Source organism: Pogoniulus pusillus, chromosome 8, assembly GCF_015220805.1.
Source record: "Pogoniulus pusillus isolate bPogPus1 chromosome 8, bPogPus1.pri, whole genome shotgun sequence".
In the NCBI taxonomy this organism is placed as follows: Eukaryota; Metazoa; Chordata; class Aves; order Piciformes; family Lybiidae; genus Pogoniulus; species Pogoniulus pusillus.
Window position 1 is genome coordinate 10204411 of NC_087271.1, and position 288358 is coordinate 10492768.

Here is a 288358-nt window from a genome sequence, read left to right on the forward strand (position 1 = left end):
ACCAGGGCATCAAGAAAGTGTAACAAGTATTTTCCTTACTTCTCTTTTCTTTGATAGTTTCAAGGGATGTGAGCCATCATCAACCCAAAAGAAAGGAAAACTCAAGAAACAAACCAAAATAAGCAGAACACCCTCCAAGAGCCACTTGTTGCTGTCACAAAGGTTATACAAAGATTTTGTCTCCCACAATCAGCACACACATGGCTTGCTACATAGGCATAAAAGGCAGAGACAGAAAATATAGAATCAATTATCTGTTTCACTATTTATTTCCTCTGCCCTGTCAAATGCAATCACTACCCCACTAATGTGCCGTGGTCTGCACTTGTAAACACAGCACTTAACAATTCTGGATTAAATTAGTAAAAATAATAATTTCATTTTCTCATGTTATAATTTTTATTCCCTTATCTCAATCCTCTGGCATTGTGGAGAAGGCTAAGAACAGCCCAGTGAGCCCAGTGGGAATTTACAGCACACAGGTTGTGAATCACAGCCCTGTGAGGTCTATTACAGGGCCAGAAGTAAAGATTTTATAATGCAGAGTTTTGGGGTTTTTTTTAATGGAATACTGAAAAAAAGAGATGTCCAGTGACAGACCTGTGGTAATTACCTGCCAGAAAAAGTTGTGACAACTATCAGTGACTACAAAGAAAAGGGAGAAATAGCAATTGTTCCACTGGGAGAGACAGACAAGCAATAATGTGGAGATAATGTCAGAGGCTATAATGAAAACTTGTGTTCTTTATCAACAATGAAGGAAAATTAAAGCATCAAGTGGGATGAAGGAAAACCAGGAAGGAAAAAATATTCAAGATGATGAGCAAAGACCATGTTATTAATAATTTAAGTGGAAATCTCTCCATTAGTGGCCACTATGGCTAATTAACTGTTGGTTTATTATTTATTTTAATTATCTGACCAGAAGACAGTCTACATTTAAAAAAAATCATTATATGTAGTAACATTGGGTTTCAGAGGGATTAGCTCTTTTATAACCTGTGTTAACTAGTTTACAGCAGCCATAATGTGCTTTAAGTATGTTAGCTCTGTGGCTTCTGAGAAATTGGCCTCTCTTCATCAACTGACTATTGATTTCCTACCAATCTAAACACTCCACTGTCTCACTGTTTTGCTTCCACATTTTCCATTATATTTTAAGATAACCTCATGTATAGAATAATTTTTAATTTTTTTTCAAATGTAGTGAACTGTTTAAAAGGAAGTAGCCCAAATTTTTCACTACTTGTTCCAGCAAATGTCCTGTAGTTAAATCATCCAAACGCCTTAGGTTTTCAGATCCCTCACAGCACTGTGAACCTGCACACACAAAACCTCACCACAGCAGAAATGAAACACTGCAAAGTAAAAGAGTCCTGTCTGAGCTGAGGCACTTTAGAACACTCTTGTCCCAAAACACTTTTTATATCTGTATTTGCTGCAGTGAAATAAGTGGCTATGCATTTCAGAGCAAAATGTGACTCATAAATACAAAACCAAAAACAAATTAGTAAGATGCAGTATCTAATTCACCTCAGACAGCAGAGTAGGAATCAGTACAAATCCCTATGGAGGAGACAAGTAAAAAAGCCTATCCCTCTACAATGAAGAGTAACTTCATCTCACTCAACATCTATTGCTGTCAGCTGGCCCCAGCATATCTTCTAGGCTTAAATGTACTGTATTGGGTTTGCAGTTAAATTCAGGGCAGTAATTTATTTCAACAGCTTATTCCTCCTGAAATAACTTAGTTTAAAGGCCTCTGTTGTTCTAGTCCTGCAGTAGTGTGGTTTTATTTGGCCACCCCACAACAGTTTCTCTGTGATAGAAATGAAAAGGATGGTATAACTAAAAAAGAACACTTAAGAAGAATCAGAAAAGGCAATGTATGCTGGTTTGAGGCTAATTGGAATATTTTACTGAGAGAAATGAAATCCTTAGCTGTGAAAGAAAAAAAAACCAACCAACAGCACCTATATCACCCATTCTTCTGCTGAGAAGCGCAACTAGTCAAAATATAGATAAGACACTCACTTCTCACACACTTCTCAGCTCTCAGTTCTGTTCTGTTCTTTCTTTCTGGTGGTCTGGTCTCTGTGGCTGCATCTGCCTTAACTTTCTAATCAGACCTAACCCTTTTTTCCTCTAACATCCTTTTTGTCTTTTTTTGACATCTCACCTCAGATCTCCAAGTTTTTCACATGAGATATATGGGGGTTGATCTGGTTATTTCTGAAGGGAGGGAAAGTGTTGGGAACTGGCTGAAGGAGAGGGGACACGAGTCCCTAGAAACTTGTACAATCAAGCCTTTGACGTGAGGTCTGAGCGTACTGAAACGCAGTTAAGCTGCAGCAGTGTATGTGAAGAAGGTCAAAGGAATTTGTCCTTGAGCCTTCTGATAAGCAACTTCTGTGAGACTGTGTCCAGGTTAGGAGGGAAATTAGCTTCAGCAGAAACCGTGAGTAGGAGGAACATGCAAATTCCAATCTTTAGATGTGCCAATTGCTAATTAACAATACTGCATTGCATGCTGGGTTCGCACTAAGTGGGTTTGCACTAACCTAAAAGTTTATGCTCTGAAACTTGAAGCCTGATGCTCTCAATAAACTTTGGATTGTCAAGCAAGCTAACTCATATTGAGCCGTCGCTGACTTTCCCACCTCCGTGAGAAAGAGGGAGTGGAGAGGAGGTTTGAGTCAGGGAGCCCTCCTGGGCAATCTGATTTCTGGGAGGGGTATTGTGTTTCTGTATTACTTTTAACTTGTATATAACTTGTCAATTGTGCTAAGCTGTAAATATAGCTTCATTCCTTAACTTCTAGATGGCTGAATCTAGTCTAGGTGATTTTTCTTAAATGTGGAGGGGAGGGGAGAGTAACACCTAAACCATCACACAATGTCTGTCAGCAACCTCACATAAACAAGTGTCATTCGAGATGTTACCATTTATGAATCTCAAATCATTTTGGAAGAACAAAAAGTGCAGATGCAAACCCATATTAGGAAAGGTTATACTGAAAAGCAGAGAAGTGACAGAAAAAAAACATAGTTTACCATTAAAACAGAAAATTATGAAACTTCCGTCAGGTATGGTGTTGTGAATTTTGATAAAGACAATGAGAAAAACCAACACAAATTTTTGTACTAGTATTATGGTATTTCACAGAGATTCAGAACCCTTTAGAAGGCAAAAATCATTCAGCTAGCTCAGAAAATGGTATTTTCCTGCACTAGGATCAGCCCCATCGCAGGAAGGATTGAGAAAGAATATATCTAAAATACACACAAGTGTTTCTTTTCTTGGAACAGATTTGAGATCATTTTTAAATGTCATGGAAACAAAGTCTATCAATTAGCTTACACATCTAGCTAATTTCATAACAAAACCTTTTTTAAACAAGCTCTTTAGCCATATAATTGTTGATTTATATAAAATAGGACCATAATAATAGGAGATAACACAGGAAAGAGCAGATCTGCAGTTTTTCATATGGTATCTTTCTTTTAGTTCCCCAGAGGGGATCTCCACTATCCCAGTTCTCCCAGGCCTGAACTGCCTCCTTTTCCTTTCCAGCATCTCTGGCACTTGCCTGGCTTCTCAGTGAGCCCATTGAGCTAATTTTTTTTTTCTTTTTTTTTTTTTTTTTGTTAATGTCTTTGTCTCCCAGCCTAGGAAGACTAGCAGGCTCTCCAAGGAATCAGATGAGCATCAGACCCCACATAACAGATTATGTTCACAAAAGCAGGAGAGAAAAGAAATCCAGTCCTCAGTCAGAGACTATCAGCCATCTCTGAAACCTCACCTGAACTACAGTGCCCTGAAGAAAATGCAGCGTCCAGAGATTCATATTGAAGTCTCTATTCTATATGAGACAGACCAAGTTTCTATACCTCAAGAAGGGGTATAGACCAAGAAGGTCTTCTTCCTATTACAGATCCCTTCCACAGTGAATTAGCCTGCCTTTAGATCATCATTCCTTCCACCCTGAATTTAAGAAACGTCTGCACTAAAACATTCTACCAAAATAGCACATTTTTTCATCTTACTGTATCAACAATTTTCACCTTTGAAACATAATACACATTCAAGAAGTTATGGTCAGTTTCATACTGTGGAGTAATTTATAGGGAATACATGAGAACAATTAGATGGATTATATGTCACATAGTACAACTGATATAGTACTTCCAGAGAAAGACAGCAAATTGAATATTACTGTGTGCTAGTTTGAGGCAAATTGGAATATTTTAATGAGAGGAATTAGATTGCAGATTGTGAAAAGAAAACAATGGAGATGTCTATTTCACTCATAGGCTTGCTGAGATGTATAAGATCAAGAATATAAACATAGATAAGAAAGTGTCTCTGCCTGTTTCTCTTCGTCTTGGATCTGTGTAACCCAACTAATCTTTCTTCTTCTATCTCTCTTGCTGATCCTTGCAGCTCACCTTGACCATACAGCAGACTCTGGGATAATGTAGAGAGATGGAAAGAAGGTGGAAGGGTGGTTGGGAGCCACTTCTGGGGACTCTGAGTTCTGAGAGAGGTATTGTGTTTCTGTATTACTCTTAACTTGTTTGTTTCTGTACATAGGTGTACGTATTTGTAATATATTGCAAATACCTGCTTGTATATTGTGCTGAACTGTGAATATAAAGCGTTGTTCCTTAACTTCCAGCTGGCTGAGCCTAGTCTGGGTGATTTCCTAAGAGTGGGGGGACAGGTAACTCGCAAACCACCACATACTGTTAAAATATGACACCCTACTAGTACCTAGCAATTTCTCTTCACAAGAAAGGAGAACAGTTGATGACAAAGGGCAGAATTTCACTGTCTTCTAGACATAAATGTTCCATCATACTTACACTCTTTTGCTCACTTCAAAATAATTATGACACCTAAGAATGTTGTTTCAATATATCATCTTTTTCCTGCTTCTCTGTCTCTGCTTCTTACTGAGCTCCCTCTAACAATAATTGTACCACACACTCCTCTAAATCTTCACTCCTTCAAGCAAACTCTTGTAACAAGATAAGCAAACAGTCTCCAACTATCACTATTATATAGACTACTACTACCTTTCTACACTGAGGCAGACTCCATTCAGGACTGTTTATTTGCCAAGAATGACCTGCTTGCAAAAGAGGAATATGTGATTTTTAATGAAGACAGAAAAGAGACAGAATTCTAGACAGTGACTGACAAATGAAAATATAACTCCTTCTAAGACTAGTGAAAATGTTCAACATGTTATAAAGGGAATTAAGTTTTAATCAAGCCTGGTTTGCTTTTTCTTCCTGTGTTTATAAAAGAAAGGGGGAAAATACCCAATCATAGAATCATAGAATCAATCAGGTTGGAAGAGACCTCCAAGATCAGCCAGTCCAACCTAGCACCCAGCCCTAGCCAGTCAACTAGACCATGGCACTAAGTGCCTCATCCAGGCTTTTCTTGATCACCTCCAGGGACAGTGACTCCACCACCTCCCTGAGCAGCCCATTCCAATGCCAATCACTCTCTCTGGCAAGAACTTCCTCCTAACATCCAGCCTAGACCTCCCCCAGCACAACTTGAGACTGTGTCCCCTTGTTTTATTGCTGGTTGCCTGGGAGAAGAGGCCAACCCCCACCTGGCTAAAATGTCCCTTCAGGTAGCTGTAGACAGCAATGAGGTCACCCCTGAGCCTCCTCTTCTCCAGGCTAAACACCCCCAGCTCCCTCAGCCTCTTCTCATAGGGTTTGTGTTCCAGGCCCCTCACCAGCTTTGTCACCCTTCTCTGGACATGCTCCAGCACCTCAACATCTCTCTTGAATTGAGGAGCCCAGAACTGGACACAGGACTCAAGATGTGGTCTGACCAGTGCTGAGTACAGGGGCAGAATAACCTCCCTTGTCCTACTGGCCACACAGTTCCTGATGCAGGCCAGGATGCCATTGGCTCTCTTGGCCACCTGGGCACACTGCTGGCTCATCTTCAGCCTACTGTCTATCAGTACCCCCAGGTCCCTTTCCTCTTGGCTGCTTTCCAGCCACTCAGTCCCCAGCCTGTAGCACTGCTTGGGGTTGTTGTAGCCAAAGTTTAGAACCCTGCACTTGGCCTTGTTAAATCTCATCCCGTTGGCCTCTGCCCACCCATACAGCCTGTCCAGATCCCTCTGCAGGGCTCTCCTACCTTCCAACAGATCAACACCTGCTCCTAGCTTGGTGTCACCTGCAAACTTGCTGATGCTGGACTCAATTCCCTCGTCCAGATCATCAGTAAAGATATTGAACAGGACTGGACCCAGCACTGATCCTTGGGGAACACCACTAGTGACAGCTGCCAACTGCATGTGGCACCATTCACCACCACTCTCTGGGCTCTGCCATCCAGCCAGTTCCTGATGCAGCACAGAGTGAATCTGTCCAAACCATGAGCTGCCAGCTTGGCTAGGAGCTTCTCATGGCAGACAGTGTCAAAGGCTTTGCTGAAGTCCAGGTAGACTACGTCCACAGCCTTCCCCACATTCACCAGGTGGGTAACCTGATCCAACCAGTTCAAGGCAAGGTTGGATGTGGCACTTGGTGCCATGGTCTAGCCTTGGGCACTGTGGTAAAGGGTTGGACTTGATGATCTGTGAGGTCTCTTCCAACCTTGGTGATACTGTGATACTGTGATAAAAGGAGATCAGGTTGGTGAGACAGGACCTGCCCTTCCTAAACCCATGCTGGCTGGGCCTGATTCCTTGGCCAACAACAAAAAATAAACAAACAAACAAAACCCAAACCAAAACCAAACCCCACAAACTTGTCTTTCTTGCTGTTTAAAAATCTTTTATTCAGAAGCTCCCTCTAAGAAAATTTCCACAGGAAACTAGCTTATTCTTGAAGTATTTATGAACTAACATATAATGCACACTTCAAAAATATGTAGTAAACCAGTAAATATATAGAAAGTATTAGTTACCAAATAATGTGCCCAAAACACTGTTGCTAGAATCTTACTATTAATGGGTTTGAACTGTTGGATGCAAACCTTAAGCCCAACAAATGAGAAATTTCACATTGAGATTCACTAGTTTATGTGGATGACCAAAACATCCACCAATCAGGAAGGAATCATAGCACAAAGAGAATAATTCTCCCCAGGTAGTTCTACTTACCTTGAAATCAGACTTTAAATATAAACATAAGTGCTGTTTGAGTCAGAATCCAAGAACTATTAAGAAGAAAAAAAATGTGGATGCACAAAATGAAAAGTGTTGAAACAAAGACCTTCCTTGCAGTGGAAAGTAATCCTTGGGGAAATGTTGTATTCTGTTATTAGACATACATGAAAATTTATAATTTTTAAAAAGTCATCAGCTCTATTATCTTGTTTAATGTTCTATGTGACAGAATTATAGAATACAGTGATTTCTTTTTTAAAAAAACCCTACATTAGATTTTTTCAACTGGTTTGATGACTCTTTAGGGAGGAAAAAATTATCTACAGACATACTATATGTCTCATGTTGGTTGGAGGCAAAGAAAGTCAGTTGAAAACAAAGTACTTTGCATATCAGTTCATGCAATTGTATTGCTTTTATAATATCCTATGTTTTGTTATTATTCTCATGACACACCATTCAGGCATTGACAGCAGCCCAGAGGTTGATCATTGGTATGTGATGCCGTTAGTCATCTAGCCACTGCACTTCTACGCATACATATTTGTTAGCTTTGCACTTCTACAGTTCCCCTTCTGAGGTTTTACATCCATTCACAGCACTTCCAGTGCCAATGACATAGTCTGCTTCCACATGCAGCTCTCTGCTTCCTCTTCTTCAAGAAAGATGAGTTTTACCTGTGATAACCACAGCAGGCATAAGCCTGCACTGTTGTTAAAAGCCTTCAAGGACAGAACAATCTATCCCTTAGAAATCCTAAACATTTCATGTTGTAATACATTTCTCTTTAAGCATTTTGAGTTTATCCCTTTTTGTCACAGACCTTAACACTGGTATTTTACTTAAAATTTCTTTACTTGAAATGCATTCAATAAGATTTATTTTCTGTAAATGCTCCTAAACCATCCTCCCAACTTTTACTGGCAAAATTGCCCTTCCCTACAGTAATGCAGTGTCTGGATCCACGACAATAAAAAACATATTTTAATCCAATCTTTCTTTTCCTCTATGACAACCTTTCCAACAGAAAACAGATTTAGTAAGTTGTCTGAACCATATCATATTCATCCAAGACAACCAAAGAAAGTGAAAGAGGAAATGTTTGAACAATTGACAATAACCTTTTCATTAAAACTGCCTCTGAGTCCCAGCAAAATATAATGCAAACTTTTGAGAAGGGTCTCAGATGGTTACAGAGAATGGATCTGCCAAAAAAACTGTCAGTCTTAGCTGGAAAAGGGGGAGGAAATAAAATATATGATATTTTACCTATGGGTATATGGACAAATATTATGCACTGAAAGGAATGTTATTGGCAAAATCTTGTCTCCTAAATACGTTGGAGTTACCTGAATAGTCTATAGATAAAAAAGGTAGATCAAGATGATAGCTTTTCTTATAGCCACTAAAAGAAAGCAACACAAATTACAAGAGCTGATATTTCCAGGTAAATAACTTGTTAAGAAACTGTGAAAGTACACTGTGGAAAAATTATGACATTTACCCTGTTCTGACAGGAAGCCCTGTGTCTGAATTTTCAAAGGCTTCCCTACAAACCCACTGGATGTCTTAAAGCATTAAATCAAATTAATATCTCCTCCTCTTTATCTGAGAAACCAGTGAATTTTCATTCTCTAAATAAACTTAGTTACACCAAGATCCTCAGGAAAACTGATTTTGAAAAGACAAAAACCCTTAGGAAAATCCCTGTTTAAAAGATTCAGCGAATGCAGCAGCTGTTTTTCCTTAATCGTAGAATGGTTTAGGTTGGAAGAGACCTCAAGGATCATCCAGTTCCAACCCCCTGCCACAGACAGGGACACCTCCCATTAGAACAGGTCACTCAAGGCCTCATCCAACCCAGCCTTGAACACCACCAGGGTGGGAGCATCCACACGTTCCTGGGTAACCTGTTCCAGTGTCTCACCACTCTAACAGTAAAGAAACCTTTCCTAACATCTAGTTTGAATCTCCCTTCTTCCAGTTTAAACCCATTACCCCTTGTCCTGTCATTAAAAGACCTTGTAAATGGTCCCTCCCCAACCTTGTAGGCCCCCTTCAAGCCTTGTAGGCTCCTTGAAGCCTTCTTTTCTCCAGGCTAAAGAGCCCCAACTATCATAGTCTGTCCTGATAGCAGAGGTGCTCCAGCCCTCTGATCATCTTCGTGGCCCTCCTCTGGACTTGCTCTTAACAGTTTGATGTCCTTCTTGTGTTGGGGGCTCCAGATCTGTACACAGTCCTCCAGGTGGGGTCTGACAAGAGCAGAGTAAAGGGGCAGAATCCCCTCCCTTGCCCTGCTGGCCACACTTCTCTTGATGCAGCCCAGGACATGGTTGCTGTCTGGGCTGCACATGCACACTGCCAGCTCATATTGAGCTTTCCATCAATCCAGAACTCCAGGGCCTTTTCCTCAGGGCTGCTCTCAGCCATTCGCCACCCAGCCTGTATCTGTGCTTAGGATTGCACTGACCCAGGTGCAGAACCTTACACTTGGCCATGTTGAATGTCATGAGGTTGGCCTGAGCTCACCTCTCCAGCCTGTCCAGGTCCCTCTGGATGCATCCCTAACCTCTAGCAAGTTGACTGTGCCACACAGCTTGGTGTCATCTGCAAACTTGCTGAGGGTGCACTCGATTCCTCTGTGCGTATCACTGACAAAGATGTTAAACAGCACTGGTGCCAGCACTGACCCCTGAGGGACGCCACTTGTCACTGGTGTCCAGGTGGATATTGTGCCACTGATCACCACTCTCTGCATGTGACCATCCAGCCAATTCCTTATCCAGCAAGTGCTCCACCCATCGGGTCCGTGTTTTAAAGAATGCTTGTTATTTAGAACTTGCACCAAAAGAGAGAGACTTGTCATCAAACATACTGACATAAATTAGCAGACGTTGCACATGGCATCCATACTAACTGCTGAGAATCACAAGTCTCCAGCTAAAGAGAAATGCTTCAAGGATTAAAGGGAACCTTGTCTTCTGAACTGCTGATGGTAACTCATTGCATTTTAATTTTCCTCTGAGCACAGTCCAGCATTTCAGGTTTTGCATGTAACTCCAGTGTTTAATCAGCTGACAAAATTTGAGCTTCCTTAAACAAAAGACAGTAAATGCTGAAGTGTTACTAATTTTTTCACCTTCCTCATTTCACTGTAGCCACATTACACTACAACTATTTTTATAGATCATGAAAATTAAGACCTCCTGGGGCTCTGAGATGTCTTTTCTGAAGTGCTATACAAAGCTTACAGCAATCAGGATCTTTGTGTAAAAGATGTGTGCTTGTGTACGAACAGACAGGCCAACCTGCAGTTCATTTGTAAAGTGCAAATTAGCATCTTAAAGTAGAATAGATTTATGTGTTTTTTTTAACTTTGCATCATTACAATTGTTATTTTTCATGTTATGTTTATCTTATTTTTCAAGTGAAAACTTGAAAGCTCTGGAATGGCAATTTACCTAGTAAGATGCATTCCTGTAATAAAATTCTATATAATGTGTAATAATACATCATAAATACATATTGGAATATTTAAACCTTATGAAAAGATCACTGCTGGGTTTCTTTAGGTTGTCATTAGGTGTATTTACTTAATCTGTGAATAATGTTTGATATATGTTCTTTCTGAAAAGTAAGGCATTTCTAAACAATAATTTACATCAGCAGGATTTTTTTCTCCCCAAAGTCTGCTCATTTGGATCTTTATTCCAAATGATCAGCAAACTTGGGAGGTAATAGAACTGACTACGTAGGGAAGAATGTCAGCTCTGCCTCTTTCCTGGTATTTTGAGGAAATAAAATACCTTGGGGAAAAAAATTCCTAAGCTTGGCTGCTTTTTGTGTTTTCTTCCCTTTTTTCCATTCAGTTGTCACAGAAATAGATTTTATATAAATTACTAACATAACAGCACTGATAATTTTGAAAAGGTTATATGGAAATTGAACTAACATCAAAAGTCACATTTGGCAAACTTTATGACAGCTTTTGCTATGTTGTTGGCGGATCCAAATTTCCTTGCAGAATACCAATCATATTCCTACATTTGTAGAATAAAACATGAATAAAATATGAAAGTTTGACATTAATAAATATTAATTTACAAGTCTTTCTTGAATTCTATCCAATCTCTGTAAAATGTTAGTAGGCTCTCTTCACAAAGCTCTATTGACCTCTAATGATCATGATGAAATTTGCTTTTCATAACTGTCTTTCATGGGCAGCTCATAACACTTTTATGTTGAATAAGGTTACACTTAGCATGTGAACCACCTTTATGATAGCTACATATAATTTTTATATAAATTACCTTGGTAAGGAAAGAGAACATAAAAGATACAAGTAGAGTTTAGTAATATGATTTTAAAGTGACAACTGTAAATTCAGTTGATGATAATGAAATTATTTCAGTACAACTTCAATATATCTTGTTATTAAAACTAAGTGTGAGCAAAGTATGATAATAAGAATGGTTCCTATTTTAAATGGTGATTATACACCAAAAAGGAATAGGTTGAAATTTATTTATCACATAATAGAAACCCAAGCACTGCATGAACAAGAATCTAGCAGGAAGGACAAAAAGTTATGTATGGAAGACTGAATATTGATACAGTATCTGAGAGGGTGCAAAAAATGCAATGAAAATATTAGGAAAACAGAGTTATCACTTTTCTGTATCCAGTGATTCCCAAAATAGGCCTATGAATCTGTGCATATTCCTTTCTGCATTCTTGTTCCTATTCACCATCCTGTCCCTGCAAAGGAATGTGCCAGCTTATAAAAAAGTAATCTTATGGAAACATTCAAAAGTCTGCTGACATTTGTTAAATATGAGTGTGTTATAGGAAACAGCTTTATCTTTTAATTTTTTTTCCTCCATAGCTCATTCACTTTAACAAACAAACAAAACAAAAGCTAAAAATAAAAAAGCTTTGTGTAAAGATAGATAAATCACAGAATGTGAGGGGCTGGAAGGACTTCAAAAGATCATAGATTCATAGAATCAATCAGGTTGGAAGAGACCTCCAAGATCAGCCAGTCCAACCTAGCACCCAGACCTAGCCAGTCATCTAGACCACGGCACTAAGTGCCTCATCCAGTCTATTCTTGAACACCTCCAGGGACAGTGACTCCACCACCTCCCTGGGCAGCCCATTCCAATGCCAATCACTCTCTCTGGCAACAACTTCCTCCTAACATCCAGTCTATACTTCCCCCAGCACAACTTGAGACTGTGTCCCCTTGTTCTATTGCTGGTTGCCTGGCAGAAGAGACCAACCCCCACCTGGCTACAACCTCCCTTCAGGTAGTTGTAGACAGCAACGAGGTCATCCCTGAGCCTCCTCTTCTCCAGGCCAAACAACCCCAGCTCCCTCAGTCTCTCCTCATAGGGTTTGTCTTCCAGGCCTTTCACCAGCCTTGTTGCCCTTCTCTGGACACGTTCCAGCACTTCTCTTGAATTGAGGAGCCCAGAACTGGACACAGTACTCAAGATGTGGCCTGACCAGTGTTGAGTACAGGGGAAGATTAACTTCCTTTTTCCTACTGGTCACAGTGTTCCTGATACAGGCCAGGATGCCATTGGCCAATTCCCCTGCCAGAGCAGGATCACCTATACCAGATCACACAGGAACACATGCAGGCATGTCTTGAATATCTCCAGAGAGACTCCACAACGCCCCTGTGCAGTCTGTTCCAGTCTTCCATCACCCTCACAATGAAAAAATCTTCCTCAAAAATGTATAACCTTTTTTTTTTATTTTTGTGTGTGAAACTATTCCTAGAGGCAAATTTTGGACTGCACTGAATTTGTCAATTAGAGTCACAAATTATGATCTCAGTCCTAGGAATCTCAGGGAAACTGCAGTCCAATGAGCATTCCTCTAGCACAAGTGTTGACCAACCCCTTTGAGAATGATACAATGTAGATGTATCCTTCTAATTTCTACTGAAAATAATTAAATTTAAGGGAGGGCAGGGAGAAGGAGGAAGATTAATTGGAAGAATCTATTGATTGTGGAATATAAGTTACATTGGAAATTCTTCATGCTCTTATATTCCTTTTAAAGTAATATGTAGATAATAGCTTATCTAGACTGGAAGTTCTGTCCTTGAATCACAACTGGGGGACTAGCAGTAGAAATGAGGCAAGTCATCTTGCTATATTTTCTGCTACACAGTGATTAAATGACAGCCAGTGATGTCAGTTTGCTCACCCATGTGATTTCAGATTTCTGACAAATTATAGTGAAATTTGATTGTCAGAGAATGAATTTTGCTAATTCAAAATAGAAATTAAGGTGTAAGTGAAAGAAAATAACTTGGAGAAAAACAAAAAGTGTAAGACTGAAGTACTAAATCAACATGACCAATACAGAAATCAGTTGCTAGTGAAGTCTTTCCTAAGAACAAAGTCAGCTCTGGAAAAAGATTGACCTTAAAAATTAATTTTATTAAAACAAGCTATCATTGATTAGAGGTTAATATTTTTCTTATCTTTGCATGAAGGTCAATCACAGACTGACAAATTAAAATCCAGGTAGCATTACAAAATTTCAAGATACTGGTTCTAAGAGGTCAGCTAGGGATAACTTTGGTATGCTAGCAAAATACAATTCAGGATAAGAAGGGAACAAAGATATCAAGATGTCAGAAAAGGATATTTAAGTTTGTTAATTCTATTTTTTATGAGAAAAAGAAAATTTCACTGGAAAGTAAATAAATATCCATTAAAGGGTTTGAGCCATGAGATGAGTTTCTCTGATTATGACAAATTTCCCATCCACATTATGATAAGGCTGTCATTCTGAATATGAGGAGGGAGGAGAAGAAATATGGATTGAGGTTTACTGTCTCTCTGAGAAAAGGAAATATTCATACGAGTCTTTCATACATCTTGGTGTTTCTAAAGCATCAGTAACTCACTTTCTGATTGGCTGTCAATAATGGAAGACAAGCCTCTTCCTTTCCTTCTCTAGCAAAAATGTTTTTAACAAAGAATGGGGGATATTTTTATTCATATTATGTGCCAATGAAAAGAATTAAAGATGTAGAATTATACAGACTCAGGAGAGTGTTATAAACTACTTTTGGTTTTACTACTACTTCAATATTTTCAAAGTTTAAACACATTCAGTTTCTGAAAGAAAATCCAATATGGGATGCAAACTAAATTTCTGCCATAGCTCACTTCTCATCATAGAGCAGTCAGATTTTTTTCTACCAGAACAGGACACAGAGTTTAGAATGTTTTCAGTAGCAATTTCCTTCTTTACCCTGTCAAAATCAAACCAAAACAAAAAACAAACTCTAAGATCAAGTCTCATTCACTCCCGGCTTTTTCTGTGTAACAAAAGCTGCAAAGAACAATAGCTAGTGGAATATCCAGGGAAGATTATGTTGTCATCATCATCACTACCAAGAAACAGAATTTTCACATTCACTTTAGGGTACAGAAAGCCTGCTCCCAAGAAACAGAAGTCCAGAAGCATTAACATTTAGCAGAAGAATTAACACCTGACAGAAAGGTAAAAGTAATTAATCTAGTCACTGTATAGGATTTCTTTCCTGTTCCCTTCCACCTTAAGAATACAAAACCCTTCCAATCACAGAAGTCGACTGCAATTTCAAATCAAGCTAAACTTGCAGGGGTTGCTTTATAAAGCAATTGCTCCCAAACAATTTGCAATCAAACAGGCAGAAAGAGCAAAAATTAGCATGAAAGAAAGCTATGAGTGAAAAGAAAGATCCATTTCCCTTCCTTCAGGTGCAGAAAGTTTAGAAGTTCCAGAAGGATAAAGAAAATCTTTTTCTTCAAGTCACTAGGCTTATAGAGAAAATTGTTTTATCCTAAGATTTCCAGTTTCTCTTACAACAATTTGTGTCAGTTCATATCTCATTGAACGTGCTAACACAAGTGATGTAACTCAGCATGAATCATCACAAAACAGACCAGTTAGAAAGCTATACAAGAAACAGTTACTGTCATGGATAATAAACATATAAAAATGTAATAGGCTATGGTACTTGGAATGATGCAATCAGCAGCAAGATGATATAAAGCATTTCAGCAAAGCACTTCCTTCATCACTTCCTTTCTGGCAAGTCTCTCGTAATGAAAGACGTTTTACTCCAACATCTACTAACTTCTGATGACTTGAAAGCCATGTCCAACTTCAGCATTAAGCATACATTCTCTTTAAAAGGACCAGCTGCATGTCTGTTTTATGAAGAACTCTGACACAAAACAATTTTTCACTGCCATTTGACTTTGCTGGTTTATGCTACAAGACATTACTCTAAACTGACCGCTGGAAAGTGCGAATTTGAAGCACCCATGCAAATGATTGCATCATTGCATGTAAGTTGTTTTTCAAGCCCAAATTGCAACGTGTCTACAGGGGACTCTGAGATGAACTATGATGATCTGTGATAGAATTAATCCCCTCAAAAGAAAAATGGCGCAGCATGGTGTGCAGACTAACTGAACAGTTTCTAACAAACAAGTGTTGTCCGCAAGCCAGGCTCATATACCTATTTTTTTTCCTTTAGTTTGTTACTCACCAGAAAATCCTCATTCATCCAGCCTGGGAAAAAAAAGGGGGGAAAACAAACACACAAACAAAATCAAAAGCAATTCTTGTAAAGCAGTCCTGAAATTTGAAATCTCACTATGTAGCTCTGTAAAGACTGAAATCCATAGATAATCAATTATAAAGAGAACAATAATAGGAATTAGCCATCCTTTATTAATTTTTGCAACAAGACAGTCTCACAAAAAGAAGACATCTATCAAGAAGCTACAACTCAGCCAGGTAAACAAAGACCTCAGTCTTCAGTAGCAAGTAGCAATCTGTTTTAGCAAACAGTAAAACAATCTTAAATGAAAGAAAATGAAAGAGTGGGTTAGGTTCTTTGGTTTGGGAGTTTGGGGTTTTTTGGTGGGGTTGGGGTTTTGTTTGTGTTTTTTTGAAAAGCCTTATGACAATGACAATATTTACAGCTCCCTCATAAAAACACAGATGGGCAAAAATTAATCTGCCAAGAGATCTTTCCCCAGACTTGTGATGGAGTTGTCTGAATGAAGGTTTTATTATGTTGTGATTAATAATGCTGTTCAGAAGTCCAGGGACAAACACTGGCATGGGAGTAAAGATGTGGTGAAATTACCTATTCAGTGTAAAGAAGGAGATCATTCATTTTTACACAGATGTAAAAACTATATATCACTGGATGTCTTTCAGCATCTACCTACTCTTATCACTGAAGCAATAGACATACAAACTACATAAAAGATTGTCTTGAGTAGAAGCCTATATGCTACAAATGCCGCTGAATATAGTGACAATGCAATGGATCCTGTGTTAATTTCAAAACAGGGTGAGGAGAAATTAGTATATCTTTAATTGCTTTTTGATAAAGCAGTTTTTATGCCAAAGTGTTCAAGGCCAGGTTGGATGAAGCCTTGAACAGCCTGGTCTAGTGGAAGATCACAGAATCATAGATTCTGTGATTCTATGATCTTCCAGTGTCAGTTATTTCCAGCAAATAAAATCAGTTCTCAAATGTAGCTATGTTCCTTCCTCATTAATACATTTATTTTGTTGTACCAGATCAGATATTTCAAATTACCAGAAGAAAGTAGAAACTCCTTATAGCATTTGTTCCTGTTATACAGCTCAGACTTAATCTTACATCCATGCACAATTATGTTTGCAAAAAAGATATCCAAGCAAATTCCACTTGAAGTGTAACATTACAAAAGCTTGATGCAAGCCATTTACATGAGCTGTATCAAAACAATTTCTTTTATAAGCTCTTCCTCAAATAGACAAGGGGCAAGCAATTGATGCCATTTACCTGGACCAGAGCAAGGCCTTTGACACTGTCCCACACCACATCCCAGTCTCTAAGCTGGTGAAACATGGGTTTGATGGGTGGACCATTACATGGATAGAGAACTTGCTTGATGGCTGCACCCAAAGAGTGGCTCTCAACAGGTTCGTGGGCAAGTGGAGGGCAGGGACAAGCAGAGTCCATCAGGGATCAGTCCTGGGACCAGTCTTTTTCAACATCTTTGTCAGTGCCTGGGACAGAGGCATTGAGTGCACCCTCAGCAAGTTTGCTGATGACATCAAGCTACGTGGTGCAGCAGCCACAATGGAGAGCAGGGAAGCCATCCAGAAGGACCTGGACAGGCTGGATAGATGGGCACAAGCCAAGCTCATGAGGTTCAACAAGACCAAGTACAAGGTCCTGCATCTGAATTGAGGGGCAATCCCAAGCACAAATACAGGCTGGGCAGTGACTACTTGGAGAGCAACCCTGAGGAGAGGGACTTGAGGGTGCTGGTGGATGAGAAGCTCAACATGAGCCAGCAGTGTGCACTTGCAGCCTGGAGGGCCAACCAGAGCCTGGGCTGCATCAGAAGAGGTGTGGCCAGCAGATCAACAGAGGTGATTCTCCTCCGCTACTCCGCTCTGCTGAGACCCCACCTGAACTACTTCATCCAGTTCTGGAGCCCTTATTACAGGAGGGATGTGGAGATGCTGGAGCATGTCCAGAGAATGGCCATGAGGATCATCAGAGGGCTCTGCTAAGAGGACAAACTAAAAGAGGTGGGGCTGTTCAGTCTGGAGAAGAGAAAGCTCCACGGTGACCTTCTTGTGGCCTCCCAAGGAGGAAGATTTAATGTCAAATCTTGATCAATGAAGGACTGTACAGCACAAAATATATCTAATGTATTTGCTAAATTTAAATTAGATTATAGGCTGTGAAAAGAAAGCAATGGTGGAATTTATTTGTAAATGAGACCTTGTCTGTGACAAGATATATTGGACCAGTTTTTAACATCACTTGGTCCACAGACTGAGAATAAATGTGCTTGAGTAGCAAAATCATGATTAGATTTTTCTCAACAAGCAATAGGATGTTAAGTTTTAAATTGTGAATTGTGTGGATGCAAATAATGTCATGATCCTACAAGTAATATGTTGCTGCTGCTGAGACTTATCATCAGTAGAATATAAGAGATCCATATCCACCTCAAGTCATAGCTTCTCCCTCTACCTAAAAAATTGCATATTTTACATACTTTTTCTCGTTTAACAGAATTGTTTTTCTTACCTCAAAAAACAGTGGCTTATACTTTCAGGTATTTGAGTCTTAGCTGTCAGTGAACCAGCTAGGTCCAAAGTTTAAATGTGTTTAACTACTATTCTGATGACAATCATCAGTATGTATCAATAATTAGTAGTGTGTGTGTGTGTGTGTATATATATGTATACATATGTATATCAACAATTATCAGTGCATACATCTATATATGCCAGTCAATTACAATTAACAACACAACACTGTCACACATACTTTTTTAAATTCTTTCAAGATCTTTCAGGCATTCTGAATGTGGTTAGTACCCTTGTATAATCATTCTCTCTCACATTCTTGTACAAAGAAGCGAGATGCCTATAGACATTCAAACATCAAATGGTAATGTGTTATGTTGATCGCACTTAAAATATTACTCGCCTCAGGCTCCGTCAGCAAAATTAGCCTCTCTCAGTGATTTCCTGACTTTTGAAGCTGTAAGGTTTTACACACATTTTCACTAGGGAAAGCCAAGCTCCTCTTGGCTCTAAGATTCTTACTGTAGAATGTCTAGGCAGAGATTTTGTGCAAACACAAAGATACCTCAAGATGAATTCTGGCAAGACTGAGCATATGCCAGTAAAATAAAATCATTTTCCCTCCATACCTTCTTTAAGATAATAAAGACTTGCATCTGAAAAAAAACAAATACATAGCTGATCCAAAATGCACCGGGGAAATGCAAGTTTTCGATAGCCTGAGTAGGTACACCTATAAATAAAATACTCCTGGTAGAAGTGCATGGTAACCCTGAGACAAAAAGTCAGATTGCAAACTTTGTTAATTCCTCATAGGACACAAACAGGATATATAAATACATTCTTTGGTTTAAACAACTGGCAAGAAATATAGTTTTAACCTATTCCAAGATTTCACTGACCTATGTTCCCCCTCATATACTTAAAATTCATTTTTAGAGCCCTAGCCTAATTTCAAACATTCATTCATGCACATCTTGATACCACTTAAAACATAAGCATTACAGAGAAGAGGAGAAGAGAAGAGAAGAGAAGAGAAGAGAAGAGAAGAGAAGAGAAGAGAAGAGAAGAGAAGAGAAGAGAAGAGAAGAGAAGAGAAGAGAAGAGAAGAGAAGAGAAGAAGAGAAGAGAAAGAGAAGAGGAAGAGAAGAGGAAGAGGAAGAGGAAGAGAAGAGGAGGCTCCAAGGTGACCATATCGTGGCCTTCCAGTATCTGAAGGGGGCCTACAAAAAACTGGGGAGGGACTTTTTAGGATATGAGGAAGTGACAGGACTAGTGGGAATGTAGCAAAACTGGAGGTGGGTAGGTTCAGAATGGATGTGAGGAGGAAGTTCTTCAGCATGAGAGGGGTGAAAGCCTGGAATGGGTTGCCCAGGAAGGTGGTTGAGGCCCCATCCCTGGAGGTAAGGCCAGGCTGGATGAGGCTGTGGCCAGCCTGATCTAGGGTAGGATGTCCCTGCCCATGGCAGGGGAGTTGTAACCAGATGATCCTTGTGGTCCCTTCCAACCCTGACTGATTCTATTCCATGAAGTGGATTTCATCAGTAGATTATATATCATTCATGCACCTCTGTAACTAAATGTAGTCAATTATTAAGCCTCTATTTTTCCTAATACTCAGACAGGAAAAGCCAGAGCAGCCAGACAATACAGCCAAACAAGTTGCTAGCAGTCATGGGACCAGAATAATACAGGAAGCCTGTTCAGTTGTTTGTGCCATACCACAAACAGGAGTTAATTTCTGTCTCCTAAAAAAACCCAACCAACCAAACAAAAAAAACTTCACAGTGTTTGAACGTCCTTGAACTGATGACTTAAAACCACATGCCTGAAAGGCTGTGATCAGATCCACCCAATCCTTTTTGTTTAATGTTTCTTTTATCAAAGACTTTTTTTCCCAAAGTACTTCTAAGGGTTTTTTCCTGTTTGTTTCTCACAAAAAAAACCCAAAAAAACCCACAAGTAGAAGTCTAGCCTAGGATTTAGAAAGACCTAGATTAAAAGTACTGCACTGTCTCAAATTCCCCTCATGATCTTGGGCATTCAGTTCCTAAGGGCTTGTATAAATTGAGTATTACATCACTTCTCTGCCTCACAGAGGGAGTAGAATACCAGAACAACCCTACTGAAGCTTTGAAAGCTGACTGTAACCACAGGATAAACTGTTTCACCACTGTATTCTGTCAGTTTTTAATCAATCTGATCTATCAATTTATTTCATCTTCCTTAGATCTCATATCATAAGAAACAGTAAATAATTGTTCTCTATTTACTCTTCCCAAGCAACCCATAATGTTGCACTATTTGGATATATTTGCCTTCTGGTAACTTCACACACACACCACCACACTGGAAATTCTGCAAATATTTAATGCCTCCTAGCAGAAAAAAAAAAGATATGTCACACATTCCACTGCTTTATCATCCCTCTGTCTGGAATTTAGAGTCCTCTACCATATATTGTGAATATTGTCAACATTTTGAGCTGGTGGATTATGCAGTCATTGGCAGATTTATACAACGTGACAACTATTTTCTGTTTCCTTCTCCACTGCTTCCAAATAATTTCTAACATTGCATTGGCCTTGCTAATTGCATTAGCAAAATACTCAAGTTACACAAGAAAAACTGTTTGCTGTTAAATATATACTCCAATTTGCTACCAAATGCCTCTGCTGGCAGAATGCATTACTATCTCTGTGTTGCATCCTGAAAACCCCAATATGCTGAAAGACCTAAATGGTTTTATTCAGAAAACAAATGTATTTGTGCTTGTAAATTAGCCACTTGAATATCCTCAGGATAATTATGGTATTAAAAGCCAGAAATTAAATTAGAAAAGTGAAGGACCAGTTTGAGAGTTAACAGCACTCAGCAATGTAAAGTGCCAGTTTGAATCAGGAAATTAAAAACTTTGGTCAGCTGAAAGAGAGAAAGTGGCATGGATAAATAAAATGGGCTCATAACTGACTCCTCTAAGGTACAATCAGATATTTACTGATTTCATCTAGTCAAAGCCTCAAAATTTGAGGAGATACATGAGAATGGTACCTCTGGGAGGACAGGCACTTCTGACATCAGAAAAGCATTACAATTCCTGTTTTAATGGCCTCATAAAAACATTGTCTGATACCATTTTGTCACACCCTGTTTATATATTCTTCATGCAGTTTCTGAGATCTGAAGATACCAAAACCTAAGATAAGAAGGCAACAAGTAACTGTCATTACAACCAGAGCTCTGCGTAGTTCTGGATCGCAGATGTTCATAGTGGGTAACTAGTTATTTCACATCTGCTGCTGGCCACACTGATACTGCAGAAAATATTAATAAATATATATATCCATTAGGACCAACACTCAGGAATATACTCTTTGGTGTATCTCAAACAGAAAACAAAATAATATAAACCCACTTCTTTACTCATTCAGAGAGCATTCCCAAAAGACAGAGATAGTGAGTTGTGTTAGACAGCATACTGCAGAGTAAAAAACCACACTGACCTACTATTCCTTCCAGCATCATGTGCTTACACCTGTCCTGAGGAATAAGAGCTAGCTAATGGCATGAACTTCACCTACAAATCAATAAGAAACTGGCATGATTCCTGGAAATGCAAGCCTAACTTAATTTCTGATGAGAACACACTAAGCAGACAGCTGCTTCAACCTGCAGTCTCTGCAATTTCTACATGGTTATTTGGTGTAGCTCACTGACAATGTAGCAGTAATCCATCCCAAAGGAAACAAAGGGAGAGGTCTAAACTGTGAGCAGGTGACATCCACTGGTCTGTAGCACCTTGTGGGACCCATCAGAGAGTAAATCAAATCTTCATATTTCTGTTTTCACTTGCAAGGATTTCCCTGGGGATTACCCAAGAATGAAAATTAGTGGCTAGTACATGTATGTGTATATGGAATCACCTTCCTGCTTAGAGGAAAAAATCTTTAATGTCTTACATTGTATAAAAAATTCTCTGCTTAATAAGATAGCAGCAATCTGATATCCCTAAATAGCTGGAAGAGGATGTTAAAACAATGTTTACAGTTAATTTTCCTGTAAGAAAATAATAATCAGGTTACTTTTTAAGTCAGAACCATAGAATCAACCAGGTTGGAAGAAGAGACCTCCAAGATCAGCCATTCTAACCTAGCACCCAGCCCTATTCAATCAACTAGACCATGGCACTAAGTGCCTCATCCAGATACTGTGATACTGTGTGATACCTCCAGGGACGGTGACTCCACCATCTCCCTGGGCAGCCCGTTCCAATGCCAATCAGCTTCTCTGGCAAGAACTTCCTCCTCACATCCAGACTAGACCTCCCTCGGCACAACTTGAGACTGTGTCGTCTTGTTCTGTTGCTGGTTGCCTGGGAGAAGTGACTGACCACCACCTGGCTACAACCTCCCTTCAGGTAGTTGTAGACAACAGTGAGATCACTCCTGAGCCTCCTCTTCTCCAGGCTAAACAACCCCAGCTCCCTCAGCCTCTCCTCATAAGGCTGTGTTCCAGGCCTCTCACCAGCTTTGTTGCCCTTCTCTGGACACGTTCCAGTATCTCAACAAAACTATCGATCACCACAATGAAGATGTAAAAGCAGAAAAGTCCTTGGATAAAAAGTCAAATGGCAGCTGTTAAGCAAATACATCATAAAAAAAGCAAGAAAACATAGAGGAGAAGATGTAGATGCAACTTAGTTCATATGTAGCCCATATGAACTTGAATTTTACCTGCAGGATTATTTTTCTTAGAATACCCTACCCTTCTTTCTAACGACTCCACTTTTGCTGCAAAACTGCAGCAAAGAGACCTTTGATGAGGTCCAAGCATGACCAGTACAGGATTAGCTGCCAATTTTCCTGCTAGTACTAGTAATTCCAGTTTGCACTGGTTATGGCTATAAAGCACTTCTGGAAGCAGATAGAAGCCTCCATGAAAAGATGGCATGAACACTATTCCAAACTGGGCTGAAGCTGAAGTCCTACAAAATGGTTTAGCAGTGTTGGCTACTGAACTGAATAAACTTGGCTCCCAACAGAGATTGAAATGCTTCTATTTGTAGCAAAAATGATCAAAGCCTTCCATTTTTATTTACTTTTAAGAAAACATACTTCATTTACATAACTGAGATGTACAGTCTGTTAAAAGGCAATCTTTCCTTGAAAGCAGGGGAAAAAAATGCCCAGATGCTCTCCTAAACAATCTTCTAACCCTTTCATTTCTGTGGCACTATCTTCTTGTGGAAAAATGAAGGAGGATAAATGGCAGAAGTTACAAATGAACACATATAGTAGATATTTATTGTGGAGGTATGATGTTTTATCATGCAAGCTTGTGATGAGGAAAAAAAACACCACAGTTGTTATGATTGAAAATTTTCTATTATAGATACTGGTTGCTCAGATTGGTCTACTTCTTGAAACTTAGTTACCGACCAATCATGTCACATGGAGGTTTTTCTCTGAGATGACAGAAGAAAACACATTTTATTTGCAGAAGTTATTAAACCTAGGTAATTAACCTACATCAACATCTTGGAATGTTTTTGTCTTCTTGCATTAACACAGAAATGTGTTGCCCAGATGAAAGGTAGAATGATGAAGTGATTCTTATGCATTTGGTGTTATACTTGATCTGTGTAACACCAGCATTAGCCTTCTAAGTGACAGCAGACATCTAGCTTGTATAGCACATGTAAGTATATTTCATTTTCATGCTTAAATAAATTCTGAAAAGACATGATTACAACAGCCCTTGGAGCAGTCCTCCTTTTTCAAGAACCTAGTAAATATGGTGTAAGACTTGAGTTCCACACATAAAATTGTATGTATATAGAAGTGAAGAGTGAACTAGTTTAAAATGAGTATGGTCAGAACCGAAGTTAAATTTGAAAGTTAAATTTGAAGCATGGTAGTGCACAAACAAGAGAAGCAGCTTCTGGTCACCATGACACAGATTTGAACTGCAGTTTTCAACATCAAGGGCAGTATCAGTTTTAAAGCTTAATTTAGGACAGGCAATTTAGAAGCTTTTAGAAGGTACAATCAACAGTGTAATGTTGAGGGTTTTTAAATCGTATTTCACTAGAATTGTTACTGCTACTGTAATGATTTTCTCTTTAGCTGAAGGATACTTCTCAGTTGCCTGGTGCTGCTTCGAAACACTTAAAAGACCTGATCATCAATTTCTTTGAGTCAAATGGAGACAGAATATTATGAAAGATCAATTTCCTTTGCAAGATATTATTGTTGTATCACTTGCTTCCTACAGCTACACTACTTTTGAAACAAAAATACCTAGCACTAAATGCAAGTGTCTATGCATAGGTACAAAGGCAGCAAATCCCCAAAAAGGCTGAGGACAAGCTTACAGTTTGGGTTACAGAGGCCTGTTTTAAATTGTGTTTAATAAAGAAAAATGTGATTTTTACACACTTTAAACGTGGGGGGTTTGTGCTTTTGTGGTTTGATGTTTTTTTTTTGTTTGTTTGTTTGTTTGACATATACACACACATATATATACATACACACATGTATATATAGGTTTCAAATCAAATCTTTCTAAGTACTAATAATATATAGTTTAAAGCACACAGTTGTCAGCCTCCCACTGAAGTTATTAGAAAATCTACCATTATGCATAGTAGAAAGACCTTTCTTTGCCCTTATGAATGTTCAAGTCTTACATTCAAGTATCACAATTACAGTAAACCTTAGCATGCTCTATCTTTAGAAGTTAAAACAGAGTAGTTATTCAAAAGCAGAAAGAGTTAATTACTTTTAAAAACCCTCACTGGCTAAAAATAAACACAAATTAGCAAGCATGTTCTGACCCCTCATCTGTCTGTGCGTCTTCTAGTACCTTATTTTCTTTTTTATTCACGCATCTGAAGAACTTTTGAAACAGAACTATGATCAAGCACAATCCTAACTAGTCCATTCTTTGACACATTAATAAAGCAATAGTTGGTCTAATAAGCCATTTGCCAAAATAGATAGTTGACACAAAGTTATTGCTTGGATACCATCATTTCATTTTACTCAGGCAGTTGAATTCTGTGACTTTTGTATGCATGAAGTTGCCAGTTTGGTATTCTGGTATTCTCAGCTGCTTTGCTTCTCCAGCCTTATCTGCTAACCAGTTCTGGAAGAGTCCTCCTATGCCTTGACCCTGGGGTGTTCCTATTTAGTTCTGTTGCAATACTTTAAGTTTTCAAAAGATGAATTACAGCTGAGGAAAGACCTAAATTATGCTGGAGATGAGTGTCATCTGGCAACATTTTCCAGTGGGTAAGCAGACCTATTCCAAACATCAGCCAATGCACATAGTACTGAATACCATTCAGCTAAGATGCAGATAATAATTCAGATCTCTCATTTCCCATTTTCCTCTCTGGAACAGGCAAATTGTCTTCTGGAGGTTTATGACTGAGTTTTGCACTTTTGGCAATGCTTCAGCCTTTTTTTCTTGTTCTCAAGTATAAAATAATCAGTGGTCTCTCATTCTCAAGGGGAAATTAAAAAATAACTTAGAAAACAATACATTTGTTTTTACAGTGCAGAAGTAGGCAACTCAAGCTCACTACCATTTTCAAATCTTATTATTAGAATAACTCATTTTCAGGAAAGCTTGCAACTAGAGCTCACTAATCTGCTTGCATGTGTTATGTTTGGATGGGTATTTTCTCATGATCACTTTCTGTAACAGAATTATCCACAGAAGCAAAATTGATGAAAACTCTTTTAGAAAGAGGCACCAGCTTTTACTATTTTCTGCTAAAAGAAACCTGAAAATTACTGCTTTAATCAGCTTTTGCCTGTTTTGGTCTGTCCTTTCTCTTTGTAGCCCCATCCTTCATCTTCCCAAAAACAAGCTCTACTTCAGTCCAATGAGTGGTAGGGAAGGGAAACACAATATTTAATTGAAGCTAAAATCATAAAAGCCAGGTTTTTTTCAAATTAAAAAGCTTATTTAATCTGGTAGACAATATTCAGCATCAGTGCAACTATCAACACATTCAGATACCATAGTATCTAGCAAAATTAATGACAAGAATGTCACATTTTATTTACTCCTGAGAATAAAATGTCACTGAAACACCTTACCAAGGCATCTGCTGGCATCTACATTATTTAGACTTTATAAATCAGGTCTAGGCTTCTTTCTGAAAAATATGCCCCAGTTTATCACCCAGATCAGTTGAAGGGAAAGTCTATGGCTTATATTAGGTCAGGGATTAGTTTAGATAACAATTACAGTGTTTATGTGTCTTTAACACAAGAAACAAAATATCTTAATGTTATTAATGGTTACAATGTGGTCAAAATTCGAGGACATGGGGGGAAATGTCCTGCTTCTCACCTATGTTGCAGATACATTAATATTTATGGAGTTAGTACAGTGTGGGTAGAAACACTTTGCTTTATATACACATGGTTATTTTTTCTCATTGATTTGTACACATACATGGTCAGGAGGTTTTTTCTGCATGGCTGATACTTAAAGCACAAGAAGCAGTAAGACTGGAGTGCAGATCTCAGATTTTGTTAGATTTAAAAATCAAACTTTGTAAGTTATTCAAAACATGTTGTGATCTTGACATATTTGAAAATACTTAGAAACATAGATGAGAATTGGAACTGACAAACCATGCAAAGAATCTAAGTGGACTGTCATTTTTATTTATAGTGTCATAAAGGACTTCTTCTTATGTTACTGACATCATGATTAGGAAGACTGCATATCACCATGTCATTTGTGCATTTAGCAATTGTGAAACTGTTAACAACTTAACATTGTATCTCTTAACGAGCTAAAATTATTGTCCTGTACTTTTCAGGTGGGAGAGAGTAAACCTTAACAGAAGTCACAAGCACTCCTCCAAGAGAGAGACGTGTAACAGAAATTAACATGGAGATTACAACACCATCAAGTATTGTTGCTAATGGCTTAAATGCATTGCTTTAGTAGTAAACTCCTGCAAAATATAAATGCACATCTCATCAGATGCAAGGTAATAATACTTCTATAATTCACATGCACCCAGTGCCCCAAAGACAATCAGCAGTCATTAGTCTTCCCATCATCTTCTTTGGCCACTAACACATCCAAATGCTTTGCTTTAAGTCTCAAAATAAATCTTTGGCAAAGCCAAGAAGAAATCTTGTATCTATCGAATCTCCTCACTGCAAAAGAAGCCTAAGATCCAACTAGGACCCTGGAGCACTTTCAACCAATCAGTTCTTTATGATATTCAAGTAGCAAACACATAATGTAATATCAATTAAACAAAGAAAACAAGGACAGGAAATGCAATTAATGGAGTCATTTTGGATCTGAAGTTTAGTGTATTTTGCATATGCATTTTAAAGACACTTCAGACCATTTTAAAGAAAAGGGGCTGGAAAAAAACTCCATGCAGAAGATGAATGCAGATTTTTGACATTTAGAGCACACAGAAATATGAGATAAAATGTCTGGCATTGCCAAGCTCTTACTGTTCTAATTGATTTGTCTTCCAAATCTCCATATCCTGTTTCTGCTGTACTTTCATGACGTCCCCTCCCAAAGTCATGCATTTTTCCTACCACAGATTCTCTCTCTTGTTGAGATCTCACTGCCTACACAGTACTCACCTTAACATGCCTACCTGTCTGCCCAGCTCACTTCTGGCAACTGCTATTTTTTTCACATGCTCCTATCACCTCCAGCACACCAATATGTTCCTGTCAGAGCATATCTAGGGGTAGCTCAGACCTGTGCCTGTGCCATGCTGTCGAAAGCAGAGGTCCTAAGGCAATCTGGCTCTAAGAGAAGCTCTTTCAAGCCTCTTCCGACTCGTGCTACAGGCAGCAACAGGGAGAAATGAGCCTGCCTGTGGCTGTCTGCCCTGAGGAGCTGAGCTAAGGCAAGCTTGCCACACTTGTGCACCCAGCTGCAAGAATTTAAGTTCCTGGAAGGGAAGGAGGGGAGCTATTTCTGTAACATGCCATGGCAATCACTACTGATGCATGCAGCACACTGTCCAAGGAGACTGGAAATTTACTAGGAGATGGTTACTCACATTTAGTTCTACTCTCTCTACACAACATGTTACATTTTCCCTGCTGAAAGGTGAAGGTTTGGGGATAAAAGGGAATTCCTCTCTCTGGCTTGGTGGACTCTGACTCAGGGCTCTTTCCATTCTAGTCAGAAGCCAAGTGTTTGATGCAACTCCCATTTTTGGGTTTGGTCAGTGGCAGTGTGGAGCATGTACTTCACAGGAGCATGTACAGGCTCAGATTCACACTCACAAGTTCAGTAGTGTGCCCACATGCACACAGAGAAAAGAACACATTTGAACAGAAAATCATCAAGAATAGAGCTCAGTAAGAACAGCTGTGGTGACACCACGCTGTGCTCTGCCAGGCAAGGGTACTGATCAGCAGCCTGCTTGTACTTAACCGACTTTTTTGAATCCTCCTTCTCCTCTTTCTTCCCATTATTTTTATTTCCCCATTCATTTTGGCCTGTCCATATTTCTTCCCAGGTGAACAACCCACTTCAACATACTTTTTATGACTGGTCACAGTTTTACTACAGCCATGCACATTTGGTGTTTCTGAACCCATTACCAAGGTCATTTCGAACATAAGATTAAGATACTACTTATACAGCTACCCAAATACTCTTGGCTTTGCAAGACTTGCTTTCCCAAAAAGGTCCTTCTTGAAATTATTTGTGAAGTTCATATAGTTGTCATGTAATTCTCCCTTAGTCACCTGTGAAATCTGACCATTCTCCACTTCAGCACACACCTTCCCTCCAGTCATTTCTGCTGACATCCCTGCTCAAACAGCTCCATGCCTTTAGTTTTCCCTTTCTCTAAACATGCCTATCCTTCCAATTGTTTATGCCAGTTATCATTCTAATCTCTTCAACTCTGGAGGATACTCAGGGGAAAAACAGATGATTCATTAATTCTAAGCATATCTGGTTATCCTTTGGCCAGGGATGGAGCTATCAGAATTTTCTAATGTATTTATCCTCCACCAAAGGATAAAGAAGTCTTTTCAGTTGTACTGTTAGCTTTCCCCCTTCCTAGTCCAAGAAAAATAGCATCTTAATATAGTCTCTCTCCTTTTTTGTCCATCAGATTTTGGCTCTGTTAACAGGAAAAGAGTTATCCATAAGAACTCTCTCCAGCAGATGTCAGCTCCTAGTTCTCATAATGAGAATTTCACAATGAAAACAAATAGAGAAAGGGGGATGATGAAGCAGGGCTCTTCAGCATCAGGCAGATGAAAAGTTTCCTTTCCCATTTATTGGTGGTGTAACAGCTGAGCTTCCATTAGTTTAACTCAAGCACGCAGGATTCATTTATTTGCTACTATTAATCACTTTATCTCTCCCTGAGAAAGCAAAAACACACACAGGATTCTGCTTTTTGGAATCATGACAAGATTTCCCTGATGGAATAAATTACATAGAAAAGAACAAATAAAGTACATTTTTTTAATCGACGTTGTCAAAGCCAACTTAATGTTGATATAAATAATTATGTTTTGATGTTTTGGGGTATTTGCACATGACTGATGCAGTTGTGCAAGTCTGAGCCAATTTCAGAAGGAGCTATCAAACTAAAACCCTGTTGTCTATACCACTGGTTGCTCTAATCTCCTCAGATCACACATCAGTTCAGCCAGTCCTGTTTCTCAGCTCTTCAGGTCCTGCAACACCAAAACATAATCGTGATGCTTTTACACTGCAGAAACAACTGCCAAACAAAGGATTCATTAGCAATTGCCCTTATACAGAACAGAGCCCTAGCAGAAGCGGTGGAGCTCTGTTATAAAATGAGCATTTCTTTAAGTCCTTCAGCACCGTGCTGCTGTGCAGGAAGCATCACTGCCTTTTCTCTTTGAAAAGGTACGTTGTAGTCCAATGCAGCCTAAAATCCAGAATGGACCACCCTGGCCCACATGCATTAAGTATCTAGATCAACAAAGTCCTCATAAATTTCTTCAACTTCTTTGTAATAGATACAGCTCTGCAACTAGAGAAGCAATAACTCAACATCAACAGAAAAGGTAGAGATTAAATCAGTGAAGCAAGAAAGCAAATTTTAATTCCTAAAGCAGGAATGGGGGAAAATGAGCAAATAAATCACACAGTTGTCATTGTTATACTTAATAGGAGCTGAAGGAGATACAATTGACAGCATACTTTAAGGACATTAAGATCCCCAAAGGCTACTCTCTAGAAGACATGGAACATCTGACTTCGGACAATCAAGTTCCCTAGTTTCAGATCAGGCATCCCAAAAATCACAGCATTTGTTACTGTGACACATATTGTTATTCATCAATTTATTATATCAATTCAAAATTTAAAGAATGATTTCTTCAAATTCAAAACTAACTCTTAAATATTAGCATAAACTCTAAAGCAATTGTTCTCTAATTAAGTGTAACCACAAAATTAATGTTAGTAAACTAGGAATAAGCTAAACAAAGAGGAGGGAAAAAGGGCATTGATACAGAAGACAGTGAGAAAGAAAGAAAGAAAGAAAGAAAGAAAGAAAGAAAGAAAGAAAGAAAGAAAGAAAGAAAGAAAGAAAGAAAGAAAGAAAGAAAGAAAGAAAGAAAGAAAGAAAGAAAGAAAGAAGGAAGGAAGGAAGGAAGGAAGGAAGGAAGGAAGGAAGGAAGGAAGGAAGGAAGGAAGGAAGGAAGGAAGGAAGGAAGGAAGGAAGGAAGGAAGGAAGGAAGGAAGGAAGGAAGGAAGGAAGGAAGGAAGGAAGGAAGGAAGGAAGGAAGGAAGGAAGGAAGGAAGGAAGGAAGGAAGGAAGGAAGGAAGGAAGGAATGCAGGCAAATATGGAGTAAAACTGGGAAAGAGAGAGAGAAATAAAGGATGGAATAACATGATCAATTTTCACAGAAAACATTTAAATGGCCTAGGAAACATACTGAAAGTCCAAATGCTTCTACTTTGCCCATTTCTGCATAATGCCATCCACTCACTTGATGCAAGATTACATGTCAGTGAGTAATTACTAGACCTCACAGGGAATACCTTTAACTGAGCTTAGTGGTGTCTGATTTTTCAAGTCAATATTTATCTCCATATACTCCAAAGCAAAATTTATCTCAACTCAGTTACTCTATTACATCCAGTTCAAGTCACAGTTGTACAGACATCTCCAACTTTACTATCTTTCAATATCTTACAAACTAGCAGGTTCTTATAATTATTAATTTAGTAATATAATATTTGAAAAAAAATATATCTAAGCAATATCATTTAATGCCACATAAAGCATGCCTAGACACTAATAATTCATTTCAGAAGTCACCCCAAGACTAACTTTTCACTGTCTTTCCAAATTTTTCTACTGCTATTGAGCTGTCACAAGCAAGTTTTTGTGTGTTGGATGATACACTCTACACCTTGCTCTATATTCATTTGCCTCATATCTACATTACAACTGAATTTACTGTATATGTTGTGGTTTACATATGTTGAATAAATTTTGCTCTTGTTCTTATGGAGTTCTCAAGGCTCTGTTCTTTGGCCGACTAGTATCAGGCCATGGGCTAGTTGGTTTTGAGCCATGAAGCCTCTGGTATCCTCATGGACCTGTACTTTCAAGGCTTCTGCCCATGTCTGTATTCCTCTGCTTTGGTCACGGGCCATAGGTACCTCACTCTCCACAAATAACTAGTTGTAATTACTCTGCATAGGTTAAAGAATTCATAATGTTAACTGTTGTTAACAGTTATGCTAACTGTTAGGTAGGTAGCAGTTCCATGGTCAGCAGATTAATATCTAGTAGCAATTTGGATAGTTGATGTTACAGCTAAACAAGCTAAAAATGAAAAATAAAAAAATCCTCATCTTGGCCCAGACAGGCCCAGATGAAGCCTGACAGATGGTGGAGTCTGCACTGTTTAACTCAACACTGTGACCACTTACATCAAACAGCAATTCCACTTTACTGAGCTACAGGACCAAGCCATAGATCAAACTAAAACATCCATCATGTTAAAAGGACGCAGCTCTATTTCCTGGGTAGCTGTGCAGATCTATATCAAGACACTGCTCCTTAATATAGTTCCATTCAGTGATAACAGAACTTTATTCAGTAAACTTGCTATCTTCAATTTCCTATTGCTTTATAGTTTCATATTAGGAGTTTAGGCAAGATTTCAGCTGTTAGTTCTGCTCTTCACACCAGGACATCTGTATGTCCGGTTTGGTTTCATCCTTTTCCTGTTAATAACCACCTTTCTTTTCCAGAAACTCAAACTACCTGGAGCAGTGTCTCATCATTTTATACTTTCACAAATGCAAGGCTGAACTCCAAATCTACACTGATACCAAAATCCTAATTAAGTATTCAAGTATATACTCTTCAACTTCAAGCAAACAAAATGTTTGTCATGTCTGAACCATACAAATAGAAGTAACACTAGCACAGATTACATGAAAATTGGAACTGAGTAAGATTGCTTTGATTTTCTTTCTGCCTATGTAGATCCTGTAATTATTCTTTGGTTATGTCTGCAAGACTATCCTCACAGTTACAATGGTTAAAAATACTCAAGAATGTGCTCTGGAAATTTTAGAGTTATTAAAACACAAAGAAACTCACAGCAAAATCATTAGGTGTTGATCTGTTGGAGGGTAGGAGAGCGCTGCAGAGGGACCTAGACAGGCTGGATGGGTGGGCAGAGGCCAATAGGATGAGATCTAACAAGGCCACAACAACCCCAAGCAGCACTAGAGGCTGGGGACAGAGCAGCTAAAGAGCAGCCAGGAAGAAAAGGACCTGGGGGTACTGGGAGATAGCAGCTGAACATTAGCCAGCAGTGTGCTCGGATGGCCAGGAGAAACAATGGCATCCTGGCCTGGATCAGAAACAGTAGGACAAGGGAGGTTATTCTTCCCCTCTACTCAGCACTGGTCAGGCCACACCTTAAGTACTCTGTCCAGTTCTGGGCTCCTCAATTCAAGAGAGATGTTGAGATACTGGAATGTGTCCAGAAAAGGGCAACAAAGCTGGTGAGGGGCCTGGAGCACAAACCCTATGAGGAGAGGCTGAGGGAGCTGGGGGTGTTTAGCATGGAGAAGAGGAGGCTCAGGAGGGACCTCATTGCTGTCTACAAATACCTGAAGGGAGGCTGTAGCCAGGTGGGGGTTGGTCTCTTCTCCCAGGCAACCAGCAACAGAACAAGAGGACACAGTCTCAAGTTGTGCCAGGGGAGGTCTAGGCTGAACGTTAGGAGGAAGTTCTTCACAGAGAGAGTGACTGGTATTGGAATGGGCTGCCCAGGGAAGTGGTAGAGTCACCATCCCTGGAGGTGTTGAAGAGAAGCCTGGAAGAGACACTTTGTGCCATGGTCTAGTTGACTGAATAAGACTGGATGATCTTGGAGGTCTCTTCCAAACTGGTTGATTCTATGAAATAGCTTTCCAGGAATCACAAACACAATGAAAAGGCAGGGGATTCCATGAATTTGTTTTTCACTAGGACTCAGGCTGTAACTCTGATCCTTGAGTGGTTATGTGTCATACCACTGCATTTCCTGCTGAAATCCCCTTAACAATTTTAAGTTTCTCATGCTCCTTCCAGTGCCCTCAAAGCTGTTTTGTCATTTCCTTGTTTAATGTTTTAACTCAGAAATGACTCTTCAATTCTTTACAAGAATAGAAAATTCACAGTAGTTTATTTTTGTTTGTTTGGATTTGGGTTTTTTTTTCACCGAAGGAAGGATTTTGCAGTGTTTTTCTTTTAAAAAGTACTTGTGGGAAGTTTCTATAGTGACCTTCTAGATCTTGTAGTGAAGAGTCTGTATTGCAAGTGAGAGAAGTTTGGAAGAAATACCGTGTATTTGATTTCCATTGACATAACTAGGAAGCTGAGCTGATGTTTGTACAATTTTATACTTTGGGAACTGATGAAGAGCAATTGCATTTTAAGAGATGAGGCAGAGATAGAAATCCTAAAGTTCCATCATAAGAACTTTCTAGTGTTGTTAGAGTGAGTGCAGGAAAACCAGTCTTAAACAAAAGGTCAAAGCAGAGCATGGGAAGAAGTGAGAAAAGCTCAGGAAAAAAAAAATCTATTCCTTTTTCCTCCCCCTATACCACATTTCTTCAAAAATCAAAACCCTTTTATCTAGGCCTGCAAAAAGCTCATTTGTCAGTTACCCCAAGTCCCTGCCTGATTTCTAGTGGAAGCTCAGACAAAAGCAATGTATTCCTAGGGTACTTCAGAATTTTGAGGATGCAGAGTCTTCCACACAAAAGGCATTCTTTCAAATAATTGTGAACACTTTAAATATCAACACTGATGTTGGCTCAGCCACTGCAGATTAATATTTCAGTCAACACATCTGATTTTTAGTATATTAATTCATTTCCCTTCTATCAGAAAGGATTTGAACCTGAAAATGAATTTTTGCTTATATCAAAAATTGTTTCAGAATTCCATTTTAAAACCTCAAAGGAGAAAGTAACTAAATAAACTTCTAAATTTATTGCATATTTAAAATCTTGTGAGTTGTTTGGGTTCTATTCCTTAGTACTGGAAAATGGAAATGGCAACTCATTAGAAGGTTCAGCAGTGAAGCACCTGGCATATACACCTTAATTGTAAAGGTTTTATACACAATTCCAACAAATAAATAGAAAAATCTCCTCAGCTCCAGTAAGCTTAGTGCCTATGACTGACTTTATTAAGATGACAGTTTTGCCTTTTTTTCTCTCAGTTTTTTCCTATGTGCTGCTTCTTTCTTTAGTTTTCCTTAGGTTTTAGAGAACGTTTGTCTGCTCACTCTTGTCTGAAAACTGGGAGTTTTATTATGCCTTAAAGGAGCACAAATATAGCTATTAAAAAAAAAACCAAACAACATGTATTTTTCTTTTCTGAAATCTCAAGGTCAAACTGATTTTCAAAAGAGGTAAGTCCTTCACTTCTCCTATTGTTTGCATATGCTATTTTTTATGCAGATCAAAAGTTTGACACATTCTAGTGTTTCAAGTACATATTCACAAGGCAAAACATATGTGACTAAAAAGTAGTGTGCTCTTTTTTTACTCTTTATAAAAATAGTATTGAAAAAGCCACAGCTCCAGTGCACTTGGCAAGAGACAAGTGGGGGAAAGGCATTTTTTTCTGTCATGATTGCTGATGAGAAACTGGATGAGAAAAAAAATAGCCTCCTTTTTCACATCTTTACACCACCTGAGAACCTCAGCTTATGAAAATAAACTGTTCAGATAAACAATTTTCTACTGTTCTGAAACAGTCATGCTGCTTTGATAAGAAAGAACAAACTGCTGGACTTCCACACAAATTAGTGGTATTAAATACAGGTGTAGCCAGAAAGGATGTAATGCAGAGCACCACATTATACTGAATATAAATTACCTCAGTTTACAAATATAAAACCACAAAGGCCACCTTTGCCTGACAGGGCTGTTCTTAATCCTGTAGCCCTTTGTGGTGTTGACTGAACTTGACCTACTGCGAAGTTTACTAAGCAGAGCTAAGAAGAAAGGCACTTAGACAGGGCCAGTCCCTATGCTCCTTTTCCTGCTTTTTACCAGCTATAGCTCTGCCAGTCACTGCAAAGACCTTGACAGCACATTCTCTGAACAGAGGATGAATTGGGTTTTTTTTTTTTGTTTCAGCTTATATGTGGGTCAGAGTGCTGAGCTAGCACCATTTCCATCACCATGTTGCATCAGACGACTCTTTTGGGGCAAGCAGTACACAACCATATCTTGTTGCCTGGTTGTGATACTTGCTATGAAACTGGCAACCCTGTCTGCAAATTCAAATTGCTTCTTCACACTCTCCATGCTCTTTCCAAAAGCCCCACATCTGCAAACCAGCATACACAGAATGTCTCCTGTCCTTTTCTGGAAATTCCAAGTTATGATCTATTTAGTCCTAAACAATATATTACATGAACTTAATAATTTTATTCTTGTTACATGTCTGTGAATCCTTAAGAATTATCTTGTATTTGAATGGTCAACAAATATTAAAAGTACCATTGCCTATACCAAAGTTTTGATAATGACTGAGTTCTAAGCCCCTTGTGAAATTATGTATTTGCCCCTGCATTTCCTTTTTTCCTCCCTAGATTTCTATTCTGTCTCCTATTAAGTCTATTTTGCATCATTTCTGAAGCTTTGCTTGTGCTCCATCATTTTTATACCAAAATCTATGTCCTTACAGATCACTTCTTAGGAACACACCTACAACTCTTCAAACAGTGTTTTTTTATTTGCCATCATGTGTGTGTGAAGTAGAAGCTAATGAGTTTGAAAATCATCTGTTGCAATTCTTTTGGAGGTGCTGGGAGACAGCATCAAATTACAAATGTCTTATTATACTATTCCTTCTTTCTTCTAAACCGAATTTTTTTCTATGATCCTGCCTGTGAGTTGAATCTTTCAGAAGCCAACTAACATCTCCACAGGAATTCCTTTATGTCAAAGACTGTATTAATGCAGAGCACACAACACCTACATTGAGGAAAGAAAGTGCTCAAATGAAGGAGAAGACTCAATATGTAAAGCCTGCTAAAGTTTGAAATGAAGGAAACTATCCTTACAGTATAGAAATAGCTTACAAGTAAAGATAGAGCTTCTGGGTGTTGGCAGGTTCTGTGAAGGCTCCTGAAGTTGAGGTGTAACTGGGATGCAGACTGAGCAACAGAAGTTAGGTTGGGTTTTTGGTTTGGTTTTTTTTTTGGGGGGGGGTTTGTGTGTCTGTGGTTTGGTTTTGGTTTTTTTGTGGTAGGTCGTTTTGTGGGTTTCTTTCACATGTACTCAGACTGCAGGAACAGCAGTGTTGTCAGCCTTCAATTCTACAGAGAAATGCACACAAGATAAACAGTTGCCATTTTTAAAAGGTGTTTCTGCTGCCTGTATGCTCCTTCTGTAGCCTTCCCCTGAGAATACAGTGCCAGAGAAAAAGTACTAAGGTCCTGATATGACAGCCCTAGAGATCAGAAGATTGAAGTTATCCCAAACAGGGAAAAAACTATGCAGATACAGCAAGCCACAGTCCACTCTCCATTCCCCTTCTTCACTTTGAGATAAGCCTGAGATTTCAGCTGAGCCATTTCCAGCTATCAGGATAGCAAAATATTTATAAAGATGAATTGGGACTCCCATGTTAGGATACCATACAGAGTCTGACACTTCTTGAGAAAACTGAGTCACATCACTAGTGTCTCGCAGAAATTACATTTAAAACATATGCTTGTACCATAAAGTGTCAGTTTTATTTTAAGAAGAGATGAATCTTAAGTACTCCACACTGCACAAAGAACTACCAATATTGCCATATGCATATGCTAAAGCTTTGGTTCTGAAAGCTGCCTTTACTTCTGAAGGAAAAACTGCTTCACATCTCCTAAATGAAGTACAATAGCACCAACTGTCGCTATCTCAACCGAGGGCTGCTAGATCCTATTACTATAAAAGCATGAACTACTTTCCAGCACAAAAGCTCATTTACCTCAGGAATCAGCTGCAACCCATCTTTGGCCTTAGCTGCCAGTGAAGCTCTTTCATCTCCATTCAGATGCAAACCTCCCATGTTCTGAGCCACAAGTCCTAGGGAGGGGTGAGACCCAGATAGAAAACATCTCCCTGCTTAGAGGATGACAACAAAAACATCTCCCTCAGAAAAGTCAGCCGAAAAAATATTTTATCCTTGCAATTAGATATTATTAAAGAACTCCTGTGTCATTGCTTAGCTTTGAAACATCCCTTCCAGATGTTACACATCACTGTTGCCGGTTTCTGTGTTGGTCCTGCCTCCTTTGACTTGCTTAGTGATCATGTGCAAAACAGAGATGTACTGAAATAACCAGAACCAGACTTCAGAGTCTAACAAAAGAAAAACTATTGGAGATGAGGGCTTTTAGCAACTGCATTTATCAAATGTTTTGAAGGATTTGAATTGCACTGCTTTAGTAAAGCCCCTATTCTAACAGAATATTTGGGGGAAAAGAGGAAAATGTTGCAGAGAGAAAAACATTTCACTCTTCTGCTCTGTTCTTATGCATAGAAATCTTTCAGACATGACGGTACTGCATTAATAAAAAGCACTGTGTGGGGTTGTCCTTCAATAATTTGGAGGGTAAAATAATGGAGCAAGTGCAAGGTAATGTATACACCTGTAAAGAACCCTGATGCCCAAAATTCATGGATAAGAGTAATCAGCATTAGTGAGAGGTTAAATGTTATTCATAATTTCTCATTGTCTCTGAAGTGCAGCATGCATCAGGACCATATCATTTTACAAAGTCTTCACTCCGGTCAGAGATAATTGGCAGTTTTCTAAGTATGATTAAATCCTCTAATCTCTGCTACAGTTTAATTATTACAGCTTGGTTGTTTATCTTCATGATGATAACTACAGAATTCCAGAGGAACAAAATAATCTTAACTGCTTTTTTAAAAACAATTAAAAATGCATAATAAAATATTTCTGCAAAGCTCAGAGAGGACATTGGTAAATACTATACACAAAGATATCAGACTTAATTAATGCCAATACCTTGATGACATCTGTAAACACTGTTTGAAAGATAGCACAGCTGCTTTTCACCTCTAACACTTACACTGCAATAGCTAAGCAAGTCATACTAAGGTACAAGCTCTAACCCAAAAGCAACAGCCAGGGCCCCCAAATGAACTGCTCTTTAGCTGATAATGTGCTCTAGGAAGCCAGATAATGGACCTTTCAATTGCAATGAATGCACAAGGAATTCACCTCGGATTGATCCATTGCATTTCCCTGCAAAGAGAACTGATTGTCTTAAATCAAATGAGGGAACTCTAGAACTGGTTTAACACCCTTCAGGGATAAGACATTTTTGGCAATTGTTACTTTAAGCATCTATGAGCCTGTTGTAATAAATTTCCTTCTAGCGGTTCCAAACAAACATGTCTGGTTATGTAAACGTTTTGTATGTTCTGTCTACCTGGTTTGTTTTGGTTTGGTTTTTAACTACTTCAATTGCAGATGACATTCTTGTGATAGTTACAGCACACTGGTATTTACTGGTACAATAAAGCAAATCTCTCCAAATTTCTTCTGCACAGAAAAGCAAACCACTCTCCAAAAAAAAATCACTTAGTTTTAAGGTTAGAAGAAATTATGATTATCACTTTTGTTTTCACAGAACAAATTGGAGAATTTCATCCTGTAATTCCTACACCTAATTAATCTCTAAAATTCATTATTCTACGTGCAGTCTTTTATAAGAAACCATTTAGAGTTTTTCTCTTGACTTTGATTAGTAGTTTACATATCCATTTATACCACAGATTGCTGCAGACAAGGATCCTACATCCTCATATTTATTAGACAGTGCATCTTGTTTTATTTTGTAAAAATGAGAGTTGAAGAACTGCTCTACCAAGAATTGGATCAGTCCTTGGTACCTGAACAACAGCAGAAAGCCTCATGAAATCATTGAGTTTCTCCTGAATAGCTCTTTTCATGTTAGGAATGGGGGTTGCTTCTCAGGAGATTTATGACCTTGCCCGAGTTCAGACAGAACGTGTGTCAAAGACAAGAGGAAGCTCCATCTGGCAGCCTTGTGGGAGGCTGGCAAAATCTGCTGTGCACTTGAAAAAGGCTTGTGACATGGCCACCGTTCTGGATTTATCAGCTAGCAACACAATTGTCCAAAAGACCTTTTTCTGCAAGAGAAAGTCTTCCTGACTTCCTCTGTATGAAGAACTGAGTATCAAAGACATACTCTGTTCAAAGGAGAGCAAATTGATTTCTTGAGTTATCAGGAACACCAGAGGGACACCAAAGCACAGCTCACATGCACTATTTTCTATGAAGATATATAATCAGAAAGGATTAAATCATCTCCAATACCTTGTTAGAGAACATAGCTATGGGGAAAGATATGAGTTTAGAAAAGTGCACTAGTGAGGTAGGCAAGTAAGTTAACAGTGGCTAAAACAAAGGCCCAGCAAGTATAATCATATATTGAATTCCCTCACAAGACAGCCTTGGTAGAAATATCTTTACTGTTAACCTTCTCAGGAACTGTAAAACAATAGGGAGAAAAAACAGATGCTTCCTGAATTTGGTAGACTGATAGGTAAAAGAGCTCTATTAAATTTCACTTAGCGTACAAGGGCGACATTTCAGATCTCTACATCTAATTAATCCAAATTTTTCAGTACTCAGATCCAGTTATGAGAACTTGTTTTGGGTTTAGAGAGCAAAGACAGATGCTCTTTACACCTTCCAAGAGGAGTAAAGGAAATGTTCCACACCTTCCTCCAAACCAGGCCCCAAATCCCAGGCCTCAAATGCCCCTTCCCACCATGCCTCTCTACCCTCCCCCCTCATAGCAAACTCCAGTTACACAGCTAAAACTTCAGCTTAGCAGCTCCAGGCCATACAATCAATTCCTCCACAACCCAGAGATAAGGGAGTCTGCACTGCCAGGAAGGGAGCAGAGAGAGAAAAAGGCAGAATTGGCTCTGCAGTTAGTTTATGTGTAGGAGGGATGCAGGCATTATGAGATGAAATAACAGAAGATTACATTTTCTGGTGTCCACCTCCTGGACCTATTTAGCCCCTGGAGGTCTGTAATCTATGGCTTAAGACATCCCAGTTTCTTAAACCCATGACAGAAGTGTTGAAAGCCTGGGTCACTTTGCTAGGTACATGCATCTCAGAGCATTTTATTGTTAGTGAAAAGATACTGTGGGAGAAAAGATTGATTCTGTGAGACAAACCACAGTGAGACCAGATCAGTGAAACCTCAAGAGCTCAGGGAGCAGAAAGGAAGATCTCAGAATCTTTTACCTCTTTGTTTCATCTAACCCTTCACCCCTCCTATCTCAGTTAACCTCTTAACCTCAGTTCTCAAGGTTCAACTCTGATTCACAGCTAGCTTCATTCTCCCACCCTATGCCCTTTTTTCCCTCTGAGTACATTATTCATAGAAAAGCATTCAGCCTTAATCTGGTCTTCAAGACAAAATGTTAAATTTACTTTACTTCTGTACCCAAACAGTCCACTGGCCAAAAGGAAAGTGTTATTTTCCTTGTGAATACAAACGCATTAAGGTTGGTGAGGCACACTGACATCTCCCACAACTACTGCCAGCAGCACACCAATTTACAGTAATATCTGGCTCAGTTCCACAATTCTGTTTTAAGAAATGATCATTTTGATCTATTAGCAAGTTGCTTATGAAGAGCTTCAGGTGAAAGAGTCATGAAAATGAAACAGGGCTAATTCTATTGGAAGCTGCCTATCTAAATCATCTTGGTGACTCCGAAGTCACCAAGACGGGAGTCGCCATCCCTGGAACTGTTCAAGGCAGGATTGGACGTGGCACTTGGTGCCATGGTCTAGCCTTGAGCTCTGTGGTAAAGGATTGGACTTGATGATCTATGAAGTCTCTTCCAACCTTGGTGATACTGTGATAACATATGACATTTCCATTAAAGGCTTGTTCTAAAAAAATGGAGTTTTGTGGTGTGGTTTTGACTTCCACATGTGAAGATGCACCACACTGGTTTGAGGGGAAGGTTTATAGAAATTTAGACAACACTATGACTGTTCTTACAATATTTGGACATCAATTAACAACCTCTGTGGTCGTCTCAATAACGGGGTGTGCTAGTTTGAAGCAGGCTAGAATGTTTTGGTGAGAAGAACTAGATTACAGGCTGTAGAAAGAAAACAATGGTGATGTCTACTTTGCTCACAGTCTTGCTGAGAAGTATAGGAACAAGAAACAAAAACATTAGATAATCACACTCTCTTGGGCTGCTGGCTGAATTGAATCTCTCTAACCTCACCCTTCATTTTGGGCTACCCCACTGTGGTGGAGGGCCACATAGGCCCAAATAGGCTTATTTACAGGCCTATGCTTGCCTGGACATGTTTTCCCACTGAAACATGTTTTTCTGCCTAAACCAGGGGAAAACAAATTAAGTGGACAAAGGAGCACAATAAGCCTGGTGCCTTAGAGTCTGGCCTGCCCTGGTTATATAAGGTTGATGTAAACAGGTTGCATAAGCCCACAAACTTAGTGTGTGGCCTACCTGTGCTCTTCCCATATTTGGGGGTACCAGACCTATGGACTCTTCCTAATTTGGCATGTTTTGGCCTGCTGCCAGATGCTGATTGGACGGTATTGTGGCCAAAGGACCATCAATCTTGGCCCACATCTTATAAATAGGACAATTCAGTGCTCCTGCTACCCTCCTCCGCCCACCTCTCCTAGCCTTTTCATTACCTGGGGCCACTACCTCTGTATATGACTCTATCCCACAGTACTTTGCACTGATCCAGTGGGCAATTCACGAAGGCTCCTGGACGGCCACTGCTCCGAGCCCATTGCCACTCCAGCTCGCTGTTCCCAGCCCGATCGTGCCCATGGAGCCTTCTCAGACAGCGCGACCCAATAGTCGAATTGAACTATTTAGATCCACGAGGATCAACCACATGGCTTTTGCTACACATATTTGGGACCACAGAGACTGAGACTCCAATTAGTGAGCAACTGAACATTCTCAATTTGAGCAGCTAAGAAATCTCAGTGACTTTGCCAGTGGCACTTTATGCCACAAGACTCTCTACCCAAAACCTTTTCAAATCTCCACCAAATTCCTTAATCCTGCAGTAAATAGACATTCTGTAAAATAATTTCACTAACCGCATACAAAGAACTTGTGTGAGTTAACTGTATATAAGTTTGGGGGAAATTCTCTTTGTATATATTATTAAATTATTTAAAACCTTTCAAAAATTCGGCCTCGTATCTTACCCTAAACTCAGACAAAACCCCTTGACAGCACCCACTTTGCTTCTTAACCTCTGGCCAAACCTCTATTCTTCCTTGGGACTGGGGTAAGGTTGAGACTGCTGCTTCTCTGCAGTGTTTAAGTCCCAGCAGATGTCTGGTAGGTTAAAGTCGCCCACCAGAACAAGGGCAGGTGATCTTGAGGCAGCCTCCAGTTGCTTAAAGAGTAATAAATCAACCTCTTCTTCCTGGTTGGGTGATCTGTAACAGACTTCAACCAGGATATCAGCCTTGTTGGCCTTCGCCTTAAGTCTCACCCATAATGACTCAACTTGATCATCCTTGATGTCTACCTCCATGACATCCAGAGCATCCCTAATAAACAGTGCCACTCCCCCGCCCTTTCTCCCTTGCCTGTCTCTCCTGAAGAGTCTGCAGCCATTGATTACAGCACACCAATCATGTGAGCCATCCCACCACGTTTCAGTGATGGCGACAATATCATAGTTTTCCTCCAGCACCAGAGCTTCCAGCTCCTCTTGTTTGTTACCCATACTGCGTGCATTAGTGTACATGCACTTCAGCTGGGCTGCTGCTTTTACCCCTAGCTCTAGCCTACCATCCTCAATTCCCTTTGATTTATCTCTGGTGCTGTCATGTTTAACCCCCTCCCCCTTCCATTCTAGTTTAAAGCCCTCTTAACAAGCCCAGCCAGCTTATGTGCCAGGGTCCTTCTCCCCTTCTGTGACAGTTGAATCCCATCTGCTGACTGCAGACCTGTGGCAAGATGAAGTTCCCCAAGATCAAAGAATCCAAAGTTATGTTGGAGGCACCAACCTCTGAGCCACTTGTTCATCAAATATGCTTTCCTATTCTTCTCTGTATTCCAGCCTGTAACTAAGGGTATAGATGAAAAGATTACCTGTGCCCCTGCTCCCTCAACTGCTTTCCCCAGTGTCTTGAAGTCCCTTTTGATAGCTTTTAGCCCTCTGCTATTAATCTCATCATTCCCTGCCTGTATAACTAATAAGGGATAGTAATCAGAGGGCTGCACTACAGTAGGCAGCCTCCTGGTAACATCCCTGACCCGGGCTCAGAGAGGGGTAGGGGGAAGGTGAAGGGGTGGTTGAAAGCCCCTCCTGGGGACTCAGGTTTCTAGGAGATGAGTTGTGTTGCTGTATTACCTTTTACCTTGTATATTTCTGTATATGCTGTAAATATCTGCTTGTATATTGTGCCAGCTGTAAATATAAGCTTCGTTCATATTTCCAGAGCCAGTTGAGTCTAGTCTGGGTGATTTCTAAAGTGGGGGGGGGGAACACCCAAACCATCAGCGCTATAGGCTGGGGACTGAGTGGCTGGAGAGCAGCCAGGAGGAAAGGGACCTGGGAGTACTGATAGACAGTAAGCTCAAGATGAGCCAGCAGTGTGCCCAGGTGGCCAAGAGAGCCAATGGCATCCTGGCCTGCATCAGGAACAGTGTGGCCAGTAGGACAAGGGAGGTTATTCTGTCCCTGTACTCAGCACTGGTCAGATCACACCTTGAGTCCTGTGTCCAGTTCTGGGCCCCTCAATTCAGGAAGGATGTTGAGGTGCTGGAACATGTCCAGACAAGGGCAACAAAGCTGGTGAGGGGCCTGGAGCACAAACCCTATGAGGAGAGGTTGAGGGAGCTGGGCCTGTTTAGCCTGGAGAAGAGGAGGCTCAGGGGTGATCTTGTTACTGTCTACAACTACCTGAAGGGGCATTGTAGCCAGGTGGGGGGTGGCCTCTTCTCCCAGGCAACCAGCAATAGAACAAGGGGACACAGTCTCAAGTTGTGCCAGGGTAGGTATAGGCTGGATATTAGGAAGAAGTTCTTCACAGAGAGAGTGATTTCCCATTGGAATGGGCTGCCCAGGGAGGTAGTGGAGTCACCGTCCCTGAGGGTCTTCAAGAAAAGCCTGGATGAGGCACTTAGTGCCATGGTCTAGTTGATTGGCTAGGGCTGGGTGCTAGGTTGGACTGGATGATGTTGGAGGTCTCTTCCAACCTGGTTGATTCTATGATTCTACGATCACATGGAGGAGGTAAATATCAGTTTACACTTGAGGAAAGGCCAAAAAACACCAACAGTGTAACAAATTGCTGTTATGGGTACAGGTTGCATTTAAAGTACGTTACAAAAAGTAATTTTTTTTCCACCTGGATCTGAACAAAACCCAAACAGGAAGCAACTCTTGTAAGTGCTTTTCTGCTTAAGCCGAGGTAAGTGTAAATTAAGCAACACGACTAATTGGCAGGGGAAACAATCAGCAAATAAACTTGATTGTTAATATTTACATAGGAAAATCATCCTGGCCATTATTAGAAGATTACTCAGAACAACATTTGAATGCCACCATCTTCTGCTAATTATAAACTGACTGATTGAACTAAGCAGCCAACTGAATTGCATAACAGGTGTGAAGGGCAAAACTTACCACTGTCCTCTGTTTCCTCTGGAGCCTCCTGCCCCGCACCTCGCTGACACAGCCACAGGAGAAATGGGAAAATACCTTCGGTTTTATCAAAACGGGTTTGGGGGAGCAGGGGAGGTGGTTTGTGAGCGGGAAACAAGCCAGAGCTCCTGGGGAGGGCCCGAGGGTGGAGGGCTCCTGAGGAGCCTGAGGCACGAGGGGGCCCTGAGGCACGAGGGGGAGCCTGAGGCACGAGGGGGAGCTTGAGGCACGAGGGGGGGGGGGGGGGGACTGAGGCACGAGGGGGGGCCTGAGGCACGAGGGGGAGCTTGAGGCATGGGGGGGGGGGGGGGCTGAGGCACGGGGGGGGAGCCTGAGGCACGAGGGGGGGGGGCTGAGGCACGAGGGGAGAGCCTGAGGCACGGGGGGGGGGGGGCCTGAGGCACGAGGGGGGACCTGAGGCACGCGGGGGGGGGCATGAGGCACGAGGCGGGGGGCATGAGGCACGAGGGGGAGGGGCATGAGGCACGAGGAGGGAGCCTGAAGCACGAGGGGGGGCCTGAAGCACGAGAGGCAGCTTGAGGCATGAGGCGGGGGGCATGAGGCACGAGGCTGGGGGCATGAGGCACGAGGAGGGGGGGGCATGAGGCACGAGGCAGGGGGCATGAGGCACGAGGCGGGGGGCATGAGGCACGAGGCAGGGGGCATGAGGCACGAGGAGGGGCCTGAGGCACTGCTCATGGGTCCCCAGCAGGCCCTCAGCAGGGCTGCGACACCACAGCCTCACCGAGAGGCAATCACTCTGCTGCCACTACCAAAGCATCACAGAACGGCAACAGCTGGAAAAGATCGCTGGAGACCATCCAGTCCGACACCTCTGCCACAGCAGGTTCACCCAGAGCGGGCTGCACAGAATGACATCCAGGCAGGTTTTAGATGACCCTGGAGGAGACTCCACCACCTCTCTCGGCAGTCTGTTCCAGTGCTCTGCTACCCTCAAAGCTAAGAAGTTCCCAATCATATTTTACTGTAGCTTCCTATGTTCAAGTTTGCGCTCATCACCTCTTATGCTGTCTCTGGGCACCACTCAGAGTGTGAAGGAGCTGGTCTTTGGCAGAGTGGTTATTGCTCAGGGTGCTGAAAAGCACCAGGCAAGCCCACAACTCAGGAATATCAGCATGTAACTAAATTGAGGAGCTTCTATTTACACACTGCACACCTCTACCAGATGTGAGAATGAACAGTGGCCTTGAAACACCTTGAGCTACTAAGGACACAACTTGGGATATGTGGACTCATGGAAAAGTCCAGGTCTTCGGAGAGCACAGAATCATAGAATCAGTCAGGGTCGGAAGGGACCACAAGGATCACCTAGTGTCAATCTCCTGCCATGGGCAGGGACACCCTACCCTAGATCAGGCTGCCCAGAGTCCCATCCAGCCTGGCCTTAAACACCTCCAGGGATGGGGCCTCAACCACCTCCCTGGGCAACCCATCCCAGGCTCTCATCACTCTCATGCTCAACAACTTCCTCCTCATGCCCAGTCTGAATGTCCTCATCTCCAGCTTTGCTCCATTCCCCCTAGTCCTGTTACTTCCTGACAGCCTAAAAAGTCTCTCTCCAGCTTTTTTGTAGGCCCCCTTCACATACTGGAAGGTCACAAGAAGGTCACCTCAGAACCTCCTCCAGACTGAACAGCTCCAACTCCTTCAGTCTGTGCTCATAGCAGAGCTGCTCCAGCCCTCTGAGCATCCTCGTGGCCCTTCTCTGGACACGCTCCAGCATGTCCACATCCTTTTTGTAATGGGGGCTCCAGAACTGGATGCAGTACTCCAGATGGGGCCTCAGCAGAGCAGAGCAGAGCAGAGCAGAGCAGAGCAGAGCAGAAGGGGAGAATCTCCTCCCTCCACCTGCTGGCCACACTTCTCCTGATGCAGCCCAGGATCTGCTTGGCCCTCTGGGCTGCAGGTGCACACTGCTGGCTCATGTTGAGCTTCTCGTCCACCAGCACCCCAAAGTCCCTCTCCTCAGGGCTGCTCTCCAGCCACTCACTACCCAGCCTGTGTTTGTGCTTGGCATTGCCTCAACCCAGATGCAGGACCTTGCACTTGGTCTTATTGAACCGCATGACATTGAACCACATGAGGTGCGCCCACCTCTCCAGTCTGTCCAGGTCCCTCTGGATGGCATCCCTTCCCTCCAGACTGTCTGCTGCACCACACAGCTTGGTGTCATCAGCAAACTTGCTGAGGGTGCACTCAATGCCTCTGTCCATGGCACCGACAAAGATGTTGAACAAGACTGGTCCCAGGACTGATCCCTGAGGAACTTTGCTTGTCACTGGCCTCCACTTGGACCTGGACCCATTGACAGCCACTCTTTGGGTGTGGCCAACAAGCCAGTTCTTTATCCATCTAGTGGTCCACCCATCAAACCCATGTTTCACCAGCTTAGAGACCAAGGTGTGGTGTGGGACAGTATCAAAGGCTTTGCTCAGAACCAGATCCTCAGGACCATCTCCTCATAAAAGCAGAACCACAGGCTAGCTTATCCAGAGCCCAGTTAAGCCATGTCTGTAGTACCTCTGATGAAGAAGTAAGTTTCCACCACTTCATCAGCAACTGATTCCTACACTGAATTGCTCTACTGAGCCTTTCTTTTTTTCCCCCGGGCAGTTTCCACCATGTAGCCTTCTGAAGAAGAAATCACTGCCTCCCTCTGCTACAGTTACCTTTTAGGAACTGAGAAAAACCACAGTAAATCCTCTCTGAGCCCTTAATGAAACCATATTAATTGCTCTCCCAGTGACAAAATAACCACTCAAGTCAGAGAAAGAGGGGACTCAACACAGAAGAAACATACTACATAAACAAACCAAACCCAAACAAGTCACATTCTTCCTAGAATAAAGTAACGCTGACAAATTCTGTCTGTACCCCTGAAAAATGAAAACAAAGTAATCTGTTTACAACAAGCCACCTAACTGCCCCCTGAAATAAAAAAATCTATGAGACAGAGAAGTGCTTGAAAGGACTTAGCAGGGTTTACATTAGTCACAAAGTGAGCCCCACCACCACAGATCCAACTCAAGATGAAGGCTCTTAGAGGAATAGATTTTAGGCTAAGACTACTAGCCTTCTGCTTGCCCTGAAGGCTTAGAAGATCCATCCACAGCGACTGAATCAGCAGTAGGAAGACACAGAGTTTCATTGCCTTTTTTTCCCGTGAAATGTATGTTGGTGATTCCTGACTATTTCATGCAGAATTCAGTGAGCTTCAAAGGGTGCACCTACACTGGTGCTGTAATTTGGGTGAGGAACATTTGCTGTTTTGCTTGTATCTTACTGTTGCATGCAACAAATTTAGTTAGTTTAGTTTAGTGAGGGTGAAAGAGCACTGGAACAGTCTGCTCTGAGAGGTGTTGAGATACAGAACATGTCCAGAGAAGGGAGACAAAGCTGGTGAGAGACTTGGAACACAGACCTGTGAAGAGAGGCTGAGGGAGCTGGGGGTGTTTAGCCTGGAGAAAAGGAGACTCAGGGGTGATCTCATTGCTGTCTACAACTACCTGAAGGGAGGAGGCTGTAGCCAGATGGGGGTTGGTCTCTTCTGCCAGGCAACCAGCAACAGAACAATGGGGGACAGTCTCAAGTTGTGCCAGGGGAGGAATAGGCTGGATGTGAGGAGGAAGTTCTTCACAGAGTGATTGGTATCGGAATGGGCTGCCCAGGGATGTGGTGAAGTTCAACAAGAGACTGGATGGGGAACTTAGTGCCATGGTTTAGTGTATTGGACAGGGCTGGGTGCTAGGTTGGACTGCCTGATCTTGGACATCTCTTCCAACCTGGTTGATTCTATGATTCTAAGTTGTGGAGTCTCCCTCTCCAGAGACTTTCCAAACCTGCCAGGATGCATTTCTGTGCAAACTAACATAGGGGATCCTGCTTTGGCATGGGAGTTGGACTTGACAATCTCTGTAAGTCCCTTCCAACCTCTAATATTCTGTAATTCTGTGAATACTGGAAATATTTGATATACAACAATTAATTTTCTTTCCCTGTGCTCTTTTGCAAGTGCAACAGTTAAAAGTCATCTGTGGAAAAGTACAGAAAATATGTAATGGAACTGTGTGACACGGTATCAGGGTTTGCACTTTGTCCTGCAACTTCAGAAAATCAGGTTTAGCAGCACGCTGAAGGATGCACATATTGCTTTAAACAACTGGAGTTTTTTAAACTGCAACAGGAAGGTAGAAGTTAACAGCACAGAATTTCTTTCTGTAGTGCACAAGACATGTTATTTAGAAGTGCAAGTCGCCAGCAACAATCATTCACACTCTCCAGCAGACGGCAGGCAGAGTTCTTGCCTTCCAGGTGCATATGATACAGTATCTGGACTTGCTACCTTTATAGGAAGGCAAAGAAGTTACCAAACATTTATGTCGCTGGGTAAAAGCAGCGAATTGCTAGAAAATGTAAAGATACAAAGAAATCCATCTCAGAGTCAATACTTTATATCAATCACGTTACGGCATTGCTGATGCAAAATCGATTTGGCCCTATGCAAGCAGCTGTTTTCTCAGACAGATGTGGGGACTTAGATCTTTCTCCTGACTTTAAACTACTTAATAATTTTTCTTTACACTGTAATCAATTTCCAATAGTAGAAAAACTGCTGTCTTTAGCAGTTATTAGCTCCATACTCAGCTAATGTACACGCTATGTCAATTTACCTCATGACCTACATTAGGGTTCTGCAAGGTCAGCTTGCTTAGGCAGGGAGAAAGAAGCAAGCAAGCTGAGTCAGATCACTACTTCATTAACATGGTTTCAGTTGCAGATTCTACTAAAGAAAATGGCACAATGAAACAGTTGTGTCATTATTTTCCAGCACTGAAATCTTAACCTAAGAGTTTCCATATAGACTTTTTTCCTGACAGCTCAGACAATAGAACAACCACACATCGCTTCCTCTAACCTCCAGAGCAAAACAACCACAAAACAAGCAAAAAGTTAGGCAAAGATAAATCATGACTGCCTGCAGCCACTGTAGAAATACTACTCCTTTGATGGCACTGAACCTCCTCACCTTGTCATCATTTTACGACCCAGCAGAACCCCCATTTCTCTGTCTTGTTGCTAAAAGCTTCAAGGTTGTTGCTGGTTTTGAAGGAGTCATTTAGTCTGCAAACAATGCCATACACTGCATTGCTAAGTGTGGGACGGAACATTAAGTGCTGCATTAAAGAAACCCAGACATTTGTCTTGGCATTACAGATAGAACCTAACACATCCTACTACTATAAAAAGAAAATATTTGGTATGGGTGTGCATGCCAGTTTGAAGCTAGCTGCAGTATTTTGGTGAGAGGAATTAGGGGCTGTGAAAAGGAAACGATGGGGATGTCTACTGCACTCATAGGCTTGCTGAGATATAGAAAAAGAAGAACACAAACATAAATAACAGAGTTGCTCTCTGGCTCTGGCTGCATGCACTTGTCTCCCTAACCTGCTGTCTTTGTAACTACTCCTTCCCCTTCCTAACCTCCCTGGCTGATTCTCCAAACTCACCTTGAACATAAGGCCAAATCAGGAATGAGGTAGAGAGGTGGAAAGGAGGTGGAAGGGTAGTTGAGAGCTCCTCCTGGGGACACACGTTTCTGGGAGGGCTGTTGTGTTTCTGTATTACCTTTTAACTTGCATATTTCTCTATAACTGTATAGATTGTAAATACCTGCTTGTACATTGTGCTAAGCTGTAAATATAAAAGCTCCATTCAATTTCTAGAGCAAGCTGAGTCTAGTCTGAATGATTTCCAAAGTGGAGCAGGGGTGGGGGGAGGGCAGGTAACACCCAGACCATCACACAAGGACACACTCCACAGACCAGTATAGGCTGAACACTTACCTGCTGAAGAGCAGAGCAGGAGAAAGGGACCGGGGGGTCCTAGTGGACAAAATCAGCCAGAGCCAGCAATGTTCCACTGCAGCCAAGAAGGCCAAAGGCATCCCTGGGTTATATAAGGGCTGTGGTTAGTAGGTTGAGAACACTTCTCTTCCCCCTCTGCTCTGCCCTGGTGAGGCAGTGATGTCCAAGGATAGGTTAAGAGGCAATGAGTGCAAGCTGGAGCATAGGAGGTTCCACATGTATGTAAAGAAAACCTTTTTCACAGAACACTGCAACAGGCTGCCCAGGGGGGTTGTGGGGTCTCCTTCTGTGGAGATATTCAAAACCACATGGGTGTGTTGCTCTATTCCCTAGCTTAGCTGGTCCTGTTCTGGCAGGGGGGTTGGATTAGATGATCTTCCAAGATTTTCTCCAACTCCTAACATTCCATGATCCTGTAATAACAATGCAAACCAGTGTGCCCCTCCTCAAAACATTTGCCAGCTGCCAGACAGAGGCTGGCAGGTCATTAAGTGCTTAGATCTCATCCAGTCTCAGGTTAAGACTGATGCAATTTCATGGAGCTCAGGATAATTATCCACCATTCTGCTCCTAATATTTGTCTGCAGGAACAGGGAGACATCTACAGTCAAAGATCCTTGGAGAATAGCAGGAGATTCCACAACAATTAAGGAAATAATAACTAGTCTGCCTTCAATATTTTTGTGTTTAAAACCTCCAAGCTTCATTGCTGCAGGTGAAAACTAAACTAGAAAGCAGCAGGAGGAAGTGTTCAGTAGGACGTAGTTGTCTTTTTTTCTTTTTTGAAGTTTGTAACCAGCTCCTTGATCGGCAACAGGGAGGAGCTTCTGCTTCTTGTGCTTCCACCGCTCTGCTTAGGCACTGATGAAGATGGAGCAAAGGAATAATTCATGAATATGCACTGAGCTGATGTCCTTGGAAAGCTTGCAGCTTTGGGAACGTTCCCAGGCTGGGAGACATGAGCAGGAAGACAAATCAGGGAAGAAGTTAAGGAGCTGGACAAATCTCCTGGATAAGCTTTTGCTTGTTCCTGCCCTCTTGAAAAGAAGCATTTAAGGTTGTTTGTGTTGGTTTTTCAGTGGTAAACATCCACTCAGTATTACGGAACTACAGAGTTGGTTTGGATTGAAACAAGAGAAACACTATTTCCCCCCTTCTTTCACACCTGAATTGACTGTTCAAATGTCATTCCATCTTTGCAAGTCCTCAAGGTATTTCTGCTAAGAAATTTCATATCAGACTTGAGCTGATACTAAACTACTAACTGTAAAAAGTTTTCATCTTAAATAACAAGTGGCAAGGCATATCCCAAAATTAAAGACTTATCGAAGCAGTCACTGACCAAGTTTATGCTATGAGTGTGTTCGAAGGTTTAATGTCATGAGATGTTTGTCTTCTCCTTTCCTTTCCTTTGGTACTTGCTGTCCTCATCAGATTCTTAAAAGATTTAACTTGAACCTCTGAAGCCACTGTTAGAAGTTTGTCTAACTGGCATAGGTCAGAATTTCTCCCCTACAAACTCATGTAGCCACATCTTCAAGAAATTGCAGTTGAAGATTCATCTCTGACAACTTGCAGTGATAGCTGCAGCAACCTTGTGAGGCAAGCACTTTTTTTTTTCTGAATTTGGAATAAAATAAATGGGCTAAAGAATTTACAGATGCAAACAAAAGCCATAAACCAAGGATTTTTTTCTTACAGACTTTATGTACCACCTCATACTTTCCAGCTCTACACATGAACTGATCTCGGCGGTAAGATTTCAAACATCTGAGATTGTTCTGTGCATTTGCATTCTTATTCAAAAGTTATAAAAGTTCTGGTTAATGAAAAACCAATACAGTAAATCAGTCTGGATGCAGGACCTGTCACTGAGTACTACCTACCATTGAATTCTGCTCCATGAAATCCCATTATTCTCAACCTTGCTTCTGTAATAGCATCACCACTGAGGAGAATGACCTATAGACTAGTCAATGACAGCTGAGCAATGGACTCCATGTTACCCACAGGATCAGATTTCCACCAAGAAACAACCTTTATATTTGTCAGCTCTACTTAGAGTCATAGAATTGTCAGGGCTGGAAGGGACCTCAAGGATCATTTAGCTTCAGCCCTCCCGCTGTGGACAGGGACACCTCACTCTAGGTCAGGCTGCTCAGAGCCACATCCAGCCTGGCCTTAAAGGCCTCCAGGGATGGGGCTTCCACCACCTCCCTGCACAACCTGTCCCAGTGTCTCATCACCCTTATGGTGAAGAACTTCTTCCAAACATCCAATCTGAATCTACTCAGTTCTGGTTCTGCTCCATTGCCCCCAGTCCTATCACTACCTGACACCCTAAAAAGTCCCTCACCACCTTTCCTGTAGACTCCCTTCAGATATTGGAATGCCACAGTAAGGTCTCCTCGGAGCATTCTTTTCTCCAGACTGAACAGCCCCAACTTCTCTGTCTTCACAGGAGAGGAGCTCTAGCCCTCTCAACTTCATACTTAAAATGATCAGCTTTCAACTAAGAGTCTTGGGGTAAAACCAAGCCAAAAAAGGTAAACTACACTATTTTACTGTTCAGAAAAATGAAAGCATAAGTACCATTTCTCTTCAACAAGAAAGGAGTATGTCCAGAATATGACATTGAGATGTTCCACTTTGTGGCACATTCTTCCACAGATTAGTTGAACTGTAACCTACTTGGCCAACAGTTTCTTCAAGGCAGGGATTTTAATTTTTCATGAAGGCATTTCTCTAATAAAGTACTTGGCATTCGTTATTGCTTTTGAATTAAAATGCATTCATGACATGAAATTTTAAAATCACTAAGCCATTAATTTTGACCACTATTTTTCCTTTCCTTAGTGCTCACAAGAATTAGCAACTAAGTGCATATTTCACCAGCAAAAAGAATAGAAGTTGTACTAATAAAACATACTTTTTCAGGTGCCTCCAGAGAATGGTAATATTTTATAGACTGGTTGCTTACCAAATAGAAGTCAAAAGCAAATTTGCTGCTCATGTAACAGTTCAGCTTATGATCGAGGGCAACTTAACACACAACTGGCTATCATCAACATCATCTGTTTTCAGAAACAAAACCATTTACAGCAGTTATATAAATAGCTTAGCTCAAGCTCTGACTTCAGCACCTATTAGTGAAAGCATCTCACTACAAAAATTACCAGGTGACAACTAAACAGCTGAGCCTACTCAGCTGAGGCTGTCAATCTGCTCTTTCCTCAGGTATGCAAGTCGCTGCAGGTGCCCTACTTTCCCTTACCAAGAAAGTTCTGCTTTTATCTGCTTTGTTCAGGGGAGTATTCAGGAAGCTCAAACAGTATACATCATATATATTTGAGATTTTAATACACCAGTCATTCCTTTAGATGTATCTACTGGCTACTAAAAGAAATAATCACCTGCTGACAGTATGGGAGCCCAATAGCAGACTTCAAAACGGTTTTCATCTTGCGCTTATGAAACAATGTAGAGCTAAGACACTTGAGATGTTTAATAGAAGCAGCCAATTTGATATCCGATTCCCATGGCAGTATCACTCTACTGTTAGATAAAATCAGTGAAGTAGCTCAGTTTTAGTTATACATTTTAATTGAGTACAATTTACACATTTTATACACCTCTAAGTAGTGCGTCAAATTTGCTCAACAATAAGAAAGCAGCTCACTACAACAGATGTCTGATCCTCCAGCTTCCCCAGTTTTAAGTATCAGTTTCCTTTATTACTCTACATTAACTTGTAGATAAATTAAGCATAACATAAGTGTCTCACATTCCAGCTGTGCTGCAAAATGCTGCTGTAAGGCTAAATTTTAAAGTCCAAGTAGTTTCATAATCTATGTGCAGTTATTTATGAAGGCAGCAGGAATGCTATTCTGACAACCTAATTAAACTTCCAATAATGTCAGCAGGAATCTGATTGCAAAATGGCTCATTTTATAAACATCACTACTTTTATGACTGACAGAAATATGCAGGATCAGGTGCCAGCTCCTTCACAAACACATACTTTACAACTTGTGACGTAAATCACTGGCAAGTATAAAATCTGAAGACGTTAAAGGTCTATGCTCAACCCCTTTAAAAAAATGGCACAGTCCATACAAAGCTTTCATGGATTTTGCTCTTCTGCCAGTTCCACATCCATGTAACTTCACTAGTTTCAGAGGAGTTACTCCCAATACGTACATACGTTAACTCCTAAACCAAGTCGTCAGCTGTATACAGTATTGGACCTGGGATTACACACGCACTTAAAACACAAGTGAAATGCAAGACAGAAGAGAGAAATGGACCTTGACCATTTAAAGACCACTATACAGTCTGTATATCACAGCGTGTGTGAAGCACACATTTCTTCAGAATCTGCTTTTTCAGGTCATTGCCCATTGGTGAAGTCTTTTTGTAATTGGATGGACCAGCAAGTACTGATCAAGCCTGATAAAAAATGTATTTGTAATTGGAAATGTCTGAGAGTTAAAAACACACAACTGATATGTCACTCTTTAAAGCAGTAGTTATGGCTGCTGTGTTGGTAGCCATTACAGCTTTTCCAATCATAGTAAAGGTCAAAACAAAGTCTTGAATGTTTTAGCTCACTCATGCACGATGTGGATACCTTTGTAATAAGCACAGACATTTGGTACTTGCCCAAAGAGGAAACCTATATTGCCTGCTCTTCTAAATCTCTTTAGAGAACCCTCTTAAAAATCCAGTGTCAACTCCTAATCTTGGAGCCACTGGGGTTTTTTGTTTGGTAGTTTACTTGTTACTTTTTCATTTTTGTTGATGTTTTATGTTTCCATTAAAAAACCCATCAAAACATTAAAAAATAGCAGTTTTGACGTAACAGAGATGGAAACATAACTAAAATCAAGACCTCACAGCCCTCTTTAAATTTAAGACATAGTTTTACAGAGAACCTCCAATGATGTGCCTTCTGTTTTTATTAAAAATGAAGGGAACATCAAATATAAAAAAAAAGCAAAAACTAAAACAGAACAGGCAGAATATTTTACTCTTGTCAAACCTTAAGTGTAAAGTCTATTAAAACCCCCATAGTTTGGAATTTCAAGAACAGGAGTATAAACAGGTATTCTCTATCGCAGGAAAAAAATAATCATGCAGGTGTTACAATACTTGGGTTGTTCTCAACATTCACTGGTATGCAACATCAACTTAGCTTATTAAATAGATACAGAGATATCAGAAAGTCATACAACTACCAGGGTCATCCAGCCTCAGATATACTGTAGATCAAAAAATGTGTTCTTTGGTAACTGGAGGAGGCTCATTTTCCATTCCAGCGTAGGACTGATAGGAGGCCACGTTAGCCACTCATCACAGAAACTTACAGCTCTTGCAGACACAGCCTGGGCTAGTTTCCTCACAATAAAGTATTCTTAGAGATGGCATCAGAGGTATAAATGCAAAGAGTTTGTAATTCATTCTTTGTGGTGTTTTCACCTGGAGAAAAAAAAAAATCCAAACTCTCTCCTTGTCTGTTCATTGTTTAATCTAGATTAACATTTAGGTATTTTGATAGATGGGAATGTACACATGCACACTTTCAGCTTAAATAAGGAGACCTGTATGGAGACCTGCAATTTAAAGTTAACATGACTTGAATGCATCCCTACCATAAAGATTTCGTAACCCGGGACATTACGAATCCAAAAGAAGTGTTCCTAGCTTCTTTTTTTTTTGCCTTTCCATCTTCCCTTTTTCAGCAAAGACTGACAGAATATACACATACAGGTCGACATTCTGATTTATCCAAAACAACTTTTCACTTTGCTCAGTTTGCGAGGCCTAGTGACTAAAATGTAGTATCATTCACAACGCAGTATTTTCCGTAAGTGAAACGATAAGCAAAGAAAAACCCAAACTAAGCCAGAAGCTAAGTGGTTTAGAAAGCCTGGTAACATCTATGTGTGTCTAAGTGTGTCTATAAGGGGTTTCTTTTTATACATTTTTATATGTATAGACACACACACACACACATATACACACGCAGACGTGCGCCCGGGCGCACACGCACACACATCCTTTGAACCTGCAGTGAAGATCAATCTATTTTCTAGTAAGGAACAAAAACACAGTGTTTAAAAATGTGGCTAATTTAACAAAACAGAGAAGAAACTGCTGCTATCAAAATATACAATTTGGATTGCAGACTAGAAGGCTAACAACATTAAAAAAATAGTTTTAAGCAAAACCCTTTTGCTTCTGAATCACAACAGGTCTTGACCTGCCATAGCGTGAAGCATCCTAACAAGATTTTATAAAAAGTTTCAACTGTGACCCTTCTTCATTTGCAAAGTTCTTGAGAGATCATATAGTGCGAGATCTGGTCTCCAGACTGGATCCCCTTTCCTCTTCCTCAATCCATACTTCAGGAAATAAACAGCAGCTGAAGGACTTAGAATCTCAAGTGAGATTTGTGCTTCACCATATACCTGAAAAAAATAAAAGGAGAGGACTGTGTTACTGCTCCTCTGCTATTTAGAGAGGACTTCACTTTCAGGGATAATGTGCAAAGGCTTCGTTCACTGTGTATCTGCAAAAAATAAAATGACAGGACTATGTTACTGCTCCTCTGGTATTTGAAGAAGACTTCACTTTCAGGGATAATGTGCAAAGGCTTGGTTCACTGTATATCTGCAAAAAATAAAATCACAGGACTATGTTACTGCTCCTCTGCTATTTAAAGAGGACTTCACTTTCAGGAATAATGTGCATAGGCTTGGTTCACTGCATACCTGAAAAGATAAAATGACAAGACTATGTTTCTGCTCCTCTGCTACTTAGAGAGGAACTCGCTTTCAGGAATAATGTGCACAGGCTTAATAACTGGAGAATTAGTAAGGATATCAGGGAGTGACAGGACTAGGGGGAATGGAACAAAGCTGGAGGTGGGGAGATTCAGATTGAACGTGAGAATGGAGCTGATCAGCATGAAAGTGGTGAGAGGCTGGAATGGGTTGCTCAGGGAGGTGGTTAAGGCCCCATCCCTGGAGGTGTTTAAGGCCAGGCTGGATGAGGCTATGGGCAGCCTGATCTAGGGTAGGGTGTCCGTGCCCATGGCAGGGGGGTTGGAACTAGATGATCCTTGTGGTCCCTTCCAATCCTGATTGATTCTGATTCTATGATTAGCAAGTGGCCAAAGACAACGTCTTGCATGTCATACGGCTCTGTACTGTGCACAACTTTTGTCCCACTAAAAGACAGTCAAGCTAAAATGGGGGGGTGGAACTAGATGATCCTCATGGTCCCTTCCAATCCTGATTGATTCTGATTCTGTGATTAGCAAGTGGCCCAAGAATCACAGAATCAACCAGGTTGGAAGAGACCTCCAAGATCAACCAGTCCAACCTAGCACCCAGCCCTAGCCAATCAACTAGACCATGGCACTAAGTGCCCCATCCAGTCTTTTCTTGAAGACCCCCAGGGACGGTGCCTCCACCACTTCCCTGCATGTCATACAGCTCTGTACTGTGCACAACTTTTGTCCCACTAAAAGACAGTCAAGCTAAAATCTTTGCTTTGAAGAAAATTCATGTTTTCCAAGGCATTGTAAGACCTCTAGTACTGGAAGACTGCAGTTTGAAGTTAACTCCAGTTCAATGTGGGAATTCAGACATACAGTTTAGCTGAGATTTAAATAAGAACTTATAGAAAGTTTGTTGCTTAAAATTATTTTGACAATTCCCACAAGATTTCTCTTTTTGAAATTCAATCATTCAAGCAGTTTGCTGTGCAATCAACATGAACAGATTAAACATTCATGAAATGCATGGGCTTCTCCCCATAATATTTCTTCATCTTCTTCATAAGAAATTTTTTTCTCTACAACATGAAAAAGGTAATACTATGAACTTCCTATTCAGAGAGAGTTCTGAACCCCAGAGAAGCAGTCAGAAGCAATGGAACTCTTCACAACACTGTCAGTGCTCCTCTATCCCTTGCTTCTCATGAAAGAGTGATTTGTCATTCATGAGAGTCATTTGCCATTGGAATGGGTTGCCCAGAGAGGCGGTGGAGTTGCTCAAGAAAAGACTGGATGAGGCACTTAGTGCCATGGTCTAGTTGACTGGATAGGGATGGGTAATATGTTGGACTGGATGATCTTGGAAGTCTCTTCCAACCTGGTTGATTCTATGATTCTATGAAAGGCAAGGCTAAGAATCACCAGTCCAAAACTGATTATAGGCCATACTATGTTTTACTTTCTTCCTCTTCCACCTAGTGCTGTGGCCTCGAGTGCACCAAGATAATGCTTTATGGCTCTATCATAAGGTGTTTTCTGACCTTTCCTCAACTGTCATCTAGTGAAGGGGAAAGAATCACAGAAACATAAAACACTAGAGGTTGGAAAGGACCTCCAGAGATCATTGAGTCCAACCCTCTTGCCAAGGCAGGATACCCTAGGGTAGTTCGCACAGGAATGCATCTAGGTAGGTTCTGAAAGTCTCCAGAGGAGGAGACTCCACAACCTCTCTGGGCAGCCTATTCTAATGCTCCAACACCCTCACTGTAAAGAAGTTTCTCCTCATGTTGAGATGAAACCCACTGTGTTCCAGTGACAGCTCCTAAGTTCAGTCCAAGGGGAGGGCTGGAAGAACAAGGGAAAAGTCTACACCACCTAGCTTGGTCTCCATTCCTTCTGCCTACAGAGAGGTGAGGTAGTGCAGTACCACACAGTGATTAATGGCAACTACCCTTCCTTTAAATCCATGCATATTACAGTACAGAGACTATTTCCAGTCTGTAATAAAACACAGTATCACAGTATCACCAAGGTTGGAAGAGACCTCACAGATCATCAAGTCCAACCCTTCACCACAGAGCTCAAGGCTAGACCATGGCACCAAGTGCCACGTTCAACCTTGCCTTGAACTACCCCAGGGACGACGACTCCACCACCTCCCCGGGCAGCCCATTCCAGTGTCCAATGACTCTCTCAGTGAAGAACTTTCTCCTCACCTCCAGCCTAAATCTCCCCTGGCGCAGCCTGAGGCTGTGTCCTCTTGTTCTGGTGCTGGCCATCTGAGAGAAGAGAGCAACCTCCCCCTGGCCACAACCACCCTTCAGGTAGTTGTAGACAGCAATAAGGTCACCCCTGAGCCTCCTCTTCTCCAGGCTAAACAATCCCAGCTCCCTCAGCCTCTCCTTGTAGGGCTTGTGTTCAAGGCACAGCTGTATCATCAGGGAAACTCTAAAAAGGCAGCGTTTTCAAGTTAAAACATAGTTCAGATACCTGAGTTGTACCCAGTTCCCTTGTTGCCCTAACTTTTCACTCCCACCAAACACCACAGAAACAAGAGCGTGAGGGCCTGCGGGCAGGATCCTACCTGTCCAGAGTTTCCCAGAAGCGCAGGAATACTGGCCTGTCCAAGTGTCGTTTGTGGTAGCTCAGTTCTAACACTGTTACATCCCACTTCTGTACATTTGGGTCCAGACGCACTTCATCGTATTTGAGATGGAAAGCTTTAACTACAGAAACAGGAAAACGTTTAGTGCACAACCATGGCTTTATGGATTCTAATCACCGGCCAAAGAGAATTCCCACCCCATGCCACAGGCGATTACCATGGGTATTAGGGTAAGAGACAGGGAGAAAGCTTGATGCAAGCAAGTTCCAGTTTACTGCACCCCAAGCATGGGCTCATATACTTTCTATCAGAAGGCTACATAACAGGGTTACAAATCATGTTAGACTCTAATTGGTTACATACATTTGCATTAGGATAACGTTAGGATTACACACTAATTGCTAGGATACATTAGTTATGTATTTCTTATCTTCTAACAAGAGACAATAACTTTTCTTAACAAAGCTGCATTATCTAGTCCTTCAGAGGAGATGTCAACTTAATCCTAAGGAGACAGTTAATGGCATCTAGGTAAGAAAACAGGCACCAAGTTGTACTAAGTTGTGACGGCCATAAAGCAGTTACATCAGACTTGAGGCCTCTTGTTTTACACAGACCACATTCCTTTCAGAGGCACTTTGATCCTACACTTTCACCCAGCTCAGTGGCCTGCTTTCAAGCCCATGGCTTGTGCTTCAGTGTACCAAATTCAGGCATTTCTATAGAATCATTACATTTAATATTACTGTACCCAACAACCCCACACCTCCTTTTTCAGAATACAGCCTAAGAACACAATTAATGAGCCTCTCTCTCCAGAGAGAGAGCTAGCTAGGAGCAGGCACTGAGCAAACAAAGGCGGTCTGTGGCTCTCATGCTATTGCAGGTGTAAGGGAAAGGCCAGCCTCTGTGATACGATGCACAGATCCTAGGAAAACAGCAGATACTCACTGCCAGTTCAAGCACATTTGCTTTGGGAGACAAAGATGTTCTTTTGGAAAATCCCTGAACTGTCCAAGAATTTAAAGAAACCCATTTCTGTGACCACTGAGAAGGAATCCTGGCTATTTTCTGGAAGTCAGTGTAGAATAACCCCCTCCATGCTATACAAGGCACTCTGAAAAATTAGTAACTGCCAATTTCCCCTGATCTAGTACTCAGCTAAAAGCAGTAAAATACTAACAGTTATTTTGCTTTAGGGAAGAATTGCCACATGTGAGTTAAGTGAAGCTTAAGCACTGAAGTGCTATTAAAACCTTCTTGTGATTCTTCTTGATTTCCTTAGCCAAATAATGGACTTGACATAACCAATGGAAATATATTTCAAGTCATATGGAATACCTATCTGATAACCAATTTGATGTGTTTGCTGTTTTGGGTAATACTGAAGTAGTAAAGCAGCTGCTTTACTTTCCAAACTGGTGGAAATTAATCATTTTTAATTCTCTGGTCATAACTTTTCTGGTACCACACTCTTCATTTTTCTTCCTTTCATAAAATTCACCTACAATTTTAGCCAAATGGCTAAAATAAATCAATAAAACCAAACAAAGTTACCCCACAAAAAAACTAAACTAAACCAAACCAACCAAAAATATCCCAACTGAAAAAAAACCCCAACAAAAAAAAACATTAGTCTCCTTTTCCAGGTATAGGTCAATCTATAAAATAAGGTATCTAGAAGCTTTCTAGATGACTGGTATTTGAAATTACCTTTCTTATTGCAGTTAAACTAAAGAAGTGATTGATCATCTGGCTTGTACTACTAGCAGGTGAACTTCCAAGCTTTGTGAATGAAAAGTAAAAATACACATACACGATCTTTGCTAGGCAATGTTTCGTGCCTTAAAGTAACTCCAGAGAAAAGAAAGAAAGATCTGCTGGGGTTACGCATTTATGGAAAACCTAATACCGGACAGAGCCTCTGCATTAAGTTTAAACACCACTGAGCACGAAACAACCCACTTCTGAACAGCAAACAGTATCACAGTATCATCAGGGTTGGAAGAGACCTCACAGATCATCAAGTCCAACTCTTTACCACAGAGCTCAAGGCTAGACCATGGCACCAAGTGCCACGTCCAACCTTGCCTTGAACTGCCCCAGGGACGGCGACTCCACCACCTCCCCGGGCAGCCCATTCCAGTGTCCAATGACTCTCTCAGTGAAGAACTTTCTCCTCACCTCCAGCCTAAATCTCCCCTGGTGCAGCCTGAGGCTGTGTCCTCTCGTTCTGGCGCTGGCCACCTGAGAGAAGAGAGCAACCTCTTCCTGGCCACAACCACCCCTCAGGTAGTTGTAGACAGCAATAAGGTCACCCCTGAGCCTCCTCTTCTCCAGGCTAAACAATCCCAGCTCCCTCAGCCTCTCCTCATAGGCCTTGTGCTCAAGGCCTCTCACCAGCCTCGTCACCCTTCTCTGGACACGCTCAAGCATCTCAACGTCCCTTTTAAACTGGGGGGCCCAGAATTGAACACAATACTCAAGGTGTGGTCTAACCAGTGCAGAGTACAGGGGCAGAATGACCTCCCTGCTCCTGCTGACCACACCATTCCTGATGCAGGCCAGGATGCCACTGGCTCTCTTGGCCACCTGGGCACACTGCTATCGGTATTAACACACACTGATGTGCTCTAGCGGCAAGACCTTGAAAACAGTAGGCAAAACTAAATATTTGTTCATTAAAGTGATCTGAAATTTTATCTCAGATGTTCGCTTGCAGACGCAAAAATGAGCTTGTTTGCTTTTACGAACATGAAACACTCAGATCAGATCATGTGTAAAGAAAATGAAGGAGGAAATAATGTGGAGACTCTGCTATTGCAAAAGACAATGTGATAAAATGATGGAATGGATAAAAGCAGTTGGAAAGGATCTGGTCCAAAACAAATTTGATTGAGGAACTCCTTATGGCAAGCTCCATGCTTGCGTTCCAAAACGGCAACGATAAGCTTTGAGTGTTTGCAAACCAGTGACTTATATGAAGAAACGTAAACTGTAATGAACTGTTGCAGAGCCCAGAAACCACATATATGAAGACAACTGCAGACTACAGTTACGGGCAAAGAGACAGCTTCAGGATAAGGTGAACATCCACAGCCAGACCGATGGTGCCTGTGCTCCCTCCATTTACACTGCTTAGGAGCGACTGAAGTAATTTGGAGAAGCCCTACAAATACTCTTAGCTAGAAAATATTTTCCCAATCTCTCACTGTGAAATGATGGAATGCACCTCTAAATCCAAAAAAGGTCCATTTCAATGGGCCTTCTCTTCAGGCCTTGAGAGCCAGGCAAGGGCATACAAAAATGTAAGAATCTGTACACCTTCAAGATTGAACTACACAGGCTACGACTTTCATCTTTTGGCACAGCAAAGTCTTCAAGAAAGTCCAAGCACAGCACAATTTCTATGGCACTCTACACATGTATACTATGTTAAAGTAGGAACTAGCATACAACTACTGGCTAGACCCTAAGTATTTAACAGCATTTTTCTTGGTTCTGTTTCTCACAATTTCCATTTTCCCTCCATACTAATTTTGAAGTGTCATTTTTTCCATTCACTAGGATCTTGTTAAACTGTCTCACGTGGTGTGTATTTTTTCTTATATGCTGACCTTTAGGCTCCTTCTCAATCCACCCCTAAGAAACTCATTCTATTTTCTTGTTCACAGAGACATCTTCAGCCTTCAGTTTGCCTGCTTTCTTTTTTTGCTCCTTGCCAAGCCAGCATTCTCTTTCCAGCTTTTATTTCACATACCAAGTATGTGCACACACACAACTTGAGGAAATGTTTCCTCATCATATTGACTGGAGGATGACAGACTGAACTGAGTTAGGTTTTAGGGGGTTTTGTTTGTTTTGTTTGTTGTTTTTCTGTTGCATGTATGCCTTGGTTGGGTGATTGGTTTTTTTAATATCTGCAGCGAAACCACTGGACACTATTGTCCTGGAGTCCAGTATATCCCAAAATCCCTCTCCCTCCGTGGTTTGAATGGCAGAGGAAAAGGCACAAACCCCTGTTTCCCTGCCCTGCAGGCACGAAGGGGGGGAGCAAAGGGTCCTTCCAGCACGAGGAGTGCCCATGCAGTGCCTGCGCTGGAATCGGGCTGGGGATTGGCTGTGGTCTTCACGCCTAGGAAGTGCTAACGCGACTCTTTGTCTAGGAAGGGTATAAATATTGGGGGACTTCCTGCCTTGGGGTTCCCACCTTACAGTTCTCCCTCACCTGCACAGTTCCTGCAGAAAGAGTCCCCTGGCACTCCGAAGGATAAGTTCCTGAGGGACAGGACCGTCCCTGCTTTGGAAGGCTTCCCACCATAAGCACCTGAGTGGACAAGCATCTGGACTGCCCTTTCTCTCACCCAGCCTGACTCACCTGCCAGTAAACTTCTGGCTCAGCCTGATTAACAGTGGGGAATGCTATGTTTAGTAACTTAGCCTTTTCTAACTCCTGACTTCCAAACTAGTCAAATTTATCTACAGCATCCTTGGAAGATCTTCTCAATCTAACTGAATCTGCTAATTGAAACTCAATTAATTTCTGTATATAGTTTTGGGGGTGGGTTTTGGGAAAATAAAATAACTCTATTTTTCTATATATTCCAGACTCGGCCACATTAATTCCCTGCCTCCACAACAACTATAAAGAGGTCTTTTTTCTTACACAGCTTCACGAAAGCAACAGAGAACAGAAGCTGACAGTTTCTTTAGCTATTATCATGCACCTTATTGCCAGAAGAGTGAACTGGGCAAGAACAGTGCAGTGTCTGAATGCATACTGGGCATAATTCTGGCAACTGACAGAAAGCTGTTTAGTGGTAAAATCTTGCTGATGATGTACAAGTTTTTGTATCTTACTACACTTTCAAGTTTTGGTCAGATACCAGGTAATATTTGTAAAGCTTTCTTAGTGAGATCACAGGGCATTAATCATCTGTTCAAAGTAGTAATGAAATCTGAAGACAGCCTGTAAACCTGCTCTCTATGAGGTGTATTTTCACCAGTTTTTCACAAGTTTGGAAAATGAGTTTACACACCAGCTCTTTCTGAACCTCTTGTTAAAATGACTGCTGTGAGATTTCCATGAGCTTCCACAGGTCAGATCAGGAAGAACTTCCGAGGGCATGACAGCATTTGTCACCTGTGCAAAGACCTAACCCCTTATCTTCTCAACCACTTGATTCCAATAGCACTTTGGCAGTGCTTGGAAGTAACAATAAGCAACCCAGAGAAACTCAAAGAGAGTAACAAACCCCAGACCACTTAACACATAGCAAAACAAAACCCCACTTACTTTTTGCAAAGATATCAACAGGTGATCCGTCAGGCAAGAGCCAAGGCCAGCCTTTGAACTGCCAAGCAGGACCTTGTACAAACACTGCCACCACACGATCCCTACAAACACAGAGAGATGGACATGTGGGTGGCCTTGAACATCTCCATGATGTGCTTTCTTAAGCAGGCAATACACCTCACAGAGTTTCTTATGTTAGTAACAGCAGTGTTGCAGGCACTGCTCTGCAAACAGCTGCTGAGTGTGTGTGAAGCGCATGACTGCTTAGCTGACCAAGTGCACGCCATGTGTGCCAAGAACAACATCCTTACATGTTAGCACCCTTTGACTGGAACACACTGCAGAGCCAGCCCTCCTGCCATGCTGGCACCTTCCACTGGGAGCATGCTTTAGTTTATATAGGTTGCTGGATTGTACTAGTTGAGTGTAAGATAAAGTATATAAAAATCAGGGTACTTTGGGCAACAGATACTCTGGTTAGGGATTTCATCTAGGGCTTCAGTGTAGGGATGCTGCTCAGGACTTCTACTGCTGTTAGCTGCTACTTCTGTCAAGGGCTTCCAGGACTACTTCTGCAAGCGACTTTTAAGACTATTAGTTGCTTTGTCTGTAAGTGGGACTCAGACTCTGTAACGCTGGGGATTCGTCAATGCAGGAATAAAGGACTACTAAGAAGACTTCTAAGATTCTCTGTCCTCTGCACTTCTGGAATTCCATTGCTAGAGTAGCAATGTGGCTTGTGCCTCATTCATCTTGTCAAATGGATCTCTGTTCCACAGGGATTACTATGGCTACATCAGCTCCTCCATAACAGGCAACAGGGAAGGGACTAAGATACAGAAGTACAGCACATTTAACAGTCATGAGTCGAGCACAACTGGTTTTTTTTTTCCTGTTAAACAAATATCCCCTCCAAACAACCTGTGTGATATTTCCAGACTTTTAGTTCCATTCCTTTGCAGAAAGCAGCTTGGTTTCTCACGTTACATTCACAGGAAGTCAAACAGAGCTTATTTCTGGTCATTGTTACTTTGCTTTTAGAAAGTGTCCAAAATTTTAGAGACAACACAACAATGTCAACTGATATGCATCAATTTAGAAGTTTTTACTCTGAGTGCTGTTAGCATGTTCTGGACATTAGGAGAAAGCACGTCATTTATTTTAAGAGTATGCAACCACTACCTGTGCTCTAGAAAATTAATTTGGGATTAAGATGAAGTTTTTACATTAATATAATTTGAAAAACAACCTTTGAGAACTGATGATCTCCCATGTATGGTGCATGGTCTATCTTTTTCCTGAACATTTCTATCATCCAACCAGGGTTCCTACCCACTACACAAATAATTACACCTCTAACCTAATCCTCAAACGTAATTCATTGTAAAGCCTATCAAATCCCAAATGGAAAAGAATAATCAAGGTAGATTGGTTTTGTTTTTAAAATAACAGCTTCAAGTTTTGCTACTGAAAATGATACTGCAGGTTTTGTATTCACTAACAGAAAAAAATCCTAACCCCTAGCAGTGAAACATCTTAACTTCTAGATACCAATATCTGATTCTCGCTTGGATAAAAGAAGGTAAAAAACAGAAGCATTTTAGGAACCATTTCGGATGGCTCTTGAAGGTTTCATCATTAAGTATTTTAAATGGTAGTTGATATCTAGAAATTCAAAACCACAGATTTCTGATTAGTTCAAGTTCTCGATACAGAGAACAAGTAATTTAGGAACAAGTCCTTTTCAAAGTGTTTTTCTCCATTAAAATCTACTCTGGAAGTTACAAAACCACCAAAATCGTCATCATGCTTATCTAACATCTTCACATTTGTGAGGATGAAGTTAAAACTGTTCTTTGCTTCAAATAAACAAAAAGACTTTCTCCAGAATAGTCCTGCTCCAAGACAAATACATTTTCATAGCATAAAGAACGGACTACAGACAATGTTTCCATCTTTTCCTTAAAAGCAAAAGCAATGAATCCCTTTCCTTAACTGAGGCTCTCCTTTCACAAGTAAGCTTCCATCACTGATTCCAATTCAACAAATCTGCTTCAGTACTGAAATCCCAGTTCAGTCTTCACTACCTGATGTGTTTTCTTTCTTACTCTATAAAAAAGACCTGGAATGTCAGATGCTGAAGGTCTACAAAAGTACCTTCTCAATAGACTCTTGTTCAGAAAGCAGACAAGAAAGGAGGATTTTTCTTTGAGATGTTTCAGTGATTTGCATGCTACAGAACCAGGAACCAGAAAACTAAAAGGAACATTCCTGTTTGACACCTGGAACATTTCAGGCACACCTATATAAAGTTAGTTGTGCTGCTCATACTCATGTAGAGTGTTGCCATTTCTTAAGACTTTAAAAACAATTTCAGTTTCATATTGTTTTTGCTTGGATATTCTTAAACAGTTCACAAATTCATACTTATATTTGCTATCTTCACATAGTGAATTTAGTAGCATAGTGAATTTCATGGTTCCCTCCAAATCCTCCATTCTCCTGGGTAAGAAATTATTTCAAGAGGATATCTATTTTACCAGTCCTGTGGCATAAGTTTTAGAGGTTGGTCTACTACTCGATAAGGTACAGTAACGCTGACTGTAGTTCCCCCAGGCTGTATCTGGTCCTTCCTTCTCTGTATTAGAGTTTCATTCTCCCGTTGACAGCCTTGTTTCTTCTTTTCATCTGATGGCACAAACCTTGGGGAATAAAGAAACATTCAGTAGACAGCAGCAATGCATTTGATGTAATCAGCAGGAACAGTAACAACTTTATAAGAACCTCTCATTATTGGCACTGAAGCCATCTCATTTTACTCTGCCAAGCTGCCATCAGTACAAAAAAAGAAATGCATTATTTCATAAGCGAGATCACAACCTGCTAAAGGGCTAAAACTCCTTCCTTTTAGTGATCAAGGGTAGCATAGGGAAGCATGAGCACAAACAACTGCTTCCTGGAGCATGTTTTAGAGCTCTTGCTCTCACAGTCAGTTGTATTTTCTAAACAAAGCTGACATTTTTGGACAAAAAGGTTGGTTTTTTGTTTGTTTTCTTTTTAGTTTCCTTAAGTGCTCAGAAATAAGAGTGATGTGCTGTTCATGTTACCTTTATATGACACAAGTAAATGCTTAAGATGTGACCTCCTCAAATGAATTATAACCTTTTGCCTTTCAGCCCCTCATCTTAAAAAACATCCAATTCCATCTCAGGAGTCTCTTCTTTATGGTGATAATAAAACAAAATACACAGAACAGTTCTCAAAATTGGCATCATAAATGTGAGCAGTGTTAAGTCTGTGCACTGATCAATCTCAGCACACTGTGTCAGAAGTAGAGACAACAAAATAATTTGCATTTAATAGATGTAAAATTATGTCACAGAAAGGGAAACTGACATGACCAGTATCACCTACCAGGCTAGCCTGCAGAAAAGCAGAGTTCACATCCTTGTTCTCCTAACACTCAGAACTAGCCAGCTGCTCTGCTAATGCTGTCTGCTGCTGACATTTCATTTCCAAATGTTCTGGTAATAAGAAACACTATGTTTCACCTAACTGCAGAAGTTATCACCAGTGCTGGTGCTACATTTTAAAATGCTGCATAATTGGTAGGTTTTCTCTTCACACAGAATCACTGAGGGTGGAAAAGACCTCTGAGATCATCAAATCCAGCCTATGACCTAACACCACAACATCAGCTAAGCCAGGCTGTCAAGTGCCACATCCAGCCTTTTCTTAAAGAGCTCCAGGAATGGTGACTCCACCATTTACATACTCAGTAAGATTTCTCTTCATGACAGCAGAGATAGTGGGGTTTGTACAGGTACTACATTTTTCTGGGTAAGTTGCTTGCACTGTATCTATTTGTTCTCTTTAATCTGTTTCTAGTTGAATACCAAAAGCCAGTTTCAATGTGCTTTAAACAGGCAGAGTGAACTTTCTATTGTAGGGGAAAAAAAAGGAATGAAAAATGAGATGAGGAAAAGTTCATTATTCACTCAACTTCAGAATGCTATATTTTGCTAACAGTAAGAAAATACCATTTGGGGAGGAGGGAACCCCAAACAAACATGTTTTAAGGCAGCAAATGGATGCACTGTCAATAAACCTTCAAGCAAAACTATTTTACTTTCCTAACATAACTAACCAGATGAATCCACAACTCATTTCTCAAGTATGTGCCCAAAGGCACACAAGTGCACTGGAAAACTAAGGAAAAAACCCCAAACAAACTGCAAATGACTCTGAACTGTGCCTTAAAATTGATGAGTACCGCAAATACAGTAAGAGCATTACAGATGCTAAATGAGAAGCTACAGTGTAAATTGTTTATCTCTTTGGTAGGGGTGGCAGTGGCAATCTAAAGACAATATAGACAAACAGCTACATAGGATACACTGGAGAAAAGCACACTTAGGCAATTGAGACATTTCAATAGTAACTGACAACATTAGGAAACAGTTAAGATTTACGCCTACCACGTAATTCTGTCTACCACAACTGACTGACACATACAAAGAAGTGTTCAGCTCAGGTCTGTTTTGGAAACAGTTACAAAGTGTGATTTCATAATTAAATATTTCCAATTTTAGACCTCAAAAGTGAGATGCAATTTGGATTGTGTGCATACCTAACGGCCTTTCCTGCCAACATGCTGCGGGCTCTTCTTTGTCCAGTATTAACTGATAGGGAGCTGTACTTTAGAACTTAAAATGAGCAATGGCCTGCAACTTCAAAAAAACCCCAAAAACCAAAAACCCCAAACCAAAAGCAAACCCAAACCAACCAACCAAAACAATCCCCCCCCAAAAACCCCAAAACAACAACAAAAAAAAAACCCCAAAACAACCAATAAACCACCAACCAAAAAACCACCCCCCCAAGAAACCAAAACAAACCCAAAAAAGTCCAAAGGAAAAACCAAAAAACCCCAAACAAAAAACAAAATCCTAAAAAAACAACAAAAAACCCAAACAAAAAAACCCCAAACAACAAAAAAACCCACAAAACCCCCACAAAACCCAAAAATAAACCTCAAACAAAAAAATTTCAAAACAAAAAAAGAACCCACCCCCCCAAAAAACAAACAAAAAACAAAGAAAAAAACCCCACAAACCAAAAACCCCAAACAAAAAGCAAACCCAAACTAACAAAAAACAATCCCCCCCCAAAACCCCAAAACAAACAAACAAAAAAACCCACCAACCAAAAAACCACCCCCCCAAAAAACAAAAAACAAAACAAAAACAAAAAAATCCAAAGGAAAAACAAAAAAAAACCCCAAACAAAAACCAAAACCCTAAAAAAACAAAAAAACCCCAAACAAAAAACCCAAAACAAAAAAAAAAACACCACAAAACCCCCACAAACCCCAAAAATAAACCTCAAACAAAAAATTTCAAAACAAAAAAAGAACCCAAAACCCCCCAAAAAACAAACAAAAAACAAACAAAAAAAGCCCCACAAACCAAAAACCCCAAACCAAACGCAAACCCAAACTAACCAAACAAAACAATCCCCCTCAAAAACCCCAAAACAAACAAAAAAACCCCCACCAACCAAAAAACCACCCCCCAAAAAAACCAAAAACAAAACAAAAACAAAAAAATCCAAAGAAAAAAAAATCCAAACAAAAAACAAACCCCTAAAAAACAAAAAAAAAACCCAAACAAAAACCCCAAAACAACAAAAAACCCACAAAACCCCCACAAAACCCAAAAATAAACCTCAAACAAAAAAATTTCAAAACAAAAAAATAACCCAAAACCCCCCAAAAAACAAACAAAAAACCCAAACAAAAACCCACAAACCCAAAACAAACAAAAAACCCCCAAAACCTCAAAAGAAAACCCCAAACAAACAAAAAAACCAACAAAAAAACTCAAACCCCAAAACCCAACCCCCCAAAAAAACCCATAAAACCCAAAAATACCCCAGACCCAAAACAAACCAACAGCAACAACGACAACAAAAAAAACCCACCGAAACAAACAAACAAAAAACCCCCAAAAAAACCCCGAAGCCCATGCATGAGTTTCTGCTTCCCCACCAGAACTAAGCAATCTGAGTTGGAAAAATGGAAACGTTGGGGGTCTTGAAAGAGAGAATTACAAAAGAAATGAACCACCTCACAGTATCACAGTATCATCAAGGTTGGAAGAGACCTCACAGATCATCAAGTCCAACCCTTTACCACAGAGCTCAAGGCTAGACCATGGCACCAAGTGCCACGTCCAATCTTGCCTTGAAGTGCCCCAGGGACGGCGACTCCACCACATCCCTAGGCAGCCCATTCCAGTGCCCAAGTGGCAAGATCTATATGAAAAGCCAAGCTCACCTAAGGTGGTTGAGAGCTTGAGAAGATTTTCTGTCTCTAGCACATGCTCCATGCAGTCAATCAGAACAAACGCGTACAGAATATGGAAATAAAAAGCAGCCACACATACCTAACACTGATAATCAAATATTCCTATCAACAGCAATGCAAAAGGTCACATTTTCCATTTGTAAATGTGAGGAGACAAACATTTCAAATGGAAACAGGAAGCCCAGCCACCCAGGCCAAACCAGTCAAGAAGCAATTCTGCTGTTCTACTGTCTAACAATTTCATTGCTGTACTAGAAACTCTCTGCATTTGGATGAAAAAGCCTTCTCTATTCTAGCATTAAATCTTTCTGTGCTTAAGAACTCATCTCAATCCTAGTTTATTGTCAATTTCTCTTCATTTCAGCCAGAAACTGTTATAGCCATTTAGGCACTATCAATTCTGACCTTGTGCCTCAGCTACGTATAGAATCATAGAATCAACCAGGTTGGAAGAGACCTCCAAGATCATCCAGTCCAACCTAGCACCCAGCCCTAGCCAGTCAACTAGACCATGGCACTAAGTGCCTCATCCAGGCTTTAACTTACAGACAAACAGCTTCAATTTTATTTACTGTAAAAACCTGAATGTTTTTGAATCAGAGAATAGATTGGGTTGGAAGGGACCTCCAGAGGTCATCTAGTCCAACTGCCCTGCAGTGAGCAGGGACACTGTCCACTAGATCAGATTGCTCATAACCTTGTTGAAACCAATCTTGAACATCTCCAAGAAGAGGGCCTCCACTACCTCCCTGGGCATCTTGTTCGAGTGTTCATTCACCCTCATGGTAAAGAACTTGTTCCTAACATTCAACCTAAATCTACTCTAATTTCACAGTATCACAGTATTATCAGGGTTGGAAGAGACCTCACAGATCATCAAGTCCAACCCTTTACCACAGAGCTCAAGGCTAGACCATGGCACCAAGTGCCACGTCCAGTCCTGCCTTGAACAGCCCCAGGGACCGCGACTCCACCACCTCCCCGGGCAGCCCATTCCAGTGTCCAATGACTCTCTCAGTGAAGAACTTTCTCCTCACCTCCAGCCTAAATCTCCCCTGGTGTAGCTTGAGGCTGTGTCCTCTCGTTCTGGTGCTGGCCACCTGAGAGAAGAGAGCAACCTCCTCCTGGCCACAACCACCCCTCAGGTAGTTGTAGACAGCAATAAGGTCACCCCTGAGCCTCCTCTTCTCCAGGCTAAACAATCCCAGCTCCCTCAGCCTCTCCTCGTAGGGCTGTGCTCAAGGCCTCTCACCAGCCTCGTCGCCCTTCTCTGGACACGCTCAAGCATCTCAATGTCCCTCCTAAACTGGGGGGCCCAGAACTGAACACAGGACTCAAGGTGTGGTCTAACCAGTGCAGAGTACAGGGGCAGAATGACCTCCCTGCTCCTGCTGACCACACCATTCCTGATGCAGGCCAGGATGCCACTGGCTCTCTTGGCCACCTGGGCACACTGCTGGCTCATGTTCAGGCGGGTATCAATCAGCACCCCCAGATCCCTCTCTGTCTGGCTGCTCTCCAGCCACTCCGACCCCAGCCTGTATCTCTGCATGGGGTTGTTGTGGCCTTTCAAACCACTGCCCCTCATCCTATCGCTGCAGGCCTTTGTAAACAGTCCCTCTCCAGCCTTCTTGTAGACCCCCTTCATGTACTGCAAGGTCATTATTAGGTCTCCCTAAAGCCTTCTCCAGGCTTAACAACCCTACTTCTCCAAGACAGAACATAAAATATCTTGGTATCCAAATTTTCTGAGAGAAAAAAATAAACTAACACCAAGAGCAGGTCCAAAGCAGAGAAGATGGCTGTGAGAAAAAAATGCATTGAAGGCAATGCTTGCAGTTATGTACAGGAAAAAATGGCAGCTTATAGAAAGTTTATGAAATATGTATTTGCATTTCCAGGAAGCATCCATTCAGTAAGTGTAACAACAGCCACGTGCTCAAGAATGGCTAATCAATAGGAATTACTGCATGATTACAAATATAATCATGGCTTACTCCATCACTACTTAGACATAAAGGACAAGCTTACGAAATAAAAGTATTAAACATCAAAAACCCATCTTCCCTTGGGAATTATCTGGCACAATACTGTATTTAGTGGGCTAACTACACATTTCTACTTGACACCTTTCTCATCATCCAACACAGGAGAGATGTATTTTGAATCCTGACTGTGTTGTTTCTTTAACTACACATTTCTACTTAACACCTTTCTCATCATCCAACACAGGAGAGATGTACTTTGAATCCTGACTGTGTTGTTTCTTCAGACTACCCTTCCCTAGTAAGAAAAAATAATATCCATGTCTACTCAGAATCCATTTTTACACCCTTACTAGACAATCTGATCTCTTGTTAACTGGCAAAATCATAATCCACACAAAAAAGGGTGCGCATTCTCACTCTGAAACAACAGAAGGTCCTTTTAAGGTAGCAGGCAAGTGCTTGAACAAGAGCAAATTATGGGAGGTAACTGATAAGATCCTGAACTGAACTGCCAGAGCTGCTTATACCTTGGCTCTAAATTCATATCAATTGCTACTGTTAACTTTGAACCACTCGTTGAGGTCAGGTCACCACTTTCTGGCCCTCAACTCAGGCATACTGAAAAATGCATGAGAGAAGAATAAGGCAACTCTAACACTGGACAGTAACAGAGATCATCCTAACATGTTTAGAATTGAAGACTTATTTTTTACAACCGTCTCAATACTTTTGTTAGCTTACAGTATCAAAAGCTTTGTACATCTGTTTTTTGCAAGAGAACAAAAAGTTGTTTTTTTTAATGCAACATCCCTAATCTTTCAAACAGTATGCTCAGTATCAAGGCCAAGTGCAGGGTTCCCCAAGCAGCACTATAGGCTGGGGACTGAGTGGCTGGAGAGCAGCCAGGAGGAAAGGGACCTGGGGGTACTGATAGATAGTAAGCTCAAGATGAGCCAGCAGTGTGCCCAGGTGGCCAAGAGAGCCAATGGCATCCTGGCCTGCATCAGGAGCAGTGTGGCCAGTAGGACAAGGGAGGTTATTCTTCCCCTGTACTCAGCACTGGTCAGGCCACACCTTGAGTCCTGTGTCCAGTTCTGGGCCCCTCAATTCAGGAAGGATGTTGAGGTACTGGAACATGTCCAGAGAAGGGCAACAAAGCTGGTGAGGGGCCTGGAGCACAAACCCTATGAGGAGAGGTTGAGGGAGCTGGGCCTGTTTAGCCTGGAGAAGAGGAGGCTCAGGGGTGATCTTATTACTGTCTACAACTACCTGAAGGGGCATTGTAGCCAGGTGGGGGGTGGCCTCTTCTCCCAGGTAACCAGCAATAGAACAAGGGGACACAGTCTCAAGTTGTGCCAGGGTAGGTATAGGCTGGATATTAGGAAGAAGTTCTTCACAGAGAGAGTGATTTCCCATTGGAATGGGCTGCCCAGGGAGGCGGTGGAGGCACAGTCCCTGGGGGTCTTCAAGAAAAGACTGGATGAGGCACTTAGTGCCATGGTCTAGTTGATTGGTTAGGGCTGGGTGCTAGGTTGGACTGGATGATCTTGGAGGTCTCTTCCAACCTGGTTGATTCTATGATTCTAAGGCTGGACAAACCTGCCTGGCCACATATGGTGAAACACCATGAGTAAAAGCATCATCATAAAAATACAGAATCATCATCCAATCACATCTGCCTGACCTAACTCCTGCCTTGCTTTTCTTCCATGTAAAGTAGAAGCACTGCCTCTGAAAAGCCTAACTTCAGAGATTCTCAAATGCTTAGTCTGGAAAGGCAGATTCCACATAATAATGATGATATCCAGTGTTGCATTCTGATGGTTATTAAGGCCTATTACATGAAATATTTCCTAAGCAATTCCACAAGATATAAGTACTGCAGGTCTGATTTGAAATGAAATTTTATCTCCTTCATTTTTTAGAATATGTTCATTTCTATCTTGTACTCAGCTCATTTGAAAAACAACCTTTCAAAACAGTTAGCAAGAATATTTGCATATTCTACAGCACGTGAACTGTATCTATGTGACAATCATGCACAGATATGTCCCCCTAACAAAATCTGTGCTGCAGCGATGGACAAATCAGATATTTGAAAAAAGAAAGAAACAACAAAAACACACACCACACAACATGAAAAAAAACCCTAAACCAGTGTTGTGGTAGGCCTGATAGGCCCAAAATAGGCTTATACATGTCCTGCCTTGCCTGAGCATGCTTTTCTGCTCCACCAGAGAGGCAAGCGCGGGAAACAGACACAAAACCTGGAGCCAGAGAGTCTGGCCTTACACCCAGGGTCCTGTGGTGTAAGGTACACACACTTAGCTTGTGCCTGCCTAGTGCAGGGCCTGTGCTTTTCCAAAGTTAGGGAAAAGAGAGCCTGTGGCTTTGCCTAACATGGTAAGGTTTGGCTAACTGCCATCCTGATTGGCTATTCTGTGTCCAAAGGGCAATTAATCTCAGCCCACACTGATAAAAGGAGATATGCAGGTGAACAACCTGCTTTTGCTTGCTGCTTTGCTTCCCTGCTCTTTGCCTGCTCTCTCTGCTGTGCCCAGCCCTGCTGCTCTTGCACACTGCCTTACTGCTTGCCTGCTAAACTCCACTGCTGCCAGTTACCAGAAGCAGACCCTGGATGTCTGCATGTGATTGGCCTGTGTGGCCAGCGTGACATCGTGCTGAGACTGCACCACATCTGCCTGCTGCACCTGAAGGTCCTGCCTAGAATCCTTGGACATATACACAGATCCTCCAGAAGAAGCCAGGAGACAAGGTCAGAGATTGTCTGCATCCTGTCCCCAGAAGCCAGGAAGATTCAAGCCTCAACGTCCAACAAGACAGAGTCCCCTGAAAGCATTTGGGCACTGTCTGGACTGTGGCTAGCCCCCACGAGTGAGTAATCATAATGATCTGTGAGTAAATGCTTAAATGCCTCTTTGTAATTCTCTGCTGCCTTCTGCCATAGAGCAGAAAGAGCTTCAGCACATCTACTGGGCAAGCAGAATTTGACAGCAGGAACCTTCTCTTCCAGTTCAATTACTGTTTATATGTTTTGATGGTTGTATTAGATGTAGATTATATCCATAGAATGGTTCCATAACTGTGAAAGAACTGAAATATTACTAAAATTAGTGGTCAGGGTTGCTGAGAGTTCTGAATAGCAAAATTAATAAACAATATTAATTTTGGAAAGTATAATCTCACATCTATTAATTTCCCCTCCCCAACAACCAGTAACTGGTTTATCATTTTATCTTCCCTTCTCCTTGTCAAAGATTTCCTGTTTTCCATTCCTCTACCTCAAAAGAAAGCATAACATTGGTGATGATAGTGATGAATTGAAGATGCTAAGCACCATCAAAATGTCAGCAAAATTTCACAAGGAAAAAAACAATAAACATACTGCAGAGCTATGAAAAAGGTTAGTAAAAACCTTGGTGTAACCACTGAGTTTCTTTCAGTCATCAAGAGTTGAATTTAAAAGCAACCAGAGTACTGGACAAAGACTGTCCTGTTTAATTTACAACAATCTACAAGATCTGCCAATGACACAACAATTACTTTTTCTCTATTCCAAGTGACCAGGCACTACCATTCAGTTACTTGCAAAAATTCCAGCATCCTAGACAAAAGTAATCCTAAAAGATGGATTTCCAGCTATGAATGTAAGTTTTGATTTCAAGTGATCTCTAAATAAAGTTTTGTCTAACTTGGTCCTTACTTTAAGAAAATTATAAATGGAGGGAGTCACAAAAGTTGTTCTTCTTTGGAACTCAAATGCTCATTCTTTATTAACACACACTTCACAGAACCTCAGGTACCAGACATGAAAGAGAATGTGGTGAGTATAGAGCTCATGTATCACAGTTTCCATACCCTAACAATCCCAGAGACCTCTTTCTCCCAGGGTTCTCCTATATTTCTCAGTAGTCTTCCCTGCAATGGTTCTTACTCTTCCAGCCCTAACAAACCCAACTCCTTGTGCTCTGTCATTGACCTCCCCTGATGGCTAATACAAGCAGGCTTATAGAAATATAAGAAACTGACCTGCATCTTCCTCAGTCAAGGTAAGGGAGAGCATTAGTTTGGGGGTATATTTTTCTATCTGAGCAATATTTATGCCAACACTTTTATCTTCCAAATTTCTACTCTTCTGCCAAATCAAGCTGAAGGTGGGGAATAAGTTAAAGAAGGCAGCGACTTAAGAGGCAGAAATTAGGTAAGTCTTCTTTCCTTGAGAAACCACCACGTATCTATCAATCACTCTCCACATCAAGGCTTCAAGGCTAGTTCTACACTCTGCATACCTGAACAGTAAAAACAAACCCTGCAGCCATTCCTAAATAAAACTACTTCAATAAATTTAAATGCAAAAAATACAGGCCAGGTGGTCTATTTTCTAGAAGAGTGCTAGAACTGTCATGGCTAAATTAATATTTTGCTCTTCTGAATTCTGCTGTTGCACTTCTGATTCATTAACATACCTTACTACTTCACTTTGTCATTCATAGTTGTTTATTACATCAGTGTCCTCCTTTGAACCCTTCAAATTAATTTCATTTTTTCTGGATCATGTTGCATGCACTCCAACAATCAGCCTCCTCTTGGGGCAAGTTTTATCACAGTATCACAGTATCATCGAGGTTGGAAGAGACCTCACAGATCATCAAGTCCAATCCTTTACCACAGAGCTCAAGGCTAGACCATGGCACCAAGTGCCACATCCAATCCTGCCTTGAACAGCCCCAGGGACAGCGACTCCACCACCTCCCCGGGCAGCCCATTCCAGTGTCCAATGACTCTCTCAGTGAAGAACTTTCTCCTCACCTCAAGCCTAAATTTCCCCTGGCGTAGCTTAAGGCTGTGTCCTCTCATTCTGGTGCTGGCCACTTGAGAGAAGAGAGCAACCTCCTCCTGGCCACAACCACCCCTCAGGTAGTTGTAGACAGCAATAAGGTCTCCCCTGAGCCTCCTCTTCTCCAGGCTAACCAATCCCAGCTCCCTCAGCCTCTCCTCATAGGGTTGTGCTCAAGGCCTCAGATGGTACATGGAACCTCACAGCAAACTTCTAGGACGATTCCAGTGAGAGCTGTAGAACTACAGAACAGAGAGTCCATTTTGGAAGAAAAGCAGTGTCACAAAGGACAAGCAAAGTGCTTAAGGTGGAAGAAAAGCAAGCACTCCCTTGTTTGAACATACCACTGCGGACAATCTGTAACAGTGTAGTTATCTGTGAAAATGCCTGCCTGTTTGAGGAAGACTAACCCACTGGCAACCCTAAATACCATGATCTGCTGGGTGAGCAGAAAGATGGTTGGTTTGCCATTTGGGTTTTTTATTTAGTTTTTTGGTGGGTTTTTTTGTTGCTGTTGCTGCTTGTGGGTTTTTTTTTTATCCATGAATTTTACCTTATGATCAAGAAAGTAATTTGCAGTGCTGACTGCATTCAGACATAACGAATTAAATACTAGAATCAGATGTGTGAGGCAATAAATTTTAGCAACTCCTCAATATTTCCTGAACAAATCTGCATCAGTATTTCATGACAGAACTTCATTCTTATTTTTGTTGCATGTGCCCTTTAGAAAAGTTTCTTTATTTACACAACCAGTTGACCTGCTCAGCTCTAACAGTCATTCTTCTAAAACAGAGGCCACCCTCCAGTCACCTTCTCCTGGAGAACAGTGAATTTTTTTTCTGAGCACCACAAGCAAGCTGCCTTTGCTTATCCTCTCTAAGGCTTCTTCCATTATAAGAATTCATTGGTTGGTTACAAGTGTGCATATCTCTCACCAAAAAAAAAACCCAACATGCTACTGTGCTAGTTTGAAGCAGGCTAGAATGTTTTGGTGAGAAGAACTAGATTACAGGCTGTAAAAAGAAAACAATGGTGATGTCTACTTCCCTCATAGTCTTGCTGAGATGTATAGGAACAAGAAACAAAAACATTAGATAACCACTCTCGCTGGGGCTGCTGGCTGAGCTGCATCTCTCTAACCTCACCCTCCATTTTGGGCTACCCCACTTTGCTTCTTAACCTCTTGGCCGAAACCATATTTTAGCTTGGGACTGGGGTAAGGTTGAGAGGGGCAGGGGGAAGGTGAAGGGGCAGTTGAGAGTCCCTCCTGGGGACTCAGGTTTCTGGGAGGGCTGTTGTGTTTCTGTATTACCTTTTACCTTGTATATTTCTGTCTATAACTGTATATACTGTAAAGATCTGCTTGTATGTTGTGCTAGCTGTAAATATAAGCTTCATTCATATTTCCAGAGGCAGCTGAGTCTAGTCTGGGTGATTTCTAAAGTGTGTGTGTGGGGAGGAACACCCAAACCATCACATCTACAGATATCAGCAATGTTCCTCTAAGACTTTCTTTTCAAACTGCCCATTTGGCCCAGAGTTGCAACTGTGCTAGAACTCTGAAAATAAGTCTTTGCTTTTCCCCCACTATTCTTTCACATGTGGCCTGTAAAAGTAGCTTCCCATGAAATAGCAGATAATCCCTCTTCCTTCATTACTCATCTTCATACTAGTATGCCTTTATACCTGAAAACAGGTCCTTATGATGCAGCATGTTCTAATTAGCTACTTACTTCAGATCTTGCAGAAGGTCCTTTGCATTAAGCATCGTTATTAAAGAGGTGGTGGCTGCTGGAATAATGATTATTGGAGTTCGAGATCCTGCAAAGATAACAGTTTCATTTGCCTGAGTTGTTCTTTCTGTTGTGGTGGTGTTCCCCCCTCCTCCTTTATTCATTCCAGAAACTACACATAAAAAAACCCCTTTGCTTAACAGATCAAAATTACTTTAAAAACATTCATTGCAATAAGTATTTCCTAAATAGAAGATTCTCATTCACCAAAAAAAAGCATACCTCAGTGTCAGAAGTCACTAAATATGAGTGGGACCCATATTTAGCAAAACAGGATGCTCTCTGCATTCCACTGCTTTGTTTATATCATTGACTGTGATTCCAGCAGAAGACAGAGTGGGAGCAACTCACCAGAAAAATGAAAGATTGTGTAAGTAAAATTGACTCACCTTTTTTCTGGTTTGGAGGTGGTCTTGCTTGAGAAACTGAGGGAAAAAAAATAAAATCACAAACCATAAGAGAAAATATGTGAGAATCACTAATACACAAATACAGATGCCATTGCAAGGCAACATATCAGTGCTCTTAGTCACAAGAGTGAACACAGAACAGTCACAGTGGAGTCATTAAATCGCATTCATAGATGCAGTACACAACTTGACGGAGAGATTTATGATTTGGGTCTCAGTACTCAAAAAGCAAACAGGTTCTGACCAACTGAAACAGAAGTTGGAACAGTTGAGTCGATTTCCCTTAATTTTACTGAAGTTGGTCATCCTCTACCATCTCCTGCAGGGGGCTGGGGCACTAAAGCACTAGCCAAAATTCCCAGCAATGGTGAAAAAAGCTGCTCACAGATCTTACACTCGGTAGTGCTGAGCTAAGAAGGAAACTGCTTTGCAACAAACTAATCATTAGAGATGGCCAACTTTTCATTAGTTGTGATTACTGAATGTGCTATCTGTGGAACTTTGCTACCTTAACACATGTAGAACTTTCAACAATCAAAATATGAATTTCAAGCTGACTCAAGCTAGTTTTGGATGGCAATTGAGTTACATGAGCTCCTTCAGTGCTCGGAACAGTGAAACTGGACAGATAAGGTAGCACTCCAACAAAAACCCACAACAAAACAAATACAAGCTCCCCCTCCCCGTACCCACACGAGCAACCAACACTGGCCAGACAGAAACCAAAGAATTCCACTCCCATGCCCTCAAAAATGTTTCCTCTCCTGTCCTGTAAATTGTGATCTCCTCAATATTGGAGATAAATGTTTTTTCTAATGCTTTGGACTGAAGTGCTGCTGTACTTTGGTGCCACTGCTGAACACTGTGGCTCTTCTAAATGAACATTTTATAGACCAGTTTTCAGGGAGTTCTAACCTTAGGAAAGGACCTGTGCTTGGTAACTGTTATCACGTGTTAATCCTAATCCACAAAATTAAAACACAGTGAGCAGTAGAAAGATTGATACAGACTAACTCAACTGCTACTATGCATGGCAAATTTCACTAATTGACTTCCAATTTCATAGCATCAGCCTGCTCATGTTTATTTATGACCAACTGTCTCAGTAACTTCCTAAAATAGCATAGTCACAACATACAGTTGCCATTGTTGAAATATTGAGACCATATCCTTAATTATCTTCCCCTGACACCATCAAACACACAGATGAAATCAACAACACTACAGTGAACTACATGAATTTTACCCAGCCAATGATTTGTATGATTTTTACAACGGTGTATGCCCTTAATGTTAACAATTTCCTGAAATATACAGACAGCAATGGCTGTCCCACTCCACTCTTGCTCAAAAAGGAGAAGAAAAGATCCCATCTGTAAGGAATTTGAGCTTAGCAGAAAAGCTCATACTGCAGAAAAAGAAAGAGCCTTAAAATAAAAGCACATCTCAGATATTTTTTTTCAAGCCAGCATAGTACAATTCTTTGGCCCAATTCAACTAACACTTGTTACGTGTTAGTTGTAAATTAGTTTGTGTTGTAAGTTAGTTGTGTGCTGTAAAGTGAGTTATGTGTTATGTGTAAAGTGACATCCCCCTGGAAATAGTAGTCAGAATATTTGAAGTGTGCTAAGAACAGAACTGATTTTTTTAAAGTTTCTAACCTAAAAATAACCCAGAATGGGCAGAAAGATCGATGTGAGATTGTTTTATTGAAGCAGTACGTGCTAGTTTGAAGCTAGCTAGAATGTTTTGGTAAGAAGAAGTAGGTTACAGGCTGTGAAAAGAAAACAATGGTGATGTCTACTATGCTCATAAGCTTGCTGAGATGTATAAGAACAAGAAATAAAAACACAGATAAGCATTTCTGCTGCTGGTGTGCTCTGAGCTGCATCTCTAACCTCACCCCTCTCTGCCATTTCTTTGACTAATCCACTTTGCTTCTTAACCCCCTGGCTGAAGCTCCATTCTTCCTTGGGACTGGGGTAAGGTTGAGAGGGGTAGGGAGAAGGTGAAGGGGCGGTTGAGAGCCCCTCTTGGGAACTCAGGTTTCTGGGAGGGCTGTTGTGTTTCTGTATTACCTTTTACCTTGTATATTTCTGTATGTAACTGTCTATACTGTAAATATCTGCTTGTATATCCTGCTAAGCTGTAAATAATAAGCTTCACTCAATTTCCAGAGCCAGCTGAGTCTAGTCTGGGTGATTTCCAAAGTGGGGGGAACACCGAAACCACCACACAGTATATACTTCTTCATATTATACCTCTCTCCTTTGTCTCTTCAACTTACAGTAGTCACAAGATAATGGATTAGATGTGCCTTAGAGAAGGGCAATATCATTATAACCTATGCAACAAACAAAAAACCCCCAAACACTTCTGCCAGTTAATGCCCAGGAAGTCACAAGCAGTAGGGAGCTGTGACAACTCAGTCAGATTTCTGTTCTTGCCACTTCTACCCTTTTCATACTGCTGTCAGCTCCATTTGCATTGTTATGCATAACAGGACTAGCGAGGTAAGTATGACAGGCAGCATGACCTTTCTAGTACCAAAATAACCAAACCCAAGCACCTCTTCACAACAGCATTCAGGTATGCTGAGAATATTCAATTATAGGATAGATTTTGGGGGAAGAAAGTTTTTTACAGTATAAAGCCTTAGCATTAAATCCTAACAATAAGCTTCATGGAATTAGGAAGGCACACAGGAAGGCATTTAGTAGCCTCCAGAAGAATACACAGCACTCCAATAGTACTTCTAGAAAAAAGTGTACTAAAAGGTAGCTTACTTTCAAAAAGCAGCCAACCAACCCCAAAATTCCCTTTATTCAACAGCTTCAGAACAATAATAATGATGATCTTGTTCTTAAACAACACCTTTCACTCGAGACTTTCTTCTTGAAACTGTCACAGCATATAAACTGGGTACAGATATTCACACAGCTGTCTGAAAATGTTCATCCTTCTATGTTGTACTCTTACACTCTTAAAAAGTGTAAGAGTTTCTCATTGAAATAAAACAAAACTTCTAGAATTCTATTCTATCTTTTGAACGTCAATTCCATCTGACATACAAAATCAACTTGGTAGCTAAAATTGACTAACTGGGAACTAAGAAGCCAGCAGAGGATTCTGGCCCCATTACAAATACCTTATGTGAAGAAGCAAGGACAACACATTCAGAGAAAGACTTCTCTCAGATAGACTAATAATAGAAGTAATAATATATATATTTTTGAGATGAGATTTTCTATTTAAGCTGTTTCTCCTTGGAGCATTAAGCAGCTCTTACACATGTGAGCTGGCTTTATGAACTTCTGAGATCACAATTGAGAGGTTCAGCACTTTTAATTTCACCAGCACATCTTCTCGGGCTAATTGGGCAACACGCTGACAAAAATGAACTCAAGCCCCTCAGTATAACATTAACCAGAAGGTGATGTGTTACTTCTGATAAGTACGCAGTTAAAGGCCACAAATAAATGATCCACACTTCATTCTTCAACTAGCTGAAGCTTTAAATAGCAGGTCTTTCAAACTCATGCTTATCTGGAGCAGAAGCACAAATGAGAACTGGCTATCTTACCTGGTCGTGGTACAGGCTGTGCTGCTGGAGTCTGTGTTTTTCGAGCAGAAGCACCTTCCTTTTAAAAGACAGAAGAGGTAACATTAACAGCTGGCCTGTACATGGGGGTTTTAAATGAACACAGAGCTGCAGAAGATATTATGAAAATGAGGGCAATACAATTCCAGTAAAAAAATAAGAGTGAAGATAGTCAAAACTTTTCCCAGAATCTGTTTTGGACTTGGGCAAGACAGAGGATCCTGTAAGCTTTTATAGGTTTACATTTTAACCATCAAATCCAACCCCTCCCCTTTTTTTTTTTACATTCAAAGAAACATTTTCTATTCATAGTATTGCTTCGTTTTACATATGAACACTTTCATGAAGGATTAGAAACATAAATGTATGCAATTGGTTATTGAACTTTCAAAAGGAGATCTCTTTACACTCTGGATAGAAAACTAGGACCAAGAAATTGCAGTTCATTCCTGCCTGGAAGTGTTTCAGTGTCCAGAAATAGCACTCTTGTGACAATTAGTTCTGCTCATGCCTTATCCAATTACCTTAATGTAACAAACAGAAGACCTGCACTACCATTTATTCTTGTTAACTCTGCAGAGTCAAGATACCACCTAAAACAACAGTGGTCACACATGTCTGGTTTCAAAGCAACACTGAATTCCTGCAAGAACAAACTCTGTTCTCAGTCACTGCCACGAAACCTCACTGAACAAAGCATAGACTACCAACACTGTAAAAAGCTGCTAAGTATTGCAGCCACTTCAACTTGCAAGGCTGACAGAAAGCCTTTTAACACAAAACCATTCATTTTACCTGAAAATTACACAGAATTACAGAATGTTAGGGGCTGGAAGTGACCTCGAAAGATCACCCAGACCAACCCCCCCCCTGCCAGAGCAGAGTCACCTAGAGCAGATCACACAGGAACGGATCCAGGCGGATCCTGAGTATCTACAGAGAGGGAGACTCCACATCTCCCTGGGCAATTACTTCAATGCTATATGAAGCATATCCTACAACTTCAAGAGACTCACAAAGGTCAGAGTCCATTCTGGGCAAAACCTGTTGGAAAGGACTCCAATATGGCACGATCACGTTTTTGTGCCCATGGATAAATAACAATGCTTTTTAACTCCAAATGAAATGAGCTTATGAGCAGGGGAAAACAGCAAGTTCCATGATTTAAGTAGCACTTAAAGAAACTGCTTCTAAGTTTCAACCATGAATGTGAAAACTCTGTTTTGATCTTGAGAATTTCCAAATACTAATAGAAGAGACAATCACTTGACAGGCCCTTAAAAGCCACAACTTTACTCAAAATGTCTCTTCCCTGTTTAGTCAAAGCCACTCATGATCAGTTAGCATTGGTTGGAGCTGACCTTTGGTACAGTGCACTGCTTTTGTAATTTATACAGTCAGCAATCTCCTACTAATCTTCAAAGTAAGGATTTAACCCTACACTGCCAAAAATGGATTCATCCCAAGTTTTGCTGTACTCTTTCCTGCTTATTAAAATACCATCTATATAGGGCACTTGAGTCAATAACAGTTATTTTAAGCCTTCTTTTTCAACATCTGAGAAAAGGTATTTTTGCCAATGTCCTTTCACCAGAAATACTTGGGAAATGGTAAAAAACAAAGTGGCACACCCTAAGGAAAAGCTGAGTACATTTGAGGGAAGCCTTGTGACGGAGAAACAGCACTTACCTGAAACATCACCTTAGTTTTAACCCACAAAGTGAAAAGAAAACATTCTGTATTAGTTTCTACAGAAAAAAATATTTTTCCATGTGGAATGACTGCTCCTGGGGTGCACTAATTACACATTTTGAAACAATATCATCAACAGTTCTCCCATAACATTTCCTTAAATTCATAGCACCTCATTAAATGGGAAAAAAAACAAAACAAAGAAACCCACATCAGGCTAAAGAAACATCATTTCCTACAAGGCTGTGTTTCAAATGTCTAAATCAGATTGAGTTAGCTTGGCTGCTTAAATCTTCCTGTCTGCAGCCCCACATGTGCATTCCTTTTTCATCCTTTACAGAATCAGCAAAGTAGCTTTTCTGCCTCCTCTTCCAAGTACTCAGTAGCTCAAATGTCTCAAATGGCACCTTTAGGTGATACAGGAGCTGCTTCAGAGACCCTAGAGTTTTTGCAAAGTCTAGGAAAGAATTACAATTGAATTATAACCAAAGCCTTGCCTCAGTTTCCACATGACTTGCACTTGTGATTTTGTCTTCACTTAAATTTCTGCAAAGCACACAAAGAATCAAGCCTAACAAAATAACTGGAAAATTATCTGTCTGGGAGTTTTTAATGCTTTCCCCCTTAATTATCTTCTCTACAGTAATTAAAAGGGGAACCTAGGGCAGAAGCCTATAACACAAAGGTAGGGCTTTGAGAACACTGCACCTCAAAGAAACAAGCAGAAAAAAACACTAGCCCAAACCATCAGAGACAAGAAAAAAGTCTCATGAAAATATCCAATTTTAGGGGAACAAAAAACAACTTAAGGAAAAAAAAATCACTTAAATGCATAGATACACAAGTCTGCTACCATTTCCATGCCTATGACCTTTGCAAATCAATACATGACGGAGGTCACAGCTTTTAGTTCTGTAAATCACTGCCTCCAGCCATTGTAATTTCATGGATGAACCTCAGCCCACAACTTCCAATATGCTGGCATCTTAGCACAGAAGCTTAATTGTCTGCTACTAAAGCAATAATATCTACCCTTTGTAACTGAATAACAATCCCTTTATGATTATCACTACCTCCTATTGTGTAAAAACTGCAGACAACACGGCAAAAGAAACTGCTCAATATTTCAACCCCACTCTTTTTACATGGTTTGTAAGGAGAAAAGAATACTATTAAGATAAGAAAAATAAACCCCCAAAAGTATCACACAGTATCACAGTATTATCAGGATTGGAAGAGACCTCACAGATCATCAAGTCCAACCCTTTACCACAGAGCTCAAGGCTAGACCATGGCACCAAGTGCCACGTCCAATCCTGCCTTGAACAGCTCCAGGGACGGCGACTCCACCACCTCCCGGGGCAGCCCATTCCAGTGTCCAATGACTCTCTCAGGGAAGAACTTTCTCCTCACCTCCAGCCTAAATCTCCCCTGGCGCAGCCTGAGGCTGTGTCCTCTTGTTCTGGTGCTGGCCACCTGAGAGAAGAGAGCAACCTCCTCCTGGCCACAACCACCCCTCAGGTAGTTGTAGACAGCAATAAGGTCACCCCTGAGCCTCCTCTTCTCCAGGCTAAACAATCCCAGCTCCCTCAGCCTCTCCTCGTAGGGCTTGTGGAGTACAGAGTGATGGTTAATGAGATAAACTAAATACTTTCAATTAGGATGTCATTAGCAGGATAATTTTGCCAGCATTTCACATTGTCCTAAAATGACAAAACGCTACGTTTAGATGTAAAATGAATGGGTTTCAAAAGCCTTGGGACAGAGGTATTTCTCCTATAACTCCCTGATCTCTGATACAAAGTGTTTGCAACGTGAGTATAAGCACAGAGAACTACAGAATAAGATTTAGAACAAGGGGACACAGTCTCAAATTGTGCCGGGGAAAGTATAGGCTGGATGTTAGGAGGAAGTTCTTCCCAGAGGGAGTGATTGGCATTGGAATGGGCTGCCCAGGGAGGTGCTGGAGGCACCATCCCTGGAGGTCTTCAAGAAAAGACTGGATGAGGCACTTAGTGCCATGGTCTAGTTGACTGGCTAGGGCTGGGGGATAGGTTGGACTGGATGATCTTCGAGGTCACTTCCAACCTGGTTAATTCTATGATTCTATGATTCCTCCCAAAGGAAAAGAAAACTGACAGAGTAAACGTCACATCTGCTGCCCTCATCTCCACAAGGTAAGTGCTGCTGCTAACTTCCAGCCTGTTAGTTCCTCGGAGGTAACTTCTCATTTGCATGCTCTAGCTCCTCATAAAGACAATAGCTTATTTCTTGGTGAGCACACAGTAAGATGCATCAAGTCTTCTAATGTGAAGTTTTTAATGCAAAAGTTACTCTTAAGTAACTAGCACACTGCAAATTCAAACTCTGGTTTGGGGAGCTTTTGTTTGTGCAGCTGTACCCTAAGTATCAGAAGCAGCAGAAATTGCTGTTCAGCTATTTAAAGAACATTCATTTCCTCAAAGTTTCTGAACACTTTACAGTTTTGCTGGAGAATGACACACCTAATTCTTATGCATAAGCTGTTTGAGACTGTTAAGGAGCAGCTGATGAATATTCATAAGTTGAAACTAATTTAGTAACAAAACCATGTAATTTGAAAAATACAAATCTTCTATAAGACGACCACTTAACATCATATTTTCATCAAAAACTCAGTACTTGGTTTAGTTGTGCTAATTTACCATAGAAGGTTATCTAGAGTTTGCTTATGATTTACATTAAATACAGGAGTATTTAATCATTCAGAAGCAATAATCTGATCTGAAATTAAATCAAGAAGACAGATAGCAAAAGCTGCAGAGGTTCCTGCATTTCTCAACATCACTTACACTTAGGTGCACACAGTTCTCATTGAATTTGCTCCATTCCAAAGCTGTTTCCTATCATACTAGACAGTCACAGAATATCTGCTCAAGGACTTTTTTTATCTTAGTGTATGCCTTCTGCTATTTAGCATTGTGCTATCTAAAAATAACAGCTTTGCAAACCAATCTATCAACAGAAAAGAGGTTCACATGTGTGGAAAAAAAATTAAAGATAATCCAGATTCCCACTTACAATCAAACAAGGTTAAAATTCAACACCCTGTAGGACGACTGATTTCTACTATTACTGTATGCCCTGGTAATTAAGATTTTAGTGTGACCTTTTCTACCCTTCATATACATACATTCATCTTAAAAACCCAGACACTGCTATGTGTTCTGATAAGTTTTAGGATTATAAACTCTGAGGTGCTGGAACGTGTCCAGAGAAGGGTGACAAAGCTGGTGAAAGGCCTGGAACACAAACCCTATGAGGAGAGGCTGAGGGAGCTGGGAGTGTTTAGCATAGAGAAGGCTCAGGAGTGACCTCATTGCTGTCTACAACTACCTGAAGGGAGGCTGTAGCCAGGTGGGGGTTGGCCTCTTCTCCCAGGTAACCACCAAGAGAACAAGGGGACACAGTCTCAAGTTGTGCCAGGGGAAGTATAGGCTGGATGTTAGGAGGAAGTTCTTCCCAGAGAGAGTGATTGGCATTGGAATGGGCTGCCCAGGGAGGTGCAGGTGGCACCGTCCCTGGAGGTGTTCAAGAAAAGCCTGGATGAGGCACTCAGTGCCATGGTCTAGTCGATTGGCTAGAGCTGGGTGCTAGGTTGGACTGGATGATCTTGGAGGTCTCTTCCAACCTGGTTGATTCTATGATTCTTTAGGTCTACTGCTCAAAGTCTCCTTAAATTGGTGCTTTTTCTATATGGCTTACTTCATGCCCTGCCTCTCATGCACAATCACTTCCCCTCCCCTGCTTTCGTTCTACAGAGACAAGCTGCAATGTGCAATGAAGATTCAAATCGTTTGGGACAGATTCTTACTATATCTGCAAATCCTCCAATACACTGCATCTTCGGTCCAGTTTAATGTGAGAAATTAAACAACTTGCAAAAGATCTATTTCTTGCAATAGTAAATTGGAGATTCTCCATCTGTGCATCTGTACTGATGTCCATAGTTACATTGCTTTCAGCCATTTCTCATCTGGAATCATAGACAGCCTTAAAGTAACTCATGCTAAGTTTTAAGAAACAAATTCTCGTGTTTCAAGCAATAAAACGTTAGATTGGCAATTTTTTTTTCTCAGAGGTCCATTTCACACATACCCAAGTCTATTTACATTCCTGAAGCACCAAAAACATTTCCTTCTGTGATTTCAACAAGACAGAAATAATGAAAGGAACAAACTAAAACTAAATGTACAAACTAAACTGCATCCAATTATTGCTGGTCTCAAGTGCTAAATGCAGATTTCAGTTTTTTTCCAGGGGATGGGCAGCATCATTTCATTTGTGTTGTGCAGTATTTTTGGTAGCATGAATCTCCCCTGATGAACTGTCTAGTGCCAGCAATAACACTTTCTGCGTGTCACAAGTGTTCCTTTTGCATTCTGAGAAGAGCAAAGGCTCTGAAGCAGCCTGAAGCACAACTGTGGACAACAGGCTCTTCTGTTTTACCCCTTACCTTATGACTTGCTCCTTACTCACACCCTCAGCATGAGAATCTGAAATGAAAACTTGGGTTCTCACAGTAAGTGAGGCTTCAGGGAAGAGCTGGTAGTATAGATCAAATCTCTTAAAGCAAGAAGATGGCATCCTATGGGAGCATATAGGCCACGAGCTCTTATGCCTAAGGAGAAAATGTCTTGTAGTTGTTACCACCTGTCCAGCCTGTTCACACTGCCTGATTCCTTCTGACACAGGCACAGAGGTTCTTTTCCCTTAGGCTGTCTTTGGCTCTTGAGGCATCCAGCACGGCTCTCCCAAGAGTCTTGGCCCATCAGGTGCATTGCCAGCACGCAGATCTCCTGCCGAGCACTTCCTCGGACTGCCTCCTAAGCTATGTAGGTTTTGTTACTGCTTTTTCATGTAAGACTTACTGAGGGATTAACAATTCAAACTGTTCATCTGCTTGCTGCATTTTTCCCCCCTGTGCATATGTTTTGCCTGTGAATAGGGAAGCATTTTGTCAGCCTCCAAAATTCTAGATTTTGAAGTTAAACTTTGTGATGCAGGTGATTATAGTTACTGTTCAATAATGTGAAATTGAAGAGCTGGACTTTCCGAGCTGTCACTTTCATGTGTCTTGGAGTTGAGACCTGTGTTGACTCTTTCCATCTGTCACAATTCCTCAGCAGCTTTAGTACATCGAATTACTTCATTGGGCATTCACTATCCCAATGGCTTTTATCTAGGGATCCACACAGTGTGCAATATTTTTGTCCTTTCAAAAAATGTCAGAAGCAATGGACAGAATTGACAATCAGATGCCATCTTGTGGCTTTTTTAACAAACTAATTTCTTCTTTGTTAATTCAGAACATTTCAATTGGTACAAGACCTATATACCACCTTAAAAAGAATAATTTATTAAGTAACTTGCATGCTTTTGTGCAAGTACAAAGCATCACTGGATTCTGCAAGAAATATTAGCAACTTTCTTCATATAAACCCAAGCCTCTTTCTGCCTCACTATCCAAGACAGCAGACAATTCAACTGCAGACTGTTGTGTTCATCATGATGAACATGGTAAAACTGTAATACTTGGATCTCAAATGAGAATCAAAATAAATGCACGTGGATGGCAAACTTCCAAAATGATCTTTAGGAACAGACTTCAATTCCTCTATTTCAAGTTTCTCCTGCCATAAATTAAGAACTCGTTTTAACTGCCAGCAACTTATACTGTCACAGCACAAACCATTTAGAATGTTGAACACTTGAAAGTCTAGTAAAGCCAGCCTAAAGAATTATGGCACAGCCTTAAGACAACTGCCTGGTTAAAAAACACATTAGTTTTCTAGAAATTAAATTTTCCTTACATCAATGTATGATGAACAGCCAAAACAACAGGATGACTTCAAAACTCACATAGCTAACAACTGCTCCAGATGCCCTTCTTAAAGCTAGACAGAAACATTCATTTCATATAAACAGCTTAGACTCTGAAAACATAGGACATTGCTCTAAAAATTTAAAGCCTTTAAAGCTTTGGGGGAGGGGAAATCTTCAAATAAAAACAAAGTAAAACAATCTGAGCTGCTCTGCCCCTGGAGCCTTCCTAATAATTTTCTGACTTCTGTTCATATTAAGGAAACATTGATAATATTTTAACTAGTGTTTCACACCATCATTTTATTTACACATGAAACTGGCATAGCTTCTTTGCATACTTCTATGCACACAAATCTGCATCTGCAGTCCCCCAAGACAGACATTTAAATAATAAACTGCAAGCTTTTAACTGCCTTCTTAATTTTAAACTATGCTTTAACTTGATAATAGGATCTTAACTGTTGTGCAAATACTGCTAATATCACAGTCACTTTAACTGCTTTTAATATTAAGAAAAAGGGCATTTCTACTGTTTACATTGTTCCAACTCCTTTATAATCTAGAAAAGAGAGTAAGAGTTTAAGCATACTTGAAGAGATTATTATAGAATGAGTTTTAGAAGGGGAAAAGTTGACCACTATTTACCCAAAGGCTTCTGATCCCAACTGCCTAAGGAAAATAAGCACCATAGATTCACTATTTTCTACTTCATCGACCAAAAAAAACCAAACCCTGATGTGACAAAAGAGGTTAGTAAAAATTACATAAACAGTATTTATTTGAAAACACAAAACTGCTTATACTGAAGATCATATCTTATCAAACATAGTTTTAAGAAAAACACCAATGGAAGACTGCCAATACTCAAATTCAGTTGCAAAAAAGTAACTTCACGCTCATATCTGAAGGAGATCTACAGTAAAGACTGTTTAGGGCTTGTAGTGATAGGACAAGGGACAAAGGTTTGCAACTGGAGCAAGGATAGATTTGGGTTAGACTCAAGGAGGAAGTTCTTTACAATTAGGGTGGTAAAACACTGGAACAGGTTGCCCAGGGATGCGGTTGAGGTCCATCCCTGGAGACATTCAAGATCAGACTTGTTGTGGCCCTTGGCAGCTGAAGATGCCCCCACTCACTGCAAGCTGGTTAGACAACATGATCTTTGAGAGTCTCTTCCAACCCAATGCAACCTGTGAATCTTCTTGCACAGGTAAGGTAAATCTCACTATAGTTTTCAAAAGACTGCTGAAGTTAGCCCAAGTAGCAAATCTCACAAGCATAAAAGAGTCTCTTCTGAATGAGTGCAGCACTAGAATAGAGAAGAGGGGGAAAAGGGAGGGCAGCAGAAATAAATCTATGCCAATGAAATATTAATATTTCTTGTTGTGCAGCATTCAAATTGAACTTTTATTTACAAATCTGGTCCTTTATAAATCCATTAGACAAAGTTGACATGATTACTCAAATTCTGGAACACTGACACTGTAAAAACATTAAGGACAGGACTGGTGGCTTGCTTTGAGTGGTAGGGTAGGCCTGGAGATGACTGTTATTGAAAGGCATAAGAAACTCTGCAATTTCATGTTCATTACAACCAGGTTAAAAGAAGTTTGTTTAAAGCTGTACAAATATGAATCAATTTGACTGCTTACAGACTGCTTGAGCAATATTCTGGTTCTGCAGAAGTGAAGCAGCTTACAAGGAATACTGCAGGGATCAACTATGGACAAAAATAGTAACAATAAATTACTGGAGATGATTGTGGAAAGAGTTAATGAAAGCAAGAACTGCTAAGATGTCTTAAAAAGTAAGTATCATCCCCAAAGCTTTCAAAATGTTCCTGAATGGTCCTTCAGTAAAGCTTGCCAGAACTCCTCCTATCTTCATCCCTTTCAGAAATTATCAGTGAAATTAAGATCATAGTCAGTTGTGCAATTTCAGGCTGTTGGTATTGAAACGACAATTTTGAGCTCAAGAGGAATGCTGGTGACAAAGCCAGATTAAACATGTAAGCTCTTCTGTTTTCCTGGGGATAAGATGTTCTCATCAAAACCCAACAATTTAATTCTGAGAACTCCAGAGATTTCATTCAGGTTTGATTTTGGGTTTTTTGCTGTTTTGTTTTTAAATAAAGGCCTGACCTACCTATGTTTATTTAAATTGCTCATTACCTTGAACTAAGTGAAAAAGGCAAAAGCAGCTATAACTAAAACACTGTTTTTCTTGGAATTCTTTCCCTTTGAGCTAATTATCTGAGCCAGTCCCCTGTATATTACTTGGCAATTGGTAAGATTTCTGACACACAGTTTGAGAACAAGACTGTTTCATCTTTCCCAGAAGTCAGGTGCAAAGGTTTACACACCTCTCCTTCTCTGTACACTAAGATTAATTCAACAGAATTGGAATTTGCACAATTATGAATTTACTACAATTTCCTAAGGGTTTAGTCTTCAACTTGCAGCTTCACACATTCCATCCAATACAACCTGCAAGCACAAGTATCAGTCACTTGTGTGCAGTTGGGTTTTTATCAGAACACAAACATGTTCTTCACTACAGAGTATGAGGCTCAAACAACTCACATGCACAAAAGCACTGGTGACATGAAAACCCTAAGTGCATAGAAAAGCACTGGTTTAGTTCTATTCAGATCCTGCTTTGGAAATGATATTCAAGGGAACAGTCATGTATATGTTAAAGCAAACGTTGCTCAGTACAGAGCAGTGGGAAGATCTCACTTTTGCCTGCATTCATGAGCAATAACGTTGGAGAAGCTTAAAAGTCCTCAAAACAAGACTCATAAAATGCTTTAGGCAGTAATAAGTTTTTAAGTTCTGCAGGTGCCTAAATGAATATGGTTGGATCCTTAACTTCTGTGGGATAATATTTTCAAGACATTCAAACTGAACCAAGGCCCAAGCAACTCATTAGTTCTATGTGATGCTGTTCAAATGTTTCAATGCCAAAGCAACTTAGGAGGCTCTTTCCAGTCTCCCCTTGGTTACTCTGAATCCTGTTGCTAGGACAAGGGATGCTGTCATAATGGAAGTCTAATACATAGGAAGCTATTCCAGACCTAGGTTTGCTGGGGTTTTTTTTGGTGATTGCTTGTTCAACACATTATCCAGCACCACTTTTTCCCCAGTCATACTCTGTGATGATCTTTGTATTAACTGACAAGAAGTTAAACTCTAACCCTTGCATACTCTTCCAGCTTTTGCAATCCCAGGACTATGGTTATGTATTACACTGTGTTAGAAGAAAACAAAGCAATGGAATAACTGTGAACATCTTAGAAGACTTAAAATACCAGGAGAAAATCATGCAACTGTATTCCTTGAGGAGCCAATATACAAATCTGAAAAGTGCAGTGATGAACTCTTGGTTGTTTCTGTTGCCCAGAAAAGAAACTGCTGAGTTCAAACCCTGCATGAGCTTTTTGAGGATCAAAAGCTTTAGTTACAGCTATAATAAACAGCAATAAACAAGCCAAGACATAAGAGTGCTTGAGTGATGACAGTGATGATTGTGGAGAATACAGTGTACTACAACCACTCTGATTTGCAAAGGACTATTTGGGACTGTGATAGGTGAGGGAAAATTCTAGAAAGAAGTTCTGAGTACAGAACATTGTCTTACACTCAAGGCTTCCTGCTTTATGAATAACAGCTCATCTACTATGCCAGTTCAGGTGCAGAAGAGCAAGTGATTCAAAAAAGCCATAAAAGGGGATGATCTCTAGGCTTCTTGTAACTGAAACAGACTGCCAGCAATCACAAAGCACAGATCTTGTGCAGTCAGTCGAGTAATATCAGTAATGGAATGCTAGCTCAACTTTTCTTAACTCTCTTTGTATTTCTCTACTTTGTGAGTTGTACATCAAGACACCCCCCAAGAGATGCTTTTTAGATATCCATTGGCTTCACTGGCTATAAAGTTAAGTGATAGCAACTGTATGTATAGGAAATACAGACATATTAAAAACAGAAGGGAAAAAAAGCCCAAGAAAACAACACCAGCAAAAAAACTCCTGCTATTTATATCAGTTATCTGAGCCATTTGTAAACAGCAATAAACCCTCAGCACAGTATCTGTTAAAGACCACATACCAACAACCTGTCCACTGTGACCAGCAGATTCTTTATTTTGAATGCAGGTTATAAAAATACTGATTAAAATATTGAGACACAAAAGATGCCTGTACCACATCACACAAGCAGGTTAGAAACAGAGCAGTAATTAACTGCAAACATTTCTGCATTTAGTGCATGGGAATCTGTAATTCTCCCAAACTGAGAAGACTCCTGCATGGCAACAATGTAAATTCAGTCATTTCCCCTTTCTGAAATGCTTCATTTAACCCTTACATTTACAGTGTGTGTTATCAGAAAGTCCCTGTGAAAGTACCTGCCAAGAATTATCATAAACCCAGTAAAAAAACCAGCATAAATCCAGGCCTCATCTGGAGTGTGGTGTTCAGTTCTGGGCCCCCCCAGCTCAAGAAGGACAGGGAAATGCTTGAGAGAGTACAGCGCAGAGCCACAAAAATGATTAAAGGAAGTTGAACATCTTCCTTATGAGGAGAGGCTGAGGAAGCTAGGGCTTGTTAGCTTGGAGGAGACTAAGGAGTGAGCTCTTTCATGTTTATAAATATGTAAGAGGGGTAGTGCCAGGAGGATGGAGCCAGCTTCTTCTCGGTGACGCCCAGTGACAGGACAAAGGGGCAACAGGTGGAAGGTGAGGCATAGGAGGTTCCATGTGAACCCGAGGAGGATTTTTTTCCACTATGAAGGTGACAGAACACTGAAACAGGCTGCCCAGAGAGGTTGTGGAGTCTCCTTCTCTGGAGATAATCAAGAACCATCTGGATGCATTTGACTGTGATCTGCTCTAGGTGATCCTGCTTTGGCAGGGAGGCGAAACCAGATGATCCCTTCAGCCCCTGACATTTTACAATTCTATGATTATTCAATGTTAAAACACATTGGAACAGCAACAGAAACTTCAGACAAAGCTCCCTTCAATAAAAGGACCTTGCATTGCAAGGATGGGACAGGCCTTACTCCCATCAGTAAAAGCCCAGATTCCTTTCCTTAACTCCTTATGTTGTATGCAACAACATAACTCAACAAGTTGGTAACCCCTTCAGAGCAACTGACCTATGCTCAGTTTTTATCAGCAGCAGCTGGGAGGTCTTACACAGCAATCTGCCCCTGAACACAAAGTTACTGTTCATCTTGTGAATATACTTCTATTTCACCAAGAACACTACATGTGAGAGAAGCTAACTACCTGGAACAGACACAGAATACTTTACATTTTCAATGTACAGGCCTGTTGTATGAATAAAACCAAACCTATATTTGAAAACTGTTATGACTGAAGCTGACATCTGATTGCAATGTTTCTTTTTGCTTGGTGATTTCACATCCTCCTATCAAATAAAACAAAAGATTTCAGTAGGTTTAACTTTAAAGAGAACACAGCTATTTCTGGATCAAAATGTTTGCATTCACATTTCAACAAAACAAACACATCCTTGGAAGCATTTTCCCACATTTTAAGTCAAGGCACAAAGGCAACTTGGGATTCAAAAGAACCAAGCCTACTAAGTTTCTAAGCAGTGTATGCACGGTACCTCAATCTTAATTTTGAGCTGTAGGAAGTACATAGCCTCCAGCTTCTGAAGCTTTATGTATTTAATACAGTAAGGCATCACAGAAAAAAGCTTGTGCTCTTCAGTATCCTCAAATGGCTGCTGCCACCAGTAGTAAAAATCATTAACATATCTTTCTCAGCACAATACTCTGAAGTCTGAGCATATCCAAAATTTACAATAATAGCATCCCACTTATATCAGTCACAGCTGCTCTGACAAACTGCCTTCTAGACTACTTAGATCTTTCCGTGGGACTGCATTATGTAAAAGTTTCACACATCCCAACATAATTACTTTGAATAGAAATGCAACAGTGCTGGTACTGTTGTATGCCACTTGCAGTCCTGTTCTCCAATTCTTTCCCCTCCAGCTTTCTCAGTGAGATCCACTGCACTACTTGATTTTTGTTGCAGAACTCTGGTTTAATACATTTTTATCTACAATTAAGAAGGAGCACTCTAATTAGACCAAAATGTTTATATCCTCATGCTCTTTCCACTGATTTACAACTGGGTAATTCTAAAAGGGTGGAAACTTCCCTCTCTAGGTGTACACAGACTAAAAAGTTCCAGTCTTTTGCACAATTCACTACTTTGCAGCACTAACCCACACTACTGCACCATGTCAGCAGAAATAGCCAGGCATCTGCCTGAACCCCAAATCCTCTATTCCCCACATGAAGCTTTTCAATGAACCACAGAAACATTCAGGTTGGAAAAGCCCCTCAGGATCACCAAGTCCAACCAATATTCCTACTCTACAAGGCACACCTTAAACCATATTCCCAAGCACCACATCCAAACGACTTTTAAACACATCCTGGGTTGGTGACTCAACCACCTCCCTGGGGGCAGCCCATTCCAATGCTTGACCACTCCTTCTGTGAAAATTTTTTCTCCTAATGTCCAGTCTAATCGTACCCAGTCGCAGCTTGAGGCCATTCCCTCTTGTTCTACCACTATTTACCTGTGAGAAGAGACCAGCACCAACCTCACCACAACCTTCTTTCAAGTAGCTGTAGACAGCAATGAGGTCTCTCCTCAGCCTCCTTTTTTTCAAACTAAACAGCCTCAGCTCCTTCAGTCACTCCTCATAAGATTTATTCTCTAGGCCCTTTCCCAGCTTCATTGTGCTGCTCTGCACTCACCTGTACTTAGCCAAAAGATTCTAAGATTACAAAAACAACCAACCAAAAAAACCAAACACCCATACCCACACAACAAGAACACCCAAACAAACCCCCAAACCAATCACCAACAATCCCTCAAACGCTGTAACAAATCAAACCCTTCTGCCTTGTATTCACAGAGTACAAGAGAGCAGACAAGGTAGTGCTAAACTTTCAGCTGTCTACACTTAGGTGTGTTCCAAAAGCCTGGTTCTTTGACAGAAGAGCCTGGCTGCGGCAGAAGTGCTGTCCCTGGGGCACTTCAAGGCAAGGTTGGACGTGGCACTTGGTGCCATGGTCTAGCCTGAGCTCTGTCGTAAAGGGTTGGACTTGATGATCTGTGAGGTCTCTTCCAACCCTGATGATACTGTGATACTGTGATAGAAGTTAATAAAGCTTTTTGATAGTGCTGCTTTACATCAGACAGAAATCACACATGTGAACCGAGCAACAGAATTGCAACATTGATCATCACCTAACAAAGGCACCTGGGACACAAAGTATCCTAACCATGCATCACAGAATCATAGAATCAACCAGGTTGGAAGAGACCTCCAAGATCAGCCAGTCCAACCTAGAACCCAGCCCTAGCCAATCAACTAGACCATGGCACTAAGTGCCTCACCCAGTCTTTTCTTCAACACCCCCAGGGATGGCGACTCCACCACCTCCCTGGGCAGCCCATTCCAATGGCAAATCACTCTCTCTGGGAAGAACTTCCTCCTAACATCCAGCCTTCCCATAGAAAACCAGACACCATATTTTCTTCATCATAGCAAGAGGAGGCTCAGGGGTGATCTTATTACTGTCTACAACTACCTGAAGGGACATTGTAGCCAGGTGGGGGGTGGCCTCTTCTCCCAGGCAACCAGCAATAGAACAAGGGGACACAGTCTCAAGTTGTGCCTGGGTAGGTATAGGCTGGATGTTAGGAGGAAGTTCTTCACAGAGAGAGTGATTTCCCATTGGAATGGGCTGCCCAGGGAGGTGGTGGAGGCACCGTCCCTGGGGGTCTTCAAGAAAAGCCTGGATGAGGCACTCAGTGCCATGGTCTAGTTGACTGGATAGGTCTGGGTGCTAGGTTGGACTGGATGATCTTGGAGGTCTCTTCCAACCTGGTTGATTCTATGATTCTAAGAATACTTGTCTGCTTCTTGACAAATATTTACATTAAAATAATTGCCTTCAAACATGTTTGCATTAGCCTGCATGTAACAGAATTCAGGTACTATTGCTACTATATGATATACCAGACTCTGCAAACTGCTGCTGGTATCCTGAACAAACATATCATTTCATACCACTAAACTGTAGAACAGAAAAGCTGCTGATGTTAGATGCCTATATCAAACCCTAACTGTAATGGCAATAAATCTTGCATTAAGTTAGAATACAGCAAGGATTCTGGATGGATCACACACGAGGAATTTCTCCATTTGGCCTTCTGCCTCCGCTTTCATTTTCCTTTGGCGTTCTATCTAAACTCCCCATTATTCTTCTCTCTTTCGTGGAGAAGATTAAATTAAGCCCTTCTCAAAGCACTAAGATGACAACATTCAACTTTTATTTTTCCATTTTACACACAGTGCATACACTAGATAGAATATCTCTGAGCTTTTACCTATACATTATGAGATCTGGTTTTTAATGACAGCTCTCTGAAAGGGCTAGGGCACAGCGGTAGTTTTGGTAGTGAAGAAATGCACCCCTCTTCAATGAAGGGCAACAGACAAGGTCTCATTCATACAGTCTGGGAACATTCTCTTCAATGATGAAAAGAAGATAAAGACCAAAAAAAAACCTGCACAGATTGCAGGATCTTCTTTTTATGCTATGATGGTTAAGCACTGTGGGTTAGACCAAGCTAGGTGGAAGCAGGTATCTGGCGAGCAGGTCCTGGTGCACAGCTTTGGCAGGACCTGCTGAATCTTGCAGGAACTTGAGACTGAGATGGCTGCAAGAGAGTATTGCCAGGACCCAACCTGGGCTATTTAAATGCCTCCAGGGAGTGCCAGAGACACAGAGGGTGGGAAAACAGGACAGGCAAACAGGCTGTGACATGGCAATTTGTGTGGGCAGAGCATGCAGACAAGGCAAAGTCCCTCCTGCCACGGAGGCGAGCTCCAATACAGATACCTTCACGTTGGGGAGGGGGATGGCAGCAGAAAGGGTTGGCATGAAGCCATTCTGGGAACTTGTTTGAAGCCAGGACAGACGCTCGCCTGTGTGCTAAACTGAGGTGGGCAGGGGGTTCTGGACTCTGGGAAGCCCAAGGACAAACAGGAAAGCCAGCAAGAACCTTCTGCCCTCACATGTATGTTGGCACAGCATGACCTACACCTACCAGATGGTCAAGCTCTCAACACTTTCTAGAGCAGATGTGGGAACCCAGACAGAGCTCAGAAATATGCATCTGTTCAGGTCACAGACTGCAGGGAGAGCCTCAGCCTTTCACTTGTGATGCATGGGTGCTCCAAAACTGTTGCATGTGCTGTGAACAGAAGGATGACCTGCTCAGATGGGTAGCAGAGTTGAAAGAGGAGTTAAAAAACTTAAGGAGCATCAGGGAGGTGAAGGAGAGGCTGGTGGCATGAAGCTTTGCCCTCCTCGAAACATAAATGGGAACATTAATTTGAAAGCATCCAGAATCAGGTGGCCCCTGTATCCTGCACCTTCCAGGCTGGAGGCAACAGCCTGCACAACTTGGTGGCAAATTCATGGTTGAGGCAGCAAGCAAACTTCCCACCAGGGGGCAAGAGCACCAAGTCGCTGCCCAGCAGAGCAGGCATGTCAGCCCAGTTAATCCCCCTACCTACCAAGTGCCTCTGCAAAACAGGTATGAAGCCCCACAAGTTAAGCCAGTCCCTGAGGAAGATGAATCAGCTGGCTTAGAAGCATTCCCAAGAATAAGGAAGCATTCCCTAGATGAAGTACAGCATCCAAACAGCTTCTACAAGGAAAAAAAAAAAGAGCAGCCATTGTTACAGGTGACTCCCTTATGAGCAAATGGAAAACTCCACATGCAAACCTGACCCACTTGAAAGGGAAGTGTGCTGCCTCCCCAGGGCCCGAGCTAAGGACGCGGTAAGAAAACTCCCTACCCTGGTAAGGCCCACAGATTATTGGCCATTATAGGCATTCAGAGAGGCAACAATCAACTAGAAAAAAAGAGGTTTCAAGGCATTAGGTCTATTGGTCAAGAGTGGGAGAACAGGTAGTGTTCTCTTGTATCTCACTCTCCCCCAGTCACAGGGACCAACCCAGATGGACTGAGGAAGATCCACCACATCAATTTTTGGTTTTGAGCCTGGTGCCACCAGCAGGACTTTGGTTTTTTTGATGATGGGTCAATTAACAGAGAGGCAGGCCTGCTAGCAGCAGATGGGCTACATTTCTCTCAAAGAGGGAGGAACTGGCTGGGCACATTGACAGAGCTATAAACTAGATGCGAACGGGGAAAGGGGAAAAAAAACAGGCTCACTGGAGATAAATCTGGGACATCTGTGGGACATCCTGTCAACCTCACTCCTACCTCAGGAGGCAGGGGACATCGTGTCAACCTCACTCCTACCTCAGGAGGCAGGTTAGATCGTGTCAGCCTCACTCCTACCTCAGGAGGCAGGGGACATCGTGTCAACCTCACTCCTACCTCAGGAGGCAGGGGACATAGTGTCAACCTCACTCCTACCTCAGGAGGTAGGGGACAGTGGGCAGTGTGACAGGGCAGACACAAGGGCTACTGATGAGTTGGGCCACGTGGTAGTGCCTGGGAGCGATCAAGCAGAGAGCACTGCCCTACCCCACAAAGAGATGCCCCAGCTGAAGTGCATCTGCACTAACTGGTGGAGCACTGGTGATAAGCAGAAAGAGCTTGAAGCTGTCATTCAGCAGGAAAACAACGATATTGTTTCCCTGAGGGAAAGATGGGTGAGAGGAATACCAAGCTGGAGTGCCATATTGCATGGCTACAAGCTCTTCAGAAGGGATAGGCCTAGAAGGAGAAGCAGGAGAGGGGGTGGCCCTGTATGGTAGGGAAGGCCTCAACTGTCTTGAGCATGACGATGATGGTGATGGTAAGGTTGAATGCTTGTGGGTAAGACTCAAGAGGAAGGCCGACAAGGCAATATCATGGTGGGCATCTATTATAGACCACCTACCCAGGATGAAGAGGTTGACAAGGTGTTTTACAGGTGTCTGGGTAAGGTCCCAAAATCATTAGTCCTTGGGATTGACTTCAACTTACCGATATCTGCCCCAAAAAACTCACAGCAAACAGGAGGCAGCCCTAGAGGTTCTTGTAGGGTGTGGTTCTTGGAGCAGCTGAGGGAGCTGGGGGTGCTTGGTCTGGAGAAAAGGAGGCTGAGGAGAGACCTTATCACTCTCTATAGCTACCTGAAGGGAGGGCTGGAGCAAGTTGGGGGCAGCCTCTTCTCTTTGGTTGCAAGTGACAGGTCTAGAGGAAGTACATTCAAGATGCACCAGGAGAGGTTCAGGCTGGATATTAGGAAGTATTTCTTCTCTGAAAGGGTTACCAAACATTGGAAGAGTCTGCCTAGGGCAGTGGTGGAGTCACCATTCCTGGAAGTGTTTAAACATGTGTGGGCATGGTTTAGTGGTAAACCTGCAGTGCTGGGTTGAAGGTTGAGCATCTCTTCCAACCAAAGATATTCTGTGATTCTGTGACTTTCATACAGTTCACATGAGCAGAATCCAAAAGGTATTTCAAAAACAGGTTTCAAAAATGTTCATAGGTCTACCATCCTGTGCTAGTTTGAAGCTAGCTTGAATGTTTTGGTGAAAAGAACTACATTATAGGCTGTGAAAGGAAAACAATGGTGATGTCCACTTCCCTCAGAGTCTTGTAAAGGAGTTTGGGAAGGAGAAATGAAAACATTAGATAACAATCTTGCCATTTTTTTCCCTCTCACTCTGGCTGGGCTACTGACTGAGCTGCATCACTGTAACACACCCTCCACTCACTTTTGCTTCTTAACCTCTTGGGCAAACCTCTATTCTTCCTTAGGACTGGGGTAAGGTTGAGAGGGGCAGGGGGAAAGTGCAGGGGTGGTTGAGAGCCCCTCATGAGGACTCAGGTTTCTGGGAGGGTTGTTGTGTTTCTGTATTACTTTTACCTGAGGGGAGGTTGTGGCCAGGAGGAGGTTGGTCTCTTCTCTCAGGTGGCCAGCACCAGAATGAGAGGACACAGCCTCAGGCTGCACCAGGGGAAATTTAGGCTGGAGGTGAGGAGAAAGTTCTTCACTGAGAGAGTCATTGGACACTGGAATGGGCTGCCCGGGGAGGTGGTGGAGTCGCCGTCCCTGGAGCTGTTCAAGGCAAGGTTGGACATGGCACTTGGTACCATGGTCTAGCCTTGAGCTCTGTGGTAAAGGGTTGGACTTGATGATCTGTGAGGTCTCTTCCAACCCTGATAATACTGTGATACTTTGTATATTTCTGTCTATAACTGTATATACTGTAAATACCTGCTTGTATATTGTGCTAGCTGTAAATAAATAGCTTCATTTATACTCCCAGAGCCGGTTGAGTCTAGTCTGGCTATTTCTCTGTACACCCCACTACACATGAGTATGCACACACACACACACACACACACACACACACACACACACACACACACTCATCTTTAAGAATTTCCCACTGTGAATGAACCTCTAAGATGACAGACTATGCCAGTCAGCAAAGATGCAGGCAGAGGTGAGGTTCACAGCAACTATTATTTCTGCCACTCACATGTTGGCAAATACCAGTCATCCATAACGATCCTGAGGATTTTCACAGTTTATCTGAAGGAAATCTGCCTTAAGCAGCAAGACCTTTTCAGCTCTCCTTCAGCCCTCACACCTGTCCTGTTACTTCAAATAGTTGTTTTGCCTTTGAAAAGTCTACTGATAGTGATAAAAAATAAACAAGATTTTTTTTTCCAGAGCAATCTGTTGCAAAGCAAGGTCTCCTCACAGGAAAACTGAACACTTTGATGGTAACAAATAAAAATTAGTGAAGCACTAAGAGCAGACAATGTTTTGAAACAGAGTGAGGCTTTTGATGCCAGCATCTCGATGAGAAAAAAAGAACAAAACAAAACCCAAAGATTGCTCTGTTACGACCTTCTGGAACTTTCTGTATATGCTTAGGAGGGCTTGGCCAGTCACACAGATTCACAGAATCATACAATGTCAGGGGATAAAAGGGACCTTGAAAGATCATCTCATCTAAATCCCCTGCCACAGAAGGATCACGTAGACCAGATAACACACAGGAACACAGCCATGTGGGTTCTGAATATCACCAGAGAGGGAGCCTCCATAACCCCCCTGGGCAGCCTGCTCCAGTGTTCTGCCACCCTCACTGTGAAAAAATTCCTCCTCCTGTTTCCATGAAACTTCCTATGCCTTGTTTTTCACCCATTGCCCCTTGTCCTGTCATTGGGCATCACCAAGCAGAGCCTGGCTCTATCCTCTTGGCACTCACCCTCTACATATTTATAAATATTACAGTATCATAGTATCACACAGTATTATCAGGGTTGGAAGAGACCTCACAGATCATCAAGTCCAACCCTTTACCACAGAGCTCAAGGCTAGATCATGGCACCAAGTGCCACGTCCAACCCTGCCTTGAACAGCTCCAGGGACGGCGACTCCACCACCTCCCCGGGCAGCCCATTCCAGTGTCCAATGACTCTCTCAGTGAAGAACTTCCTCCTCATATTGATGAGGTCTCCCCTCAGTCTCTTCCTCTCCAAGCTAAAGAGCCCCAGTTCTCTCAGTCTGTCCTTGGAAGGAAGATGTTTCTCTCCCTTAATCATTTTCAGGGCTCTCCACCGGACTTTCTCAAGCAGATTGCTGAAGTCCTTCCTGAACTGAGTGGTGCAGAACTGGCCACAGTATTCAAGATGAGGCCTCACCAGGGCAGAGTAGGGGAGGAGAATCTCTCTCAACCTACTAACCACAGCCCTCCTAGTCCACCCCAAAATGGCACTGGCTTTCTCAGCCACCAGAGTGCATTGCTGGCTCATGGCCAACCTTCTATCCACTAGGACCCCCAGGTCCTTTACCCCTTCACTGCTCTCCAGCAAGACAATCCCCAACCTCTACTGATACCTGGAGGTGTTCTTTCCCAGGTGCCAGACTCTACACTTGCCCTTGTTGAACTCCAGTAAGTTTCTCCCTGCCCAGCCTTTCAGCCTGTCCAGATCTCAGTGAATGGCAGCACAGCATTCAGGTGTGTCAGTCACTCCACCCAGTTCTGTGTCACCAGCAAACTTGCTGACAGTGCACTCTGTGGCCTCGTCCAGGTCACTGATGTATTGAATAGTACTGGTCCCAGTACTGATGCCTGAGGGACCACACTAGCTAGAGGCCTCCAACTAGACTCCATCCCATATACTGAATTTCACAGAGACTCATCCAGTAACTTCCTTGTCTTAATCTGGCAGTGCTCTACTTTCAAGAGAGAAGTACCAAACAAAATAGCAGTATTACCTTTTGAGAAAGGGCAGCACAGTAATTTTATGTGTGTGTCAAAAGGCTGGTAATAAGTACAGAAACCTCACACATTTCTATTTATTCCTGTTCTCTTAAAAAGATGTTTTGGCAATGTTAAGAAAAGCAACTATTCAAGAGCTAATGCCAGACTACATATTTCTTTCATCTTTCTACACTGTCATATTCTTGGGCAAATGAATATGTTCCTATCAAAACCCCGTATCTTCTGCAATAGACCTTTTGGTCACTGACTGTTGCCTAGTTTTAAGAAAAATAATCTGAAAATTAGATAAAAATAAGGACAGAGAACTACCAGTATGAAGGCTGCTCTTACAAAAAAACAAGCCAAACAAACAAAAAAGAAAAACAAGCACCAAACCCCCCCAAACGACTCGACTTATTATAGCCATCAGGTCTCTATCAGCTGGGATCAGATACCCTAAGTAGCACATTTTCCATTCAACACCACAGAGGTGCCTTAGGTTTAGCAATTTCATTAGCTCAGGGCAACTGTGTGGAAACAGAGGCAGTTCACTGCCCTGGCCAGCACAGCTTCAGAAACCACACCGGCACAGCATGGAGCTACTATTTATAAATCTTGCAAGCATCTCATGTATGCTGCAGTATTGTTTCAAGAACAAGCAAGCAATCCTACACAGAGTCATCAGAGCTTATTAGCTCCAGCCACACGGGACCGAACCGACTCCACCAGACCATTCAGAGCAGGCTGATGCATCTATTCCCTGATGGTTGACATTCCACAAGGCTTATTAGGTTGCGTGCATTATCATGTGAATACACAGATCCAATTTCAATCTGGCATTGCTCCCAATCAACCTGATGGGGAGAGAAGTACAGGGATTGAAGAGACCTGCTCCAGCATTTCCCACATTACTAACCTATCTCCTCACTCATTCCCTTCCCTTGGTGTACCTCAGATAAGTGAAAGTTAATTACACATAACAAAAACCTCCTCTCTTTTCATCATGAGACAAACACAATGTAAAAGTACAGATACCGGTGCATAGCCCCAGACAGTGCTGCTTAGGGTCAACCGTTGAAAAGAAAAAAAACTTAAAAGGGTTAAAAAAAAAACCCAAAACATTTTCACAGCAAAGAAATCTTCTCCATACAGGGTGACCTAGATTCTTAAAACTGAAAAGGAAGAAAGGAAGAAAGGAAGAAAGGAAGAAAGGAAGAAAGGAAGAAAGGAAGAAAGGAAGAAAGGAAGAAAGGAAGAAAGGAAGAAAGGAAGAAAGGAAGAAAGGAAGAAAGGAAGAAAGGAAGAAAGGAAGAAAGGAAGAAAGGAAGAAAGGAAGAAAGGAAGAAAGGAAGAAAGGAAGAAAGGAAGAAAGGAAGAAAGGAAGAAAGGAAGAAAGGAAGAAAGGAAGAAAGGAAGAAAGGAAGAAAGGAAGAAAGGAAGAAAGGAAGAAAGGAAGAAAGGAAGAAAGGAAGAAAGGAAGAAAGGAAGAAAGGAAGAAAGGAAGAAAGGAAGAAAGGAAGAAAGGAAGAAAGGAAGGGATTATTTTTTGTACTGTATCCAAGCCTCATTAAATTAAGAAGATATTTTTATTTTGTTTTATTGCTTTGCTTGCTTACCTAGAAATGCAATACAAGGAGAAAACAGCTGTTGTCCTTTTTTCAGACTACTACTACTCTCCTTACTGTTATTAATAGAATTATAGAGCTTTTTATATTTGGCATAAGTAACTGCAAAGAAAACAGTAAGATAGAGATCCAAGGGAGTGGGGGAAGTCAGATATAAGCTCCTAAAACAAACTTCTTTGCTTCTGCAGTATAAAACATAATACTCTCAACACAAGTAAAGCACAAATGTGCATTAACCAGAAATTACAGAAAAAGCCTTTGTAGGAATCTGAATGCTTACTTATGCAAATCCAGGAGAGGAGAAGACTTAAAAGAACAAGCTCATGAGATTTGTGGAGTTTTTAAGAGGATGTCAGGTTTTTGTGTGCTTTTAAGGTTTTATTGTGTTTTGTTTTGGGTTGGTTGTTTGTTTTTTTTAGCTGACAGATGCTCCATTAAAATGGATCAGTGTCCTATTCTTGGGCAAATTAATATGTTCTTAACAAAACCCCTTCTCTTCTGAAATAGACCTTTTGGTCACTGACTATTGCCTAGTTTTAAGAAAAATAATCTGAAAATTAAATAAATTAAGGATAAGGAACTAACAGTATGAAGGCTGCACTTCAAACCAAACAAAAAAAGAAAACCAAACCAACACCAGTGATAGAAAGCTTTGCAGATGCTAACATATATGTATATAATGCATACATATATGTGTATATAACATATATACACACAAAACATTACAATCTCTAATTTTAGACCAAATTCAATGAATTCAGTGTTATTACATGAAATATATCCCATTTTGTTAGTTGGTTGTGGGTTTTTGTTTGGTTGGGTTTTGTTTTGGTTGTTTTCTCTTAAACAAAGAGCATACATTAGTGATGCTTAATACTACGCCTTCAGGTGGACAAGATACAAGAGAATTGTCACATTTCTTCTGCTAGACACCACTCAATTACAGAAAATATAACCCCCTGAAATTTAAGTTTGAAATACAGTTTAGGATAGCAGAAAAGAATGAAACTTATCTAGTTCTGAAGCAATATTCTCTGTTAATTAACATAATACCAAGTGAGCTTTAAGGATTTTCTCCAAATTATCTTTGAGGACCTGGTGTCCTGGTGCCTCTGACTTTACATTACCAATTTATGTGGAAAAAATCCTTGGGCTCACAAAATTAATCTAGAATCTTATATAGATTACAGAAGGAATCATGAACAGAATAATTCAGTCCAAAAAATGTATATCCACAAGTAGAGTTTCCTCTTCCTTGAACACTGCTCAAGGAATGCTATCATTTAAGTTTCATGTGAATTTCAAAATAGGAAAGTCTGCAGGACAGACCAGCAAAGTCATTTTGTACAGTAACTTGATTTCTTTGTCTATCAGAAGCACATACAAGTGAACATTTACTTCCAAAGGATTGTTGCCACAATACAGAAATAATCAGAAAGCAATTCATTCGTATTCAGCACCCTACATGATAAAAATCAGCTTTTCATTATTATACACTGACTGCAAACTACAAGTTGATGGAATCATTAATACGGAAAATACAGTAGGGAAAAAAAAAACTTATGAAACTGGATGGCCAAATTAAAGTAGAATCATAAAATCAACCAGGTTGGAAAAGACCTCCAAGATCATCCAGTCCAACCTAGCACCCAGACCTATCCAGTAGATCTATTAAACTAGGTGGTGTGCAGGGTGCTCAGAGTAACTTCACTCTTCCTGGGTCAAAAAATGCTGGTAGGAACTGCTATTAAAATGGGACTTTATTCTCCATGTTAAGATCTAAGTCTGTTGTTGGAGATGAACAAACATCGTGTATATTTATTACAAAGAGAACTTCTTTGGTCACTGGAGGAAGGATTTTCCCACAGATTTTGTTGGGTTTTCTAGTTCATGCATCTCTGCTTGAGGAAAAGACTTCAGGGACTTGAGACACTTACTTAAAACTTTGTTATTTCTGTTGCAAAATCTGCACATCTCACAGAATCAGCTGTAAATGAGGATACCTACAGGATGAAGCTGCACAAATTCATGTACTAAAGCTGCTGAGGAACTGTGACAGATGGAAAGAGTCAACACAGGTCTCAACTCCAAGACACATGAAAGTGACAGCTCGGAAAGTCCAGCTCTTCAATTTCACATTATTGAACAGTAACTATAATCACCTGCATCACAAAGTTTAACTTCAAAATCTAGAATTTTGGAGGCTGACAAAATGCTTCCCTATTCACAGGCAAAACATATGCACAGGGGGAAAAAATGCAGCAAGCAGATGAACAGTTTGAATTGTTAATCCCTCAGTAAGTCTTACATGAAAAAGCAGTAACAAAACCTACATAGCTTAGGAGGCAGTCCGAGGAAGTGCTCGGCAGGAGATCTGCATGCTGGCAATGCACCTGATGGGCCAAGACTCTCGGGAGAGCCGTGCTGGATGCCTCAAGAGCCAAAGACAGCCTAAGGGAAAAGAACCTCTGTGCCTGTGTCAGAAGGAATCAGGCAGTGTGAACAGGCTGGACAGGTGGTAACAACTACAAGACATTTTCTCCTTAGGCATAAGAGCTCGTGGCCTATATGCTCCCATAGGATGCCATCTTCTTGCTTTAAGAGATTTGATGTATACTACCAGCTCTTCCCTGAAGCCTCACTTACTGTGAGAACCCAAGTTTTCATTTCAGATTCTCATGCTGACGGTGTAAGGAGCAAGTCATAAGGTAAGGGGTAAAACAGAAGAGCCTGTTGTCCACAGTTGTGCTTCAAGCTGCTTCAGAGCCTTTGCTCTTCTCAGAATGCAAAAGGAACACTTGTGACATGCAGAAAGTGTTATTGCTGGCACTAGACAGTTCATCAGGGGAGATTCATGCTACCAAAAATACTGCACAACACAAATGAAATGATGCTGCCCATCCCCTGGAAAAAAACTGAAATCTGCATTTAGCACTTGAGACCAGCAATAATTGGATGCAAAGCCTGGGGGAAGACACGAAAAATCAGTATACAGAAGAGAAAGAAGATGTGATAAAGCAAACACGTGGCTTTTTTTTCCCCCTCCATGTCTGGACAGTTGTCCAATATTTTGCATAGCACACAAAAGCAGAACAGAAATAATGCAGGCTGAAATAATTTTGTATTCTGTCTTTTCAAGTCAATTTTGAAGCACTCCAAAAATCTGTGTTCCTCAAAGAAAGATGCGATAGGAGAATTCATGGAATTCTGGTTTGACAACTAGAACATCAGTTCACTTCGAAAAACACAGGCTTTAGAATTAGGAAATATTCTTTTGAAGTGTTTTCTAAAGCTGGTGGAATAAGAAACAACCTCCTGGCTTGTGTGTTCCCTCCCGACTATGCAAAGTTAGGAGATGTGTTTATATTCCTTACTGAACGATACAACAATTATCACCCACTCATTAGCAAACAAAAACATGCATGCTTCAGAGTAACTGGAACTCTTTTCTACTCCTGTCACCACTTCAGACTGATCTATACTGCTGCCTTTCTCTTATAAATTTAAGACATTCAAAGACTCGTGAGAAATCACTCCGTTTATAGCTTGAGTGTGATTAGAGTGCGAAATACTGAGCACCTCTAACGAAATGCAGCAAGTGTAAGCTAGGTTTCTTAACTAGCTAAGCAACGGTGAAATGCTAAGGGAAATAAGGCAGGCAACACTGACACTTGTGGTCATTTCTAGATTGCTATTTTTCACTCAGTTGCAAACATGCTTCTGATGGTTAAGCAGTAACTTAGTTGGGATAATAAAAGTAGCCAAGCAAATTACAAATATCCTACGACACTCCTTTCTCCACTCTAAAGTCTTCTTTTTGAAGCTAAGAACAGAATGGCCATTGGCCATATAGATAAGAATTCTTAGCACAGAAAATGAAACATGAGGCATTTATGGCATTCTGTATTAACACACTTTCAGAAGAGAGATTAAAAGCAAAAATAACCAACCTTGAAAATGTTGCCATTAATCATTTTGAACTGTCACTCGACAGGTTTTCAACATGTTTACCATTGAAATATTATTACATTTTACTATGATAAAATGGAAAAACCTTTGCAGAGTATTCATAGACTATCCAGAAAGCATGGTCCATGTGGGAACATCCAGCTGACAGGTCAGCTATGATGTATGTATTTAGTTTAAACTTTCATGGGACTTGCAGCCACCAGGCAGATTAGCAGGCAGTACACACCTGACTATTGCAATTACTCTAAAACTGAGAAACTTCTGTTAATGGTTTTAGGACAGAACTTCATTTAATGGCCCAACTTTGGAGTCTGCTTTGTTTTTAAAACCACATAGACAAGACTCTATCTATATCCTCTAAAAACAACAGAGAGGAAGCTTTTAGAAGAAAATATTCCAATTTTACACAACTTTGTTATGCACAAGAGAATTCTGACTAGTTGGCAGTTGTTCTATGCACAGGTTATTCTAAGATGACATATTTTCTCACTTCCTGCATCTGCTCCCAGCTTTGCAGAATTCACTGAACATTCAAAGCTTTCACTGGCCACAGTACCTCAGTAGTGTTCCGTGCACACGCTGCACATCTTCACATCATAGTAAGTCCTTATTCTTAGTAGATGGCAGCATTTCAAACACTACCATTGCAGCTTCTAATTTGATACGTAACCATAGTAACATGACAGAACATACTACTCCTTGGATCAAGAACAGGCAGTCCACTGACCCTTCACGATGAAACTTAGCTGAAGTAAAGGTCATTCTATTCTCCAGTCCAGTAAGGTTACTCAAACCTTCAGGTCACACTTCCAGTACAAAGCAATCTCTACCCTGCTGAAATACTCAGAGATATACAGTACCATATTGAAGAAGAAAGCACTATAGAAGAAAAGGAATTTCTTCCCATAACTTTGACTCTCTAAAGTTATATCAGTCACACTCAAGCTAGAAAGTAGTAGAAAAATCAAATCTTCTCCTTACTTTTCTGTAAGATGAGCAAAGACCTGATCATCTTCCAATAAAAAAGAATGAATGAAGAAATGGTTCCTTAAGTTTCAAGAATTGAATACTCTTCACCTGGTGAGATGACCAATTTTACACATATAAACAGGCAAGAGTTCCAGGTGAAGTTTAAGAGCTATACACAAGTGATATAGTCACAAAAGCCAAAACATGTCTGTTCCCTTCTAAAATTACTTTAAAACAGACTATAGTAAGAAAAAAATGGTCTTTGAGGTATTTCACCTTTAATATTTACTAATAAGGAGTTATGGAAAAATGAAATCAGCTCTTTGCAATCTGTAAATATACTGCAAGTAACTTACAAACCTTCTGAGAAACACTTCAGATACAGTGAAGCAGTAGGAAATTATGTGGAAACACTGTGGATTTTAGTAAGTTCAGTGGATATTTGTTTCCAAAATACAATGTTATGTGTCTTAACTGAAAATTCAGAAATCAGAATCAGACTCACACTCTGGTGTCCAAAACAATATTACTTGCTTCTATGTAAATCAACATGGGTAAATTAATGACGATTGCCCACTCATAGCCCGAAACACGGCCAACTGTGATACTCCTAGGCAAACTGTCACATATTTGTATACAGACAGCAACAGATTATTACATAAAGCTTTTTATATTATATAGGGTAAGAATATGAAAGCTTTGTGTATTTTAGTGGAAAACTCAGCAGACTTAGCACACATGCAGAGTGTCAAAGCACTCATCCTAAATTATTCATAAATGTCCCAGAACAGTAAGAGAGTTAAGTGGTGCTGGACACAGGACTCTCCATTCTTGCTGCCCTGACCCTCCTCACCTCCACTTATTTAAATATATGTGGTTTTTTTGAGTGCAGAAGATACAAATATGCACATTATGTTTATAATTAATATTTAGGGAACATGAGCATGCTTCTAAAACGTCCTCAAATAGGATTTTGGTAATCGTCATTAGGATAGGAAATGCATACATTAAACCCGAGACTACATTAATAAAGTTAGTGTACATAGGTGATTCAGCTAAGAGGATAGAAACCTGATTAGGTTTCTAGTCAATGATCAGAATGTGTATCTAGAATAGTAAAACATATTGACTGCATTGGGAAGCCTGATTTGCTAGACAGGCATGTACCTACACCAAATCCTACTGATTAGAGATGCCATATGATAAAGCAGTTATACTTTCTTCATCCTTGGGCTAACACATTCCCCTTAGAAGAAAAAAAAAAGTCTAAAGGGATAGTTATAAACTTTTGACAATGAAGTGGACAAACACCATGACTATGATGCTAATCTATTTTCTGAGCTATCTATTGTGATATTTATATCACACGGTACATACAACAATAACTTTAGTACAGAAGGAGCAGTCACTGAAAGGACTGAAGAGAAACTATCCCAATTTTCATTAATTCTGTAAGATAGGTATGCCTGTAAGAGACAAAAGACATTTGAGATTCATCAATAATTGAAACCAAGTGCCCCCGACTCTGCAATAACGGATTTCAATCTCTACCAAGGAAGAAAGCCATTACCAGCAGAAAGGCAGCTTAACAGCATGTATTTATACATTACTGTTGCTCAGCTTAATTGACTAACCTAAAATAACAAAAAGCAGCTTTTATAAAGTAAGCATGTGTAAAGGAAGTACCAGTAAAGTAGTAGTATTTTTCCTCTGGCATGAAGGCAGAGAAGATTTTGACTCGAAGAGAGCCAAAAGGGTTAAATAAAGCTTCGCTATTTAAATGCTTGTAATTCCTTTGCACTGCAGAACAGCTTCTGGAATACCGGAAAAGAAGGTCTAGCATTAACATCCCCTAGAGAATCCTAAGTTAGAGCGCCAGGGAAAAGTGAAAACAATTGGGAAAATCCCTCAAATCGTTCGTTTAATCCTCATGCCAGTTTTATACTATTCACCTCTCATTGTGCTTGAACCCAGCATGTACCATTTATCAAATCGGAGCAAGAGCCTCTAAAGCTCTCCGGCTGCCTTTGGATTTAGTCAAAATGAATGCAAACAATCACGTGGGATTCAGCCAAGCAATGACGTTAAATTCTGCTCTGTCAGAAGACAGCATCTGTCAAAGCCCACATTTAAACTGCTGCCTGCCTGTGCAGCAGCTGAAGAACTACGGAATGGATTTTATAGACCAGAATCCTCGGTTAAAACAGCTCAAAACCGTTTCTATTACTGCCTAGCAACAATGAAGGAAGGAGTAGAGGGAAATCCTATTACTGAAGGCAAGTGAAGCACTACACGCTAGCACTCCCTGCTAGCATTACCATTAGGAATATGGATACTGAAGAGCAGAGAAAACAGCACTGCATTGTCCGACAAGGGAAACACCAGATGTAAAAGCTCCAGTGCAGCAGCGGTGAGCACCAGACAGCCCTGCTCAGGACAAGAGAGAACTACCGTCCTTTTGTCTGAAGGATAAACAAAAAAAACCCCAAGACAAGGACAACACTTATGAGCAAGGAAGGTAACACAGCAACGGGCAGACAGATGGACAGACTGGATACTGTGAAAAGCAATCGCAGGAAGCACACTGTTGGGGGATGTGCGCATGTTCGATAGCATCTTTTTTGCTGAAGTGATGGCGTGCCAAAACTATTTTCTGTGGGTATAATCCTCGAACCATAAATGGCCTGACCAAGGAAGGTATGTGGAATCCTTGTGTGCGATATTCATTTGATTGTCTGTAACCTTTTCAGCCATTACAGATAATGATCGTTCCTAATTTGCAAAGCCCTGAGATAACATGTCTCTGAACAGGGAGAAAGAAATCTAGCAGCTTTTCCTCTCCCACAGCACAATGTCACTACCTTACACTTATTGAATGCATTGCTTACAGTCTGCACAGGGTTGGTGTGACTAGAGAGAAGGGATTAAAGGGATAATGTAGCTACAGTAATGATTGCTTTTAACCGAGGAATTAAAAACTCAAACCCCTTCAATAGAGAAAAAAAAACACAGTTAGAAATCCTCTCAAACTAGGTCAGAATTAATCCTTATCTGGAGTAATCTTAAAGCACTGCTAAAATGTCCATGATGTGACACACTGAGAGCATTGAACCATCAAAACAGACCACGCAGTCAAATTACATTATCTTAAAAGTACCTTCAGACCTTTTTACACTTGCTTTCCCCCCCCTTAAAACACAAGCAAAATGTCATCAGGCTAGTATCAGCCAAGCATAAACTGGGAGCATTCAAAAGATTGGACATGATTTAAACCATCAGCAGTGCAATCAGGCACCACATTTTTACAAGTAACATCAGGTTCCCCTGACATCCCAAAAGGAAACCTCCAAACACTGTTCACTCAAAATGGTGAGCACGTAACTTATCTCATACCATCATTACCATTTCTGTTTAATATGAAAACACTGCCTGTTTAACTTGGATTGTAAAATGACATTCCATCTAATTGCCTTTCATTTCTATTTATTGTTGGAATACTTCCTTGCTAGTGGCAAAAGAGCAAGATGAATACTTGCAACACAAATATAAGACACAGATCTGCAGCAATTTAATACAACAGAGAAGGAAAAGGCATATCTGCAGACTCTACCAATAAGCTATAATAAATCTTTAAATGTCAATATAAATGTGGTTTTTTTTGCCCAAGGCAATACTGAAACAACAGCAACTGGAAATATTTCACGTACCAAAGGATGCAGCATACAACAGTCACTGGTTTCAGATCAGTTTTCAGGCATATAGAAGGTAAAGTCACTTTCCAGAACTTTGAAAACAAAAAATTCTAGCCTCAGGCAATACTCCTGCAGAAGCATGCCTAGCTAGTGGTGCGACTTGCAGATCTGGCATTTAAAAACCTGCACAGCAAACCTCATCTCGAGCACTCTTTGGTGTAAAAGATTAATGCAGTTTGTAAGTGAACTCGGGCAAATTATGTGAGGCCTAATATGCAACTGCTGCTGCTGTTTATCAGAATATCAACTCAGGCTGCCTTTTGAACTCTTTCTTCTAATTAAAGAGTTTGCCCACACAGTTAATCAAAATATGAAAATCCAGGACATGTGAATAGGAAGTTGAATGCTTCAATCTGCAAAGCTATAATTATAGAGCAGAACTGAGAGTACAAGGAACCAAAACACCAGCAGAGAACACAGACCACAAATAAAAATTCAAGAGGCATTCACAGTTTATATATATGGCATTTGATAATGCATCAGTGACTGCACAGTCAAGTGCCAAAACTGAAGTAGAATTATTACAAATTGCATCTTCGAAATGCAGAGCTACACACAACACACTTTCAGAGCACAAAGTGATTGTACAAAGAGACCTTAGGCTACACTTAAGGCTTTTTTTACCTACTGCCAATAGGTTGGTGCCTGTTCATAATGAGCCTTTTGTGCAATTAAATTCTGAGTATACAGACGAAACCAATAATGCTCTAGATCTAAACAAAAGTAGAAAGAAAAATAATTATCATACTGTCTGATGGTGGCTTTAATATAGATTGATAGCTTATTATTTTTAAAGTACACATCCTAGCACATAGCAGAGTTGTTGGGTTTTTTTAAGGAGCAATTGCTATTGCTGTATTTAAAATGCTTCATACCCACTGTCATTTTTTTTTTAAGTGGCTTACACCTAAACTATAAAGAAAATAAGACACAGTTACTTGTTTGGTTTTTTTTCAGACAAGTTTTTTATGAAGCTGAGAAATAGATGCGGGTGTTTCCCCTATCCACACAATGCCTTTTTAAAGGGCAGAGACTGAAGATTCTCTAGGAAACTCCTATCTTGCAAACACAAGGAATTATGTAAGTGAACAAAAAACTCCCTACATTTCTCATGAATCTATTTCCATCTCTCACTGTAAAACTTCATTTTAATGAGCAGAATGTAAGCAGGCAGTCAAAACCAAAAAATCCCACACACAAAGAAAAGAGGTTTCAGCCATTACAACTGCCTTTTCTGGGACACTTTCTCAATGCATCATGGAAAGACAGCACTTGAAAACAGTATCCAGTTTACACAAATATTTACATAACTTAAGAGTCTCACTTTCACCTACTGCCACATGAAAGTAGGGGAATTAAAAATTTAACACAGATTAGTAATGCAGATTTGCTGGTGCATTTGCACTTAACGACCACAGTTTTAGAAGTAGAATAATTCAGTGTGGCATAATTAATCCGAATTCTAGCTGCCACTCCATATTCATGTAATTCTGGTCTTGACTTTCTTCCTAAACTACATCTGCATGCAATGGAACAATAATGGATCAAATATTTCCACTGCTGCCCTCCAAACTGGCATCAAACAATTAGTTTCCCTGAGAACTGGGGTAGCCTTTGAAGTGGCATTTATGTTTGCTTATGCAGAGCAACTCTTGCCAAATAGCTGAGTCGTCATTTCAAACTCACTGCACACAGCAGAGAAACTAAAAGTTTATTAGCCTTGAGGGCAGGCTTTTATTTTCTAAGCGTGTAAAAGCAGGCTCAAAGCCTGGTACATTAGGGTCTTCCTTCTACATAAGGACAATGCCCGAGTTAAACGCAGCATAGGAGGAGGAGTGTGGCATTTCAAGTTAGCTCTGAAACAGCACACTTCAGACACACACGTTTGACAGGTGGAGACTGAAAACTCATTTTCACAAAGCTACCTTAGCCTCTGGAACGTGTCAGCAGTCCAAAGCAGTTAAACAAAAAAATGACGAGTCAGAAATGCTTTCACTGAGCTTGAGAGCAAAACGCACAAGCGCTGCGTAGCGGCACGACGAGAGGGAAGAGCTTTAATAGATCACTAGGCAAATATTTGGGCAGGAGAGGGAGGGAGCGGAGTCGCCCGTGCGGCCCCGCGGGCAGCGGCACCATCCCCGCGCACTGGCTCCTCCTGCTGGAGACTGCAGGCACAGCACCCGCCCCGCTGCCAGCGCTGCAGCCAGGCAGCTGCCGCACATCCCTCTGCTTGGTTAGCACTAACTGGCACACAGGAATTAAAGCTAAACCCTCTACTGAAAGAGACCCTTTCCAAATGCGGATTTTTCCCTTCCGTGAACCGGGCAGACTGAATGTTAAGCGACAGTCATGCAATTTAATCGTATATTACTCAACTGCTATCTCTTCTTGAAGTACTGCCTTACAACATAGAATCCTGCGATTTCCCATGTAACATCTCACTCAGTTTTTAGGTGCAGAAATTAATCCAAATATTGGTTTTGGAAGATAGTGAAGCAATTAATAAATTACACATATTAAAAATAGCATTTTCAATGGACTTCTCTTCAACTGTCATCATTTTTCCTACACAAAACCCTAGGGCTCAGAAATAAATGAGAGCAAATTGAAAATCACAAACGAATTGCTACCATGCAGGGAAAGGTTCATTTACAAGATGATGTGATCAGCTTTTAATATGCAGCATCATGAAGCTGCCATATTGACTCTGTTCTTGAATATGAAAGGAAAAAAAAAAGAGAGGAAGAAAACGAAGCACAGACTACACTTTGGCACTTTTTCCTGCGCTTAGAGCTGCTGGTTGGAATTGCAGTATGATACTGGATGTAATAATACTTAGCTGTGCATTTAAAGAGGGAAAAGCCAAAACTCACATTCATCAGATAGTCTGGCAGAAACTTAGAGCTGTGCAATTCTACTTCCAGTTAATATGAACGTTTACCCAAAATCTCTGCCCAATATAACCCAACAGCTTAATTTCAACTCAGCTGCATGTGAGCCTGGCACAACAGCAGAGTGCTCCATTCAATATTTTCTCTCAATGTTGAGTAGAAGGTTAAAGGTGCCGAAAAGGTGACCAAAAATGTTATCCTGCATTACCATCTGAGGGCTCTGCAGTGAGGTTACTGGACCCTGAAAATTAATTTTGACAGGTGCATCTTCTCATTGACTTTCCGAACACAGTCGGGGCCGGTGGAAACGTGCCAAGCACTGTACTGTGACTAACACAACCCTGCCATAATCAACCTTGTGCCGCCTGTTTCACCACCAATACATGACCATTTTGCAAAAGGGGTTTTTAAACTGTGAGCTATCTAGCCTCTGCTTGTCAAATCTATTTTAATTAATGCCAACAAACCTTCCATCTGGTATTAAGGCCTTTTCATTCAGTCCTTCTCAAGCACTTCTACAAGGATTTTACAGGCAGTATATGTGAAGCCCTTTTCATTTACTTTGCACTTTTTCTGCTGTCATGATCAAATTACCTTTTCCTGTTTCTCTTTTTTATCTTTGGTAGCCAGAGTGTTTATCAAAACATTTACCATGAAAAAAAAAACCAACACACCACCAACATTTTTAAAAGTTTAAAGAAAAAAAAAACAACCTAACAAGTCAACTAATAAAAAACAAGGTTGCCTTTTAGCATAGATCAAGCCTTGTTTATACTAACATGGGCTAGGGGTGTGTTTTTGTTAAGTTTTTTAGATCATTCAATTCCATGTTTATGTCTAGTTTCTGGTTGTAACCTTTTATGAAAGTGTAAAATCAAAGATTTCTGATTTTCTCTTTTTTTTTTTCCCAGCGTGAGTCATTTGCAGACAATTACTCAACGCGAACAAAAGGAAATGAATACCAAAGAATAGCAGTGGATTCAAAAACAACCAGGAAAGCATTCTGCTTGGCTATTGTCTCATATCTCATCATTGGATTGTTACAACATGCTTCAGTGGAGAAGACGACACTGCTGCTTTGCAAAGATGACCTGGAATACCAAAAGGTCTCTGTTCCGCACCCATCTCATCGGCCTGATCTCTCTGGTCTTTCTTTTTGCTATGTTTCTGTTCTTTAACCATCACGATTGGCTGCCAGGCAGGGTTGGATTCAAAGAAAATCCCATGGCTTATACTATACGAGGATTTAGATCTACAAGAAGCGAGACAAACCACAGCTCTCCAAGGAACATGTGGAAGGATGCCGTACCTCAGACGCTCAGGCCAGTTACCAACTCCAACAACACGGATCTGTCACTGCAAGGAGTAACTGGTTTGGAAAACACCCTCAGTGCCAATGGAAGTATTTACAATGAGAAAGGTACTGGGCACTCAACTTTGTATCATTTCAAATATGTCATCAACGAGCCTGGAAAGTGCCAGGAGAAGACCCCTTTTCTAATACTGCTGATAGCAGCAGAGCCAGGCCAGGTGGAAGCCAGACAAGCTATTCGACAAACTTGGGGTAACGAAAGCCTGACGCCTGGCATCCAAATTGTTCGTATTTTTTTGCTGGGGTTAAGCACTAAGATCAATGGATATCTCCAGCATACCATACTAGAGGAAAGCAGACAATACCATGACATCATTCAACAAGAATACTTAGACACCTATTATAATTTAACCATTAAAACTCTCATGGGGATGAACTGGGTTGCATCTTACTGTCCACACGTTCCATACGTTATGAAAACTGACAGTGATATGTTTGTCAACACTGAATATTTAATACACAAGCTTCTGAAACCAGAACTTCCTCCAAGGCACAAATATTTTACAGGTTATTTAATGAGAGGTTACGCACCTAACAGGAACAAGGATAGTAAGTGGTATATGCCACCTGATTTGTATCCAAGTGAACGTTATCCTGTATTTTGCTCTGGAACCGGTTACGTTTTTTCTGGTGACTTAGCAGAAAAAATCTTTAAAGTCTCCTTAAGTATCAGACGTTTGCATTTAGAGGATGTATATGTGGGGATTTGTCTTGCCAAGCTACGAATTGACCCTATGCCTCCACCCAATGAGTTTGTCTTCAATCACTGGCGAGTTTCTTACTCCAGCTGTAAATATAGTCACCTAATTACCTCCCATCAGTTCCAACCTAGTGAACTGATCAAATACTGGAACCACTTACAACAGAATAAGCACAATGCCTGTGCCAATGCAGCGAAAGAAAAAGCAGGCAGGTATCGCCACCGTAAGCTGCACTAGAAGGACGCCTCTCCCCCTGTGTGCAATCTGTAAATAACCGCTGAACGCATGTACAGTGACAATGGATGAGCTTCATGGGACAGCCTTCAGTTGATCCCCATCACATAGTGGAGTCTGAAAATTATTTTTTTAAGTTAAAAGAAGCATAGCTCTTGATAACACTAATATCAAACTATAACCAAAAGGTTTACCCAGCAAATCTGTGGGAAATAAAAGATGGTATTATAAGGATTGTTGTGTTTCCTGTGCAATAAGAAGCATGCACACTTTGGTGGTACAATTGCTGATTTCTGTGCCAATAAAATATAACTGAGCATATTTTCCACACTAAAAAAAATTGTTTTTAAAAGTATTGCATTAGTAGTTTCAGTTCTCTTCCATGGAATGAATTCCTGTTATCCAGAACAGTTATAAATTCAAAAACTAAGGAAATGCACAAAGGGCAGATCAGTTTTCCCTTCACATACCACATGAAAAGTTTTGTATGTTTCTTTAATGCACAAGGCATTTAGCAACTCCACATTTACCATTCACTAAGACAATACCAATGAACTCTAAAACACTAAGAAAGCACACTCTTAAAGCAGGTCCTGTTTTGGGAAGGTTGCTTGTTCTGGTTAGGAAGGAGTGACATATAAAAATCAAAGTTTAGACCACCACTGCTTTGTACATCACCTTTGGATATGAAGGTGGTGTTCTAGATCCAGCTGTAGATTCTCCTCACAAAGAGATGATTTAAAGTTAACTTTCTCCTAGAAATCATAAGGTGAGCTCCTAAAATCTGGTGCCAAGTAACATTTATCTTGGCATCTTCACGCAAATTCATTGCACCTGCTATTAATTTCCTTAAACAACTTCAAGGTAACTAAAAGGTTGATCAGAAATGCAAGGCAGAACTTCAAGTCTTTCACTCTAGTTTCAAAATGTTGTTTTTTGTGAAAAGTGGGAAAAAAAACCCAACCAAATCTTTGTTGTTTTTGCTGTTTTCTGCCTGCCCTTAAAAAAAAGGACCAGTCAAGGGGAAAGAGGTCTGTTAGAGAAGTCACACAACCTTATTTTATAAGCAGGGAAGTCTACGTCATAAGGTAGAGAGCTACAGATAGCAATATAAGCAAGAATAAAATTTAAGCAATTTGACAACTTGAAGCCACATTATATACCACTGAACCTAAGTTGTGAGAAGCAGGTTAAATCTATTTACAGCTTTCCAGTTTTCTAACAAGCAGAACTTTTCAAGCTTATTTTCCAACAGAGTTCCTCACAGCAGAGTTGTATCAAATTCAGGTTATTACTGTTTGTCACAGTGCCAGGGTAAGCCATACCCACTCTTGATTTAGCAGCAACTGATGGAACTGTGATTAGTTTTCTGTTTGACTGGGACTTTTTAATTGGGTAAAATACAACTATTTGATGTACTTTTATTATTTAATAAAATTGATTATATTTATGGTCTTCAGACTACACTTTCTGTGTGAAAGCTGCTCGAGGAGAAAGAAAGTTTTAGCTTTAGCATTGAGTTTTCTAGTGTTTCCTAGTTCTTCAAGCCTAGTTTTTATACCATACACAATACAGAGATCACAGCAGGTTTTTTCCTTTGTAATGAAGACAAAATCATATTACTGAGCATTCTCAGCAGCCCTAAAGCTGTCTCTATGCAGGAACTTCTACACGTGAATGGACCTCATTTTATTGTAGAACCCTGAAGAAATTTTAGGAGCTCCTGTTCCATGTGTGCACGGCAATTTGATCTTCACCATTTTTCTGGTGATCCTCCACCAAATTTTGCCATCTGCTGTATTGGAGGTATGATAAACACACACTTGTGCATTTCCACTTCATCTCAAATTGTAGAAATGTCCTTTTCTATGGCAAGCAAATGTGTATAAAAACAGTTACTCTCTGCAGAAGAGATCCCTCCAACGAGATTGAAAGTGCATCTGCTTCGTTTATGTGATGACTGTTGGTGTTCACATAACATGGAGATGCAAGCTTCATCAGAAAGTCTTTGGAAGTGTTCTTTCAACAGCCATTTGTAGTTTTCTTTATGCTCAACCCGGCCTGCTAATGCAGGCCACAGTTAATAGCCCATCTGAAAGCCACATGGCTTAAGTTAACTATATGCAAGCTTTACACAACAGTGCAAGTCTTAGACAACCAGAGTGAGTGCTGAAAGCCAGCCACTACTCGAGGATATTCAGCTCTGGAAGATAGACAATCCTGTAACTGGCCTCTCCCCAAGAAATGCTGGCCAACAACAGAGTCCATCCTCTTGGACAGGACTGCTCCCTGCCTTCAGCACATTCAAGCTAGACTATAACATACTCTACTTGGATTTTACCAACTCTGGCAAGTTTAAAATGCTGTCACCCGCTTCTGGGTATAGTCCAAGAGGTTAACAACTAAACCTTAAATAGTTTGGCACTTGAATCATAAAGTTTGGCAGCCAAACAACCTCTTGGGTGCTCCACTTTGGAGCTCATACAGGATGCCATTCTGCCCAAGCTTGGCAGAATCATGGTATGATGCCTACGAGTTCAGTACATGGAACTTCTTGCTAGCTGAAATACTAGTGAGGAGTGTAAGATGTTAAATAAAAAGCTATTTTTAATGCCCTTTTAAGGGTTCAACATAACTTTTTAAAATTTCTATTAATGTTTGTGTGTAAGTTGAAAGTACACTCTAAATATATCTGAATCATTATCAAGGCAGCCAAAGGCTGCTTAAATCATTTGTATCTAAGTACTGTTTTCTTGCACAGTTTGTCACAAAGCTTTCAGAAGCAGCTTGTATAACGAAATATGCAATTACAGAATTAAAGATCTACATTCCATTCTCTGAATGTTTTTACTGTTTTCTAGTTTGTGTTTAAGCTATTTGCTCACTACTAGAATATAAAAATCAGTTCATATTAAAAATGCTGCAATAATTATTTATATGATTCAGATCTTTGGCAAGGTCTTTCATTTCTTTCCCCATAAAGCAAGACAAAAAAGTAAAAATGCATTTCCATTAGCAATATGATACCAGATCCTATCTAATAGCCTAACATTTTTGCAATGCAGTGAAATAAAAGAGATATAATTACTTGACTCACTGAGGTATAGAAGTTTGTGTAATATTTGATTGAAACATTTTCACTTCTCTGTGAATCTGTTTCAGGTTGAAAACAAATGAAAACCAAGTTATAACAACTCAAACTCATTATAGGGAAAAAAAACCACCCACACTTAGAAAAGCAGACCATCGTAACAAAAATCAGAAATTGGAATTCCCTATTTAACTTTCAACCAAATACATATTTATACATTGATAATACACGACCTAAAGTCTCATTAAAAAAATGGTATTCATAAACAACAGAACTGCTCCTTTCACATTTCCAACTAAATCAGTCCTTGCAAATCACACATCAACATATTTGAGCAAGGACAATGCACAGCTTAAGGGAAAATGTTAACATAGAAGTGAATACTCCTTACATGTGCACTATTAAAAAGAACAGGCCTGTAACTGATTTGCAAAAGCTTCAATAGTTGCTTACATGGTTTCCCAATGTTACAGCTGGTTTTCCAATCCCTATTTTATGCTGCTGGATAACACACATATGTACTGGACAGTTAATTACACTTTGATAACTGCACCTATCATATTTTCGAGAGCATTATTATACTTTTTTCATTTCAGAGTGTTCTTCCAAAATATACCTAACAGACACAAAATTTGCTTTATTACAACAGATTACACCTCTAGCCCATCCAGTCCCTTCTCCAGCTCTGCTCTGCAAGACCTAGTCACTCTGCAAAGGGAAGGAGGGAGGTAGGGAAGCTGCACTGCCAGCTATCCAATGCTGCACTTTGAAAATGTAGGTCAGAAAGAAGAGAACATTGTTTTGTACCCACGGCAAAAGTGAAGTCAAAAGCTTTCCAGGGTGGGAGGCTACAGGAGGGCAGCTGTGGAGAATAACTTCTTACAGCAGGTCAGTTTAAAAAGCTCTTTAAATATCAGAAAACAGAAGTGTGAAATTAATAATGCAGCAGCCTGATCAACATCACATGAGTTAAAGAACCATAGGGCAGGCTCAGTGAGAAGAGAAAGCATTAAAAGTGAGGCCAGTTAGAAAGCAGGATGTGAATTTCTAGTTTAAGTGCACTTTTCCCCTTCTGGAGAAAATACCAGTCTGAGGTAAACCCATTCTTCTAACAGCACTTTTAGCTTGTGTTTGCAGTGCATATTTTTTTACTATGCCCTGAACCCAAGTAAACACAAGACATGGCATGATGGCATGAATAGCAAGTCAGTAATGCCAAAGAGAGTATTTTACACATAGGACTGTAGACACACAGTCAAAGCAAAGGCAAAGCAAACTGGATTGCTTGTATCTGAGATTCACATTCCATTTTAAAATAAAGAGTTAAATCCAGTCTTCACTTGTCCCTGTTTAACTCAAAAGAAATTTAGCCTGGTAAAATATGCTACCTTCCTTTTACAGTTAAACGATGGCAAAGGAATTCAGCTGAATATGGGATATAGATGAAAACTACCATGCTGCCATTCTGATATTACCATGGTAACAGTTACAAGAGCTCTCTTAAACAGTGCAATCTGACAGTTTTCAGCGATAACACTGACTGGATGATAGTAATAATACATTTTGGTTCACGAGCTAACTGCTGTATAACTCAAACCACAGGCTACAAACCACTCCTTTTGCTTTTCTCAAGTCTGTGTTTTTGGTCAAAACTTTCTGACCAAGACAGTAACTTTGAATTTCTACCCTTAAAAAAATCCCCCCCCAGCACAGGAAGTACTCATGGCTTAAAGCTTTATGTAGTCTCAAAGGTTTCTTTCCATTTGGATGCTTAAGTTGTGCACAGTCGGTGCACAGGCTGGAGAAGTCAAGACTGCTAAAATATTTGAGAGGATTTTCCCTCAAAGAGCTTTCATTCACCTGGGAAGGCTTCAGAGAAGAATACTTTTAAAAGAGTGAATTTAATTACTTGTACTATCTTCCAGGTATCATTTGGCAGAGAGGAGGAGGAGAGGGAGCAAAGAGGTGTTCTTTCACTGGCTTCTTCAACTTGTAACCAATATATAATTCTTATATTAAAGAAAAAACTGCAAGCTGCTTTACCTCACTACAGGCCAAAGTGTACTGACAAATGCACAAGCCTGCCTCTGAGGACAAGTGCATCATTCTCTTTTTAGATCATTTTGCTTGGTCTAATATTAATTGACATTTCAACTGTTTAATATGAACATTCAATAAACCACTCAGATGCTCAGCATGGGCATAATAGAGAAGCCTCTTTGGCTTTACCTCATTAGAAAGTGAAGTGGGTGAAATATTTCTCATCTTAACATTTTAAGGATACCAACTTTGATATTGTCTTGTAACTAATGCAGTTGAAAAAGATGAAGAAACAGAGAATGGTGTGAAATCCTTGCAAGTTTGCAATTTCCCAGGATGACAAAAAAAACCAGACTGGAGGAGACAGCTGTGTTGGTAAGCAAGTAAGAGATAAATCTTCTCAACTTTAAGAAGTCCTCCAAAAGTTCACTATTCTCACTTCTTTCCCTCTTAACACTTTAAAAAGTATTCTATTTAATTTAAAACATGTATGCCATTAGTAAAACATCAAATGTCCCTCTGCTCCTGAAAAAAAAGCACCCCACCACATCTCTTCTTCTGCTAAGGAGAACTGTTCCCATGTCTCAGTAAGCTCACTTTAAAACAAGAAAAAACAATGCCACAAGAGTCACAGAATCATAGAGTCAACCAGGTTGGAAGAGACCTCCAAGATCATCCAGTCCAACCTAGCACCCAGACCTATCCAGTCAAATAGACCATGGCACTAAGTGCCTCTTCCAGGCTTTTCTTGAACACTTGAGCTCTGTGGTAAAGGGTTGGACTTGATGATCTGTGAGGTCTCTTCCAACCCTGATAATACTGTGATACTGTGACACCTCCAGGGACGGTGACTCCACCACCTCCCTGGGCAGCCCATTCCAATGTCAAATCACTCTCTCTGGGAAGAACTTCCTCCTAACATCCAGCCACTACTTCTCCCCCAGCACATAATGTCAGGTCCTTTGTTAATAAAATATGAAACAAGTTGCCAAGGGAAACAAAAAACTTATTCAGTGACTTTGCTAACTATTTAACATATCCTGCATTTAAACAAGCTGAGGTCTTTGAGAAGAAAGAGAGAGACATTTTAGGTTTCATTCATGATTTCTCTATTGTTGTCATCACTCCCAAAAGAAGCACAAATATGCTAAAAAAAAAAAAAAAAGGCAAAACTATGTCATAATTCAAGTCTGCTATGGCATAACATATAGGCTGAATGCAAGATAACAAAACAAAAATGAGACACTGGAAAACACCATCTGTGACTCAGTTAAAAATTTAGTACTGCCATTTAATGCAAATGACAGTCTTTTTATAGGCATTCCTCCAAAGTCCACCTAGGCATTGATTTTTGTAGACATAAAAATTCAACTCAATTATCCAGCCTTCTGAATCAAGAAAATAACCAATTTCCCTTTGTATTATCTTTGAATAATTCAAATTATTGTATTTTATTGACTGGTTGTTTTTTTTTAATGCAGGAAAAGGTAATGTTTTTATGTCCAAATAAATTAAGGAAACAAGATTACAATACAGAGACTCCTGACGTTACTTAAGACTCTAAAATAAAAGTAAATATCATATACATACCTGAGGGGACAACTAACACATCTGTTCCTCAAAAAGCAAATTACAAAGCATATGCTGTAAGCACACTGTGGCATACCAAACGGGGGAAGAAAAAAAACCCAATCACCAAAAAATCCCAGCAAACCCCCCAAACAACAACGAAAAACAATCCAGGAAAACAAACCCACATTGTTCTTCACAGAATCACAGAAACATTCAGGTTGGGAAAGCCCCTCAGGATCACCAAATCCAATCCATAGCCTCACTCTATGAGGTTCACTCTAAACCATATCCCTCGGCAGCACATCCAAACAACCCTTAAATGCATCCAGGGTTGGTGACTCAACCACCTCCCTGGGCAGCCCAATCCAGTGCCTGACCTCTCTTGCTGGGTAACAGTTTTCCCTAATATCTACTCTAATCTTACCCAGCCACAGCTTGAGGCCATTCCCTCTTTTCTATCACTAATTACCCGTGAGAAGAGGCCAGCACCATCCTCTCCACAACATCCTTTCAGGTAGCTGCAGAGAGTGATGAGGACTCCCCTCAGCCTCCTCTTTTTCAAACTATCTTGAAGAGAAAAAGTCTTTTCAATAATGCCACCATTAAGTCATGAAAAACTGCATCTTTCCAACCTGACATTATTTTTACAAGTTGATGCAGCTAATTACTTCTATAATAATGCTATCCAGTTTGAGACATTTTATCTATTTTGGAAGTTCACAACACTCCTTCAAAAAGCTAAATCCTTTTCTGGAATTCTCAAAAGAGTAAAAAAAAAATAATGGAAGAATAACAGATAACTACAAATCTTTTACTTCACTGCAATTATATACTCTATTCAGATTTAAAAGCCACAGTTACTACTTCATACTATCAAGCTATGAACTATCTTCTTCTAAAAAGGTAAAAAAGTTTGCTTGCTATAGCCCACAAAGGGATGATTTTCTTCCTAACCAAAACTCAGCTGAGAAATGGATGCTGCAAACAACATACTCAACTTCAATGAAGGTTAATAAAAGGATGACAACCATCTGCCAATAATTTGAGGTCTTCAAGTCTGAGTAAAATATAATGCTGCATTAAAAAATAAAAATGCACTCTGGGTCCTTCAACCATTTTCCAATGTTTTTTTCTTTTCCACTATTTCCTCATTTTCTTCTAGTAGAAGTTAAAACAGCTCAAATGACTTATTGTCTAAATTTCATGCTAGTAGAGCAGAATGGAAAAACTAAAATTAAGTACACAATTACATTTCTTCCCTACCCCTCCTTCTGATCATGAAAAAAAAAACTTCACACCCTTGAACAAGCACTTTAAGACCTTCTGCACACATTCCATACATGGAGCCTTTCTGAGAAATGTCACTTTTGTTGCATGCAGGACTCCCAATGGTAATCTGCCCAACGTTAATATTTTACCTCTTCATCTTCTATAAGAGAAAAATATCTATGAGTGTTGTATTAAAAATGGCATTGGAAAAGATCTTACACGGAACAGAGGAGGTTTTACCTCCATTTCTTATCACAATATTCACTGCATCACAGGATGTTAGAGTTTGGAAGGGAACTCTGGAGATCTTTGAGTCTCACCCCCCTGCCAGAGCAGTACCATATAATCTAGCACAGGTTGCACAGGAACACATCCGGGGAGGGTTGGCAAGTCTCCAGAGAATGAGACTCCAGAACCTCTTTGAGGAGCCTGTTCCAGTGCACTGTGGCCCTTACAGTAATATTTTGATTTATCACACCTTCATGTACTTACAGAGCAGAAGAATCCTAGAATGCTCCTGACAAAACTAATGATCATGGGCATTAAGTGCTTTTCTTTTCGCTCACCACCCATGTACAGCTGAATTGCAGAAAGTACTGGATGCTATCACATTCCAGCTAGAATATTACAAAGTGGTTTTGCAACGATTTATCAGTGTTGAAAAACAAATCACTGGCACAGTTATTAAGAATATACAACTATGATCCACTTTAAAGTTAAGATAAATTGCATAGCTGGACAGTGCTTCTGCTCTGAAAGGATGGGCTGAAGGCTGAGTAGCTGGTCTTCACCCTGCTTTTGTTGCATCTAGATGTATAATGCAAGATGCTGGATAATTTCCTTTTATTTTTCCTTGTGACACTTAAAGACTTGGGCAAAAATAGCTTCACATATTTGCTGAACATATTTCACACTGGCATTGTCAGTTACTTTAAGTGAAAAAGGATCACAATGAAATGTGCTGTCATAGAAAGAAAAGAGACTGCATCCCACCACCATCAACTGAAATACTTGAGATTTCATTGTTTTCAGTGGGCAACAGAAAGACAAGAATCTACCTTGTTTGTCCCAAGCTTTTAGGAAATCAACAAAAATGCAGTTAATTTTGTAATAGTCAGTAATGCTTTCTTTTCTTGCCATCTACTTCTCTTTGATAACTACCTCTTCACATCTAACCTTTTCCTCAATGTATCAAAAGGTTATGTGGTAACCAACAGCGAACCTCTGCACAAGGCAATATGAAGAACTAAGTTTTTTTTCTGAACAAAAGCCATTAAAAAACTCTCTTCCTACCCAAACACTTCAAGAACATGCTACTGATGAAACCCCCTCAGAGAAATTTCAAACTGGTCTTGCTCTACACAAATGAACATAAACATCACTTTAAGACTTCGTTCAGAACAGAGGGCATAAAACTGCCTAGTTCTGATATATACCAAACTACAGTTTTGAATGTTCTATACAACATTTTCAAAGCTTACTAATTAGCTTGAGTTCTTTAGATGTCATCAGACAATTTATCACACACTGCAGACCAACTCTTTGCTTAACAGTGGCATCAAATAAGACCTAATCCAAATAACTTGTTTCAATGATTTGCCAATGTAAGAATGCTGGAACGTGTCCAGAGAAGGGCAATGAAGCTGGTGAGAGGCCTGGAACACAAACCCTATGAGGAGAGGCTGAAGGAGCTGGGGGTGTTTAGCCTGCAGAAGAGGAGGCTCAGAGGGGACCTCACTGCTGTCTACAACTACCTGAAGGGAGGCTGCAGCCAGCTGGGGGTTGGTCTCTTCTGCCAGGCAACCAACAACAGAACAAGGGGACACAGTCTCAAGTTGTGCCAGAGGAGGTCTAGGCTGGATGTTAGGAGGAAGTTCTTCTCAGAGAGTGACTGGCATTGGAATGGGCTGCACAGGGAGGTGGTGGAATCACCGTCCCTGGAGGTGTTGAAGAAAAGCCTGGATGAGGCACTTAGTGCCATGGTCTAGTTGACTGGCTAGGGCTGGGCGCTAGGTTGGACTGGATGATCTTTTGTAGGTCTCTTCCAACCTGGTTGATTCTATGAACACAGATGTGTGTTCATAGAAAGAAAAAAAAACCCCACACTAATTATAAATAACTGTTGGGTAGGACCTGTTGCTACCAATACTCACTCCTCCATTAACAGCTAATAAAATACATCTAACAATTCATAGAAATATTACCTGAAGTTCCCCATTTACTGAAAAATGTTAAGGACAAACCACAGCAATTCACCTGGACGGCTACAGCTATAGGTATACTTTAATGTGAGACTGCATCATCCTCTGTATATGCAGTATGGGAGCAGAAGCTATCAATACATTTGCTGTGCTGCTGCTAACTACATCGAAGGAAAAATACCACAAAAACTGGAGAGATACCTGTGTAATTACTTTCCAATATTCTACACTTTTAACCAAATGAGACCTTTCATTGTGCATTACATAGCACATCTCTTTATTAGAAATAGAGATAAAATACAAAACTAAGGAAAGCCACATTTCTGGGCATGTACATAGGCAGGACAAGCACTGAGAAACTGTCAGAAAAATATTTTGCCCTAAGCAGCTTAAGTAAGTGAATGAGAGGATGAATTTTAAGTGGAAGGCTTCCGCTGCTGAGTTTTGGTACTAGAAATAAGCGGGTTTTGCTTGTATCATGACAAAGTAAAGCGTGAAATGAGTGACTGTGCTCCAAAATAAACAGTCACACAGCCACAGCAATTGAATTTCTTATTCCCTTCTCATATTGAAGACCCATAGAACTGAAAGCTAAACAAACTACCCTTGAGTTTGACAACCAAAGCACTAGCAGAAATTCAAAAGAGCTCTGCAACTTTGTTTTCATAGGCACAAAACAATGGCATTATGGAAGTTTTAGGAAGTATTGAATTTACAACTAATGAATTTGCATGAACTGCAGAAGATCTTAAACTGTGTGTCCTGGAGTCCTGGGTACCCCAAAATTCTTCTCCCTCTGTAGTTTGAATGGGAGAGGAAAGGCCTCTGCAGGTGTGAAGTGGGGGAGCAAAGGACCCTTCCAGCACGAGGGGTGCCCCATGCAGACACCCGCGCTGGAATCGGGCTGGGGATTGGCTGTGGTCTTCGTGCCTAGGAAGTGCTAACTCTGCTCTTTGTCTAGGAAGGGTATAAATATTGGGGCATTCCCTGCCTTGGGGTTCCCACCTGAGAGTTCTTCCCCACCTGGATAGTTCCTGCAGAGTCCCCTGGCACTGGGAAGGACAAGCTCCTGAGGGACAGGAGCACTCCTGGTTAGGACAGCTGCCCACTACAAGCACTCTTTATGCAAGGTCTAACAAGCCTCAGATGTCTTTTCAAAGAGAGGGAGCTGACAAGCACCTGGACCACCCTTTCTCTCAGACAGCCTAACTCACCTGTGAGTAGTAAATTTTCTGCTCAGCCTGATTGACACTGGGAAAGCTGTGTTTATAGCTTAGTCTTTATCATTTCCTGACTTCTAAAATAGCCAAATTTATCTATAGCATCCTTTGTAAGATATTCTCAATCAAACTGAGTCTGCTAATTGAACTAAATTAATTTCCGTATATAGTTTTGGGGGGAGGGTTTCAGGAAAATAATTATCTTTTTATTTATATTCCTGACTTGGCCACATTAATTCCCTGCCTCCACAGCACTGGGCGTGCTGGAAGTACACAAATCTCTAGAGGCTAGTTAAGAAATATCATAGTTCCATATAATCTAACCATTAATACCTGGACTGAAGAGTAAGAGCTTAATTTAATTTCTAGCTCTGATTCAGATCAAATCTGTAATCCTACATGAGCTTGTAATGAGCATGAAGACAGCAGTAAGACCTGAGCAACAAGAGATGCAGGAAATGCCCGTGACAGTCCAGGGAAGCTGCTCCTGATCTTAATGGGCTACCTCATGATCTAAAAGCTTAAAACGATTCAAGTAAAGGTGGAAAGTCAGAGCATATTAACTTAAATGCATTACATTCCCACATGAATTTTCTAATGCTGGAGTAAATTGGCCTTCACTCACTGTAAACTAAGGAAATTAAACTATAGCTAACTAAAGTAATTTTATTCCTAAAGACATCACTAGTCAATGGCAATTTAATGCATTATAACTTATGAATGTTGATGTTGTACACTTTGGTAATTTGCTTTAATTTGCTTGAGTGCCTTGATCTAGATATAGCCTTAAGGAATACTTGTGTATTGCCATATTAGATTGCATCACCTAGATTGTATTAAGGAGAAAAGGTTATTTCTGAATGGCAGAACTATGAAGCACTGCTTTAACAGGAAAAGGGAGATGACTAAGAGATTAGCTTTCTAATGATTCCTGGCCATGCTCAGGTGGCAACAGCTCCAACCTGGAAAGACCCAAGACACTTAATTACAAATGAAAAATGACTTAAAGATTTTAACCCTTCAAAACAAGTCCTGTACTGAGGAGCTCAGCAGCTACAACCAAAGGCTGGAAGGAAGTTGGAGAAGCTCCTGAGGCTTCTCAATGATACTGACTGAATGAGATTCAAAGGCCACCAAGAAACAAAAGAAGTCACATTTCAGACACAGAGGAAAGTTTATTCCCCCCAAAGCTTAACACAGCTATCGTTAGCATTCGTGTGAGTGTCAGGGCACATCTACAAATCTGTTTATTTGCACAAAATGCTTAAACAAGATGGAAATCCAGAAAAATCTAATGCTGAAAGAGGCAGATGAGCTATAATTGTAAACTATCCAAAAGCTTCTAGGTCAGCAGCAGGCTGGAGGCTACAACAGCTGGATGACAGGCTGCAGTGGTTAAGAATCAGTTTATATTGAAGAAAGAATGCTTCACACCCGTGAATGATGCAGGGTGCAGCCAGTTTCTCCTATAGCAGCCTGGTTAATAAAGAGTTAGCACAACTTGAGACGGGGCTTTATCGATGGAATATTTTAATACTTGGCTTTTCAACAGAAGTGAACCCAGATATAGGTAACTCCATACCTTTGTACACAGAAAACCTCTAATTGTTAAATATTTTACAGGAAAAAAACCAAAGAATTAGAAAGCAAAAGACAATTCAAAGTAATAGCTAATTTGACTGCAGATCAGTGTTAGAGTGAATGAACTGTCAGTAAATAAAACCAAAATATACCTTCCTTCACCACAACCATGTCACAAAGCACAAGAAGATTAAAAATGACTGGGATGACACACAACAGCAGCCCCAGCAAACCCTAACATGATACAGAAAGGTATAAGTGCCCTTGTGTAATTTAACTAGAAGGAAATCATTTCCCCCCTCTCCTATCATATTCAGATAGGAATCTTATTCTACTTCTTTCACTCTCGAGAAAAGAAAACATCTGCCCACCCCATCAGCTTTTAATCTTCTTACAGGCAGAATTAATTAAGCTTCCTTCTGGGAAATGTGGTAAGAGAGGACACTGGCCAAGCCCATTTGAGCCAAAACGAGTCTTTTGTTTGAAAATAAAATAAAATAATTAAAATATATCATATGATTCGATGTTCTGATCATTATTTAGCTACAGCACTTTCATGAAGCATCAACACATCCCCACGCATTTTAATACAGTTTAACTATGGCTTCACTAAAGAAGCATCACTTCACTGAAAATAAGGCAGAAACTCCTTGAAGTTTGCCAAATATTAAATGTCAAGATCATCAATCATTTTCATTCCACTTAGGAGAGGCAGCAGCAGCAGTTACATTATTTCCTTAAAGGTATGATTCTCATCCATAACTGAGGGCTTTCACAAACATTAGTACACTAGTAACTACTGTTGGAATGTAACACATTCTTCATCTTCAACTGGAAGATGTTGAGTACTTACTACCTTTTATATTCCTGTGCTAGCTTGAGCCTAGCTAGATTGTTCTGGTGAGAAGAACTAGATAATAGGTTGTGAAAGGGAAACAATGGTGATGTCTACTTCACTCATAGGCTTGCTCAGATGTTTAAGAACAAGAGCACAAACATAGATAACAGAGTCACTTTCTGGGCTTTGTGGACTGAATTTCTCTCTTTCTCTCTCTCTAACCTAACCAGACATCTGTGTGACTAATCCACCTGCTTCCTAACCCCCCAGCCGACACTCCAAGCTTTCCTTGAATATGAGGCAAGATCTGGGGTAAGGGAGAGGGGTGGGAGGAAGGTGGAAGGGTGGTTGAGAGCCCCTCCTGGGGACTCAGGTTTCTGGGAGGGGAGTTGTGTTTCTGTATTACCTCTTAACTTGTATATTTCTGTCTATAACTGTATATACTGTAAATACCTGCTTGTATATTGTGCTAGCTGTAAATATAAGCTTCATTCAATTTCCAGAGCCAGCTGAGTCTAGTCTGGGTGATTTTCCAAAGCGTGGGGTGGGGCAGGTAACACCCAAACCATCACAATTCCTTTCTTCTCAGTTCCATATAAGGGAGTGATAAAATAATGCTTGAAAACATTTTCTGTGTATCATAGATTTCTGCCTATAAAATGTTCCCTGTGTATGGATTATTGTCAAGGTACTAGTTGCTTACAACCATCTAATACTTAACACTCCTAGCTGAAAGGATTTCAATTCACATTGTTTGATAATACAAGCCAACTACAGGCAGCTTTCCAGAGAAGAAAATAAAAGGACATTAAGAAGCTTGCTGAGAATTGCCAGGGGAAGGAATAAAAGAAACACTGAATATGTGGTTTTGCTGTACAAGAACATGCATAGGGGAGTTATCCTTATTAAATATTTAGTACACCCAAATAAAAACTGCCTGATTAGGCTATTCTGTCATTAGTGTCAACAGCAACTGCAAACAAACAAGTAAATACAGCCTTCAAAAGCTGATTTACATGTTCAAATTTCACATATGGAATTTAAGCCAACTATAAAACTACCCTTTGAAACCAGGTGTAACATTGCACCAGGCAGTCCAGAATCTCTTTATGTTTTCATTTCCAAGATGCCACTATGATTCATTTAGTATGCATCTAATATGTATTTTACTACTTTAATCTGCATTTCACCTACTGTTCATGTCCAGATATTTTTGGAAGTTCTCTCCTTACATAATTTCCCAGACCTAATTATACAAGTGAAGCTTACTATAAAAACAGGTGGGTTGAGGTTTTTTTACCCTAAACCAGAATGGCTTTTATAGACCACTATGAGGTAGCTGCATATATTGTGTATATTATACTCTCTTGTACACATTATTTGCCACAAAATCTGTGGCTTAAGATGTTACAAAGCCCTTTCCAACCAGAAGTCTTCTCTGTTACTTAGCAGCTGCAGTAAAATACAATTAATCAGCCAGGTTATCTTTTTCAATGACAACTCGATTCCATTTTAACTTCAGTAATACTGCAATCTGTCTGCCTCATATACACCAACTGCTTCAAAGATAACTACTAAGTAGGACTGATGAATAGTGCTGCATGATGCACTCAAGGCTCCTTCTTCCCAAGTGAAAGGAAAGGGTTTTTTCCCCTCCTCAGGAAACACATTTGCTAGCAGCCTGCTTTAGTTAATATTCCCTCTCTACTCAGACCACATGCTTTAAACCTACTTTCCAATTTCAGTAAAACCTGTAAAAAACTTATTACCTTTGTCAAATTTTATGACAATTATTAGTGAAGGAAATGAAACCCTTGAATTACTGCTCCCAAGGAGGTAAAGGCAGGCAGCGCTTTTTCTCTTATCTCCTCAAAATGGCAGCACTGACTCACTCAAAAGCAAACATCTCTCACTCATGGTCAAAGGAGGATATAAGGAGATATCCACTTAGTTGGAAGAGAAAAATATAGAGGAAAAAACACAGAACTTTTATTCCCCATGAAGAAACCTAAAAGTAAAAAAAAAACCAACCCCAAATATTCCAAATTAAAAGTACCATGATTTTACAGCATCTAGAGCAACAGCTCATGACAAGCAATCTTATTACATCTCTACACTGCTTTGCATAGCAGCTCAACATTTTGCTTTGCACTTGAACTGAACTTTAAAAGTGTATCTGTTGCTTGTGACCAAATCTCATACATCTTTATGGAGGTAAAATGCCTCCTGCTTTTAACCTCAAAGAGCCAAAGAAGTGAGCTATTTTATTTCCACAAATACAGCCTCAATCTCTTAGAATAAGTCAGGGTTGGAAAGGACCACAAGGATCATCTAGTTCCAGACGCCCTGCCATGGGCAGGAATACCCTACTTTAGATCAGGCTGGCCACAGCCTCATCCAGCCTGGCCTTAAACACCTCCAGGGATGGGGCTTCAACCACCTCCCTGGGCAACACATTCCAGGCTCTCACCGCTCTCATATTTGAAAGGATTGAAGTGGGTGCTGCCTTTACAAATGAAGTCCTCTAGGAGAGTTGAAATAACAAAGAAGCAGACAGTTCACCAGTATGTTGTATGTAAATCACAAATGGTCTCTGCTAAGGCTCTTGTCTGGGTTCTTGCTATAAATCAGTGGGGGGTCTGTCTGAAGAGAACAGACACTGAAAAAGCAGCAATCCAACTCAACTTAGTGAAGCTTAGTCTGCCAAATGCAATGGTGATGTACGGTGAAGTAAAAATATCTTTCTTAATATTTCTGTTGTATGATGTCTAACCAGAAGTTCTAAATCTTTAGCTAATCAAAAGATATATTTGTAAAAAAAACCAAAACAGTTCTTCTCAGTTATTTCTCAGTAATAAATTCTCTCAACTTCCAAACTGCCTTAGATAAACTTGAGATTTTAAGTACTTTGGATATTATTAGAAGTAGTAAGTACCACAGATAAATACAGTACCAAACAAACATCTGCAGTAAGAAAATTGAAATGCTTTATCCTACAGAAATTCACATTCACACACCATGTATTTCTTGACTCTCAAAGATTAGAAACCAGAGGGTTTTTCTGACCAGTTCAGTATCTTCAGTGTTAAGTCTCAAGTCCTATATATAAGAGGTATGAGGTTCTTGTGCTTAGCTGAGCAGTGGCTCAAGGAGAGTTTTAGATGGATGAAGACCAAAGAACCACTCTTCCAGCAGCAGTGATGCAAGTAGTTTCCACAATAGCATATTGCTCACTGAAAACATAAATATAGCTCCAGATGGCAGCTCAGCAGATTGCAATCACAGGTATATCCCAGAAGGTATGATCAGTATTGCCTAAATGCTAGTTGAGTGAGCCATAACTAATGCAGAGTTCATTATACAGTCTTCACAGTCATTTAGCTAATGAGAAAGCCTGTGCTGAAACAGACTATGCAGGACCACAAGTAGCAAACCTGAGTAAATCAGGACTTTGTCTATAGATTGTCCTAGTGATAAATAAAAAAGATGTTTTAACATCCTGAAAGCAAGGAGGCAGCTCAGAGAACAGCTTGTGGCTACAAGAAGACACAGGGATATTAACTCTTGGATTTAGATGCAACACTGAAATCACAGAGACCAAAATATAGGCACTCTTAATCAACTACCTTCTTAAACAGTGCACGAAGAAATTGCCTTAAAGGCTTAAAAGTATCACCAATCTTGCTATTCTAACTGGACTTGCTTCTTAGTATGTTGCACTATGTTTAAATAGTGCTGACTGACATCACTTCTAATCCACCCCCACAGATGACTGGGAACCAGGGTTTCTACCTTAGCTCTTCAGTAATATCTACCTCCAAAGCTCTGTTTCAATTCTGAACTCTGCAGGTTTGATATGCTTAGAAAATACTATTGTTGCCTTGCATATTCTGATGCAGAAACTCCAGAACACCTGTTCATAATAGGTCACTGTAGACCTGTGACCCAAAGGTCACAGTGAGGCACTCATTGGTTGCATTCAAAGACTAACATCTGCAATCTGAAAGAGTCCAATATAAAGAAATAACTCACCCCAGAACAAACCCACAAGTGCAAGAAGGAAAAGACTCACAAAGGAGAATTTACTCTGGCTTAACTAAGCAGCGGTAAGAAGCATAACTGAGATGTATGGGGGTCAGTCTCTTCTCCCAGGCAACCAGCAACAGAATGAGGGCACACAGTCTCAAGCTGTGTCAGAGGAGGTTTAGGCTGGATGTCAGGAAAAAGTTCTTCACAGAAAGAGTGATTGGCATTGGAATGGGCTGCCTAGGGAGGTGGTGGAGTCACCATCCCTGAAGGTGTTTAAAAAGAGACTGGATGTAGCACTTGGTGCCATGGTTTATTTGATAAGATGATATTGGATAATAGGTTGAGTTTGATGATCTCAGAAGTCTTTTCCAACCTGGTTAATTCTGTGATTCTCTGTGTGAGATTGAGGTCTGAGGCATGTTCCTCTGGATATTGCTAGAGTAACAACCCAACTATCCTACTTTCCAAGCACATAAGTTATGACTACGATGCTAAGTCACACAGAAGCACGTACTCAAAGTAGAAAACTTATTTCCTCAACTAATGAGTTTTATCTCACTCCACTAAGAACAAATAATCAAGTAGTAAAGTGTCACATGGCCCAATGACAACAGTATAACCTCCACAGAACAGAAAAGGAAATCTTGACTCATTCAGCTCCAATGAGTTACATAAATGTCTCAGCCACTGTATCATAAATTACCAAGTGTGTTACAAACTTTGAAAACATTGTTACCACTCTTATTCCAAGACAATGGGATGGCTATACCTTAGAAATACAAATGAATTTATGCACCTACCTAGGATTGAAGCAGAAAGTGGACATCTAATTCAAAGAACAAAAACGAGGCTTCCTAGACATTGCTAGTTGTGGCTGTGTTTCCAAATGAGTGTCTCCTGAGCCACTGATAAAGATTTGAGTCTACAGGGCAGATGAGTTTCTCAAAGGACACTCACAAGGCTGCCAAATAAACTCCCATAATTCAGTTTCGCATCAAGACAGTAATAGCAAAGTCATCCTAAAATTCATACCAAGACTTTTTGAGACTCTCAAGCTTTTTTAAGTCAAGTTGCCTCGATGTCTAAAGCTGCACTTTAATGTATACTTCGGATTCTCATACTGAGCACTCCTCCATTTAAATGGCTCTAGGACCTAACAGGCATGCCTACAAGCACACTTAGCACACTGACACCATCAAGCTTTACGCAGAGCAGTGAATTCAGACATGTTCATTCAGTGACAAACTAGATGGCTCCCGGTCTTGCTCCCTCTTTTGTTCAGCAGCACACTGGGCAACAAAGCGATGCCTAACTTCCAGACATGTGACTGGTTATACAACAGGCACTTTTCTTGAATTTGCAGTTCTTAGACTCAAAATAAAATACAATCCATTATGAGGAACAAGACAGGCAGACCCATTGTATAGTGCAGTGCAACAGCAAGATATCTTGGCACAGAGGTATGTAATCCACAACTGCTGAGGAAACGACTGCAGCATTGTTCAGCCTAACACAGCTTCTTGAAAGCAGCATTTATGTGTCATTTCCCTTAGTATCTATCAGCTTGACTATTTACACCAAAACTCTTTAAGGGAAACTAATCTATTTAATGTTTGAAACACAACTGAGGCAATGAAATGCCAACCACTGAAACTGTTGTGTGGACCTTAAGTATAAAATGCAGTAATAGTTCTTAGGAAACCTGGTTGTGTTTCATCCACTCTCATTAGGAGTAATAAACAAATAGAGCCCATTCTGTTACCCCAGAGCCATGTAAGGCTGATGGCAGACTATTCTAGGGAAAGAGCCATTTCTCCAGCTCCTGGATCTTTTGAGGTAGTTATCACATCCTCGTCCTTAACCCTCATAGACCAAGAATCTTATGGGCATGGTTGAATTACAGTTGCAGGTTCATATAACTAACATGAAAAAGGCTTATAAACCAAATGAAAGCACAAGTTACCACCTCCAGTATCATCTATGGAACACTCTGCTAATTAAAAGTTATTAGTTTTCCTCACTTTCTCTGGATGGTTAAAAACTGAACAGCACGCAGAGTTCAGGGAACACTGCTAGCTGGGAGGGAAGCGGGGGCGCCGGCAGGCTGCTGTTCCACTTGCATGGAGAATAATGACCAGTTTAGGCACAGACTGCATGAAAATTATCTTCTGCTTCACAGCTTGTTTCCAGGACTTTCAAAAAGCCTCTTGTTTTGCTGACTCCTCCTTCATTACTGATGATCTCAAATATTTTAATGAGGTGAGGACATGACACGTGGGGACATGTGGACATGTAGTTATATCTCTAAGTATTATTTAAGACGTATTAAATCTGCTTTTTCAAAGGTAAGTGCTGTCTATCTGAATATTAAGAGACAGTGTCCACTTCCACTACATGCTTCTGAAAAGTATTTTCAAGCTTTGACACTGAATGTTGTGCTAGTTTGAAGCAGGCTAGAATATTTTGGTGAGAAGAACTAGATTACAGGCTGTGAAAGGAAAACAATGGTGGTGTCTGCTTTGCTCATAGGCTTGCTGAGATGTATGAAAACTGGGATAAGTCAAAGCATAGATAGCACACTTGGCATCACTCTCACTCGGGCTGCTGGCTGAGCTGCATCTCTCTAACCTCACCCTCCATTCTGGACTAATCCACTTTGCTTCCTAACCCCCTGGCCGAACCTCTGTTCTTCCTTGGGACTGGGGTAAGGTTGAGAGGGGTAGTGGGAAGGTGAAGGGGCAGTTGGGAGCTCCTCCTGGGGACTCAGGTTTCTGGGAGGGGAGTTAGGTTTCTGTATTACCTTTTTACCTTGTGTATTTCTGTCTATAACTGTATATACTGTAACTATCTGCTTGTATATTGTGCTAGCTGTAAATATAAGCTTCATTCATGTTTCCAGAGCCAGCTGAGTCTAGCCTGGGTGATTTCTGAAGTGGGGGGAAGACACATGATACCCAAACCATCACAAATGTCCTAAATGACAGGCAAGTTTGGGTTGGAAGGGACCTTTAAAGGTCATCTAGTTCATCACCCCTGCAGTGAGCAGAGATATCAGAATCTTAATTGCTCATGATAAATTAAAAAAACCCAAACAAATAAAACACTTCATGGATTCATGGATTTACCACTTACACAGCAGCATATAAATCACTTAAAGACCTTTATGTAAAATATGGGTATACACCATGTTTATTACTTCTATATCAAAATGCCTCCTCTCCAACAGCCTGGTCTTTAAGCCACCACAAACTCAACATTTCCCACCACTCTACTACACAACTAATCCTATGAAAACACACAAGAGGTTAAACCATCTCTCAAGTTAAAATAATGAAATTGCTGAGACTAGACCATACTAAAACAAAAATAAAATGGAGGGTAGTAACAGCAAAATACTTTGATTAGTTAATGCTAAAAATATGATACTGACCACTGTGCTAGTTTGAGTCTAGCTAGAATGTTTTGGTGAGAAGAACTAGATCACAGGCTGTGAAAGGAAAACAAGGGTGATGTCTACTTTGCTCATAGGCTTGCTGAGAGATACAAGAAGAATCAAAACATAGATAAGGCACTTGCTTCTACTTCTGCTGGGGAAATGGCTGAGCAGCATCTCTCTCTCTAGCATCTTTGACTAATCCACTTTGCTCCCTAATCCCCTGCCCAAACCTCCATTCTTCCTTGGGACTGGGGTAAGATTGAGAGGGGTAGGGGGAAGGTGAAAGGGAGGTTGAGAGCCCCTCCTGGGGACTCAGGTGTTTGGGAGGGGTGTTATGATTCTGTATTACCTTTTACCTTGTGTATTTCTGTCTATAACTGTCTATACTGTAAATATCTGCTTGTATATTCTGCTAAGCTGTAAATAATAAGCTTCATTCAATTTCCACAGCCAGCTGAGTCTAGTCTGGGTGATTTCCCAAGGAAGGGGAGGCAGGTAACACCCAAACCATCACAACCACAAACTGATGAAAAATGCTGCTGACCTTATAAGTGCTGAACCAGTCTTCTAGTTCTCTGAAATTAAGCCCACACATACTATGGCTAACATAAAGACTTCCTATTTTACCAGCCATTTTCTGATGGCACCATGGGATGGCTTTGTTTCGACTGAAATTTAAGATACTTGTTTAATTACTGATAGCCTCATATGTTTAACAGCTGAGAGACCGCTGCAAATCCTCGAAGTTTACATGGGAAAGATGGACCTTACTTTTGTTATTGAGTAGGAAAAATATTGTCACTAATCTCAGGAACACTGAAAAGCTGCAGAGAATTTTTTTACCAGAGACAAAGCTTACATAACTGAATACAGCAATTTCCATTTAAATTTGTTACAAATGAAGTGCCCTAACTGAAACCCTCACTAGGTCTACCCATTAACTAGAACAGGTCTTCAAGCATAGCCTCAGACTAGCTCAATACCTTAAAGAACTACTGCATCCACCTGTGCACTGAACAACAACAGACAGAAATGACAACAGCAGCTCTGGCAGCTTATGGGTGCAGATCATCAATGGCAGATTCCATTAATAGCAGCAAAAACAAAGGACAAAGGAAGCTGTTGTGCTTCAGCAGCCAGAAATACTGAAAGAAACCAGAAGTCTAAAACAAAAGAGCTTTCTATCAATTCAGAATAGCAACTACATAATTTCTGCAAGAGGCTGCTGCAGTACTCCACAGATTATATTTGCTTGCGCTCAAGCTGGCAACACAGCATCACAGCTCATGACCAGTCTGGACTCTCAGAATTCAGAGGAAATCATTTCACAGAACTGCAAAAGCAATCACTCCATTCCTTTCTTTAATATGGAAGTCAGGAAAACTGAAGGAAGAACACAAAGACGAATACAATCAGCATCACTGTGACTATTTTTGTCAAGTAGAAACATATATATGTAAGTGTCTACAGTCAATACAAAGCACACCAGCAGCTTGGCAGAGGAGACATTTAAGTAGCAAGATACAGAAGCCAGCTTTATCAGACACTTGTGGAACACACAACCTCTGCCACTTCCTGACACAGGTGCAGGTATCCAGTTTGTTCTCATCTTCACATCTCAAGCTATAGCAACAGGTAAATACTTTGCAACCAGTAGCCTAAATTCAATTTCATTATACATTAAATATCACACACACTTTCCAGGTTTACACTAGGCACTGGTTAACAGTTAACAGTTCTCTTGAGAAAAGTCAAATTTACACAAAGACAATCATGAGGAGAGTTTCAGCTTAAGATTTGGTCTCAGCATTCCCCTACATCCTGAAAGCTACAAAAATACCAACACGTTTATCTTATGTACCACTTATTTGATCCATCTCAAACAGTAAACCTGCTTACTTAAAACACAGAAATTGCTGTCCTATGCAGGGGATTATGCTTTGAAGTGAAGCCTGCAGGTAGATCTGTAGGTTTCCAAAAGCCACGCAGCACACTTTGTGACTGCTAGGTAACTAGAGAGCCAAAGCTTACTGATTTCCAGCACGCCACCAATCCAGACAAATAGAAGGTGCCACAGGTACTAGAAGCAACTTTCTGAGCAAAGTGTCCTGTTAATCAAGTACCAGGTCCATAATAATGAAATCATGCCCTCACAATAAAAATTCATTAAGTCAGTCAGCTCCCCCCTAAGAGAAAATAAGTGTGCCAATTAAGCAAAAACCCTGTTACAGTGAAGAACTGCCAGCAGCACAAGTTATTTTAGCTGACATTACTTCAGAAAAAGCCCACCATTTACCATCTGTTCTGGCACAAATTTTGAATGCTAAGAAGTTTCCAACATCACTGATGAAAAGAAAGCAGTCAAGATGCACAACTTTTTGTTTTGCTGTTAAAAAGAACAAGCATCTTGGACAACTCACCTTTCAGCAAGAACACACACAAACCAGGAGTTTTGGACAATTCACAGAAATCATGACAGAGAATTACAGTGAGGCAGAATGGAAGCAGAAGACACATGAGAAACAACACAGAACAAAGAAAAGCTTCTTAGAAATGTTACACAAGAGGCAGGTGGGTTACTGCAGACTGCAGGTCACTGCTTATGTGCCAGGCACAAGGAAATGCCTACAAAGTTTTTTTCCCAATTGCTAACAGAACCAGAACTTTGCACAGCTAATGGCTCCATCCATCTTCTAATGAGAGGATTAATGATACCAAAGAAACCCCAAAAAATCAAAGGACAATGTGTCACAAGTGAGCCATAGTAATCAACATACTTGTGCTGGTTTGAGCCTAGCTAGAATGCTTTGGTGAGAAGAATTAGATTATAGTCTGTGAAAAGGAAACAATGGTGATGTCTCCTTCACTCATAGGCTTGCTGAGATGTATAGGAACATGAACATAAATCTAGATAACAGAGTCTCTCTCTGGGCTCTGGCTGCAGGCACTTCTCTCTCTAACTTGCTAACTAATCCTTCTGCTTCCTAACCCCCTTGGCCGACCCTCCAAACTCACCTTTGAATGTAAGGCAAAGTGTGGGGTAAGGCAGAGGGGTGGGGAGAAGGTGGAAGGGTGGTTGAGAGCCCCTCCTGGGGACTCAGGTTTCTGGGAGGGCTGTTGTGTTTCCATATTACCTTTTAACTTGTGTGTTTCTGTACATAGCTGGATATATTATAAATATCTGCTTGTGTATTGTGCTGAACTGTAAATATAAAGCTTCATTCAATTTTCCAGAGCTGCTGAGTCCAATCTGGGTGATTTTTCCTAAGTGTGGAGGGGCAGGTAACACCCAAACCATCACAGAAGCCATGGCAGATAGTGTCATTACTGTTAAAGACTCCTTTACTATGCCAGTTACTATATGCAACTCATAACCAAAGTAGTAAATAGAGCAAAAGGAAAAACATACCAAAAAGTGATAACGAATGAAAATAAAGCAAAACACATAATTCATTTATCTTAAGTCAGTGCTTTCAGAAGTAGTAAGAAATTCTTAATGCCTTTCTATAGATCATTGCTGAGATCTCACTTAGATGACCCCATTGGAATGGGCTGCCCAGGGAGGTGGTGGAGTCACCGTCCCTGGGGATGTTCAAGAAAAGACTGGATGAGGCATTTGGTGCCATGGTCTAGTTGACTGACTAGGGCTGGGTGATAGGTTGGACTGGATGAGCTTGGAGGTCTCTTCCAACCCACTTGATTCTATGAGTCTATGAAATTTTACTTCTCTATGCTTGAAAATAAGCTGAATTCTAACGTGAATAGCTAGAGAAAGAAAACTCACATTGGAACTGAAGGCTTATTTCATGATGACACTAGTTTAGTTGAGCAAAACAAGAAGTTTTTGGAGAAGGACTTGTCTCTTTAAATACATTAGTGGAAATAACACAGAAGAAATGAAGAGGCTACCTAAGTCAAAGAGAACAAGTAGCATAAAAATGAGTCTTTCAAACTTCCTCATTCATCTGGAAATCTAAAGTCTGAAATCCGAAGACAGCCTCTAACAAAGACCTACCTAACACTTCAACTTCTGTGAAACACTTGATGAGCTCACAAAATGGATTTACCAGCACTATGAGGATAGTACTCAACATCATGTAGGTAAACTGCAATTCCAATTCTGTTGTTTTTAGCTAAGGAACATAAATGCAATCTTCCATCAAACCTCTAGGGGTAGAAATTACATTCTCTTTTCTTCCCTAGTTTTGCCTAACATAAAAACTAGGATCAAATCACCCAAAAAAAACCAAAAACACAAACACCAACAAGTTGAGTCTAAAAGCACAATATGAAATATGCTAGCTGGTAGGAAATTAAGCATTCTATACAAAACAATAATCTGAAGATTATGGGTTAGAACTATCTAGTCTATCACCACGACAAAGTTCAGACAAAACCAGATGATTCTTTCAGTGCCACATAATTAACAGATTTCTCCCCCAGCTGAAACACAAAATCAGCATGTCATTAATTTATGAATGGGATAAACATTTAGGGCACCTTTTTAACAGTCTGGAAAACAAGGCTCAAGAAAACCCTCACAAGTTTTCTCTTAGAAAAACATCAAATGACAGATGGAGTTTTAACACCAGATGATGCTTTCACTGCAGTCATGCAATGTTCTTAAGTAGTTATTTCAAATTATTCTAGTTTATGTTGCAAAAAGCTTGTAATTTAATATCAGTTGCATTCCCTTTCTTAATAGAATACAGAACAGTTTAACAACTTGTGCTAGTTTGAAGCTAGCTAGAATGTTTTGATGAGAAGAACTAGATTACAGTTCTAGATTACAGAACTAAATTACAATGTGAAACTATGGTGATGTCTACTTCACTCGTAGGCTTGCTCAGATATACAAGAACAAGAGTATAAACAGAGTAGTCACTTTCTGTCTGGGCTGTGGGCTGCATTCTTCTCTCTCTAACCTAACCTGATTAATCCACCTGCTCCCTAACCCACCCTGGCCAACCCTCCATTCTTCCTTGGGCACAGGGCAACACCTGGGGTAAGGTAGAGAGAGGGGTGGGAGAAGGTGTAAGGGTGGTTGGGAGCCCCTCCTGGGGACTCAGGTTTCTGGGAGGGCTGCTGTGTTTCTGTATTACCTTTCACCTTGTGTACTTCTGTATATAACTGTATATATATTGTAAATATCTGCTTGTATATTGTGCTAAGCTGTAAATATAAAGCTTCATTCAATTTCCAGAGCTGGCTGAGTCTAGTCTGGGTGATATCCAAAGTTGGGGGGGGAGGGGAGGGCAGGGAACACCCAAACTATCTCACAACTCCACCTCAGAACTCTGGGAAGTATGCTGTCTGTATGAGCTAGGATTCCTTGAATAAAAAAACCTTAACTACTTTGTAATGGAAGTAAAAGAATAAAATAAAACACTCAGTGTTACTGTGCATCCCCTCACTTCTCCTCATTTTTATACTGATAAGCTTAAAACATGTCAACATTTCCATTTTACTATAATCTTTTTCTGTTGCTTTTTCTTTCTCATCCAGCCCCATAGGGAAATTAAAACTAGAAAGCTATTTACAAAGTCATTTAACTAAGCCATTTCAAGTGACCACTTGAAACAGACATTACAGCATAGAAACCTGAGTTTGGTAGAAAACATTGCCTGCTCTCTGATAAAGCAGCCATAAATTTGTGCAAGGTTGGAGAACAACTTGTCAAAGGTAATGGGTTGTTTTCTCCCTTTACCCAATCAATTTCTGAATTAATTTAGCAACAACAGTATTTAGAACTAAGTAGATTCTTTCCTTTAAAAAAAAAAAGATGAAATGGAAGGGAATATTTTAGTATTTTAAGCCCAGGGGAGGTTGAAAATTAAAGACTTTGTCAAGAATTTTAACGAACAAGAGCAAGCTCTAAATGTTTTTAAGAAATCTATATTCAAGATACTATTTTATGCTCAAATTAGGAGTGTAAACTAGAAGCAGTACACAAATTTTGGAGTGTTTAGTGCCATCTATTAATCAGATTTAGATAGGTATGCAGATGGCAAAAACATTAATGAGGGCTCTACATTAGTTCTGCAGCATCTGTCCTACTTACCAGCAGATGAGAACAGTATTTCAGAGTATTAAACCCACTATTCTCAAAAGCAGACAAACATTAACCAAAAAGAGGAAACCTGCTTGAGTGTCTCTATTTCTCTTGTGCATTTTCAGCACTTCCAAGTGCCAGCATTGTGAAGTCACACGAAACTAAACAAATTTTTCTTAGTAGGGAATGGAGCATTACTGTAGACCCTAAATTTATTACATCTGTTTTGTGAGTGTAGTTTTATCCCTCACTATTTTGGAAGATGTGCTTCATAGGCATACATAAGATAGGATATCTTAGTATAGTTAAGCACAAAGAGACCGCACCTCTAAAAGAAGCCCAAAAAGACCACATCTCTAAAAGAAGCCTAAAAAGACCACATCTAAAAGAAGCACAAAAAGACCACATCTCTAAAAGAAGCACAAAAAGACCACATCTCTAAAAGAAGCACAAAAAGACCACATCTCTAAAAGAAGCCACAACCTGTCAAAGCCTTCCCAACACACCTTTTTTACTGCAGACAAATCCCTTCAAGCAAAGGTCTCTACAATGTGTAGACCAGATCAAAACACACTTTCTCTTTTCACAGAGAAGAGCTTCCATCAATTCTGTCAGTCAGCCAAAGCGACCTTCCAGAGCCTAGGCTAGGCTGACAAGAGATATGCAGACAGACACAGATCTATGGGGACACCACAATTTCTGTGAAACATGTTTAAGGAAAAGGCTTTTAGCTTACCGTTACAGACTTCAGAGTCATCCCGTGATAGGTGCCCATGGTATCAATTTTAAAGCCTTCCGTTTCTGCAAAGATAAGAAGTCTCTCATAAATCATCATGCACACAGGAACAACTCTGAAATTATTTCTGCAAAGAACCCATCTTGCTGTTGCTTTCACTTCTGCTCACAACAGAAAATGTGGCTAATAATCAGGGTATTGGTGTTTCTTTTAGACAGAGCCCCACTTGGCTATTTCTGCGTGCTGTAAGCTTTTCCTGTTGCACAGAATCAGATAAAGAATATAAATTTCAATTCCTGCCAACATGCATGCAGTCTCAGAACTTCTCTCTTCACTGCAATTTCATTTACTTCACCTCATTTTCTCAGGATGCATTGTCATGCAACACATTCAACTTGTAGGTGTCTTAATAGAAAAGACATTCAATAAACTGGTTTATGTGGCTACTTGATGCGATAGATTTACTTCTGGAATGCAGAACAACAATATCATTGTCATATGGTACAGTGGATATAACCTACATAAATACAGACTATCAGGGTAGAAGTTATTAAAAGGGTTAGTTTGGGTGCTGGGGGAGATATGAATTGTTTTTTTTCTGAGTAGTTTTCATCAGACTGAATTTAGTTGTCAGAAGCCTGATAGATACGAGTGACTTAACCTGCTACAACTAGCCTCTTGGCTTTTGAATATTTGACTGTTCTCCAACTCTCAGCACTCTAAGATCTAAGTGAGCTCTTGAATGCTGACACCAGAACTTGAAAGAAAACCTTTTCCCTTTTGTACATTTCCTAGCCCTGTGCATCTATTTTCAACTGACCCTACCAACTAACCACTCAATTCATACTTGAAATGGCCAGATGTGAAGTCAGACAAACCCTGACAAGCAAGCAGTTGTCTATACCTAAACAACCTTTGAGCTATTTCAACTAGACTTGGGCAAGGTAACTCATACTGTGTGGAAACAGCTGTTCAGAACTAGCAGATTTCTACCATTTATTACACCACCTTTACAGAACACACCAGCGTAAAAAAGTAACAGACCACAAATAATGCAGAATTGAAACAATGCTTATACTTGAACCTACAAAAGTCCAGGGGAAAAACACTGTTAGAGCTTCTTGTTCTTATTATGAATAAATTAACTTAAATTGAAACCCAGACAACCTTGAAAGTATCACAGTATCACCAAGGTTGGAAGAGACCTCACAGATCATCAAGTCCAACCCTTTACCACAGAGCTCAAGGCTAGACCATGGCACCAAGTGCCACGTCCAATCCTGCCTTGAACAGCTCCAGGGACGGTGACTCCACCACCTCCCCGGGCAGCCCATTCCAGTGTCCAATGACTCTCTCAGTGAAGAACTTTCTCCTCACCTCCAGCCTAAATTTCCCCTGGTGTAGCCTGAGGCTGTGTCCTCTCATTCTGGTGCTGGCCACCTGAGAGAGGAGAGCAACCTCCTCCTGGCCACAACCACCCCTCAGGCAGTTGTAGACAGCAATAAGGTCACCCCTGAGCCTCCTCTTCTCCAGGCTAACCAATCCCAGCTCCCTCAGCCTCTCCTCGTAGGGCTGTGCCCAAGGCCTCTCACCAGCCTCGTCGCCCTTCTCTGGACACGCTCAAGCATCTCAATGTCCCTCCTAAACTGGGGGGCCCAGAACTGAACACAGTACTCAAGGTGTGGTCTAAGCAGTGCAGAGTACAGGGGCAGAATGACCTCCCTGCTCCTGCTGACCACACCACTCCTGATGCAGACCAGGATGCCACTGGCTCTTTTGGCCTCCTGGGCACACTGTTGGCTCAGTGTGATGCAGATGCTCTCTCTGGGAAGCATCTCTGGTGGCTCATCTGTTCTTCTTTCGATGAGTAAGATTCAGACACTCGTAGGAAACGAGGTAGGAAAGTCTGCCAGAGTTAACAACTCTCCAGTGCTCAGAAAAAGATACCCAAGAGTTGAAAACTGATCATAGTCCTCCTCACCAGAGATAGCTATCTACTTGCTAAACATTTGTTTTGGTTTAAGCTTTCTCCACTTTCCCCAAGTACCACCAAGTATCAAGTGGAGAGGCCTGGTATTACCAACCATGTTTTGTGTCACTCAAAGTCACCTCGGCTCTAGCCCTTCCATCTTGTGTTCTGAAGGCCACCCCACCCTGTCTGCCAGATTTTACATAGAGAGGATTCTGAGAAAGCAAAATGCAGGTAAAGACAGACAGGAATGCATTTGTTTAATACTAAAATGATCATAAAAGAGCTGAGTTTCCCTTTATAAATGCCTGTTGCCTTTCCCTGCAATCCCAAAATGGAATTACACATTGAGTCCCGGCTCAGGGCACATACAGCTGAACTTGAGCTGAAGATAATGAAGGTGCATCTGACCAGCACTTCCACAGGTAATACCTTTCCCTGTAACTATCTATATAGGTCACTGGTTTTGGGCAAGGAGCATATTAATATTTCAGATGGTGCCTGAAGCCTTGCAAAATATTTTGTAGAGCTCCCCTAAATTGAAGAGATGCTTTTGCTGACTGAAGTGACTTAAGTCAAAGGTGTATAATCTAGGCTGACAGCTGTTTGCAAACAGCAGAAGGTAACTAACAGAGAAACCTTACCCCTTCCTGGACTGACCTATTTGGGTTTGCCTGCGACATGGTGAAATTCCACCTATTTCAACCTGATATTCTTCCCAAACTCCAAAGAACACTTATATCCCTTAACAAGACCAGTAAAGTAGCATTCTCCATTGTGCCTAACCTGACACAGTCCTTTTCTCTTAGCACAAATCTAGTTTCTAGGATTATTTTAACATGTTTGTTCCTTATTTCAGTTCTTTCTTTCTACTGGACTCTTTTTCTATCTTTTCCCTAATAAAACTTTGCATTGTTTTTCAATTAATAAAAAAAGATCCTAATCCAGGTCTCCATCAGCACTGCAAAGGGAACCAAGATCCACAGAGCCAGCAGCATAGTGAGAAAGTAAACTTGAGAGAGGCTTCTGGCAGGAAACAAGCCTCTGCTCAACTGCCAATGAGTTCATCTTTTGCTAAAATCTCAAGTCTCTCAAATTCTGCCCTGGTTCAGTAAACGAGCCACAAAAGCTGCTAACCAGAGCCCTGGCTTGTACCAGCTTCCTGCTCCCAGCTTCCTGCTGAGCTTTCCTCCTGGCAGCAGGAGCAAACAACTCGGATCTCAAAGAGCCACCTGTTGCCTCAAAGGTTGGAGCAGGAGCTCTCGCCTGCTGAACGCTTCCAGCAGTTACACAGGCCTCCCAATGCTAGTTAGCAGCTACTCCAGGAGTAAATCAACTGCTTCTGATCATCTGCAAATAATGACATCATGCTTTTCCTTATTAACGGAGATCTAAGAGACGGTGAACATAGGTACCCACTTTCCGCAGTTACTGCAACCTCTAAGAGACCTGCAGACAATAGGGTCTGCAGTAGCTGCAGGTAGAGCGAGATGGGGAGAAGAAATCACCTTCCCAACTGCCCATGGCTCTCAAATTTCCTGCCTCAAACTCTCAAGCAGCTGTTGTATGCAAGCTAAGCGTTGCCAGCCTCCAGATAGCCACAGCAGCCCTCCTTTTGCTGATAACAATGCAGACACTCTTTTCTCAGAACACAGCTTTCTTGACCTGATCCTCTCACATTCAACATGTGATATTCTACTCGGCAGCCACTCATTTTTCTTACAGAAATAAACACTGCTACAAGTGACAGCCTTGCCACTTGCACTTTTCTGCCTTTTCAGAAGGTCTCAACTCTTTGTATACTTGGCCACATACAGGAGTACCTTCAGCTCCACTCACTGGACAAAGCCTGGACAAAGCCTGGGAAAAGCAGAAAACAAGTCATGGACTCAACAATTACAGCTGCACTTCCACTTCAAAAACTGCTGAGAGTGCTCGCCAGGTTAATGCAGCTGGCTGTAAAAGAAATTCAAGAACCAGGCTAAAAAGCAGAGAGGTACTTCTTCCAGAGCATTCTCTGAGGGCAGTAGCTGACCCTGACAGAGCTGCTCAAAAGCAGACCTGGCACACAAGACGAACCACGGGCCACAGTAAAAAGGAGCAGAGCAGCAACCTGGAGCACCAGGGGACATGTCCCCAGCAAACATCAATGTAAAGGCTGTAGAGTAGCCTCTCAGTAAGAACACAGAAACAGTATGTTTCTCCCCTTTCTCCCAAAGGAGCTCAAGCCTGTGGTGCTGAGTCACGTACCAGTAATGAGCTGAAATATTAATGCCTGGCCAAGAATTAGTTCCTAACTCCAGTTTCAAAATCAGAGCTTCACTGGTGGTAGAGGAAGCAGTAAAAAGTATAAGCCATTTACACAGAAAAGAGTATTTAAGAATTAAGGATGTTTTTCAATAAAAGTATCATGATGGCAGGACTTTAGGCACATTTTTAAGCTTGGAATTAGATGAACCATTAAAAATACACACTTGATAGTCTTCAATACATTGAGATTTTCCATTAAAACTACAACAAAGCTACCACACGTTTCCTTCAGGCAAAAAGCACTTCATACTAAATACTTCACATGCAAATCTACACTAAAGAGTAAAGAATGCAAGCAAAGCCCCAGATTAGCATATAATGAAGAAATACTGCAATTTTTTGTTTGCTAAATATCACCAGTTCTATAAAACACATAAGCACTGTTAAAAACACCAACATTAACACAAATGCCTTAAAATTTACATCTTAAGAGATGAAACACAACTACTAATACTGAATAATCAATGCTAATGCTCCAAACCCAAACTCTCCTAAGTTAACACTGAGACTGTATCTTTTCTTCTCCAGTCATTGCATGTACTCTGATTACATATTTCACAGTTCAGTGATCCAAAAACTGTTTAAAAAAAGAAAACCAACAATTACACGCTCTGCCAGTGTGGTTCATCACTAGTTACCTTTCTAGCATCACCATGGATTAATCTGAGTGCCTTCTCTCATTTAAAATAATTAGATCTGGAAATGAAAATATGCACCCTAATGTATCAGCTTACTGAACTGACTATATCCTCCAGATACATTAGGGCATATATTCCATTGCCTAGCATACAAATATTAATGTTCCATTTGCCTTCTATTTACATAAAGCAACATCCAGCTAAGTCACTCTGCATTTTGATTCTGCATCTGGTGCAGATCTAGCCATCCAATCCAGATTCAAACTTCAGCATTGACTCATTACCAAAAAAAAGAATGGTAACTGTTAAAAGACTTAAATTTATCTGAATTTCTGGAAGGAAGCCTAGGCAAACAGGAACAGAACAAAGGAGCACATCTCTGAAACAATTAAGGGCTCCAATTGAAGTCTTCATGTGAATTGTGAATGAAAAAGATTGAATAACCAGTTTTGGTTTATTTTTTTAAGCTGTATACTCTTCAAACATCAGATAGCAACAGCTCTGCAGACTGCCTAGAAATGATTCACTACTGCACACAGTAATTAAATCACTGGCAGCAAATTTCATTCTGCATAAGAGTTTACTCAACACTCCCTTACCCTAACAAGTGAAAGAAGTTTCATGCCTAAATTTCCAAGCTACAGGACTTAATTTATAAAATTCTATGCACAGGTCATATAGAACAGTTCAGCAGTAACCTTATAAGTAATTAATATCAGGTTCACAGCATCACAGAAACATTCAGGTTGGAAAAGCTCCTTAGGATCACCAAGTTCAACCAATAGCCCCACTCTACAAGGTTCACCCTAAACCACAACCCCAGGCACCACATGCAAATGACTTCCAAACATGCAAATGACTTCCAAACACATTCCAATGCCTGAACATTCTTTCCCTGAAAAAAAAAATCTTAACATCCAGTCTAAACTTGCCCAGTCACAGCTTGAGGCCATTCCCTCTTCGTTCTATCACTGTTTAACTGTGAGAAGAGACCAGCACCAACTTCTCCAGAATGTCTTTTCAGGTAGCTGTGGACAGTGATGAGGTCTCCTCTCAGCCTCCTCTGTTTCTAACTAAGCAGCCCCAGCTTCTTCAAATGCTCCTCATACAACTTATTCTCTAGGCCCTTCACCAGCTTCATTGCCATCCTCTGCACTCGACTCCAGTCTCTCACAGTACTAATAAAACAAGTGTAAATCTATGTGTGTTTTCCAGCACTGAAGGTGCTGGTCACACTAAGCCAGAGAGACTGTAATCTTTCTTCCAAATGTCAATTTCTTGCACATGTTCTCTGCTAAGACAGAAAGCATGATCCTAGGCAATAAGTAAGTCCAACAATGCAGTCAAGTTTCACAACTCTGGATCTCCTGCTTCCTGTTCTCTTAGAATCATAGAATGGTTTAGGTTGGAAGGGACCTCAAGGATCACCCAGTTCCAGCCCCCTGCAGGGACACCTTCCACTAGAACAGGTTGCTCAAGGCCTCATCCAACTTGGCCCTGAACACCTCCAGGAAGGGAGCATCCACAGCCTCTCTGGGCAACCCACACCAGCGCCTCACCACCCTCACTGTAAAGAACTTCCTCCCAACATCCAGCCTTAATCTCCCCTTTTTCAGTTTAAACCCATTACCCCTTGTCCTGTCATTACAAGACCTCATCATAACCCGAGTTTTAATATTTAAAGATGTGGCTTCCTGAAGTTTCTCTTGAACATGAGCAGTGTTCTCTGCCTTCTGTGTTCCTTTTCAGTCCTGCTTCCTCACATCCAGCCCTTCCAGTACCACCTCCTCCACCTCAGTCTTGAGTAAATAGAAGTAGCACAATTTAAAAGAAAATACTTATAATGAGAAATGGTTTATAAAGAAACTTTCTTAACAATGCATAGGTGAGAGGAAAAGAAAAAAAAAGACAGAGAGAAAAAATAAATGTTTAGAGTCATCTCAAGTTCAAAAGGCTTCATAGTCCTCTTGTCTGGGCTTCACATGGCTGACTGAAAGCAAGGCAAGATTCAGAAGAACTGCAGCTACGTTTGAAAATCCAACACAATTGCCAGAACGATTCAAACATAAAATGACAATAGCAGCAAGTCAATAGCAGGCTTTCCTGCAGGAAACACTTGGATGTGGTAAACAATGTTCTTTTCACCATTATGGACTAAAACCACATGGCTGTATGGCAAGACCTTCTCCAGTTCACACTAAAAAAGACTTTAAAGTATTATTTTTTTATTTTCAATAACAATTGGCTTCTGCTACACTGAAACCGTAACAACTACACTGCTGCAGCATGCCTCAAAGACCTAAAAGTTGTAGCAGAATAGAGAAACTTTAATTTGCTACCTATACTGAGCCATGCACTCTGTAGGTCACAAAAATGCTGCATCCCCAAGATTATCATCCCAGCACTATTTCACACTCTGGAATTAACAAACAAACATGCAACAAGGAAGACCTCAGCTAAACCCACCCAAAATTCCTCTGAGGAAAGAAAAAACCACAAGGTATAGCATTGAAAACAGTACCTAGAATGCCCTACAGAACAATCACAACAGCTCAAAGTTTCAGTCTACCACTGGCTGAGCTGCAAACTGTAAACATCGATAAATACGCATTTAAATAGCAAACGGAGAGGTGCACAGGAGAGGGCATGAGAATCCTTCTTCAGCATCAAATGACATCTAGGCACATGACTTTTAAATCCTGACAAGATGACCTTTGAAGCTCCTTTCCAACCTGATGCCTTCTATGAACAGGCTGTGGTTTGAACAAGACAGTCTGTGGCATTAATAAAATACCACTAGTAAGCACACACATGAATAACTGACATTAATAAAGTGCAGGGGGGAAACAGAAGCTGAAAGGAGTAATATGAAACAATAAAACTATAGAGGGAGAAGCAGAGAATATTTAGCAGAGAGCAGCAATCTGTGTTGTTGAAGAAAGGACACCATCACTGACTGCTAGAATGAGGGAGAGGAGGGTAAACAAAACCCAAAACAACAGGAAGGAAAGGAAGGCAAGAAAAACAACTGTTGGGAGATCATCTCCTCACCTCAAAACCATTTGAACAGTTCAGCATAATGAGTGCACAGTCAAATAACATATTCTTCCACTGAAAATACCTAGGACGTGCGACTCCTGCTGAAACAGACACTTCTAACACATTTTCTGTGACATACATCACAGAACACCAGATTTAAGAATGTCTAAGGAAATATTTCTCCCTCCTGCCTAACCAAACCTGCAGTAAACAGACACCTATTTGAGAGAGAGCTCCCAGCTACTGACTCTGGGCTGCATAAGTTGTTCCATTGACTGCAGGTGTAGCTGATAATTTGCTCTTTCAGGATAGCACTTTGCAATTACCAAAGCCCTCACACTTACTACTAAAGCAATCTAAACAATTCTAACAGCAAAGCCTGTTCCACCTGGCACGAACATTTTGAGTAAACCAACCAGAGAGCCATTTTGATACACTGCATCAGAAATAATGATCCATCACAAGAAGCAAAGAAATTTGGCTGCAACTCAGCAGTTCACTTAATGCATTTTGTGTTAAAATTCCTAAATTTACCATCCTAGCTCCACAAGCTTTGAATTGTTTATGCTAAGAACAAGACTGCTAATGGAAAAACTCTGTATTAAACCACATGAATATTCAAAGAGAAAAAACAGTTCACCTTTTTGCTGCCTAAACTTTGAATCTCCATGAATAGTGTAGTATTATATGAGACTCTAAATAATAAAGCCACAATCACTATGCAACTAGAGAAGAATGACTGTGAATCCTTCCTATAGGTTTAAAGCCTTCAGTAAAGACCACACAGGTGAGACACGAAGGCAAAAGCTCTGAGACAGTGCCTCTCTCAGCATTACTTTAACCCTACACCAAACCCACTACTACACAAGTTGTTACACACATCATACAATCCCCCTGTGACCGTTTGGGTGTTACCCACCCCCCACACTTAGGAAAAATCACCCAGACTACACTCAGCGGCTCTGGAAATGGAATGAAGCTTTATATTTACACCTTTGTAAATATCTGCTTGTATACTGTGCTATCTATACAGTTACATACAGAAATATACAAGGTAAAAGGTAATACACAAACACAACAGCTCTCCCAGAAACCTGAGTCCCCAGGAGGGGCTGTCAACCACCCTTCCACCTTCCTCCCACTCCTCTACCTTACCCTAGAACTTGCCTTATGTTTAAGGCAGGTTTGAGGGTCGGCCAAGCGGGTTAGGAAGCAGATGGTTTAGTCACACAGATGGCAGGTTAGGTTAGAGAGAGAGAAAGAGAAGTTCAGCCCAAAGCCCAGACAGCAACTCTGTTATCTATGTTTGTGTTCTTGTTCTTACACATCTGAGCAAGCCTATGAGTGAAGTAGACATCACCACTGTTTCCTTTTCACATCCTGTAATCTAATTCTTCTCACCAAAACGTTCTAGCTGGGCTCAAACTAGCACACCTCTCTTCCACAATAACTATTCAACCACATGCACAATCATAGGCCAAGATGTAGAAACTCTTCAGAGGGACATAAATCTGTAAGTTTCAAGTTTATCTCAGGTGTTACCCATCGCTACTAATAAACATGGTTACAGTGGTATAGGGGATCACAAGTCATTATACCTGGAATTTAAATAATCCTTCTTTCCCAAAACCACTGACACTATAAGCTTTCCATAAACACATGTACATACAATTCCAAGTTCTTACTGAATTAACTGTAAAAAAATATCTGTTAAGGAACAAAAAAGATCTTATTTTACTTTTACTGATCATCTGCAAGTTTGCAGATGACACTAAGCTGGGGGCAGATGTGACTGAGTTGGAGGGCAGAAGGGCTCTGCAGCGGGACCTTGACTGCCTGGACAGATGGGCAGAGTCCAATGGGATGGGGTTCAACAGCTCCAAGTGCAGGGTGCTGCACTTTGGCCACAACAACCCCATGCAGAGATACAGGCTGGGGTCGGAGTGGCTGGAGAGCAGCCAGACAGAAAGGGATCTGGGGGTGCTGATTGACACCCACCTGAACATGAGCCAGCAGTGTGCCCAGGTGGCCAAGAGAGCCAGTGGCATCCTGGCCTGCATCAGGAATGGTGTGGTCAGCAGGAGCAGGGAAGTCATTCTGCCTCTGTACTCTGCACTGGTTAGACCACACCTTGAGTACTGTGTTCAGTTCTGGGCCCCCCAGTTTAGAAGGGACATTGAGATGCTTGAGCGTGTCCAGAGAAGGGTGACGAGGCTGGGGAGAGGCCTTGAGCACAGCCCTACGAGGAGAGGCTGAGGGAGCTGGGATTGTTTAGCCTGGAGAAGAGGAGGCTCAGGGGAGACCTTATTGCTGTCTACAACTACCTGAAGGGTGACTGTGGCCAGGAGGAGGTTGCTCTCTTCTCTCAGGTGGCCAGCACCAGAACGAGAGGACACAGCCTCAGGCTGCGCCAGGGGAGATTTAGGCTCGAGGTGAGGAGAAAGTTCTTCACTGAGAGAGTCATTGGACACTGGAATGGGCTGCCCGGGGAGGTGGTGGAGTCGACGTTCCTGGGGCTGTTCAAGGCAGGATTGGACGTGGCACTTGGTGCCATGGTCTAGCCTTGAGCTCTGTGGTAAAGGGTTGGACTTGATGATCTGTGAGGTCTCTTCCAACTCTGATGATACTGTGACGCTGTTTTTACTTGCAATCTCACTTTGGCACCGCATATTTGCGGGTCACAACTTGATTTTGAGGGCAATTAAGTTACAAATCCTTTAAGGAACGAGTTCATCTGTGACACATTTGCAAATCACATGCATGTATAGCTCAGTTAGAAGCAAATCATATCAGCAGTGCTGCATGCCATAGGAAATCATTCATGTCTAATTACAGCTTTTGAAAACTACCTGCATAGTGAGTTTCAGTCAGACTAATATTTTAACATCATAGTTTTATACTAGAATATCTCAGAAATAAGTAAGAGCTTCTGCTATTTTCTGAAGTTAATTTGTAGCCAAGGAAGCTATCTCAAGTGTTTCTAGATCTGAAAAATCCAGCTGTTAATTACTAATTCTACATAACTTCCACAAGTGCTGCATCAATACCTTTCATTAAGCTGTCTTTTATTGAAACACATTATTTCAATCAACTAGTTTGTATTTCAAATGTTACCCCACACTTCTCTAACTTGGTATTACACCAGTGATAGGTCTTAAACTAAGATCTCTTCAGAAACACCCAGAAATTTGAAATACAAAATTAACTCTGTTTGTGACTAAACCAAACAGAAGAAACTGAAAAATGAAGGCACATAAACACATCCTACAATGACATGGCATGTGACATTACTCAGTTTCCCTGGGCAAAAGACAGTACTAACTTGGCCAAAGCCAAACACTTTGAAAGATGCAAGCTGACCTGTGACAGGACTAGAGGGAACGGAGCAAAATTGCATGTGGGTAGATTCAGATTGGATGCCAGAAAGACCTTCTTCACCATGAGGGTGATGAGACACTGGAAAGGGTTGCTGAGAGAGGTGCTGGAATCCCCATCTCTGAAAGTTTTTTAAGGTCTGGCTGGCTGGGGCTCACAGCAACCTGATGTAGTGTGAAGTGTCCCTGCCCATGGCAGGGTGTTGGAACTAGATGATCATTGAGGTCCCTTCCAGCCCTGAAAATTCTACGGTTGTAACTGCTCACCTATAGTTTAGAATGGCATTCAGTAACAGGCAAGCTCTTATACCCAGAAAAGCAAGCCTTTAAGAAGTATGCCTAGGGAACTTCATTAAAGAAGAGTACAAACTTTTTGTCTTAGGTTTTAACATGCCATTATTTTATGGTCTGAAAAATCCTCTAACTGAACTTAAGAATTTATCATTTCCATTTCCCAATTGTTTGGTTGTTGTTTTATTCTTCCACTTTTAGAAAGAAGTATTAGATTCAACTTACCCTCTTTGCCTTTGAATCTTTCCTGATCGTATCTGTTGTAGGCGGCTGGAATAGGTTGCTTATTTCGTAAAGTGGGATCCTAGAACACATTAAATAAGATTTGTAAAACATACTGAAAGGAGACCTCGTTGCTGTCTACAGCTGCCTGAAAGGTTGTGAAGAAGCTGGTCTCTTATCACAGGTAATCAGTGATAGAATAAGAGGGAATGGCCTCAAGCTGTGACTGGGTTAAATTTAGACTGAACATTAGGAATTTTTTTTGGGGGGAAAGACTGATCAGGCACTGGAATGGGCTGCCCAGGGAGGTGCTTGTGTTTAAAGGCTGTTTGGATGTGGTGCTTGGGGATATGGTTTAGGGTGAGCCTGAGTGGGGATATCGGTTGGACTTGGTGATCCTGAGGGGTTTTTCCAACCTGAATGTTTCTGTGATTCTATTTCATGGTTTTTGAACTTTCCAATTATTACATGGAACTGCTCACGAGAATAAAATTAGTTCACTTTTGTACTTGAAACTTGATCCATCTCCTTTCTATATCCACTTAAAATCTTACAGCAGCAGGCTTTAGAAGTACAAACTGACAGCAACGACAACCTAAGGCAAACCCAAAGCAGCAGTAACAGGCTGTATTCACTAAAATCTGCATGTTTTATGAAATCAGTGAGTCTTTGTAAAATGTCAAGAATTAGCAGGAGTAGGGGGGTGGGGAACTGTCAAGTGATAAGTCAATATTAAGCCTTCACCACACACACAAAGCAGTCCTTGCCAGCCTGATTAAGCTAAAATTTTGCTAAACTTACAGAATAAACATAAATTTGGAGGAAAAAGCATAATAAATACGAGAATAAAAATATCAAAAAACCACTAACACAGAGACATATTAAATACCAATGCAGTCTGTTTTGGTGGATGGTTCAGTTATGCATTCACAGCTATTCTGAAGAGGACATTTCAATAGTCCCATGCACAATTTACAAACTTTAACATAAAGTGAATATTTAAATGTTGGAATTCATCTTGCTATTTAGATTTAGTTCTTTATTAAGTGCAGTAGCAACAAAACCAAATCCAAGTACAATCAAACAGCTTCTGTAACATACTGCCCCTGAGTTCAAGAACATATTAGGTTTAGTAGAACTCAATAGTAAATGCCACAATAGAAAACAAATCCTGTCTAATACCTAGGTAGACTTAAACAATAAAGCTCTAAGTCTGTCCTCATTTATTACAGGCAAAAGAAAGCTGGTTCAAGCTGTTCCCACTCATGAGTCATGTTCCAGATTCTTAAGCATTTGCTACCCTATCTGTCAGGAAAACAGCAAAACGTTTTGTCTGAAATGGCAGTAGTCTGATCTAATACATCTCTTACAAATAGATGCAGGATGTCACTAGTGTTTGATAGATGCAGAAGCTGCCACTAGCAGTTTATTCTCCAAGAACATACTGAACAAATTAACCTAATATACTCAATTCTTTAAATACCAACAAATGTAACTTAAGTCAAAGAATATCTGTGAAGTTATATTTGAAAGCTGTGCATTCACTGGAACAAAACAAAAGCAGATTTCATGCTGGATAATGACAAGGGGTTGCTCTCACTGTTGGTGTCACAGCCTTCAGCTTACCGTTGGTGCTGTATTTGGTGCGGGTCTTTGCTCAGGTGCTCGGCCTTCTTCTCTGGCTTTCACTGATTGAAGAATTGCAAAAATATTCTTGGCAAAGTTCTGAAAGACACATCAGATACCTGTGAACCTTGCTGAACATCTGCATTCCACATGACAACACAGAAGACACCCTTTGATTAACATGTTCTTTACAGGAAAACAAAACTGACTCGCTTATCTTCTACATAGATGTGTTTTGGCTACTTTTCTGGGACAGGCTCCAAACATGAACAGTTTCAAGGCATCATTGCTATCTCCTATCCTTTAAGGCCCAAACCTGCTAAATATCACTGGCTACATTACACCACCAGGTAAACCAGACTCTTCACAACACACTTGCAATATCCTCCCCTCTTGCTTACCATACCCTTACAGTGCCTTTGGAACTATTTGTGCTATGGCAAGAAGGAAAAAACTTTTCCCCAAGATTCCCAGGAGGTCCAGGAACCATTTGTGCTATAGCAAGAAGGAAAAGCTTTTCCTCAAGATTCCCTGAGGTCCAGGTATGTATCTGCTAATGAGAATCTGTCTGGTCACTTTTGACCTCCTGATGGGATGTCTTGGGTACAGTCCTTCTGTCTAACTCTGCACTACAAGCAGCTTTCCTCCACCTAAGCACACTCATCTATCCCTAGGAAAGAGACCTTAGAGAGGAGTCTTTATGAACTCCGCACTACAAGCAGCTTTCCTCCACCTAAGCACACTCAGCTACTCCTAGGAAAGAAACCTTAGAGAAGAGTCTTTATTGAACCCTTGGGAAGCTTCCCCTGATCCTGCAGGGATCATCAGATGAGGCAAGTCAACCAGGCTGTCACCTCCTGCACTTTCCAGCAGGGCTCTTGTGCCAAGCAGAAGATGCTTCAACTGGTTGTTAATGGTTCACGGGCACAATCCTGACTCACTGTGGTGCAGTTCCTCTAATATTATCTTGAACTACAGAATCACTCCATTTGGCACCAAGTGATCTATGCAGCAGACCCTTTCATTTTAAATAGGAGAAACCAACTACAGGAATCACATGCACAAATCCTTGGTTCAAGACTGATCCAGAATAATTCTAATAACTCATGCAGGGTTTTGCAGATCATAGGAGGTTAGGGGTTGGAAGGGACCCAAAGAGATCATCGAGTCCAACCCCCCAGTGATAACCAAATCATTGAAGCAGCAAGTGAACAAGTCATGTTGAGTAAGGTTTTAAAAACATGTTCCTTCTGATAGCATTTACATTTTTGTTTAGAATAAATCAGTCCTACTAATATTAATTAATCTTTAGAAAAGCATATGCTTATAATAGTACCACCAGAGAGCCAATGGCATCCTGGCCTGCATCAGGAACAGTGTGGCCAGCAGGACAAGGGAGGTTATTCTTCCCCTGTACTCAGCACTGGTCAGGCCACACCTTGAGTACTGTGTCCAGTTCTGGGCCCCTCAATTCAAGAAAGATGTTGAGGTACTGGAACATGTCCAGAGAAGGGCAACGAAGCTGGTGAGGGGCCTGGAACACAAATCCTATGAGGAGAGGTTGAGAGAACTGGGCCTGTTTAGCCTGGAGAAGAGGAGGCTCAGAGGTGATCTTATTACTGTCTACAACTACCTGAAGGGACATTGTAGCCAGGTGGGGGTTGGCCTCTTCTCCCAGGTAACCAGCAATAGAACAAGGGGACACAGTCTCAAGTTGTGCCAGGGTAGGTATAGGCTGGATGTTAGGAAGAAGTTTTTCACAGAGAGAGTGATTTCCCATTGGAATGGGCTGCCCAGGGAGGTGGTGGAGGCACCGTCCCTGGGGGTCTTCAAGAAAAGACTGGATGAGGCACTCAGTGCCATGGTCTAGTTGACTGGCTAGGGCTGGGTGATAGGTTGGACTGGATGATCTTTGAGGTCTCTTCCAACCTGGTTGATTCTATGATTCTATGATTCTATGATTCACTCAGTGGGCATTTTAAGTTGTAGAAATACCTACACATCATCTGTGTCATTACTGTCAATTTTCAGTAATGGTTCACCAGTAGAAGAAAACTTCTATCAGTTAAGGGGTTCTATCAGTTAAGGGGTTCTATCAGTTAAGGGGTTCTATCAGTTAAGGGGTTCTATCAGTTAAGGGGTTCTATCAGTTAAGGGGTTCTATCAGTTAAGGGGTTTGTATAAGGTTAACACTCCAGGGGTGGTTCTATCAGTTAAGGGGTTCTATCAGTTAAATGTCTCTTTTAGCAGATCAGAACAGCCACAAAATGCTTAGACTTTTCCAGAGTACTGCATACTAATGCTGAAGTGATGTTAGCACTACAGACATTACAAAACAAATGCATGAACTACAATACAAGAACTTGTGGGGTGAATTTTCTAGCAATCGTTTAGAGAGCTGTAATGCAAAGCTCCTCTGAGCTTGCTCACTTCACCTCGGGCAGTCTATTCTCAATCTGCTGCAAGCCAGAAGGGCAGCAACTGGAAGCCCACCAGAAACTACTTATAAAGGCCAAGCCATTCCTTGAGTAAACCCAGTTCTTTTCACAAAGACTGAAAGAACTCAAAAAAACCCTGCATTTGGAGCTCTTTTCAGCCAGCACAATCTCAGAAAAAACATTCACCACCTTTAAAGACTTGTGAGCCACACACATATCAGTTACAAAAGGACGATCAAAATCAGCTCTCAACTACACAGTTTTACTGGGAATTCAAAGATTTCTCCCAGCTGTGGACTGGGCAGCACATCAATCACAATTCTCATTGTTGCTGTGCATACTGTCTCTTGGAAACAAGAAGTTACTCAGTCTTCTGAAATTCAAAAGAAGGAATTCATTCAAACTAAGAGGAGGAATTTTATGAGACATTGTCCGTGTAACAAACCAAGTCTTTCTTCAGTCATAAAGGAAACTCTGACCAGCTTTCACATCCATATTTCATACCTGTAGTTAACATACACTTAAAGTGACATTACTATTCAAATTACTGATTTTTCAAAGGCATTTTAGCATCTCAGCTTTTAATACCCTGGAATTGCATGTCATAGACCATATTTTCAATTTCCAGGTTATAGAGCTTGCAGGATTTGCTCCCATCTACTGAAAACAAGTCACTAATAAGCATGGATTACTAAATGTTCTTGCTGACGTCTTTTTTTTCCACAGTATGAAAATGCAGGTCCCCCAAGGCCACAACTAATATCTGTTTGGAAGAGGGAAAAACAGGCAGTGTTTTAACAAGCACTTGAACTAATATCATCACCTTGCTGCGCACTGACTTGGTCAGGGATGTGAGACTGTATTACTGTGACAGAAAAATGATCAAGCAGAAAGTCCTCTGCAGATATCAACTGATTTACAAAGTTCTGCATAGTGGCAAGACTGCTCTGTTTTCACTGTACCGCTCTTTGGAGATCAGAATATGGATATCCACCAGCTTCTGCCCTAGATTTAATTAGGCTTAAATTAAAAGTAATACCAAGTGCAACATTTTTACTACCAAAGCTGCTGATCTTGGGGACAAAGCAGCAAAAGGAAGTATCTTTTTCTCTGCACTGAACACACTTCAGAAACAAGGCTTAAGAAAATCCTTAGTATGTAAAGGGATAATTTCATTGATTCCTGTTGTTAGCTGCCTAAAGCTCTGCTACTGCCATGAAAAGCTCTCTTGTTGATCCTAACCATGCACCTAATAATAATTCAACACATTTTGTGAGGGGAGAGGGAAAGGAAGGTGGAAGAAGCAAAATATTTTAGCAACTATCAAATCAGGCTTTTCATACTGTCTGAAATAGAGCTCTATTTTTCTGTCCATCCTCCCACGTCTCTAAAAAGAACATTCATGTAAATTGGAAGGAAAAACAATGGTAGCTAAAAGACAGTCAATTACAGCAGCTATGGTCAGATAAGCATAGTCAATCACCCTACAGAAAAAGCCAGTGGTTGTTTAGGAAAGTCTGCAATGATAGATAAAAGTCTCACAACGGACTGGGACAGAGTTTTATCCCTTGCCCACATCATGACTAACACGTACCAAGTCAAGCTACTACTGCTGATGTCAATTTAATACCAGGTTATTTAAGGAGTAGCAACAGAGCAAGTATGATTAGCCTGCCCTGCTGGGGATAGCTAAATGAACTTCCATCACTAACAAGACTCCTTTTTTGTAACAAAATCATTTCCATATAAATATACCACAATTTGTTCTAAAAGAATGCAACCTCTAGTTTGTGATCAGCCAAAACCCTAATGCTCATTAGAAACAGTGTCACAACAGCAGTTAAAATTATTTCAACTTCATAGAAAACAATAATTGAGGCAAAATATATATATATATATACATATATACAAAATAAATTACACCTCATCATAGAATCATCAACCAGGTTGGAAGAGACCTCCAAGATCAGCCTGTCCAACCTAGCACCCAGCCCTAGCCAATCAACTAGACCATGGCACTAAGTGCCTCAGCCAGGCAGGTGTTTGCTTGAACACCTGCAGGGACAGTGACTCCACCACCTCCCTGGGCAGCCCATTCCAATGCCAATCACTCTCTCTGCCAACAACTTCCTCCTAACATCCAGCTTACTCTTCCCCCAGCACAACTTGAGACTGTGTCCCCTTGTTCTATTGCTGGCTGCCTGGCAGAAGAGACCAACCCCCACCTGGCTACAGCCTCCCTTCAGGCAGTTGTAGACAGCAATGAGGTCACCTCTGAGCCTCCTCTTCTCCAGGCTAAACAACCCCAGCTCCCTCAGCCTCTCCTCATAGGGTTTGTATTCCAGGCCCTTCACCAGCTTAACTGCCCTTCTCTGAACATGCTCCAGCACCTCAACATCTCTCTTGAATTGAGGGGCCCAGAACTGGATACAGTACTCAAGGTGTGGCCTGGCCAGTGCTGAGTACAAGGCAAGAATAACCTCCCTTGTCCTACTGGCCACACAGTTCCTGATCCAGGCCAGGATGCCATTGGCCCTCTTGGCCACCTGGGCACACTGCTGGCTCATCTTCAGCTACTATCTACCAGTACCCCCAGGTCCCTTTCTGCCTGGCTGCTCTCCAGCCACTCTGTCCCCAGCCTGTAGCACTGCTTGGGGTTGCTGTGGCCAAAGTGCAGAACTTCATCTCAATCATTTGAACAAAAAAAAAAATTATTAAATCTGACATAAAAGTAGAGGCATCTCCATGGTTACACAGCATGGCTTACAAAGTTTCAAAACTTTCCTACAGCTAAATCATAACCAATTTTTAAAGAGAAGGAGCAACTGCATAAGCTCAGACTCTTATTTGAGCCGACAATAAGGACTTCTTACTGGATATACAGCCCTGGACGACCAAGAGCTGCAGAACGTTGTCCAAACTTATAATAGGGCTGGAGAAAGAAGATTCAAGACCCTACCCCACTTCTTTACATGTATGCTCAAACAAGTTCTTTGCACCACTGACAGACTGAAAGACACAATGCAGTACCAGAAATACTCCCACCACACTTTCAGCAGTTCCTACACACTACCCTGCAGGAAAGATGTAAACATTATTCAGAGAGTCTTGTGGAAGTACAGCAGAGATTAAAAAGCTTCATATGAAACATGAATTGTACATTCAAGAGGATATTTGGCACCTTTTCATTTAGAGCACATGTTTAAATCCGGAGTCCTCTTTTTAAGGTATCACTCTCCTCTGCCTAAAAAATTCTGTCTTTGTCTTGCAAACTATTGAGGACTCAAGTTGTCTCCTACTTGCTCTTCTAACATAAAGATAATCCTAAAGTAGGGGTCTTCAAACTATGGCCCATGGGCCAGATACAGCCCCCCAGGGTACTCAATCTGGCCCGAGGGTATTTACGGAACCTCCCTCCTGCCCGGGTTTGGGGGGAAACCAAGCAGCCCCTTCCTGCCACTTAATCTGCTCACCTGCCTCCACTGCTGTAGTGGAGGGCCCAGGGGTCCAAAATAGGCTTATACCTGTTTACCTATCAAAGGGACGCCATGAAGTCTGGTGTGCCCAGGGCCCAGGTTGTGTAACGCGGTTGTGTAAGCCCACGCGCCTAGCTTATGGCTTACTGATGCAAGGCCCATGCTATCCCCTTATTGTGGGGAGCCAGGCCTGTGGACCCTGCCTAATATGGAAATTTTTGGCTAACTGCCAAGCTGATTGGTCATTCTGGTGGCCAAGGGGCCATTAATCTCGGCCCACATTTGATACATAGGGGTAGACAGGTAAACAAAGTGCTCACCCACATTGCTCACTCTAATGCCTGCTCACTCTCATTGCTTCTGTGCTTGTTGCTTGCTTTGCTATTGCCTGTGCTATCTACCTTTCTCTATGGAGACAGAGTCTCCCATGGGCTCCCAGCCAGCCGTGCACACCTGCACGCCACTGCTGGGAGTTACCAGGACTAGACCCTGGACATCTGTACGCGACCGGCCAGTATGGTGAGGGTGACAGTGTACTCCTTCTGCGCCTGAGGTCCTGCCAGAAGAAGCCAGGAGAACAACGTCAGAGACTGTGTGAGTCCTTTCCCCTGAAGCCAGGAGGATCCCAGCCTCAATGTCCACAGGTAGAGTTCCCTGAAGATTGGACACTTGTATAGACTGTGACACAGCCCCAGAGGGTGACTGATAATTCATAAGAATTTGTGAGTAAATGCTTTAATGCCTCTGTAACTTCTATTGCCTCCTGCTACTGCAGAAAGAGCTTCAGCCTACCTAGTGGGCAAGCAGCATATTGACCCTAAGCAGCATTTGGCCGTGGGGAAATTTCTCTCTCTGTTTATAGTTTGAATGTTTGCTAGTTACTAACAAGTTACTGTTTGAAGCATTCTGCTGCCTACGCCAATTTTGGCGGAGGGGAGAAATTAATTGGTGCGAGATAATGTTACATCAAAACATATATTTATTAAACTCAATATTCTGGACTCTTGCCACCCCCAACCACTGTATATTGATATAAAAAGGATTCTTACACAGTTATGAAAACATTCTAGGGTGAAATATCTACAGTAACTTATTGATAACTAGCAAACAGTTCAAACTATAAACAGAGAGAGGATTTTTCCCCGCGGCTTAATGCCGCTCAGGGTCTATACACTATTCGTCCAGCAGAGCGGGCTGGAAACTGACTGTGCTCTATGGCAGAAGGCTACAGATATTTACACAGGAGTTAAAGTATTTACTCACAATTCTTATTAATCAGTAATCACCCTCCGGGGCTACGTCACAGCCTATTGCAAGTGTCCAGACTTCAGGGGAGCTTTGCCCATGGACTTTGAGGATGGAATCCTCCTGGCTTGAGGGGAAAGGATGAATCTTCCCAGTTCCTGGGGAAAGATAGTCTCTGACCTAGTTCTCCTGGCGAAGGATGCAATCTCTGCCTTGGTGCTGCTGGCTTCTTCCGGATGTTCCGTCCTGGGATTCTTAGCAGGCAGGATCTCAGGTGCAGGAGGAGGATGTCATGCTGTCTCAGCATGATCTCAAGCTGGCCAGACAGGCCAATCGTGTGCAGACAATTCAGAGTCTGCTTCCTGGTTAACTCAGCGGCAATGGCACTTACCAGGCAATGATATGCAGCGGGCATGCAAGGTGCGCACAGCTACTGGGAAACTATAAGCTCCACATATATAGGCAGGCTTAAGTGAGCTCTGCAACTAAGGTATGCAGGCAGGTGATCAATGTACAGGGTCCGAGCTATGCAGGGGGAGTCCGCGCTGCATAGGGCCAGAGCATGAGGGTCTGAGCCTCTGAGCGTCTGAGCTATGCAATGGAGTCTGAGCCCTAAAGCATGGAGGTTTACATTTTGTGCTAGGTTGTCCTCATTATCAAAGTTTGGACATATGCAAGACTGATACTGAGAGATATTTTGGTAGAAAGGCTATGTGAGCTATTGGTATTGAACCATAAAAAGCTCCATCATTTCTGACCCACCATCTTTCCTCTCCTTACAGAAGAACCCTTCAGGTAAAGGGCGCAGCAAGAAGCGTATCCTGAATTACACAGCTGTAATTAAAGCAATCCTCCTTTTTCAATTACACACACCCCTACCTCTCCCATTTTCCTCACTTGCTTTCATTTAAATAATAGTTATAACACACAAGATGCTCAACTACACTGACAGGCAGGTTTGCTGAGAGATAAAGGTAGATCTTAAACTATTCTCCGTACACTTCTGACCTGTAGGTACCCTACTACAGCAGTAAGTCATACAACAAGCACACTCCCACACAACTTTACAAATAAACACCTAAACAGGTCCTCTGAGTTATGCTTTCAGAACAAAAGTAGCTTAAAAATGTGCAGTGAAGTACCAGAATTTATACAGCTAGCCAAGCCCCATGACTTCATTTTTTTTAACTGTCAGATCAGAGAACCTCTAAAAAAACTTTGTGAAATTGAATTTGTTATCAAATGCTGGGGGGAAAAAAAAGATCAAACTCCCTTTCACAGAAAGTCACTGAGAATCAAGCAACATTTCTTTATGTTCTAATAAAAAAGTAGTTTAAATATTATTATAGCTTACTGCAATAAATAGAAAACAGAGCTATTAACCCTGTCTATTTGTGGGCTGTGTTTTCAGTAAAAAGCCACACTCCTCACCTGGTCTGTAGTCACTGTAACTTTTACAGCAGGAATATTACTTGAAAGATAATTGAGACTTTTAATCTGAAATAGTACAAAAGCAATTTCAGAACTATGAAAGAACATCAACATTGTAATATCCAAAGATAGGGATATCCCCTTCATACTTAATCCAAATTAATATTTCCTATGAATTCAGCATTCAGAATGTTTTTTGTTTGAAACAGTTATAAAAGTAGTGCTTAGGAATAGTCAAGATACTTTACAGTCAACTTAACTTTTCTTTTAGGAAACATTAATACTTGATTCTACAGATTTTATTCTGGCAAACTTGAGGTACCTGTTTGCAAAGTAAGATTCATTACTGCTCAACATAAATACAGCTTTTAGAACCTGGCCCATCTTTCCTTTAAATCTTGTACTCAAAACATCTGCATTTGTGCCTAACAGCAGTGAAAGAGTCTCCTCAATTTTACCAAGTAAGTTAGCATAAGATAAAGTGGAGTTTGGGAACTTAAGCTATACCATGTCATTACACTTTCACACAGCTATTCTTAAACCATACACTTGCTCCATTTGAAAGCACTAATGAGGATACCAGTTGCTATTAACCTGGCACACCTTTGGCTTTGCAATTTTGCTGTTAAATTCACCACTAATGTGAATTGCGGCAGCAAAGAACAATTCTGCCACCTAGAGCCCATATACGAAGTTACTCTTCAAGCAATTTCATTTTAGACATCCCAAATTTTACTCTCATACCTTTTAGCTGTAAAAAGGCAATTAAATATTATTAGTCCTGCTATAAAATTCATTTTTAAGTAACAAAATCGTACGTAAAAATTGACAGAACTTGTGATTATAGCTGTAGTATTAATCTCCTCACAGATGGCTTCACTACTTAAGAATGCTCAAAAGGTATCAGAAGAAAAATATGAGAACTGCAAGTTTTAACAAGCTGAAGAGTTTGACCAGTATTAAGAGATACCTGCATAACAAAAAGCCCACATTTGATCATTCTTTCATTTTATACACAGTTAACTCCGTTGGGAAAATGTTTACCTCAAATTCAGACTTCTCAAGCCCAACTTATATGATTCCATTTCAGTGCTTTTCCCTGGCACATAATAACGTTAAGACCTTGCACAGGTCACTCTAGACTCCTAGTGCCTTAAAACGTCTACAAAGGACTTACAAGAGGCTCAAGGAAGATAGCAAAGAAGGGATTTACAGATCTGTTTTAACAGATGGAGAAATCCACAAAGCCAGCAGCTGGAGAAGCCCCACACACGTGCTGCACACAGATACCTACCTGTGTCTGTGCACAGACACATATGTGCAAAGTGTGTACAGCCACTGTTCCACCTTCTTAGCTGAAGCGATTTAGAAAGGTTATGTGGCATAACCTTTGACTTCCCACGTGTTAGAATGGATGAATTATGTTATTTCTTCTGTACATAGGGTTACAGTTCACTTGAGAAAAGGTAATTGTAATATACTCACAACTGCAAGAAATACTACTGAAGAGTGCTCCCCAAAATGTAGTTTTAGCAATCTCTTGCATATCCTTAACTATTGGTTCTGGCCGAGACAGAGTTCATTATCCTTATAGCAGCTCCCACAGTACTGTTCTTTTTACTGGTAGCTAGAAAGGTGTTGGTAGCACATCCATGTCTTGGCTGCTGTTGAGCAGTGCTGGCATAGCATCAAGATTCTCACTCCAACATTCAGCCCTCACCAGTAGGCAGGGGGCAGGCAAAACCTTGGGATTAGAGGGGACATAGTCACGACAGCTGGCCCAGCTGACCAAAAGGCTATTGAAGAGGGAGCAGGCATCTGTTGTTTAATGCATTTGCCAGCTATGTGTGCTGAACTCCTGCTGACCAGGAAGTGCCTTGACATCACCTACTGAGGGAAAGCAGAGAAGAGTTTTTCTGATTTTCTTTGCTTCTGTGTGCAGCATTTGCTTCTGCTTTTATTAAACTGTCTCAATTCTGACCCAGAAGGGGTTTTCTCATTTTCTTTGCCTCAGTCTTCAACGGCAAGGGTGCCAACCACAATGTCCAAGTCCCAGAGGGCAAAAGTAAGGACTAGGAGCAAGAAGATGTGCCCACTATAATTGAAGATCATGTTCATGAGCACCTAAAGAATCTGAATGTGCACAAGTCTGTGGGGCCTGACGAGATCTACCTATGGGTCCTGAGGGAACTGGTGACTGAAGCTGCTCAACCACTGTCCATCATATTTGAAAGGTCATGGCAAACTGGTGAAGTTCCTGCTGACCAGAAAAGGGCAAACATAACACCCATCTTCAAGAAGGGAAAAAAAAGGATGACCCTGGGAAATACAGACCAGTCAGTCTCACCTCTGTGCCTGGCAAGATCATGGAGCAGATACTCATAAAGGCTCTGCTAAGGCAAATGGAAAACAAAGCAGAGGTGATTGGTGGTACCCAGCAATGGCTTCACCATGGGCAAATCATGCCTGACAAATTTAGTGGCTTTTTATGATGAAGTCACAGCAACAGTGGACAAGGGAAGGGCAAGTGACATCATCTACCTGGGCCTGAGTAAGGCATCTGACTGTCCCACACAACATTCTGGTCACCAAACTGGAAAAACATGGACTTGATGGGTGGAGCACTGCTGGGTAAGGAATTGGCTGGATGGTCACATGCAGAGAGTGGTGATCAAGGACAAAACATCCACTTGGACAGCAGTGCCAAGTGGTGTCCCTCAGGGGTCAGTGCTGGCACCAGTGCTGTTTAACATCTTTGTCAGTGATACTCACAGAAGAATTGAGTGCACTCTCAGCAAGTTTGCAGACGACACCAAGCTGTGTGGCACAGTCAACTTGCTAGAGCGCAGGGATGCCATCCAGAAGGACAAGACAGGCTGGAGAGGTGGGTGCAGGCCAACCTCATGACATTCAACATGATCAAATGTAAGGTCCTGCACCTGGGTCAGCACAATCCCAAGCACAAATCCAGGCTGAGTGGCAAATGGCTAAGAGCAGCCCTGAGGAAAAGGACCTGGCGGTCCGGGTTGATGAAAAGCTCAACATGAGCCAGCAGTGTGCACATGCTGCCAAGACAGCAACTGTGCTGGGCTGCATCAAGAGAAGTGTGGCCAGCAGAGCAAAGGAGGGGGTTCTTCCCTTTTACTCTGCTCTTGTCAGACCGCACCTGGAGTACTGTGTGCAGTTCTGGAGCCCCCAGCACAAGAAGAACATCAAACTGTTACAGCCAATCCAGAGGAAGGCCATGAAGATGATCAGAGGACTGGAGCACCTCTGCTATGAGTCCTGAACAAGAGTTGGGGCTCTTCAGCCTGGAGAAGAGAAGGCTTTGAAAAGACCTTATAGTGGCCTTCCAGTATATGAAAGGGGCCTGCAGGAAGGCCAGGGAGGGACTATTTACAAGATCTTGTAATAACAGGACAAGGGGCAATGGGTTTAAACTAGCAGAGAGGAGATTCAAACTAGATGTTAGGAAAGGGTTCTTTACAGTGAGGGTGGTGAGGCACTGGAACAGGTTGCCCAGGGAGATTGTGAATGCTCCCTCCCTGAAGGTGTTCAAGGCCAGGCTGGATGAGGCCTTGAGCAACCTGTTCTAGTGGGAAGTGTCCCTGCCTATGGCAGGGGGTTGGAACTGAATGATCTTTAAGGTCTCTTGCAACCTAAACCATTCTATGATTCTATGATTTTCCCCTGCCCCATCCTGTTGAAGAGAGTGGTAAAGCAGCTTGGTAGGCACCTAGTGTCCAGCCAAGATCAACCCACCACATACTACAAAAAAAAAGGATGAAAGATGTAAATAAAACAATGGAAATGCTCAGAGCTCTGTTCCTATAGGAAAAGTGATACATTTTTATAAGTTATAAATTCACCAAGTCAGTAATACTGCATTTCCAGCATTTCAGTTTTAAGATTTCTGTACACCCAAGTACAGCATTTTCAACCCAGCCCATCCAGTTGTCAAGCTTCTTATCTAAGAAATATTGCTGAGTAATCTCGGAGATTAAAGCCATTTTTCTTTAAAATCAATTACATGAGCAGTCACTGACTAAAGTACACTCTTTAAACACACCTGTGAACATTCAAATTCCTGCTTAGGGCTCTTTAATTTGCTCTTGCAGGAAGAACTGAAGTGCCACAAACATTTACAGTAGAGATGCAATGAAGAGTTTTTTCTGTCAGAAAAGACTGTTGAAGTGTACTACAGGAGGTTATAAAAAAAACCTCTAAGGATTATTCAAGAAGGAAAGAGAGGAAGGACATGAAAGGCAGGAATCAATTTCAGTTTAAACAATTTTTTCTAAGCATTCAATAGTTTTGCTTTACAAACCAGCCAGACATCTAGCTAACAATATGTACACAAGAGAACTGAAATCTCAGCAAAGCAGGAATTCAAATCTTCACACTCCAAACACTTGTGATGCTAAATATTCTGTTCAGGGGTTCAAAGCTTTAGCTACTGGAGAAAATATCCCCTTACATGACACACAAAGGTTCACTCAATAAAGAAGTTATGACTATTTTGGTATCATTTTCCCCCTAAGATTTTCAGTTTTAGAAGTGTCAGTATTAAATGATATATCTACACCCGACAAGAATGTCAAGTAATTTATAAGCTTAACCAGTTACCCAGAAAAGGGTTCCATAGTTAGTGGAGTGACTACATTACCCAGAACTTTCATTCATGCTCTTATAACAGAAGCATCCCAAATTATGCCTGCTTTACACAAAAAAAGATCATCCAAGAAGCAAACCAATGCAACACTTACAGCATCAAGACACCTTGTCCAAGTATCAATCTACAGATTAAATGATTTTCACTTTTTCCTTCTTCAAACTTCTCTCCCTTATCCTGACTTCTGTGTGTGAAGATAAAGAATGAAAATTGGGCTGCACAAAGAGTGAGGACAAAGAGAACAGATTTATTTCTTAAGTCCCTAACAATTGTAGCTGCTAAAAGAACAGTGAAAGAATTAAGAAGCAGCTCTAGCATGAACTACTTTTATTGCTTTTGAAACCTAACTTTCCAGCTAGCAAGACTATTGTTTTGCTACACAGCAATGTTACGTTGCAGGCCTTTAACCAAATGTGAAATTAAATTGTTTTAAAGAATAAATCCTCTCAAATTATTCTAAAATTAAGCTACTATGGGAGGAATAAAAAACTTAGACTAAACAGATGCAAACTGGCTCTGAAAAGTGATTACATAAAAGTGTTACATTACTCAAAAACGTAGACTACACTACAGACTTAGGGAAGGCCAACAGATGTTTAAAGCAGACAGTGCAGCATGACTCAACCACTAGTGATTAAATCAAGCACTATTTCCAAAGGAAGGCAGAACTGCATAATAATCAAGCAGAAAGGTATGAAAAAAATGTCCACAGAAACTTCTAAGCAAGCCATTAAAATAAGCAAGCAGTTATATGAATTCCAGACATGTTAAAAACAAGAGGACAGGTGAACAGAAACACCTCAGGGTAACAGAGGGGCTTGTACAGATAGAGGAACTGTGTGATGCATTATGGAAACAGAGTCAAATTAACTATGAATGAGGGCAAATGAATGCTAGTAATGAATGATAACTTGTCCATAATCACTAGAGCATTAGGGCTACACTGCCAGTATGTGAGGGACAGCAGAGATGTCCAAGGAAGAAAACTGTAATGATGAGATTGCAGGTTGGATAAGAATCACAGAATCAATCAGGTTGGAAGAGACCTCCAAGATCATCCAGTCCAACCTAGCACCCAGTCCTATCCAGTCATCTAGACCATGGCACTAAATGCCTCATCCAGGCTTTTCTTGAACACCTCTAGGGATGGTGACTCCACCACCTCCCTGGGCAGCCCATTCCAATGCCAATCACTCTCTCTGGCAGCAACTTCCTCCTAACAGCCAGCCTATACTTCCCCCAGCACAACTTGAGACTGTGTCCCCTTGTTCTGTTGCTGCTGCCTGGGAGAAGAGACCAACCCCCACCTGGCTACAGCCTCCCTTCAGGCAGTTGTAGACAGTAATGAGGTCACCCCTGAGCCTCCTCTTCTCCAGGCTAAACACCCCCAGCTCCCTCAGCCTCTCCTCAGGGTTTGTGCTCCAGGCCTTTCACCAGCTTTGTTGCCCTTCTCTGGACATGCTCCAGCACCCCAACATTGCTCTTGAATGTAGGGGCCCAGAACTGGACACAGGACTCAAGGTGTGGCCTGACCAGTGTTGAGTACAGGGGAAGAATAACCTCCCTCGTCCTACTGGCCACACTGTTCCTGATACAGGCCAGAATAAGCATCAAGAAAGGAAGTTATTCAGAGATTAGTTCTTTACCTACCATAATTAATGGCTTTTTTGAAGCAATTGTCCAAAGTAGTCACAAAAGGAAAAGTTCCTGCTGTAGTCCATAGCACCTACTTTAGAGAGGTAGCTTCTGAAGAATGCTCTACAAGTGAAGTAGAAGCACCCTCAAACTCAATGTTCTTGTAAATGAAAAAAATCCCACAATCAGGGGAAAAAACTCAATGCTATGATTTCAGCAAAGGAAGCTGTGCAACAACAAAAGTGCTGTCAACAGATATCAAAAAGAAGCACCTAAAAGGGCAGAATGCAAGTACCATGAAAACTTTTAAAGATGTTAAAAAAGAACACTATGTCACTGGAGACTTAATAAGTAAATAAATCCCTAAGTTCCACATAGAAAAACAGGCTACTGGTATTGCAGAGCAAACTTCAGAATCAGGATAAACAGTAAATATTCTATAAATATAGCTAAGATTATTGCAACCTACAGAGACTTTTGAGAGGCACCTCAATGGAAGAATCAAACTTTTTTCAAACACATCAGATGCAGAGGAAACCTGCCAGAAAGCTGATAAGGGCAATAGATGATTTCTTTTTGCTGTGGCCTGATATTCCTAGCATTTTCCTTTTGCATCTCAAGCAATCTCTGCACCTGTTTACTACAGACAACACTGTGCAAGTTCCCACAGGAGGTTTTCTCTCTAGAGAAGTGAACTTGAAGAGATGACTCAGACTGAAGAAATTTTTGCAAAGGAAGAATAAAATTGACATTTTGGGGTGATCACTCTTTGTTAGCATTCATCCAGGCATTTTAAATGAATTCAGGTATAAAAATCAGACAGTATCTGGTATGTAAACAACTACTGAAGTCAATTTTGTTCTTCAACATCCTAGGATCATTCATCAGACTGAACATAAATCTATACGAAACAGACAGTGAAAACTGACAATAAAAAGGATTATCAGACACATTTCCATATCATACTTGAACTGCTAAAGTCAAAACAGCATTTGCAGAGTGGTATCATGCTTCCCTCATCAGAAGTCCTTAAATGAACAGGCAAGAATGATCTGCCTGAGAGAACACATCTGAGCTTCCTAACAATTTCTGACAAGGACTCCACAGACCTCGAACAAAAACAAAACCAAAAATCAACAACAACAAAAAAAAAACCCAACCAAAAACAACCCTCCTGACTAACTTAAAGAAAACACCTGTGCTATTCTGGAATAAATCACAGCCCTGGGTAATGTGATGCTTCCCCCTCTACCTACTCTCACTGTACCTGTACAACACACACGTTAGCATTTGATGATATCTGCCCTTGCTATCAACACCACTTCTGCAATCTGGCACAAACAGAAATACAGACTTCCTACTGTGCCCACGGTATTCATCAGGCCAAAGTAAATGCACGCAGGAGTCCAAAAACCAAGTTGATCTCTTTGTTGCAAGGATACTAGGAGAAAACATGCAAACATACTTGGGAGAGAGTTGAAAGTTTCCCCTAAAAGACATGTAAAGATATGAATTTCATGAATGACTCACTAAAGCAAGAAGAGCAGATTGCTTCAATTTCTTCAGTATAATCAATTCCAATGTCTAAAACATGAAAAGCTTTTACCAATTTATCAGGTCTTGAGCAGCAGCACTGCTACAAATTTCACACTCAAAGCAACATTCACTCTGCGTGTAGCACGTGGATATGTACCACATACCTAGTAATTACCCCAGAATTCATGAACTAAACTATTCTACCACAACTAGTGCCTGTGGGCAGGTTGTGAAACTGAAGCTTTGTTTGCTTCTAGGTATTATTTTCCTATGACAGTACTTAAAGAAGTGAAGGCAAAGGATGAGATTTGGTAATTATCTCAGACAACTGTAACTGTTCAGAAATTGACTTATGGCTTCCTTGAGAAATTTAGTGCTAAATATCACTGCAATAAAGAAGGAGTAGCTGTCTAAAGTGAGCAAGCTGTCAGCTGTGCTTGCAATCATGTTCTTGATGGCACATAAGTGCAGCTAGAGACACGGATTACAGGAGCATCAAGAGACAAAAATACACAGAAAAGGCTCCTCACAATAACACTTCATACTTCTGTTTATTTAAGCGTTTTCTCTCTTTGCTGCTTTGGCATTTTACACAACTTAGCAGCCTTTGGATTTCCATGTACACATGTTGCTACCTGCAGTTGCTACTCCCCACTTCTGTTTCAAATTCACATGTACTTTCATACAGCCCTCTGAAACACAAGGTTCAATCCAGCTTGAACAGGAATTAAGTGATTAATCAGTATCTTTTAAACAGACACATTTTGGGCTTACTGTACCAAGGCAAGAACCAACTCTCCTGTCACTGTGCCAAGAGGTCTCCAAGCTTACCTTTACCTGGAAGACCAAGCATCACCTCCCAGTGATAGAGAAAATAGAGATGGTAGTTTGTCATTCAGATCATACCAGCAGCTTGGTATCCTGCGCATTACCTTGCCTGTGCTTTGTAAGATTGTAGTTCTTGTCCTCCATACTCTCTCCCTGCTGACAATATCTCTGGTTACATCCACTTCAGCATCAACAAAACTTCTCTGTTTAAGAGCAGTTATGTCATCATCCAGGTCAGTTTTGATAGTGGATCTTTTCTTTGCCATAATTTTTGCTTTGATGGCAGCAATTTTTTCCACTGACATGGCTTCAGACAAGGACCTGAATAAACAAAAACAGACGTGACTGAATAAATTGTACAAACAATTCCTCTGAAAAAAATTGTCAATGAGGAACTCTATCCTGCTTCAAGTTGATGGTTATGCTATAAATCATAAATACAATTAAAGACTACATGAAGTTGGAATTGCTACTTCAGGCACAGGATTCAAACTTCTGACATAAGACTCATTCCAGCATTAGCACAAACCTCATCCCAAACTCCCAACCAGAAGAGTACAACTGTAAAGCATTAACAACAACACTTCTGTTTACAACACCATGTGAATTTTAGCTCCCTATTATTTCTAGTGGATTACAATTTTGTATCCAGTCAATCAACTCCTGGCTGCTCTGAAGCTTTCAAAACCTTCATCTAACTTGCAGCTGAGGTGCCATTACATGGACTTGGCCACACGGGAGATGTGTTATCTTTTCAAAGCACTTAGGCCAAACAAACAACAGATGGTAGTAACTTAGTCCACATTAATCTGAGTTTGAGGCAGCTCAGTTCTGTCCAACACTTTATCTGTTTGCTTTTAACTGTAAACACAGAATTTGGTTGCCAAATGGTGAGACCTACTGCTCTGCAGCTGAGCTGAAGGGAAAAAGACCAAAAAAGACTCAATTGCACAATCCTAACTGCACAGAGCAAATTCATTTTTATGTGGCATTTTTAGAGATTGCACTGGAAAATTAATAGGACTACTAGTTGTGAAGTATTCTCCTCTTACAACTAAGCTGTAAGAAAAGGATTTTCTTGTCTTGCTTTGAAATGTATCAGTGAGAAGCATGGAGTTCAAACTCCCTGCCTGTAAATGTTATTTGCACTTTTAAAGAGGAGCTTCCCACATTCATCATTCAATCTGTAAAGACAGAATACTAAGTCATTATAAATAATAGTCAGCACTCCTCACTGCAGCATCATCTCCCAAATCCAAAACAAAGTGTGATACACTCAAGCTAGCATCCAAATTACAATATGTGTACTTGGATTTTTTTGATCCTTAGACTTCCTGGTTTTAAGTGAGGCATGACAACCTAGCGGTTCTTCCTCTATAGTTTCCTTTTAAGTACAGGAGAGGAAGACAACACTGAAAACATCTATGTTTCATGTGGCTAGATGTAATTATGTGTTCTGTAAATGCCTCAGCTCTGCTATATTAATTGTTGCGAGGATAGCCATTAAATTTAATCCCAGTAAAGGACAGAGAAGCATTCGCATTATTAATTATGCTCAAGAGATTGATTGCTCAAAAATGGTGTTCATCTGTCAACACAAACTACTGATCTGCAAAATCCAATGCAGAGAAAGCAGTAGATGAATTCACTCATATACCTTACCTATAGGAAGCACCTCTCCCATTTTACATTACGAGTCACATTAAAGAAATCAAGCAGCTACCTTTACTGTGAGCCTTTTGAACTCAGCTACCTGAGAATTAAATACTTAAGTCTCATATCCTACTAATCCCCAGATCTGTAGCAGCAACAAGATTTTGAAAGCATTTCATTTTCTCTCTGCTTAGCTTTGAGAAGATGTGGTGCAAGACTCAAAACCAGCTCTTCTGGATGGATACAATGGAAGAGAAAAGGTGATGGATAAGTTTTCAAGTACTTGAACACTGGAAATGACAGTAAATTATCACCTGCTAGCTTACTGCCTCTTTAGATGCAAGCAGCTCAACTCTGCAGGGAATAAGAGGCTGTGTTACCATGTGATTTGTTCTCACAATGTTTTCCTCCTTTTGCATGCAAGACACAAGCAGACAAACAGCTCTCCCTTGTGGCTCTGCTCCATGTATTTGACTTCTTAGACAAACACCATGGTAGAAGACAGTAGAAACAGCAGACTTTGTGGGAGGAAGAGACAGCAGTTTGCTCACTGCTGTAGACAGACTAAATCTCATGCCATGCCACCTGAACTTTCACCCAAGAACAGGAGCCTGACCAGGCACAAAGTTCTGCCTCTTCATGTATCACTAACAATGTCACTCAATGAATCATAGAATCAACCAGGTTGGAAGAGAACTCCAAGATCAGCCAGTCCAACCTAGCATCCAGCCCTAGCCAGTCAACTAGACCATGGCACTAAGTGTCTCATCCAGGCTTTGCTTGAACACTTCCAGGCACGGCGACTCCACCACCTCCCTGGGCAGCCCATTCCAATGCCAATCACTATCTCTGCCAACAACCTTCTCCTAACATCCAGCCTAGGCCTCCCCTGGCACAGCTTGAGACTGTATCCCCTTCTTCTGGTGCTGGTTGTCTAGAACAGACCAACCCCACCTGGCTACAACCTCCCTTCAGGTAGTTGTAGACAGCAATGAGGTTTGCCCTGAGCCTTCTCTTCTGCAGGCTGCACACCCCCAGCTCCCTCAGACACTCCTCACAGGGCTGTGCTCCAAGCCCCTCACCAGCTCTGTCGCCCTTCTCTGGACACCTTCCAGCACCTCAACATCTCTCTTCAGTTGAGGAGCCCAGAACTGGACACAGCACTCAAAGTGTGGCTTGAGCAGTGCTGAGCACAGGGGCACAAGAACCTCCCTTGTCCTGCTGTCCACACTGCTCCTGAGCCAGCCCAGGATGCCATTGGCTCTGCTGCCCACCTGGGCACTGCTGCCTCCTCTTCAGCTCCTCTCTACCAGCACCCCCAGGTCCCTGTCTGCCTGGCTGCTCTCAGCCACTCTGTCCACAGCCTGTAGCACTGCTTGGGGTTGTTGTGGCCAAAGTGTAGAACCCTGCACTTGGCCTTGTTCAATCTCATCCCACTGGCCTCTGCCCACCCATCCAGCCTGTCAAGGTCCCTCTGCAGGGCTCTACTACCCTCCAACAGCTCCACACCTGCTCCTAGCTTGGTGTCATCTGCAAACTTCCTCATGATAACTCAACCCCCTCATCCAGATCATCAAAAAAGAATCATGAGACTTCTTCTGAGAGATGATGGACAGAAGTAAAATTGGGTAACTTGAACAGCACAAAAATTGTTATCAGTCCTTTAATTAAGCATTAGCTGTAAGTATTCCTACCTGATCTGCTCCGTCTGCACGATCCCTTCTTTGTGTCCTTCCAATCGAGCTGCCAACCGCTCCTTGTCAAGGCGTACACACTCTTCATCCTAGCAGGAACAGTAATGCTGAACTGCAACATTTGGTTTTGTGCAATCTCTTTTAAAGCATAAATACAAGTAGAATTGAAGCCATTCAGCTTTTTTTTTTCATATTTGCTAACAAAACCCTTCCACAATTATTTTGGATCTATGTACTAGCAGTAACTGTACAGCTATTGACAATTTTGTCTCAGGAACTACAGACTACAGCTAGGGTAACAAAAAGGAAACTGCCATTCCCCCATAAAGAGTATTCCTCAAACAACAACTGAGAGCAACAGAAAAAACAGTTTAAGAACTTAAAGCTGGCAGAGAATGAACACGTTCAAGCAGGACAATACATACACACAGGCACATATGCAATAACTGTTGTATCTTGACAATGAACTTCTACAAATGCTATTCCTAGTAGGGAGTCAGGAGTAAGGAACCTCTAGCTAGACAAGCCAGGTCTGAGATGGATATGTCATCTGAGAAAGCAGTAGAGAGGTGCAATTTTATGCTACCTTTTTGGCTTCTTAACGCAAACAACACTTGTGTTCAATCTGTCTTACTTCCCCCCAAAACTTCAGCCAGCATCAAAACCACTCCATCGCTAAAAGGCTGAAAGTTTGGAAAGCAGTCATGCCCATGTACCAGGTGAGACCTGGAATCTCTAAGCCAAGATGATTTCTGAATAACTTAGAAAATACTTTGGGAGACTCTGAGCTACCAGAGCAGTAAGAAAATAAAGAGAAGGCAGCCATAAGATCATTAGGCTCATATGAAGACTTCTTAATACTTCAGATTATGAGAAAGACCTACAGATTCAAAACATGCTGGCATCATAACCACACAGGGCAATGCAAAAAAAAAAACCTATATATGTCATCTCTCAGCAATCATCTGCTCACAGGCCATTAAGAATGCAGAAAGCTTTTATGATTCTTATGCAGTTATAACTAAGCATAATGTTCAAATCCAATTCTTGTATAAGGGAATTAATGCATTTTGATAAGTCTAAGAAATCTACAGCTTAAGTACTCTGAAAATACATATAGCTAGACTTATAACTTCTCACAGAAGACAACTAGATGAAGAAAGTTCAAAAAAAACCCAGCAGTAAGTCAGTTCTTAAAACCATGCAGAGTTATAATGTGCATAATAACTAGAGCCATTGCTTCTATTCAAGAGACATTTGTGAAAATACACTGTTAAGTACCTGCAACACAGCTTTATAAAATGGTAATCAGAGGGGCAGTTTCATATACTGCTCTAAAGGGAATAAAAAAGTAGGCAAAACAAGTAGCCATTGATAAAAGATTGGTATTTAAGTTATAATCTCAACTAGAGGACAGCAAATAACCATAATCAGTCATTAAATAGCTCCTTTATTCCAATCCCATAGCTATTAGCAGACAGGTTACAATGCAAAAGCAAACTAAAATTCCAACTTTAAGAAGCTTAAATTCTATCTCCTTCCACTAACAGAAGTACTATGTGCTCAACTGAACTGCTACAAACACACAGAAACACTGTGTAATTTACCACCCCCCCATCCATATACACAACTGTCATTATCATTACCTCTATTCTTGGTTTCTTTGCTTCTGCTAATATTTCATCCGCTGCTCTTTTAACTACAAGAAAAAGAGGACATTAAAAGGGAAAGCCTGTAGATGTTTGTAAAATAAGCCACCAAGTCGTTTCGTAGATCAACTGTACCTTGAGTGGACCTTTGCAGACCAATTTCAAGTGGAGCACTTCTGTCTATACTTGATGAGGTTGCTGTAATCAAACACAACATTTCATGTAAGTATAAAACATTTGCATAAGTGTTTTAAGTATAAAAAGGAAGGACTGCAGATAAATTCTAACAACAGAAATTCTAAGTGGATATTAGGTAGGAAAGGCAGCCAAACATGAGAACTGGAGCCATGCAGAGAATGACTGGATACTAAGTTAGATCAGGTTGCTCGTGGTGATTTGGCCCTTCTTTGAAAAGGGGACTGAACCAGATCACCTCCTCTGGTCCCTCCTAGCATACATTGGTGATTCTATGATCTGTATTGGTGATCCTATGACCTGTATACACCACTTAAAAGACAGGCACACAGATAATGACTATATAATCTGGAATCAAGAGCTACCAGTTTGCTTAGTTTTTGAAATAAAGACAAGCTGCTGGTCTCTTTAAAATGTATATTAAACAAATAATTACTTCTTATTACAGAACTAATCATATATTCCAGCATACCTAGAATTTTAAGACCACCTACAGAATACAGCAACTTTAAAAAGCCATATTTACCTTTCCCTCAGAGAAATTTCTTTTCTCTATCACTAATAAGACCTTCAAGAAGATGGAACACCAGGCAAATCTGTCAGACTGATAACTGATTTAATATATTTTACTATGCTGAAGATTTTAACCCACACACTACATCAAAATCAATGCCCTACTGAAAGCTTCCTACAGTCCAGAGAACAAAAAACTGAACTACTATGCATTCTAACACATTCTAACCAAAGGATGTTAATAATAATGCATCTGACTTGTAAACATGCACATATGCAGGAATGCAGCTCCTATTTAAACACCACACAAATAGTTTTTAGAGCAAAATTAAAACCAAAGAGAAATCCTAAAGTTGTTTGAGAGGTTTGAATATATTTAATTCAGCTGCAAACTGACCATCATGAACCACCCTTCTCCTCATTGTGCCTTAAATAAGAAGCAATAAGCACACTATGTGTCTAAGTTAAAAGAAAGCATCACTCACATGTTTCCCCGTTTAGGTACGCAAGCAAGTCTTTCCTATCAGGTCTTGTCACCACAAGAATGTTTTCAGTCTGAAAAGACAGCAGACTTGACATTCAACTGTTCTTCTCTCATGAAGTCTGTTGCTCAAGATTTTTCACTTATACTGGAAACTACTCACTCACACAAAGACAGAAACACGTGTCCTGCCTCCCGAGAAAGCATAACCATCAGGTTTAGGAATCTAATTAGTTTCTACAGGATCTTTAGCTGCACAAAATGAAATATGCTGTCTGCTATAAAAACCCAAAGGGACAGTCTTTTTCCTCCTTCACTACAAACTTACAAATAAGATTAAGAACTAGGTTTTAAGGCAAACACACACACACACACACACATATTTCTCTGCTAGGAGTTGCTGCTGATACCCAGAAATTGAGCATTTGTTGTTTTAAGTATGTAGAACAGGCAGCAGTGCTGTATCAGTGGCACAGGGGAAGATGAAACATAGGCTCACATAAAGCACTCAAATGGAAACAAAAAGGATTTTCTCTTTCAGAGTTCCCTTATCTTCATGGGAGAGCTTATCCAACCATTTTTTTTTCTGCAACTGCATACTTCTGAGTCCATTCCAAACCTATTCTGATGTATTTTTCTCTGTTTGGTAGATCCTTACAATTTCAGGCACTAAAGCATCATCTACATACGGGATGCACAATGGAGAACAGATGGACTGAAGTATTTTCAAGTAGTTTGTTGTGGAGACAACTGCAGGCTTAGAATATCAAGATAAATGCTGCTATTACTGTTAATATTTGGGTGACAGGCTGTTGTTGCAAATGCAACCTGGTGGTTTGAAAGGACAATCTGCTAGGAAGAGAATTGTCAAGGAAAAGACTCCACCTTCACAGGGACTGTCATTTGATGCCTACACAGAGATGATGGGTCTTTTTGAAAACACACACACACACACATCATTGCCTATGTTTTTCCCTTTCCCCAGCCAAATTCATACACTTAAATGCTACTATCATCACTTGAAAACAGCTATGCACATATTACTTATCACAAACAAGACAAAATACAGGTTTTGTGTGGTCTACTTACCGCAGCACGGCGGACATAAACTGGATGAGAAAGGTGCACATTATTGAGCAGGAACAAGATGGAATCCAAAGTGTAGTATTCCCTGGGCTGGCCCTCTTTTCCTGTCCTGTAAAACCATGAAATAAAAGATTTGAACATTGAACTTCTACACCTGTCTCACACATATAGGTTTTTTAGCAAAGTTCTCTTTCATTTCTAGGTCACAGTGCAAAATCAGTAGGCAGCAATGGAGCAAAGCTGGAGATGAGTAGGTTCAGGCTGGATGTGAGGAGTAAGCTCTTCACCATGAGAGTTGTGAGAGTCTGGAATGGGTTGCCCAGGGGGGTAGCTGAGGCCCCATGCCTGGAGGTGTTGGAGGCCAGGCTGGATGAGGCTGTGGCCAGCGTGATCTAGGGTAGGGTGTCCCTGCCCATGGCAGGGGGGTTGGAATTGGATGATCCTTGTGGTCCCTTCCAGCCCTGACTGACTCTATAATTCAATGTTACTATCAGGCTGCTGCTCAGTTAAGGAATTATCACTTGTGTTAACAATATCAGTGAGGGATTTATGTTCTTGCAGCCTTTTTACAGAGAACATTATAAAATTGTCCAAAACAACCAAAACAAGAGCTAGATGAGTTATAAAATATTCCACAAGTAAGACCTGGGAAATCATAACATATTTATTCTTCAGTTATAACTGGATAGATTTTTCACCAATAGAGAAAGTACAGTAAAGAAATCAGAATACATAAATTTCATGAAGTCTGGAGAGTAAAAGGTTCAAAATGGTCCTGAAAAGTCAAACTAATGAGCAACTGGAAAGTAACTGCACACAAAACTAGCAAAACAGACCACAAATGCCAAAGAAGTTCCATACTGAAGTTAGACAACTTCAGAGCAACATGACAGCAACAAGCTCGATCTCAGCTTTGGAAAGCTTATTTGTCTTTCAAGGCTAAGAAAGGAATATGTTCTGTGTAACATTTTTGGAGGAAAAAAAATCCCTCAAAACATGGCCAAGCAAGAATTGTAGTCTCATCCTGGCTCTATGTGCATTGAATGTAATTGTCCCACTCACACACAGAATCTCTCTCTTTATGCTGTTACTAGAAGACTCTGTAGGAGAAGCAACACTTGTGGCGGTTTCAAAACAAAACCTGCCCCTAAATATTTCAACTGCTTTGAGAAATTGAACTTTTCTTCAGTTTCTCAGCAGACCAGGAAATCAATGAGAGCAGGGACTCCACTATCCAGATGTGGGACCTGCCAGACTCCAATTAAAAGTAGAACAAAGCTCCCCAACACTGCTTAGTCCCATCCTCAAATAGCTGTCTCACCTCAGAATGTGAAGAAGAGAATCCACTAGAAAAACAGGCCAGAAATAGCACAGAGTTTTGATCATAACAGAAACACTTCCATTAAAACCATGATAAGGACTCTTTAAAGACAGTGGCTTTACCATTGGCTTGCCATTGTATCAAAACATCACAGGAGGGCCGGCCTCAATGGAGGAAGGGAGAGAAGATTAAAAAACCTCAACCATAACTTTCTTGAGCCTCAAAAAGCTGAACAAACATCTCCTAAAAGCCACAGAAGTACAAGTTTCTTTTCACCTCTACTGTGGACAATGAAACTACTGCTTCTCTTACAATCACTTGTCAGAAATCATCACTATTGGAAATGTCCAATACCCTTTTCAGAATTCATTGCTAACAATAAGGTGGAAAACATTACTTTCATAATGATGCCTGAGAAAGCCAACACATTAATAACTTGCAGAGAGAGATTCTAAATACTGGAAAGGTAGACTAGAGCATCTTTCCATCACTTCTAAGAACTTCCTTTGCACCGAGTAGGGGGTGTGTTTACATTTTGTTACTGAAAAGGGAAGAGACATAGCATCTTTCAGCCACTAAGAAATCAGAATGTGCCTTCACAATTAGAGGCAAAAGAACTGATTCCTCGGTAAGGAATCATTTTGAGTATTCTCCTGTTTCGCTGCTATGTTTGACAAGAGCAGTGGTTGAAATAGACTTGGCTCTGAAGTGAAGTTTATGGCACAAGATACAGTTATCACTTCATTTTAAAATGAACATTTGAGATTACCTCACTTCAGAGTAACTCCTTATTTGAAGGGTGCCATATCCACTGAACATTTTACATCAAGCCCAGCTGGTCAGCTATTCACAGTTTTGGTAATGTTTAGCAATAATGGCTTCATTTAGGAAACAACTAAATGGTTTTCTATTCATTTGAAAATACAGTATTACAAAGCCACAGCTTAGCAGGGCACATCTGGTAGTTCACCACTCAAACCACACACAAGAAATCCCAATGCTCATTATGGCTCTAAGAGGACATTTCATTAGGAGGACGAGACATTGTGCATTAAAGGGAAACTGTCAGATGGACAAGCAGCTGCTCACAAGGAGAAAACCTAAGTCTAAGCTCACATTTCAACATCAGTTTGCATTCCTCATTTTTCTCAGGCAGAAAAACCTGACCAATAAACTGAGAGCTAAAAGCAAGCTGACCTTAGGGTAGCTTACCTCACTCCATTTACAAACATCCAAAGTAGCAGAAGAAATTAGTTTTCTTTTTTCCCATATTTAGTAAAGGCATTGATTACTTAAGAACAAAAGTAAAATCTTAAGCTTCAGACTTCAGAAATTCCAGTAAGTGTTTTTGCTTTAATGGTTTTGCAGAGTTGTATTGCACCAAAAAAAAAATCATTCTCTTTAAAACGTTGAGAAAATGTGACATGTTCTTGCTCTCTGTTAACCTGCTTGTTTTAACAAGAGGGAGGGCTGGAACTAGATGATCCTTGTGGTCCCTTCCAACCCTGATTGATACTGTGGTTCTATGAAATTCATTTCCCACTCATCCATTCACCCTCAACCTGTGAGCACCAAGAGTTTATTCATTTTTGACTGCTTTATTTCCTCTTTCATGTTCCAAAAAAGTATTTTTTGCAGAGATACTGAAGGCCTGTGCCTGTCCCACAAAAGCAAGCAGTAATCTTTACAAACACAAGAGCAGGCATGCAGAGTATCACACAAATCACAATAGCCATGACCAGCTGCTCACTGTTTAAAAACTTTGATGCTGTGCATACAAACCACTCTGCTGGGCAAACAAAGCAAGTCAGTTTCTCTGTTAGACTGATTCCTTCCCTTGGATTTGAAACAGATTCTACAATCACTGTACAGGGGCCACAGATTAGCCATTAAATACAGCCTAATGAAACAATTTCAGAGCATCTATCCTTCTTCATGGGCCAGCAGGGGTGTCCCTATTTTTATGATCACAGAATGGTTTCGGTTGGAAGCAATCTTACACAGATCATCTATTTCCAACCCCTCTGCTATGGGCAGGGACACCTTCCACTAAACCAGGTTGCTCAAAGTCCCATCCTACCTGGCCTTGAAAACTACCAAGGCTGGGACACTCACATCATCTCTGGACAACCTCTTCCAGTGTCTAACCACTCTCAAGCAAACATCTTAGAATCACAGAATCAGTTAGGGTAGGAAGGCACCACAAGGATCATCTAGTTCCAGCCCTCCTGCCATGCCCAGGGACACCCTACCCTAGATCAGGCTGGCCAAAGCCTCAGCCAGCCTGGCCTTAAAACACCTCCAGGCATGGGGCCTCAACTACCTCCCTGGGCAACCCACTCCAGGCTCTCACCACTCTCATGCTGAACAACTTCCTCCTCACATCCAGCCTGAACCTACCCATCTCCAGCTTTGCTCCATTCCCCTTAATCCTGTCACTCTCTGATATCCTGAAAAGTCCCTCCCCAGCTTTTTCGTAGGCCCCCTTCAGATACTGGAAGGCCACAATAAGGTCACCTGGGAGCCTCCTCTTCTGCAGACTGAACAGCCCCAACTCTTTCAGTCTATCCTCACAGGAGAGGTGCTTGCTAGTATGTAATCTGAATCAACCCAGTTTAAAGCCATTACTCCTTGTTCTATCACAACATGTCCTCATAAAAAGCTCCTCCCCAGCTCTCTTGTGGAAACTAGCCTGGATTAAAATTAATTTCTGCTTTTCCTTTCCCTCCCCCTGCCTCCAGGTGACTTTTAACTTGGCTTAGTTCCTCAGACCAATCTACTCTTAGGCTGACACCTGTGCCATGACAGAGAGAAGGCAGTGCAAGGCAGCACTGCCAACTTCTGCCAGCTTGGCTGTTCAAGGAGCCAGTGTTAAATGTCTACTTCTAATTCTAGCAGGGACAGAATGCCACCACAGCTGCATTACTCTCTCCAGGCTGGCAGAAGAGACGCAATTACAGCAACCACACTGTGCACACTTAGAGCAGAAATCAAGATCTGCATCATGAAGGACTAAGTCACTAACAACTGCCCAATGTAAGTATAGTTTGAATCCTACCAAGCAACTTGAATGCAAAAGGTTTTGTATTCAGACTTACTGCAGAGGTCTGGCAATTACATCAATTAACAGCTCCTACACTGTAGTGTCAAGACTATTGAGTATGGCTTACAGAACTGGTCTCCTTCTAACAGTGTCTTCAATTTAAAGATCAGACACACACAATTCCACAGTGGTTCCCAAGAAATGTGCATTGGCATGGCAGCAGGGTGATTCTACCCAAAGTTCAGAAGCCAATGGCCTAACACAAGATTCACTAGCTTCAAACAAGCTAAAAAAAAAAAAGACCCCACATTCTACAACACATCCATCACAAGAGATGAGGACACAAACAGCTACTACAAGGCTAATTCTGCTGTTCTGCTTACATCCTCTGTTCACCCACAGCTCCTTCTTAACCATCAAGATAAAGCTGCCTCAATACACATAATAAAAGTTTTCCTATCTGGCTGGTGTGTTTTTGTCTGTTGTTAACAATTTCCACAGCAAATTCAAGCTCTCCTAAGCAGTAACAGACTGGCATACCAGTTTCTCTGTCACCAAAAGAGGAGTAATCGAGCTTGTCTGCCTAGTTAACCATTATTTGCTACAGCTTGGGCAAAACAACTTGCACCAAGGAAACTACCACAAATTGTCTACACAGTTGCTGAGCAAAAATAGACCTAAGCCTTTTTAAGAATTTTAAAACTGCTTATGCAAATATTTTTCTTCCTCTTCAGCCTAGCTACAGTATCCCCTATTCTGCCAGGAAGTGCAAATAAATCCCAAACGAGTTTCTGAAAGCTTGAAACAGGTAATAAAATAGCACAGTGATACTTTTAAATGCAATGTTAAATGAATTTAAAAAAAAGAAAATCCACCTCAAATTAACACAAATAAATTTTGTTCCTTTTTCTCTTAAATTCGAAGTCAGGATAAGGGAGAAATGTTAATATTGATGACATGATTATGATAGCTTAAAAGAGTAGTAATGGTACCTAGTCATAGACTGAACTACACGGCATAGTCTGAGATACCTGCAGGGTTTTCTGCTCCTTTGTCAACCTTTACAGAATAATGTAGTCCCTTTGATCACTACCTGAATCATTCCCCATCTGATATCTAAGATGCTTCAGAGGTTCACTGAAATCCTTCTAGCTAAGATATTATGAGCAAGCAGCTGTTGAATTCAGAGCACCAGAGAGTGAAGGCGACCCTTGCACTGTGATATGTATCACGCCAGCAAATTCAACAGGTACAAACCCTCATTTCCTAGAAGTTTTCTAAAACATAACCATTTCACCTAGAAGAATCATTCAAACAGCCTGCATTAGGTCCAAGGCAGGACAAGGCTTCAGCCAGGCACAGGTTAGGAAGAAGCAAAGCACCTGTACAGTTCCACGGAGCCCGTAGATGACCAGAGAGTGTAGGTTTGGACGTTGCTGACTTCCTTACATCAGGACAAAGCTCCAGGAAAAGAGGAGTGGCCCGAATAAGCTAAGCCAGTAAGTTCATAATATCGTCCTTTTCACGCAAAGCCCAGAAAAACTTCGAGAAGCTGCCTCCTGTCATCCCACCGCAAGAGTTTACAAGACTGCAACCCTCCAGCTCCTCCAGCTCCCCCACGACAAACCGAGGACCGTAGAAAGGCCTCAGCCCAGCCCCGTTGCTCTTCTGGCTGGGGCAGGGGCGCCGGGCGGCTACTGACCGGGCGGGGACCTGGGAAACTTCCCGAATGGGTCGGCGACATCTCCATACCCAATCAGTCTACGGGCACCAGGGGGAAAGGAGACAGCGCCCACCCCGCTGCAGAGTGCCGGCCGCTCAGACACTCCTCTGCCGGGACACCGTGCCGGCGCACCGCCCCGCTGCACTCCCGAGGGGCCCTACCGTGGAGCGACAACCAGGCCGCCCGCCACCGCCTGCCTCGCTCGTTACTACGCCGAAGGCGAAGGACGGCGAGAAAGCCCTCCCCGTTCCCCCGGCGCACCTCTGCAACTTCGCGGCAACTTCTCCCTCTGCCCCCCCACCCGTCCCTTCCCCGAGAGAGCTGCCGCCTGCAGCCCGCCCCGACCCCGCTGCGTACCCCCAGATGACATAGTTAGTCTTGACATTCTTGGGCCAGGAGAACTCGCCGAAGATCACCTCGTCGCCCTTCACGACGATCTCCTTCTTCTGCGTGTTGTACTGCCGCAGCACGCTCAGCACGTCCGCCATCTTCGCCCCGGAGCCGCCGGCCGCCGCCGCTCCGCCAGAGCCCGGCCCCTCTGACAGCCGTACCAGGACCCCGCCGCCAGCCTCCACGCCGGAGGCTGCCCGACGCGACTGCCTGAGCGGGAGCTCCATCTCCGCACCGCCGCCGCCAGGGAGCAATGTTGAGCCCGTTGCTAGGGAGCGAGGCTCTCCCCGGCAGGTGCGGCACAGCTGCCCGCTGCCGCCGGGCAGGGGCAGGGGCACGGGCACGGGAGTAGCACGAAAGAAGCCAGCGCTGCTCACGGCCCCGGCCCTTCATACCAGCACAGCGTCCGAACAGGAGAGGAATGCCTCGAAGAAAGAGTGTCAGAGCTGTCGGAAGCAGTGCACTGATCGCACGCTGCCGATCAGAAGAGAAGTATTTTGGAACCTGGATCTAAAGGGACAGCTTTGGCCTCTTCACGCAATTTCTTCAGAAATCCTGTGGGATAGGGTACTAGAAGAAGTACTAGCAGGGAGACCGAGGGAGTTGGTTAACATTCAAGCACCATTTTCTCCAAGCTCAAGAATGGAGCATCACGAAGAGTGAGAAATCCCAGTAAGAGAGCTAGAGACCTGCACGGTTGAGCCCCACAGAGCGATGCCTGGCGCTCCGTAGCACCGCCTATGGGAGCCGTACTCCGCGCTGGTTAAGCTGCGTTCCCGCAGCGCCGTTAGCTGGGCCTCCACCTGAGACACTCGGCGCCCCCTGGCGGGGCGGGGCGGCTCGGCACGGCACACGGCGCTACAAGACACCGGCAGCGGAGCGGCCAGCCGCATGCTGCACTGGGAGGCGGGGCGGGGGCCTGAGAGTGATGCCCGACCGCCGTGAGGACTGCCACAGGTCCCTCCCCTTCCTGCTGGCCGCCATGGCCCTGCAGAGGGCGCTGCGCCGGGCGGCGGGGCCGTGCCGCGGGTAGGTCGGGGCCGTGCCGCGGGTAGGTCGGTTTGTCCGCTTGCCCGTCTGCCTGTCGGGGCCGCGGCGGAGCCCCTCGCGCCGCGCGTTGGTGGGAGCTGTGCTGCGGTCCCAGGACGGAGCTTGATTTCCGCACGGTGTCGGAGGAGCGACCCTCTGGGGCGCACAGCAGCGCGTTGAGGAGCCGCCTCCGGGCTGTGGGGAACGGCGGGCAGGACGACGTGCAGGCCTCGGAGCAGCACGCCTGCGGGACCCGCACCCTTGATGAAAATGAGTGTGTTGCTTTCTGTCAGGGTTGGGTCGGGACGCCGAACACAGTCCGGTGACAGATTTGACACTCGTGTCTGTTACCGGTGGGGGTGGGACGCGATTCTCTCGAGAGGGCAGCCGGTTTGGTTATTCTTGCAGTCTGCAACATCCATCTTCATTTTCATCTTCCTTCAGACATGATAGAACTAGCATGACGGTAAGTAATGCAGCTGAAGTGAGATAATATGTAATGATGAAATCGCCCTAAACCTGTGAGCAAAACACTATAAAGCCAGCCTTTAATTTGTGATCTGTAAACTGTAATTTGCTTGAAAGCTCCACTGTTTAACTCTCCTTTGTTTTTAGTTTTAGAATGGGGAATATGCAGCCTGCTTCTGTAGGATTGTCTAACGATGCTGTTGTGAATCAAATACAGGTAACATTGTTTATGCAGGTCTAACTTATTTTCGTCCTTCCTGGAAGCTGTAGTTGCTTAAAAGCTCTTCTGATTTATACCAAGAAATTCTGTAACTAGCTCTGCACAGTGGAGCTGGTTCTTTATTATTGCTATTATTTAAATGGTATTTATCCACAGCTATACAACGTCTTTTTCAGACCTTACATTCTGCCTTGATATCAATGTTGGAGATTAAACCTTGTAAAATGACTGAATCTTCCAAGAGTAAATTGTTAACGATAGTTGTGATGGTTTGGGTGTTCCATGCCCCCCCACACTTTATGAAATCACCCAGACTAGGCTCAGATGGCTCTGGAAATATGAATGAAGCTATTTATTTACAGCTAGCACAATATGCAAGCAGATATTTACAGTATAGACAGAAATATACAAGGTAAAAGGTAATACAGAAACACAACAGCCCTCCCAGAAACCTGAGTCCCCAGGAGGGGCTCCCAACCACCCCTCACCTTCCCCCTGCCACTTTCAACCTTACCCCAGTCCTAAGGAAGAATAGAGGTTTGGCCAAGAGGTTAAGAAGCAAAGTGGGTGTGATGGTTTGGGCTCTTACCCACCCCTCCACACTTTGTATTTGCCCCAGCTAACTCAGACGGACCCTGGGAATATAGATGAAGCAATTTATTTACAGCTAGCAGAATTTACAAGCAGCTATTTACAATATATACAGTTATATACAATTATATACAGAAATATACAAAGGATAAACAATACAGCACAACTCCCCTCCCAGAAACCTGAGTCCCCAGGAGGGGCTTTCAAACCACCCCAACACCTCCCCCGGCCCTCTCAACCTTACCCCAGTTCTCAGGAAGAAGAGAGATGCAGCCAAGAGGTTAGGGAGCAAGGTTAGTAGGAGCAAGGTTAATGAGCTGTGACCAGGTCTGAAGGCAAAGGCAGAAGAGAAAGACAAAATGGAGAAAGTTTTCTTCTTCTTCCCAGAGCTCTCAGCGAGACTGTGAGAGAAGTTGACATCAATTGTTTTCATTTCACTGCCCGTTATCTAGTTCTTTTACCAAAACATTCCAGCTTGCTTCTAACTAGCACAGTGGGTTAGTCAAAGAAATGGCAGAGAGGGGTGAGGTTAGCCCAAAATGGAGGGTGAGGTTAGAGAGATGCAGCTCAGCCAGCAGCCCGAGTGAGAGTGGTTATCTAATGTTTTTGTTTCTTGTTCCTATACATCTCAGCAAGACTATGAGGGAAGTAGACATCACCATTGTTTTGTTTTTACAGCCTGTAATCTAGTTCTTCTCACCAAAACATTGTAGCCTGCTTCAAAGTAGCACAGAAGCATGTTGGGGTTTTTTTTTTGGTGAGAGCTATGCACACTTGTAACCAACCGATGAATTCTTATAATGGAAGAAGCCTTAGAGAGGATAAGCAAAAGCAGCCTGGGGTAGGCCAAACGGAAGGTGAGGTTAGGGAGTAAGATGTTGCTCAGCCAGCAGCCCAAGCGAGAGTGAGAGAAAAAGGGGCGAGAATGTTATCTAATGTTTTCATTTCTTCTTCAGCAAGACTCTGAGGGAAGCAGACATCACCATTGTTTTCCTTTCACAGCCTGTAATCTAGTCCTTCCCACCAAAACATTCTAGCCTGCTTCAAACTAGCACAATAGTAAATGATATTCTGAAATCACCCTTACTTACAGCAAAGTAATGGCATTTCTTTCACCCACTCAGAAGACATTTCGTCACTTTCCTTTGGCACATCCCATTTGCCTTATGGACTGGGAAAGCTGCACCAAGTAATTCAAGGAGATGCAGCTTGTGTTGCAGACTTCAGGAGTCTCTGACTGCAGAGCACAAGCGGGTTCATGGTTGGCACTGTTGCATGGCAGTTGCACCGTGCACTGCACAACTGTTCTGCTCAGTTTTGAAGTCAGTTGCCAGTCATGCACAGCTGCATAGCTGCCAGCAGCACCTTTGGTAGAGATCATTAATGCTAACTCTCTGTTCCTCTGCTCCCACAAGAAGGTCATATTAGTCTGACTTTCCAGAGTACTAAGTTGTAATGCATTCCAGATATTCTACTCAGAGATTAGAGCATGCCTTTGAATAGCATATGTGGAGCAGCAGAAGTTACTCTGTCTCCCATTTAATTCTGCAGACTGCTGAAGTTGCATCTCAGCACCTACTTCACTTGCATGCAGATGCTCTTTGGGATCTTGTCAGGTGCAACTGCACTTCTTGAGGTTTAATCTTTTTTGGCAGTTCATAGGAAGCATTTCTTTTTCTGATGTGTGACTGTGGCATGCATCCCTAAAGGAAGTGGTAGGCTGCCATAGAGGTCTTCAGAATAAATGTGAGGTGGTTATGTTTTGTACCCACCATATATGTGGTACTTTCTTGATAGATGCCTTGATTGAATTCATTGTTCTGCTTCTTGCTTTTAAAGAAAAGTAGTTCATTCTTTGCTTAAGATTCTTATGGCTGTGAGGTACAAGTAGGGAATATAGAAGGTAAGCTAGCTTTTCTTACCTTAAAAACTGAGAACATAGTAGTGTTTTGGAAGATTCTTCAGAACTACCCAGCAATTGCTGTAGCTTAGCTGGGAACTCCTCAACTGTGCCTGCTAAAAATACCTCAAAATGCCTTTTACAGAGAGTACTTTTCCTGCAGCTGTTACCATAGCAGCAGGTTTTAAACTTCTGTATTTGTTTTTATGAGTGATGCTGTTGAAATACACAGACTGAAAACCAAAGCATGCTGACTTGACTGCTCCTTTGTTCATCCAGGAGATTATTTCAGCCAACTGCGTGGTGATTTTCTCCAAAACAACATGTGTCTACTGCAAAATGGCAAAAAAAGTTTTTGAGGGTATGAATGTAAATTATACAGCTGTGGAACTGGACATGAATACCAATGGAAGCCAGTTCCAAGACATCCTTGAACAGATGACTGGTGGCAGAACAGTGAGTATATTTTATTATAGCTAACAAACAAAGTAATGACTTAACACATGTTCCTCTTGGGCTATGACCATAGCAAGTTCTTCATCTTGTTTGAGACAAGTAAAGTTGGGATGCAAGCTCTTAAATTAATAGCTAGGAGCAGCAAAAGGGTTTTGTACCATCTTGTTCTCTTGAGACACTCTGGCTGCCCCTCTGAGGTGATCTTTTCTCTGCTGCCACTAAGGTAATTTTAGTATCCAAGTCAGCTTTCTTTTGTAGTGGTGTATTTAACCCATTGTCTTTGACACTTAGCTTGCAATCTCTTCTTTTTATATAGTCTCACTCGAGTTCATTATGTTATCAAGATCTCCCATATAGCGACTTCCTTCCACTTTTGAGGAGCACATCAACAAAGTTTCCCTTCTCTCTACATACCATGCAAATGTACCAGTTGTAGAGTAATACTTGATATGCCTGTGAAAAATACTTCTGCTCTGTGTAGAGGAGACACCTTGTGGGTTTGCTTAGATTTTTACCTTATTTGCCAGAGGCAACTAATGCAATTTTTTTCTTCGTAGGTCCCCAGAGTGTTTGTTAATGGGTCTTTTGTTGGAGGTGCTACAGATATTCAGAGGCTTCATGAGGAAGGCAAACTGCTTCCATTAGTACAGCAATGTCAAAAAAATTCTGGACAACCCTCTAGTTCAGCTTAGTCTTCCTTTCTATAAGCAGGATATCAGACAAGCCAGGAGACCGCAAAGAGATGCTGCATCAGCTGGACTCAAGAACTTTGAAACATGGCTTTCTCAATCCTAGCTCATTCTCTGGCACAGACTTTATGGACTTGGCAAATCACTTGGTGTCCTTTCCTCAACTTTACCACAACCAAAATGGTGATAAAAAACCATAATATAACTCTGGGAATTCTGAGTGGGAGACAGTGATGTCATTTGTTTTGATACTATTGTATTTGATACTATGCTTCAGAGAAGTATTGTCTGGACAAGAAGAATCCTGTATTTTTTTTTCTTGCAGCTTAGTTGACATTTTAGCATCATTCCAACAAGCAAAAGGTCAGTTGAATGATTCCTTTATGAAGGCATTTTGACAGAGAAGAATTGAAGACAGCAAGAAGCAAAACAAATTGGTATGATACTGCTCTTATCAAGTCTGCCCCTCTTACATTTTAGTGCTTGATCACTCTGCTACCAAAATGTATGTCCAGTTGCTACTGAAAAGGGAATAAAGATTGTTGCAGCTCATTTTTACTCTGTACTGAGTATGAAGTCCATACCATGTCATTCAGGACTACCCTTCCAGAGGAGACAGCTGTCTCTCCCTTAACTGTACAAACTATGTTACAATCCAACACTACTACCAAACATAAGACAAGCAAAATGGGTCTAATGTGCATAGAGTTTATTTAGTACTTAGATTTTACAGTCAGAATGCACTTTATTAGCGGTTTTAACTTGCAGTTAAATGTCTACAAGAGATGTCTAAAATTCAATAGTTTCAGTACAATGTACATCCCAAGCCAGATCAGGCAATGCCAAGACTCTTGGTTATTTCAAAAAGGTTCATATGCAAGTAGAAAATTGTTTCCCACTCTTCAGTAAATGGCACCATTACACTACTAAAGGTGCACAGTTCCAAATAAAACTGTCAGTCAGTGACTTAATTTTACTCCTTGTTATTTCCATTTCTTTCAGCACTGCATGCATCTAAACTTTGTTCCCCCTCAAAGGGAAAAAAAGCATCACATTTATCCTCACGTGTAGATAATCAGGACTGTCCTTTGACAGCTTCCTTTCTGTGATGTAGGTTTGAAGTAAGCTTGAACTGCATTGGTTGGGATTCTTTAGTATACAGTTGCCTGCACTGTGCATCTTCAATATGTAATGAGCTAATTGAAAAGCCTGACCTCATTACATTTTGATTACTGTGTCTTGCTAGTTTCAGCACTGCCTTATTCAGATTCTGTGTACAAGGACACACTCAAACACAAACATGAATCTCTTTATTTTGTATTTAAAAAGCCATTTTTGCACATACAGTGGTAACCAAATATTCTTTTGCTGTGTATGATTCTTAGACCAGTTTTGTTTTCTCAAAAGATGAATAATTTTGCACCCAAATAGATTCATCATGTAAAAATAATAGCATACAAAGGAATTTTTCAGAGATCACTGCATTTTGTTCCCTGTTTCAAAAGTCCCAAACCAGTAGTCTAAAATAACCCTTTGAGTTCTCAATTTCAGAAATCCCAGGGCATTGTCACTTAAGGCAATATTCTATTCCAATGTTGGGAAAACATGCTGTATGCCTCCAGGCCCAAGTGAGTGCCCTTTTATTAAAGAAGATATGTCTTAAGGCACTCAAAGGGTTAATTATGTTTATTTCCAATACATTAAGGCTCCCCATCCAAATTGTTTCTCATGAATTGTGTATTTTCATATAAAGTAGCAGCAAGACAGTGCCTTCATTAGTGGATGGCACAAAGCCCTGTTACTTTTAAGTAATTTAAATATGATATGGCAGTTGAAGTGTGGTTCTACTCTCAAAAAAAAAGAGGGACTCAACAAGAGTCACTAAAAATAGCCCCAGTTTTTGGTTAGCATTGTTTCTAAAACAAAGCTGATTTACCTTAATGCTTGCTCTGGGATCTGAACCTTTACAATTACCCACTACTTAACCTGCTCATCCAGCTTAAGAAGCAGCTTAAAAAGCCTGTTCCTAAGAAGGCTGGAGAAGCTGGAAACAAACATCAGATTACTTAAGCAGAAAGAGCTGTGTATGCTCCTGTCTGCTGCTTCTTGAAACAGAATGGTTTTAATTTTAAAGAGTAGAACTGCACTTTCATAGGAGAATCTAACGTTTTATTTGTAACTAGTTGTGCTTACCTCTAAGAAGCTGGTAACATTATGAAAACAGCTATTTCATATTCATTACTGAAGCATTTGTAAAAGTTCAACATACCACATAGATATATATGCAAATACATATATATTTAAACTTAAATGCAGAATGCAGATACACCTAAACAAACCACGCTTTACAGTATGAAAATTATAAACCCAAATGTAAGCACACATATTTCAAGACACTCTACCTTCTGCTGAGATCAGCTAATCTTAAATCTTAGCTCTCGGAGCAGCACACATAAAACACCATCCCAGTGTTTTATCTTTCCCCCCTTAACTGTCCCTTGGCGATGTTGTACGCTACACTGTGTCATGGATGAAATCTCTACCCTTCCAGCAATAAAGTCATTACAACAGCCTGCTTACAATGTATCTGTCCACTGTGAACCACTGCAAAGAGCAAAATAAGCCTATAAACTGATGAAATGCCTAAAAAAGGATTATTTGTCAAGTTTACTGCTACATTTTGTTCTCTGAACATTGTTTTGCTCAATACTGCAAAGTTGCTCGTTCATCCAGACTATTAAATGTCTCCCTAATCCTGCATATAACAGTAGCTTGGTAATATTCCACACAGTAACAAGCTCCAAACCCACTGAACTAATTCTAAGGAAAAAAAAAAAAAACAGTTAACTTGAAAAGCCAATTTTAAGCTGTTTATTTTTGTAAAGCCATTCACAGGCAAATGTTATCCTGTTTAAGATAAATGCTATGACATCAGCTCTGATACAAGTTAAAGCTAAGCTAGCACACTCAATGACAGCAAGAAGGCAGAAAATCAGAGAAAAATATTTCCCTAGTGTTTTTACAGACAGAGCCACTATTAAAATACATTTTCATAACTGTTGGTATGTTTTGAAGCCAGGAATATTTAATAGCCTTTTGAAGCCCTACCCATTAATAAGCCCAAATTAAGCAAAACCAAAAAAAAACCAACACAACCCTCCTCATGATTTATGCTGAACAAACATGTTTAACAGTTGTTTTAAGCAGCGAGATACTTTAGGGCCAGTTATTAGTGGCCTTTACATAGTGGGCATGCTGACTTCAGATCTAAACCTGCTTTTATACTTCTCTTTATTTTTCAATACACAGATTTGCAGGTAAACACTCCTATTGTGCTTGCACTCTGATTCTACAGGCAACTCAAACTCTTCCCCTGCTTGCTACAGGTCTCAGATTCCTGATACGAAATATCTGTTTCTTGGCAAAATTATTACTGTCTTTATTCAGTTTATTAGACAAGGCAGAGGCATGCATTGTATGTGCCTTCTCTGCCCTCTTCACCTTCTTGATTGTATCCCTTCCGTGAAGAAATTTGACATTTGATGGCTATTTGTTACAGCCCTTCAGAACAATGCTATACCTCTGCTGTGCTTCCAACCATTACATCCTTTTCTTCCTTCTTAAAACGCCTGAACATTACAGTCTAATATTAAGAATCATTAAAGAGGGTCACAGTGAAATGGCAGTCAAACTGAAAGCCTTTTACATATGCTAGACAGCAAGGGAACCTGCATTCATCCAGTCTACACTACACTTGCCCCTGTTCAATTTTTCCTGGTAAACTTCAGTGCACAATTACAGCCGTGTTTTCATTTTATTAGTCAAAGTGTTCCTCCAATGCAAATGACACTATTAACTTCAGAGTCAGTGCTCCCTCTTTGGTAAAAGGGCAGGGATTTATTGTATGCTGAATTAATGCTTAAGCTTAGCAACTCTTAGCTCACTTGTTTAAACATTACAGTAATTATTACATATCCTTGCCATTTATGGCAAAGGAATCAGGCTGTCCCTTAAAAAGCAGCCATGTGCAGCATCTTCTACGCCACTCACTGTAAGATAATAACAAAAAGCAGATAAAACAGTAGAAAAAGAGGTCACCACACTACTACAAATCTCAGCCATCAGCATTTACTTCAGTTTCCCCTTGCTCCAAAAACCTTGAAGAGGCAGATGACAGTATGATCTCACTGGTGCTGGTTTTACACTGGATAACCAAACCACTTAGAATATTCTAACAAGATCTTTTAGTACCTAGAGATAGAGTAAATATCTAGGAGCATATTATGTACTCCAGCCTGGATGACTATCTTTAACATGACATATAGCTATCCAGTGTCAACAGATACAGAGAGCTACACTTTTCTCTAAGTTCTAATGAAAAGTTCATTCACACGAGTTCAAGGAACTGTATTTTAAACTAGACTCCTTTCAAAGATACAACACTACTATAACCCTTAATTGAATCCATTAGTAACTAGTCTAACCTTTTACTTGCAGTAAATTTATGCAGTTAACTGCACACAGGTACTTGAAATACCTGTTTAAGTTTTCAGTTTATATTTATCCCAAAATATTTCCTATTATTTCATAAATACTGCTCCAAATAAGAAAAAGTACTTGGAAAAGATACTTATCTATCAGTTATTTTCAACATCTCTAGCTTAAAAGGAAACACCCCATCAGATGTTTGACTATTGTGTAATTTAAAACACATTACTACCAAAACAACCCCAAAACATCAGTGCATTTAATTGAAATCATTATTAACATGTATTTACCAAATGGGTTATACTCCCCATATTCATGGTGCTTCTTTAGAAAGAATACTAACAGTGGTAAGAGACTTATCAGGAGAAATGGGTGATTTTCAAAAATCAAAGTGCTAAGCTTTTGTAGGAACACTTCTTTTTTTTTTCCTAGATGTCACTTCACAAGCTGGTGGCAGTCCTGTATCCTCAAGAATTCTAATCAGAGCTGTGTCGTACGAGCAGTGCTAATTCAGACGTAACTGCATTAATGTTCCTACCATCAGTTCTTTAAGCCATGGTTTGATCGACAGAAACAGCATCCCTCACTGTTTTGATTTAGTCGTGAAGGTAGAAGTATGTAGCAGAACACCTTCAGTAAAATGTTACATTTTAGCACCAGAAGAGGTATCCATCCTATCGCATAGGAGCTTTGAATTTACACTCGGCATGTATGAGGCATAATGAAAAGTGTTACTAGTATCAAAAGTATAATATGAACTTGAATTTTACATTTAAAAGCTTGGCATTTCAGCAGAAAAATAAGGTCTTGCGTGTCATTTACCACAGCTGGGTTATTTTTATAAATCATAGTTGTTTTCACATTGACATCAAATTCACTGTTTAAAAGAGCCAGAATTAGCATAAAAGAGGCTGACACACGTATGTCTTAGGGGAAGTTGTAAAAGCATCACTTAAAAAAAAACCCTCTCATCTTCTAAGACTGTGATCTACTACAAAGATCTTTAAACTTCCCCCTGTACAAGCACACCTAAAAACACACAGAATTAAATACACACACACACAGAGAATTCCTATTGACTCCTGTTCTCAAGTGATGATACTCACTAGTTTTCTCCTTATTAACTCATATTGTCAGTCTAGAAAAAAAACAGAAATTAAAAAAAAATCCAGTTGCTATCACTTCCTAAACATGATTTTGAGAACATGAAAAGAGGCAACTGTACATTTCATAAAAGTTTTTAAGAATTGGTCCCTATAAACTGGAGGTAGTTTTGAAATATGTTAGCTTGAATTAATTTCTTAGAGCAGAACTAATGTTAATCTACAAAAAGAGTTAAAAAACCTAAATACTCTCCTGTTAGGAAGATTGTTTCTGTATCACTGAATACATTCTTTTGAAGAAAATGTAGCTTTTTGTTTCTGGTTCTTAGCATTCAGCTTTCAAGAGCAGGCCAAGACACATGCACCTGTTGGAAGTTCTTCACTGAAAGTGTGCTGGTGCTTCTTTAAGATGTTAACATGGACTGAATGTGGCTTCCCAGCCATTTCCAAGATCTTTTTTTTTTGCTAGCAGTTTTTAGAACTTCTTGTAAAGCATATTATTGTAAACTAGTGCTTCTGAAACTGCACTGTACAGAAATTTGCCTTCAGTTTATCTGAAGGGAATGACACTTTACTCCTGGAAAGCTTGATGATAATCTAGATACAGTATCATGAGCACTTCCACTTTCAGTTTTATCAGTATAAAATTTCACTGGCTATCATTTATACTGCATCACAGTCACATGGTCTCATATGTGCTGGAAAATATTTCTTTTGTAGATTGGAAGTGGAGCAATGAAAACTGTTGTTGAACCTTAGTAATGCTTGTAAAATACAGAGCTTACAAAATGAAAACAAAAAGACTAAAGAAAAAACTTTCAAAGTTGCTGTTAAACTTACATTATTAAAAATGCTAAACTCACTTTTTTCCTGCCCCATCTTAAGAGTCATTTATAATTTTATTCTTGCAAGCAAGCGTTCCACAGCAACAGAGGAGGAAGGGGGAGGAGGAGGGAGAATTAAAAATCTCTCAGTATTTATAATCTACTACAAATGAAATTAAATTAGGTATTGTGTAACCCTGTAGCTTTTAGCAAATTTCCTGCTGTTTTTTTAACTCGTATGCAACAGGAAAAAAGATAAAAGAGATTTTCTCATCTGCTTTTCTTGGTTCTTCCCCTCACAAAAATGTAACATTCTGATACGTCTATAATATGTCATATTCTAATAAAGTACATTTGGCTGGGAGTTCCCAGGGTGAAGTCTGTTGCCAGCAATGGACCCACTGGGAAGAACAGATGCCTAGAAAATTAAATCAAATCCAAAGCGAAGTTTCGAATAACATCCAAAGCTCCTGTATCAAAGCCGCATATATCCAACATGCCTCTGTCATCGGGATCTGCGATCGTGAAACCATTTGAAGTCATTCCACAAACAATCAGTTTAGCAGGAATACCCATTTTCTGCAGGAAAAAAAAAAATCAGAACACACTTAACACAGTGACTTCAACTTGCCAGAGGGCCGAATGTTGCCATCTTGCTTACACAAACCACTCTCTGAACAGAAACTGCAATACGCCGTATGTGGAACTGCAGACTCCTACTAACACGGAGCTTAAGCTGCAGCAGCTACACTTAAACTGATGGAAAGAATTGTAGTGAGATATACAAGCACAGCTTTCCCAAAATACTAAGATTTACAGGTTATTTCAAACACAAACATTCCATTTGCTGTTCTGCAGTTGACTGAGTGAAAACTTTCAAGAGTAATTATCAAATGAAGTGTGTTTTTGTCTAAAGTCAAGGATCTCCAAGTGTCGGTGGAACAACTGTCCTCTGGACAACTCTGATCAATGATCTGAATTTGCAGATTAGTAATCTGTAAGGTAAAGCAAAGCAAGTAGCTTGGAAGCCAGAGTACAGGAACTCTTTGTTTAGAGAGCGAATTTAGGAACAGGACTTCATCTCAGCAGTGGGCAAGTTAAAGATTCTTGGTATTAACTGAGTGGAAACAAATATGAAGATCAGTGTCCATCAGAAATATGCAGATCCATGTCCATCCCTACATGCTTGCCAGAAAGTATGTATTTGTAGTTTTAAAAATAGTTCTTTTGAAGCATAAAAGATCATTTGCTCATTAAAATGCAGAGTTTTTCTAATAGCAATGATCTTGGAAAGGGTATTTTTCTTCTATTCTAAAATTACAAAGCTGCACTGCTTAGAGTGGCCCCCTGAAAACATAATGAGTTTTCTCTACAAGATACTACCACCTTTTGATACCTTCCCAGCAGGCTTACCTTCACTACTTCACTTAAACCTTGTGGTACCTACAGCAGACCAAGTTAAACTGAATTCTATGAGCTCAATTTCACTTTGTAACAACTATTAAAAAGTTATTCAATTGATTATACACAGAATGCAGAAATCCATATATTCCCTGACTACCAAACACATTTCCATTGATATTGTAACACACAGAGTAGGGTAGGATAATTACAAGTCCTTTTGTTAATTCAGTGGTTTTAAATATGCACAATTCATACAATATATGCATGAATTCTCCCTAACTACAGAATAATTTTCTGAAAAAAAGTCACACTTAGTTCAGTCTCTTAAAACATATTTATTTTGTGTGTGTTTGCCAACCATAATCAGAAACATATTTACCTCTCTGTACTCTCTAAGAGCTGCTGCAGGTTGAGTATGTCCAGCAAAGGTCTCGTTATCAGTAAATACTATGAAGACATCAGCAGCTGTCTGAGTTTTCTGAGCCCATATCATAGGAAGGGAACAATCAGTGGTACCCATTGGAATCTTAAAAGGAAAAAAATACACAGAATCATTTAGGTTGAAAAGGACTTCTAAGACCATTGAGTCTTGCCATTATCTAACCCTTGCCACCTGTGGTGCTAAACGACATACCTCAGCACCATATCTCTTTGTCTTTTCAACACATCCAAGGACAGGAATTCAACCACCTCCCTTGGGAGCCTGTTCTAGTGTTTGAGAACCCTTTCAGTGAAGAAGTTCTTCTAACATCCAACCTAAACCTCCCCTGGTACAGGGAACACATTAATAGAGAAATTACTAAACCATGAAACAAATTCTTTGTTAAACAGCTTGCTTATTTCATTCCAATTCTGTCCAGGGTTTTTGTTTCTTTAATTATTTTAAGTATGATTTTTTAACCAACTCACTGTGACATAACACTGCCATTCTAAACTGTAGTGTTTAATATCTGGCAGTTGAAATAAAGACATTTGTCAGACCTAAATAAAAAGGAGGTGAAAAAAAGCAGTGTTTCATAACACAGACTAAACACAGTACTAGAAGAGATTACAAAGAAAATGTAACTGTTGAGACTTCTAAACTCTGACAGAAGCAACAGCTATTTCCTAAGTTTATTTTTGTTATTCTTTGGTTTTGTTTACATACTTCATACATTTTCACTAATACTTGAGGTAACGTCATATCAGCTGTCACTGGGCAAGGGACCAATTCATGTGAAAAGGCAACAATGTGGGGATCCTTCTCAGTACGTGCCACAACCTGAGAAAGGGGAAGGCAAAAATTCATTAATTGCATTATTCCTAGTTTTTAATGTCTGATCAAGGCATTCCCTACCAAACACACATGATTTACCCTTTAGTATTCAAGCTGCCATGGTTCCTCACACTAAAACTCAATTCTAGAATTTAACTATTCTGTACTATTACTGCAAGTAAATATAGAAAACATCAGAGCTAAAGAATTGCTTTGACTACCGTAACTAAAGCTGGAGTTATAGAATCAACCAGGTTGGAAGAGACATCCAAGATCAGCCACTCCAACCCTAGCACCCAGCCCTGGCCAATCCACTAGACCATGGCACTAAGTGCCTCAGCCAGGCTTTTCTTGAACACCTACAGGGATCGTGACTCCACCACCTCCCTTGGCAGCCCTTTCCAAAGCCAATCACTCTCTCTGGGAAGAACTTCCTCCTAACATCCAGCCCAGACCTCCCAGGGCACAACTTGAGACTGCATCCCCTTGTTCTGTTGCTGGTTGCCTGGGAGAAGAGACCAACTCCCACCTGGCTACAACCTCCTTTCAGGTAGTTGTAGACAGTAGTGAGGTCACCCCTGAGCCTTTTCCTCTCCAGATACTTCCACATATTTCTTCTTTCCTTTCTGACATAAAGCACTAAACATTTTTAAAGTGGAATATAGATACACAAGATGTAAAATATCAAACTGAGGATACAGTGATTGTGATACAAAGGCTGCAGTGGTTAACTCAGATGCGCACAAGAATTATTCCAAAGTTTATCTCATCTGTATTATTCTATGAATGCTTCTGAAAAAAAATCAAATGTGCTTTCAGCTAAGTGAAAAAAGCAGCTTTGACCACTTTGATTTAGAGAAACCAACTTCTTCAAATGAATCTTCTCAAATCTGGTTGCCAATAGCTTTAAGCATCTGGTATACCAGTGAGGCACAAGGTCACATTTTCTGTACCCATAACCTATTACATCATAAGTTTCCTTCCCATTTCTAACCAGATTTAGAACACCCTCATAACAGAAGAGCAGCCTGAGATGTAAATAGTTATAAACAAAAGAAGCTTAATGCCTCACCATACACATTACTGCTGCGACCGTGCTGGCGCTGAGCACGCTGCCCAGAACCTTTTGCGTCATTGATGCACTGACATCAACTGCAACTAAGAAGCGTTTTCCTGTTGGTTCAACTGTCTAAATGGAAAACAAGAAGAAAAATAAATAAAACAGGTACAAAAAGCTAAATACGTTAAAGTTCTTCTTTTTAGAAGTGGAATCCCTTAGAAGTGGGGCTTTTTATTCTTCCCAGGCTAACGTTAGGACAAAAGTGTTGCTAAAAGCTGAATATATCATGGAGTTTTGATTTTTTTGTTGAATAAGATGTCAATTCCTGAGAGCTGTGTTATAAATATGCAATAGCATTACCCACCCAAACTGTTCTTGATCATTTTATAAGATTTTTGAAGATTTTTTTTTAAAGTTTTCTTAAAAAGCTTTAACAAACTGAAGAACTCTTATTACCTTGAAAGTTTTGTAAAAGGAAGCATCTAAAGCTTCTAAAATGTCTTGATCAGGACGCCACCAAAGCTTCCCTCTGCTTCCATGTCCAGCTTTATAGGTTTCTAATGCAACCAAAATGTGGAATGGATGTATTCTAGCCTGCAGGTAGAGAAAAGAGAATGGACCTCATTCCCTTTTCCAGAATCCTCCAACAAATTCCCTTAGCCCATCACCAGAATTCTGGTGAAATTTCACAGTTCTGTGACTTTCTATTACAGGCTTACAGGAAGCAAAAGCTCCTTTACTGATGAAAGGAAAGAAGTTGAGCTAGGAAAAGAGCAAACTTTAAATCAGTTTTGTATCAAACACAGTAAAACTGGAGAAACAAACTATTTTCAGAACAGAGCATTCATTTTCCTCTAAGAAGACAATGCAAATAGTTTCTTCTTTTTTTCATTTCTCTACTGAAACAACATTTTTCTTTTACTGATTTGTCAACATTTTGTTATCTTTTTCCTCAAGGGCAGTTTCAATTATTAGTAACTACAAGGAGCAAATCTTGGCAAATCTGAGTGCCTGTCTACTGTCTTTCTTCCATCCAGATATTGTGCCATCCACCATCTTTGCTGTCCCTTCTCCGATGCTTCACGAAGTATCCATGATGTAAAGTAGAAATATGGGAAAGGGAAGAGCAACAGAGTAAGGAAGGACCTGCTGCTGTTTTTCTTGCTTCAGCATGTTGTTGAAGAAGTTATGCTTCCTGATTCTAATGTTCCCAAACCCATAAAACTATTAGAAAGGAAGAAAATAAAGAAAACAAACAAAAAAACCCAACCTCAAACCAAACACTTCCATTAAATTCCTGACATTTTTTTTCTGTCTTTGGGGAATCCTCTTTTTCCTCTTATTCTCTTAGCTTTACTGTCTATCAAAGAAGATGGAGATCAAAGAAGAGAGTCTTTTTGTTCTTACTCTTCCTCTCAGCTGCTATGCTTGTTCCTTAATTCACTTCCTAGACCCCTACACAAATAACTTCCACTCACTTTAAGCTTGTACGGCTGATTCTTAATTACAAGGCTCAAAAACAGTGGACAAGGACAACATTCAAAGCTTGTCACAGAGCTAATTTAAGAAAAGATCTTAGCTGCCAATATACTTCATTTGTAGAAAAATGTCAGAAATGGGGAGGTTGAGTGCTGTGAAAAAAAGTTAAACAAGAAATGATAAAGACAAGTTTTAAAATTAAGAAGCAGGTATTCCACTGCAGATTTTGAAGAGATTAGAACCACACATTTTCTTCAAAGAACATCTTTTTTTACTTTGTCAGGGGGGTGCCTGAAGAAATACACCTCAGGAAAAGATGAGAAGCCACAAAAGCTAACACTGCTTGTGAAAAAGTTCTTACCTTTTTTAGCAGTTTCTCATTTCTCAGTCTTTCACACACTATTGCCACTTCTGAACCTCGTGGTTCAAGTACTGAATTTGCTGTCAGCTTCCCTAAATTTCTCAACAGTACAGAAATGGACATCTCCTTCAGCAATGCCTTCCAAACCTACAATAGAGAAAAGAAAAAAAGAAAGAAAGAAAGAAATTCCTAAACCACAAGACTTGACATCTGTACATTAAGTAGGTGTATTCAAAAATCAATGTACAAATTATAGAATTTATGTGAAGATCCTAATTATTTTAAATTAGCTACTTGGGTAAACAACTTGAAAAACACAAAGGTTATTTTTGAACAGAAATCTGACTCTGAAAAGTGTTACTCTAAAGAGTACAAAGCTAATGAAGTTTACCTACCTCTTTAGATTTCAGATGGTTTGTCAGGAGATGCTCCCTAACCAGACCATATTCCTCTATTAAATGAGTAACTTCCAATTCATCTTTTGTGCGTTTTACTTTCTCCACAGCCTCCAGATACTTCAAGAGTTTTTCAATCTCAGCAGAAACTGCTTTGTCTTTATAAGCCTCTTGAACATCTTTCCATCCTTTGGTAATATATTTCGCGACTACAGCAATGCCTATGGAAAAGAAAATAAAAATCCAAGCAGGATTACCCTCTTCATACTGGCATTTATCATTCTAGCATGAAAAGGAGTTAGCAGGTTTCATTCTGACCTGCCAACCAGCTAAGAAAAGTGTCAGCCAAACACAACTCAGAGCAGTAGTTTTAATTACTGTATTATTCTCCTCAGAAGTACAGAGCCTAACATATTTGAAACCAACAGATTTTCCCATATAATGGAAAAAGTGTTGTTTCATAATATGTAAGCAAATAGGAAAAAATTAAGGGAACTGCATTATTTCATCTTTTCTTCACATCAGGAAGAAAAAGAAGGAACAAACTGTTTATCTTGAAGATAAACAGTTCAATTCTGATACACTCAGGTTTTTAAGATGCAACTTAGAGGATATACCATCACTAGGAAATTATCACTCTACAGTGGTACTTGGGTTTCCAGAACAGTTCCACAGTAAATATAAAAGGTTTAAAGCACAGTACTTTCAGGTAAATAAAAATTTATTACCTTCACTGGCAGGTTTTAGGTGGGACAACCTCAGAAGATCTTTATGAGACCAACCACTTCTTTGTTTATATTTTGTAACTGCTAAAGCAACAGCCATGCCATTCTTTCCATTGTACCAATCTGCAACAGCTTTCCTCAGTGCACGGCCCCACATGCCACATTTCATGCCCTCCTTCAGATCTTTTTTAAATTGGATGAAAGTAAAGAGATGGGTTGGTATGCAACAAACCTCAGGAACAGCTTTAAATGCCGCTTGCTTTGTTTTTGCATCAGAACACTGTGAGCAAACTGCAAGAGCAAAAAGCAGAGGCTCCTGTTTTGCGGCTCTGCCTTCTTTACTAAATGTCTTTATTTCTTGAATAGCTTCACAACCTCTACCCTCTTCAATCAGTCTCATTAAAGCTTCTGCATTTTCAAAGCCCAGCTTCTGCTCTTTGATGGAGTAAGTACCACCTTCTGAACCAAAACACAAGAAGCGCTGGAGTCTATTCATATCGGTGACATGCCACGCATAATCAGTCGCGGAGCTTGGCACCTGCTTCTCGTTCAGAAGCTGCACTTGGTTTTCCTCGTCCTCCATTGTTTATCTTTCCAGGAGTCCTGTTGAAAGAATATCCAAGTTTATTGAGAACTATTGTGAAAACCTGATAACTCCACTCTCTTCTGATTTCTTGATAAAGTAAAAGTAACTTATCTACACACTTGCAATTTTTCCTTCACAAATGTAAAGAGCATACTCTAAGTGTGCAATACCACGTATCGATTAGGGGGAAACAAAGAAAACTATCTCAAAGTTATAACAGTGACAAATTCACTTTCTGAATTAACTCCAGTAAGTGGCACACAGAAATCATGTCTGTTATAGTGGCAGCAAAAGGACGTTACACGTCATCACTTAGGAAGACTTTTGGATTGCATGCTAAATTGATCAAAACCACAGATTTTGCCCTGCTCCTTTTTGCTAAGAAAGTACAATACAGACCAGATGAAGAAACACAATGATAAAACTAAGAATTAAAAGGCTGAAAAACTGTCTAGTCAGAAGACTTTGAGAGAATTGAAACATGGAGCGTTTTAGTGAGGCTCAGACAACAGCCTTCTAACAACTGACAGTAGCTCAAGAAAAAACTACCACAGGCTGAACTAGTCTGCTGTTTCAAATGAGATCCAAGAAAACACACAGACATACCAAATTCAGTGCTGTTTTATATTTTAGATGAAAGGGTGGGAAAAAAAGACAAAAAAAAAACCCCAAACAACCCAAGCAAACAAAAAATGTCCAATCTTTTAGGCTTTCTTATACTCTGGGTTGCAAAATTTCAGCTGCAATACTCATATGCAACAATACTGCTCTTGGAGAAGCATAATAAAATTCAAACTGCAACATTTAAACTGAAATGAACACAGAGTGAATTGAGACCACCAAGGTAAGGGGAAGAAAATCCATCATCTTAACTATCTCCAAGCTATTTAGGTAGCAACAATAAACTCAGTTTTCTCAGCTCACACCAAATAATAAAAAAAGATATTATATAGCATCAAGAAGTCCTATCTAAAAACCAAAACAAAAAGAGGCTCTGCATATATATATAGAATCATAGAATCAACCAGGTTGGAAGAGACCTCCAAGATCAGCCAGTCCAACCTAGCACCCAGCCCTAGCCAATCAACTAGACCATGGCACTAAGTGCCTCATCCAGGCGTTTCTTGAAGACCCCCAGGGACGGTGCCTCCACCACCTCCCTGGGCAGCCCATTCCAATGGGAAATCACTGTCTCTGGGAAGAACTTCTTCCTAATATCCAGCCTATACCTACCCTGGCACAACTTGAGACTGTGTCCCCTTGTTCTATTGCTGGTCACCTGGGAGAAGAGGCCACCCCCCACCTGGCTACAATGCCCTTTCAGGTAGTTGTAAACAGCAATAAGATCACCCCTGAGCCTCCTCTTCTCCAGGCTAAACAGGCCCAGCTCCCTCAACCTCTCCTCATAGGATTTGTGCTCCAGGCCCCTCACCAGCTTCGTTGCCCTTCTCTGGACATGTTCCAGCACCTCAACATCCTTCTTGAATTGAGGGGCCCAGAACTGGACACAGTACTCAAGGTGCGGTCTGACCAGTGCTGAGTAGAGGGGAAGAATAACCTCCCTTGACCTACTGGCCAAGTGTATTTATATGTATATATAAATACACTAAAATCTGAGCACACACAAATAACATTTCAAAGACATTCACGTAACTATTTGTATGCATCACAGATACCCACTTTCAACATGCATGTTGGGATACTGCAAAGCCATTCTGCTTCATTTCTCAAGATAAGCTAGTACAAATAAATGTCTCTAATGTCAACAGATTATTTTCCCTCAGTTTAGGTAACACATTGACTTAAAAGCCATTTCCCTGCTTCCTCTTTGACACAGAATTTTTCTTTCTCTGCAAGCAATTAGAAATGTGCCCTTCCTCTGTTCTTGCCAATCTGCAGTGATGCACTCAGAATGAAATAACGAATAATGATCAGTGCTCCCATTGTATTTTTATGATATTAGCAGCATACAGAATATAAAGTCATACACTGATAACTGTTTTTTTTTAATGCAGGTTTCAGATAAAAATTAGCTAAGAAATTTTTCATTGTATGCAGCATGTACTTTGAGCACCACTGCTCAGCTATTCTTCTTAGTGCTTAAATACTCCAACCATGTTTCCTGCCAAAGCAATTTAAACATGTATCATGCCTGAGCTGACTTTTTCCACCATCTGAAGCATGCAAATCTACAGGAAACAACAAGGGTGGAATTCAAAATGCAGCATACCATATAATTACATTTTAATGTCTAAATACATTTGGTTTCAATACATTTCAATTAGCCAGTTTCATTAAGCAGGAGGTGATGTTTCACAAGAAACACACAAAAAAAAGTCCTAAAATCACTCAGCATCCATTAGTTATTTGTAAGCAGGAAAAAATGGTATTTAGAAGGAATCTAACACCATTTATCTTGAAGCAAAACAATGGGAAGCACAAAGGAACACACATCAGTATTGAGATCTCCATCTACATGAAACTGAGATAAAATTGATACCTTCGCATAATAAACATTGCCACATTAAAATGAGACTAGTGGGAAAACTCTTTTCAGCCACCTATGGATTACCAAAGTTTAAACTGAACTGGAAGGCTGAACAAAACATTTATGATCTCACTTTGGTGATTATATTAAGAAATACTTCTAATATTTTAGATTTTTTTCATACATTTTTCCATTTGCACAGGTTCCATCTGGTTTGTCCGTTTTAATTCTCAGAGAGTCTCACTCATTCTGATGCTTACTTTTGTAGTCACTAACAAATCAGCTACCATTATTATCTCCACCTTGAAACCTTTACAAAGTTACTAGTGCCTTCGGATAAGCCATCTAGGATACAAACCAGTCTTACCTCAGCTTGCTGCTCTCTCAGGCATTTAGCTTCAAGCCAACAAAATTCTTTGGATCCTAATAGAGAGTGTAAATTCTTTAAATTTATATTTTAAAGACTACCCCTGAACATCTGCAATTGCTGATGCAAACCACTAATTTCACTACTAAGCAACCACACCAGAAGCATCACATTTATAATGGAAATGCACTTATCCAATGTAAAACTATTTAAATCATGTTGGGCGCTTCTACCACTTCATACTTCAACCTCTCAAGTTTTCTATTACCTCCGTCTAACCAGTGCCTCTCCTCTGCTCTGACCTCAAGTTTATGTCCTTCATCCTTTAACAAATATACAACACTTTTACCCTCGCTGAGGGATAAATGCAAACACACACTTAACACACTCCCTACTACAACTCTGCTCTTCATCTGCTGAGCTACATCAGTGAACTTGAATTAAAAACACTCATGGATGATTTATCAATTAAATTCTGTCTCCAGAAGCATTTCCAATTTCGGAGCTACAGAAACGCCAACGGCACTACGAAAAGCCATTGGAAGTCACAGTCCAGCCAATTTCTAACACAACTGCTGAACTAAAATTCGTGGTTGCTCACCGTTACTAACAAAAAAAAAAAAGAGAAAAATCACAAAGGGATTTTAAAATATGTACTTTAAATACGATACAGATTGATCTAGAAGTAAAATACGACTTTGATGGTCTGAAGTAGCTTCCAGAACATGGGTTCTTACTATTATTAACCTCTTGTCTCTTTTACTATTCATTCCTCGTTTCCACAAGAAATAAAATTTGCTTTAAAAGAAAATCGCCTGGAGGGAAAATGTATCTTAGCTAACACGAATAAAATCGTGAGAAAAGAGTGTCTAAAGCTGATCTCGAAAAGCTACGAGCCTAGGGGTCAGTGTCTCTAATGACAAACACGATGACGCCGAAGGCGACGAGCCACCCCGAACGACACGCCCTTTAATCCCCGCACGGGTTTTGCAGTGCCCAGGTGCCAAGCGGGAGGTGGCCATCGACAGACGGCTTCCCCGGATCCCTTCCACATCCGTGTCAATCCCAATGGAGAGTCCGAGCAGGACCCACACTTGTGCCGCGGGCAACCCGGTCGATGCCAGCCCGCTCCCCCAGCCCTCAGTGCTCCCCTAGTAGGCGCGACTTGCCTGCGAGGCCGCGGCTGGGAGGGGCGGCGGGGCAGGGCCTGCCCGGGCCAGCACGGCCTCCGACGCCGAGTAGTGGCGCAGCCCCAGGGAGCTGCGGCGGCTGTCGGAGCGCAGGGCGATAAGAAGGGGAGGGCAGGCGAGAGAGCTGGCGGTAGCGAAGCCGTCTCCGGACGGCGGGAGGCAGGCAGGGCAGGTCCTACACGGGCCGCCTAAGCCTGGATGCTTCTCGCAGCCCAGCCCCGCCCAACCGGCGCCCTGACAGCATCCCCGGGACCCGGATGGGACCGCGCCCACCGCAGCCGCACTCCAGTGCCCGGATGGAGCCGCGCCGCGGAGCCGGAGCCGCGCTCTGTGCAGCATGGGGACTTTTCTCCACCTGCCACGTTTTCGTTCCGCAGGCGCGGAGCTCCAGGGCAGGCTTGCAGCCGTTCCGTGGCTGGGGCGGTACCGCGGCCGGCAGCGGGCAGCTGCCCCGGATCTAGTCCCTTCGGCAGCTTCCTGCTCCCGCCCCGCCTCACCATAGAGATGACAGGCACGGCGTGGCCGCGGGGCCTGCCGGGAAGGGAGCGGCGTGCTGCGGCCTCGCAGCTAACCGGCCGGCGGCGGCGGACCTGAGCGAGCCTACTGCCCGCCGCCATGTCGGGAGGGAGCAGCGCCGGCGAGTGGTGCCTCATGGAGAGCGACCCGGGCGTCTTCACGGAGCTCATCAAGGGCTTCGGTGAGGGAGAAGGGGGAGCGGGGCCGGACGCTGGGGTCGCGCCGCTGGGCAGGCAGTGGGACGCTGAGGCCGCAGTCCCGCCGATGATTGCAGCTTTTCCCGCGCTGGTGCGGGACAGGTCTGCCCGCCGCGTCTGGCGGGGCGGCGGCTGTCTCCCGGCGAGGGGCGCCGAGCCGGTGGGCTGAGCGCGGCTGCGATTTTGCGGCTGCCCGGCTAGCTAAGGGAAAGGAACGTGGGACGTGGTGGAGGGCAGGCTCAGGCCGACGTCTGGCGCACCCCGGCAGCCCTCCAGTGACCTCGGTGCCGCCGTTTCGGGTTTGGGCCGTGCTCGCCGCGCCTAGCACTACCCCTTCGCCGTACCTGTCACTGCCTCGGCAGTCTGCACGTACCCACGGCGGGCAGCGGCGGCGCGGCCCCGGGATTCTGGGCTTCAGGGCGGTGGGTGCCCGGTCGTAGGGTGGGCTGTGCAGCAGAGCCTGTCCTGTCGCCCAGGGCATGTGGACGCTCTCTTCGGAGAGCTCGACAGGCACATGGCGCGTCGGGGAGAATAGCGGTGTTTGCAAGGGGCTGGATGCTGTTCGAGTCGTGTGTCAGCTGACAAGGCTTTAGAATTCCCAGGAGAGGAAACGTTACGGGAAAGCCCTATAACCACGCTGAGCTGTGGTGCTTGGCAGGAGATTGCGTAGCCTGCCAGGGGCTGCTTTGGCTTTTAAAACGTTAAATTATACATTGAATGGCATTTAGTATCCTTGGTAATATCATAATTGTGCGACTGTGACAGCAGATGAGCCCACACAAGATTTTGACAGAAGCAGCTAAGTGATTCTGTTCAAGGTTACAGTGGTGTATAATTTCCGTTGTCTTTCTCACAAGTGAAGTCCAGGCATGCATCTCACACTGTGTTTCTATGTAACTAATAAACTTCTACATACTAAGTGTTTGAGCTTCTGGGGCTCGGTCTTGTTTGAGCATATCGTTGACAGTATCTTCTATCAAATATCTGGTGGTGTTCTCTGAAATTGGATGTTTTAAGATGTTCTTAAACATCTGGATGTTTTGGAGACAGATGTTCTGCCTTGGACTAGGTGACAATATCTTCAAAACCGGCATTATATTCACTTGACATGAGGTGACCAGGTTCATCTCTGCTTCTTTTTTAAAGGCAGATAGACAAAGGAGAAACTGCTGAATATTTTTTTTTGTCCTGTCTTTGTTTTTTTAAAGGAAGCACATTAAAGCCTGTAAATGGACTTTGCCATAACCTGGACATACAAGTTGTAAATCTTGCTGTAGGTCCTTCACGTGTGTTTTAACTGGCTGCATCTCTTTTAAATGAGGTAGTTGAAGAAACCTGTATCTTTCCTTGTTGCAGGTTGTAGAGGAGCACAAGTTGAAGAAATATGGAGCTTAGAACCAGAGAACTTTGAAAAATTGAAGTAAGGTGCTTTTATAATCTACACAGTTTGCATTTGTCCAAAGCAGCTGTACTAAACTCAGGTGGTATTTTGGTAATGCATTTTCTTTGTTTTTTCCTTCAGTTTCCAAAGGTGTTCATGAAGATTTTGTTGTAATTAAATACTTGGCAATTAAATGCGTTTTTATTAATGCCTTGGTACTTAATCTAGCATTTATGGGTTTAGAAAGAGATGTTAATAGCAGCTGGACTGGAAATGCAGCTGTATTTTTTCATGTTTGCTTGCATTATATCATTTGACAAATTTCTATTCCATGCTCCAGCTCCCTTCTTCCCATAACATGATATTGCATCTGTTGCCTTAAATTAATTTACTGTCCTTAGCTACTCTTGTAACATGTTTTTCCTGCAGAACCACTTCCACGTGTATGCAGGCAAACAGTCTTGTCATAACTGACAGTGACTGCTTCCATATGGAGCAGTTCTGTCTTCATTAGGCAAGATTCACTTAACACAACACATCATGGACTAAATGGTACCAGCCTTCACGTACAAGATTTTAAGAGGAAAATGTCACCTAAGCTGGTCCACATCCTACTGCTGTGCGCATGTCCTACACTGATGTAATTAATCTTTCAGAAGATGTAGCAATTAGTATGAAAGATGTAGTTTAGAATTGTTCTCTGACAGAAGATAATTGACACATGGATGGCAAAGATGTTACTTGGAGTGGTTTATTTGCTGCCTGCAACTAAATGCTTCATATGATACTTCATCAGAACATTTACTTTGTTAACAAAACAGGTGTAGCTTTGCTTGCTTGTACTGTCAAATGTGTATCTTTCCAGTCTTATGTGATGACTAGCTTTCTTCCTTCCCTCCCATGCACATGTACAATACTGAAACACTAAGATTTAAAAATCTAATAACACATAGCATTTTTCAAATTCCTTCTGACATCTCAGATTTCTGGTCAGAAATTACTTGAGAGGCTTCTTATGCAGTACAGTAGTGTATGTCCCTTTTGTAGATAAACCTCTTCTGGCATCTTTGTGGTGATGCTCTTAGACTCAGATTGATATAATGAATAGGTTTGTGTTTTAATGTAGCTGTAGATTTTGTAAGAATTGTTTCCTTGGCTAACAAATGTTTGGATTATGGGAGTGCAACGTGCAGTAAAGGCTGTTCACTATGCAAAACATGCAGTCTGAAAAACATGTCAGAATTTCACTATAAGAGAAACTGGATTTCTTTTACTTATCAGAGAAGGTGATGCATGAAGGTGCACTAGAGCTCCTCTTTGAATATTTCATTTGTGCCTCAAAGGATTAGTAAAGGTTTTGTTCCAAATCTATTCATCAGGAATAAATTCAAATTAATGTTGTGTAACCATAATAGTTGCAATAACCAGGAAAACTGGTCCTGACTTATGGAAATTACTGATTATCAGTTCTTTAGCATAGACAGAAAGAAGCCTAAAATATGTTCTACCAAAGTAAAAGACCACATCTGAATATTGCAGTGCAAGTTGTTTATGTTTAGAAAAGAATAATCAACAGGATGACTCTACCAGCATACAACTAAATTATAGTAGAAATCTCTGGCATTGATATTTTTCATCAGTAAAGGTGATGTGATGTTTTTTTTCCTTTCCTATGAATTGTATTTTTCAGGCCAGTACATGGGCTCATTTTCCTCTTCAAGTGGCAGCCTGGAGAGGAACCAGCAGGTTCTGTTGTTCAGGATTCCAGACTGGATACAATTTTTTTTGCTAAACAGGTATGGGAAGTACACTATTTTTTCATAGATATGTTCTGAAACATAGCTTTTAATGCTGATGAATAAACTTTTTTATTAACTATGTACACAAAAATAATGAAAATAACTAATTCTGTGAAGGCAGCGCCAGTGTTGTAAAAGATGTCTAACAAAGCAAAGCAGATCAGACAAAAAAATCATTAGGTATAGAAGAATAAAGCTCTTATTTGTTTGTCAGCCATCTCTTAAAGAAGTAACTCTTCTATACAGTAAAGTATTCATTGTTAGATAAATGTTCTCAACAGAATGAACACCTTTTTTTTGTTTGTTTTGAAACCACTTTCAACAAATTCTAGGAAGAAATGCTTATTTTGGTCTAGTTTTCATTTCTGGTGTCTCTCAAATGCTCTGCAGCCAGGGCAATATAACTCTAGGATAATGCTTTGAGAGTTTTGCAGATGATTTCGGCATGGGAGTTTAAAGCATTTAAATCAGATGAGTTTAAGTTAGAAATTACAGGAATTACAGGTTTTGTTAATGTAATTAAATACTGAGTTGTACTGAAGTTTTGATAGCTCTGACAGTCTGCTGTGTATTGTTTGCAAGCAAGTGAAAGTAGGGGTATTTAATAAAGGTTTTTAGCTTTTTTTCAAGATCTGCTCCTCAAACAGTGGTAAATGTTAACAGTCCTAGCAAGAAGTGTAACCCTACATGCATTTATAACAAGATATTCATATCGAGGGAGAAGTTACTAGTCTTTCTGTGAAGACTGAGGCATAGACTGGTTGCTGGCTTTGGTTTTTTGTTTGTTTGCGTAGTTTTAGCTGTTAGTTTGGGGTGGGTGGTGTTGTTAGGTTTTTGTTACTGTTTTTCTTCTGTCTGGTTGGTTGGGTTTTGGTGGGTGGCTGTTTTCACACGTGAAAGTGTTTTGTATCTCACTTTCAGGATATAAAGAAATCTCTATAAACACTTCTAGCTTAAAGTAAAGAAATATGGAATGGAACAGAAATATTAGTTGTGTCTGTAGGTCTGTACATGTGCTTCTGTTGTGCATATACCATCTTTAAGGTGATTATAAAAGAAACAAACTACTGTTTCGTGCTGTTGTGGATTACATTATTTGTTGATCTTTTTTAATAGTCTTTTCCTCGCTCTTCCTTGGTGCAGCTCTTGAATCCTGCCAAGCAATGTCCACCAGTCTTATGATACGGTTATCATCAGTAGTTTTCCAAATGTCTTTATAGGACCATGATTTAGGTTGTGATTTTTACCTCATCAACCATACTATTTGTGATGAGTAGGCTATGCCTACAGAATAGCCTTACTGCAAAGAACCTCAGGGAAAATCCTTGATGTATCTCTTGAAGAGTAGTTAGATGGCAGAAGGAAATTACTCATAAGGATCTAGAGAGGTTCTTTTAAGATTACAGCAGATTTACTCTCATCAAAGGATTTCGTCTTTATGGTTCCCTGTGAGTAGAAGTTTCTCCAGAATTGTTGTTCTTGTGGATGCTGGGAATTTTCCAAGTATTTGTCTGCTTGCTCTACTGCATTCACTGTCATTTTTTTAACCCCTCTCCACTTACATTTTGAAGCTTGACACTGCTAAGTTAGTTTTAAGTTGTGATGCAGAGTGTACATCAGAAAATCTGGTTAGTGTGAGACTTGCTAACAAAACCAGACAGTTGCAGGCTATCAGTGAAAAGTCTTTTGTAGCTTCCTTTTGAAGTATTCATATTTTACTGTTTTCTTAAGCCTGAAACCCCTTTGTGAAGGTACAGGAACTTTGTCATCTTCCCTCTCCTTCACCTGCTGCCTTTAAGGAGGGTGTACTGGAGTGGCTCTAAGAATTCATTTCAGCACAAAAAGCAATTTCTAGAAGTATTCATTATTTAAAAACAGCACTACCTAGTTATGCCACCTGATGGCATGGAATATATCTTTCAAGAGTTTAGAATTGACATGTTTTTTTCATGTTTTAGTGGTGTCTGTTAGTCAAGTGTAGTTGCTTGGCAAAATCAAAACATTTCTTGCAGACATTATATATATGCTTGTGTTTCATGTGAGTTCACTTTTGCCCAGACAGATAGTGACTGAACAGTTAGTGAAATAATTACAAAGAAATTAAAAGTCAACAGACAGATTTTGGGAGGGATTTGTAAATACTGGTTTAGCTCTGATGACTTCCATATTGGAGAAGGTTAGCTGCTGTGGTTAGAGATCCAGCTTGACGTGCTATGTTTTGAGGACAAATAGTGTTTTCTTAAACAAACAGTTGATCTGACGATTTGCTGCTGATAACAGCAGGATGTCTTGGTCCTGCCAACCTGTCTCCTTTCAGCTTCACAGTTCTATACCTTACTTGCAGTGGCTCAGCTGCTCTCTGAACTTCATGAGCCAGTGCAGCTCATCAGCCAGCAGTTTTCTGTAGATTCTCTGTGCATATGTTCTGGGATGGTCACCTGCCACATTGTGAGATGTATTTTCAGTGAGTTGGTACAGGCAAAAGCTGGTAAAAGGTAAGTGAGAGGGAACAGGAGTTGCTTTATAGCAGTACTTATTGCATTTCTTGAAGCTTTACTCTGTGAATTTGAGTCACCTAGGAGCACGAGGGAGAACAAGCATGGATATTAAATATTTCTGTTGTCAAATAGCCACTCACAGGTATTGTGCAGCTGGGCTCACGTGCCTTCATTTTCTTTGTGCTTGTTTTAAGTCACGTTTTGTGTTGACTTTGAGGGTGGAGTTTTGTTATCTCTCAACACTTTTTTTAATTATATTTTCTCCCCTTGATTATGGGAGTGATAAGTGAAATAGCTATACATTCATTTGTAGAGTAGAACCCAAGATCAAATAGGTTTGTTTTCTGGGTTAGCAACATTTTTAGTACATTTAAGATTATTGGTCTGTGGATTATTATCTTCAAAACTTACATGGTACTGGAGACCTAAAAATCTCAAGAACTGTCTTATAAATGTTACCCTCCAAAGAGAGCTGGTACAATCCATTTTACTGCAGAGTTTTAAAGTGTCATTCTGAATCCTGTATGAGCAAGACTGTGTAACTGTTAATACATAGCAACGATGTAGTATGTGGAATAGCTGATGTTATTAGAGCATGGCTCTATTTCTGTTCAGTTTTAATTGAATGTTCTATCTTTACAAGAGTTTCATTGTTTGGGGTAACTCTAGTTAGATGTAAAAGATTCAGCTCTCAAACTTTGACAAAACACCTTTAAAATTGGCTTAGGAAGCACAATTTTAATAAGAGGATTGTGCGTGCTCATCTTTTCACTCCTATCCACTTTCATAGCAGTGTTGTAGTTGAATTTCAGATGGCAACCAGATCTTGCTCAAAGTCAAATCACAAGTATGGGGGGGGGCAATTGAATTTTCAAGTCTGTCTAATATGCATGCATACTAAAGGATATTTTTTTTTTAATGGTCACTTTTATGTGCACTCATGTTAAATTTGGCCTCCCTGTTATGCCTAGGTATGATTTGGTCCTCTATTTGAGGCCACAGAACTCTGGATGATCTTACATACCCTTTGAGCTAGGAAACCTAGGCACAAAGAGGTGAGTTAAGGAAACAATTTCAGCCTTAACTCTGAATTTCCTGATTTCTGTGTTGCTTATGTAGGTCTTTGCTGTTACTTTTACACAGTGGCTACACAATTGTACCACGTAATGTATCCAGTTGTCTTCAGCACTGTTTTCAGTAGCTATACTCTGTGCTAATCACTGCAAAAGTGGAAAAATGTCTCTTGACAAAAAAGAATGCCATTGTTGTAGGCTTATGTACCAATTTCTTTTTGGTTTAGTAACCTCTTCAAGTTTTATTACAAAGTATTTGCATCACACCTTGTTTGTGCCATGTGTTTGTGCTGCATTGTGATGATAGAGTAGTTATGATAATAAACTGTGACCTTAATTAATTGGAAGTAAAATTTTTATACTTTAAGAAGAAGGATCTTCTAAATGATACTGTTAATAGCAAATCACTGGTATTTAGTTATCTTTGTGCCTCTAATGGAAGCATATTATGTGTATTTTTTTTAACATTGAATACATTTGTGGCTTTCAGACTCAATTTGTGACACCATCAGGTTTGATAATGTTAAAATAGACCTGATAGCTGTGTTAAAGATAAAAAAAACTTGGGGTAACAGGTAACTTGGAATATATCTAATCCAAGTCAGTAAGAGGTTATTGATATTCCTATGTAGTTATAGGAAGATTACAAATTTATTCCAAAGAAATAAAAATGAAGTGGTGGGTTTTTAACAGAATCAGACAGGTTGGAAAAAAGCCTCTAAGGTCATCAAGTCCAACCTATCACCTAACCCTTCTAATTAACTAAACCATGGCACTAAGTGCCTCAAGCAGCCTCCTCTTAAACACCTCCAAGGATGGTGACTCCACCAGTTCCCCGGGCAGCCCATTCCAGTGCCAATTGCTCTTTCTGTGAAGAACTTCTTCCTAACATCCAGCCTAAGCCTTTCCTGGCACAGCCTGAGACTATTTCCTTTCGTTCTGTCACTGGGTGCCTGGGAGAAGAGACCAACGCCCACCTGGCTACAACCGTCATTCAGGTAGTTGTAGAGATCAGTGAGGTCTGCCCTGAGCCTCCTCTTCTCCAGGCTGAACACCCCCAGCTCCCTCAGCCACTTCTCGTAGGGTTGTGCTCCAGCCCCCTCACCAGACTTGTTGCCCTTCTCTGGACATGTTCAAGCATCTCAATGTCTTTCTTAAATTGAGGGCTCCAGAACTGGACAGAGTACTCAAGATGTGGCCCAACCAGCGCTGAGTACAGGGACAGAATGACTTCCCTGGCCCTGCTGGCTGCAATATTCCTGATACAGGCCAGGATGCCGTAGGCCTTCTTGGCCACCTGGGTGCACTGCATGTTCAGTCAGCTGTCGATGAGCACCCCCCAGGTCCCTCTCTGCCTGGCTGCTCTCCAGCAAGAGTCAGTTTCAGAAGTATGTCCTAATGCTGAATTTTTGACTCAACTTTGTGAAGCCAACCGTTTTGCAGCCTTGGGATGCTTGGTAAATGAACCCCAAAGTCTTGCTCTTTATACTACCAACTGCAGCACAGGGTTGGAAAAGCAAAATATGTGATCTATCAGATAATGAGAATCAGGAATTTCAGCCTGAAGTTCAGAAAATTGGATTGGATCCTTAGGAAAGATTCACATTTAGGGAGCTACACATCCTAATTGAGGATTGTGCAAAAGTAGCCCGTTCAAGTGGTTCCTGTGTCATTTCATGGTGATATGACAATCTTCTGGGGTTTTTTGTTTGTTTTGGTGTTTGTTTGGGTTTTTTAGCTCCTCTCTCTAAGGTGCATATTTTATTTATATAATGTTTTTTTTCCAAATATTATTAAATGCAACTTGTAGCAAAGTATCTGCTTTAAGTTGAAGGCCTGAATGTTATCAATTAAATATGCCACTGACTTCCTGGGTAGAAATATACAGGCAAATGTTGGGATTTCTGGACAAATACAGAAAATCCTCTGAAGACTCTTCAAGTCAACATAATTTTTTTTTCCAGGATTATCTATGTTTATTATCATGCTATGTAAGTGCACAAAATGTTTCCTGCCAGTGTTAAGATACTTTTAGGTAAGAGAGATTTTGGGAATTGGGGTAGATGGATATCCTGACCAGTTTTTCTCTTGAAAGACTCTAAGCCAGTGCTATACTGGCTGTGTGAGTTGATAGAATGCTGTGGCTGTGTGACAAACCTTCCACTTGTCTATGTTTGGTACTGCATCATCTCCTCACTCTGCACTCTTCAACTCACCCATGAACTACCACTAGCTAGGTACCACCTCCTTCCATCCTGCTGATTTCTCACATAGTCTAGACTCAGGACTACCCTTTTTAATGCATATAATTTGCTTCTGTTCCTGTGTTACAGGACCAGTAATGCTACATTTTCCACTCACTTTCTGAAAAGTATTTGTAGTTGTGTAATTTTTGTTTCAGCAGCTGGGAAATGCCAGTCTAAGATTGGCATCTTATGTTCTAGCAGTAAGACAAGATTGTTTAGCTTGGTCTTTATATACTTAAACAGATTTTTCTCATACTATAGTCAGAACACAAATATATTTACCAATAAAGGCAAATATTTGATGAGACTGCAAATTCCCTACTGTTCTGGGGGGGGGGGGGGGGGGAGCTTGTCCTATTTTTGCTGTTGTTGGAAGCTCCTTTATCCAAGTGGACCAGCATAGTTTGTGTGTTAATCTTGCCTGTGAGCACAAATTGTCTCTTAATTTCCCTTCCCTTTTTTGAAGCTATTATTTGGTTAGCAATCTGCCAGAGCAACTAACTGTCCCATCTTAATTTTTCAGTAAAATAGTTACCACTTAGTGCTGTCTCTCTATATCATGTCCTGTATTAGTTATCATTTAACAAGTGCAGTTCTCTGTAGTGAGTCTTCTTTCATTGTAATAGTACTCTTCTGAGAGTTATTCACCATAGGTCTCTCTCTTTTCTCTATTAGCTGAAGTACAATGTTTGTAATCACTGTTTCAGCTTAGCCCACTCTAAACCACTTAGAATCTTCCTGCTTTCACTACTTTTAAAACTGTCTCTGATTGTTCTTTAGTCATATCTCAGAGAATCCTTAGTTGTTGATTCCTTTTTTTTATGTTAAAATATTAATTCTCTTAAATTGTGTCATTCTAACAGTCTGGGGTTTATTTTTTTTGCTGTTGTCCATTATTTCACATTTGTATTATCCTTCTCTGTCCTTAATTTTGTAGTTCTGTGAACACTAGCATTCAGTGTGTGCAGATGACTCCCTTGATTATAATTCAATTAAGCTGTTTTTCTTACATTAAGAAGTGTTTTACTATTATTTTTTTTTATCACCTGTAGTATATACAGACATGATCTGAACTGAAGTATAGCAAATGAATATGTGGTGTGGCTTAGTGTTAACATAGTCCATACAAAAGAAAACCTACTGACTTTGATTTGGTCATTATTATTTGCTTTGTTTCTTTCTCCTTTCTTGTTGGAAGTGGTTTCACATTCACAGCCCTGAACTAAGTTTCATTTGTTTAATATAAAATCAGCATCCTCTCAACTAGTCCTAAAGTTTAAGTAGCATTTTCAGTTGCAAAGCAATCTCATAGACTGACATAACATTGCTTTTCCTAGCCTATAACTCACTGAGAGAAAACGGCTAATATGAAGTCTTTCTTATGTCCTGAAACAGTTAGATTAATGTGCTTTTAATTAAATTTCAGGTTGTTTAATAATCCTTTTAGTCTCTTTAAATACTGGGCTTTAGTTTGGACATTATTAAGCAACACTGAAGGCATGGCTGTAATATGAAAGTGTTTATATTTTCTAGAAGTGGTATACATATGCCTAAGGAACAGCGTCACACATGTTAGTAACTTAAATGATTGATTGGAAAGGATAGGTATATTGTCAATTAAGAAACAAGTGAAAAGAAACATCTAACATTCCATATGGCTTATTAGCCAGCAGAGTCTTGTAAAACATCTTTACCTTTTGAAACACCTCTAGCTTCTCTTAGTTTGTATATAGGATGTTTAACCTTTTGAAACACCTCTAGCTTCTCTTAGTTTGTATATAGGATGTTTAACCTTTTGAAACACCTCTAGCTTCTCTTAGTTTGTATATAGGATGTTTAACCTTTTGAAACACCTCTAGCTTCTCTTAGTTTGTATATAGGATGTTTAACATTTTGAAACGCCTCTAATTTCTCTTAGTTTGTATATAGGATGTTTTTAATTTGGTGTCCAGCACAAGCTTTCTATAAAAAATCTAGGTTTCATGATGTGCTTTATTCCTAAAAATGTGGTGGTTTGGGTTGGTTTTTTTTTGGGGGGGGGAGATGTTTGGGATTTTTTGGATGATGTTGTAGTTTTTTGTTTGGTTGATTTTGGTTGTTTTGTTTTGTTAGGTTAGAGGTTTTTTAATGTATTTTTTGTTTCAGCTCCTGGTAGAAATTCTGATTATTTGAGGGACGTTCTGTTGGGAGAGTTGGGTTTTATTTTTTTAATGTTGCTTGGTTGGGGGGTTCCTTCTTTGTCCATTATTAACTTCTTTAGGGAGATGGTGAGGCAGTACAATGACAGCGTTTCTAGGCAAAGGTGCGAAATGCCAGTTTATCAATGAATTGCATATGACAGCCATCCAGTGTTCGTTAGTCTCTTACAACAAAGGCTTTTCTGTGGCTACTCAGGTTTGGTGCCTGTTGCAGGGTGACACTGTAAAGTGAATCAGCATAGAAAGACTGTGTTGGTAGGGAATAGTATTGCCCAGCTTACAGGACTTTTTTATCACCAGCACTGAACAAATTCTCACCACTTTTTCCTAGGTAATTAATAATGCTTGTGCTACTCAAGCCATAGTAAGTGTGCTGTTAAACTGTGCTCATCAAGATATCCATCTAGGAGAGACTCTGTCAGAGTTCAAAGAATTTTCACAGAGCTTCGATGCTGCGGTAAGTACCTGCAGCTTTCTTGATTTTAAATATTGCAGCATTACATCTGTGTTGGCTTACACTCCAATTTTCTTGCCTTCAGATGAAAGGTTTGGCACTAAGCAACTCTGAAGTGATTCGGCAAGTTCACAACAGTTTTGCCAGGTAACTCACGTTTTAAATCTATGTAAAACTTGAGCAAATTCTTCTTCACCTCATTTTTTTTTTTAAACATTTTCTTTGCAGACAACAGATGTTTGAATTTGATGCCAAGTCTTCAGCAAAAGAGGAAGATGCATTTCACTTTGTTAGCTATGTTCCTGTTAATGGAAGGCTGTATGAACTAGATGGCCTAAGGGAAGGACCAATCGATTTAGGTAATGTTTTACTTTGTTTTCTGAGCATCATGTTAACAACGGCTTATTGCAAAGAAGAAATTGTATGTTACAGGGTGTAGTAAAGTCATTTAGTGAAATAAAACATATCTTTGAAGTTTTTTTTCATATGCTATTGAGGCTTTTTTGCAGTGATTTATACTGTTGGCTTGGTGGGGTTTTTTTGTTGGACTGAAAATGAAGTTCACTGCCTGCTTCCTCTGCATTTCAAATTCTCTCATTCAGTTGTCAAGTGAACAGACTATGCAGTCCTGTGGACTTCTAATAATAGTTTTAGGCTAATGTAATTAGTCTAATGCTTTTGTTGCAAGTGAGCAGTTTAAGCCATTTCTTGTGGATATTTGCTGTCTTTGCCTGAGGAAATATGTTGTTGTTCTGAGCTGTTTCTAAGAAAACCTGTCAAAAATGTGTAGTCATTTTGGCTTTCCTTATCGATAGCATTCAATTCCTTTTGCCAATATGTTTCCTATTTTATGTTTTCAAAGCTTTTTTTTTCCTGGGTTGATTATAACCTATTCACTCATTACTTGCTCCTTCTGTGGGAGCATAGGTACAGCTGACTGTACACTTTATGCATTATGTGGCTGGTGTTTACACACTCTCTTTTTTTTATAGCAAGCGTTTTCCCAGTGACTTCAAAAGCTACTGTAGTCTCTGTAAGACTTGTTCCTGTTTGTGTCTTGCAATCTTTCTTAACTTGCAGTATGTGTGCCATCTTGGGTCTTGAAGAGCTCTGCAGTGTCTCTGCACTTTTTGATTCTGATGTAATCTCAGTATGTTCCACACTCCATTTTCTTTACAGTTATATTTATCTTTAGGCTGAGTAATAGCTTGCTGCTAATTCTTAGTCTGGGTAGAGAGACTGTATAGTCAGCAGACCTACCAGTAACATAACTTTTATGGTTACAAGATTATTAATCTCTTCATTTGCTTTAAAGCCTTGAAATTTTTAGAGACATTGTCAACTTATGAAATCACTTTGAGTTGCCTTCCAGGTAAATGAGGGACTGTTATCTATCATACATCCATCTTATTTTTTCCTATGTCTGACTTTTCAACATTGAGTTGGATCTACATAGTATTAACACTTCTTCTAAATGGAACATCTGGATGTTAGGAAGAAGTTCTTCCCAAAGAGAGTGAGTGGCATTGGAATGGGCTGCCCAGGGAGGTGGTGGAGGCACCATCCCTGGAGGTGTTCAAGAAAAGACTGGATGAGGCACTTAGTGCCATGGTCTGGTTGACTGGATAGGACTGGGGGATAGGTTGGACTGGCTGATCTTGGAGGTCTCTTCCAACCTGGTTGATTCTATTTCATAGCAAAGAGTGAGAGCACTCTGTGCATTTGGAGGTGCCTGAAGATTGCACTAGAGAGAACCTGGTTGGTTCTATGATTCTGTAGCCATCCATACCTTTTTCTTTTGCTGTCTGCTTCTGTATTGTCATACCAACTATGTTTTTGTTATAAATCCCTTACTTAGCATAATTTCCTCTTCTCCATTTGTTACCATTTAACATGAATTTTGCTGATTATGCCATAAACATTTCCTTCTCCATTGCTTTGGCCAGTACATTATCTCAATATTATTCTTTTTAAAAATGTCTTCCACTTCCTAAAAACCTCTGAGTAGTTTGACAGTGCAGTTGCCAAGGAAAAACTCAATACATACTCTGAAGTTGCTGCATAAGCCTCAATTTATGCAAGTCTTGAATTTGCAATAAATCTGGCAGACATTAACTTTTTGTTTCATTTTTGCTTTTTCTAGGTGCATGCAATCAAGATGACTGGATAAGTGCTGTACGGCCTGTAATAGAGAAACGTATCCAGAAGTAAGTGTTTATGATGCTGTGATGGTTTGGGTGTTCCCCGCCCCCCCACACTTTGTGTTCAGTTCTGGGCCCCCCAGTTTAGAAGGGACGTTGAGATGCTTGAGTGTGTCCAGAGAAGGGTGACGAGGCTGGTGAGAGACCTTGAGCACAGCCCTATGAGGAGAGGCTGAGGGAGCTGGGATTGTTTAGCCTGGAGAAGAGGAGGCTCAGGGGTGACCTTATTGCTGTCTACAACTACCTGAGGGGTGGTTGTGGCCAGGAGGAGGTTGCTCTCTTCTCTCAGGTGGCCAGCACCAGAACAAGAGGACACAGCCTCAGGCTGCGCCAGGGGAGATTTAGGCTGGAGGTGAGGAGAAAGTTCTTCACTGAGAGAGTCATTGGACACTGGAATGGGCTGCCCGGGGAGGTGGTGGAGTCGCCTCCCCTGGGGCACTTCAAGGCAAGGTTGGATGTGGCACTTGGTGCCATGGTCTAGCCTTGAGCTCTGTGGTAAAGGGTTGGACTTGATGATCTGTGAGGTCTCTTCCAACCCTGGTGATACTGTGATACTTTAGAAATTACCCAGACTAGTCTCAGCCGGCTCTGGGAATATAAACAAAGCTATTTATTTACAGCTTAGCACGATATGCAAGCAGATATTTACAGTATATACAGTTATATACAGAAATATACAAGGTACAAGGTAATACAGAAAACACAACAGCCCTCCCAGAAACCTGAGCCCCAGGAGGAGCTCTCAGCCACCCCTGCACCTTCCCCCCGCCCCTCTCAACCTTACCCCAGTGCTAAAGAAGAATAGAGGTTCAGCCAAGAGGTTAAGAAGCAAAGGTTAGGCCGAATGGAAAGTGAGGTTAGGGAGTAAGATGTTGCTCAGCCAGCAGCCCGAGGCAGAGCGATTGAAAAAATGGCGAGAGTGTTATCTAATGTTTTAATTTCTCCTTCCCAAACTCCTTTGTGAGACTCTGAGGGAAGCAGACGTCACCATTGTTTTCCTTTCACAGCCTATAATCTAGTTCTTCTCACCAAAACGTTCTAGCTTGCTTCAAACTAGCACAGATGCTTTTAAAATATAGCACCTTACCTGTTATGCTTAAAAATTCCTTAGTCTTGATTTCCTTCAATTAAAGGCTTTCAACTGAGGTTCCAAGGAGTGACACTTTATGTGTTTCACTGTGTGACTTCAGAACATGAGCCAAACGTGGTCATAGATAAGTCTCACAGACTCTGTGTTCCTGTATGATTCATCAAAGTAGATAACTGCATAGTGAGGAGAGATTGTGCTAGTTCTCTGAAAAAAAGGAGAGCACAATCATTAACCCTGTTGGTCTTGCAAATTAAAACTGAGTGTCATTACCATGGATAAAGCCTCTGTGTGCACTTAGAGTTAAAAATACTAGATAATCACTATATTTGTGCAGATGGTACTTACAGACCAAATTTTCCTTAGGTATGTGGCATGGTTTAGATACAAAAACTTAATACAGAAGATTTCCTACTTCTTATCTCTGTCCCCAAATTGCAGCCCAAAACATGTGAGAAGTAAAGTTGTTATGTCATTTTTAGAAAGTAATTTTCAAACTCTTTTTTTTACTTGAACACCTTTTTTGATAAGCAAAACATTACTCCCAAATTGCATTTGGAGAGCTTAAACCCTGAAAGGCCTGGTAGTCTGTACTTTTCGCATGATGTGCCCAGGGAGGTGGTCGAGTTGCCATCCCTGGAGGTGTTCAAGAAAAGACTGGATGAGGCACTTACTGCCATGGTCTAGTTGATTGGCTAGGGCTGGGTGATGGGTTGGACTGGATGCTCTTGGGGGTCTCCTCCAACCTGGCTGATTCTGTGATGTGAACAAATCTTCAATGTTTATTAACAAGTAACAGTAATGAGAAAGTAGAAACTCATTTTGTACAAAAACTTGCTCTGTAGGGCTGTCTTGTTCAATTTTGTTGTCACCTGTATTTGTTTTCTCTTCTGGACAATTTCAATATTTGCTTTGTGGGATCAGACAGGAGTTAGTAATACCTCGGAAGAGGTTGTTAACTAGGAGTTAGATCCTGGATATTGCCCCTCTGGGATTTGACTTATATTTTGTGGCAAGACTGGATCTGTAATACAATTTAATAGAGTCATCTAAAATTATTTTCTCCACAGAATGCATTCCCTTATAATGAAATTGTGGAGGAGGTTCTTGAGTTGTCATGCTAATGACTAATTTTGAAAGTGATGGGGTTTGTTTTGTTTTCCTCATTTAGGTACAGTGAAGGTGAGATAAGATTTAACTTGATGGCTATTGTGTCTGACAGGAAGATGATATATGAGCAGAGGATTGCAGAATTACAGCAGCAACTTGCAGAGGTAGGCCGTGGTATTTGAGTTACTGCCATAGTTCTGATAGTAGTTTTGTGTCTTCACTTTATTCACCTCATCCTTTCCTTGCTCCCGAAGGAGTATCATTTAATAAACAAAAAAAGGCAGGGAAGGATTACTGCTTCTCTGTCCAGCTCAGTGCAGTGCTGTGTGGATGCAGCTCTGGTTAGTTCCAAGTGAGTTAATCTGAGCACTCAGTGCTGTGCGACCATGTCACTGTGGCTCTGAGTTACTTACTGTGGTAGTGGACCTGTTTTTTTCTAGCACCTGATTTAATCTGCTTGTAAGTAGAGAAATTCCTTCAATGTTCCTAGAACTGTAAGTCAAAGAGAATCTTCCTATAATAGAAATCCTCTTAAAACAAGATTTAGTTAAGTTTAAAAAATTAAAGAATGTAGTAAGATAATCCATTTAACTTTCTGTTTTGTGGAAGGAGGAGCCTATGGATACAGATCAAAGCAGTAATGTGTTAAGTTCTATACAGTCAGAAGTTGCAAAATACCAGATGTTAATTGAAGAGGAGAACCAAAAATTAAAAAGATACAAGGTATGTAGCCTTTGCTTTTGTGATTAAATTATTTATTTGGGAGAGTTGTAAGGAAAAGTCTGGGTTTATAGCTATGGGAAGCTGTTGCAATTAATCTGAAGGAACACAAGAGGAACGTGGACCTTAGGGAATGGGTCCAGAGGAGGGGCACAGAGATGATCAGTAGGCTGCAGTACCTCTCCTGTGAAGACCTCTCCAGGCTGAAAGAATTGGGGTTGTTCAGCCTGGAGAGAAGGCTCTGGTGAGACCTTATAACTACATTTCAGTGTCTGAAGGAGACCTACAGGAAGGCCGAGGAAGGACTATTTAGAAGGGCTTGTAGCACTAGGACAAAGGGCAATAGTTCTGAAATTGAGCAGGGTAGACTTGGGTTAGAGATAAGGAGAAAGTTCCTCACAGTAAGAGTGGTGAAATAGTGGAATAGGTTGCCCAGGGATGTTGTTGAGGCCCCATCCCTGGAAACATTCACAATGAGACTTGAGGTAGCTCTGGGCAGCCTGCTCTAGTTGGAGTTGTCCCTGCTTACTGCAGGGAAGTCAGATGAGACCTTTGAGGGTCCCTTCCAACCCAATTCTGTATGTCACTTGGATGGGTACTATAAAGACAGTGATGTAAATTCACGTAGCATTCCGTAATTTACAGGTTAATTGCCATTTTCTTTCAAGGAAAGGAGGGAAAGGTTTACATGTCAGCTCATAATGGTCTCTGTAGCATTGGGATGTTAATCAAGGAGATATTCAATTAAGTGCCAAAACAACAAAAGCACAAAAAAGCAAAGCATGTGCTTCAGGAAGTGAGAGTAAGCGAACAAATAAAACTGAAGAACAGACTCTCCTCCTTCTCTGAAAGGTCGAACCATTGTAGAAGCTGCAAAGCTTTTGGTGTCACAGAAGCAGTTATGCTTTTGCATTACAGAAATGTTTACATCTTCAGCCAAGGCTGAAGAGTCTCTACACAAGGAACTGTACAATACCCAGGTCAAATGGCAATTTAAGTTGAGAGAACAAATAAGTAGTTCTGATAACAGTACTTGTCCGTTGCTGAACTAAGTTACTTAATCACTGAAGGGTTTTCAGCTAGTCGGGCCAAGACTGTAAGGAGAACTTGTAACTTAAGCAGTAAATTCATCTGGTATACAGCTTCTCACCACGTGTTCAGAATTGTATTGCTTTGACTTTTGTATTTTTAGATGGCTGGTATGTAAAAAAGAATTTCATGTTTTGTGGGGCACCTGGGGGACAGCAAGAGGCATGGGAAAATTCCCTGTTTAGCTGTGTAATAAATCTGTTATTTCTTTTAAAATATTTTTAGATTGAAAATATTAGAAGAAAACATAACTACCTGCCTTTCATTATGGAATTATTAAAGACTCTAGCAGAGCACCAACAATTAATACCATTAGTAGAAAAAGTGAGTATTCCTATCTGACTTTTATCTATACTGCTATAATTCTTCATACTTGCTACTTAGAGCTAAAAATGCAGACAAGTATCTTGGAGGCATGAATGGCAAGGGTTCACTTATTTCAAGTGCTACGTTCAGATATTGCTGGTTTCCTGGTAATCATCTCTTAAGAGTTCCAAAGAGGAGATGGCAACTGGAGGCTGTGGGATCAACCAGCTTTGCACTGGTATGCAAATGGGAATTGTTTCCCCTTTGATAACACAACCAAATTTTTCTAACGATGGTATAGTAAGGGGCAATTAAATATCAGCTGAAGGATTGCTTTATAGGGCTGCAATACTGAAGACATATGGTTTGGGGTTTTCCTCACAAGAAATAAAAGTCGTATTAAAACTCTGATGTGTAGCTCCAGTTAGTAGGTGGTTGAGTTCCCTAAGCTGTCTCTATATTCCTTTTTGCACTGAATGTGTACTTAGATAAATGTGTACATAGAGGATAAATCCCTTCTGCTATCCTGAACTGTTAATGCTGTTTTGTTGATTGACTGGCAACACTAGGTGGCACCCTTTGCATGCTGGTTCTTCTAACCTGGAACGTGTTCCTTTTCTCTGATCTTGTGCTGCCTTACTGGCTCATTATTACCTCCTTTTCAAGGTGTCTAGCTATTAACATGGATTTACTATTAAGATTTCTGTTAAGGATTGTTTATAAAATGTCCCTGTGATTTGGCAGGGTTATTTAAACTGTTTGGCTTGTCAAGCACTTGAGTTGCAGTAAGATCAGAGCTGGCCTGCCTATCTAGTCACGTCATAGACAATACCCTTAGTTTTGAACTCACACTGAAAAAGTATCACTGTATCATTACAGTGAAATTTTTAAAGGAGCTAAATATTATTTAATGACTTTCTTGAGCTGATTAATAGGGAAAGTATGCTTGCAAGACAGTGTAAGACAAACTTTTGGTTTCAGTTTTTAATCTTTTCAGTCTTTGAGTAACTTGTGGAGTTTTAGTCAACTTTTATGTTAATAGGAATTATTTATTACACCATTAAGCTTCTTCTACAAGTAAATTTCCAGTACCTTGAGCAGCTGGTGATAACAAATCTTAATTCTAAATCACTCAATTAGATCCAGTTCTGTTCACTAGTAAGTGATACCAAGCAGCAGCCTGATTGATAGTGAACAAATGTTTTGAGACAAAAATGGCTAGTTTTGCATCTCTATTGTCCCTTCTTCTTGCCTAATCTTTTCTCACTCAATTCATAAAGAAGAAAATGTTAGTTCCCTGTTAATATGAGCTGTTGTCAACTGGTGCTGGTTCCCTGTTAATAGGAGCTGTTGTCAACTGATAAAAGTTATGAGTGTCTGTTTGCAGATGCCTTGGTAGGAACTCTTTGGGATTTTCTCCACTCTGCTCCTTTGAAAGGTCTAAAAAACTAAAATCTTGGTTGCTTCAGTGTTTGTAATAATCAGTGTAGCCAGATACAGCTTTTTCTCATAACAAAAGCTCTTTCTTTAGGGGGAGTTATTTTGCCATTAAATGAAATAAATAGGTACGGAAAACAGAGGTTAAACTGTTGTTGTTTTAAACTCTCCTTTTTCCCTGTGGAAATGGCTTTAGTACTTACATTTTCTTTCATACTGTATATTTAAACTTATATATATTCCTGTAAGACTTTAAAAAACCTAGTGGAAAAAGATTTCTGAAGGGTCTAAATTTGCATTTGGGATGTTTTTCTACAGCATATTCTTGCTGGATGTTTAAAACTGCAGCGAGCAGTCATTCAAAGCTCCCAACAGAACCTTTTGTGATCAGAGCTCAATATAATCTCCTTTTTGTTTTCTAGGCAAAAGAAAAACAGAATGCCAAGAAAGTTCAGGAGGCCAAGTGAAGATGACTTTGCAAAACACATACAGTTATTTGCTTCTGAAACTATTTTCATTACAACAAATAAAATGTTTCATAACTTTGAAGGTTTTGTCCAGTGCACGTTTGACAGTTGTAACAATTTGTCTTGTACTGTATGCACGGGTCTGATTTTCTTCCTTCCCCTGCATCTTGTGCATGTAGTACTGCTAAGTAAGGGTTTAGGTTCTCTTGGTCAATTTCAGTATTTAACAGTCTGCCTGATTTCTGAAAGCTCGGTAAGTGGACCTCAAAATATGCAAGGAAAATGTACCCATTTCATTGCACTTGAATAGACAATGATGAGTGATACAAATGCAAGTTTTAAGTCAAAGCATGAGCTTTCTTTGCTCATCCCTACTAACAGCTCTAATCCTATCCAGTTGTTCAGTGGCATACCCTCTGTTTATATGAAGTATGTGTCTAATTTTTTTACAAATTGAAGAGTATGAATTCAGTTGTAGAAACATTTGCAAAGACCAATGTATAATCTCAAAGATCTGCATTGCTTTAGTAGAAAAGATAATAAATATTCCCGTTTTTATTTTGGCAGACTTTGTTCTGTGGTATTTTATTCTTGGAGAACGTAAGTGGGATATGTGTTGGAGGTCATCAGCTTTGTGACTGTGCATTCTAAACTTGAGTTTAAAAGAAGGCACATTTGGTTTGAGCAGCTAATGCTCTTGGATATAAAGTAGTACTGTTCTAGAGTATGTTTGATTTAAATCATTAAAACAATGCTTTTTAATTGACCTTGGGAGGTAATTTCAGTGGGGGAAAAAAAAAACACAAAATCATACTTTAAAGCTAATACTGAGATAACATTCATAAATCCTTTCCATGATTCCTCAGAATTGTTCCTATAGGCAGCTATTCTCCTTTCCCTCCCACAACCTGTGCTACATGTGTATTGCTTTACTACCTTTTCAGGGTAATGCAGAAAGGTCATTGACTAGATAACAATGGATTTATCCTTGAGATTCCAGGATTGACGTGTTAGAAGTCCTTACCTTTGGAAGACTTTGGTCCAAGTGACTCAGTTCAATCTGCAGAGTTGACACACTCTTAAGAGTGAATGAGAAACAGGTAAACCAAGTTTTTAATTGATTTCAGTTTCAATAGTGGTGTATATTCCAACAATAGGGCAGTGAGGTTATGAAAGCTACATAAATTGAGATTAGAAGTAGACAAACACTAAGGAAAGGGTGACTACAGCATGTGTGTTTATTTCAACCATATTGGACTAAGCTAAGTAGATTTGCTATCCCTAACATTTATAAAAGCATTTTCCCCTTAATATTTTCTATTGGCAGTCTTGTTACAACATTATGTAAAATGAGTGATTATCAGCCAGTGAAGGAGCTGGTTGAAATCATCTTATCTTGTATTGTACAACTGGCAATGTGATGATAAATACAAGTCAGTGTTTTACTTCCAACCAGTAATGAAATCTTTAAGCACAGTTGTGTTCGTCATTGTTCAGGCAAGTTGTAAAAGTGTTATCTTCTGGTTTTTATGGCCTAAGGAAAATATGCATGAAAAATTATGTTAGCTTATATTATTCTTAAGAGTTAGACTCTGATCCTAAGCCTTAAGAGCACTTAGCATGGTTTGTGTAGTGAACCCAGAGGAACTGCAGAGCTGTATTTATTTCTAGTTGACTAGCTGAGGAGAAGCAGTTCTCAGCAGCACTGGTTGCAGACTTTGAGATATTTCCTCTTTTTCCCCAACCAAGTAATCAAATTAGCACTAAAACTTCTAACTACCAAATTGCCTGTTGCTTGCAGGTTATGCTCACTGTTAGAAAACTAAAATCCTGTCTTTGTAGCCAACTATATAGGATTTATTTGTGTGATGAATAACAGTCTTTATCTGTCAAAGATGGGGCGTGTGCATGCCATTCATGAAATGAAACATGCACACTGTGTTTGTCAGACTTCAAGTGTGCCCTTTAACTCAATCAGAAATTCAAAGTGTTGTGTTAACTGTTCTGTGGTTCCTGTGATTAGACCTGATGAATGCAAAGAAATGAAAGAATATTCCTGTGGTGCCTGAAGGCTTTTCAGCTGATTATCCTGCAGCTTCCTTAAAAGTCAGCTTACTACTGAGTTTGAAGGGAAACTGTTGTAGGCATTTCCAAAACCTTGTATGGTACCTACCTAACTAGGTAACTACTAAATCTTCCATATTTCATCTTAAACTCAGTCATGTTGTATGTTTCTGTTAAGTTAAAGCATGTTTTAGTATGCATCCAACCTTACTGGATTTATAGCTATATGGAATAGTCTGGCTCCTGATGAACATCAAACACAATATCTTAGTTATCTTCAGAGTGGGAAGTACTTCTTTAATCCTGTCTTAAGAAAGCTGAAACTCTTCATTCCATTACTCAGTGAAAACAATGTTTAATTGGCCTCACTAGCTTGAAGGCAAGTAGAGTTGATGCTGAAGCACATACAGTCAGACCATTTGCTAATCTTCTCCATGATGAAGCCCCTTCAGAATTAGTGGATGTGAGTGGGATGGCTAAGCTACATCAAAGTGACAGTGTAGTTACTCCTAAAGAAAAGTACATGTGCCCAGCAAAGAATGCTTGCTGGAATCTTGATCAACTTTCTGTGTGTTCAACTTCAAAAGTAGAGTAAGAAAGTTTGGTGAAGAAATATCAAGTTCATAGCCTGGGTTCTCTAAACACCTTTGTGAAAGAGTGCTGGTGTTTCAGCTAAAGCATTTCTGCATGATTCGCTACTCTGAGGGGCTGTATCCAATGTAAATCCTTATACAATGTTCAGGAAAATTTGAATAGTTAAAGGAACAAAAGTTTTAATAGTGGAAGTGTGTTGCAGATAAAGTTTTTGTAGAGGAGGAGCATAAAAGTTAATTAAAAATAAAGTCATAATTAGATCTTCAAGGATATAGGGGCTTGGTCACTTTGTGCCTTGCTAAAGAAACTCCTTAAGGTTTATGCATTTGTGAGATGGGGACTGTGAGGGATTATAAAATAGATTTTTCTCTGAGATCCTTGAGCATTCCCATGAAATAAAATACAAACAGAAACATAAGGTTACAAAAATAGCAATGGAGAAAATAGTTATGCTTGCATAGTATAAGTTTGTTGTTTTCTGTGACCACCTGATAGGGATGTTTAAATCAGTCACTTGTATGCAGCAGGTGGGGTTTTACCTAATGCATTTTTATTGCTTAAAAAATAGCAGCATAGCTCATAGTACCTTCTCCTAGTACCTTCTCCTAGTACACTCCATCTTCTGTGTTCAAGTAATCTCTTACTCAGCATAAGTTACAAGGCAGAGTTGTTCCCACAGAGTTATAACAAGGTCAAGTGAAAGTGAGTCAGGTTTCTCCATTTAATAGCCGCAAATGTTGCAAAAACAGCAAGCCATGGAGCCTTTTTGTCTGATCTGAATAACCTCCCTTCTCTCTATTAATAAAGGTTTAATAGAGTTTGTTATTCTGAAGGCACTTTGCAAGTCTAGTGAAGTGTTTTGCCATGATAAGCAAGTATTTTCCATATTTTGTACAGTTTGTTTATGCTTTAGCTACATCAATTGGAGATTATGTTAATATTTGACTTGTTTTTTGTAGCTAATTACTAGGATTATGTCTCTGGCCATAACTAAGCAATCAAATGCAACGTTATCAGTATCTGATATTTACAGTTCAGCAAATGAAAAATAGTGTGCTTTTAAGTAAATATTTTTGTTAATTTATGCTAATATTGACAGGAGTCTGCTACTGAGAAAATGGCTGTGTCCCAATTTAAACAAGAAAACATGAGATGCCTTGAAGAGTTTTCTCATAAAAAATAATTTCTGACTTGAACCTCCAGTAGCAGCTCTTATTTGAAACGCTTTCTGCAGATGTGCACACAAATGTCTGGAAATAACGATTTCTTCACAGCAAATGCTGAAAAATGATTTTTATTGTAAAAGTCACAGAATCACAGAACTCATCAAGTTGGAAAAGACCTTTGAGATCATTAAGGCCAACCTCTCACCCAGTGTTATATAATCAACTAAACCATGGCACCAAGTGCCACATCCACTCTTTTTTAAACACTTGCAGGAGCTCCACTACTTCCCTGGGTAGCCCATTCCAATGCCAATCACTCCTTCTGTGAAGAACTTCTTCCTGACATCCAGCCTAAACCTCTACTGGTGCAGTTTAACACTGTGTCCCCTCATTCTGTCACTGGTTGCTTGGGAGAAGAGACCAACCCCTACCTGGCCACAACCTCCTTTCAGGTAGCTGTAGACAATGATAAGGTCTGCCCCGAGTCTCCTCTTCTCCAGGCTAAACAACCCTATCTCCCTCAGCTGCTCCTCAATAGGCCTGTGCTCCACCCTCCTCATGAGCCTTGTTGCCCTTCTCTGGACATGTTCAAGCATCTCAACATCTTTCTTAAATTGAGGGGCCCAGAACTGGGCACAGCACAAGACAGATTTCCTTGTCCTTAATAGACTTTACTGAACTACATAAAATCAAGCAGTTTGTAATTCAGTGCTTACTGTCAAGTCTATAGAGGTATTCTTGAGTTACTGTTTTTACACTTGACAGAAAGGCAAAGAGTAAGTCTTGAGGAAATAAAACGTGCCTAATTCCGCTGATAGCATTTAAAGCAATCTTTTCAACCCTCTGGACACATTTGGCTTAGCTCCTTGTGGTTATTCTGTGGTGCACTTCAAAGAATGAAACAGTGTCATAGCTTATGAATTTTGTTTCTCAATAGAAAAAAGGTTTTCCAAGAGTGGAAGAGAATATTGAGAGCATTCTTTCTTCTGTTGCAGCTTACTCATTCCACTCTTTATTTTTCCAGTAATGCCTTGATCATTTCTTAATCATTTAAATCTACAGACTATTTCAGGAAGCTTTGCTTTCCATATTGACTTTGAAATCTAAATGTGGTAGCACTAAAAGGTAATCTAAACATGACTACGGATTCCTGGATTGCCGTTTAAAATGCGGTTTGTTTTTAAGGGAAGAATGAAGATACTTAAAAATGGAGCTTTTTAAGTTGCTTTTTTCTGTTCCATCCTCTAAAGGTCACTCTGATCTCCAGATCCACATCCCTACTCCCATAATATGAGATCAGGGTTTTGCATCAGCAGGTATGTGGCTTTTAGGAACTGTGTGTGTCTGTGAGTGATATTTATTTTATCAGAGAAGCTTAACTAGGCAAACAGACTGTGACTTGAAGCCTGGAGCTGTGCTAGTGATGAAGGGAAAAGAGAAATGTAGGTGGTTCTGATAGCCCTGGGAAATGACAAAGACATTTGTCATATATCTCCTCTTTGAACTTGAAGCTGCAGTGTGGGGAGCAGTGGTTTCTTGACAGTGACTCTAGCATTCTTCCTCTGAGTTCAGAGACCATTTATACTCTTGAAAGTTATCAGCATAAGATCATGTATCAGTTTTCCTTTTGACTTTTCATTTTCCTTGTGTAAATTCATTTCCAGCCCTCTGGTAAAAGGAGAATGAGTGATACACTTGAGTTTTTTGTGCCTGTCTCACTGCCTTACCTGCTTGATTACACAAAGCAAAGAACCAGACATCAGGATTTAATAATGATACATGGGGTGAGATAGATATTACTGTCCCGTTTGCAGGAACTGGTAGAAATTCTTGTGTTGCTTGCACGTAAAGAGAAAACTTCTTTCCTGCCTGACAGATAATAGAGAGCAAGCTGAAGGGAGTTTTCACACTCTGATGAGAAAGGGAGAGATAAGGACAATAGGATTATGCTGTCCTAGATACCTGAGACTCATCCAGAACTCATCTCTCTTTCTCTGTACAGTATTACATGTGCCATGGAAAAAACAGGGGGGAAGGAGGTCATCCAGTTTAGTAAGCCTGTAAAAGCAAACAAGCCTAACAACTGAATACACTGACTTGCCTTGTCCCTGTTCTCTGTGTATTCAGTTTGACTTAGTTGTGGCAATTAATGAGGCAGGAATTATAAAATATGTAGTCATTTTATTTTCAAAGAAACTTCACCTACAAACTAGTTAAATTTGGGTTCTAATGCATTTGGGAAAATCTTCACAAGGATGCTTACAGACAATTTAGTAATTTAGCAAAATCAGAAAATTGGAAAAGTTTAGCCTCAAAATGGCTTTGCCCCACTTGTAAATAGGCAGCCTGGAGCCCTAGGGAAAGTTTGCTCTAGTGTGAGTAGAATTTAGCAGTAGTCCCTTGGCTCCTTTGCAGCAGTTTTGGGACTGCTTGGCATCTTGATGGCAGTTGAGAGGCTTCTAGATATTCCCAGGCTCTAATAGGCTGCTGGGAAAGAGGCAGATGATCTCTGAGCTGATCTTGCTTCCTCTTGGCATGGAGGTTTGCAGAGGTGCAGGCAGGATCTCTTGCAGATGTGCAGAGAGCACCATGTCAGTGGCACTTCTCACCACGTCAGGAGGCACTTAATTCCTTCTCTTGGTAAATTTGAGGCACTTAAGTCTCCAGGTAGTTCAAGCCCACAACATTAGGGCTAAGCTGGTCTGAAGTGCGAGGCAGAGCAGAACACATACAAGCTGAGAGCTGTGAGGCAGTGTGTGTTGTCTGAGCAGAGCAGAACTTAAAGCAGAGGCAGCACACAGTGAGGCAGAGGCAGCACACAGTGAGGCAGAGGCAGCACACAGTGAGGCAGAGGCAGCACAACTGCTTGCAGCTTAGCTCAGTTTATATTATTTGCCCATGTGTAATGGCTCCTTTGGCCACAGAGATTCACCAATCAGAATGGCATTTGCAAAACTGACCGTATCAGGTGAAGCCAGGACTTGCTTATCCTTATTTTGGCAAGACACTAACAGGTACCTAAACACTTGTTGGTACCTGTTTATCACTTTGGGAGGGGACATAGTGGCCCAAACCTTTGTTTTCCTCCTGTCCTTGCTTCCCCCATCAGCAGATGGGTGGGGCAAGCCAGGACATGTTTTAGGCCTATTGGTCTTCCAGGACACAGTTTCTCTGTATTCCATTTCTCAGAAGTGGGGGAAAGTTGGTGAAAGGCACTTCCTTTGGTGATCAGGAGATCGTTATTAATTACATGGTCACAGAACTGTTAAGTTCCAAGTGAAGGCTTTGGATGTAGAATGTTCAGGTGGGAAGGAGATTTGCTGATCCTTAGAGCCCTTGGGTGACTTCAGTTCAGCACATGCATGTTCAAATAACCATACAGGCTTTTCATATGTGTATACCTTTATAGGAGATCTTGTGTCTGAATTTCCTGAACTAATTTTGAGGCAAGTACTTGGATTAGACTTTTTGTTCATAATAAACAGAAGATCTATGCAATACATTTGACTGATCTGTAACAACATTTAGAAATGCTGGTCCCTTGGACAGTAATTTTCTTTTGAACACAGCAAACCTGAGTGTGCCTTTTGGATGTAGATAGACCTACTATGTAGGATGTAGTTAGACGCCACTATGCTGGGGTTTTTTTGTTGGTTTTCAATAAGTAAAGCCTCTTCTTAAGACTTTATGGTTTTTTCTAGTGTTAAGCATCTTATTAGTTCAAAAGGCCAGGCTGGGTGGGGCTCTGGCCAGCCTGATCTAGGGTAGGGTGTCCCTGCTCATGGCAGCGGGGTTGGAACTAGATGATCCTTGTGGTCCCTTCCAACCCTGACTGATTCTGTGATTCTAAATCTACAGAATGTTGAACCTGGCCTTTAGTTTTGACTCTAACAAAAATCATTCTTTAGTTTTACGTCAAACAGTTTCCTGTCTGAAGTGTGCTGTTACATGAATGACCTGAAGTTTGTTTGAGGAAGTTAGTTGTGTTGGCATCAGCTGCAGTTGTTTCTGCTAAGTTCATGATGTTAGGTAATGAAGAATCTAAACCTTGTAGTATGATTGAAACGTGAGAGTCAGACATAACAATAAAAACATCAGTGAATCTCACAGGCAGCAAGAAATTTAGCCTGAGGAAGTAGCAATAGATAATGCTGTGCTATGTGATTCATGTTCCACTAAACCTGATTCACATCTTGTGACTCATAATAAATCATTGGTTAAACATGAAGTGATCTTCCTCCCATTGCAAAAAGCATCGAGATATCCAATAAAAATAACAAGAGATTTGGTTCTGCCTTGACAATCTGTCCAGTGGTTGCACAACTGAAGGCATTCTGGTTGCTTGGGAAAGTTCCCATGAGACTTTAATTATAAATTATTGGTCATAATGAATGCTTAATGCTTCAGATACAAAAAAATGTCATCTGCAAGTTTGATCAATTAAAGCAAGGGGAACTGTTGAAGCAAATAACGGAGAGCGATTTAAAAGAAAGGTATGATGAGTGCAACTGATTCTCCATTTCCCTGTAGTGTGACAAGTTCTTCCTTTTCCCTCAAAATATGTATGACTACAGGAAGCATTCTGGATAGGAAATGTGATGCACATGTAAACTCAATAACTGGTTGTTTTAAAAGCGGATTGCACTGAGAAGAAGAAAGTCACAGTACCAAAGTGTGAGGGTGGAATTTATCTTTGATGTCTGCTTTAACTAGAGAAGTATATTTTCACTCCAAGATGATTTCACTACACACGTTTAAATTCATGCATCTGACCTGCCATTGTTGCAAAACATAGGAAACAACATGACAAATGAAGAGGGGAAAAAAAACAGTATCTGTGTTCCATGCCTAAAGGAAGCATCCCTCATTTCCTCCCACCCCTCTATCTCTGTTTTAATGGTAGTCTTGAAGTTTTTGAGATTCTTGAACCTCTTGCTTTAATGACCCAGAATAAAGCCTCTGCCTGTTTTGGCTTGAAAAAACACATTGACAGAATCGGAGCTACACCTTTCTCCTTCCACCCCTGTCCCCTTGCTATGTTTAAGGTCTCTGCGGTGCAGCGATGCAGATGCCTGGTTGTGTATCCTGTTAATCCAGACCCTGGTTCTGACCCACAGTCTGACCTGACTCGAGATCTGCCTTGTTGCTGTGGACATCCCTGTGCCATCACTGCTTGTGCCTGACCCTAGTTACTGTCTGCAGATACAACCCTGAATTTTTTTGTCTGCTGTGCCAGGTATGGTGGGACTGTGCTGCTGCTGGTGAGGACACTTCCCTGCTTGCCTCACTGTTTGCCTAGCTCATCCTCCCAAATAGGGCAGTCTGGGCACTCTGTCCCAACTTACTGCTCTCTGATCTACTGCTCCATGACCATGTGCTACTTCGTACCAAGCCCTGATCATGCTACAACAGATTCAGGCGCTGACCTGAATCAGACTGATCCAAATCACAGCTATGACCATGACTTGGTGGGTTTTAAATCAAATTGAAAGAAAATTAAATCTACCCTTATCAAATAAGGTCTGAAAGAATCCCTGATTATATGTGGGGTTGATATGCATAATTTTATTAGCATTGCTTTCTGACAGCATTGTCATCTGCTGCTTAGCTTAATATTTTGATTCCTGCTTCTGTGTTAGCTGCTTTTCATGGCAATCACAGTCATTCTGGCACTCTGGAGATTACTGTGCTTCTAGCTTTCAGTTGTTTTTCCCTCATTCCTTCAGTTGGTGTCATGCTTCTACTTCATCTCAGTAAGATACAGTGACTCTAGAGAGCCTGTTCAGTACTCACACTGTACTGCAGATGCTGCTTTTCTAGTTTCTGCCTTCTTCCTAACTAGACAAAGCCAAAATGTAGTACCATTCTTAATGTGAAAGCAAGCCTCAGTAACTTCCCTAAAAGGACTGCCCTGATGACAAAGCATACAAGCCAAATTTCTCATCACTTTATGGCAGTAGTCTCTTACACACATCTCTTCTTTGTTATCCATTTTACATGCTCAAACCCCTTCACAATGTGGGAAAGTCTCATTCCACCTTTTATTTTCATTGTCAGTTACCAAATGGGATGTGACTTCCCAATGGTGCTTTGCGTTCTCAGGATCACAGAATGTTTGGGATTGGAAGTGACCTCCAGAGATCATCAAGTCCAATTCCCCTGCCATCATCCCCTGCAGGATCATAATCCAGCCCAGGTCACACAGAAATGCATCCAGACAGGTCTTGAAAGTCTCCAGGAAAGGAGACTCCACAACCTCTCCAGGCAGCCTGTTCCAGTGCTCTGTCACCTTTACAGTAAAGAAGTTCTTCTTCATGCTGAGGTGGAGCTTCCTGTGCTGTATTTAATAAATATAAATTATGTTTATAAAACACAGACGTCCAAAGTAGGAATACTAATGTCAAAGCCAGAAGAGAGTGTTTGGCTGTCCATTTCAGAGTATCTTTTTGACTGACTCAATACAGGACACTGTAATCTATGGTTTTAGAGGCCAGGCCTCTGCAGGATTTGTGTGAGGGAAATGAGAAGTAAAATAAAAAGCCTTCTCTGGAAATGATGCAACAGTGTCCAGATTTTGTGCAGCTGGAACTTTGGTCCAATGCTTTGAAGTGGGATGAGACACTCCCAGTAGGTTGTTATCCTTTCCAGGTTTCATGAATCACCCAAAGCTGAATGCTGTGCCTCTGTTAACAGTTTGAAGCCACCAAAACCCCATTAATGGTATTGTCAGGGTTACTTAACAGAAGTCTGGCTAAGTGTGCCTGGAGCTTAAGGCAGACTCAGGACACCTGTCCTGGGTTTAGGCTGATCCCTCCCCCAGGAAGAAAATTCACAACACAAACCCCCCTTCTTTTTTGAAAGTCAGGGAAAGATGAAATTGTATTTTCTTACAGTATAACAATGTAAAGAGAGATAATAACTAGAGAAGGAAGGAAGGGAAAAAAACAATACAATAACCTTAAGGGAGATGGGGGAGGGGTCAAGCGGCGGCAAAGCAGCAGTAGCCAAAACAGCAGCCGGGGAAGATAGGCGAAGCTGAAGCAGCCGAAGCCAGCGGGAGAAGGGGCAGAACAAGCTGTGCTTCTAGACATTAAGTTCTTGATGCTTCAATGAAGTTATATTAATTTATCTATTGTTGCCATTTATGTGGCCTATCCCTGGAATGTTCATCTCTCCCCTATGTCTGAGCTAGAGGATCAGCTCACACGGCCACAACACCAAAAATAGTAGAAGTTGTGACCACCTGAGAGGAACCTAAAGGGCTTATTGCTCTGTAGAAACTGGCCACTCTCCCATCCTGAGGAAAAGTTAGCCATGCTGGTACACAAGATGAGGCTGGAGTCAAAGCTACTTGGAAAGTTTATGGAAAACTGAAAACAAAGAGTTGAAAAATAGAGCTCAAAACTAGCGAAGTACTCAGACTGGAAAAACAAGAAAAGTGTCCTTCTCTATCACACAGAGAACTGTTTGACATCTCCTGCAGAAGTGCAAGGGATTCAGAAAGAAATAATGATAGGCAAGAAGTTATATAATGCTAGAGCTACTTGTTTTTCATGTCAGATGGAGCTATAGCATAGTAATATTCATGCTGTGTTTGCATCAGGGTAATTGCATCATATGTCCTGCCATAGTCCTTTCCAAAACAGAGGAGTGCAATTAGATATACAAGAGATAAGCAAGTTAGATAGTACCATCAAGGAAAATGTCCTGAGACTTTTTTTGTTCTCAGAAATATGGTGCAGAGATTGGAAAATGTTTCCTGAGGGTGGAAGAAACACCATTGGTTGGATGGAAGGCCAAGAGAAGCGAAGAACCCTGTTTATTTGTGTTGCAAGGCAGCAAGAATTGTTCATTGTTCTTGTAACTCACCAATTTTCATTAGTGCTTGGGCCTCAGAAATTATTTCAGTGAGCAGAGCTGGATGTCATCTCTTCTGCTAGGTGATACAGAGCTATCAAACTTTCTCCTCTGCCTGCTCACGCATTACTGAGGGCGGCAGCTGGAGATACAGAGGGGCGTGCAAAGCCGTTCGTGCATCCTTGCTGTCGATGATTATCTTTTCTTCCTCTGCAAAACTAATTTCAGTCACTTCTGTTTGCCACATGGTTTATTGCATACACCAGCACAATGTAAAGGAAATAAAGTTTATAGTTGTCAGTTGCTGTAAAATCTTAATTGCCGAGTTCACGGCAGGCAGTTGTATGCTTCAGGTCCTGTTTTAGGTGGCTTGAATTTACAGCCCTCACAGCTTGGTAAATATGCTATGTGGCAAAAAGCTGGCTCTAAAGGTAATCAGTTTTGTTGTCATGAAGCTGAAGTCCTTCTTCTGATATACTTTGGCTGTATAAAATCCTTCATTTTGAAATCATACATTCATATACTTCTTCCCTCTAAAGTAAAAATAACTGAATAGAGAAATCAGGCATCAGCCACTCCACTGGTGAGAGAAGCTGATAGGAACTCACATTGTCTTAAAGATGAACCATCTTAATTACTTCTGGCTTGTTTCAGTTAGTTTTGGACTTATATCTTGTACACATGTAATGAAGTTTTTCATTATCTTTCTTTCTTCAGGCGATGTCATTATCAACAGTGGAGTTTTTAAGATGTCACAACCTGTTTAAAACCTTTTTTTTTAATGTCAGAGGAAACTTTATTTTTCCTCAGCATTTGACTGATTCCTAGTTCTGGAAATATTTCTGTGCATATGAAGAGATCTACTGAAGCCAGATTCTTACATAAATAATTCATATAGACAGGTAGGAAGATTCATGCCTGTATGTAAAACTTGTGTGCTTGATTAGTTTGCTGTCTTTAAGTAACTACTTGCTGTAGCTCTGAACAGTTTTCAAATATAAGATCCTAGTGTCTTAGTCTTTATTGATGATCTGGACGAGGAAATTGAGTCCAGCATCAGCAAGTCTGCAGATGACACCAAGCTAGGAGCAGGCATTGATTTGTTGGAAGGTAGGAGAGCCCTGCAGAGAGACCTAGACAGGCTGGATGGGTGGGCAGAGGGGGTTGGTCTCTTCTCCCAGGTAACCAGCAATAGAACAAGGGGACACAGTCTCAAGTTGTGCTGGGGAAGGTCTAGGCTGGATGTTAGGAGGAAGTTCTTCACAGAGAGAATGATTGCCATTGGAATGGGCTGCCCAGGGAGGTGGTGGAGGCACCGTCCCTGGGGATGTTCAAGAAAAGCCTGGATGAGGCACTTAGTGCCATGGTCTAGTTGACTGGATAGGGCTGGGTGCTAGGTTGGACTGGATGATCTTGGAGGTCTCTTTCAACCTGGTTTATTCTATGAAATTCTAGTGCAGGAGATAGGAAATACCTCCAATGTGTTGAGTTTTTTTTTGTGCTGTAAGTTAAATAAGTTCAGAACAGCACTGAGCGATGAATTAAAAATCAGATGTTTAATTTAGATGGGCTCTAGTCCATATTGTTCTTAACTCATTATGAATAAGAGATTTTATGCTTTTCTGTTCTCTTGTGTATGTACAAACTTGGTACTCACTGTCTGAGGTCACCATTTCTTTCTGCTATTAACTCTATATTGAACAACTATAGTTAAAAAAAAAATCTCTGTATTGTTTCTGTTCTTCATTTTTACCTAAGCTTATCTGTGTTCTTCATTAGTCTTGTAATTGATTCCCTGACCTTTTTCTTTTGCAACACAGTCAAGCAAAATACATCAATTTCATGAGGTCACTATAGAAGGAGCCTAAATTAAAACAGAAAGTTGGGTAATATTTTTACTTGTAAAGACTACTTAGAAATGACAAAATATTAAACTGCTCTGCTTGTCATGGAATACTAATTAATTAATTCAGTCCTAATGTATGCCTTTGTATTTTTATCTGAGGGTAAAGGGTACAGTAATGGATTTTTAAGCTTAAAACCCCTATTTCTTTAACTGTTATGAAGAAGTGATAGGCAAAGGTCATTTTTTTTCAGTGACAGTTTGATCTTTGTCCATCTTCCTTAATAGACTGAAAATGATGAAAGCATTAAGACATGTTTTTACCTTTAAGTGTTTGACTTCCTACACACATGACTAGTACCTAGATGGTTAATAATGCATAAACACTCATTAGGTTTGTATTTGCTTTGCTTTTGAGGCTACCTCAGCATTTACCAAAGAGTGTTACACTGCATTCTTGAAATACAAGAATAGTCCAACAAGAGTTGGACTAAGTCAAGGCTGGATATGTGCTTCTTGGGGAGCTAGAGTTAGTGTTAACAGATGCCAGCTAGTTTTATTAAGTGGTTTTTCGTCTTTTAGACCACATCACAGGCTTAATGATGTCTGACATGTCCAGAAAGGCTCATGGCACTGATAGGAGAGGAACTGGTCAGATGAGATAGTTTATTTTCCAAAGATAATGTGTATCAGGAAATTGAGAAGATGAGTGTGCTGCAGAGATGAGATTCTCCTTCCTGTCCAAACCAGACAGGATGACCACTGAGTCTGGTTATCCTGCTTCAACAAAGCCACTTTTGGCTTATGAGTGCCTTAAGAATACTCTGTCCACAATAAATATTTTGTCCTAAACTTTGAGAAAGCAGCTGATAGCATGGGGACCCATCAGCTGTTTGCTATTCATGTCTTCAGGCTGCATCTACATACCCTCAGCTGGCTGCAGTATGACTGTAATTAATTATACCTAATTGGAGTAAATGCAGGAAATGCAGCCAGAAAAGATTTGCTGCTTAGAGTGGGCAGCGTTTCTGGGCTTTTATTCTGTTCTTATTTTCTCACTTTATCTAGATGAAGATAGATCTGCCCCTACTGTTGTGCCTACACCCAGTGACCCTGGTTTGGGAAAAGGAGAAGATTTCCACTTTATTCCTTGGGGGATGCCTTAACCACAAGGGAGTTATGGAGCAGGTAAGCCCTATCACTGCTCCTTTCCTCTGTACAACTTTAAAAGCAAGCTACGAATCCTGTTGTTCCCTGGAAGGAAAAGTGGTGGGAACATGTTAATCAGGTATATGCTGGACTCTGCACACATCACTGCCAGCGTTGCACCCTGGAGTAAAATGATTTTGGTCCACCAATATGGTTAGGTAGTCGCTCTCCCCTTTATTTCCATGTTACAGTGACTGTATGCTTACTTGGAAGAGGTGTGCATAACTAACTTAGTTTGAGATTGGTACAGTGGAAAGTATAGATTGGTCCAGGGTGATGTGTGAGGTTCAGATAGGTTAACATTACAATAACAACCTGTAGAGTCCATCCCCTGAAGCTGGCCGTCTCTGCCTCCTGCAGCTACATGTGGGGGGTGCCACCCTCATGCCTCCGAGATGGACTCAAGGACACTCTGCTCATTCTTATCAGTTCGTGTCCTGTTAGCAAGAAATCCTTCCACACATCACCTTTGTGTTCTCCTGAGCTTGGTGTGTTTAATGGAGCTGGATGCCAAGAGTTTCTGTGAAGATCATTGCCCTCAGACACTTAGGGTATCTTCTTTGGTGCCATGTTTCACCTGATACAGTGCTTTTGGAACAGCAGTAAAGAGAGCTGGTGTGCGCAGTTGCGGAGGATTGAGCAGAACCGAGCAGAACTGAGCAGTCTGAAAAATAAGGAGAATAGGCAGGGTAAGGCTAAGGTCACTCTGATAAGAAGCCCAGCTGCAGGGAAGTGGCCTTGGGGAGGCTAGCGGAGAAGCTGAGAAAGGTAGCTGCTATCCGTAGCTGAGCTGTGCGAGGGGGCCTTGAAGGGGGGCAGGCTGGTCAGCCCTGGGAACAAGCGAAATGTTGCTGTTAGCAGAGCCTATCAAAATTACACACATATGTAGTGAATCCACTATATAAGTATCACTCTTAGCTTCAATAAACAGATTGACCTGTGTATCGTGTTGGTATAAGCTCGTGTCTTTCCAGCCTCCCACATGGCCTTTGAGCAATCCAGCACACAGTGTCAGCGTATAATGTGCTGAATGCAAGAACTAAACTCAACTACTGCTCAGTCTTTACTGGCTTCTTGGCTTGATATTTTCACAGTATCACAGTATTATTACGATTGGAAGAGACTTCACAGATCATCAAGTCCAACCCTTTACCACAGAGCTCAAGGCTAGACCATGGCACCAAGTGCCACATCCAATCCTGCCTTGAACAGCCCCAGGGACGGCGACTCCACCACCTCCCCGGGCAGCCCATTCCAGTGTCCAATGACTCTCTCAGTGAAGAACTTTCTCCTCACCTCCAGCCTAAATTTCCCCTGGCGTAGCCTGAGGCTGTGTCCTCTCGTTCTGATGCTGGCCACCTGAGAGAAGAGAGCAACCTCCTCCTGGCCACAACCACGATTCAGGTAGTTGTAGACAGCAATAAGGTCACCCCTGAGCCTCCTCTTCTCCAGGCTAAACAATCCCAGCTCCCTCAGCCTCTCCTCGTAGGGCTGTGCTCAAGGCCTCTCACCAGCCTCGTCGCCCTTCTCTGGACACGCTTCATACCAGTCACTACGAAGCACTGCTGTATATAGCATATTGGATTGCCTACTGTGGGCTGACTCCATTAGGAGGAAGTCTGTGTAGGTTAGATGAGGCTGAATGGTGCTTATTATTGGATTATACTTTACAGAGTTTAACATGATTTGGCTTTAAGCATACATAGAAAAATTAGGGTTTTAATACAGTTAAAGCAAATCTTAATACACAAGTCACAGGCAATAGTCCTTCTCGTGTAGAGAAGGCTTATCTTAACTGATTAACAGCTTATATTAAATTAATCACAAGCTCCTAGAAGTTAATATTAACTCAATTAGACTGCAACCACCATTACACTATATTTTGGAAATTCATTAAATAAGGAAGTTTGTGCTTATGTTCAGCTGAGTCAATTCTCTCATGATCCATTTTGTTTGCATCTTTATCTTTCTTCAAGTGCTTGGCACTTAGGGATTGTTAGAGAGCGAGAGGTCATGCCTATAGTTAAAACACTCTCTCAGCTGTTAAGAGGGTGGAAGGAAAACCTCTAGCACCATCCCATTGTGCCTCTAGACTTGCAGCTAGTGACCTCCTGGGTTTGTTTGGATTTTGTCATGCAATTTTCTCTGCATGTTTTGGATTTTTTCCTTTGGATGGTTATATATGACCTTCATGAGCAGACTCACTTCACTTTATGTTCTTAAGTAATCCTGTTGGTGGCATAACACAGAAAGAAGTTCAACTGAAATTATCAACATCAGTATTTCAGTGAGCATTTGGATTTCATTTTTTTTTCTCAGCAACCTCTTATTGGAGTTCGAAGTCCCACGTGAATAATGATATGGTATGACTTTGATATGGTATCACTTAAGAAAAGTTCTTTTTTCCACCACAAAATTAAGAAAAGATGAGAAAGAATAATCCTGGGAAGGTAAAATCAGAACTGGCCCAGGAAAGCATTCTTGCTTGTCAGTCACTGCATTACATTTCTCTGCATCCATTCTGGTTTTAGGCACAGATATATCCAACAAACATGAAAACCTGTCCTTATTTCATAGCTCTTTTGCACAGAATAATCAGCTTTTAATGAACTTTCAAATGGAATATCCTATTTACATTGGTATGCAGAGTGTGCAGGGTATTTTGTTACAGTTTCCTTTTGTAAAGTTTGACTGTGAAAGTTAAGAACTGCAAAGTTTCAAAACCCATTCATGGACTTCACACTACCATGTACAGGAAGCAATTTCACAGAATCAGCCAGGTTGGAAGGGACCTCCAAGATCAGCCAGTCCAACCTAGCACCCAGCCCTATCAAATCGAATAGACCATGGCACTAAGTGCCTCATCCAGGCTTTTCTTAAACGCCTCCAGGGCTGGTGACTCCACCACGTCCCTGGGCAGCCCATTCCAATGCCAATCACTCTCTCTCTGGCAACAACTTCCTTCTAACATCCAGCCTATACTCCCCTAGCACACCTTGAGACTGTGTCCCCTTGTTCTGTCGCTGGTTACCTGGGTGAAGAGACCAACCCCCACCTGGCTACAGCCTCCCTTCAGGTAGTTGTAGACAGCAATGAGGTCCCCCCTGAGCCTCCTCTTCTCCAGGCTAAACAACCCCAGCTCCCTCAGCCACTCCTCATAGGGTTTGTGTTCCAGCTGCCTCATTGGTTTTGTCACCCTTTCGTGGCCACATTCCAGCACCTCAACATCTCTCTTGAATTGAGGAGCCCAGAACTGGACACAGCACTCAAGGTGTGGCCTGACCAGTGCTGAGTACAGGGGAAGAATAACCTCCCTTGTCCTGCTGGCCACACTCTTCCTGATCCAGGCCAGGATGACACTGGCTCTCTTGGCCACCTGGGCACACTGCTGGCTCATATTCAGCTACTATCTACCAGTACCCCCAGGTCCCTTTCCTCCTGGCTGCTTTCCAGCCACTCTGTCCCCAGCCTGTAGCGCTGCTTGGGGCTCTTGTGGCCGAAGTGTAGAACCCTGCACTTAGCCTTGTTAAATCTCATCCCATTGGCCTCTACCCACCCACGCAGCCTGTCAGAGTCCCTCTGCAGGGCTTTCCTATCCTCCAACAAATCACCATCTGCTCGTAGCTTGGTGTCATCTGCAAACTTACTGATGTAAGTCAGTCCCCTGGTCAAGAGCCTGAGGTACAGGTGTCATTGCAGAAATGAAGGTGCTCACCCACTTTATCCCTAGTGCACTGAGTTGGCTGTGGCAATTACCAAGGCAGGAATTATAAAGTAGGCAGGGAAAGCCCTGCCCACATCAATATACAAATTAGTTCATGTTTGGGTTCCAATTCCTTCAGGAAAATCTTCACAAGGATGCTCATTGGCAATAAAGTAATTTAGAGAAATCAGAAACCTTGGAAAAGGTTTGGCCACAAAAGTGGCTTTGCCCCACGTATGAGTGAAGGGCAGCCCAGAGCCCTGGGGAATGTCTGTGCTACTCACAGCAGTGGAGTGGGGATTTCGAGATGGTGCCTTGGCTCCTTCGCAGCAGTGTCTCACCCTGAGGCTGGTGAGAGCCTGGCATGGCTTGCCCAGGGCAGTGTCTCACCACCAGGCTGGTGAGAGCCTGGCATGGCTTGCCCAGGGCAGTGTCTCACCACCAGGCTGGTGAGAGCCAGGCAAGGCTTGGCCAGGGCAGTGTCTCACCCTGAGGCTGGTGAGAGCCTGGCATGGCTTGCCCAGGGCAGTGTCTCAGCGTGAGGCTGGTGAGAGCCTGGCATGGCTTGCCCAGGGAGGCAGTTGAGGCCCCATCCCTGGAGGTGTTTAAGGCCAGGCTGGCTGAGGCTGTGGCCAGCCTGAGCTAGGGTAGAGTGTCCCTGCCCATGGCAGGGGGGTTGGAACTGGCTGATCCTTGTGGTCCCTTCCAACCCTGACCGATTCTGTGGTTCTATTCTATGATTCCACTGTCTGGAACTGTGAATTGTAATCCAGTAGTGGATGACAGTGGCACAGACTCCAATGCGAGCAGAGCAGCCCAAGTGCAAGTGACCGAGTGCGCGGCTTCCACAGGCAAAGACCGCGGCGCAATGCAGGGCAAAGCCGAGCGGCTCCGCGGTGTTCCCGCCAGCGGCGGCAGTTTACGGCAGAGGCGGGTCCCGGCAGCAGCGAGCCAGGAGCGGCGCTCCGAAAGCAGGGACCATGTGCTTTCTCCTCACCCTTCTTCCAGACGCTCCTCAAGGTTCGACTAGGCAATGTGCCCAGTGGCCATATATATATATATATATATATATATATATATATATATGCGGGGGGGATTTGCTCTTCCCCATTCAAGCGCACAGGGTTTGAACTCCAATGGGATGGGGTTCAATAGCTCCAAGTGCAGGGTGCTGCACTTTGGTCACAACAACCCCATGCAGAGATACAGGCTGGGGTCGGAGTAGCTGGAGAGCAGCCAGACAGAGAGGGATCTGGGGGTGCTGATTGATACCCACCTGAACATGAGCCAGCAGTGTGCCCAGGTGGCCAAGAGAGCCAGTGGCATCCTGGCCTGCATCAAGAATGGTGTGGTCAGCAGGAGCAGGGAGGTCATTCTGCCCCTGTACTCTGCACTGCTTAGACCACACCTTGAGTCCTGTGTTCAGTTCTGGGCCCCCCAGTTTAGGAGGGACATTGAGATGCTTGAGCGTGTCCAGAGAAGGGCGACAAGGCTGGTGAGAGGCCTTGAGCACAGCCCTACGAGGAGAGGCTGAGGGAGCTGGGATTGTTTAGCCTGGAGAAGAGGAGGCTCAGGGGAGACCTTATTGCTGTCTACAACTACCTGAGGGGTGGTTGTGGCCAGCAGGAGGTTGCTCTCTTCTCTCAGATGGCCAGCACCAGAACAAGAGGACACAGCCTCAGGCTGTGCCAGGGGACATTTAGGCTGGAAGTGAGGAGAAAGTTCTTCACTGAGAGAGTCATTGGACACTGGAATGGGCTGCCCGGGGAGGTGGTGGAGTCGCTGTCCCTGGGGCAGTTCAAGGCAAGGTTGGACGTGGCACTTGGTGCCATGGTCTAGCCTTGAGCTCTGTGGTAAAGGGTTGGACTTGATGATCTGTGAAGTCTCTTCCAACCCTGATGATACTGTGAAAGAAAAAAAACCCAAAAAAACCTCTGCGCCTACTTTCAGCATTCCAAACCCCCGGAGGTGGGGGGGGAAGAAAACAGTATCTCGTCCTATTCACACCTCCTGGTGGGGCAGGGATTTGGATGTGCCCTGCCACATACAGTTGCCAAAATATATATTGTTATGATAACTTTTGATTTTTATTTAATTTCAGCAGAAACAAACAAACAAACAAATCTGAGTTATGAATCTATAAAACATTTTGATTTGGAAGCATCTTTTAGCCCCTTACTGAAAAGAAGATGCTGGGGGAAGAAAAAAAAACCCTGTATTTTTAAGGTTTAATTGGAATAGGTGCATCCAAAAGGAATCCTTAGACTCTAGCTGATAGTGTAATGAAGCCTCTGAAAAGGTCCAGTTCTGGCAGAATAGATCTAGTAAGAGATGATATCACATAAAGCAAAAACAATTGACTATAGAGTGCAAGAATCTGAGATGGCGCTACCTAGCTTAGCACTTTTGCATTCAATGATTCAAAATCAGTCTGCAGCAACACTGGTTCCCAGATATTTATGTAACTGTGGGAATAAAATCTAATGGGGCTTCTGAAAGCAAAATGTTTCAGCATTTGTCGTTGGGTTTTATTTCCTACCTGGCCGGTTTGGGTCACTACATTCAGCTAGAAGAGCAGAAGCAGTTCTGGTATGAATATGGGTATTGCGTAGGTGTGAGTTAGCTGTCTGCCTGTTTCTTTGTCTGTCTATTTGTCTGCCTATTTGCCTGTCTGTCTGTTTATTTGTCCATTTATTTGTCTGTCTGTCTATTTGTCTGTTTGTCTGCCTTTTTGTTTCCCTATTTGTCTGTTTGTTTGTCTGTTTATTTGTCTATCTATTTGTCTATCTATTTATTTGTCTGTCTGTCTATTTGTCTGTTTATTTGTCTGCCTGTTTGTCTGTCTGTCTGTTTCTCTGTTTATTTGTCTGCCTATTTGTCTGTCTGTCTATTTCTCTGTTTATTTGTCTGCCTATTTGTCTGTCTGTTTGTCTGTTTATTTGTCTATTTATTTGAATGTCTGTTTATTTGTCTGTCTGTTTGTCTATTTGTCTGTCTGTTTGTCTATTTATTTGTCTGCCTATTTGTCTCCCTATTTGTCTGTTTGTTTGTCTGTCTGTCTATTTGTCTGTTTCTCTGCCTGTTTGTCTGTCTGTCTGTTTATTTGTCCATTTATTTGTCTGTCTGTCTGTCTATTTCTCTGTTTATTTGTCTGCCTATTTGTCTGTCTGTTTGTCTGTTTGTTTGTCTATTTATTTGAATATCTGTTTATTTGTCTGTCTGTTTGTCTATTTGTCTGTCTGTCTATTTATTTGTCTGCCTATTTGTCTCCCTATTTGTCTGTTTGTTTGTCTGTCTGTCTATTTGTCTGTTTATTTGTCTATCTATTTGTCTGTCTGTTTATTTGAATGAATGTCTATTTGTCTGTTTGTCTGTCTATTTGTCTGTCTGTCTGCTTGTCTGTCTGTCTGTTTGTCTGTCTATTTGTCTATTTATTTGTCTGTCTGTTTGTCTATTTGTCTATTTATTTGTCTGCCTATTTGTCTGTCTGTTTGTCTGTTTATTTGTCTATCTATTTGTCTGTCTGTCTATTTATTTGAATGTCTGTCTATTTGTCTGTGTTTGTCTATCTATTGTCTGCCTATTTGTCTGTCTATTTGTCTGTCTATTTGTCTGTTTGCCTGTACTTGTCTGTCTATTTGTCTGGTTGTCTCTCTGTCTTTGTCTGTCTGCTTGTCTGTCTGTCTGTTTGTCTATTTGTCTGTTTATCTGTCTGTATATTTAAATATGTGTTGGCTTGTACATAATTGTCCCTTTGCATAAATGAAACCTCAGATTCTTCAGCACAGTGACAGCTGCTGCAAAGAGATGCTCCCCTCTCTTTTTCTATTCTTATTTTCAACCTTTAAAAAACAATAATTTAGAAGTTAAAACTCACATCTTTTAATTATGGTATGAAGATGTCAGGAACAAACACACACACAGAGAAAGAAAAGACCAAGAGATCTTGTGTCTCTCTATTTCATCCCAAACCTTGTCTCAACCTGACTCATAGCATTGGCAAGTTATCCTATAGGCCTCAAAGGGATGCTCAAGATTTATAGTAGCACCCCAGAGACCAAGGCTGTCTGATTTTTTTTTTGTTATTATTCTTTAGTTTTTAAATGCTGATTTCACTTACTGAGGTCTTTTCTATTTATACAACACATGTTAGATAGTGAAACTATATGCTTATATTAGGCATACTTCCCATTCTGTTACAACTTGGTTTTTCTAATTCTTTTACAGGTTGATACTGTTGTCAAAGTACTACTAAAGTGGAGCTTCAAAAGCAGTGAGTGTCTTATTCTTGTTCTTTTGATGAGTTGTTCAAAACTGCATAAAACTCAGAAATACCCATCCAAGTGGAGCTGTCTGCAAGAGAATATGTTTTTGTCTGTTCCTCGTTTTGAAAGGAAATGCCTGCTCTTAAATCTCTTGCACTGAGATTTACCACACCATGACCTGCAGCAAATGTTTGTCTCGTATTTCATAAGATGGGCTGGCTGGTGGGAGAAAGTCAAACTGAGCAAAGAAAGAAGATGCATGTCTTGCAAAAGTAACCTGTTTTTATCACTATTCAGTCTTTTCCCTGCTGTCAGAAGGATGTAAATCCATATCAGTACTGTGTCAAATTTTGGGCTCCCCAGTTCAGGAAAGACAGGGACCTGCTGGAACGAGTCCAGTGGAGAGCCATGAGGATGATCTGGGGACTTGAGCATCTCCCCTGTGAAGGCAGGCTGAGAGCCCTGGGGTTGTTTAGTCTGGAGAAGAGAAGACTGAGTGGAGATCTCATCAGTGGCTATAAATATCTGAGGGGTGGGTGTCAAGTGGATGGGGCCAATCTCTTTTTACTGGTAAGCAACAATGAGACAAGGAGCAGCAGCTACAAACTAGAACATGGAAGGTTTCACCTCAGCATGAGAAACTTCTTTACAGTGAGGGTGACAGAGCCCTGGAGCAGGCTGCCCAGAGAGGCTGTGGAGTCTCCTTCTCTGGAGACTGTCAAAACCCACCTGGATGCATTCCTGTGTGGACTACTGTAGAGGCTCCTGCTTTGGCAGGGGGGGTTGGACTTGACAATCTCTGGAGGTCACTTCCAACCTCTAAATTTCTGTGAATAGGGCCTGTACCGATTCTGTCACAGATGCATTACTTACCATGTGGATGTTAGAGCTTTCATCCCTTGCTCCAAAATTTACTGTGCTGTATTTCACCAAAGGGACATCTCTGGGAAACATGGCTGTTGTTGATGGCAGCAGTGGTGCGTTGGCTGCTCAGCAGTAAACCAAGCGAGAGTGAGCCCTGGCATAAGTAACAGCAGCTCTGATGATATAGAGGGAAAGGCTAATGAGCAGTGTTTTGCCCTCAGCGTCAGTTCATGCCTTTCCCTGATTGCACCAGGCACATAGGCTTCCAAACACAGACCTCCCGGTTGGGTTTTGCAGTGTGGGACTCCCATGGCCCCCACTGATGGTGGGGAGGTGAGCCAGAGAAGGGCAACAAAGCTGGTGAGGGGCCTGGAGCACAAATCCTATGAGGAGAGGTTGAGGGAGCTGGGCCTGTTTAGCCTGGAGAAGAGGAGGCTCAGGGGTGATCTTATTACTGTCTACAACTACCTGAAGGGGCATTGTAGCCAGGTGGGGGGTGGCCTCTTCTGCCAGGCAACCAGCAACAGAACAAGGGGACACAGTCTCAAGTTGTGCCAGGGTAGGTATAGGCTGGATATTAGGAAGAAGTTCTTCACAGAGAGAGTGATTGGCATTGGAATGGGCTGCCCAGGGAGGTGGTGGAGGCACCGTCCCTGGAGGTGTTCAAGAAAAGACTGGATAAGTCACTTAGTGCCATGGTCTAGTTGATTGGTTAGGGCTGGGTGCTAGGTTGGACTGGATGATCTTGGAGGTCTCTTCCAACCTGGTTATATATTATTATTATTATTATTATTATTATTATTATTATTATTATTATTATTATTATTTCTCAGCTTTCTTGGAGAGTCTGCTCGGCTTTTCTGTGTGCTTTCTGACCCAGCTCCAGTGTAGTGCACTGTGGGTGCCTCTACTTCTGTCCTGAGACTTCTCTCAGGAAATAGCTGAGCTAATTTTAGAAGCAATAACAGTTGAAAGAGGCCCATTTCAAGTGCAGCCAGAGTATCTCCCGTTTAATCACTTATGAAATCTGATTGATGCTAAAGCTTTTTCTTAGCAGCATGTTTACTAATCTGGAAGGGGGTGGGAAGAAAAACAACACAAGATCTTTTACAAGGCAGACATAAATGAACAGAAGCTCTTTTAAAACGAACTTGTGGGAACTGAGAGATGGATGCAATACATCACAGGGACAAGAAATGCCAGGCAACAGCTTTCCGAGCACACGTTGGCGTAAAATCAGATAGAGAGAAAAGAAACTATGGCACTTTTTGCCTGATGTGACCTAAGGAAAAATACTGCCTGTTGTGCAGCTCTTGCATGCTTATCTTGGGCATATCATGTTCTGGAGTGATTAAAATACAACTTCTGGTGACAGCAGGAACCCAAATGCCCTTCTGAATTGTGTGCAAACTGCGACAGTTGTTCCTTCATCCCAGGTCATGTTTCAGCGCGTGTTTTAGCAACAACTTCTTAGTGCACTCGATTCCTGTAGCGCTGCTCTGAATGGGAACAGAGAAAATACAACATCTTACTGCATTCCCTTTTCTAAGGGAAAAGATAACCTGTCATCAGGGACTAGATTCACACTGTGTCAGGAAGACAGAGAAGACAATAAATGGTTAATTACTCATATTTGTAAATCTTTTTGCTGAACTCTTACTGCCTTTTTTGCTCTTTTTTTGGTGATTTTGATGTTGGGGTTTTTGATTTGTTTTAGGGGAGTTTGGGGGTTTTGTTGTTGTTTTTTTAAATTGTGTTGCAGAATGAAGAACTGCTGGAGAATACTTTGGGCACCATGAATAGAACTAGTGCATGAGGGCTCTCTTTTGCTGGCTACAGGAGCCTAAGAAATGGAGAAGGTACTAAAGAGGGTATACAAACTTCTTCACTTGAGTTCTGTCATATCTCTCGCCCCTTCTCTGGGGTCTGCTCATGAAGAGATCTTTACAGTGTTGCAACACACACAGGGTGGAATTCTTTTTGCACAGAGTGAGTATTCTTTTGTAGCCAGGTGGCTGTCCGTCACTTCTGCCAGGCAACCAGCAACAGAACAAGGGGACACAGTCTCAGGTTGTGCCAAGGAAGGTCTAGGCTGGATGTTAGGAGGAAGTTCTTCACAGAGAGAGTGATTGGCATTGGAATGGGCTGCCCAGGAATGTAGGTGGAGTTGCTGTCCCTGGAGGTGTTGAAGAAAAGCCTGGATGAGGCACTTGGTGCCATGGTCTAGTTGACTGGCTAGGGCTGGGTGCTAGGTTGGACTGGATGATCTTGGAGGTCTCTTCCAACCTGGTTGATTCTATGATTTTATGATTTTGTCTTATTTGTCTTACATAACTATTCCTAGAATTAAAACTGTTGCTGGGAGGCAGGCATGAGGAATAGACTTGAACCTAAATAGAGTAGATTGGCAACTTAAAGATCTGAGCTTGGATTTCAACACTCACAAATTTGTGTCTGAGTATCAAAGCCCAAGTTACAAGGTGGGCCATTATTTGGAACTGTATATCCATTCCTTCTCTGCTTGCTGCATGAAAAGCAACCAATTCCCTCTCATTTTCAGTGAGATGAGTCTTCCTGGACTTTCTTCAGAACAGGGGAATTCTGTACAGAGAGTAACTCTCTGCCATAAAACTAATGCCATTTTGTAACAAGTAATTGTTCCTCAAGTGTTAGCTTTTTTGATCTTTCATCTGGGCTAAAATGATCACTGATGAGCTCCTTCTTGTGTGATTCAAGTTCTTGGAGCATAATTGGTGTCAGCAGTAACAGTCATCTAACATATAGCTATAGACAATTTTATATCAACCCCTTGCAACAAACATTAATGGGAGCTGAGGAGTCTGTCCTAAAAGTTTTGACAAATCCTACCCAGAGGATACTTTGAGAACTGCAGGACCTTTCTGAACATATATGTGAGGCAGAGAAATGAGAGCCCTAAGGCAAGGAAAATGTTCCACTCTTCATGTTCTTAAAATTACTTTGGTGGTTAAGCCACTTCTGAGCCATAAACCAATCAGAAACTAGACCTCAGCAAACTTGTGAATGTCAGAATTACTTGGAGGAAATGAATCTTTCATCGTAAGGACATATTTTGCCAAGATATAATGTGTGGCCCCGATTCAGACAAACTGTAAATATGACCATTTACCCAAATTATTGTTCCCTTGTGATGCCTGAACTTCAAAGCAAAGACATTTCTTAACAGTTTGTATGATGCTATAAATAATTTCTTTTTCTTAATTGCATACTGAGGAAAGAATAGCATTCCATGAGTCACATTTATTGTGGGGTCTGTGGACAAAGATTTCAAGGCCTGATCCTTTCTCACAATGTGCAGAAGCCTTAAGGATCAACTGTCTTCCTTCTTCTACCAACAGTAAATAAGACAGAGCCTTAAAATATTTTGCCATGACTACCTGAACCTACCTCTAGAAACAGCTCGGTAGCTAAGTTGCTACCAAATCCAAGCAGAGGAAAGGAACTATCACAGAATGTCAGGAGGTGGAAGGGACCTCAAAAGGTCATCCAGTCCAACCCCCTTGCCAGACAGAGCAGGATCACCTGGACCAGATCACACAGGAGCACATCCAGGCAGGGTTTTGAATATCTCCAGAGAGGAAGACTCCACAACCCCCCTGGGCAGCCTGTTCCAGTGCTCTGTCACCCTCACTGTGAAAAAAAATTTCCTTGTGTTTCCATGGAACTTCCTATGCCTCAACTTCCACCCATTGCCCCTTCTCCTGCCGTTGGACATCACCAAGCAGAGCCTGAATCCAGCCTCCTGGCAATCACCCTTCACATCTTTAGAAACATTCATTAGGTCACTTCTCATTCTCCTCCTTTCCAAGCTAAAGAGCCTCAGCAACCTCAGTCTCTCATCGTAACAAGAGATTCCCTTCATCGTTTTTGTGGCTTTGCACTGGGCTCTTCTAAGCAGTTCCCTGAGGTCCTTCTTGAACTGAGTGGCCCAGAACTGGGCACAATATTCCAGATGCAGCCTCACCAGGGCAGAGAAGAGGGGGAGGAGAACCGCTGCCGACCTACTAACCAGACCCCTCCTAATCCAGCCCATTGGCTTTCTTAGCCATCAGAGCACATTGCTGGCTCATGGTCAACCTTCCACCCTCCTGAAGAAAAAAATTTGTCCAGACATGTTTTGGGTTTGCTTGGTGTCATCTATCAGTGCATTGTAGATAATATGTTTATTGAATGCTTTAATGAGTAACTGCCAGGACTGGGTTTGGGTTTAATTATTTACTTGAAGCCTACTTAAAAGAAGTGGCATCTGGTCACAATTTACTGCAAGTGGCACAGGACTTCTTTTGTTGCACCTCTCTCATCCTGTTGAAGTCTGTGGCAACAAAGAGAAGAATTTCACCCTCATTAGTGTAATTTAAAACATCATGCCAGATTGCAAGACAAGATATCTCTAGAATAGAATAGAATCAACCAGGTTGGAAGAGACCTCCAAGATCATCCAGTCCAACCTAGCACCCAGCCCTAGCCAGTCAGCTAGACCATGGCACTAAGTGCCTTTGTACCATTTTAGTCAAGAATTTTAATGTTTCTCTTGCATGAAGATTACTGAATGTGGAAATTCCAATTCCAAAAGCAAAGCCTGAAAAGACAGCACATTCCCAGGTGTGCAATTCCTTTCATACAGAAATTCTTTCTACAAGTAAGGATCTTTTTGAGGAACCTGAAGCAGCACTTGTTCCTTCCAGTGCTGCAAGAATTTTGCTGTCCTGTGTAAGTGCCACAAGATGTGGAGTTCAGTGCAAGCATCTAGAAGTTTAACTTGCAGGTTAGTGGCAGTATTGCTCATTTTGTCTGAACAAGAGCTGGAACAATAAACCACACTCCATAATTTGACACGGTTTTATCTTCAATACCTATCTGACAGCAAAGAAGAGCAATGAGGGCTACAATTAGGATGGGATGGCTGGAAGGGATTGGGTGAGGTCTCTTGAAGATGTTCACTGTGTTTTTAGATGCCTCACCCAGAAACTTCTATCCATCATGCAATGCATCTGAAGAAAGTATACAATACACTGAACCTTACTGCATGGTCTTAGGATTGACCAAATCTATTCCACAACGTTGTCAGAGAGCCCAGTAAATACATATGGGAATCATTTCCACTTGTGTGCAAAAGCAAGTATAACTGACCTTGTAATACATTCCTGCAGACAGTCACGTCTATGAACTTTGCATCTGCAGAGAGTGCATTCAGATTGGCTCAGATGCTTTGCCCAAAATTAGAAGGCTGAAATGAAACTCTTGTGTTGAACTTTTGGTTTTTTTCCTCCACCCTTTCGAGACTGAGGTTCTCTTGAACAACTTGAGTTTGCTGATTTGGCCCTTAGAGCAGGAGTCTCTTCTCCTAGATCTAAGATTTAAGATTTCTAAACGAGAGCAGTGAGATGAGGGATCGTGTTGCTAGTAATTACTAGTACTAGCTACCTCTAGTAGCTATCAAAACACTATAAGTAGTATCTGAGAACATTTATTCTGCCAATGATGTTAACTGCAGTTTTCCAGACTGCAAATTACAATACTCCTGCAAGGACACTCTGATTTACCTAAAAATGTGATGTTTTCCTTTACAAATCCTGCATGTTTGGAGGTCAGAAGCATCTGCATTGATTCGGTTATTGTATGATTTTGGTGTTGAATTGTGGTATTGCACTGGATAGCATTGTGGGATCACCCCAAGGGTTCAGGGCTTTGCAGCCAGCACCCAGCACTAAGGACTCAATCTCACCTGCGCTGCCGAGAGGGAGCCTGATGCAGGCAGAGGGAGCCACTCCTGCACACTTTCCCTCTCCACTTGCTGCTCCCAGGTTTGCAAGACTTCTGTAGAACTTTTCAAAGTATCTTCTTGTTATGTTCTTTTTAGAATCATAGAATCAACCACAATCTTTAGAGATGGTAACACCTGTCTAAGCACTAACTAATATGTAGAAATATATGATAAGTCCTACCAGGGTAGGTATAGGCTGCCCGGGGAGGTGGTGGAGTCGCCGTCCCTGGAGCTGTTCAAGGCAAGATTGGACGTGGCACTTGGTGCCATGGTCTAGCTTTGAGCTCTGTGGTAAAGGGTTGGACTTGATGATCTGTGAGGTCTCTTCCAACCCTGATAATACTGTGATACTGTGGATGTTAGGAGGAAATTCTTCACAGAGAGAGTGATTGGCATTGGAATGGGCTGCCCAGGGAGGTGGTGGAGGCACCGTCCCTGGAGGTGTTCAAGAAAAGACTGGCTGAGGCACTTAGTGCCATGGTCTAGTTGACTGGATAGGGCTGGGTGCTAGGTTGGACTGGCTGACCTTGGAAGTCTCTTCCAACCTGGTTGATTCTGTGATTCTATGAAAGTAAACATGATGACTTCCCTTTGCAGCAGGTACAACTATTAATCAATCATATGGATACAGAACCTAACTCCAGTCAGGAAGAAAAAAAACATTTTAACCATGTACAAAAGTATCTTGTATTTAACTCCCTGTGCTTTATTTAGAGTCTAAATCACAAATGTATCAGCCTTCTGTGCCAGCAGATAGGAGGGCAATTTTTGAAGATGAGACTTTCAACCAGGGCTTATCTTGGGGAGATTGATCTCTACTCTGTGAGCAAGCAAGACGGAATTAGTGTAGGTGTGACTTCACTGATATGATGTTAGAATAGAATTAGAACAGAATAGAACCAACCAGATTGGAAGAGACCTCCAAGATCACCCAGTCCAACCTAGCACCCAGCCCTGGCAAATAAAATAGACCATGGCACTAAGTGCCTCAGCCAGGCTTTTCTTGAGCACCTCCAGGAATGGCAACTCCACCACCTCCCTGGGCAGCCCATTCCAATGCTAATCACTCTCTCTGGCAACAACTTCCTCCTAACATCCAGCCTAGACCCCCCCCCAGCACAACTTGAGACTGTGTCCCCTCGTTCTATTGCTGGTTGCCTGGGAGAAGTGACCGACACCCACCTAGCTACAACCTCCCTTCAGGTAGTTGTAGACAGCAATGAGGTCCCCCCTGAGCCTCCTCTTCTCCAGGCTGCACACCCCCAGCTCCCTCAGCCTCTCCTCATAGGGTTTGTGTTCCAGGCCTTTCACCAGCTTCATTGCCCTTCTCTGGACACCTTCCAGCACCTCAACATCTCTCTTGAATTGAGGAGCCCAGAACTGGACACAGCACTCTAGGTCTTTACTGTCTCTAAAGTATGATTTTGTTTCTCCACTTGATATCAAATAAACTATAGAGTAATACTTGACTGCATTTGCAATTTGCTTTTAGAGGATGGTGAATTTTTGTTTAATTGTGCTGTCAGTTCCAAAAAAGAGCAAGATACTCTCCCATGTTCAGCTTGTTTACAAATGGTAAGTGACTGCTTCCTTATTATCTCTCCTAAAACACACAAATGTCAATATTTGTTGGGGATTTTCATTGTGTTATGGGGTGCTAATATAATTTTCATGTAAACATTCATCATTTTCCACCATCAAGAAATAAAAAGCTTTTTATTGTGGTGGGCTGGGAGGTACTAGCAGCAACTAAAAATAATGTCAGAACAAGTAAACAAAGTTTTGACTCTGTGTATCTTTCATTGCATTCATCCAAAACAAACCATTTCAGGTTCAGCCCAAAAAAACCCCAGGTTGGAATAGCTGAATGCAGGCACAGAGATGCTACTTAAGGACAAGATGAAGTAATGAGCAGGTGGTTTTTGTATCTGTCCTTTCTTAAGAGACCAACTCAGCTCTTTGGGAATCACAGGGAAAATTCAGATTAACCTCAGCAGGAGATGGCTGTAAATATTAGCATTCCTTCAGTAATAGCAACCTGATCTCTGCAGATCAACTCCTGCTATATTTTGCCTAGCTCATGCCCCAGTGTACCCAATGCAAATTTAGCTTCCATAAGAATAACTGGCTAGAGAATTCTGAGTCTCATGACTCTACCACTGGTCTGTGAGTCAAGGATTCTGTTCTGTTTAACTTGTTAGGAGCGTGGATCTCCACAGGTTTGCAAACGCTGCTGTTCCAGTCTTGCCAGCTGTGCTAGTTTGAAGCAGGCTAGAATGTTTTGGTAAGAGAAAGTAGATAATTGGCTGTGAAAGGAAAACAATGGTTATGTCTCCTTCCCTCACAGTGTCACTGAGAGGTATGGGAACAAGAAAGTAAACATTAGATAACTTTCGCCATCTTCTCACTCTGCTTCTGGCTTCAGACTGAGCTACATCTCCCTAACCTCACTGCCACTAACCTTGCTCCTTAACCTCTTGGCTGAACCTCTTTTCTTCCTAGGACTGGGGTAAGGTTGAGAGGGGCAGGGGGAAGGTGCAGGGGTGGTTGAGAGCCCCTCCTGGGGACTCAGGTTTCTGGGAGGGCTGTTGTGTTTTTGTATTACTTTTACTTTATATATTTCTGTCTATAACTGTATAGACTGTAAATAGCTGCTTGTATATTGTGCTGCTGTAAATAAATAGCTTCATTTATATTCCCAGAGTCCAGTTGAGTTAGCTGGGGTTCCTTCTAAAGTGTGGGGGGGCTGATAACAGCCAAACCACCACACCAGCCAAAACTCTTCCCAGTGGTCCCAAGCAGGCAGGTGTACCTTACAGGTTTTAAGTTAAACAGCTTAAAGCAATCACATTGCACCTGGGAACTTTTTAGGAGTTTGGTTTTGTCCTAGCCCTCTCCTTCTGAGACATTCTTTCAGGATCTCACCATTTTCCTAGTCAGGTACTTTTCTCTTAGCTCCCAATGCAGCCTTTTCCCAGGCCACGTATGTTCCTTAGCTCTTAACTCGAAATCAGTGCAGAAAGTGCTCACTGTTTCTTCACAACAATTCTTCCAGTAGGTTTTAGCACTCGTTATTGAAAGCATGCATCTCATTCCTAATTTCCATCTACCTCTCATTTGTTTCTTGTTTCACTTTTTAGAGTAAACAAAGAAGCCTTTCCATCAAAGGACAATTCCATCCTCTTTACTCATAGAATCACAGAATCAACCAGGTTGAAAGAGACCTCCAAGATCATCCAGTCCAACCTAGCACCCAGCCCTAGCCAGTCAACTAGACCATGGCACTAAGTGCCTCATCCAGGCTTTTCTTGAACACCTCCAGGGACGGTGACTCCACCACCTCCCTGGGCAGCCCATTCCAATGCCAATCACTCTCTCTGGCAACAACTTCCTCCTAACATCCAGCCTAGACCTTCCCCTGGCACAACTTGAGACTGTGTGCCCTTGTTCTGTTGCTGGTTGCCTGGCAGAAGAGACCAACCCCCACCTGGCTACAGCCTCCCTTCAGGTAGTTGTAGACAGCAGTGAGGTCCCCCCTGAGCCTCCTCTTCTCCAGGCTAAACAGGCCCAGTTCCCTCAGCCTCTCCTCATAGGATTTGTGCTCCAGGCCTCTCACCAGCTTTGTCGCCCTTCGCTGGACACATTCCAGCACCTCAACATCTCTCTTGAATTGAGGGGCCCAGAACTGGACACAGCACTCAAGGTGTGGCCTGACCAGTGTTGAGTACAGGGGAAGAATAACCTCCCTTGTCCTACTGGCCACACTCTTCCTGATCCAGGCCAGGATGCCATTGGCTCTCTTGGCCACCTGGGCACACTGCTGGCTCATCTTCATGTCCATCTGGCAACTTGTATTCCTATGTTTCATGACAAACCCTTAGTTTGTGCAGGAAACATTGTTGTGGAGGCAGGGAATTAATGTGGCTGAGTCAGGAATATATATAAAAATAGAATGATTTTCTTTTCCTGAAGCCCTGCCCCCAAAACTACATACAGAAATTGATTTTGTTTAATTAGCAGGCTCAGATTGAGAAGATCTTACAAAGGGATACTATAGAGAAATTTTGCTATGCTAGAAGTCAGGAAATGGAAAAGGCTAAGCTATTAAACGCAGCTTTCCCAGATAGCAATCAGGCTGAGCAGAAAGTTTGCTCCCAGGTGAGTCAGGCTGGCTGAGAGAAAGGGCAGTCCGGATGCTTGTCTGCTCCCTCTCTTTCAAAGGACATCTGAGGCTCGTTAGGCCTATTAAGCTTGCACAAAGGGTGCTTATGGTGGGAAGCCTTCCAAGGCAGGAACGGTTCTGTCCCTCAGGAGCTTGTACTTCAGAGCGTCAGGGGACTCTTTAGAATCATAGAATCAGCCAGGTTGGAAGAGACCTCCAAGATCATCCAGTCCAACCTAGCACCCAGCCCTAGCCAGTCAACTAGACCATGGCACTAAGTGCCTCATCCAGGCTTTGCTTGAAGCCCCCCAGGGACGGTGCCTCCACCACCTCCCTGGGCAGCCCATTCCAATGCCAATCACTCTCTCTGTGAAGAACTTCTTCCTAATATCCAGCCTATACCTACCCTGGCACAACTTGAGACTGTGTCCCCTTGTTCTATTGCTGGTTACCTGGGAGAAGAGGCCAACCCCCACCTGGCTACAATGCCCCTTCAGGTAGTTGTAGACAGTAATAAGATCACCCCTGAGCCTTCTCTTCTTCAGGCTAAACAGGCCCAGCTCCCTCAGCCTCTCCTCATAGGGTTTGTGCTCCAGGCCCCTCACCAGCTTCGTTGCCCTTCTCTGGACATGTTCCAGCACCTCAACATCCTTCTTGAATTGAGGGGCCCAGAACTGGACACAGGACTCAAGGTGTGGCCTGACCAGTGCTGAGTACAGGGGAAGAAGAACCTCCCTTGTCCTACTGGCCACACTGTTCCTGATGCAGGCCAGGATGCCATTGGCTCGCCAGACGGGAGAGAACTCTAAGGTGGGAACCCCAAGGCAGGAAGCCCCCCAGTATTTATACTCTTCCTAGACAAAGAGCAGAGTTAGCACTTCCTATGCATGAAGACCACAGCCAATCCCAGCCCGACTCCAGCGTGGGCACTGCAGGGAGCACCCCTCCTGCTGGAAAGACCCTTTGCTCCCCCCCTTCACTCTTGCAGGGCAGTGGGGGGAAACAGGGTTTTCGTGCCTTTTATCTCCCATTTAAAGCACAGAGGGAGAGGACTTTGGGGGTACACAGGACTCCAGGACAAACATGAAAATATTAATACTATTTTTCCTGGGCAGTATCTGTGCAGAACAACTTTCTGTGATCCATAAAGAGAAAACAAGGATATGTTTATTTACCTATTGAGTTCACATGAATGTTGTTCACATATGAAATAAGACAGTGCAACATACCAAAATCTTGAATTCATGGAATCATAGAATCAAACAGGTTGGAAGAGACCTCCAAGATCATCCAGTCCAACTTAGCACCCAGCCCTAAGCACCCAGCCCTAGCCAGTCAACCAGACCATGGCACTAAGTGCCTCAGCCAGGCTTTGCTTGAACACCTCCAGGGACGGTGACTCCACCACCTCCCTGGGCAGCCCATTCCAATGCCAATCACTCTCTCTGGCAACAACTTCCTCCTAACATCCAGCCTATACTTCCCCCAGCACAACAGTAGTCAAGATTAAAACAAGCAGATGTTAAATGACCAACAGCCTCTCAATTCTGTCTGCTAAATAAGTCCAAAGGATTAGCGATGATCTCTTTGCTAAAGTTCTCTCATACATTGCAGGATAGTTATTGATTAACTTTTTCATTGGAGATTATTCATCAGAGGTTATTTTAAGATGAAGCTGCTGAGACTTTCATCAGCTCTACTGACCTACAATAACTTTAGCATTTTTGAAGTTATGAATTTAGAAATGGAAGCTTTCAATTCTCTTCAATCCTAATAACTAAAATTCATATATATTTTTTGGGGGGTGGGGCAAAGCAGGGACTGTTTATTTTTCACTGAAACTAATATAAATGTCATGGGAGTGCTAGTTTGAAGCAAGCTAGGATGTTTTTGTGAGAAGAACTAGATTACAGGCAGTGGAAGGAAAACAGTGGTGATGTCTACTTCACTCATAGGCTTGCTGAGATGTATAAGAATAAAAGTGAAACGTAGATAACTCACTCTCACTTCTGCTGCTGGCAAGTTCTGAGCTGCATCTTACTCTCTAGCTTCACCCTCTGTTTCTTTGCTGATCCACTTTGCTTCCTAACCCCCTGGCCAAACCTCCATTCTCCCTTGGGACTGGGGTAAGGTTGAGAGGGGCAGGGGTAAGGTGTAAGGGCGGTTGAGAGCCCCTCCTGGGGACTCAGGTTTCTGGGAGGGCTGTTGTGTTTCTGTATTACCTTTTACCTTGTATATTTCTATATATAACTGTATAGTCTAAATATCTGCTTGGATATTGTGCTAACTGTAAATATAAGCTTCGTTCATATTTCCAGAGTCAGCTGAGTCTTGTCTGGGTGATTTTCTAAAGTGCAGGGGTGGGGGGGTTTGGAACACCCACACCATCAGAATGGGTTTGTATGAAATGCAGTGTTTTGTTTTCCTTGGTCACAGCATGCCAGCTGATGATAAAGAAAGTAAGAAAAACCCAAACCTCTGGAGTTTTCAGCTCTTGTGCTGTTTACATTAAATCAGTGTCAAAGTTAATCCTGCAGCACAGCAGAAAGGATCAAATTACCAACTCTTTACTCAGACAAAACATTGTTTCTGACTGGACTGTGTACAATGAGGTAAAATAGACCTTTGGGTTGGTTGAGATATTTTTATTTCTTGCCTGAAGGAGAGCAGAGGGAGGAGGAGAGGCAAAGGAGAAATAAGACCAAAACTTGCCAATGTATTTAAGTAGATCAGTCCTAGAAATCCTGTGCACCAGATGCATCCAATCCTGTGCTTTGAGTTTGAAGATCAGGATAAAATACTGAACCCCTGGGGTCAGAAGAGAGCAAAGGCAAGGGAAGCCAAACCCATTGTCAGCAAGTGTGTCTCCAAATATAGAATAGTGCAATGCCTTGTTAGGTCTGTTTTCTAGGCTTTAAAAATAGCTGTGGACACTCTTTACTCAAGACTTGCAAACTATGATCTGGCAGGGACCTGTGTTGAGCATCCTGCAGGTCTGTGCTGTCTGGGTGGTCACAGTGGGGACAGATTGATGGGTTTTCCTAAGTGCCTCCTGAGTAGCTGGGAGGCTGCCCTTCTGTTTGGTGTACAAATAAGCACCATTTGTGGTAGCCACAAAAGTGAGTCGGGCCATGCTCTTTGCTAACTCCAGGTGGAAACGAAGAGATGAGATTTCTCTCATCCACGTTTGCATGTATAGGTGCTCTTACCAAAGCCACTTGCCTAGCACTGCACTTAGTACAGAGAAATAGGCTCATCTAGGCTGGCATTCACCAGCTCTATTTTAAACACCTTTCCCTTTAAAGCAGAGTCAACAACTTTGAAATGTCTATTTCTTTTCTTTTAAGAGAAAGCTAAGCAGCAAGTCCAAACACAGACTATATATATATATTATTTTTTTTGGAGTATGAAGTTTAGCAAAACTCCCACCTACTCAAAAGATGTCACTGATAGAGCCTCCTCTCTGCTTATTTTATTGATGAGAGCACAGGTCAGCACTTAGTCAAGACCCAAAAGATGTCCTTATGTCCTCTATGGACCTGCTGGAGAGGCTGCTGTAGTGGCAGGTCAATCAAATTCTTCCACTCTAAGTGTTTCATGGGGGTCCTGCCCTCGGGGGGGACAGAGTGCACACTGGCACTAGGTCAAGAGGAAATGGCCTCAGGTTGCACCAGGGGAGATTTAGATTGGCTATTAGAAGAAACTTCTTCACTGAAATAGGCTCACCAGGGAAGCAGTTGAATCCCTGTCCTTGGAGGTGTTTAAAAGAGGCAGATCTGTGGTGTTAATAATGGACAATTCAAGAGAGATGCTGAAGTACTGGAACATGTCCAGAGAAGGGCAATGAAGCTGGTGAGGGACCTGGAACACAAACCCTATAAGGAGAGGCTGAGGGAGCTGGGGATGTTTAGCCTGGAGAAGAGAAGGCTCAGGGTGACCTCATTGCTGTCTACAACTACCTGAAGGGAGGCTGTAGCCAGGTGGGAGTTGGTCTCTTCTCCCAGGCAAACAGCAACAGAACAAGGGGAGACAATCTCAAGTTGTGCTGGGGGAGGTCTAGGCTGGGTGTTAGGAGGAAGTTCTTCACAGAGAGAGTGATTGGCATTGGAATGGGCTGCCCAGGGAGGTGGTGGAGTCACCATCCCTGAAGGTGTTGAAGAAAAGCCTGGATGAGGCACTCGGTGCCATGGTCTAGTTGACTGGCTAGGGCTGGGTGCTAGGTTGGACTGGATGATCTTGGAGGTCTCTTCCAACCTGGTTGGTTCTATTCTATGATTCTATGACATAGTTTAGCACCAGACTTGGTAGAATTAGATAATGTTTTGATTCAATGATCATAAATGTCCAAGCAAAATGATTCTACAATCTCCTCTCTTTACCTCCTTCCTCCTCTCCTAATATAACGGCAATTACCACTATATATCTACTCGGGTTTGCTAAAATATTTTTAATTCATATTTACCAAACTCTTAAATTTAGATCATGCTGGTCTAAAAAATACATGTCCTGTCCTCCACTGTTCTGGGGGTAAAGAGGGGCTTTGGGGAGAAAACTGCCTAGTGATTCACAAGCATTTTGAAGAGCTGCTAGTGGATCCAAAAGAATTCTTCCTCCCCTTTTAAATCACTATATCCATATATGTGATTGTAGGACAAGGGAGGTTATTCTTGCCCTGTACTCAGTGCTGGTCAGGCCACACCTTGAGTACTGGGTCCAGTTCTGGGCTCCTCAATTCAAGGTAGATGTTGAGGTGCTGGAACGTGTCCAGAGAAGGGTGACAAAGCTGGTGAGGGGCCTGGAACACAAACCCTATGAGGAGAGGCTGAGGGAGCTGGGGTTGTTTAGCCTGGAGAAGAGGAAGCTCAGGGCAGACCTCATTGCTGTCTACAACTACCTGAAGGGAGGCTGTAGCCAGTTGGGGGTTGGTCTCTTCTGCCAGGCAACCAGCAATAGAACAAGGGGACACAGCCTCAAGTTTTGTGGGTAGGGAGGTCTAGGCTGGATGTTAGAAGGAAGTTGTTGGCAGAGAGAGTGGTTGGCATTGGAATGGGCTGCCCAGGGAGATGGTGGAGTCACCATCCCTGGAGGTGTTCAAGAAAAGACTGGCTGAGGCACTTAGTGCCATGGTCTAGTTGACTGGCTAGGGCTGGGTGCTAAGTTGGACTGGATGATCTTAGAGGTCTCTTCCAACCTGGTTGATTCTGTGATTCTATGATTCTATTTATACCACTTTTAAACTGAAATATGTGAGCTGTTGTTTCTGCAACTGTCTAAAAGTAAAGAAATAATTTCTTGCTACAGGCATTAGATTATTTATGTAATTAAGCCAAATCTTGAGCAGAATGATACACATTTGATTGTTTCTGTGAGAAAGTGCTCATTAGAACTGGTGACTGAACTGGAATTATGCTGATTAAAAGCAGCTGATGACCCAAGAGCAGCAGAACTGTCATTATATGTGCCCTTTGAAAAGGAATAAAAGTTAGTGAGAAAGCTTCTGAGGAAGGAAAATATTGCATTATCTCTGCGTATTGTGTTGTCATCTTTGAAAATCACTCCAAAGTGAGAATGACTCATTTTGGAAAGCTGAGTGTAATGAAATGTCCATGAAAGGTCTGAAAGCTGGATGATTACAGTGGTTGTCATAAATAGCGCTGCATAAACTAAATAGGGGATTTCAGGGAGTATTTATTCAGGTGCTGACTTGAGAAAGATGTTAAATGTGTTGGGCCATGGAGTGGCCCCAGTTTCACCTAGTGGAATAGTCAAGAATTCTTAGATCACAAGTACTACCTGAAGGGAGGTTGTAGCCAGGTGGGGGTTGGTCTCTTCTCCCAGACAACCAGCAATAGAACAAGGGGACACAGTCTCAAGTTGTGCTGAGGGAGATCTAGGCTGGATGTTAGGAAGTTCTTGCCAGAGAGAGTGATTGGCATTGGAATGGGCTGCCCAGGGAGGTGGTGGAGGCACCGTCCCTGGAGGTGCTCAAGCAAAGCCTGGATGAGGCACTTAGTGCCATGGTCTAGTTGACTGGCTAGGGCTGGGTGCTAGGTTGGTCTGGATGATCTTGGAGGTCTCTTCCAACCTGGTTGATTCTATGATTATGATTCTATTACATCATGCTCCTTATTTTGGTCACCACTGCCCCTCCTGCATCATTTTTCTTTCTCATGTTGCTTTGTTTGTAACTTTTCCTTGTGCATTGCAGAGTGATATTAAATGCCTGCAACTGTTTTAGCTTGACATTTGATTAAAGTAGCAGAGCAGGGAGTGAACAAGAGAGGGAGAAATCTGTGCAGTCTGTGGAATGCTTTTATAATGTGGTAAGATTTTCTCAAGTAATCCCTATGAAATTAACTCTGTTCCTAAGTGGTCAACAGCTTATTAGGCTCTGGACTGGTTTTTCTCAAAGACAAACTAGTCATGGAGCTCATCAGTCATTTCTAACAACATCAAGGCAACCAGAGTTGTGGAAAGTAACATCTATTTCTTCTTCTTTCACTTGGAATTAAAGGTTTGGGTTTGGTTTTTTTTATCCTGTTGTTGTATTTGAGATCTCCCTTTGTCACATAATCACTTTGAAAACTGTTTTAACTAAGATTGTTCTTCAGCATCTTTTCCTCAGTGGTCTAGGAATGGTCAGTTGCAGGTGGTTTTTTTTTTTTTCTGATTTAGCCTTTGGATTTGTACCAATAGCCCTGATATTAGCTAAAATTTCTCTTCATCTCTGTTCAACTCTGATATGCACTGAGAGGAGCACTCATAAACACTGATGAGGAAAAGATTAGTCCTGCTCATGAGTATCTCAAACTGGACTTGATGATCTGTGAGGTCTCTTCCAACCTTGGTGATACTGCAATACTGTGAAACTGCACAAAAAACTTTATGGCACCATAAAGTTTCATTTCTTTCTTCTCCTTTGGCTTGAAAAGTTCTGATATTTCTTGTGGTCTCTTGTTCCATACTATTTATAACTCCTAGCTACCCAGGTCGCCCCCACTGTAGCTCCCCTGCTAGTTCAGAAGGATGTTATTTTCTTCTTTCTGTCTAAAATTACTCTAGTATGCTTTATCTTCTCTGTTTCCTCTGATTATTCTTCCTCAGATCATTGTTCTTGAAGTTATTTCTAGAATGAATGTATTGATTTCCTGTCTCTCTCCCTGCCCTTTGTTTATTAAGATGATAAACGTTTTAAGATAAAGCCTGCCATTTATTACATATATTGGATCTCTCTTTGGTCTCACAAGAAAATTGCTAGCCCAAATTTAAGAGCTGAATCACAAGTGCAATAACTGGAGAAGAGTCGTCAAACACCTCTGTGTTCTTTGTTTCATGGCTTCATTTCCAGGCCGTTGGTAACAAAGGACTATTTGTTTTCCAGGAACAGAAATAGGATGGTTTGCTTTTACCTCTCTGGAACTATCTCCCACTAAATGCCTGTCAAACTGACTCTAAGAGGAGTCTGCTGTAACTAAAGAAACAAAGATATATATTTCCCTTAATTTTCTTTAGCTCATATATTGGATCCCTGCAAAGCCTTAAAGCTTCAGATCCATAAATGTGCTACTTGGGCACCATTTAAGCTTCAGAATGAAATGATATAAAGTTGAAAGTAAACTGCAACTCATGAGCAGCTGCTGCTGCTTTAGGCTTAAAATCTATGAGCATATGAAAGTATTTTTTTTCCTAGCCTAGGTTTCATTGATCTGGGAACCTGTTAAACATTTTGATATAAAAATGAATGTTTTCTATGATAGTTTTGCACTTTTGCTCATTTAGACCAAAGTTTTATTTGATGTAAACTTGCAATCCTCTGCTGCTGGGCAAACCTTGCTTCAAGGTGCAATCCCTTTACTGCTTCGTGTAAACCTTGTCTTTAAATAAGAACTCACTATCTCACATCTGCCTTCTGTGGATGGAAATACTGACAAGATAGTGCATAAGGTTAGCAAGGCTTTCACAGAAGCACAGAACGCCAGGAGCTGGAAGGGACTTTGAAAGGTCATCCAGTCCAACCCCCCTGCCAGAGCAGGATCACCTATATCAGATCACACAGGAGCATGTCCAGGTGGGTCTTGAATATCTCCAGACAGAAAGACTTGGCTACCCCCCTGGGCAGCCTGTTCCAGTGCTCTGTCACCCTCTCTATGAAAAAATTCCTCTTCATGTTTCCATGGAACTTTCTATGCCTCAGCTTCCACCCATTGCCCCTTGTCCTGTCATCAGGCATCACTGAGCAGAGCCTGGCTCCATCCTCTTGGCATTCACCCTTTACATCTTTATATTCATGAGGTCACCTCTCAGTCTCCTCCTCTCCAAGCTAAAGAGCCCCAGCTCCCTCAGTCTCTCCTCGTAAGAAAGATGTTCCACTCCATCATTTTTGTGGCTCTGTGCTGGACTGTCTCAAGCAGTTCTCTGAGGTCCTTCTTGAACGTGTGAGCCCAGAACTGGACACAATATTCCAGATGCAGGGCAGAGTAGAGAAAGATTAGAACTGTGAATCAGTTTTCTCTGGAGAGTGATCCTTAGATACAAAAGAAAGGAAAATGGTTGCATGAGCAACTGAAAGCACATATGAATCTGAGGAGAGAGAGAGGAAAGAAGCTATGAAAAAGAAAACTGAATGCCCTGTAAGAGCGGGAAAGGTAGAAATGTAGAGTGGACACTACTCCCTGCTTGCTTGCTCATAAATCACAGGAAGATGGTATCTCAAAGCATCCTGCTGGAGGCAGCGGCTAGAGCACCCAGACCCTGTGTCCAAAGGGCAGCATGGACAGTGCTGGACTTCAGTGCAGCTTTGGCACCACTTAAGAATGTGATCTAAAGTAAAAACAAAAGATAACCCAGCCCACGTGTTGCAACATGACTGGATACCATTGACTTGAGTGGAATTTCACCCCAGCAGAGGTTTACTCCAGTCCTGGTACTATATTCGGAAAGACAAACATGAATGTATGCTTATATCCTGAATGCAAGTTAATGACATTAGATAAGGCAAGAGAAAGTAAACATAAGTAATACCACAGACCAGGATGCCAGCTGATCTTGTGATGTGACAGGGCACTTTTCAATATTTGCCCAGCTAAAACTTGTGTGTTTCTTTGCAGTGTTTGTGCATGGATTCAAGCCTTTGTCTTTATGGTTTTCTGCCACATCACTCCAAGTGAGATGAGTGATTTAATGTACCCTGCTAACAGCATGAGCACTCTGAGTGACACGTCAGCTGCTCCCACTGAAGATAGCAAGAGGAAGATGCATTATGTGTTACAGTGTGTAAAAGGATCTGTGGGGAGTTGAGGATGTTTACGCAGCCATAAAGAGAATAGGGGGGTGAGTATGTGTGACTCCAAAGACAACCCAACATCCTGTTTATCAGAGGAAATCTCTTGTTTTTTTGTGGAACAAGTCACCTTTGGTTTTGCAGCTCTGGACAAGAGAAATAGGGAACAGGAGTAAAAATGGCTGCAATATTGAATTGCCCTTCTGAAAGCTGATTTGTGTGGGGATGGCTGAAAGACTCGTCTCAGGAAGAGAGATGTAGTTGTGCAGGCAGCTCCTGGGTGGGAGCCCTGCTTTATCTCAATGCAAAAGAATTATTTCCATCTGCTTGGTTGGAGCAGAAATCCTCTCTGTTTCTGACAGTACTTGGCATAGTGTTGACAATAGAACCACAATTTTCCATTGTTGCTTTCACCATCGGATAACTTCTTTTATGGACAAAAGCTTACTAGCTGCAGGTTTTATATTTAATGTAGCTGGCATTCTGCCATGTTGGCTTCTCTGTTGCTTTTTCATTAGCAGAAGGAAGCTGGCAGACAGTGGTTGTGCATAGACAGCTCCATTTGTTTCTAGTAAGACCTTGCTGAGTGGTGATGAAGGGCTCATGCCCTGGTCATTGGAGACATAAACTGTAAACTTATCTTTACATCTGAGTCATTCCCAGATGAAAAATTGAGATAGAAAGCCTTTATTTTCTCTTTCAGGCCAGTGAAAGTCATCTCAGGCTCCCAAGAGCTGTTGAGCATTTTTTCCATCTCGTATATAATGACAAGCAATAAAGATTCCATCATGCTCTACCAGGGCTTTAGCAACAGTACGGAGGCTGTGGTGCACATGTGCAGCTTTGCACATGGTTTTATTTATGATGCTCAAGATGGAATGAAGTTGCATTCCCTCTAGCCCAAGAGAGCTTGGAGTGGAAACTCAGTGGTGAACAAACACTGGCTGACTGTAGCAATGGTTCCTTTGTGTTGCAAGAGATCAGGAGCCCAAAGGGGAACAGGGAGTGTGGGTGCAGCTCGGGGCTCATCATCGATGGCAGAGGAGCAGCTGCAGCTGCAGTCAGCCTTCTCCAGGAAGAAGCAGCACATTTGGGCAGTGTCTTTGCACCAGGAAAAAAAAAATGTGCAGGTTTAAGTTCGAGCAGCAGTAGAGCATTTTCCTCTACTGCTGTCTACAACTACCTGAAAGGAGGCTGTAGCCAGGTGAGGGTTGGCCTCTTCTCCCAGACAACCAGCAACAGAACAAGGGGACACAGTCTCAAGTTGTGCCGGGGGAGGTATAGGCTGGATGTTAGGAGGAAGTTCTTCCCAGAGAGAGTGATTGGCATTGGAATGGGCTGCCCAGGGAGGTGGTGGAGGCACTGTCCCTGGTGGTGTTCAAGCAAAGACTGGATGAGGCACTCAGTGCCATGGTCTAGTTGATTGGATAGGGCTGGGTGCTAAGTTGGACCGGATGATCTTGGAGGTCTCTTCCAACCTGGTTGATTCCATGATTCTATGATTCACCAAACAGACAAACAAAACAAAGCAAATTAAAAGGAAAGGGGGGGGAGGGGGAAAGGAAACAAAACCCACCACAAAAACATGCCTAGTTTTAGGCAAGTGTTACTATTCGGATATCATAGAATCATAGAATCAACCAGGTTGGAAGAGACCTCCAAGATCATCCAGTCCAACCTAGCACCCAGCCCTAGCCAGTCAGCTAGACCATGGCACTAAGTGCCTCATCCAGTCTTCTCTTCAACACCTCCAGGGATGGTGACTCCACCACCTCCCTGGGCAGCCCATTCCAATGCAAATCACTCTCTCTGCCAACAACTTCCTTCTAACATCCAGCCTAGACCTCCCTACCCACAAAACTTGAGACTGTGTCCCCTTGTTCTACTGCTGGTTGCCTGGCAGAAGAGACCAACCCCCACCTGGCTACAATGCCCCTTCAGGTAGTTGTAGACAGCAGTGAGGTCACCCCTGAGCCTTCTCTTCTCCAGGCTAAACACCCCCAGCTCCCTCAGGCTCTCCTCATAGGATTTGTGTTCCAGGCCTTTCACCAGCTTTGTCGCCCTTCTCTGGACACCTTCCAGCACCTCAACATCTCTCTTGAATTGAGGAGCCCAGAACTGGACACAGTACTCATGGTGGGCCTGACAACCTTTATCTTTTGGATGAATAATAGCAGCAATCAAACATCTTGCTAACCAAAGTGCACATCTTTATACAGGCTGCAGAAATACTTTAGGCTGCATTTGCGACACCTAACCCCTGACTGAACTTTGAAACGTCTGCTCCCAGAAATCCAAGCCAATGTCTTTTTTACAGCAGCACACTGACAGGGATAATTCATGTATTTCACAGTATAGAAAATCCTGGAGGCAGTGCTATTTTTAGCTGTGTAACCTTTAAGCATAGCTGTCTACATACTAGTGAATTAGTTTTTAACAGGTGAATGAGTTAATACAGCAAACCAGATGAATTACAGATGTGGATGATGTCTGTCCAAATTGCCTTTTGATTTTATTCTTTGTTTTTTGTTTTCCTGGCTCTAAATTATTCATCTGAGATGGCCAGAAGCCAGCTAGAGGGATTATTGATAAAAGTGAGTTAAGAATAGATTAGAACATTTCCCTTGTGAAGTATAATGTTTCTGTTGACTGCGTTATTTTCCATCTTCCATTAAACACCACAAGCCAGACTTTTTTAAGCCACTTTTAAACTGCCTGTGTTTTATTTAAATCATCTTATTATGAATGCTTGAGCGAGGGATATTCTTTTAAAAGAGATAACATTCTTGCAAGCAAGGAGACAAACATTTCAGTGTTCTGCTTGGAGTTAGATTTTGTGGAGAAGTGAAACTCTGCTAGTCCAAGGTCTTACTGACTGAGCTGAGTGGCTGATGTGCAAATACCTACTGGTTTTGTTCCATTCCACCCAGTTCTATCACTACCTGACATCCTAAAAAGTCACTCCTCAGCTTTCCTGTAGGCACTCTTCAGATACTGGAAGGGCACAATATGGTCTCCTCAGAGCCTTCTGTGATGGTTTGGGTGTTCCCTATCCCCCCCCACTTTAGAAATCGACTAGACTCAGCCAGCTCTGGAAATATGAATGAAGCTTATATTTACAGTTGGCACAATATACAAGCAGGTATTTACAGTATATACAGTTATAGACAGCAATATACAAGGTAAAAGGTAATACAGAAACACAACAGCCCTCCCAGAAACCTGAGTCCCCAGGATGGGCTCCCAACCACCCCTTCAGCTTCCCCCTACCCCTCTGAACCTTACCCCAGGAAGGAAGAATGGAAGTTTGGCCAGGGGGTTAGGAAGCAAAATAGATCAGCCAAAGAAACAGAGGGTGAAGCTAGAGAGTAAGATGCAGCTCAGAGCTTACCAGCAGCAGAAGTGAGAGTGAGTTATCTACATTTTGATTTTATTCTTATACATCTCAGCAAGCCTATGAGTGAAGTAGACATCACCATCGTTTTCCTTCCACAGGCTGTAACCTAGTTCTTCTCACAAAAACATCCTAGCTTGCTTCAAACTAGCACACCTTCTTATCTCCAAACTGAACAATCCTAACTCTTTCAGCCTGTCCTCATAGCAGAGGACCTCCAGCCCTCTGACCATCCTCATGGCCCATTCTCCTCTAAGTATCAAAGTTTTAGACCAGCTGCAGTTTTGTATAGTTTGTTGGGTTTGATTTTTTGTTTGTTTGTTTAGTTTGTTTCCTGTCTCTCTTCTTCAGCATTTAACTTTATTTTTAATAAATCCAGATTCCTGGAAAGATTAGAAACATGTTTCTAAATGAAGGGATGGAGTTACATATGATATATGGCTATATGATGTATGGAGTTACATATGGTATAGGCTGGGTGTTAGGAGGAAGTTCTTGCCAGAGAGTGATTTGCCACTGGAATGGGCTGCCCAGGGAGGTGGTGGAGTCGCCATTCCTGGAGGTGATCAAGAAAAGACTGGATGAGGCACTTAGTGCCATAGAATTATAGAATTCCTTAGATTGGAAAAAAACTTCAAGATTATCATCATTAGTTTCACACTGACAAGTCATCAACTAAACCAAATCCCTCAGCACAACATCTAATCCCTATGAATCGCTGCAGTTGTAAAGGACCACTAGGATCATGGTCTAGTTAATTGGACAGGGCTGGGTGCTACATTGGACTGGATGATCTTGGAGGTCTCTTCCAACCTGCTTGATTCTATGAGGAATTAATTTGCAATGTAATAGTGAAAAAACTATTTTATGTTCTAAAACATAAAATAAGTGAGATGTACATCTACATGATGTGCAAGAATGCTCTAATAACTAAACAATAAATGAAGACTGTGCAGTAACCTAATTAATGTCAAGTGACTTTGTCCCTGTGAAGGTCATAAGAACTTGATTTCTACTGTAATGCAGTAAGATTGAATGCTTTGTTGCATTAGAGATTCATCTGGGCTCTCCTCTGCCATACAGAGGTTATAACTAAGAAGACAGGCCAGAAAGGTTAAAATAAGTGAATGATTCACTAATGAGGAGCTGCCCAAAATTCTGTGGTTTCTTATAGAACACAATTGGAGTATTTGAGTCCTTGGTCACCTTTCTCACTAATGTCATGGTGAATAGCTATAACAAAGGGGTGGTAAAAAGAGTAACATTAAACAGTTCCAGTGTTCTGTAGCAGAGGTGTGGCAGGCAAAGCCAGATTAACACTAAGGGTTAAAGATCCAGCTCTAAACTCTGATCTTTTCTTCATGTGCCACCAGCATGTATTTTCTTAGTTGTTTTTCTCCAGTAGGTAGTGAAGATAATGATTTGGGTTACATATATTGTCAGAATTATTTATTTCCACAGAAGATGTTTTATTTTCAGCCCTAAGATCAGTATTTTCTGTTGTGTATTACATTCCTAGGTGACTTTTAAGGATAAGGTAAGTGTAAAGCAAACTGCCATTCATCAGCTTTGCTAGAGAGACAAAAGAAAGTGCCATTCCCTGCCAGCCTCTCTGCTCCTGTGCACTGTCCTTGGAGGTGTTCAAGAAAAGACTGGATGAGGCACTTGGTGCCATGGTCTAGCTGACTGGATTGGGCTGGGTGCTAGGTTGGACTGGCTGATCTTGGAGGTCTCTTCCAACCTAGTTGATTCTATGACTCTGTGATTCTCCTGCTTTAGATTTATGAGCTACTGGACATGATAGGTAACCTGATAAAGTGTCTTTAGAGGACTGGAGGCCATCTGAAGTTGCATATATGAATATCACAGTATCACAGTATCATCAGGGTTGGAAGAGACCTCACAGATCATCAGGTCCAACCCTTTACCACAGAGCTCAAGGCTAGACCATGGCACCAAGTGCCACGTCCAATCCTGCCTTGAACAGCTCCAGGGACGGCGACTCCACCACCTCCCCGGGCAGCCCATTCCAGTGTCCAATGACTCTCTCAGTGAAGAACTTTCTCCTCACCTCCAGCCTAAATCTCCCCTGGCGTAGCCTGAGGCTGTGTCCTCTCGTTCTGGTGCTGGCCTCCTGAGAGAAGAGAGCAACCTCCCCCTGGCCACAACCACCCCTCAGGTAGCTGTAGACAGCAATAAGGTCACCCCTGAGCCTCCTCTTCTCCAGGCTAACCAATCCCAGCTCCCTCAGCCTCTCCTCGTAGGGCTGTGCTCAAGGCCTCTCACCAGCCTCGTCGCCCTTCTCTGGACATGCTCAAGCATCTCAATGTCCCTCCTAAACTGGGGGGCCCAGAACTGAACACAGTACTCAAGGTGTGGTCTAACCAGTGCAGAGTAGAGGGGCAGAATGACCTCCCTGCTCCTGTATTTATTATGCTCAGCCTTCTTATTTTCATCTCTTCTGTCTTTGAATTTGGGTGTAAGTGGGACAGCTGAAAATACCATCATGTTGTGAGTGGTGGTGGTGCCTTACAAAGAAATGTCACTGCCATTGCAGTTGTTATTCAAATGGTCTTCTCCTAGAAAAGCAGATTTGGTAAGGAACAGCAAATGTGGGAAATGGAAGCTGAATGGCAAGATGATGTAACATACATCATGCTTATTGAAGTTGTGCCATAAAATATCCGAGTTAACAAAGCATAAACACAGAAACAGAAGGAATTTGGGTGCAGAAGATAGCTCCAGCGTGGTATAAAACAGATACAGTCCCTCAGAAGTTGTTTGGTTTGGTTTGGTTTGTTTTTTTTCCATTTGTTAATGTGTTTGTTTATGATGTGCATCCTATCAGTAGACATTTGCACACTTTTTTAGGTGACTGCTGCTATTTCACCAAGTCTTGCTACTTCTTATATACCCTTGTTCACAGGATCACAGGATGTTAGAGGTTGGAAGGGACCCAAGGAGTTCATCGAGCCCAACCCCCCTGCCAGAGCAGGACAATCCTATCTAACACAGATCACAGAGGAACACATCCAGACAGGCCTTGAAAGTCTCCAGAGAAGGAGACTCCACAGCCTCTCTGGGCAGCCTGTGCCAGTGCTCTGTGAACCTTACAGTCAAGAAGTTCCTCCTTGTGTTGAGGCAGAACCTCTTTTGCTGCAACTTACACCCATTGCTCCTTGTTCTATCCCAGGGAGCAGTGAGCAGAGCCTGTCCCCCCACTC

The 288358-nt window shown here is 41.3% G+C and overlaps 5 protein-coding genes across 8 annotated transcripts; 3 read left to right on the forward strand and 2 right to left on the reverse strand.

The window, feature by feature from the left end:
- Positions 1-55028: 55028 nt before the first annotated feature.
- On the reverse strand, positions 55029-195334 carry CDC73 (cell division cycle 73). The gene is made up of 17 exons (XM_064147163.1): positions 195041-195334; positions 188600-188705; positions 187515-187584; positions 186457-186519; positions 186319-186371; positions 184673-184761; positions 181430-181646; positions 164065-164163; positions 162442-162520; positions 150596-150660; positions 85128-85185; positions 81524-81559; positions 81075-81162; positions 68666-68827; positions 66126-66226; positions 60809-60950; positions 55029-57913 (listed from the first exon to the last, which is right to left on the reverse strand). The coding sequence occupies exons 1-17, from the start codon at positions 195298-195300 to the stop codon at positions 57877-57879; spliced, it is 1725 nt and encodes a 574-aa protein (XP_064003233.1). The 5' UTR covers positions 195301-195334; the 3' UTR covers positions 55029-57876.
- Positions 115632-123985, forward strand: B3GALT2 (beta-1,3-galactosyltransferase 2). 2 transcript variants are annotated; one of them, XM_064147161.1, is made up of 3 exons: positions 115632-116277; positions 118290-118412; positions 121135-123985. In XM_064147161.1, the coding sequence occupies exon 3, from the start codon at positions 121271-121273 to the stop codon at positions 122531-122533; it is 1263 nt and encodes a 420-aa protein (XP_064003231.1). In that variant the 5' UTR covers positions 115632-116277; positions 118290-118412; positions 121135-121270; the 3' UTR covers positions 122534-123985. The 2 variants fall into 2 exon arrangements, with proteins under 2 accessions (XP_064003231.1, XP_064003230.1); XM_064147160.1 differs by lacking the exon at positions 118290-118412.
- A 390-nt stretch (positions 195335-195724) lies between the features above and the next one.
- On the forward strand, positions 195725-200978 carry GLRX2 (glutaredoxin 2). The gene is made up of 4 exons (XM_064147168.1): positions 195725-196102; positions 196718-196787; positions 199561-199737; positions 200295-200978. The coding sequence occupies exons 1-4, from the start codon at positions 196002-196004 to the stop codon at positions 200427-200429; spliced, it is 483 nt and encodes a 160-aa protein (XP_064003238.1). The 5' UTR covers positions 195725-196001; the 3' UTR covers positions 200430-200978.
- A 3560-nt stretch (positions 200979-204538) lies between these two features.
- RO60 (Ro60, Y RNA binding protein) lies at positions 204539-218565 on the reverse strand. 2 transcript variants are annotated; one of them, XM_064147164.1, is made up of 9 exons: positions 218131-218526; positions 213524-214123; positions 212796-213016; positions 212401-212547; positions 211017-211154; positions 210573-210689; positions 209393-209506; positions 208625-208771; positions 204539-207420 (listed from the first exon to the last, which is right to left on the reverse strand). In XM_064147164.1, exons 2-9 carry the CDS (start codon positions 214101-214103, stop codon positions 207268-207270), a joined length of 1617 nt encoding a protein of 538 aa, XP_064003234.1. In that variant the 5' UTR covers positions 214104-214123; positions 218131-218526; the 3' UTR covers positions 204539-207267. The 2 variants fall into 2 exon arrangements, with proteins under 2 accessions (XP_064003234.1, XP_064003235.1); XM_064147165.1 differs by lacking the exon at positions 204539-207420 and having other exon boundaries at positions 208561-208771; positions 209400-209506; positions 218131-218565.
- Positions 218566-218608: 43 nt separating this feature from the next.
- UCHL5 (ubiquitin C-terminal hydrolase L5) lies at positions 218609-239496 on the forward strand. 2 transcript variants are annotated; one of them, XM_064147166.1, is made up of 11 exons: positions 218609-218848; positions 220221-220284; positions 221936-222041; positions 230391-230516; positions 230599-230660; positions 230742-230872; positions 232657-232720; positions 234973-235075; positions 235521-235634; positions 236946-237044; positions 238886-239496. In XM_064147166.1, the coding sequence occupies exons 1-11, from the start codon at positions 218767-218769 to the stop codon at positions 238928-238930; spliced, it is 996 nt and encodes a 331-aa protein (XP_064003236.1). In that variant the 5' UTR covers positions 218609-218766; the 3' UTR covers positions 238931-239496. The 2 variants fall into 2 exon arrangements, with proteins under 2 accessions (XP_064003236.1, XP_064003237.1); XM_064147167.1 differs by lacking the exons at positions 218609-218848; positions 220221-220284 and adding an exon at positions 225514-225597 and having other exon boundaries at positions 222023-222041.
- Positions 239497-288358: the final 48862 nt, after the last annotated feature.

What these genes read in the sequence shown, in the direction of transcription:
- B3GALT2 (XM_064147161.1), top strand. Translation starts at nt 121,271, where the DNA reads ATGCTTCAGTGGAGAAGACGACACTGCTGCTTTGCAAAGATGACCTGG.
- CDC73 (XM_064147163.1), bottom strand. Translation starts at nt 195,300, where the DNA reads ATGGAGCTCCCGCTCAGGCAGTCGCGTCGGGCAGCCTCCGGCGTGGAG. An exon ending in TTTATGTCCGCCGTGCTGCG is followed by an intron (nt 187,585 to 188,599) that starts GTAAGTAGACCA and finishes CTGTCTTTTCAG; the next exon opens with ACTGAAAACATTCTTGTGGT. An exon ending in AAACTTATGCCACAGGACTG is followed by an intron (nt 66,227 to 68,665) that starts GTAAAATAGATA and finishes CTGTGTTTGTAG; the next exon opens with GGATCGTGTGGTGGCAGTGT.
- GLRX2 (XM_064147168.1), top strand. Translation starts at nt 196,002, where the DNA reads ATGCCCGACCGCCGTGAGGACTGCCACAGGTCCCTCCCCTTCCTGCTG. An exon ending in GCGGCGGGGCCGTGCCGCGG is followed by an intron (nt 196,103 to 196,717) that starts GTAGGTCGGGGC and finishes CTTTGTTTTTAG; the next exon opens with TTTTAGAATGGGGAATATGC. An exon ending in AGATGACTGGTGGCAGAACA is followed by an intron (nt 199,738 to 200,294) that starts GTGAGTATATTT and finishes TTTTCTTCGTAG; the next exon opens with GTCCCCAGAGTGTTTGTTAA.
- UCHL5 (XM_064147166.1), top strand. Translation starts at nt 218,767, where the DNA reads ATGTCGGGAGGGAGCAGCGCCGGCGAGTGGTGCCTCATGGAGAGCGAC. An exon ending in GGAAGGACCAATCGATTTAG is followed by an intron (nt 230,873 to 232,656) that starts GTAATGTTTTAC and finishes TGCTTTTTCTAG; the next exon opens with GTGCATGCAATCAAGATGAC. An exon ending in TAATACCATTAGTAGAAAAA is followed by an intron (nt 237,045 to 238,885) that starts GTGAGTATTCCT and finishes TTTGTTTTCTAG; the next exon opens with GCAAAAGAAAAACAGAATGC.
- RO60 (XM_064147164.1), bottom strand. Translation starts at nt 214,103, where the DNA reads ATGGAGGACGAGGAAAACCAAGTGCAGCTTCTGAACGAGAAGCAGGTG. An exon ending in CCTAAAACCTGCCAGTGAAG is followed by an intron (nt 213,017 to 213,523) that starts GTAATAAATTTT and finishes TCTTTTCCATAG; the next exon opens with GCATTGCTGTAGTCGCGAAA. An exon ending in CCTTTTACAAAACTTTCAAG is followed by an intron (nt 210,690 to 211,016) that starts GTAATAAGAGTT and finishes TTTTCCATTTAG; the next exon opens with ACAGTTGAACCAACAGGAAA.